This window comes from Triplophysa dalaica, chromosome 20 (genome assembly GCF_015846415.1).
Source record: "Triplophysa dalaica isolate WHDGS20190420 chromosome 20, ASM1584641v1, whole genome shotgun sequence".
Lineage (NCBI taxonomy): Eukaryota > Metazoa > Chordata > Actinopteri > Cypriniformes > Nemacheilidae > Triplophysa > Triplophysa dalaica.
The window spans coordinates 11,143,455-11,380,976 of NC_079561.1; the positions used below are offsets into that span (position 1 = coordinate 11,143,455).

The following is a 237,522-nucleotide window of genomic DNA, read 5'->3' on the forward strand; positions in this document are numbered from 1 at the left end:
CTCTACAGAGTGCATCACTTAATTATGCTATCTACTAAAAGAAGCGAAAACGTAACAACATCTTGTCCTGTGTCAGCCTCCGTAGTGCTTCGAAAGTGAGGGGTGAGTCGTGGAGGGATTGCAATTCTCAACCTCACTCTACATACCACTGAAATCTCCACATTGCTCTTTCTGTGGTAAGTATCTGGTAAACTCATTCAAGTTGTTTTCTTTCTTACTATTATTTGTAGTGACAGAATGTGGAATCTCTCCACTGTATCAGGATCTTACAAAAGCAGAGATATTATCCTTACATGAAGCCACAGTTGAATGACAAGTAATCCATGATTAATGGCAATCAAATGAATTATTTTAGATTGTGAAACAGGTTTACCTTCAGTTGTTGTCTCCTTATGTAACGTACTATTCTGATAAGAGTTGTTATGTGCTATTTAGAGCATTTGCTTACGTGAGAAGGTGAATTTGCATGGGCGTCTGAGAAAATCATGCCGGAGGATAGGACTGCCGGAAATATTTTAGCACCTTCATCGAACGAGCAATGAAAGATCAGAATGCGTTAAACATTTGGTTAAATGAATTCATCTTTTATCAAAGAAAAGGATAATTCCATGCTCTAAATCTCATAGTTTTTTCCTCATTGTGTTTTTTCTTCTAAATGTCAGGAACGATACATTTTATATTTTTTAATACAATCAAGTGAATTTTTAAAGTATTATGTGTTTGTTGACAATGGGTGCGCATGTGCTTTGGTTCAGCCTACCCCTCCCCCCCGAATGCGCCGTACGATTGTATGAAACAATCGTAAAGCTCTATCTATCTTTTATAAATTTGATCAAACTAAATACTCTTCGAAGATAAGAAGTATGCAGTACTACTCTATAGGTACTCAAGATTAATATGAGATTGGCAGAAACCGTGTGTGTTACTCCAGCTTTAACATAATAATGTATCATGACATCCTGAGGTAAATCATTTTCTGGGCCATGTTGTGCACTGAAAAATCGAATAGTAAAAAATCAGGGCAACACAAGGCATTGCGATGTTTTTGTTCTGTCAACAAGTTGATTTGTCATCAGTTCGCAGCAATTTTACACATTTAACAGAGAACAAAAAGTCATCATTTAAAAACATCATCATTTTAAAAAGCTGAGCTCTGAACAACACCACACAGCAAATAACAAATAGTGATGACACACACGCACAAAAAAACACAGCATGAAATAAAGCCATTGAAAAGTTAACAGTACCTGTATATGACAGTACCTGTATAATTTGTTCATGTAGAAGAGCATGCTGTGAAATCCAAAACCATTAACAAATCATGCAGATTAGGTTATTTTCATTTAATCTGAGATGCAAATGCTGATCTCTGCCTTTGATTCAAGTGTGTCAATTGCTCGTAAATAGTGTCAACATGGGACAAAAACATAATCACATTAAACAGAAATATATGGTAAACGTCTGATGACAATCTTTTTAAATCCAAGCAAACAATGTACAGTTACTCTTCTTCACATCATTCTGAGATTCAATACAGAGGCACGTGGACTTCTTTGCCTGAAGAATGTGGCCTTCAGACTTCAATTCAGTCAATTCAGCAATTCTTGTTGTTGTCTCTTATTTAACGGTGAACTAAGGGAGTGTGTGAGTTCGTCTTCAATAGCACCAGTGTTTACTTGCTCTTAAGTAGAGGATAATGAGAACCTCTGAACTGAAACATCTAAAGAGACTGAAACAGCCCCAGGACTTTCAGTGTGCCATTAGGCTATCGATTGTATTAGTCTATATGCTCAAGATACTTTTAAGGGCTTTTTAAGGGAGTTAAAGGACTGCAATCTGAGGTTTTTTCTGCAATGTAAAAATAGTCAGAGGTATCCCCAGAATCTGTCTTTCAAGTTTCAGCTCAAAATACGCCACATATATTTTATTACAAGATGTTGAACACGACCATTTGTGGTTGCAAAGGAAAACGCGCTGTTTTTGGTGTGTGTCTCTTTAAATGCAAATGAGCTTCTGGCTCCCCGCCCCGTATGCAAAATAGGAGGGAGAGCGCTTACACGTGTGCTTTGGATGACATCATGACAAGCAATACGGCAGAGAGCCTAATTAGGTCTGTAATGCCCTTTGAAACTAAAACCATACACTAAATGCAATAAAAATCACCTTAATGCCATGTTCATAAATACGAATTAAATGGTAAAGACAAAAACATAAATAGAACAACATATGCTGAACATTTGATGTATGAAATGTTGGCCATTGATGATTAATCATCTGCATGCACATTACTAACAGACATAAACACGGATACAGGCATATACAGTATATGCTTTCAGAGTGCTTGTATATGGCAGACAGGTATGTAAAGATCAGCAACCAGGTGTTATTACGTTGTGAGTAGCAATTTCTACATAACCTCATCGTCTTACAAATGTGAACTCTGTTTCTATCCGCCCCAAATATTGTCGCACTTAGGACATGGGAGAAAACCCTGAACTCACCAAGAAAGACACTGTTGTCACTTTTATTTATTTGTAATGAACAAGCTTTACAGAAATGATGTTAGTCACAAGTCTTCTGAACCGATGGGCGCGATGCGTTTTACCACTAACGTTACGACACAACACCTGTCTTTGGAGCAATGTAAAGTCCAGGATTAGCGGCGACAATGTAAACAACAGCCGCTAACATGCTAAACACAGTATTTAAGTGATTTAAAAACGATGTGCATACTTCTTCCGGAGATGAAGCTTGATCGCGAACAGCTGGTACTGATCCCCATCGACTCGCTGCGACCCCGGGAGCCGGAGATACATTTGACGGAAGGCGACTTGGTTTTTCAACCTTTCCGGTTACTGGGAGCTCTAGGGGTCGCATCGACTCGACATCCAATGGGTCCTGGCTCGTTCTGTAAGTCTTTCGGGACCGGAGATACGGACCAGTGAATGTTGGTTTGTCGATCCGAAAAAAGTGCTTCTTCTCCGTATGTAGAGTCGGAGTCTTTGAGCGGTCATGGGCAGGTGTAAATCAATGTGACATAAGATTGTTTGGGGGATCCCCAACAACCTGTTTTTGTCACTGTTGTGGTTAATGGAGATTACAAAAAGAAGAATAAATGGATTTGTATAATTACAGGATGTTTCTGCACACACACTGGCGACTAAATTTCTGGTAGATGAACATTTAAAAGTGCATTTTCTGGGATTGCGGCCCTTTAAGGGTCCCTTCACTGAAAATGTTACTCCTGACTTTGTCATATAGGCTTAATGCATATGCATGAATTGCTATTTGACATTTTGCAGATGAACATTTTATTGTGCCAACACTGTGATTTCCTTTATTACAAAACTAACATTTACCTTCTTTTATATCAAAGTGAAATTAAAAATTACAATGCCTAGTTTTTGTAATTAGTTTATAAATGTGGGTCATTCTCTTTTTAAAATTATTGTGCCCTCATAATCTTCAGATAAAATATGAAAATCCAATTCCGTCCTGTAATGCCTTGCCATATTAAATGGGGTAGGCTAGATGGCTTTGACGGGACATTCAACTCCTCCCCTTCAACTGTCAATCTGCTGTCAGTTTCATTTAAAAATGCAACCCCTGTTTTTATACATCCAGTCAAATTGGACACAATGACGAAAGCTATGCCCACTATTTTCCTCATTCTAAATTCCATTTCACTCGGAAATGCGTCACCAACAGTCTCCCAGCATAGACCTTCGATTACTCTTTTTGTCAGGCTCACCTCAGTAAGTTAGGACATGCCAAGATTTCTTATAATTTTAGGTGACCACTTTAAAGCCAGAGTGTGAGACTTTTAGCGGCCACTAGCGGTGAGAAAATTGCAATCAATCTCTCAGTCCTCCGCTCACCCCTCCCATTCGAAGCAGGACGGTGACCGCCACAGTACAAAGCACGCTTTGCAGAACTGTTTGTCCGTTTATGGCTACTGTACAAAACATGATGGCGCAACATGGAAAATTCCATGTATGTAGTCTCTGTATTAAGACGGAAATAGATATCTTAGGTAAAACAAACATCACGGTTCATTATGTGAGGTCTTTATACACCTCTGAAGACAGTTTTGTATATTTTATTGCGTTTCTGTCAAAAGATCCTCCTAAAAATCCCACATTGGACCGTTAAAGATGCTTAAATATAACAGCTTTGATTTATTGCGGTTTATAATTCAGCACACAAAGCATCTGGGTTTGTGCATGAGCCTGTGTGACACACTGTACACTCCTTATTGTGGTATTAAAAATGTCCAGTTCATCCAAAGAGAACTGATCTTTTCACGTCTCCACTTCTCTTTTACTAAATGGCCTTTTTCTTTCTCTCTGTTTTGCTCCAGGGGTTTGTGCTTTTTGTGTATTTTCCTCCAGTTACTGAAGCTTTGCCTCATTGAGTGTCACAAGCATTATCATACGTCTCCTGGGCAGAAACTGACTCATCTAAAGCGTTCCCTTCTTCGGGAGATTCTCTGCGCTGCCCATAATGAGATTTACTTGACCCACATCACATCTGAACTCTTTAAATGCCTTGCTTTTGACATATCAGCAACCCTGTCAAATCTTATTTGATACGGGATTGATGCACATGTATCTTGGCCCAGTTTATGTTTTGGCTAAGGTTGAGGTTTGTGCTTCTATTGATTTGTAATCTATGTTTAGTGTGTTATTTAAATAACTGGAAACCGCTTTCCATTTTAATGCAACTTGTTAGCCATTTAAATGAAATGGTAACAATAAAGCGATGCAGTGAGAAAAAACAATACACGTAAACATTCGAGACACAAAGCATGGACTCATCTGCACACCGTTAAGTCTTTGTCTCCAGTCTGAAGCACTTCATCAATCACATACATGAATTATTAATTCACTGTTATTAGAACATGTAGTCAGTTTGTCTAAAGGAGCACAGCTGTGGATAAAAAGTATTTTCATAAGAGATGATGACGTCATATTATTAAAGAACTCGTTTGGTTTCATTTGCTTTCTTTTTTATGTTTGTGATGCAAGTTTTTTTTGTTAAGAGGTGTGAAAACAACATCAAAGACGCGACCTGCGTGCAAATAAGGCTATTTGTTCCTCTCTGTTAAATGGTTTAGAAATCCCACGTTGTGCTCCTGGAGACATGTTTCCTCATATATTGCTGTCATGACCTTTTCTTCCTTTAGTCTGACAACATGTTTCTGCCAGAACTCACTGTGAGCCAAGCTGCCCGTGTCATCCTCAGCCAAACGCCACCAATGGTCTATTCAAACCATCTGGAACCACCAACAGTTTGAGAATTTGGGGTCACAAAAACGATTTTCACTAAAATAACTGATGTTATTCAATGAGTTCGGCTAGAATCCATTGAGTACACACTTTTAGATGTATTTAATACACATATGTGACCCTGTCTATATGAAAACCAAGCTAAAGTCACTTTTCTACACAAATTAATATCTATATAATGTAAAGACCTTTTTGTGAAAATATATCCTTGACATCTTTAATATTGACTAAGGCCACGTCAAAGATTAAAATGATAGTAAAGTTGTGATTAAAATTAACCTTTGATGCTCTTTGTCTGGTAATTCGATTTTGAGACTTTACTCTGTTTTCATAGGTGTGACCACGTTTGGGGTTTTGTTGCAAATTCCACAGCTTTTTGCAGGATTCAGGTGTTTTCAAGGAATTATGCTGCGTTCACGTGCTCTCGGAAATTCAATAATTCCCACTCCGTCCCGAAAATAATTTATGGAATGGTGCTCTTCTAATATTAGCAGATACTTGTAATGTTTAATGCTACTTAATATGTTTAATGTATTAAGCTTTCTTTATGTCTCCATTTTTTTAGCTTTCCTGTGGCTCAGTGGTACACTAGCAATGCCAAGGTCATGGGTTCTCAGGGGATTGCACATAGTCAGAATACAATGCAGTGTATAAAAGCGTCTGCCAAATGCATACATGTAAATGTAATGTGAGTTGTGGGTAATAGGCTATAAGCCATAAAGTGTCCATGGATTCACACTTCAAATTTTCATCTTAAACAATGGACCATCCGGGTACTTTGAGAATACTTATTTCAGCATACTATGATTTGGGACGTACTAATTATATTTTCGAATACTATTAAGGACGAAGAGTATGCGGATTGGGAGTGAGCGCAGCAACAGTTAATTCAACAGTTTTGGCAATTCGGACCGGATTTGTTACACAGATCTGGCAACCCTCAGGCCTTCTAACTTTAAAATGAAAACTTTCATTCATTTGAGATGCACATTTCGTAGGCTGCATACTTTGCCTTCATAAAAAATGCACACAATTTAACTAGCACCAATTCTTTAAATAAAAGGACTAAAATGATTACACATGCTGACCTGTAATCTTATTGCGCAAAAATTGATGACATTATTTCTTTAACGATAACCAATTGCCCTGGACACTCGGATGATCAGCCATTACACTTAATTGAATTCAGAATTTAATTTATGCGACTGCCGAAGATCCACGGTCATTTGAATTTATTGTCGCAAATAATACGCTGTTGCATGTTCACATTTGCATTATAATAATACTTTGAGGTAAGATCTTGTCACCTCCATTTTAAATGTACGTATTTATTGAAGACCCCCAACAGCTCGAAGAAGAAATCTCATTCAACAGATATCTATTCAATTTCGAATGATATGTTCGTGAAGCGGTTGAAGGAGCGGAGGAGAATGGGGTACCTGCCAGCAGAGCATCCTGTGGTGTAGTCTCCATTAGCTTATACTGAGCCCATTACCCTGGCTCTGTTATCACACAGGGGACACATCAGGAGACAGAAGCGAAAGAGAGAGAGAGAGGGAGAGAGAGAGAGAGCAGACATAATTACTGTCTTTTCCTGCAGAGTTCATCAAGATACCGGTCATTGCTCTGGTGAATATTTTCAGAGGTGAGCTCACTCGATAAATCTTGATATTGTCTCGCCATCAAGCCTTGGTTATACACAACATAGGAGGGTGCGGATAACAAATAGTTATTTTTGCTACTATTTTCCTAATTTGGAGCTGTTTTGTACTGTCACTGCATAGTTTGAACGCATCTTTGAAGCTTTAATGACAGCGAAGGTAAATATATTGTATCGTGTCTACAAAATCTGGCTTTGATTAAATATTGATTTTTCTTTCTCGTTTCCAGAGCAGAGATGAAAAATGCTGTCATATTACTGACGTTAGGCTGGTTGTCCTTCCTGTCTCATGCAGAGAAAACAAACACACACACACAATTTAAAGGGGTGAATTATAGCATATGTTTAGACTGAAAAATGGGAAATGATTGTACTGTACAGTATTTTTAAAATGAAACATTAGACTTAAATTTAGTTTCCCTATTTTGTTTAACAATAGCAGCTCATATGAGATACGAGGCATTTCATCAAGTTGATAAATGTCCACCGGGCTCCAACCTACAATTAGATTCACACTGAGATGTTTTTCGAATCGAACAATCCATTTTTCGGGCTTGGTCATGACTGCAATTGTATTATATCATGCTGTGGATATCATTCTTTGCATCATCTCTTTGTTCTGGTTAAACACGGGGCTTCGTACTAGTGATGCCATTAGATTTCTCTGGCTCAGTCTGAATCAACTCTCAGCTGTTGTGAATTAGGAAAAGGGATTCGCTTTAATTCAATCTGAAATTGTCAAATAACCGGCAGATGGTGGCTTCGGTTGGAGAAAAGGCCGAGAATTTTATTTCTGTGCCATCTATAATCCTTTTCTCCCTCTCTCTCCGTGCGGCCCTTTACTCCGGCCCCATCCAACCCCATCATGCTGTGAAACCTCCGAAATTCAGGAGCACAGAACACAACATAAAAATCAAGGACAAATCCTTGGTGCTTCTAGCACCGACAAGCCCTTACACAAACCACAGTTTTTATGTTATGGCGAAATGCGAGAATGGCACATTCTTTTCCGTGGCAATACATAGCGAAATGACTTTGGGTATTACCATGAATAATCTAATACTGTACATGACTGACAATTTCCCCCAAATAGTCTTTCAAAGACTTAAATAGCTTTAACATTCAAGGTGAGCACCACACGCTGCAGGTATATTTTCATAAATCAGTCCATTCTTATCTTAATGGTGTATTTCCAGTATTTCACGTAAAGAAGTTGGTCATTTTCTATGTCTAACATTGGGCGCATCTGCAAAATTGCACTTTTACCTCAGCAAGATCAGAGAAATTATTTTTTTGTTTAGAAGTGCTTACACATGACGATGGATTGAAAGTCACACACATGGGAAACTTATTGTTGTTAAGTGCTTTTTTTTTGTTAAGTGGTTTTAATATCTTCTTTTCTGCAACCTACATGCTCTGATTTAAATTGATGTTTGGTGTGATGTTCCCTTGGGAGTAATTAATGATTTTCACCGTAATGAATAAATGTTTACACAAGGTACATGGTGTTATATATAATAAACTATGAGTTACGCTGACATATAGGGCCTTTGAGGATTTGAAGTGGATGGGTTACATCTGACATGGGCAATTCCAGCAAATGTTCTCATTAACATGGATTTTTTTATTTAAGTTTTTACAAAAGGATTTCACCATACTGAGAGGTATTATATCAACGTTTGGTGGTATAAAAAGTCTCACTTAATGTTTTTAAAGCATGGTTTTGAATAGTCTGGTGAATTGTCACATCCATAACGCATTCTATAATCCATAAGGGCACATGAAAAATAAAAATCTATTTTCTGGTTAATAAAGAGTCATCCCTTCTCCATGTGTTGGGTATAGTTGCTTCTGGTTTGTGCATTTTAATGCTGTATCTCAAAACTTACTCACCTTTTTGTCACATCCATATCGGATGGTTTTTTAAGAAATTTTATAGACTGTTTTTCTGATATCACCAGGGGTTTAGTCAAATATAAACTGATGAATCAATATTTTGGTAATGAACACATTCTCTGAGAAGATATGATTGAAGTTCTGACTGAAAATGTCATCCATTAAGCTGAAATTTCAAACAGTCATTTGTCTAGTGATTGGGGAATGACTTAAATATGGGTGTTCTTTCAAATGACAAAAATTGAATGAGTGTTGGTTTTGGCTTTTTTGTTTTGGTAACTGGGTTTATCTACTAGCAATAATATTTGTTCCAATTTAACTCATTTCAGTCTTTAACCGGACTTTTTGATGTTAAATTCCGTCCGAATCTTCTGTCAGATCTTAAAAATGAACAAATAACAATGCATATTGGTTCAAATGATCCAACAGCTCAAATGGCCTATATGACATCAGCAGAAAATAAAAAAGAAACATCAGAGAGGAAAAGCAAGTCATTGCAGCTTGGTCTATAACTCAAGATCTCAATAACCGAACGCATGAACCTATAGTTGTGAAGATTAAGTAAGTTAAGAGTTTCAATTCTGATTTCATGTTGACTTTCAATACAATGTTCCAGCATACCTTTAGGAGTCAGGTGGCCTTAGCAGTCCTGAATCCAATGAACAGGTAAAGAATATGTAAATCCTGCCTCCAGTGAAGAGACACTGTTTGATAAGCGTCTGATTTAAAAGCAGAGAACTCTACATTTCAAAGTTGATCTGTTCAATATTTCTTCACAAAGAACCCCCTTATTAAAAAGGAGCTGTGCAGGACTCACTTTGAACATTCTGAGAGTCTCGGATTATGAAGAATATTAATTTGACTTCTTCAAACCCTCGACCAGGGCGAGCTGGTTTCAAGGCTAACGGAGCTCTGATGATGCTTTGCAGGCTCATTTTTGGACAATCTTTTTATTCAAACATGAATGTTTTGTTTCTGTAATAAAATATGTGAACACTATAACATATTAAGTAAATCTATATAATCTAGTATCTGTCTGTCTTTCTCACAATCTTATATCCTTTTGCACAACATTTGAGGAAGACGTATGGATCAGAAAAGAAATCAATGTTGTTGAACAGGGATGAGCAAGGTTTTTCCAGCAGGGGCTGAGGTGTCTATCAGAGTGAATAATTCAAAGGCAGTTACAGACATGCACTCTGGAGGAGGGGTCAGGACTATGAATGCCCTGCCTTATCACCCCGCCTCTCAAAGCACCACTCCAACCCTGCAATATTTGGATTTAGTCCTGATAGAATACGAGGTCAAGGTATGTGTTCCGACAGAGACATCTGAAACTGTGATGCAGAATAAAGATTTGACAAAGGTGAACTTGTGGGTGTACTGTACATCAGTGATAAACACATACAAGCACAGAGAGAGAGTGAGCGAGATAGAGAGAGAGAGAGAAAGAGAGAGAGAATTATATACCATGGCAGCTGGAGTAAAACATTTTACATTTATCTAATTTATGTTTGTGTTAGGCTTATTGGATAAAATACCAATAGAATTCCATTGCAAGACCCCACACAGGTACCAAAACAAACGTGGTATGGGTATTACTTGTATGTATTACAAGTAATTCTTGTGACTGTTAATGCAATTCATGTCATATTCATTTGGATAATTATATTAAATTGAACGGAATGCTCTCTGCTCTCTACTTCTCATTATCTCCAGGAATCATTCAATTTCAAGCTTAATACGTGTCATTGCAGCTTATTTTAAAATAATTAGACAATGAAAACTTATATTTAAGATATGCAATGAGTCATTAGTAAAATAATACATAAGAATGAAACTATGTAAGAGTCAGTGAATTAAGGTTTTGCTGTGAGTTTTAGAGTTTAACCAGTCAGAGATTAAGAATATAGAGGTGTATTAAAGGTCCAATGTGGAATTTTTTGGAGGATCTATTAACAGAAATGCAATATAATATGCATAACTATGTCTTCAACGGTGTATAAAATGAGCTATTTCTATCTACATACACCGCAGGTACCAATTCAACTTGTTGTTTCTACAGTAGCCCTAAATGGACAAACTGCTCTACAGAGCATTCATAAACACGTCATCTCTTTCGGCAAAGAAACGTAAACATGACGACATCTTTGCCCTGTGTCAGCAGCCGTAGTGCTTTGATAGGAAGGGGAGAGGATTGGGGTGAACCATTGGTTGCATTTCTCAACCTCACCGCTAGATGCCACTAAATGCCATACAATGGACCTTTAAAGAGATAGTTCACCCAAAAATCTAAATTCTCTTAACATGTACTCACCCTAATTCCCACCACCCACCTGATGTGACAGTAAAAGTTGTATTTTTTTGTGTATTTCTTTTGAAGTATTAAGAAACAAATGTTCTCTGTTCTCAAAGGACATTTTAGTTCAACTAACAAAAAAATTCAGTTTGTAATCAGAAATCTCAGAAAAGCTCTCAGATTTTCTCTTGCATGGTTTTGAATAAAAAAACACAAACTTAAAAACAAAATTTTCATGTATTTTTAGATGTTTTCATATCCCACGATACGACAAACCCTTAATGACCCCTAAATGCTTGAACACTTGGTTTAACAAAATGTGATGTTTATTGAAAATTGTGGTATAATTATTTGATCCTGGTACAGATGAATGCATCACAGATACTGTGACCCTTCAATAAGACTGGTGACAAATAATTTCCTTTCCAGTCTTATGGCCCCTGTTGGTTTCCTGGAACACAAAGCATTTTATTGATGGATATCTTACAGGTATGTGCAGGAGAATATTGTGATTGAGAATGCTATTGACAATTTAGGCGGTATAAGGCACCATGTGAAAAAATACTGTAGCAAAACAAACCCCATAAGAATACTATTATCTTGGCAAGAGACAATTCATAACACTCATAGTGCTGCTAATTATTTTCTGTAATTGGTAGCAAGAAAATATGAACGCCAGACTTGATTAAATAAATCAGAACACTTTTACTCCATTTGCTGAAGTGCTTACAAATATATTTGAAGAATGTAGGAAAGCAAACAGTTGTGGTGCACCATTGAGTACCATAGTTTATTTTTCTACTACGGTCGTCAGTTCCATTTGGGTTCCATATATGTTTCTCTGTGTTCAGCATAACAATAAATTAAAACTGGTTCTTAAAGAAGAATGTAAATCAGACCATATTTTGATCAGAATTGCAACAGAATTCAAATTGGAAGCTCGTATTTTCTGGAATTGCACAACCTATTCATCCATGTAGAGGAGAAAATTAAATGCAGCACTCAACCGTGCCACAAACATATAATACTGGAGAATATAATCAATGTGTATAAGTGTTGTATAAGATTGTGGCTGTTGTACTATACAGGTACCTAACGCTTCAACCTTGTGCTGTCTCTTGACATGACTTCTTAAATCTCAAGCTCTACCAGAAAGACTTGTGAGGCGAATACACTTGACAATGAATATTTAGTAGACAACCGATCAGTGCCAAGTTGCAAATGCGGAAAAAAATATATAGTTCTATGGTGTAGGCCCCGTCCATAGCTCACATCCAGAGGGTCAAGAACTCCTGCACTTCCTGCCTGATGATGAAGACAGGGGCGCAGCCAACCCCCTGGGGTAAATGGAGATGGACCATCCTGCTGGTGGTGGATAAGAATATACCCCAAGTGTTAGATAATGATTGGTTAGGTGATGATTGGTTAGGTCTATACATAGTTAGTGCATAAGATTGAGTCTTCCCAGCAGAACTTGCGCTGAAGCTTTCATTGCCGTCTTCAAGAAAGCCTTTAGTTTGTTCCTTACGCATCTGCCACATCCAACAGCTATTTCAACTGATATGGCAAAGTTGTTTCTTTCACAAGGAAGAAACGGATCCAGACTCATATGCAAGGAAAGACATTAGAGCAGCAACTTTGATGTGTGTTTTTCCCTTTCACTTCTTGCAAATCAACACAATGCATGAAGACCTGTGACACTGTAATGAAACATGGCACACTGATACACGAGCACAAATGAGAACTGAAAGGCGTAGTAACAGCCTCTAAAAGGATGATAAATCCTTTGATTTAGATCTCGTGGCACTGCATATGGATTTTGAGAGCGTTCTGCCTTCTTCAGTCTATCCACAGAATGAGCTGGGGGGATACATTTGAATTTCCTCATTAATTCATGAGATATTTTAAGACGAATAGGCTATTCCAAATGTCTGTTATCATAGAGACAAACATAATATTCAGTTAAGCAAGCATAGTTCAGCCAATTCTTATCCAATAAGGAATATGCATAAGTCTGCTATTTCATTATTGACTATAACCCTGGGGGTCTTCCGGCACTTTTTATGACTCAAGAAGCAATCTGTCTTCGCAGAACCCTCCTACTTCTCAACTGTACCATGGGATGCGATGTTGTATTTGCTCTGTGCAAGTGATGTTAAGTTCGCGTTGCGTCACAGCGGGGATGTGAAGGCACCGAGTGGGTTCACGCGCGTTACGCGTGGCGCAGTGTTTGGAGTGGATCATATCAGCGCGTCTGAACCGGTTTGTTCTACTTCTGGTTCGCTTTTGAACAGTCCAGTGGGGTGTTACACGTCTGAAAAGGTTCAGTGGAGTATCTTGGGCTTTGGGAGGCAGAAAAAAGAGCAAAAGCTCGAAGGTAAGGGACTATGATGTTGAGGAATGGCTGAAGAGAAGATGCTGATGTTACAGCGCCGAACGCGAAGATGCTAAACGCAGAGTGAAGTGAAACGGGTAAGTTTGAGTCCTTTTGCGAAAACAGATGTTGTTTATATATGCTACCCGAGATTAGCGCAAACCAATTTTACAAAACATTTGACATAAGTGAGGTAACGGAAACTTTTCATTCATCACATTATCTAGGCTAATCCTGCCGGGTTTTCTTTATCCATTTCATTATTTAAATATAACTTTAATAATTGTTAATAACAATTAACAAAAAAGGATTTGTTGCTAAAAATAACATTTAAACGTGCCATATTAATCAGTTAAATAACATGCAGATTGAACACTTGCTGTGAATTAGCGTGGATGGATTCTCTACTGAAAGCGTGACCGTGTTGAACAATCTCAACCTCAACATCTGTCGACAAATCACGCTGCATTATCTTCAGGCTAAATAAACCATCCAATACCTGCTTTTACTGTTAAACGAGTGTATACCAAATCAATAACCCAGTTGGGTTTATGATGACATGCAGAGCTGGACAGATTCAGGTGTACTGTCTCTTTAAATAAATACTAATTTTACAGTTGCAAAATACAGTCGAACTGCTTTGATTATGACTTAATTCTTTTGAGATGTTCTGGGTTGTAAACACAATTTCTTCTGATTAAAGGTGCTTATTTAGATGCATTTCTGACATTATTTTCTAAAGAATCTGTCCAACTGTATTTGAGTCTTGCTGGACAATGGTGTTGATTTACAATACAGGTGATTTTTATTTTTATTACAGTTTGTTCTCCCATAATTATTCTGTAGATTAGGCAAGAGGTAACAGTAAAGCTAGCCTAAGCAATCACAATAAACAATATTCCTGATTCTTTGGATTAAAAACAAGTTGTTCCTTTCATACCAGCTTTACGTGCCGAAACCTGTAATTTTCTAAGCAACTCAAATGTTATGTCACCGTGCGCACTTCAGATGAACACATCTGTTTAAATTCACTTTTCTATTTACCCGAGACTGGAGATGTAAGGCCGTATTTGTTTAAATAAGGCAATATTGTATATGCAGAGTAAACAGAATAAAGATGAGTGCACACGCATTCACATTCAGCAGTAAATTGCACTAAAAGTAGTGGCAGAAAAAAGTAGAGGCAGTTTTTTGCTGCACTCTGCTGGCTGGTCGGCATACAAGAAAAAAACACTCTCTCAAAGCATTAGGAATCAGGGCATATTCGCACACATCCTTTTGTTGAGGTGAGGAGAAAAGGCAAGAAGGGAGGCTTGTCTCATGTGACAAACAGTGTAAGTTTTTCCCCATCTCCCAGGAAGACTTGAGTCATGCCTTAGAAGGCTTATTATTGAGATAGCAGCTCTAGTTCCAGGCGTTATGCCATATCTACCAGATGCACGCTTTAGATCTCGGCACTATCAATTTCACAGGCAATTAACGACATGTACAAAAAGTTTCGGTCTAAATGTCACACCTGTTATTTAAAAAACATTTCAATTTGAATTGAATGCATCAAATTTGAAAAAGAAACATAATATGCTTGAACTCTAGCTAGCTTGCACCATAAGTATTGAATGTGTGTGCGAATACAATCCCGCAGGTTTTGACGTGGTACCTTATTAAACATTCAGACAGATCTAGTTAGATAAATCATGTAACTGTGGTTTCTTGCCTGATTCGGAATCCGAACATAAATTTTTCATTCCCACCCAGCGGATTGGAGTTCAGTGAGAGAGCACAAGAATCAGCTGGAGAGTTTCACACTGCTGCTCTTTATGTCAGCTGTGGTTTCCGCTACCACAGTTCATTTTGCACACCGGGGGCAGCGCCAAGGTGAGCCCAGTCTCGGTTAAACAGGGAAACTCTGTTAAAGATGGTGTTTGTAAAGTCAGGAGAGCCGAATGAAAGATTTAGCGTTTGACTTTCTTCCCGAGATCCGGCCAAGAAAGTGTGGGTGTCTGTCTCATTTATGATTAAAAAGAAGAGAGCACCAATGCATTACGGTACGTGTGAATCCCATCAAGCAGAGCGTCATTTAATGCAGACTTCATTGTAAAATTGATGAATTTCAATGCCGAGGTCAAGCTCACTGCCGCTTTCTATAAAACTGGGTTTCTTGCGCCTGCAAGTCGTGTTCAGGTACCTGTTCTGTTCTGCTCTGCACTCACCCTCGCTTTTGTCCAGTCGTGGTGCGAACGTGCAAATATTCCAGACAGCTTTTGCAGTAGAAAACATGCCATCTATTGGCTATTATTGTAGCATCAAACGGCGTTACAGCGTTGAGCAGAACAAAGAAGTCCTCGGTGGGCTCATTTTCAGCTCAAATTGTTGGCAGCGAGTGTTTGCCTGCAGTGTTAAAGTGAGGCATTCGGTACATTTCATATCATGTGTGTTGAGCTTTGAAACACATCCACACAACGTAACGGACAAACAATCTTTCTGCCAATCACACAAGCGAAACAAACATTTAAATGACTTAGAAAGCATGTGTTGTAAAATGCTGAAGGCAAAGGTGTGCTATCATTTTGTCAGATCCATTTATTGATCCCATGTGGATGGCAGGGATAATGATGGAGGATTCTCGCTTGTGTGTATAGATTCGTCATATGGATGCCTGGATTATTTCATCTTCACAAACTGAACGAGTGAAATTCGGCCTTCACAAAGACCCATCAGTGTTAGTTAAAGATTTTCTAGATAATGCAATCTGTTCATCTTGTTAATGCGTCTACCATTGGTGAGCATTCGAGCATTTGATAGTTGGATTGGTAATGGTTTCTACATTGTAGTGCAAGGTAAACTATTTTCATGCTGGATGACCATCGTGAAGTAAAGCCCCATTAAACATGACAATTTTTTACTCTTACCACATTTATACAGCTTTTTGTCCATTAAATTTGAAGTAAAGTTGCCATATGGTACCAAAGCCAATCAAGAAAATTTGCCATATGGGTGCCACAGCCCATTAAAATCTTGCATTAAATTTAAACCAACCAGCAAACGCCACATGAACGCTGACCAAAGGATTAACCAAAGTCGATAATCTCATTAATATAATCTCATGAACATGCATTGCATTGTACATTTGCTTTATACTGTAATGCATAGAATGCAATAGAATTAAGAATATTTGTTATTTACAGTAGCTCCAGTTAGAATTGGTTACCACCAGGCGTGATTAAATACAAATGAAAACTGGCACAAGTGTATTTTAGCACAGACGCTGTTCTGATTCGCCGAAAGTGAATGATGCTTCTGTCCCAGACAGATAATTACACAATCCAAAAAGCTGTTCACATGTTCTGAATAGACAAGCGTTACTGCGCATCAGCCCAAACTTAACTTCCGTTCAAAGGTCGAGCTAGACTTTTTTCTAGTCCGTCATTTTGACGGACATGCTCTTAAAAAATCTTTCATAATCTATTATTACCCATCACTATGGTGCAAGGTGGCTTTATGTGGTAATGAGCATGTTCGTGACATCATCAAGCTGTATTTGCGTTTACTCTCGGAACTTGCTGTATTTTAATAAAACGCCCAATAAAGCCATTGTTGTGTATGTTCATTTATATATTTAATGTTTCTGTTGTCAGACATAAAATAATTATTACAGAAAATGTTTTTGTTCATGTCTTGTTAGTAACAATGATAGGTGCTTGTATAAGGTGTTTTGTTTTCACTCACAAGTAAGCTGGTCACGAATGTGCTGCTTCTGCTGCTCACTAAACAGAGAAGACGCAAAGAGAGACTTTTTTTTTCCACTCAATGAAGGTTAAGGTTTATCAAAAAAGACGCTTACCGCTTTTCTGAAGGAAAAAACTCTGTAAACACTGCACCACTGCCATGGCCATACCTACCCTTGAGGTCCCGACCTCGGTAGTTTTGTGGTGAAAAACATTGCCTAATAGGACAAACTTTACTATTTACGTAGTACTGACAATCTAACTACTTGGCTATACCTAAATGCAACAAAGTTAAACAACCCATAAAACAAACATATAATTTAATACAATTAACATACAACAAAATAAAAAATAAAAAGAACTATTGTACAATAAAATATTCATTTAAATTTATGTTAATATAAATAAAGTAAAATAATAAATGTTATTTTATTAGCCACTAGATCGATAGACACAGACCGGAAGTTAACTTCCGGCCAGGAGTGTGTGTGCAATGAAATCGTCATGCTTTCATAAAACATGTCAGCGTTAGACACCAATGTGAAGATAGTGTACTAGTCAGATTGATTTGTATTTGTAGCCAATGTTTTACATAAAAATATGAAAATAAATATGATTCCAAAAAACTAAAGTTATTTTAGTTTCATTTGAAAGCGTGCAAGGAAAGAGAGAAATTAGTTCTGAATTTACATGAATGCTGGAGGGCTTGCGTAATCCTGTGTAATGTGCCATCTAGAAAATCAGACTCATTGAAGACAGTGAATGATATGAGGGGATTTTAAGGTTTGGCAGAGTTCTCAACTATTCTTAAAGCCTTTTGTGATATTGACAAGAAGAAATTGAAGTGGTGCCATTGGGAGTACTTTCATTAAACTATAATTATGTCTTTGATGTTTTGATCCATCAGAGTAGGTACTTTAGTTTTAAGCATTAGTTTTATGATCACATATTGCCATACAGTTGTACCCACCGAAAGAAAAAGTGTATTGGTCATACGGGTCTGGAGGTTTAAGTTTCGAGTTGATTTAAATCTCAGATGTTTCTCCTCAACTTATTTTTAAAGTGAATATACTGTATAGTAGATAGCAATGCTCAGATAATTTGGTGTTCTAAATAAAGTTTCTAAATTTTGATGGCAGACTTTGGTTTCTTGGAAAATGTAAGCAACAAACACGTTTTTGAGAAAAGACAGAATGTGAAAATCTGAGAATCAGAGAATAACAAAAAGCAGCTCAAAGTTTCAGAGTTTAGGTGTCATCACACCGAACGATCTCCCACCCATTGCGAAGAGCTGAAAACAAGGAACATTGAATAGTTAACAAAAGATGACAAAAGCACTTAAATAGTAAAAAAAAACGCTAGCCGCGTTTGGTTACAAATAGCAGCCATGCCATGACTTCAGAGGCTGCGTCTGTGCAAAAAGGCAGCCCAGAGAAACAGACAGGCAGTGTAACGTAAGTCTACTTGAATTATAAACAGAGAGCGTATTTGCAATAATTAATCACAAATATAAAAACTACAATACTAATTTCTCGAAAGATAAGTATGTTCAAAAGTTACTGAAATTGAAAGTTCAACTTACATTTATTTAAAACTATGCTCCAAACGTCGTTTCAGCCGCCATTTTATCTTTTCGTGCTTGATCCTGCTCGACCAATAACCTCCCTCGCATGTTGTTTTGGAAACGATACTCGCTTGTCTTTGGTTACCTGTGAAAATGATCTTCGCGTAGGGCGTTTTTTTCAACTTAAAAAGACGCCCTGACCTGCAGAAAAAGACAGCGACGCTGGCGTTTAATAAGAAGTCAAGTCTGAACACAGCCTAATAGTGTTCTTTTTTAATGCAATGCTTTTATTGCACTTTAACACATTTTTATATTTAACCTACATCACTTTAAATTATCCATTGATTTACCTTTTATTATTCTTGTATGACATCAAATACTGCATCATCACCACCTTTAATTTCTTTCTTTGGTTGCAAGAGTTACTAACTAATGTATATCTGATTTAGACCGGCTAACCCTTCCTGACTCTTCTCGTCTGATCTTGTGGTTCCAGGGCACAGAGTTTCCAGTCTGGACAAAGGCGGCATTCTATTTACCTTGAATTGAATGTGAGCTCCTGCTGACCTCCAATATTTGAAATGGGGTTGTCATGGAAACTGCTGGTGTTGCAATTATTCATGTGGCGCCTTTCAGGTAGGCATCCTAATAACCTGCTCTACACACTGCCAATCTGTTTCTGTGGCATACATTTGTCCTTGTCATTTACTACGAAGGGTGGACTCCCTATTCAGGTCTCTTATCTTCTGGAAGCAATTAAAGATAATATGTGGTTTGTGAATGTGAATTGTAAAACCAGGTGACACAAAGTGACCAAAGACGGTCTGTTTTGTTTTAAAGTTTATTTGATAGTGGTCCATAAAGGAACATAGCAGCTGGAGAAGTGACAAAAATTGAATTGATAAAATTCAAGAGATACAAGAGAAAAAGCAAAATATTTTTTAATGTGTTATTGTATTATCATATAGCTAATAATTAAATGAATTAACCTTTATGTACACTTGCCCTGTGTATCTCTCTCTTTGAGAAGACTCTACCTTTGTCACTGCAATGTCAGTGATCTGTGCACAATTGCATGAGACTCAAAGAAAGCAGCCTTTAGACGTCTTGATATAAAGATCTCCTCGCTTTGTGCACGTCTGGCAAAGTTGAAAAAGTTAGAATATGTAATTTAAAAGGCCTTTGAGAGAGATGAAAAGGTTAATGTGCAAATGGATCCGCCAGCCATTATATTATTGGAGAACACAATGTATGCTCTCATTTAGCTGAGTGGAAACACAAAAGCCCTCTATTGATCTCTGTCTGATGAAGCTGTTAAATGTGTCTTTCAATCAAAGGGAGGGTCACAGTCAATCCTTTTGACATTCAAGTCTTTGAGTCTTTTGAGAACGATTGTTTGCCCTTTGCTGTTTTACATGATGTACAGGAATTAATGCCAAGTGTGATTGTTAGATAAAGAACCTGACAGGCAATGTTTCTTTGTAGAATTGTTTTTAGGTTGGCAGGATAATCTTGCAATACAGCAATTGGAAGGGAGTACAAAAGTTAGAGATTAATAAATGCAAATAGGGACTTCTTACTTGCTTCTGAGATATGAGCCCATACATTTCACATGACTGCTTGGGAATTTCAATACCAATTTGAATAATGTGGCAAGCGGTATTATTCTTAAACAGTTTGTCAACAACTATATCTTTCTATTTCTCCCATTGAACATCTAATATAAAATAAAAACCTTAATGAAACATACAAATCGTTTCACAATTCTCTATATGCACACAGATGAAAAATACAGTTGCTCTTTAAAAATGAAAAAAATGATCTCATTTATGTGTTTATTTGTTCCACTTAAATACTAATTACATTCAATTTGTAAACAATACAAACAGCAATCCTCAATTGAACATCCAACCTTTTAGAAATTATTGTTTGATGTCTTAATTAAGAGAAAGAAACTAAATTTAGAGGAAATACCAGCACACCTGGAAGTAAAGAGGCCTCTAATGCCCTGCACTCATTTGCGTCATCTTTTCTCAAAAATTAACTGAAAAACTGCAAACAATTACACCAATTTAATCAGTTTACTGTAATGTTTCATAATGTTGATGTACTCAACATATGGCATCAGGTAATTGGAACTGCACCCTGACACAAATAGACACACATTTTGATGTAATTCTAACAGATTAAATATGCTTTGATTCAGAAAAATTACATTTATACGCAAAACATTTTCCATATGTTTTCCAGAGTGGACTAAGAAAAGTCTCAAATAGTATTCCAACCTACAACTCATACAACTCAATGTAACCTGTTTAATGCCAATTTAATATTAAAATCGTATCAGTTAACGGTTCATTTTAGGATAAGGAGCGTCCGTTCTCAATTATGGAGATTATCCGAAATGAACACCCCTAGTTGCAAAAAATGTATATGAAACATTGATTGACACTTAAATTATATTTATTATATATACAGGATATATGTATATATGTGTGTGTGTGTGTGTTTAGCTTGATTGACACTTAAATAATAGATTTAGCAGAACAATGGTGATGTTCCTTCTTAACAATTAAATAGACACATTTCCTAATCAGCAATTTTCTGAAAATGGGTTAAGGAAAATTTCTTAGTTGAACATCCCATGTAATTCTTTAAATTCATGATTCGTTTCACATTGACCTCCATGACCAGCTGTTTGTGTACATTTGTGTGCTTTTAGTGTGTATTTAAAGACAAGACTGGCTTTTCTGTTTGGTGAATAAAACCCTAAATCCCTCGAATCAGAATAACACAGATTGCAGGCCACACCTTAACAACCTCCCTCTCCCCCTATCGCCCTTCTGAGGTAAAATGGTCGAATTCATCAGCCTGTCAGATGTTATTGAATTTAAGATTAGTTTTTATTTGGGCTCCTCAATTGTTCCTTGCCTCTTCCTCCAGCACTGGTTGTTGTTAGGGGTGTTGTTGTGCAGTGCCGCATATATTCTTCCCTCGGGTAGAGTTAGAGAGAGAGAGGGGCCTGCTTTCTTCAACTTCCTCCGTAATGACCACTCCGTCGCCAAGGTTTTGGGCTTTGTGTAAACTTCTTGTTACATTCGGCTCTGAACTGGAAAAATAATTTCTCAGTCTCTTTAGACGGATGTGGTTCATTGAGAGAAATCACACTAACAGTGTGACATAAAATCCTCAGGATTGACATGCTTTTTTAGTTCACTACCCATCAATATTTTCATAACGTTTCGCAATGTTTGACTTTGCAGTGTCCCTAAACATAATAATTTCACAGTGTTTTCGAAATTAACAGTGCCGTCCGATTGTCCTATAGCAAACATGAACCTCAAATATCAGATGAATTCCTTGTATAAAGTATAACTTCTGGAGAATTTCACAGGTTTGCATCAGCTCCGAACTCAGCCTTGGGTTCCAGATTCCACTTATGTCTTATTTAAACACTCATGTCCAGAATTTGGTACCAAATGTCTCATTTAGCCATTGCACCAAAAAGCAAAACTTATGTAAAACAGACGCTTATGTAGTCAAAAGCGTTAGCGGCAATACGGACGCCCCCCACCTGACGCATTTTAGATTCTTAATTATAAAAGCAGCCTTTGTTTAACTTGCCTGAGTCACTCGATAATTTATCTGTTTCCTAGTTTTAATATCCCCATGCATCATAAGTTTGCATAAGATCATTTGGTGGGTACATGTGAATCCCATACACAAACATGAGGTTGTGTTTATCACATAGATTATAAACATCGGCGCACACGGATGTTGATAATCAAATTAAGTGCTGCAGATGTTTTGTTTCGTCGTACGGTTAGCGCTAACAAGATTAGCACAGACGGCAATTTTTTGCATAAAAACTAAATCATATAAGAGGATGCAATGGGAGGAAGCCAAGCTGTTAGCAATATGATGCAACTTGCACTTTGGTGGCTAATGGGAAATCTGGGTCAATATTATGGTTGTGAAGTATCACTTTATCATTCGTTCTCACGTCTTCTCATCTTCTCATGTTTCCAGTAGCATTTAAGAGTTAAAACCCTTGTTGACAGCGAGATTGAAATTAGCCCTGGTGCAGTTTATTCCCCGTTCAATAGATTTCAAACACTTCCACCGAGAGCTCTTCTGTACTCTATTATCATCCACATGAACACAACGAACTCCACCTCTCCGACGCCAGTGAGATGCTAATTGAACGCTAGGAAGAGAAATTTAGTGTTTGTGGTGTGGAAAAAACTGTTTTGAATTTTCAGATGCATTAATTCAGCCCACACCCTTCTAGAACGTTCTATCTGAACAAGGTGAATAAACAAGTTGATGTTGAAAACAGAGTGTGATTGGTTTAAAAAATGTCTTGAGAGGATACCTTTAATCTAAATTTGGCTTTTCAATGTTGATGAAGTAGCTCAGATGAGAATTCATTTTGTGGTCAGCTCTATTAATGTGAGGTGAAGTTTAGGAAATAGTCACAAATCAAGGTTGATTCTAGAAGCACTTTAAATTACTTAAAGTTGGTTTTAACCCAGCGTTGGGTCAAAAAGGATGAGCCGAACGGTTAGGTTTTAAATTTACTCATGCTGGGTTGTTTTAACCTATTGTTGGGTCAAATTTAAACCATGTGCTGGGTTAATTTACACCAACCATTGGGCGTGTTCCTTTATTTCCGAAGGCTAGGTTATGCCGGGTTATTTTCAACACAGAATTTGGTCATACAGAGATAAACCCTGTTGAAAAATACAGCATATGCTGGATGGGTGTGTTTTGAGGCATGGCAGCTGGTTTAAGATGATCATGTGCTGGTCAAGAACTTTTTTATGCTGTTCCTGAACTGGTTATCAGCTGGTCCAGAACTAGGAGCTTGGGACCAGTTTAGGACCAGCACATGATCATATTATACCAGCTACTATGCTTTAAAACATACCTAACCAGCATATGCTAGTTTTCTCAACCAGGAACCCAGCCGTTGGGTTATAAATGAACCTATACTGGGTTGTTTGAGTTCAAAATGCTGGGTTATTTTAACCCATTGCTGGGTCAAATAAAAAATTTTTTTGTCTAAATTTAACCCAACAGTTGGGTTTGTCCCTTTTTGACCCAACGATGGGTTGAAAATAACACACAAAAGTTGCTTTCTGACCATCTGTGAGATCCTATTTGAGTGTCCTAAAGGTGAAACCCGCTAACCGCAGATTGCAGATCACCCATACATATACAGATGAAGTACAGTACAGTTTCAACTCAGACTTGCACCTCATTTAATATCCAAAATTCAGTTTGGCATATGTGCTGTATTAAACTAAACATTTGGGATGTTTTAGGACAATGCAGCAACGTCAGGCTCCACTGGATTAATCGGCATAAAACAATGAGGTTTAGATTATGCAAATTGCATTCACTCCTGCATAAAAAAAAATGTCCTGCTCATTGTTTGGTCGATGTCTCAGCTCGCTGAAGGCCATTTGTGCTTAATACGACAGAATAAGTGCTTTGCTCTAACCATCAACATGTAATTATGGAGAATAATAAACCACGAAAATTCTCCGCTTTTAACGATACACATAATTAAGCTACTCCCCTCCAAATCAGTGTCTGTGGTGTGAGGAAATTGCATTAACAAGCTTAAGTGGGACCTTTGCAGACAGTTATGTATAAAAACTACATGTAAGAAAAGTTATCTATGTAGATATTTTTACTCCGTGCCCTGTTAAATTAGGCTGACATGTTGTGCATTTTTACAGGTGATTTGCTCATAATGATCTATATGATATAGGCGTCTTGAGTCTAGTATAACAAGCATCCTGCCAACAAGACTCTCATGTGTACTTCGATTAGCCCAAAGCTCTGCTGCCCACAGCTCATGATTGACAGCTAGGCTATCATCCAATAAACACAACTCCTTTGCTCTAAAAAGGTTTATCCAGCTCTAGCATACAGCCTCCTTAAATAGGCATTGACCAGAATGGTAATTCAGAGTTCTTTTCCTCACCTTAGAAGGCAGCGGTCCTCTGAGGCCCGTGTTCACCAAACAGCCGGGGAGTGTCGTCTTCCCTCTCCATTTTAATGAGCCCAGTCGGGAGGTCACCTTCAACTGTGAAGCCCAGGGACATCCACCCCCGTCCTACAGGTGAGACCCCCGAACAACAGACACGCTTGATCATTTCTTTGTCTATATTAACTGATTCAACCGTTCAGTCTCCTGTAAAACCTCACCTTTCTCAGAATTGAGTAGAGTAAGTTTCTTTTCAGAGAGAGAATCCAAGGACGCATTCATTTTCCACAGAGCAAGAGACTAATTTTGTCCTTGATTTAACTCAAAAACAATCTCAGCTGGTGTGTCGTTCATTTATTTATTTGTTTGGAGACCAACGCTGAGTCTAAGCCCAGTACATCTTTTTTTTGTAGTTGTTGCAAATTACTGATTTACACCACTAGCATCTTCCCCAAAACATTATTTTGGCTACATCAAAGTATCTATGAAGATCCCATTTTTCACATTAAATACATCTGAGATTTAGTACGTCTTCAGCCTGTATACGGAGGTTATATTCACACTTCTTGATGGTGACAGGATTGCAAACATTGTTGTGCTGTAACATAAGGTATACTCACAGCCTTTACTTTATACCAGTATTCCATGCATGACTGCTCATTAATTATAAAACATATCAAAACATACCCACTTACATAACCATAATATGTATTTATATTTACAAAATAGATTTTTTTCCTTATATTTTCTTAAGTGGCTCACCGCACATTCAAACGCCCACTTCTTGATGACATGTTGGTAATGACACTGGATGCCCAGGACAAATTTGTATTAGATACCATTAACGCTATATCATTGAGCATCTCAATGGGGTCCCTGACCACAATGTTTAGACCCAAAAAAAGAAAAACTAAAAGATAATTGGAAGAATGTTGGTAAACAAAAAACATTGGTCCCCGTTGACTTCCATTGTAGGAACACAAAACCACTAAGACGTTTCTAAAATATCTAGAAGAAAGAGTCCTATACAGGTTTTAAACAGTATTAATACATGATGACAGAATTTTTACTTTTGGCTGAAATATACCTTCAAATTTGAAAAGAATTACACGTAAATTTCTGTTTAAGTCAAAGATGATTTTTGAAATGTAGACACAGTTTTCTAAGCAGAGTGTTTGAATATTAATAAAGATGTGTTCACAAATGTGTCTCTGCACTTGGATTTTTCTAATTCCCTTTAGCTGATAAATTATAAATGTTTATATTTTTTGGCATATGAATACATGCTTTGGAAGAAATTATAAAGAGTGGAATGTTTCTAGCAGCACTGCTTGGACATTTACTCTTCTTTTGAGACAGGCACACATACTCAATATATTCCTAATGTGATATGTCTAGAACACAATCCCAGAATGCTATTCTAGTCAACAAATTTATTTCCCTATAAGAAACATCATTGAGTGACAGTCAGAGCAAACAGAAGACTGCAAATATATCACGCCCAAGTCAGATGCATTAACTGGTGCAGCACAATATTTCTATCAATATGTAAAAGTCGTAACGTGTTATTCAGCTTATGTGGCGAGGAGACATGATCTCATGCTATCATCTGTTTTATGAGCGCTGTATTGATTTTCAGTGTCCCTATGATCAGACAGGTAATTGACATGGATCACGTCTGCATTAAATCCGGACGGCCAGTGTAATATGGAGAATCATTCACCGTTTGGATCAGTTTCATTAATAAAACAACCCTCATTTGTTGTGGTATACAGAAAGCAGACTAATTTGTTTTAATTTGTATTCCTCTGCATCAATGAGGTCTGTTTTTTTCCCATCGATTACAGTTTAATAAAAAGGAAGGCAGTGATTACGTTGCTAGACTATATTGATTTATTGTGTGTTGACACACAAACTGGGGTTTTATAAGCATGTTTCACTGTCTCTTAGGTATTGTGGCTTTAGATGTGCCGGGGGTGACTGGACTAGGTCACCAATCTGTTGTTGAATTTGTGTCTTTCTGCTTACTACCCTTTTTTGTGACATACATTGGCTCACAAAGGACATTAAATGTCTTTGTAATGCATAACAAATGTTATAAAACACGGTGGTGTTTATTAAAGACATAACAGACATTAACACATTTCTTAAAGAAATATCCATAATAAAAATTGGTAGATACAGACAAAACGTGTAGGGAGACATTTTGGTTATAATTTCTGCATCTTCTAAACATGAACACAAGATCAGTTGATTCAAAATAAATGCAAAAATGGCTTTTACAAGGAAAGTTAGTTATAAGAAAAGTTTTTCTTAAAGGGATTGTTCACCCAAATTTCAAACCTGTTCAATTCAATTCAATTTATTTATATAGCGCTTTTCACAATGTGCATTTCTCCTAAGCAGCTTTACAGGAGCTATTAAGAAAAAATGAAAAACACAGAAATGTAAAACACAGCACAGTGCATGGTGTTCATAGACCAAGCAAGATCATTTTAATTAATAATATCTAATAACTAAATGAATAAATACAGTCTCCCGACAACAGAGGAACAACTATGGAAAATTGTAATGGCATAATGTAACTTTACTCCGCTGTTGTCTGACATTGACCACAAAGCAAGACCAAACCAGACCCACACAGCCCGAACAAATGAAACCCCCCTAACCACAACCAACAAGACCCCCCCTCACTCCCCACAAACATCCACCAAGTAACCTCCAATTATAGTCACTGAGTGCAGCTATAACTTCAAACTGCTGTCATTTTTAAAATACCAAGTATTGTCAATTTAGCATTAATATGACAAGTAGTCCGTCTTTGCTCTTCTTGGGGATGGAATTGTATGAGCTGGGATGATCAGATGGTCGCTTTATTCTTGGGTGGGTCAGTCAGTCCGCAGGATCTTGCAGGAGGATGGCACGGGATTTTCAGATGTAGCTGGCATAATCTCTAGTTGGGGATGGGCATATAAAGTTCATCTGGGCCTCGGGATCGGCATCCCGAGGCGGGGGCAGAAAGAGAGTAATTAGCGTAGCTGCTGTTTATTAACTTTGCATTAAGAGAAAGATTGTCTGAAAAGATGTGTCTTTAATCTAGATTAAAATTGGGAGAGTGTGTCTGACCCTCGAATAGTATCGGGAAGGCTGTTCCAAGTTTATGTGCTACGTATGAGAAAGCTCGACCCCCTTCGGTGGATTTAGTTATTCTAGGTGTTATCAAAAGTCCAGAGTTTTGGGATCACTGAGAACATGATGGGTTGTATTGTGATAGGTGTTATAGGGGCTAAAATGTTTAAGGCTTTATAAGTAATTAAAATAACTTTAAAGTCAATATGATAATGGGTAACCAGTGAAGGGATGATAAAACTGGGGCTATGTCATCGTATTTTCTTGACCTGATTAGATATCTGGCAGTTGCATTCTGAACTAATTTTAGTTTGTTTATTGAAGATGCAGGACAACCAGTTGAGCATTACTGTAGCCAAGTCTTGAGGTCACAAATGCATGAATAAGCTTTTCTGCGTCAGCAACACATAAAATATTTAGTAATTTGGCTGTTTTTGTGACATTTGAGATGTGATTTTTTGAGATGTGATTTTTTTGTGACATTTGGGATGTCATCTGTATGATTTACTTTCTTCTGCAGAACACAGAAGAAGATATTTGGGAGAATTTTGGTAACCAAACAGCGATGGCACCCATTGACTTGCATTGGTTTTGTGTCCGTACAATAGAAGTGAATGGGTACCGCCATTGTTCGATTTTGTGTGAACTCTCCCTTTAACAAATGTATGTAAATGAAATACAGTTTTTATACAAGTATCCCAAATTTTTGAAACCACTGTACAGTGTTTGCAGTCAGAAAAGCGGAAAAATCCTTTTCTACAATTCTCTTTTAACGTCCCCTTGTGTTTTATAGGTGGAAAATGAATGACAGCTTCATTTCTCCTCAACCTGGCTCTCGATACAGCATCTCAGGAGGAAACCTGCGAATTAGCCAGCTCAATAAAGAAGAAGATGCTGGTATTTACCAATGTCTGGCCTCAAACTCTTTCGGGACCATTGTCAGCAGAGAGGCTAGTCTCCACATCGCCTGTGAGTCACTGTTTTAGTTATTTGGCCTTTGAAAAATCACTTGAAAGCGATATACAGCTGAAAAGGTGATAGAGTATATGAGCTCGGAATATAGTTCAAGTTAATATTACAAATAGCACTGCAGAGGGCAGATGGTCCGTATTTTGCATAAAAATGAAGTCTGCACAAACCAAGAAATAAAAGGGGTCATATCATGATTCAAATTTCCGAGTGCAGTGGCTTATTTACTGGAAATATAAATCATAAAATCTCTTTAAAAAGTTTTACTTGGATTTACTTTATCCGCATTGTTTACTGTCCCTTTGTAGTCCATGTAATGCAAGTTACAGACGAGGGGTCATCACAGTTTATCTGTTGCCCTGAATATTTGAGATCTGAATTTAGATTTTTCAGGCCAGAGAAAGATCTAATATGATGTATTAGTTCCCCTCTCTAATGAAACATCTAAACATATCTGCTATGTACATGTTATGTCATGATTCAATTCATTTTATGATGAAATTAAAGAACACTCCACATTTTTGGAAATAGGCTCATTCTCCAACTCCCCCAGAGTTAATAAATTCAGTTTACTATTTTGGAGTCTATTCAACCAATCTCCGGGTCTGGCGATAGCACTTTTAGCATAGCTGAGCATAGATCATTGAATCCAATTAGAGCAGTAGCATCCCGTTCAAAAATGACCAAAGAGTTTAAATATTTTTGCTATTTAAAACTTGACTCTTCTGTCAGCCGGTCTAAACACACGATGTACTGTAAGTACAGAAGAGTCAAGGTAGACATGTGGGTCTAGGCCACTCACGCTCAATAAAGTAACGTTACGTTGTTTAATTTCTAAAACGACTAAACCAAATTATTAAAATATTTTTCAGCACCGATATCAAAAATCAGCATGGTATCTGAAAAAAAATATGTTCTCAGTTTGCGCTGGCGTGAGCTGAGTTGTTTCCTTACAATGGACTCCTATGGAGGAGGAAACGCGTAACGTGATTCATCTAATCAGTGGAATAACGGCTCGTTCTTTCGACAACAGCTAGTGTTTATCAACAGTACATTTAGACACAAATGTGGTTTTTCGAAGTCATTGTTTAGGTATGTTAAGTCGTTTTAGAAATTAAACCAGAAACTGATATCCCAACCGCTGACAACACCGGAAAAATAAAATTTGGAGTAGTCTCTTAATTTTTCTGCAGCTGTATATTCAAAAGGATGCCTTTAACATTAAAAAGCTCTTACTGTTGCCCTGGTTACTCAGTTTTACACAACTTATTTTGTCTCTTCTACAAAACTTTGATTTCTGGTGGCTCTCTGGCGGCAAGTTGAACTTGGTGCTTCTCTATTTGACATGATGGTGATGGATGCGAGGTAGAGATTGAGTTCAAAGATCCGTTTCCTACTGCTTAAGCCCAGTGTGATCTTTAAAACAGCTCTGTGGAGTTAAGGGGTGGAACACATGTCGGTCCCTAGGCTTTATGTGTTCACCGTTTTCTCTCAATTACCTAGATCTAGTCTGCCATGGCTGCCAAAATGATCGTTCTCTTATTGTAAAGATCTAATGGTAAACCAGAGAGCTTTTTCATATGCTGGCCTGAAACCTCACTTTATGTGTCTCACCCTTATATATTGTAGCGTATAGTATGACTAACTAAGAAATATAATGAGTTTTTTGTCTATTTTTTTAGATTTATTTTTTTTAGTTGAGAATGTCAAGCGTTATTTGTGTGCAGATGCCTCTTGATTTGATATTCTATTATATTATGACATGCAACGACATTCATACATTTTTAATCGTGACCTTAAAAAGCCTACAAATATTGTATGAAATGGGAGATTTGTTTTTTTTTAACCTTGAAGGACCCAGGGAGGTGCACCTTGAACCCTATTATGAAAAGGAAATACAAATCAAACATATTTATTTTATTGGACTTATTCAGAGTAATAACATTCATCAAATTGTTACGAATGAAACATTTTTATGAAAATGTTATGTTTTATACAAACCACCTATATTATACTTACAGTAAATTCACTGTATAATTTTTTTTATTGTTTTGCAGCAGGTTTAGCAGTAATTTACTGTAGATCAATTACTACTTAACAATACTTTCAAATTAATAGTTTTCGATTTGAGTTCAAATTTATTTTTTATCAAAATTCAAACACTTTGGCTTTTGAGATTCAAAATGAGCAAGAAGACTCATTACTGACACAGCAACACTGCAAATAATAACAGTCTTTGTAAGCATTCTTGATTTATTTTCTAGTAAAAATATTTAAAAGTTCTTCAATTACGATACATAAACTAGGTAAGTTTATGTTTAAAACAAAATTGGAAATAAAATCTACAGTAAGTTACTGGCAAACCTCCAGGAAAGCTACATCAATGTTTTACAGAAAGTACTGTAGTCATTGATGTTACTTGGATTAGATATCTTAAGCCTTCTTAGTCACTTTGTGTACCATAGCCATTTATTCTTTCTGTTATTAACATATCATGTTGATCTCCTTTGCGTTTCTCCTTCATTTGAATTGAGTATAGTATCTAGTTGCCAGCGAGGTTTATTTATGTTTGACAGTCTAATGATGTGGTGCATTTGCTTAATTATAGAAGGCATATATGTGTGCATTTGCATATTCGAACAACAAAAATTTCATTTGCATATTTGCAGTAATATTCATTTATTTAGAGATTTGCTCATGGCATGTAAATGTTTTCATATGGCATAAACTAACATACACAAAATATCATAGGGTTAGTTCATCTAAAACTATAGATTTTGTTATTATTTACTCACCCTTGTGACATTGAAAACCCTGCTGGCTTTCTTTGATGTTTGGATCCAAAATACAGATTTCTTTTAAATATGTTTTGGGGTTTGCAGTGTGAGTGGGTGGTGACTGCCTTCTCAAGCTTCAAAAGGACAAAAGCCTTTTTTAAAAACTCAGAAGGGAGGTGGATTGTATATCTTTATGATGTTTGTTTGTTTGTTTAGAGACTTTGAGGCGTTTTCTACAAGTATGTCTAGATTTATTCATCATGCTTGTAAATGCAGAGAACTTTTCTTTTTCAAGGGGTTTATTACGAAAGCCAGTAATGTTACGGTTATGGGAAAAGTGCAGTAGTGAATCTAGTCATTATTAACTGCTGAACACATGACACACAATCACATTTGGCCACAAAATATATATCGACAAATTTTGTTGGCATTGCGCTCTTTGGGTCTCATTCATGAAACATTCGTAAATATATGAATATATGATTTAGAGTAAAACACACCTTCCCGAAAACTCTTCTCTGGGTTCACAAATACTTTGTAAACGTCAGATTGGATACTAATAGGCTATATGCCTAACAATAAATTAACATGTTTTTGCAGAGCATTTTTAGCCATCTGAAATAATGCTTTATGCTCTACAGAAAATAACCGGCTGGTGGTTCTTGAGAACGCTTTGGATTCACTTCGCGTTTTTACGGAGACTCTTATTTTGAAGATTATAAATGAATATAAAAATGCAATAATCAGCCATGTTAACTTCTCCATTGATGTGTTGTACAAGTGTGATGGTTGGTCAATGGACTGTTTGTCCCGCCTCTCCTCCACTGTGATTCGACAGCTGTATTAAAAGGGGCAGTGACGAGGTCTGCGTTTTACCCAAAGTCAAAGAGTAAAAAACGAAGAATGAAAAAGACAGGGCAAAGGAACTCGTGAAATATCATTATGATACACAGTACATTAAAATGCAGTGTAATCAGTTTGTCAAAAAGAATACCGAATACTTGAATGTTTTATGTACCATTTGCACGTGGTAGTGTTGCTTTCGTACCAACTAACATTTTAAAAATACGAACATTTTTTATAAATCCAAAAATTGACATCAGAACAACTTTATGAACGATTTTCACAAAAAATTGTTCTGATGGTGTTTCATGAATGTCATTGAACTTTAACGGGTGAATACATGAATTATTTTGTGAGGAATACACAAATTCGGTTTAAATGGACCCCTGGGGGGGTAACCAGTTTGATCAAAGTTGGTGACTTTGAAAAGTTTTTCAAGTCTAACTCTTCTTTTATGTAATGTACTATTTCTTTTCAGATTTAACACTAAAGCGTTGAGCTGCACCACTTTTCTAAACAACGCTGGAAGGGAATCAGATGAGGTGTCCACTTTAATTCATGGGGTTAACACTATTTATTTTGGGGGTTTAGAGACAGCAGAGGACATGCAGAGGACCGAAGCTACTTTAGGGAATACTTTAGTGTACAGATATGGATTCTTGATGTTTCAAAATGTAGTTTGTTGCAAGCCTAACCTTCAGTGAGATGACAAGAACAGAGCTGAATTTAATTTGAAAATGTCATCATTTATTCACACTCATGTCATTCAAAACCTGTATAGAGCAAATGTATGACTCTTTTTTTGTGTGGAAAACAAAAGAAGATATTTTGTAAAATGTGGCAGTGTCAAATGGTTTTGTACATACAGTGGAAGTCAACGGGGTCCAATGTTGTTTGGTTACCAATATTCCTTAAAATATCTTCTTTTGTGTTCTGCAGAGGAAAGAAAATAATAATAAAGGTGTGAAGTGACGTGAGGGTGAATAAATGATGACAGAACTTTCATTTTTGGGTATACTGTGCCCCAACATACTTTTTAAACACAACATTTTTCGGTGTAATATTTAGATAATCAATGGCAAAACAATTGAAATATTTCATAAAAAAATACCTGCCCATGACAAGATTCTATCAATTCGGTTTAGACAACACAGTAGTCAGTGTTAGGAACCTTATGCAACATTTTGCATAGTAAGTAACTTAAAAATACCACACGCAAAACAGAGCAAGCGTTTATTGAATTCAGCATGTTTCGAATAAAAAATTGTCTTAAGTGTCTGTTTTAGTGCCTTCTGTGTTTTGCAGGTAATTCTCACTGTTTAAGACATTAAGACATGAAGTCTCATCTAATTGGCAGACAGCCGGTGTAAAACTTGGTGCCCGAAATGCTATTTTTGTTCATATCGAATGCTTTTTTTATTTAATTGCCATCAAGTTTGTTTTTAATACACACTATATTTGAGGATAGAATTTCTGTTCACCCTTTTCTTCTACAGGTCACAAATTCATTACCTGTAATTCAATACTGTATTCAATCACTGTGGCTTCACAAGGGCTCATGGTGTTTGCTTTGCCGAGAGCAATGAACAGAACACAACGTATAGTTGATAACTGAGAAGCCAATTAGAGTCACTGGAGTGTGTCTTTCTCCTGACAAATGCTTTGTATGTACAGTATCTAAAAGAGAAGACGGTTTTATTGCATATGTATGGCAGAGAGCTGTCATTTTATTTATTTTGGCCTCATTGTAAAAACTCTGTAATGAGATGTTACGTGAGGTGAACATTTTGCAGACTGAATATTCTGGAAGAAATGTATTCCTGATGTAAGTTGAGCAGAACTTGTCTGCCATGTGCAAAAAGTTCCTTTTCCTACCAGAGAGATGCTTTAAACCCCCAATTTGAGGATGGAGCTGACAAAGTTTGTGTCTCAGAGATGTGAGGGGATTGTCGTGTTCTGAGAGTGGATGTGTTGTTCATGAATATTCCTTTTGAATTCTTCGTTCTCTAGACACAGCCCCCTCATCGAATTCAATGCAGGTGAAACTCAGACATCCTCTCAACTATTCTTCTCTATTTGTTACTAAAGATTCACATGTTTTAATTTTATTTGTTGATTTATTTTCATTATTCATTTATATGTCCTCGGGTGCTTTGAAAACCGAGCAAAGAGAAAGTCATTTCAGAGTTCTGCTGTTTATTCTGCTTTTCAAAGTGCTTTTAACATTTTTACTTTGTGTTCATAATTGTATAAGTTAGTGAAGTTAATTGTATTGTTAAAGTAACAAATAGTTTACTATTTTTTTCATCAAATTCATGTCGCTCCAAATGTTATTCAGTGGTACATCAGGGGAGAATATTGGCATTTTCAAAAGAATCGGACCCATCATATAAAGATTTCATAAAAGCAAACTAAGCGAACATTATGTGGCCCAAACTCAACTTCGGGTGCAAAGAATCAATAACTCTTGAGTACTAGTCTCAATGTAATTTAATACTATTAATGAACAATAAAATGTTTATATATATATACACTGTATATTACTTATATAGAGTAAATATTAAATAAATTGTTATATTATAACCAAAAACAGATCGGAAGTTACGTTCGGTCTTTGTCCAATGAAACCGTCTATACGACTTATTCTGTAAAATGTATGACTGTTAAAGTGTTTTCTTTTTTAGCTGTCTTTTATTTAGAAGTTGAATTTTGTTGTTCATTTCTCTGGACCAGTGCTTTGGGCAATGTGAATAATGATTCAATGGAATTTTTTATCAGATCTGTATTATTTATTATTATTTTTAAAAGATTACTGTTGGTTTCTGTTGCTTTTTACTAGATCTGGAGGAGTTTAAAACTCAGAGGAGAAGTCCAGTGAATGTCAGAGAGGGCCAAGGTGTGGTTCTCCTCTGTGGTCCCCCACCATATATGGGAGGTGAGGCATTTCATTTTATATTAACAGCCTGTTGATTTTGTTTTGCTTTTAAAGAAAGTTGGTGACCGTCAATATAATGACAATACTTACTTCACATCTTTCTGCAGTTCACAATACTCAATGGCTGATCGATCACTGTGTGGTCAGATCTAATGTTCTCACTTTATAATTTGAAATAAATGTAATTGTTATTATGGTTGAAATAGCAAACTATCACTTTATTCATATGTGACCTTAGACGACAAAACCAGTCTTAAGAGTAATTTTTTCAAAATGGAGATTTTTGCATTATCGGAAAGCTGAAGAAACAAGCTTTCTATTGATATATTGTTTGTTAGGATAGGACACTATCAGGCGGAACAACAACTGTTAACAAAGCTGGAATCTGAGGGTGCAAAAAAAAGCTAAATATTGAGAAAATCATGAGTCAACATGAAGATGAATTTGCAATCTGCCCTGCGTTCTGAACCTGTGCGAGTTTGTCCTCCCAGGTATCATGATAATATGTACAGATGTTATCTGGTTGCGAAGCTAGAAATAAAACTATGATGAGTTTTTAGCGTTTGTTCTTGCGTACTGCCCCAACCAGCAATTATGGTCCTCTGTAATTAACTTGAAGCATAAAAGGTTTTTCAACCTCACTGCCCATAGCATAAACATATATCACCTCCTTTTTTCCTCTTGATTTAATGCTTTTAAGTGGCACACTATACAGTGCATCACACAAGTAAAATGTTATGTTAGGCAAACCTTTCAATTGCTTTATGCTGTTAACTCTGTGAGTGGCTTGGTCAAGCTTATTAGTTTGGAAGTGGTTCGAAGATTAGTGGCAATTTTGCCATGATTCAGATTGTTGACATTTTCTAAGCAAAGAACAGAGAACTTACTTCTTTCCTTAAAGATCTTAAAAATAGCGTACTTTTGAAAAACACATTTTATTAAAAGAAGTTACAGTTCCTTTTTTTTAAAGGAGATGTCAGCTTTTAGGTCAAACGCTATTTCAAATATTTCAAAAATCATTTAAAAATCAATGCAACAGCTGTTTTCACATATTTAATCAATTCGCAGTGAAAAACGCAAGTCATGGCCACTAATTTTCTCCATTGAAATTCCTTTTGACTCAGAAATGTGTCAGAATAGGGTAATAAAAACTATCGCAACTTCCGGTTCACCGGGACTTTAAAGTTATGATTTAATGCATGTTTACCGTAAACAGACGGCAAGCAGGCTGTCTGGCTTGTGTAAACAGGACATATCGCCACATACTGTCCCTGTGTATTTATATATCTGATCGTATGTTTTATATCTCATATTACTATTATATAGGGATTCGCTGTAGCGCTAAGAGAATGAGTTTAGGTTGCAAAACATTTGACGTCACAGATTTTGACCCAAAATAATCCCGGCCTCAGAGTAATTTTTTTTTCAAAGTTTTGAATTACTGTTACAGATACATTTTTAATTTCGCATTTACAAAGTCAATGCTATTGTTAATAATATTTTAAGCCATACATCTTTCTATACCATAGGTTCCAATGCTTCTGGTCCTTTTAAAACTCAACGCAGGGTGAAATCACTTGTGTCTCTGGAAGAAAACAGGTCATTGCTTGAATGCTTTTTGGCAAACGCATGCAAGAAAAGCATGGTTTTGCACTGATAAACTCCAGCTTTATTTTAAAAGAAAGCCTTCTAAACCCTTTTGTTGTCACATAACGCTCGTTGCCAAGTATGCAAGAGAGAACAAGGAGTAGTCAAGAGAGTTTATTTTTTTAATTTTTAATTTATCCAACCGGTTATCTCGCACAGGACCGCAGCATACATTGACAAACTGTATATAAGACGAGACAGAGAAAAAACGAACAGAACAGACTTTATATACTGTGGAGGTGATGAAGTGATGGCTGGCAGGTGTGTTAATTATGGATCTGGTGCAGGTGATGAGCAGTGGGGAATTCTGGGAAGTGTAGTGCACTGGAGATGACTGATGACAGGGGAACCGTGACATTTGTTCAATTATTGTTCGTTTAGTCTAACTTGAGTTACTCAACTTTAACAGAGAGACAGATAGATTGTAGCTGTATTCTAAATACATTTCTGAGTTAGAAATCTTTTTGTTTATGCTTTTGGTAAGCTTTGTAGTCGGTCGACTCATAAACAAGACTAAAATATTTATGATGCTGTCAGTATGAGCAGTTAATGTCTTATCAGTGTCAATGATCAACAACTGTACAGATTTGAAATGTCTCACAAGGATTCTCCTCGTCATGCAAGCTGAATGCTTCACCTCTCAATAAAAATCTTGAAAGGGAAATTTACCAAATTACAAAGAGCCAATGAGCTTGTAAAGAAACAGTTCACCCAAAAATGAAACTTTATTTATATTATTTATTCACCCTCTATTCATTCGTCACCCTCTAAACCGTTATGACTTTCTTTCTTCTACAGAACACAACAGAAGATATTTTGAAGAAAGTTGGTACCCATACCGAGCTACCAATTCACTTCTATTGTACTGAAAAAAAACAAGGAAAGTCAATGGGTTCAGCTGTTGTTTGGTTACCAACATTCTTCAAACTATCTTCTTTTGTGTTTTGCAGAAATATAAAGCCAAATAGGTTTGAAATGACAAGCGGGTAAGCAAATGATAACAGAATTTTCCTTTTCGGTGAACCCTTAATTTTAAAGATTCCAGTCTTTTTTTGTCCGCTGTATTGAAAATACAGGCGCTGCTCTTGGCCATTGCCAATATGCCCAGCGACTGCAATAATACGACCTTGTCAATCTCATCAAAAGGTTTTTGAGCTGTAATTTTTTACATCTCTGAAGTAACATGGTTCGGTCTAGCCCATTCAGAAGAGCTGATATTTGTCTCCTGTCTTTCCTACAGAGTTGACCTTTTCTTGGATTTTCAATGAATATCCCTCATTTGTGAAGCAGGACACGCGCCGCTTCGTGTCACAGAAAACCGGCAACCTGTACATCGCTAAAGTCGAACCCTCGGAAGTTGGAAACTACACTTGTGTCGTCACCAACACGGTGACCCAGACCACAGTACAGGGACCTCCTACGCCACTTGTGCTCCGGAGTGATGGTGATGTCCCTTTGTGGACTTATCTTATAAAATGACTTGTATGTGGTTGTAAACATTCTGATGTGAAATGATGCATTTGTGTTTCAGGCATCATGGGTGAATATGAGCCAAAAATTGAAGTTCAGCTCCCTGAAATCTTGGCTGTTGCTAAGGGGTTAACAGTGAAACTGGAGTGCTTCGCTTTGGGAAAGTAAATACATTACAGTTGTCATCTCTGTAAGAATGTTTTCATGAATTTTACATGCAAGAAATGGCTAAATGACTTCCACTGGTTTCTTCATAACCGCCATTCATGTCATGTGTGAAATTATGACATCCTTAGTAATTGTCTTCTAAATTTGCTACATTTATTATGTTAAAACAACGCTAAATTAATTTCTAAAACATTTAGGATGAGTCTTAACAAGATTGAATGCTCTAAAAGTACTTCAAGGATAATGTGTGTTATCATCCAAAATATTGCAGATCATGGATAAGTATTGATTATTTTTGCAGTAACTTTCTAAGTTCCAACTAGCTTAAATGACACGCTTCGGGAAACTAGAATCCAGTAGAATGTAGTTTTAAGCCTCATCAAACAATTAGATTTCTCACTTGGTTTCAGTCCAGTTCCTGTGATCAGCTGGAGAAGAACAGATGAAAATCCGTTTCCCAGAAAAGTGGATGCCAATAAGTCCAGTGGAGTGTTGGAGATCCCTTATTTCCAACAGGAGGATGCAGGACAATATGAATGCGTGGCTGAAAACTCCAGAGGCAAAAACGCTGTGAAGGGACGCCTTTCATTCTTTGGTAAGTCTGAAATATTTCCTAATATTTTATGCAAACATGAAAATTCTGTTGATTTATATCTGAATGTATTTTATTTTATTTGATGCCTGGCTTAAAATGTATAATTAGAAAACAATCTTGACCAACAATTTTGAACTTTTTCTTAATCTTCCCAATAAAGTACATGACAACACCATTACCAGTATAGCCACGCCACTACACCACGCAAATAAAAATGACTTTTATTTTGGTACTAATTATCGCCTACCAGAATCAACCTGTGTCAAGTTTTTAACTATGCCTGTCGAAGTGTCAACTAGCAATTTTTCTACATTAAAACGAATGAAAACATAAATCAGAAACACAATTGAGCCGCTCTGCACTTCTGCATTCCAAAGCATTTCTGAGCACCGTAACAATGAATCAACCGTACGCAACTGCATGTTACAGTCATGGATTGATCGTCAAAAAAATCTGTCATCATTTAAATACCCTCGCGTACATCAATACTTGACTTTCTCTCATTTGACAAAAGAAAACAAAAAGAAACATAAAACAACAAATGCTTCTTTCGTATGCGTGAACAGTGTTGCCAGACGTAGCATAATTACCGTATTTGTTCCATAATTTTGACCTCTGTACGATGTACTTTCAATAACGAAAAAAATCCAATAATGTACAATCATTTCCGAATTTTGTGACACTTCAAATGATGCTCGATGTTATCATATGTGTTCTACACTCATTGATATAGCTGTGGATCCAACGTCTACCGTCATAATAATGAAAAGACCGTAAACGTGCAGTTACGCAGGCAGGGGCGTAGTTTATGGGGGGGATGGGGGGATGTAACCCCCCCAATATTCAAATCCATCAGTTAGAACCCCTCCAATATTTCAACATGAAAATCACAGTAGATCTAATGAAAAATATGTAGAATTACTTTATTTTGTGACAATAATTTTGTTCCTAATCAAATATGAGTTTGTCATAATAAATTAGACAAAAAATACTCCCCCTCCATTGAACCGATTGGTAACGGCCAACCAAGGAGTCGCACTTTCACCAAATCAACGCGAGTGGTGTTTGAATGGGAGAGCCCACGGTTAACTTAACGTACTTAACGCTGCACAGCGGACTATATTTAACTGCTGGTCAGAGAGGGATGCAAAAAAAATAAAGCATGTACTGAGAATGAGGTATGAGAATATTGTGTGATAATAGCTAAGTACACAACATATATGTTAGCTAGCTAATCCATTGAAATGTATTTAGCTATAACTATCAGTATAACAAGTTACCAAAGCAGCCATCTGTTTTGCTAGTTCATTTTTCAATAGTGTCTGTAATTATCAATGACAAAAGCATTCACGTTGATGTTTGTTTTCTTCCTAAAATAATCTGTCTTTTGAACGAATTGGATGAATGAATAATTTAAGTGGCTCACTCATTAATACAGTGAATCGCTGCCGCCTACTGGCGCTTTCAATACTTAATTTCTTTCTTTTTATAATCTCTTCTATGTCAGAATTTTTGTCAGTTTAACATACATTCTAAATCATTACATCTTAAAGACATCTTCTAACAGGAAACGTCCTATAGACGTATTGCAGATGAGCAAACACTCTAAAAAATACGTCTTCCAGATGTAAACTCACACATCAAATAGACGTCTTCTCAGCCAATAATCTCACGAGCACAAGTTAATGTTCCCCGAACACTGAAGCTGCGCTTAGGTCAGTCCTGAATAGGAAGTCGAAGAAAGGGGAAAGGCGAAGACGAAAGTCTATGAAGCAGCCTAAATGTAAGCACACACAGAAAACAAACAGAACAGAGGTCGAAAAGGACTTCAGTTTTGCAGGATGGCAATGATACCAAGCCTTCTATCGGTCCGGTCGTGTCAAAAAAAGTTGTCTTAATAAAATGCTTTGTTCAATAAGTTTGACCCGTGTACGATAATTTGTTCCAAATATGATAGTTTTGAGCTTCTGGTACAATAGTTGGACATTTCCAATCTAACAACACTGTACGTGAAGCTTGAGCTCTTCCATAAAGTAGAAAGTGATCTACATATACATGTCAAGCACTGTTTGAACATTGAGACAAACGCAGAATCAGTTCAGTCTTGTTTTGAACAAGCCACAGAAATTATTTCTGTAAATTGTTTTCTCTTTCTTTATTCTGTGCACCATAATGGTTGAGGTGTTTAAGAATGTTTTGATATATGGGCTTATCATTGATCAAATCGATAAACTGTGGTTTAAGTGATTACCCAATGAGGTTTTATGACCTGGATGTCAGATTTTCATGATTATTCTTGTGTGTTGTATTATTTGTCATTTCAATGATTTGGCTTGCAAAAATCCATAATCTTCCATGGTCTCTACTTTACAAGACATCTATCAACGCCATTGGGGTTATGGAATAATCAATACGAGCCGCTGTTGTTCATTACATAATGGCTAGTACCAAAATGATGAGGTCCAAAAGTGAGTCTGATACCCCATAAACTTTAAGTAGGTTTCCAATAGAATGCTATGACAGATAGAAGTTTCTCCTGTTTGTAAATGTATTCATGATAATTATAAATTAACTTACATTATTACATGGCTCCTTGGAATTCTTGATTCTGATTGGCCAGTCGCGACGTTTGCAGGTTCATTTTTCCCAGATAACAACCTCTCAAAACTAACAACATACGGCAACCCGGACGCAGCAAGTCATTTTGACAGGTTGTTTTTGACAATTTAAATATGACTTTTAATAACATATATGACAGTATATTTACAAACGATTAAACGAATTGACACGTCTTTTCGTACCTTACAACCGAAAGTAAACAGCTTTTCCTCACGGTCAGCATTCGCTAAAAATGAGCAAACGAATATTTCAAATTCATATTTTATGTCCAGTTTTTTCTCATGTGGCAAGTGTAATAAGCCGCATAATGTACAAGCAGCTGTCAGTTATCGCGAAATAAGCCCCTTCAGTGTGATACCTGATCACACTATCAAGGCTTATTTCTGCGATAACAACCAGCTGCCTGTACATTATCACTTATATAATCAATAGAGTCATTATATTAAAGGGGTGATATGACAGGAATAAAATGAATATTATCGTTTTAAGCTTAAAAAATGCTGAAAAGCAAGGTTTGCTATGATTGGCCTGTTAACCAGTGCATAGTGATTGGTGGAATACTGCAAGCATGTGACGGAAATCTGATGCCTCTTACCACATTTAGAAAATCAGATTCCAAAGCAATTGTACTGACAGGTACGCCAACCTTACTTGCGTATACATTTGGGAGGTCTTAGTCAAATCATACCACGAACTGGGGTGGATTTGTGGGGGTGTGTTTATAAGAGGCGTAAAACATATTTTTTTCCGACACTTTGCAATTTTTGCAATTTCACTTGTCTTATACTGTACATGCATGGGCAACTTATAACACACCAAAGACACAGAAAAACACGTATTCGCGCAATAGGACCCCTTTAACATTGGCACTAAAAAAAGTTGATTCGTGTTTTTGGTGGTGTTGTTCCATAAAGCTATGTAAATATTACTAAATAAATAGCCGTATGAATTATTCATGTGGTAATACGATTTTCCATTCCAATGCCTTGTTGATCAAGTGCATTTATTTATTAATTGGCTCATAAACCGCTTGCTTGCTTTACCGATTTCTCCAAGGGGTTAATCAATAATCAACTCAAAGTCTGTCTGGGAGTCAGGAGGGCTGTTGAAAAATTCTTTTTCATCCGCAGTGCTCTGTGTGTTTTTGACAACGGGCGTGTGTTGTGTGTTTGTTGACGGCTCTCAGCTCCCCCTCATCTGCTGGAGAAGCCCCAGGATGTGAAGAAAGCTATTGATGAATCTTTGCTGTGGGAGTGTAAGGCGAGCGCCAAGCCCAAACCTTCCTACAGGTGGCTGAAGAACGGAGAACCGCTGGAGTCATTTGAGGTGGGTGACTCGTGTTGGAGAGGTAAAGGTCTTATGAGTAATGAGGTTTAATGTGGCGGAAGGTGATGAAGGATTTTAGATGGTTGTTTACAAGTTACACATTTACAAACATTTGACTTAAAGGGACAAGTCACCCAAAAATAAAAATAAGATCATTATTGTTCAAAACCTGTATATGACTCTTTCTTCTGTGAAACACAAAATAAGATATTTTGAGAAATGTCTGGTTTTGTTTTCATATAATGGAAGTCAATGGGGGACATTCTTCGCAATATCTTGTTATGAAAAATAATAAATAAATAAAATCTGGGTGAACTAACCCTTTTAATTTAAGCCATTCTATGTTAATTTAACCCAACACTTCGGGTTTGTCCATATATGACCCAACTGTGAGTTGAAACCACCCAGTGTTTGATCCTGCAAAACTGTCATATTTATAAAGATGCGTTCTAGGTTCCTTTTAGTTTTTTATAAGATTCACAGTGGTTCCGTGCTGCATTTCATGTACAACAGAGCTTGTTTTATCACACACAGAGAGAATCTCAGCGTGAGGGCTGCACTCTTAATGAGCTGAGGTGTTAGCATTTTGTAAATGTCACGATCAGCTAACTCAGCATTTGATCAATCTGAAGACCAAAGGTCATCTGTGTAGTCAGAGGAAGAGCAGCGGGGTGGGTGTTGTTTGTTATTTGATTACGATGAACAGACAAAGCCCCTTTATCTCCTTACCAGACACCCAGTAACAAGCTGGTTTTTCTACTAGTAATAGCAGCTTTACAGTAACTTGACAAAACACTACATCACTGAGTAATTGCATTGTGTTCACGCCAATACTGCTTGCATATTTTCCTAGAATGTTATCCCTCAAGTGACAAGCTTGGCTTTATATAAAATTCAGCTTTTTTATAATGCAGCTTTTAACTTATTGAAAGATGCAGTCTATAACTTGTGCCTCTGCATCGCCATATTTGTTTTTAACGTTAAATTGCAACCTGACACAAATTATTTTTGACTTTGCATCCACCTAATGCATACGGGGCGATGGCATACTTCTGCTAAAATCTCAGCCAGCTAAGTCACTTCCGCTCTCACTGCGCTGAGGTAATTTTTCATCAAGTGATAACAACGTGTTTAGTACGAAAACATTTCAATTCCAGGAAACCCAACAACACTACGGCTGGACATTGCTACTTGCCTTTGTCATCATGCCTCAGTAAATGTTTACCTAAACTTTTAAAAGTTTATATTTTTATATATTTGTGAATGTACCTTGAAATGGATAGAGTGAACAACTCGCGTGTTGACCGTAATACTATGTGCATCTTGATGCCATTGGACCATCCAATGGACCCTACGTGCGCCGGATGTAAAAGAGCTGGTTGAGATTTTAGCAGACATTCGTCATCGCTCCGTGTGCATATATCCCATTTACATCATTTTTGTACCAGATAAATATATGGCATGAGCTGTATGGGTTTTTTCAATAAATTATAAATTCTGATTTCTAAATTCTATTTATAGAAAAATTCAGATGTACACCACAAATATAGACATGTAAAGACAGTATAGCCAGCTACCGTATTTTGATCTTACCATTTTTTGATCTTCCAATGACAAGATGTGAAAGCGTGTTATTATTTCTTAAGTATACTGTACGATATATACAGCTTTTAATAAATATTCTTGTAATCTCTGAACTGATTGTAATCTCTGAACTGAAGGTTAAATAAATAAAAAAACGGAAGAAAAAAAACTAACGCTAAAATGTATTAATCTTAGATAAAAGACTGAAATTGGACAATTGGAATTTGTATTAAAAACTTTTCTTGATGCCAACTTAAATATTATTTTCACTGAGATGCCAAAACCTTCCTCCATTTGTGTAAATGTTTACTTCAGCAACAGTACCACTCATACAAGTAAACATCCATATTGTGGCAACGTCTATTCAAGTGGGCGACTTAATCAGTCTGGTGCAGCACAGCCCACTCACGCCGCTCCCCCGCCGAGGGGGGAAAGTGCTGATTTCAGTAGAATGTCACCCCTAATTAATTACCCCCATAAAACTGATTTATGCCAGCATTTGTCTCCGCTGCTAGAGGCTTTGCTGATCTTCTCTGTCTTATCCCTGTCAACAGAGCACACATGCTGTTCGATGTTGTCTCTTTGTGATACCGGTTAGATTATACGACATTCCTCGTCAGAGCGGGTCACATGGTAGGAAAGTTTGATTATTTTCCTAGCTGCACTAGAACAATGAAATTCAAGTGTTATGAAGCATCCAACTCTGAAGTGCCAACCTGCAGAGAGTAAGTGTGGATAGCTGAGCCATTTAAATCTCTGCTCATTCAACCTGAATGCACCGTTCATATTGTTCGCTCTCGAGTGAGTAACCGAGCTTTACGAGTAAATGTTTTGCCAGGGTGAAAAATTACAAGCCGTCCAATAGCAGCTCTCCGTGGCTGGTGTGGGTTTAAATTCCTCCTGTTTTCTTTAAACCTATCAATTGATTCAAAGTAGGTTCCTGGTTTTCATTTATGAATCAGCTCACAGGTGGCTAATTTTTATTTTTGTGATTTTTCTTTTTGTACTTATCAGCACAGCCTCTTGTTATTAGTATTGACCTTATCAGGTCAAGATGGGAAATGACATGGCCTGTGTTGGTAGAGATGTATAGTCTACGCACATGTTTTGTTGTAGACACCTACAATCATTTACGTGACAGTAGTTATCTTTCATCTATGTTATATTATATGTATGGGGTTGTGGAATGCTTCATTCTGATTGGCTGACGAACGTGCTATGGTGTGTATCAAAACCGCAGCTGGCACACTAAACTCTGTATCATATTTTCTCTCCAAATGCTCTTCTGATATGACCAGGCTTTTGAATACGGCAAAAACAAATATCGATACTTAGCTTTTCCAGTGTAAATATGCGCATGTGCATATGCGCATGGTGTCTGTCTTCCTTCGCTCACTCTCTGATAACTGCATACAGGCTCAAGCAATGCCTTGAGATGAGACGCGTAAGGAATAAGTCCTATTAAATTAGAGTCCTATTAGAAATGAACGCATTCCAGGACAATTACTTTAAAATGTCTTTAAAATAATTGACTCCGGTCCGTTGCATTCTTCGAAAATAATGCATTTTCTATTAATTCAATGGCCCGTCTTCAATTATTCCTGACTTAAGGGATATGGCATAAAAAGTGTGATGGAAATGCCCAATATGGGCATAAATTCTAAAAACACACATAGGGGTACACGCTCAAGTAATCCATATAATTTTTTATCAGATAAGAAATGCACGAAAACTGAGATGCAAAATAATTTATCGAATAAATTCCTTGATGTGCATCAGAATAATCATTAATGCCTAACATTAAAATCAGAAGTTTTAAATGTGTGGGTGCAAAAAAGGAAAAGAGTGCTACACGGGTCTCTTCATATCATCAACGGTGCTCTTTGGATAATCTAAGGTAATGTTGTATCAAAAATACTCCAAGGCACTCAGTTAAACAGACATGTCTACAAGATAGGTCTACGTGGTTTAAAAATATAAAAGAGTCATTTACTTGTTGATATTTTTAAACCATGTAGCCGTCTATTTTTCTACTTGTTTTAAATGTGTGGTTTGTTTTTTATGTCACAGTTGAATTCTAATGTGGTAGTTGTTATTTTTCCAGGACCGAATCCAGGTGGAGAACGGTGCATTGTCCATCAGCAGTCTGACTCTGTCAGATACAGGGATGTACCAGTGTATCGCTGAGAACCGGCACGGCCGAGTGTTTGTTAACGCTGAACTCAGAGTCATCGGTAAGTGATGTGATGCTCCCTAAATGAATGCTTGACTAATCTGTAATGTTTACCTCTATACCATCATCTCTTCAAACCAAAAACATTTTTGGTTACTTCACATTCATGTGGGTTGAAGTCACCCGACAGCTCAACAGTGTCAAAATTATTTGTCATGCGTCTTTGGCACTAACGTTACAACACTGAAGCTGTCAAGTTTTTATGGAGTCACCTACATGTTTCGAGCTTGTGACCCCCATGAATATTCCCAATGAGTTATTACAGAAACAATTTATTAAAGTATTGTTTGTGTCATCTTTGTCCCCATCACTTTTCAAAACAGAGTTGAGCAACTGTATAAGCTTAGTGTTGCAAATCAAGGGGAGGTTAAGAACACATTTTAATTCAGTTATCGCGCAATAACAGATTTTTGGTTTATTTAAAAATGCGATGCGTCAAAAGACAATTAAACGCATTAGAGCCCATTATAATTTTACAATTTGTCCATACTGGATGCGGCACAACAATCTCATTAGAACAAGCAATGTGTCGTGTCGCGTCTGGTTTTGTTATACTGTAAATAAACAAAAAATCTGTTAATATTTATTTATAACAAAAAGAAATTGCAGCTTTAAGTTAGACATAAGTTATTTGGCTTCTTTAGGGTTTAGTAGTTGTAATTGTATTACACTGCAAGCGGATCTCAGCAAACTTTTATTTTGAAAGGGAAATAAAGATTTTTAGAGTGGGTGTTTGAAGAGCTTAAGGGAGCAGCTGGAAATACTTTTTCCGACAGTTGGCATCAAAGCAGCAGTGTTAAAAATAGTAAAAAGTTAAGATAAAATTAGAAAAGATACATAAAAAATCCATCATGTCCCATCCATAAACTGTCATAAAAGGGAATTGCGCATGCATGACTGGTATACAGAAGACAAATTACATGAATTCTAATTCGTTTTTGTTCGTTCAGCAGCGCACAGTTTTGTTTCTCATTCCAGGCACATTGTCGTTGAACCGCACATTAGTCTTACCACGGCCTTTTGCACTGCATTTAAAAACAGTTGACCCGCAATCACGGGGAGCAGGATAACTTTTGACAGATCAATGATCAAACCCATGTCTGCGGCGAAGATTAAAGGAGCTGATGTTCGAGGCCATTTCATCGTGCATCAGATGAGCGGGGTGCTCCGTTTCCCCTTCTTGTCATTTGTCAGCACAATGGCTGCTTTGATGCTGTCAGCACTGAGTGCAGACGGATGCCAAACAGGCGGGAAAGTCTAGTATGCTGAAATTGCTGCCTGGGGAAGATGTGAGGTAGACAGTCTTTGCACTTCAGTTCCTTTATGTTTGTGCTGGCTGGCTTGACTCGGTTTGACTTAGCGGCGTGGGGGGATAGCGCGGAGCTTTGAGCACGCTCTTAAGTGAGTATATCGCATTAAAAAACTTTTCCTCCTCGTCTGCCTGTGGAAAGTGAGCGGACGATGAGATTTAGTGAAAATGAGAGCGAGCTGGAGATAAAGCAATTTGACAGACTGTGTGGAAGAAAATACCTTTCATATTTCCCAAACTACCATCAAAGCAAAAAGTATTTAGACACTTTAACATTAATGGATTTCATAGGATTAGACACAAAATATAAAACCAGGCAGCACTGGCCTATACATTTTCGGGGGGTTAAAAATAAACAAAAAATGTATTAAGCTGGTACATGAAAATCTTAAAAGGTAGTTCTGCCAATTCAATTCAATTGTATTAAATTGTATTTGTATCGCACTTTTCACAATGTACATTGTTCCAAAGCAGCTTTTGCGGGAGAAAATAAGAAAAACTGAAAAACACAGAAAAGGTTTGTAGAACAAGCAAGATCATTCTAATAAAGCTATGTTAACTGTAACGTTGAGTAATCCAGGCAGGGAGGCATCGGATCCACATGCAGTTCGATTTTAATAAACAACAACACAAAATACAAAACAATAACACAACAAAGAAAACAAGGAATTAAATAATATTAAAGTAATGACACTGGTACCATGAACAAACATACAACGCCTCACACTAGACAAAGGGAACACTGGGTTTAAAATACATAGAAACTAACAAGATAACAAGACACACATGGAGGAACTAATTAACTCTTAAAACTACAAAGGACTACAAAACATGGCACAAAACAGGAGGGAACATAAGTTCTTAAACACAGGGGAAGCATGGACTGGGATGGTGATATTAATGGAATTTACTGGATTCATCCTCATGTCATTCAAAACCTGTATCGGACTCTTTCTTCAGTGGAACACATAAGATGATATTTTGAGAAAGTGGTTTTGTGTTTATACAATAGAGGTCAATAAAAGTCAGTGTTGTTTGGTTACCAACATTCTTTAATGCTGGGGTTTTTAAAGGTATTTACCAGGGCTTCCAAACGATTAATCGTGATTAATCGCATCTAAAATAAAACTTTGTGTTTACGTATATTTATAATATGTCTGTGTTCTGTGCATATTCATTTTGTAATTATAAAAACATACTTATAAATGCATATATTTAAGAAAAGTATATTATAATAATCGTGATTAATCGCATCTAAATAAAAGTTTGTGTTTACGTTTATTTATAATATATCTGTGTTCGGTGCATATTCATTTTATAATTATAAAAACATACACATAAATGCATATATTTAAGAAAAATATGGAATAATAATCGTGATTAATCGCATTTAAAATAAAAGTTTGCGTTTACATATATTTATAATATGTTTGTGTGGTGTGCGTATTCATTTTGTAACTATAAAACATACACATAAATGCATATATTTAAGGAAAATATAAAATAATAAAACATTTATTTATCGAAATTATTAGTAATAATAAATTTGTGTATAAATTCAAAATTAATATGCACAATACACAGACGTATATTATCCTAATACAAACTTTTTTTGCGGATGTGATTAATAGCAAGTAATTGTTTTACAGCCCTAGTATCTATCAATCTATTGGTCCATCCATTTCATTATTTTAACATGTTTTTTTTCTTCACCTCAGCAGTGGCTCCCGATTTCTCCGACAGCCTGCTGAAGGCACAGACATTGGCTCGGCAGGGCGGGGATGTTTTGATTGAGTGCAGACCCCGCATGTCCCCACGTGGCATGATCTCCTGGAGGAAAGGCAAAGAAGCCCTGCGAGAGAGCCACAGGTATATTTTCCGTCCATTCTCTCCCTTTGTCTGCCGAAAAGCTATTCTTCAAAGTGATACAGTCCCAACAATATGCTTGAAGTCAAGAGGGCTGCCGACGCTTAATTATTCATATAAATAATACTCGACAGAACCGCTTTGTTTGCATTTAGTTGATGGATAAAATGTGTCAGAAAAAACATTTACGATATTTACAGTGAAAAGTACAGTGTTTGAGCTTTTATAAACATTTGGCAGACACTTTTTTCCAAAGCGACTTACATTGCAATATCCTACACAATCCCGTGGGATCAAACCCACAACCTTGCGTGGTTAAAACAATGCTCTTGTGCTTTGTATCACCCAAACTTATAAAAATGGAAATATTAATAAGAAGCTATCGCATTACTTTATATTCAATACCTTTCCTAGGAAAAATTTTCACAAATATCTGTAGTTTTAAAGATGTCCCCTTTTCCTCATTTAGCTTCCCGCCAGTGTTTCATTCCCCACACCTGCCTGGTGTAATTCTCCCTTGTTAGTTCCCCTATTTAATGCCCTTGTGTTTGCTGTCCTGTGCTGTTTCGTTTTGGTTCATTGCGTGTGATTTGTTGTAATGACCTTGTGTCTTAGTCTAGTCTAGTCTTTGCCCCCTAATGGGAAGTCTTTGTTTTCAAGTTTTCTTTCAGCTTTGGTTTTCACACCATCGTGGGTTTTTGTTAATAAAAGTTGAAGTTACTGTACCACTGCCTGCGCTTGGGTTCTCTCTCCTTGACCACCCCTGACAGTTTGTAGATTTCTCTCACATACAGAAAAATAGCTACTTGCATGTTATGAGTAGCCGGGTGAACTTTCTGTGTTCAATTTCTGTCAGGTGTAATAACCAATGTAAAACAACGAAAATGCTTTTTCATAGTTATAGTAATTTAACACTTGTCTAAACACTGTTGCTGAGTCAAAAATATTCATTAAATCCATTTTTAAAGGATTTTTTTTTAATATACTTTTAGAGAATACATTTTGAATAAAATTACCTCTATGAGTAATGAATGACGGCAATGAATAACCAGCCAGTAGCATCAGATTAAAGCATAATCATGAAAAAATGAATTTACTGAGACTTTTTAATTTCATATTACGATTTCTATCTTCAAGATAAATTCAGCAGGCATCTAAATGATCTTTCAAAATCAGGTCTGTAATCCTAATATGTGACACTGGACAACAAAACCAGTCATAAATAGCACGGTTATATTTGTAGCAATAGCCAACAATACATTGTATGGGTCAACTTTTATAAGTGGATGAAGAAAATTCACAACAAAAATGGCTGGAAAAACGCCTACAAACTTCACTCGGTGCTCTTTGGGAATTACCCAAGTTTGCTATCTATGTAAAGTTTAGAATTTCAGCTTCCTTCTTCATCTGCTCTCCACAAATTCATAACAGCGGTGAGCCAACAGAGAGTGTTAAAATACGGCCTGCTACAGCACCTCTAATGGACAACTTTAAAGGTGACTTTCTCAATATTTTGATTTTTCGGCACCGTCAGATTCATAGTTGTTTCTCGACCAAATGTATTCTATTCTAACAAACCATACATTAATGGGAAGCTTGTTATTCAGCTTTCATATGATGTATAAATATCAATTGAAGACATTAACCCTTATGGATGGTTTTGTTGTCCAGGGTCACATATAACATTGACAGGACAGAACCAGTAAAGGTTCTAAGAGAGTATTAATGCCTCCAGATCAGAAGCTTTTAAAAAGGTTTCTAAACTTTAGACGATAACATACAGTAATATCTTTAAGCATACACTAATATGAATCTATTGAGAATTTAGGCACTATGGCAGAGAGAAGGACTGAAGCGGTGAGGATAGAGCTTCTGTGAGAAAATCATTAGTAGCCATCACTGTCTATCAGCCTTGTGCTAACATCCACCCACAGTTTCCAGCTCCGGCTAGGAAGAAGGACAGGGTCTCTCATTAAACACTGTTGCACTCCTGACAGAGAGAGAGAGACAAAGAATAACTTTTTCAGCCTTTCCTAGTAATGATGTGGGTAGTGAATATAGAATGTTTCTTTCATTTCATCATGACTAATATTGCTTGTTATAATCTAGCACCTGTTGGAAAACTATGCAATGCAAAAATGACAACAGTATAAAAACTGTGTGTTAATGTTAAAGCTACCATCCTTTGGTTGTTTTTGAAGCTTTGATTATGTTTTATGGGTGTTTAACAATGGATGTTCATGTTTCCAGTTAAAAATAACGCTTTATATTTCACATATTTCAAGTCTATTGTTCACTGCTGTCCCTCTTCTCACAAACCGATTGGATGTTTTCCGGTTTCTATAAAGTCCCTCCTTCTGAAACCCTCTGATCTGTAAAGATGAACCAGTCTGTCATGATTGGTTCACAGGCTGTTGTGATTGGTCGGTCCCCATATCAGTGCATGTGTATTCATAAGCTTTGTTGTAACGATTCTGGCCCATCATGACATGTTTCTTTTGATCTAAAGTGACCTATTGGTCAGATGTGGTGACCCACACCCGAAATGTGACCTCTGCATCAAACCCATCCAGAGAGTAGTGAACACATGCACAGCAAGTGGTGAACACACGTGCACCCCGGAGCAGTGGGCAGCTATCATTGCAGCGCCCGGGGAGCAAGTAGGGGTAAGGTGCCTTGCTCAAGGGACCCTCAGTCGTTACCCGCCGCCCCTGAGAATCCAACCGCAACCTTCTGATCACGAGTCCGACTCTCTAACCATTAAACCCGGCTGCCCCATCTAGTGAAAGGATCATGACAGAGCCTTGTGTTTTATGTGGAGAGAGGCAATTAAGTCTCGACTCTGTTCCCGCCCTTCCATCTCCTCATTATTGCTCGTTAATGATTTCATGCCCTGCACCTGTTTAGTTCTTGATTTGTTACCATATTTAATTCCCCTGTGTCTTCTGTCTTGTGCTGGATCATTTTGTTGTGTGATTTTACCCTTGCCGTTTTGTCTTGTATCGTCATGTAAGTCTAATTTAGCTTGTTTTAACTTGAACAGAGGGTTCCTGAACTCATTCTTCTTTTATAGCAGGCAAGCTAGCTCTTGTCAAGAGGACATACCGCCACCTACTGTCCCTCTGTATTTATTTATATGATCTTATGTTTGATGTCTCATATTTTACTGTTATATTTGAAAACATGTGTGCTTCGCTGTAGTGAAAGGGTTTAGGTTGCAAACCATTTTAGTTACTGTAATATAGTTCAAAGTAGGGAAGGAAGGAGGTGTGAACCTGCGAACGTTAAACAAACAATAACACGGAAGTAAAAGGCCGGCAGCCACCTCACGCTCGACTGCCAGCCACAAGAACATAAATACAAACCCAACACATGTCTGGGCCTGGTCCTCTCTCCTCAGCAGTCCTCTCGCTCTTCCTCTTATGCTCCCAATCCACCGTGAGATATGCGGGACCGGTGTGCACACAGCTTATTCCCATTATCATCCACGCCACTGGCCCCGCCTCCTTGCCTCACGGCTTTCGTCTCGCCTTCCTCGTTACAGTTACATTTTTTTTTTCATTTCAAATTTATAACGTCAATGCCATTGTTAATATATTAAGCCATACATCTCTCTGTACCCAAGGTTCCTTCTAAAGCAACGAAACTCCAGTTTTGTACAGCTTTAGTATTCACATTGACAATCTATGCATAATTCTCACGCTGTATTTTTAGCTAAGAACAGACTGTACAACAGTCTGCTTGATGGAATTGTGATTTTGGTTAAAAGTGTTCAAAATAAATCCTCATGACATTAGAAGACTGGCTTCTGCGCACCTTTCATTTTTCATTAACTTCGGCATGTCCATTAAAATCACTTGGTCTGTTTGCCATGGCGATGTGAGAAAGATTTTTTTCTCTTTTAGAAGTGCATTGCTTATGAAGTCTGCACATGGCGAAAGGTCGTGGTGGAAATGAAGCAGATCTTAAATTCTGCATTCCAGCATTATTTTCATCACCCTGCACAATCCAAAATAAACCGGCACAGAACTAATTTTCACTTTTAACTTGGATCTGAGATTATGAACATGTAGGTTTTATTAGTTATTATAAAACATTATTTTTGAAGTAAAATACGGAGGAATGTGAAAACAAGTGACAACAATATGATCAAATGCTGCATGTAGCTGAATTACTTTAAATTAATGTTCTCGGTGTATTACAAGCTTTTTCAAGTCATGGCATTCTGGAGGGCTTGAAAACCTAAATATTTTTTTAAAGCAGTTAAAGGTCCAGTGTATGAAATTAAGTGGCATTGAGTTGTGAGGTTGCGAAATGCAAACAATGGCTCCCTTCATCCCCTCCCTTTTGAACCACTTCCACAGCTGGCATGGACTTTTTCACTTCTTTTCCGAAGGAGATAACCTTTTACAAAACATGCTCTGTAGAGTCTCAACGTCTCAACGTGATCTCTTGGTACAGAAATGTAATAGATGAGGGAATTGCTCCCACCCATTGCTGCAGCACCGAACAAATGCAGTCGAATTTCGCATCCTCAGAGTAGTCTAGTTCGACCACAATTGATCTATCAGTAAGGCCCTCCCCTCGAACGCTGATGAGCCAATGGCAGTTGAATATGAGTTGCATGGGGACTGGAACTTGTACAACTTTAGGTTTCAGCGTCATAGAGAAACATTGTAAGACCCGAAGCTCTCATCAGTTTTATGGTCTTTTATGTTACAAAAATGATAAAACGATGTGCTCGGGGTACTTGTAAAACTAATTCCAGGTGTCCTGGGAGCATGAGGAATGGAATTTATTAGACTCAATTTCCTAAACCCACTCAAAAAGAGCTAAATGTGGGCGCATTAACCCGATTCAACTCCAATCCCAGTGAAGACAAAGACGTTAATTTTGTCATACTTTCACTATAAGTTAGAGTTTCCATCTGCAGGTTGCTATTGTGCTTCAGTATTGAATCTCTGGCTAAAACTAGTTAAGTTAGTGAGTCCATCCTAACGTACAAACCTAAATAGATAACGGTCATAAACGATGATCTACATTTCAGTGTCTCTCCATATTAATCTGTTTAAATGTCAAATGATTTAATCTTACCCTGCGGTATAGAAACTGTTGATACCAGATGTGTTCATCTGCGAACGTGACGACCGTAACATGAAGCTTCTCCTGCTTGTATTGAGATCGGTAAACCCTCGCTTCCAAATTAAATTTGTTATCCACGATATTTATTTTAAAATCATTTATACAGGTGCATCTCAATTAATTAGAATACCGTGAAAATGGTCAATATTTTTGGCAGATCTGCAATGCAGATTGACCTTTTTCACAATATATTTTTATTAATTGAGGTGCACCTGTATATCCTTCCGTGGCATATTTAAGTCCTACTTGAGTTCTCCTTGACGATAGAGTGTCCAAAATATACCAAAAACAACTTCGGACCAGGTTTTTTAAACTGACAGCTTCCATTAGTAACATTAGGAACTCCGGTCGCTTGTCCCAGTTGGCAACAATAACTAAGGGGGGCGGGGCTTAACGATAGGTCAATTAGGGAACCCGCAGTGTTTATAGATAGAAATTGCTCATTCTAAGGTCATAAAAACATAACGCTTCATAATGTAACATCTGAAGACTATTTATGTTTATCATATTACATTTCTGTCTAAGGGTCCTCCAAAAAACTACACACTGGATGTTGTGGTGGACTGATATTCTCATGTGTGTGTTACCAATGTACTTCCTATGAGTGGACTAGTGGAGTGTATTTTATTATTATGTGAACAGTAGCCTCACGCACTTTACAAATCGTACTTGATGTACTGGCTTTACATGGTCATAACAGAAGCCGAAACTGCACAATTCAATGCCTTTCCCCATAGACTTACATTAAAAGCAAATAACTGTGGCTAAAAACTGTTGTATGGTTTGTTCAAACGTAGTCAAAATAATTTTGTATGGTAATTGGCAGGATGCTACAGGTTATGTTGATAAAGCCTAACTTGTATTTTGCATGTCACGGTTACTTGAGTAGGTTTGTTGCCATGTGGCCCTGTGATAAACTCCTAGTTAAACAAAAGATGAGAACCATCTGGAACACCGTCTGGAGCTGTGTGACTTATGAGAACTTTAACTTTACATGTTCAAAAGTAAATGTGAATTGTACTGCAATTGAATTGAGATCCAGAACACGACGGCTTTATGGTTTAGTGAAACTAGTCCTCTGGTTTCATGGGAGAGAGGAAAAAGATTGCCATGCACATCACCGTGAAGCCAAAAGCAGTGTTTTGAATTTCATCTGAGTACGGGGATGTGAACAGAAAGCGTAAGAATGAGGAACTCGCAGGAGAAATCAGCAGTTTGATGTGTCATGCTGGTGATAGTTACAAAGGAGCAATAACCACTGAAGACTCCTTTGAAAGGAGAGATCCTATATTTTCACCTACAGTTTGTGAATAACGACCCGAAATACAATACTTCAGTTTTAATAAAAACCATTACTGTAAAAAAAATCTGTTTTTTCAAAAAATATAATATGTGTCATTTTCTCGATGCTAACAAACATTAGGAGCTAACAAACAAAGGAGTCACGTAGCAATTGCACACCGCATTACCCGTTGACTATGACCAGACTGAAGTATATTGATCCTCATGTCATATACAATCTGATTTGGGCTCTTGTTTATATGGATGTATGTAATTGCAATGCTTTCATCATTTCCCTTTGTTGTCTAGGGTCTCTGTGCTGGATAATGGCAGTCTCCGGATTTCCAACATCACCAAACTAGATGCAGGTCTATACACTTGTGTGGCGAGAAACCAGTTTGGAGTGGCAAGCAGTGCTGGCACACTAGTGGTGAAAGGTATGCTGGAATACTTCAGTATTAAACACTGTTTGCCATTTAGTTGAAATAATATATTACGTTTGGTATGTGTTTATTAAGTTTATCATGCACTACTAAACTTCATTAATGGAACTTGGAGTGATTTCACAAAAAGGTTTGGGTTTGTTTATGATAATAACTATTAGTAAATCGCTCGAACACAACAATCACAGAGTTTATTACATTGCAATGCATTTTATTTTGTGTGACAACAGTATATTGGCCAAATAGTCCATAAGAGTAAAGCTTGTGTCTCCACATACACTAGAGAAACTGCTTGTGGAGAATTGATATATTTAGCATTAGAGATGCATGATATGTGTGGGAAGAATAGTGCTGTGTTTCAATAAGGGTTAAATTCATCTAGAACGCTTTTTTGGAAGCCTGTGGGTTCTTCACCCGATTGACAGACGACAAGAACAATACCAGCATTCTTTTGAAACCGGTGTTCCCTCTTGTTTTTGAAGTTGGTTTCTATAGAAACTCTCGTTCTTATTTTCACATGAAAGCCCGGATCATTAAAACATTCACTTAACATGTTAATTTGCAAACAGTTAAAATAAAATTGCAGCAAGAATCCTGTGTTGGGGGAGTTAAAGAGGCATTCTCAGTACAGTCTGTAACAAAAGATGAATAATTCAGCATAAGGGAATTCAAAGATGACTGATATAAATGTTTTAACCTTTGTCAATTAAAGCTGAAACAGCTGGCTTATTCATATGTAATGATTGTCTTCACGCTGACGTACTTTAAATGCATTCGCTTAATATCAAAGAGATGGGATGGCAAAATAAATAAGTCTTTTGATTTTATTGGTATCCAGAAGCTAAGAAATTGGTTGGTTACTTGACATTTACATTTTTATTAATGTAGTAGGAAAATATGATTTAATCATTTTTAGACACCTTTCACGGTGTTTAATTTCACTGCATGTTGTGTGTTACACAACTCTGTGTGTGACACAAAATCTCGAATCTATGAGTTTTCTGGTGGTGCGTTTAGTGGGATCTTATGAAATGAAAACAGCGTCATAGTGACATCTTGTGGTAGTACTGCTGTACTGTTCTGAGTTTGAACATGCCAAGTTCACTTATCATGTACACCTGTCAAATCTCCGGCAACCAGCTGTGTCTTACAGCCTCACCATAATTCATTTATTTACTTTACAACTACTTCTGTTTTGTGTACCAATGCACAGAGAACTAGTATGATACACACATATATAAAAGTGTTGTATCTATTGCTTTTTCAGAGCCAACAATCATCATTTCTAGAGCCACCCAGCTGGACGTTACAGTGGGAGAGAGTGTTGTCATTCCGTGCCAGGTGACTCGTGACCCCTCCCTTGAAGTGAGATTCACATGGTTCTTCAATGAGCAGCTGATCAATTTTGGAAGCCATGGGGGGTACTTTGAAAAAGTTGGTGGGGTATGTGTAGCTTCCTAAAGACTAACATTTAAAACATTGCATTTAATGATGGTAATGACATTTAAAATGCAAAATTCAAAGGGTCATTTTGTTTCTCGATTGTAATAATACAGTACAGTGCATTATAATATATTGTATAATTTTTCTATTTTTTACATTAAATTATTTTTATTGCTGTATGTGCTCACAGACGTCTGCTGGTGACATCATGGTTCGTAACATTCAGCTGAGGCATGCTGGGAGATACACTTGTGCCGTACAGACTAAAGTAGACAGTGCGTCCATAGCGACAGATGTGGTGGTACGAGGTAATCCTGATTGATTTAACATGCATTACATACACATAAAAAATGCTTTTACAAAACTGTACAAAACTTTGCACAACTGCTTCCTCACAGGTCCCCCTGGCCCACCGTTGGACATCAGAGTTGATGAGATCACAGAAACAACATCCTTTGTGTCGTGGCGTCCGGGCCCTGAAAACCACAGTCCTGTCTTTGCCTACAACATCCAGACCAGAAGTCCCTTCTCTCTGGGGTGGCAGGCTGCCAAAACAGGTGTGCAAGAATGGTTAGCTGGAATGAAAATGCACTGCTTTCATAACGCTCTGTGAGTGTGTTGTATAGTCATTATTGAAGTTAGATTAGTTTGGCACATGGCCTGCAAATTCTTTTCGGTTTTTTAATGTTACTTTAAGTGTGGTGATTTTTCATAAAAAATCTATTTAGAGGCATATGATTGTTTAGACATAATGTCCACAATCCATCTGTCCATTCAGTGCTGCATACAGAATTGAAAAGCACCTGCGCAAATCCTGAACTCTGATTGTCTGGGTGTTACACAACCTTCAGGTTTCCAGTCGGTCAGGAAACAATATAGTATAGACACCATGTTGATACTTTAAAGACTTCTGGGGTGGAACTAATATCTGCAGGGAAAAGTTTTGTGCCACATAGTAGCAAGTGAATTAGATAGTCACTAACATGTCTCTGTCCTTCCGAAAACCTTGTATGTTCAAATTTGTTGTTTGTCAGGAGATAGGAAAAACACTTTACTTTTGAAATGATTAAATACTTTCAAAGTTGACAAGCACAAGCACATATTATTATGACTAATAATAATCATTTATAAAAAAACAGAAAGTACCGAGATGGTTTCAGAAGGACAGCTGCGATATATTAAAGGAATAGTTCACCTTCAAAATGAAAATCATTTTGTTATTTCCTAACCCTATTTTCATTTTAAACCTGTGTGATTTTCTTTCTTCTGCAAAACACAAAAGAAGATATTTTGAAAAACGTTGGTAACCCGAAAACCATTGGTCCCTATTGATTTCAATTGCATGGACACAAAACCAATGCAAGTCAATAGGCGTTTTTCAAGGACGCTAGGGGGCATATTCGGTTCAACAATACTTGTGAAATATATTTCCGGCAGTATGTACACAAGTGCTATAGCAAAGAGAGACTAGTCATTTGAAACCCAGTGAACGACAATGCAGAAGCATTCTGAAGCACAATTTTAAACAACTATTTGAAAATCTAGAATCTGAAGGTGCAAAACAATCGAAATATTGAGAAAATGGCCTTTAAAGTTGTCCATCAGAGGCGCTGTAGCAGGCTGTTGCTTAGAAGAAACTTCTAAGCTCTCTATTGGCTTACAGCTATAATGAAGTTGTCGAGTAGATGAACACAAAAGCGGAAATGCTGAGCCTTATATATATCACAAACTTGAGTGAGTAATTCCCAAATAGAGGCCAGTAGGTGGTGGAGTTTGAAGGTGTGTTTCCCCCCACGTTGTTAGCTTTTATATACTGTATTTATGGTTGGAAGTTTACAAAATATCTTCATGAAACATGATCTTTACTTAATATCCTAATGATTTTTGGCATAAAAGAAAAATACATCATAATGACTAGATTTGGTCTAACATTTTATCTATGTTTTATATATCTATATATGGCTTTTACTGTAGTTCAGTGGTAAGAGCATTGCGTTAACAACGAAAGGTTGTGGGTTTGATCCCAGGGGTTTGCAAATACCTATGTAAAATGTATAGGATAAAGCAATGTAAGTCGCTTTGGATAAAAGCGTCTGCCAAATGCCTAAATGTAAATGTAAATATATCTATTAGAAAGTCTACTTGTGTATCTTTTTTTATCAGACAGTCTATTTGTACATAGTGTATTTTCTTGCATACATTTTGGTGCTTTTATCTTTCTTTATTTTGTTTTTATTTTACAAAAGTTGACTCAGCCGTGATCAAAATGCACAACATACTTTCAACATTACCCTTGGGTAGAGATCACTGATTCAACATATACATTTATCTGCCAATTTAAATCTGATTTTTTAAATCAACAAAAGTTATAATTAGCTATTTTGCAAGTACATAAACAATCATGATTGAAAACTGTCTCATGTAAAAGTCTTTGCACATACAGTCAGAAATATTCATATGCATTTTTTTCTTTTCTTTTTTCTTTTCTTTCTTTGAACAGTGTTTCTGAATTGTCAAAACGCCTCTCAAAATGCTTGATACGGATGCAAAAAATGCAGAAAATCTAACCCAGTTATTTTATTTTTTAACGTGCAGTAATTTCGGATAAAGATGCAATGGCCTTAAGTCTTGAGTAAACTCACCATTCCTCCATAATTTTGTTGAATCCTTATTGATTTTAGATCTTCCAATGTAAACGGGGCTAGTCAAGCATACAGAAGAGTTACAAGTCTTTCGCATTTTATTTTACTTGGATCATTCTTTGCTTTTGGAGAATTCTCAAAATACTTGCATATTATCGTCTGTCTGTCAATCTCAGTGCCAGACTCTCTTGGAGGAGATCAGCTGACGGCTCTTGTTGTGGAGTTGAGTCCATGGGTGGAATGTGAGTTCAGAGTTCTGGCCACCAACTCTATAGGCACCGGGGAACCCAGCAAACCCTCACAAAAAATAAAGACCAAAGATTCATGTGAGTACTAGAACATTTGTTTAATCTTCTTTATTTATTTTCTAAGTATGTCTGTGTACTGTATCTATTCATTTTTTATTTATAAGCACTAAAAAAACATGTAAATATTTTCTAAATATATATATATATATACACGTATCTGTATGTGTTTATAAATACAAAATGAGTATGCAAAGTACACAGACAAACAGTATATTATGTAAACACAAACCTTTATTCTGGATGCGATTAATGTAGTAGAAATATATTTGGATGAACATCTTCAGTTAAATCCATATCATGAGATTTGGTTTTCAAGATTCTATTTATAGAACAAAGGCCCAATTTCGACAAGATTTGATTAGACAAACTGATGAATTTTATCTTGTGACCATGTTTCTCATAAGAATAGTGACAACTCAGTGGCATCAGACTAAACAGACGGAGGAAATATTGTCTGTCCTGCGGTCTTATTTTGTCGTGTCTTGTAAAAAAGTATTTTTTTTAACACTGCAGTGCCAAGGACGACCCCGGCCAGGGTTAGCGGAGGAGGCGGCAGTCGCTCTGAGCTTGTCATCACATGGGAGGTAACGCGACAAGCTCCTCACACATTTAAATTCACCAGCCTGCATCAAAAAGAGAACCATCATGGTGTCAACTCAGTTTTTCTAGGCCCTTGTTTAAAAATGTCACTCTTCAGTCAGTCAGGCAAAGGAAATGTTTATGGATTTTAGCACCCACATATGCTCAAGCACCGTGAAAGGAATATTCCAAAGTCTGTCTTTAAATTGAGCTTGAGCTGTCTGTGTATCACTGCTGTGACATGATCTCTCTCTCACTATCTCTCTTGTACGTGTGGGCCTCCTCAGCCGGTTCCTGAAGAGCTGCAGTGTGGTCCAGGGTTCGGCTACGTGGTGGCTTTTCGTCCTCTTGGTGGTCAGAACTGGATGCAGGCGGCCGTGACCTCCCCTGATGCATCTAGATATATCTTCAAAAACGAGAGCATTCCTCCATTCTCTCCGTTTCAAGTGAAAGTGGGCGTTTATAACAACAGAGGAGAAGGTCCTTTTGGACCGGTGACTACTATATACTCTGCAGAGGATGGTATAAGAAAATACTCAGAAATGAAAAATGTATAGATTTATTTCATCCACAGAACACATAAGAAGATATTTAGAAGGAAGTTGGTAACTAAACAACACTGGACAGCATTGACTTCCATTATATGGACACAAAAAGCACAGAGACATTTCTCAAAATATCTTCTTTTGTGTTCACGGAAGAAAGAGTCATGAGTAGGTTTTTTGAAAGTTAATGAATGATAACAGAATGAGTTTTTTTGGTAAACTGTGCCTTTAAGTATGGTCACGTAGACTACGAAAGTGACATTATGTTCTTTGTGTTTAATCAGAGAAAATTGAACTTCAGTGAACATCAGTGCTGTAATCATGGACCTTTTCATAATAATCATACATTACAATAATGATTATTTTCTGATCACAGAGCCGAGTCGCGCCCCCAGTCGAGTCCGTGTCAAGAGCCTGTCAGCCTCAGAAGTAGAGGTCGGCTGGAAGCCTCTACCATGGAGCACCAGCAGGACACGCGTAATGGGTTATGAGGTGAGGAAACAGTTTTCCAATTAGTGCTGGGCAACGATAAAAAAAATATTGCGGTTTTAATGTGATTTTTTGTGATTAATCGCATTGTTAAGCACAAAATTCAATAATGAATTCAAAAGTAGTTTATTTTGCACTGTTATTTTAAAAGTACTGCTATACTGAGCAAAAGTGCAATAAGATTTGACATGCAAATACTTTAAACAAAAGATGTACTTTTTAACAACAGTATTTCCTTTACATATAAATATTTCCTGCAAATCACGACTTAAACATTAGTGTAATCAAATTAAATATAAAACCAGGGATATATAATATATAGTTTGATATAGAAAAACATGTCATGATTATTTATTTCATTGCTTATACATAAACTCTCTTTCAACACTTTTAACACAAAGTGTAAAGTGTACTGTATTTAAAGTGTATTTAAAGCATATTTTATTCTAATTTATCTTAACAATTAATTTAAGGAGAACTGAATTCCTTTAATATGAGTCAGTGTTTTGGGTCCGTCCTATGTTGTATGTTAAACATTGTAAACAGAGATCTTTATTTTGCTGCTGCCCCTTTAAGAGCACTCTATGCAGATATACGGATCTAATATACTGTGATGCACCCTTCTTGTTTCCCAGCTGTTGACGTTCATAAAACGGACTACTTTTACATGGACCCTTGCTAATATGGGAATTTTGGCATCATTTTGTGTTTATTTGTCCATTTCAGAGTAAGCAGGCGTGAAAGAGGCGTGCACGTTCACACTGCATACAATACACGTAACACAATTCGTTATTGTTGCTGTTTTGTGCCTTAGCCAGGGAAATATTTTGTATTCTGCAGGCTATTGATTTTCTTCCGCTTTATCATCAGTAGCATTAAATAAACCTCTTACACCCACACATATCACGTCTTTGTGGGGCGAGGGCACTGATAGATAAGCGCATGGCTGAAGGAGGGGAGACAAAATGGAGTGGTTTGGCCTACCCCAAATCTCATTGTTAGAGACGCGTGGTGACGCCCATCCCAAGACAGTACCGATCAACCCCGTTTGTCTATACATTTCAGAGCCCATGATTATATGAATTATTTATATATTAATTTTTTTTTTTTTAAATAAATACTTAAAATAAAACTGCGCTAATGCACAATAAAATTATTATCGGCGTTAATTAATTAATGCGTTAACTTGCCCAGCCCTAATTTCAATAAATTGGACAGTTTTAAAGGCGGGGTGTCCGATTTCCGTATTTGCTTGTTTAGACAAAGTTGGGGGCGAGTACCAAAACAACCTTGTAGCCAATCAGCAGTAAGATGCACAGTGCACAGGGTGGACCTAAGGCGAGCTGAGCGCTGACGAAAGATGGGGGTAGGGGTGTCTCTGTTTTGGTGTTTTGAGCATCAACAATGGCTCAGAGAAATCTGACATCCCGCCTTTAATTTATTACACTTACTATTGTTAGTGTTCTTAGCAGTACAGTACAATAACCAACAAAGATTTGAGCTATTTGAACCAATGGGATTTCTCTGTGAGTGGGGCTTAACAAAATGGAAACCAACAAGATGTTGAGACTGAACATTTTCGATTCACTGTTTAATTTGGTCAGGACATGGTGTTAAACGTTGCAAAACTTCTAGCTGATGACAGTTGACTGTGACTTTCAGCTGAGGTACTGGAGTACAAAAGACAAACCGGACACAGCCAGTGTAATGAGGACTGTGGGAAACAGGACATCAGCTGTTATTCGTGGACTTGACCCCAGCAGCACATATTACATCAAACTTAAAGCCTACAATAGTGCTGGTGTTGGGCCTGACAGCGCTGAGGTCAACGTCACTACTAAAAGACCCCGTAAGTGTGACGTTGTAATTCAGTTTTACCTTACATCACTTCTCCCACTTATGAACAAAGCCATATTCACTTATGAGGTTGTGTGACTATTTTCTTATTTGCATTTTATTTTATTACATACAGAGTTTTTGCTTCATTTTTATCATTACATCGAATTTTCAAAGTGATTCTGTATATTTTCTTGTGCTCTAGCACCGAGCCAGTCCCCAGCGAAAGTCATGTGGAATACCACAGACTCCAAACTCATCCTCAAATGGGACCGAGTCAAGGCACTGGAAAATGAATCTGAAGTTATGGGATATAAGGTACGGACATACAAACATTACTTAGCCAGTTTGATTTATAGACGGTTTCATCGGAGACACACTCCTGGCCCAAAGTTCCGGTTTGGTTACAATATAACTATTTATTTAATGTTAAATTTATATAAATATTTTATTGTATATTAATTAAATTAAATTAAATTTAAACTACTCAACAGTTACTGATTCTTTGTGTAAATCTAGCGGTCAGTTTAGCCAAGTAACAGTTCTTCTTGGTTTCATTTGCTTGTTATCAGAAATAATCTACAAGGGCGCTATTGTTTGCAAAATGTGTTCCAGAAGAAAAGAGCAGTCCACAAACGTGCGCATGCGGAGTAACGTTAGTTTATTTATGTTGTTGCTTTGAAACCGTCTATAATTAATACGGCATGCATATTGATATTCAGTCCATTATCAGTCTGTTGTAAATCATTCTTTACACATTGACTGAGTTCTCAAGCTGCATTTGAAGGTCATGTACAAACCGAGCAGACAGATTCGGCCCAACGTGGTGGAGACTAACAGCACATCTCTGGAGCTCTCTTTACCTATGGATGAGGATTACATCATCCAGATTAAACCAGTGAGTGAGGGAGGAGATGGGAGCAGCAGTCGACAGATCACCATTCCCAGGATAGCAGGTTTGAACTTACGACCCTTGTGCTGTGGGTGTATTCTCTTTGTTAAATATGTATCAGGTTCACTGTAAAAAAAATGGTTCGACCATATTGTATCATTTTAAATAGCTTCTACTTAAAAATAAACAAATTTATAACATTTCTATCTTAACTTAAAATCCTTTGTTCATGCAACACAAAAATTTAAATTACAAGAAAAGCTCAAAAGTATGCATTAAGTGAATGGAAAAATTGGAGTTGTGCAAACTACAGTTAAAATAAAGTAAACCTAACAACACATTTCTAGTGCAATGAACTTAATATTATCAGTATAAATGCTGTGAGGAATACCCATAAGACCTTGTGCCTGAAAGTTTGATTATTCATGCTTTTTTAAATAAAAAGCACTTTTGGGGCATTTATATAGATTTTACTAAGATGTATGTGCTACATCATTTTTTAAATAACGAAGGTCAGGCAAACTGATATTTGTGTAAATGCAACAAAGATTATCTTGTTATTTTTACTTAAAATCTCCTTAAATTGAATTTCCCTTAAAACCACGATGCAAAAATGTTTCTATATCTACTTGAAGTCTTTTAATTGTATTGTTTGACTGATATTTGTTTCATTTGATTGTATTTTCACAGTTGCACATGCAATTGGATTAGCAACAGAGAGGAAAGCACTACCATCGCTCTTAGCAGTAGCGTTCTGTACGGTGAGGACTTTATTATGACAGAAGAACTGGCGGAGAGAACAGTACAAACATGCACCACAAGTGGATCCACTTGATGTTTCCTCTAACTTTTTCAAGAGGAAGATTGCTTTCTCGGTTTCAATTACTGACACCAAAGCTGCTGAGACAATGGAGAAAACGTTATTGAGTCGTTTTTGGATAAATGGAGTGATTTCATATTGACAGATGTTAAACGTGCGGTTTCCATCGGATGTTCAAGGTGCATAAAATTACATGCGGTTCATTAGGGATTCGCATGCAGGGATGTGTTTTTGTCTAAGACGAATCCTTATTCATCCATTAGATGCTTGGCAGTGGAGCACAACGCAAATGCCTTTTCCATAGCAACCGTGGGACTGAATGAACTCCGTTGAAGAGGACCTCTACTGCCATACCTCATAGACATTTTCCTTACCTGATCGTCCTCATCAACACACGATCAGCTGTCCTCAGATCAGACAGAGTTTACAGTCCCAAAATGTTGACATGGTCCCTGTCTGTTTGAATGACAAAGTCAATGCTGCTGGCCTTTAAGTAAACAGAAAAAGAGCTCACTGGCCACCCCTGTGTCGAACACTGGGACCTTTGTGTGACCTAGCGTGTGCCTCTTTGATGAGAAACAGTATGTAAGATATCCTCAGGACCAGAACAGCCTTAACTAGTTGTCATTATTTGTTCAATTGTCATGATGTGTTCAATTGTTAATTTCCTTTATTTTTCAGTTGATTGTAAAAACAACAACAGCGTTTGTTATTCCGTTGAGGTGCTTTCAATAGGTAATATCGGTGGTCATTGAAATACCTATGAAATAATGCTTACGTTCCGTTATTTTCAAGCTGTTTAGCATGAACTGGCTTTGTAGTGGCAGTATTTGAATGGACTGTCTGCTTTTAATAAACAAAGGAACACGAGTGATGTTTTCTTCCGATTTGTGTTGGTTACTGAACTTTTTTTTTGTTGATCACAGATGGTAAAGAGGCATACTTTCTTGGGAATGTTTTGCCCTTTTCATGTTAATTGAATGATTGAAAGGTACTAATGTTTAAGCATACAGTAAAATGACACAAATAATAAAATGAAAGGGAAATATAAAGGATACTTATTGCATAGAAATGTGAAGCTGACGTCACCCCTATTTTGTATGTTGCAGGGTCGCCGCCATCTTGGAAGGATCATACTCTGCTGCTATTATTGTTTTGATATGTACTGTTACTTGCTTTGTTTGAGATCGAAAGTGAAAGAACCAGGGGCTTTTCCTGAACGACTCTGTGTAATGCTATTGGAGTTTTTAGCACAACAAGACTGACCTACCATAGTTATATTTCCTAATTAAACAAGAAAAACAAAACACTGCATTGAACGCACTAGCAGAGATACTCTCAAGTTGCCGCAACATTCAACATGGCATGACGTAGCTTTACATTCTCTATAGACCCATTTCACGCTTAATTCAGGCAAAACAAAGGGAAAACTGGAGGCGGCCAATACAAACCAGCACAGATTCGGCAACATAAGGAGTGCAAAATATTGTGTTGTTTAGTGCCACAATCGACAGAATACAGTCGTCAATTTGATATTTTAACAGATAGGCCTGCCTGCTGTCATTGCAAAACAAAAACATTGATGACAGCTGCAGTTAAACACAATAAAACAAGCGGGTGGAACAGAAACTGCCTTAAAAAATGCTTACGTTTCACTTAAGATCAAAAAACGACGGTCTTTTGTTGGTGTGGAATTTGATTTGGGTATGTGTATATAAATATCTCACATACGCCCAAATAAGAAGCTAGAACAAGGTTATTTTTACGTAGCGTTAACTTTTGAACGCATAGGGTATGCTAGCTCACTTTGTCAGTTATAGGGCCTACAACAACTGGCAGTTAATTGTCGGGCAGAAACTAAACATAAAGGAAACTGTTTGTCATCTTTTTTCTTTAAGTGCATTATAAAGGGAGAGGGAACAATGAGAAGTCTCATGTTATTTTTCAGGATTGTGTTCAAGTAAACGCATTTGCTAACGTTTGCCACGATAAGCACACGCAGGCATCTAATAGATTCTATAGATGTATACGCTCTCAGTCTTTACTAATATACACGCTTGGTTTCTCTGTCTGGTAGGTGTAGATGTCAATGTCAAAAAGCAAGCAATCAAAACGTGCTACCTAGCATTAGTAATGCGGTCAGGGGGATCTTACTGCCTCCACCTAAGCTCCGCCTTCAAAAACGCGTCACAACGTTTACTAACAGTAAAGGCGTCTACGTAGGCCTATAGTTACTTCAGCTGAATAGAGAACATTTTAAATGATTGGCAATGAGCTCTGTAAACAAAATGTATGACATGCTGTCAGTTATCATAAAAATGTGTTTAGAGAAACTCTTATTATGGATGTTTAAAGAGCAAAGTTGAATAAATGTTTTAAAATATGGACAATACTGACGTCATCTCAAAAGTATAGAAAAATATATATTATATTATATTATAGCGTATGATTTGTATACCTTGTCTGAGGAATAATAATTAGGCCTACATTTACTTTTTCTTTTATCCAAACCACCTTATAGACTTCTTTGGATTATGAAATCAATGCTGGTCCAGAATAATTTCCCGTTTCAGTTGTTTATTTCTAAATGTTTGGACTAAATTCAAATAACAGAAAAGACTTATTTATAACCGATTTAAAATGTTATCTAAACAATTTTAAGATGTTTTTTATATATGAGGAGTTCATTTGAAAAAACCGATAAATCCGATAATGTCAATCAAACTGCAGTCGGGTTGTTTTGACACTGACACAATCAAACATGATAACGTACTAAGAAACATAATTTTGAAATGTTTTACATGTGATCTGTTTTTGCCAAAAAATACTACTTAAAAATACTAATTATTAATAAAAAACGAAAACAGGAAGTGCTTCTGGACCAGTTGGTCTAATAGAGAATATGCATCGACGTCACTTTCCCACGTAAACAAGCCGGGACACGCCCCCCTGAGTGGTAAAACAGGCGGGAAAAATTCTGAGGAGAAACTAAAACACGCAATTATTGCTGAAATTACAAGCAGCTGGTACTGTCGCTTACGCTAACGACTTCACTGCGACTAAAAGGGAATTCGGTTTTCCTGGACACTGAAATGTTTTTTTTTTATTTTTATAATGCTTTATTGAACATTTTGTTATAACAAAAAAATGTTACAACAGAAACTTAGCATTAAGAAACACTTGGATTAATGAAAACAGAGAAAATAAAAAACATTACCATGGCTCGAAACAGACAATAAATAAATAAATAAATAATAATGATAATAAAACAATGCCACCCGTGCTCACGTGGTAAAGTGACGACACTTGCATTCCCTCTGTTAGTGATGAGGAAGCATTTCACATGTTATCTCTCCCAACAAATGACATAGGTTTTAGCTTGATAGACATATAAAAAAATAGAAAATCTCTTTATTTTTTTGGAACTAGAGCAGAGAAGCAAAAAAAAGAAATGCTTAAAAATGAGAGTTATGAAGTGATGGTATAATGAAGATGCTAAATCAGGAGGGACTGTGACATCATCATTATTTGGGACTTAAAGTTGACTAGCATATTTATAATGCTGTGAAACATGCTGCAGTGTTTCCCCTAGGTTTACAGCTTTGGGGGGGGGGGGTTGGTTGGGGAAAATTGACGAGAAATCATTTCCTTTTCATTCTTTATGTGCTATATATCTATCTATCTATCTATCTATCTATCTATCTATCTATCTATCTATCTATCTATCTAGTCACATACAATGATTGACTGGGAGGGTAATGCTTTGTAAAATGTAAAAAATGTTATATATAAATATAAATAAATGTATTTAAATCTTTTTAAAATTGACTTTGGCAAATAACCTTTGTTAAATGTATAGAAGTATTTGTTAATATTAATGGGCCAGAGCTTAAAAAAGTAAAGAACTAAAAAAAATGTATAAATACTAACAAATATATTGCTCATTCATTGTTTGTTAATGTTAGTTAATACCTTTATATGATAAACTAATTTTAAATGGTCTTTTTTTGTGAGACGGTTTAATTTCTATGATGCATTTATTGGTAGAATAATCCTGTCAGACGCGGACGCTGTTCTGAACGTCATAACGTGACATTCCCATACAATACGGAGCCATCTGCATAGCGTATTAAATATCTCTTGTCTTATTTAATCAGCAGATTTACAATGTCCTGACTAAAAACATTTTAAACACACATATGTAAATAGTAAGCGGCATGTAATTCATTAATATACATTTTAACCGCCATCCGGTGATGAATGGACTTTTGATGCTTGTCAGGGGCAGGATGCGCAACACTTAGACTTGGAGCAGGAGAGCTACTCCGGCTGCTACTCGCAGTGGAGTGAGTTTTGCCATCTTCAGTTCCTTGTGAGCGCTTAAAAAACGCAAATATTTTAATTTGGTTTTCATCTGATTGAAGCGACATATTTCCCGCCGCGCGCTCTCTGTCCGCTAATGTTTGTTTGTGTGTGAGTGAGCGCGTGTGCGCACTCATTGGGATAATTGTAAACGCGCAAACACAGACAGAAAAGACATGCCATCGTGGAAATAAGATAAATAACATATTACTTAAGGGTTATTTAGTTTGTTTAATAAAATAACAAATTGTAATCTGGCGCTATAAAGAAAATCAAATCAAATTTACTTGACGTCCAAGCGCGGCGGGGCGAGCCGTTAGGAGGGCGGGGCGCCCCCTTATATAATGGTAGGGGAAACACTGTGCTGTGTTTCGTTCGGGAGGCTGCGACCTCCGAAAGCCTGCTACGTCATCGAGGCTGTCTCTTAAAAGCAGGTAGGACACTCCGTATGCACCTTTCTAATGCGCGCCTACTTTCACGAAAATTCGGTAGACACAAGAGGTCCTCCGTTGCTGGATAACCCACAATTCTTTGCGTCGGCTAACGTCTGTTATTTGAATAAACGGCAGCAGCTGCACTTAATATCTAATGTGTAGTTTTTAAATGCAAACATTTTACAATTTGTGTCACGTTTTGTTTAATCTAACCAGGCATAGTTTACGAGTGTTTAGCGATTTTTAAACGTTTTAGAACTGAAAGGCAATTTTCTTTGGTATTGTTTAGGGTAGAAAGTTACCAACTTTTACCTCTTAAATCAGATAGAAATCATTTTTATTTATTTCACAGGTGTACGAGTGCAACGTGTTGTCATAGCAACGTGGTACTTCCTGTGCGAGGGACGTCTCGTTTAATTCTAAGTTGAAAATCCTACGTATGCCGCATCCTTTAGAGGATGATACCTCTGGAGGACACAAGGACGCAACCTTACGAAACGAGACTCAGCTTTTGTAGCCTATAATAAGGAACACCTATCACGTCTTCAGGGTAAAAACGTTTAGAAACTCCTGCTCCTCGCTTTCATGTCAGTAATAAAAACGCACAATGGTTCTTCTTGTGACATGTGCAGTTTTACTGAGAAACGGAGTGAACTTTTAAAAAGCTTATCAAATTTCAGAAGAAAAATCAGGTACAGCATACAGATTAGTAATGCCGATGAGTAAATTAAGACTTTTCTTTTTGGTGAACATTCATTGAGGTGAATTGGAGTGTTTTCCATGAACCACATGAGGGCAGTAGAAGCAATACAAAATGTGTAACAAAATCTGTAAATATTGGACGCTTAAACCTTGAATGGATCTTTTTTTTATTTTGAACACTGTACAGCAAACACACAAAATCAAGCAGTAGAAAGTACCAGATAGCAGTGTAAACAGAAGTGGCTGGCAGGTGGAATCTTAGGGAAACCGATGCTTAAGACATAGTTTTCTAAAGTTAACCTGTTTTTCCAGAGTTCGCTTTCTATGCTGCCTTGATATGAGACAAAACTTGTGAGAGAATGCTGTGGTTGAGTCAAACTGTGACTGTCAACCTTTACATGGCACTTCTTTTTATTCAAGAACAGCATCTATGTCTTTAAAAATCAGCTGAAGGTATATCAAGTCTCCTTTTTGATGTCTGCAAGTTGTGTTAGGTGTCATAATATTCACAGATAGTGCACCGTCCTGAACACATAGATACACAAGAACAAGCCTTTCACCATGTTAGCAAATATTATCATCGAGAGCTTTTCTGGTATTCTTTCATTCTAATTTAAATTTTGCTAAGTTTTTTATTTGGCAATACACATACAAATCAAAGTTCATTCATCCATATAAGACTACAACACGTACACATCCTGACTCATTCAGGACTTCTACTGCTTTAGGAACGTTTGGAAAGAGAATCATGTCTCACGGGTCACGCTTCACTGAAAACCAAGCCACAGGCTCATGACATTTATCACAGAGAAAGGAATCGTATCTTACAAACCAGAACCTTTTAAAGTAGTTTTCCTTATTTTCATTGGCACAGCATTGTATGAGGCAGCAGATATAAAATAATACAATAATCACACAATGGACTTGCTTAACTGTTGGGAATTTGTAAAATCGCCGGTTTGTTAGAAAGTAATCGTAAATCATTTGCGTGTCTAATAAGGTCTTAATTGAGTCACATGCATATAACACAGTGGTGAATAACAGTGTTTGGCATGTATATAACTCTTTGGGCTATAAATAATGTTTCGCCATTTTACGTTAGGTGCAGAAGATGAAAAATCGGAGCATTCAGCAAGCAGATATGTTTCGTTTTGTCGTGCATTTAAAAACAGGTCAAACGTTGTGATATTTCGTGTCTAAGATCTAAAGACTACTAGTAGTACATTGTATTGAAAATTACTTTTATTTCTCTCTACGAAGCATATCTACGGGCCCCACAATAACTAAAAAAAGTGATTTTGTCAAAACAGCAGGAATTCCCAGAATAAAATGTACATGTCTAATACTGTATGCCCATATTAAAAACCAATATGGACATAAATACTGATGACAAGTTTGGTCACTTTACTTTTACATTTACTAGAATCTGTTCTTTTCTGCTCAAGGACGTCGACCCCTGTATTTAGCTTTATCGACTGTCTATGAAAATCTGTCAATGAAACGCAGCTTTGCCACATGCAAATGAGTTTCAGAATCTAAAAGCAACATAACAGCGGATCTATAAGCATGGACAAACTGTCTGCACATTAGCTAGTACACTAGGATTTAATCTACAGTTCGGTGTTTGCAAAAAGATCTTCCGTGTAACGTCTCTGTGAGCTCTAGAAAAACTACTCAACAGAAGCTACTGTCAGTCCACTTAAGCCCGAGGTATATTTCTTTTTTTACGCATACGCGAGGCCATGCATACGCGTACTTCCTTCAAAGCAAGGTAACACGATTTCGGCTGAGCGCGTACAGTATGTGCGTATTTTTTTGATGACTTCGCGTCACGTGCAGTATATGCTGTCCCTCGCGTACGCATGAAAAGGGAACTATACTTCAGGCTTTAGCGTAATCTTCAGCAATGTTCATCGAAAAGCCCCGTGTCTCATGCGATATGTCACCGTTGCGCTGTTTAAAGTACAACTGGTTAGTTTTCACATACGTGACGAAAGAGCGATAGACTACGATTGTGACTAAATCTTCTGATTGATGTGACGAAGAGACTGGTCATCCCGAGCGGTGCTCAGTCGAGGAGATGTGGTGCCTCCTGGACAGATGTCTGTATTACCACAGCAAATGTAGACACAAAATTGAAATTATATAGGAAGGAATATGCCTGACATCAGGGAGGCAGCATATGTGTGTTTGTGTGTGTGTGTTTTTGGAAGAATTGGTGTCCCGGGTCTTGAAGCTTGGTGAAAAAGGGTTTCCAGATGTTGATGATCCACTGGCAGTCATTGAGAAACGTCTTGATGAATAACCGAGAAGATCAGGACTGATGGAGAGAAAAGCAGAAATAAATAGATAATGTAACCCGGTCGTATATTAAAACTTTAATTTAAACTGTGCAGAGTTAACACTGAGATGACTGAACCGCTTTTGGCACGTCATTACAGTCTTGTCAAACAGCAATACACCAGCAAACCCAATCTGACAGATAAAAACTGAAGTGTAAAGCTAATATGCTTTTTAAAAACTGATGGATTAATTGTGCATGCGGGGACCGGAGGTTACAAATACCTTTGATTCTTCATGCAGGTCTTGAGTGGAAGATTCTGTTTCCCTGACAACTACAGCCTTGGTTACCAACATGTCAGGGTGCTGTTGCCTGGCTTCTTTTATTGCCATGGCGAGCGCCTGTGAAGAGTAATTTCTGAAGTTAAATGGGGAAAATAAGCAGCTTATGTATTGCTAATAAGTCTTCCGAGATTCTAATTAATTTGCAAGTATTTATTAAATACACGCTTGTTGTCGAAGACATTCTAGTTCTTTTCAGGGCTGTGCATGTAGACACAATCTACAGCCCCAAAAACAATTGAGAGGCCATTTCAGAGACCGTTTATTTTTTTCAAAATGTACTATTTATTGGTATGTGTCTAGGTAAAAAAAATGAAATTTCAAATAAAAATATTGTTTCTATTTGCATGAAATGAAAACTGAAGAAATCGGTGAAAATAACAGAATAGATGCTATGTATTTTTCAGACCTAAAATACTGCAAAGAAAACAAGTTCATGTTCACATTTAAGCAATGTAACAGTCATTTTCTTACATGTATCTAGGAAAATATAGACAATTTTTTTATGCGATAACCTGGATTTTATTACTGTTTTTATGTGTCTTGTTATGCTATCAATCTTTTAATATTGCTGTTGGATGACTTTATGTCACTCCTTAGTTTTGATTTTATTGAAATTCAACAAAAACTGCACTGGAATGACCATAATAAGCTGTTTTAAAGAATGTTGGAAACAGAACACAAAACCAATGCAAATGAATGGGTGCAGGTAAACTACATTCTTCAAAGTATCTTTTGTGTTCTGTGGTAGAAAGAAAGTCATACAAGTTTGAAATGACAAGAGGGTGAGTAAATGATGATGGAATTTTTATTTTTGGGTGAGCTATTACTTTAAATCTTAAAAGGTATGACAATATGTTTGTAGGTTAACACAATCATGTTACAGTCAGAAATTGAAGTATTTTACTCTGTTTTAATAATGACCTAGTCTGAACAACATTTACTTTACAAAAAAGTCAATTTAAATATATTTTACACTTATTACAACAATTATAATACTAGCAAATTACTGTACATTATTTAACATTCTATATAAAATAGTTCCAGATGCAAATACTATGAGCAATCACAAGGGCTAGAGACTGATTTACATTTATGTGTTTATTTGAAACCAGGTTTAAATAAATTAACTAGTGGTTGGCATTTAACAGCGTTAATGTGCTGCGTTAACGTGAGACTCTTATCGCGCGTTAAAAAAATGTCGCCGTTAATCTATTCTCAAAGTTGGGTTGGGAGCTGGGTCTATATACTACGCAAGCTATGATGACTTCACCTTGATATTTTAGCGCGGATGTATACCTAGGTGAATTGCACTATACCGGGCGAGAACGAGATTTTTCAACTCGTGTGATTCGCGCAATTTCGCGTCATTCTCGCAGCCTCATCATCTCTTAACATGTAAATCAATCACGCTTGACGCGCCATTCGCGTTTGGTTTGAACACAACATAACGTTACTGTGAAATGACCACATCAAACGTGACGTGCTAACATGGATGCAGCTTTGAAGCCGCCGGGTTGCTTCAGGGAAAATTTATTTTTAAGAAGCTTCCCAATGGAAACATCGACAAGACTAATGTTGTTTGCACCTTGTGCAATGCGGAATTGGTTTAAAAAAAAAACTTTCTCTCAACAGGTAGTGGTCTAGTTTTAGTTGAAACCAGTAAATTTGTATTGAGATCTAATGTATTATGGCTCCTGTATGACATATCGCTTGTTGCTCCCTAACTCTTTGTAAGTCGCTTTGGATAAAAGCGTCTGCTAAATGACTAAATGTAAATGTAATGTAGGAGCTCTTCCAGTCTCAAGTACCACCTAAAAGCAAAGCATCCCTTAGCTAATGCGGAAGTAAACACAAGTACATCTTATTGAACATAATTTATTTTCATCACCAATTATCATAGTAGAACAGCTTTCTCAAGCAGTTTGTGATGCATTTTGGAAACAGGAGATGAGCCCCTAGTCTAATGCGCCACCTGGCTTGAGAAATCCGTTCTCAAAGACTTACTTTAAGTCCTTATTTGGGTAGCACACATATTCTGAATGCCTTCGGCAGAATTCAAATGAGCCATTTTAATCTAGATTAGTCTAGATTAATTCCAAAATTAATCTAGATTAATCTAGGTTAAAAAAATAATCTATGCCCACCACTAAAATAAACAGATTTATTATCTTTTCCTTTGTTTGAAATTCCTTTGTTTGTCAAATTACAATAAAAAATTGCCTAAAATTCTGCACAAACCTGATCTTGATCAACATCATCATCACCAGTAATGATAATCCTTTTTTCAATTCTTGTCTCTGAGTAGCCTCCTTTCACGGTCTGTAAAACAAAATGTGAATGTAAACCATCATTTTCAAACTGGAAAGTCATAACAAACTCTAAACACAAGGCTACAGTACATTTTTTGATACCTTAGTAACATGAGTTGTAGTGGCCGATGTTACATTCTCAGTTACCATTAGAGGAGAACCTTCTCTTCCTAATGATCCCGGGTTCACCTTTACAGACATATAAATTAAGCCATTATCACGCAAAAAATTTTTATCATACAACCTCGCAGGCTAGCTGAGGTTTGTTCAGAATTAAGTTTAGAGTTTAAATATCACTTACAGGAGAAACCTTCTCTACCATTGAGTATGCAGCCTCTCGCATACTGCTCATACCATGGTCCTGTAACAGCAAATAGAGATGTTAAAATTCAGATGAGATCCACCACTACGTAAGTACAGTATTAAGTCATTTAAGGCAGGTAATTACTCAGACGCCTATGTAATTGATGGTAATTGACACGTAATCATCTTCACAGCATGTTCTTCTAACTTATACTGTGACATTTCCTCAGCAAAGCATGATGAGCCAAAAGGTCTCTACCGGGTCTGCGATCTCCATTATGGTTGTTGTGACCTCAGAGCCATTGGGCTGCGTTTCGATCTTGACCTCAGTCTTCCTTAGAGCCTGGGAGGCAATGATTTCACTGCTCTCTCTACTGAGAGGTTGGATTGGGGGCCATTCGGCGCTCTCACGCCTCATCGACTGAGCATTAGCTTGTTCTGAAGAGTCTTTCCTTAGGGCTTGAGCGGTTTTTACTGACCGTGGAGCTTTCTTGGGTACGAAAGGCTTGGAAAAGAAATGAAACACATAGTTATAACTCAAAACTGATCACCAGATTTAGGAAGAGGGGGCAGCATACGATGAGTCATGGGTCAAAGAAAAAGAAACAAATAAGATGCAATGACAAAAATCAAAAATGAAAGCTACCAAACCTGAACTGAAAGATATTCAACTATAGAAGGGAGCGTCAAATGGAATGGAATTAGCATCAATCATGAACTCAAATTCCAATGTAATTTCATGCGGTGCTCTGATATGCCCTGGAGAACATGAGAGAAATAAAATGGGATGTGATTGCAATCGTCAGCACATTTACACATCCCACATTTCCGCAGGTGATTGGGATAGTCAGCCACTTCAACTGAAATAGAAAGAATGCTAGTCTACCTCTGGTTTACGTTCCTCTGGTGGCTTCTGTTCTACAACGGGTTTGGGTTTCTCTACGGACCTCAGTACTTCCACAGGTCTGTCTTCAGGAAAATAAATCGGATCTGCTCCCAGAATAAACGCTGGATGGGTGGACCGCTCAGAGAAGCCAAACTCAGGCGAGATGTCCTTCTCTCCCAGCTCAGACATGCCTCTAGAAAACTCCTCGATACCCGTTTGAAAATCCATGAGGATGGTGAAGTCCACCTCTGCTTCCAGGCTAGACGTTGAGCTGACGGTGATACTCGAGCATTTGCGCTCGATGCCCAAGTGGGTCTCCTTCAGGTACAGAGCGTCCAGGTCGGGGTCATCTTCTGACACCGATCCCAAGCGTCTCTCCCAGGGCTCTCTCTGAAGGAGCAGAAAAAAAGCAGATCTTGGTGCACGGAACCAGCTGTGCCACAAGAGCAAATGTTGACTGAAAAACATACAAAACAAGACAATACTATGGAGGTAACATTCTTCACAAGACAGGAAGCTTGTGACACATTTAGAATGGCTGATGGTTAAAGAGGCTAGTAGGGATGCAGGGATTAGTTCAGGAGACAAACTGACATATTCCTAATGAAGAAGCATTACGTGTCTCTGAGGAAGGACTAAAATACTACAAGGTTAATGTTATGGGGCATGTCCCCCCGGTATACTGCACTTTACTATATGTTTGTAGTTTCTATGTTATTCTCAGCAGCCATATCTGTTTCATCACAGACGTTTTATTTTGACAATTTCGTGTTAGATTCATGCTTAATTGAGGCAAGCCTTGAACTTGCTAACACAGTGCCAAGGAATCAATGTGTTGGATGCGATAAGAGACAGTTATGTGTCAGATTTCGGAGTGGGATGGTTGCGGATCATGCGATTAATTTCATGCTGTTATGGCGAGAGCTGAAGACAGAAGGTTGGTTATGTGAAATGTTAAAGAGCTTTTGGATTAGCCAGAAGGTAGAGGTAGGTGAGATGAGTGGTAAAATGAGGCACCTGGGCTTCCTCCTGAAGTTCCGCATGAATTGCTGGGGTGGGAAGGGGCTCCTGGAATGTGAGATGAGATAATAGGAAGAGCAATGCAAAGTTAGTGCACTGAAATTTGAGATAACAGGGAAGGAGCCCAGACTAGGCCCTGAACCAAACAGCAAACATTAGCGACTGATCGGATACACTGACCGATACATCGATACAAACGAGAAGTCTTAGACAGTGGGAACTACAGCAAATTGCACCATGACAATTAAAAGTTAAACTAGAATATAACAGTAGGGTGCAATTGGGCAATTCAAGTGCCACTGCAAAAACCATGGAGAAATCATTTAACATCGTGATACCCAATGAGCAGTTATTCAAGATTATTCCTCTGGCTCTTCTAGTCCAGTCCTTCTACTGCCAGAATAAAGTTTTATCAGCTTTTTTGTCTATCAAACTCTTTGTTTTCTAATATTGGATGATTTAAGCTAGTGACTATTTCAACTGCTCTATCAAACCTGAGTCTCAACAGGCTTTTTGGCCAAAAAATGAGATAAGACCTCAAGGCTGCCCGCACTTTTGCACAAAAAAACATTTTCTAAATTCAAGGGCAAATCTGAACTCTTGCAGTATGAATCAGTGTATATTATCTCCCGAAATGCCAGCTAAAACCATTCCTTGTTAAATCAACTTTCAGAGCCTGTCTCATGAGCAATAACATTGGCCATTTTTGAAAGTCATACTTGCACAAGCCCTCTGGTTTGCAAAAATGGAATTTTAGCTTAACGGCATGGTGTATTGGCCTTTGATTCCTTGCAACAACTACATGCCTGGTAAGAGAGAACCAGAGAAAGAATGTTGTAAGGATAGACCGCACACCACGTGAAAAGTTAGTGGAACGGAAGCCTGAAGCTTAAGCGATGGAGATTATGTGGAAGATCCTAAGTGTTTTCTCAAATGCGCAAGCAGATGTTGAGCTGTGCGGAGGTGGGAGAGGAAAAGGAGGTGGCACATCCTCATCCAACCAGACAGCGATTTAAGTACCACACCTCAATCAGTCAATGGGAAAAAACAGACTATTCTGCTAATCTGTCCTCAGAAACAGGTGCTTATGCTTTATTGCTATGTGCGCTATGCAAAACTACAATGGATGTGCAGTTTCATGCGATGCTTTAGTTCCTGTGAGTGACAAGCAGATATCAAGCAGTCGTTACCACTGATTTTCTCTTGGAAGATTCCACGCTTGAGCTCTTGTGAAGGCTGTTGTTGGAATCACTTTTGGGGATCTGTTTAGTGCGTGCATCTCTCGCCCTCTGGGATTTTACGGGCGGGTACAAATGGGGAATCTGATCAAAAGCTGAAAACGTTGAATTGTTCGCAAAGTCAAACACAGAAGACGGATCTTCAAACAGAAAGCGATCTTGTTCGATACTAAGTCTGTGGTCAGCGCTGTTTTTGAAATCCTTTAATTGGTGCCTGTCTTGAAGATACTGTCGGCTGTATTCTCTGACTTCTCTGTTGTGATAATTATGGGACACGTCTTGCTTAGCGGAAGTTCCATTGCCCTCTGAAACGGCAGTATTTTTGTGCTGCGATGAGCTGTACAGAGTATTCTCAAAAGCAATTGGCTCTTCCTCAGACTTCTCCCCTCCGTCAAATGATTCGGAATAGCTTTTCTCACTTGAGTGTCCTTGTTGCTTGGCTCCTTTATTGCCTTTCAGCTTTTTTGATCTCTCGGGCTTCAACGGAACAATTCGTTTTACCTCAGACTGCGATGTGTCACTGGCACTAGAGTCGTGTCTCTGGACTGTTACGCTTTTCACCGTATCATCTCCAGTGCCTGGTGTAGGGGTTTGCTTTTGTATGGTTGTAGATCTGATGTCTGGCTCTGTTCCTGTGGTTTGGTTCTCCCATCTGCTTTCATGATATCGATTTCTCATATGTTTGTCTATAGCTGCATTGGGAGAAGACTCACCAAAGCTTTTCTCCAAGTCCTGATTTCCCCTCTCATCTTCTCCACGGGTTACACCCATGTTTCTTTTATGGACCCAGTGTCTCTCCGTTGCATATTCATCGAAACCATTTGCATGAAACACATTCTCTGACAAACATCTGTCCTGCGGGTGCCCATTATCATACGCTTTCTCCAAAGAACCAGCGCAATGGAAATTGTTATACCTTAGAGCAGGGCTTTTAGCTCTATTTCTCAGGGGCTTCTCTGGTGATAAGATCGTTTCTGCAGAGGTCCTTTTGGACACACTGGGTTTTTCTTTTGTGTCGCTATGTGGGGCGAGGATTTTCTCTCTCGTTCTGTCGTCTGCCTCTCTGTTGAATCCAGTAGCTAATGAAGCTACTCTAGGACTCCTGCTCTTTTCCTCTTTTTTACTGAAGGTAAGGTCTCTTTGACATTCATCTTGCTTCTCAATCAATAGGGACTCCTCTGAGGCCTACAGTATATATCAATAGAGTGAACAGTTTCAATGGCCTTTCAGTGCCACAATAAACTTCTAGTATAACTTGCATAGCGAAAATCTTGTGTTCAGTATGCTAAATATTTGACAAGAGGTGCCCGGAGGCAAATCTCATGTTATTAATTTGAGATTTATGTAAATGTTGAATGGATGTTTTGAAAAAACTAAAAAGGACAAAAACAGTCTCCTTTCCCCTTTAAAATGATTTAAAATGCCAATAACTTTTATTTTATGGCAATAGTCTTACCTTTCTAACAATAATTTGAAAAATTAATTCATGCTGTGTTCAAATAAACCACTCCACAAACAGCTTCTATTAAGGTTCAGAATCGCTACTAGCACTTGACCAGAGCCATGATATGAAATGGTTCAACTGCATCCACTTGAAGAGAGATTAGTAATAGAAAAAAGTGCATAAATGGCAAACAAGCACTACTACTGATAAAAATCCAACTAATCCGGATCAGGAATCTCAAAGCAGTTTCTGAACAACAATAGCAGTAATTATAAAACATTTTGCTTTATAAAAGTTGACACACTTCTCCCTTGTAGCGATCGGCTACTCACAGATTTTTTCTCAGGAGTGCTGCCGGATGAAGCTCCAGAGAGACGTTTCTCTCTGTGAACAAGCTTGCTGTTTGGCTCTCTCAGGGCTCGCTTCAGCTCGTTGATGCTGGCTTGATGTTTCTGTAACACGTCTTCTGGTTTATCTAGGAACTGCTATAAAACAAACAGGTCAATGGGTAGCAGCACTTACCTTCTGGTAAGTATGGTTTCACTAGAAGACAAATACTGTATGTGTATGTTCATTCTGTACATACAGTAGCAATTGTAGGAAAGATAGACCTCTTGGTGAAAAAATGCACATTAGACAAAAATAAAAAATGCCAATAAACCGATATGAAATGCTACTGAATTGCATGAAATACGAATGGAGAATCATTGAATCCTTTGACTGAACATTAAGGACACTGGAGGTGTTTTGTGTTGCGCTGTAAAATACTGTGAAATTATAGTGACAAATCAAACATGTCAAAACCAGGCCTGTTCATGGAACTGGAACGAGTCACTATATTGTTTCTCCAGCAACAAAAGCATCACATTAAAAATCATCCTGGTGCAGATAACAAACAAAATGTTAGATGGACCTGCATCTCATCTTCTGTTACCTCTACTAGAAGACGAGTACAAAAAAACAAACAACAAACACAATCAGGCTGTGGGTCTATGAAAAACAGTACCTCCTGTTTAGGACGTGGGGCCAAGTCCTGGTCCGACTGGGATAAAGGGGTAGTGGAAGGGGAGGGTATGGTGCAAGCCAAGGAACGGAGGCAATGTGAGGTAGTGGAGACAGAGAGGCAAAGCATGGTTGAATTTATAAAGCAGGCAGCCAGACAGAAAAAACGAACTCTTATACAGACGTTTGATGTTTGGAAATACAGAGAGTGAAAGAGAGTTGTGTCACTGCCTCGGAGGTTTACGTTTTGCTTTGTCACATAGATGTGTACAATAGAATAACATGATAAATCCAATCCAGTGACACAAATCCCCTGAGCTTTCTACAACGTATTCATACTGTACATGTTTTATGAGGTGAAGACTGGCATGTACCGGAAATTATCTGCAAGTATGGATAAATAATATACCAGTGACATACAAAACCGCTATGACAGAAATCGATACATAAAACCTTCTGCCTCTAGACTAAATCAACAGCAACATATAAGGCTTAACTGGGATGTAATAAATCTGTTTCTTAGACTATGCCTTATTTCCCTGCTGTGATATTCAGAATAGAAAACAAGGTTATAAATACTTAAAGTCAACATGAAATGACATCTTAGTCCTGTGTCAACCACCCTAGTGTTGAGAAAGGGAGGGGTGGAGTGAGCCGTTGTTTGCAATTCATAAACTGACCACTAGATGTCACTAAAATATCCACATTGATCCTTTAATTTATCTGCATTTGGCTGGATCATGAAATGTTTCACTCTAAAACATAGCAAAACCTTATTATAAATACAGTCAAACACAGGGGCAACTATCGTCCTTTGAATTAGGTTTTCAGAAGCATTTCTTCATCTTAATGAGGCTTTATATATACAGTATATATATTGCATATGGCTTTCCAAATATAAAAATATACTATTTATACTGTATCACATAAATACAAATAAAAACTAGCTCGGTATGTGGTGCTGCACAGTGAGTGTTGGGTGTAACTAGTTATTAAGTAATTAGTTACTGTAATTTCCTGCAAATACCTATGTAAAATGTATAGGATAAAGCAATGTAAGTCGCTTTGGATAAAAGCGTCTGCCAAATGCCTAAATGTAAATATAAATGTAATGACGTTTCCCTTGAACAAGTAGAGTAAGATTAATAACGATTCTGCCTCAAAATTCGATGTAATATATGTTTAGATTGTATTGCATTTTGATGGAATGATGGCGTTCGATGTGAGTATTTACCTTTATTGTTCTCGAAATACTTCATCTTCGCTTTACAAACCTTGCATATTGCATACATTGCTCCGATGACATCAACAATTGTTATATTAACTAGAAAATCAATTTTTCGCTTTCTTTATTACATTAACGTTAAGTGACATTAAATTATTGCGGTAACTACTTGGCAATACTTTAGAAAACCTGCATTCACTTGCACTAGGAGCTTAAGTGTTGCAGTGAAGTAAGCAGTCTGCATGTGCTTCAGATTCACCCTTCACAATTCAATCATGAGATCAAGCAGAGGAACGGAGTAACCGGCACATGGCCAACAACCGCAGGCAAACTACATTAAGAGCGCTGGACTCTTTCTCAAACACACACACTGCATAGAAGCATGCGATCTTCATCATCTCCATCTAACGTTTGCCGATGATTAGAATAAAGTTCCCTTCAGGGTAAAATTCACTTGCATTTTGTCGCCTGCCAAATGCATTACCGTAATTAAATAAAGTTTTTCCTTTGAAATAACAAATTAAGAAAGTACATGGATTAATTTTTGTTTCATGTTGACTTTAAGAATAAATGTATTCAAAACACATTATTTTTACTCTATCCATCACATTGCTTGCTTTACAAAGATTACAATGAACCGCTAAACCAATATAATTGTGCCATGAACAATGGTCTCATTTGGATCTCAAGACGAGTCATGAAGTCTACAACGACTGAAAAAACACATGATCTGATTTCAACGTAGCAATCCCGTCTCTATTTATCAAGGCACTCTAAAGCCATGCGGCAGTGTGTGTGCAGATTTAGAGAGCAGTCAGACAATGACAGACGGACAAACAGATAAATACTTCAGACCAAAAATACCTCCGTCTTAGAGTCTACAGGAGAACCTGACTCCTCCCTCTGTCCGCGAGATGGTGAAGAGAGAAGCGATAGTTAGAGAACAGCAGTGAAGGGTTAGCGGGGAGAACAGTGCAAAATCTGAATTAGATTGAGGATATTAGCAAACAGGGCATGGTGGATTTGTAAGACGTTAGAGGAAAGGAAGTTCAATTTATCGAGATGTTACAAAGCAGGCAAGCATAGAAATATATTAAAGATTAAGACAGCTGCATGGTTTAAAGAGGAAGACTGATTATTGTTGATCGGAAGGACCAGCCAGGGATGTGTAAAGACCCGTTCACACAAGAGCAATATCTATAATGATAACAATAACGTTTTTAAAATTATTTTAAAAAATGAGCTCCTGCGTGCAATTTTGTTTGAGGATCTATTGACAGAAATGTGAAATAAAAGACCTACTTAACTGGAATTTTCATCTACAATGCAATAAAATATTCATACAAGCTTTAACTTATATATATCTTTCACAATAATTTCATATCCTATTAAATCTACAAATCTACAATTAATTAAACCAGAAAAAGGTACTAAAACACACCATTGAATAGTTTTGAGTATTAAAACGTTGTTTTTAAAGGGACGGTTCACCCAAAAATGAAAATTCTGTCATCATTTACTCACCCTCTTGTTGTTGGGAGTCAATGGTGCCACAGAACTGTTTGGTTACAAACATTCTTCTAAATATCTTCTTTTGTGTTCAGTGCAACAGTAAAATGTACAACTTGAGGGTTAGTAAATGATGACAAAATGTTAGTTTTTTGGGGAACTACCCTTTAAGATACAGTTTAGCTGAAACTAGAAATAAACCAAATAGATGTTATAGTTGATTGGCGTTGTGTGCACAGAACCTTGAGCTCCACCATTCTAGAGGGGGTGGAGTGACTCTCCAGCTGCTGATCTTCAGGTTCATGATCGTGATCCAGGTCCTGATCCAGACTGGGATCCAGGTAATCCTGGTCCTCATCTCTGGGAAGACTGGGCACGGGCTCACTGGAGGTGTGCTGGGAGAGTCGGTCCATGGTGTCCCCTAAAGCAGATTCTAAAAGAGATGCAAGGAAATCCAACATGAGTTGGTTGCATGTTAAATCTAAAAACAAAGTCTCAAAAGCATTGGGCTGAAACATGTAGTTTGTTCTAAACATAATGTGAGCCCGTAAGGTGTGAGAATGAATGTTATTGGCACGTGGTGGATTCATTTGAAAGTCAACCAGACATGAAGCATCTCACATGTTTGGTACCTTCCTTGCAAATAAAAGTTCAAGGCCAGTTGACTAATAGATAACAAAATGTTTGGTTTTTACCTCCATCTATACTGCGGGACAGCAGGTACCTCCTACTAACCGATCGTTCAAAGTGAGGAGCGGGCCTGTCAATCAAAGCACTAGCCTGACGAGTCTGAGCTTGGGTCCGCCCACTGTAGCGAAACTTTGAGCCGATCACAAGGAAACCTTTCGGAGGAGGCTCAGGAGAGACCAACCTGCAGGAGAGGCACATCAAGCAGAAACAGTGTCTGAAAAACGAATGAGAAAGAATAAAAAAAGTTGGGAAAATTGTTATTTAAAAGAGTCAGTATTGTCTGGCGTACTACCATTTTAAAATTTTAGTAGTAGCTATTTTTTTATGCTATTATTAGAGCTGAAGTCAAGACCAGGACAGGGGTTGCAGGAGTTGGATGAACCAGCTATTTGATCTTAGCATTTTAATTTTTTTACACAATTTAAAAGATGCTTTTGCAATTTTGAAGGTAAAGTTATGCAACAATGCATTACTTTGTGGAGAGCTTCTGAACTACAGTACTAACTAGATTCTGCCGTAAAAAACTTGTGCAACTGAATAAAATACTGAGTAACAAATTAATAAGTAGGTACCAAGCCTCTAGTGTGGACTTTATGCTCCAAGGTAAGTAAGAACTCCAAAATGGCTGATGCAATCCTGAGCTCTTGGTCAAAGTATTCTATAGCAGTTTATTTAAAACATCTAATAATGATGTTGACACCTTATTTTTTCCAAATACAGAAATTGAATTAAACGTGTTTAACTTTGTTACCTAATGAACAGAAAATGTGAAAAGTTCCCCACACTAGTTTGCAGTATAATGTACAGATAAATTATTTACAGTTACCTGTACCAACAGTTTACACGGGACATTTACTGTGATCTTGTCTACGTCCAAAATCACATTAAAGCATGTTTTTTACTTCTGCGTCGGAACTACGCCGTTTTCGTTTATACTTGTGCGTCATTATCCGCGTCGACAGACAATGGCCACATGGCATCAGTGTCCACAGGCATGTTGCTTGTGCAACCAAGACAAGAGCCGAAGAAGAAGCGGGTTGTCGTGTACGCTGTCTGAGAAGCATTTAGCAGTGATAACTGCAAATAAACAGTTTTTCTGTATTTAACAATTCAAGCTGCAAAAGCTTTTTTTTAGATAATTCATCTGTTAATGCGTATTAGTAAACACAAATTTTTTGACCTGATGTGAGGGGGTTCATGTAGATCAATCACAGTGCGTGTGGTGCGCGTCCAGTTGTCACATTGTCACATTTTTGGAGACGTGCGCGTCAGGCCACGCCGTAGGTCTGACGCAGAACCATAAATCGCCCTTAAAACTATGTTTTAAGAGCCAGATCGAAAAACAAAACCCCAATGTGATCGGAGGTCTCAAGACCACAAGTTTCAGACTCTAAATGATGAAAGTTGCAAACAAACAACAAAAGACAAAAACGTGCATCATTCTCAGTGCTCGGTGCTGTGGCAGGGGTGGTGGGTCGGTGCAGGCCTACCTGAAGAAGGTGTGGTGTTCAATGCAGACCTTCCACAAGCGCTTAGAGGCACGATGGTTGGGCAGCTTGAAGCCGATAGTGCTCTCAAACTGCTCGTACTGAGGTGCAGGGGAGTGTTGGCATGTGATTGGGGGGAAAGTAAGGGGTGTGAAGGGAAAGCAGAGTGGTAGCGTGTTACTTGACAGGCAATTTGACAAAGTGTAAAATCGGTTTGCTGCTGAAGCTATCAAGCGGCAGGCTGTAATTCTGTGCGCCTTCAAACTGATCCAAACAGCACGGCGTGCGAATTTCTAAAGAGTGAATTTCAATAACATTGACGGAAAATATTAATATCCACAAGGCTCACAGAATCATGCCCATTGCATTGATAAGATACCGACCGGAAAAGAATTTCAAATAAAGGCACTGAAATATTGTTAAGCATTCATATCTGACCCTTACACATAATAGGCAGAGTCAAAAAAACAGCAATGCTTTTGTGCCGGGGCAGAGAATTCCTTTGTGAGAGCCCAGCAAGAGAAAGCAACGCTGATGCAATCCGCACACTCTTTAACGCTTAATAAAAACCTCTTTCTTCAAGCTTGAATTCTGTCCTAACCCCATATCCATTTAGTTTGTGCTTATCTCTCCCTCTCTCTGTTTCTTTCTGTGCCCACTAGGCAAAAATGTTCAAAGCTCAGCCTAATGTTTAAAACCCTCTTCTTCCCTCCACACTCAGCGGCTCTGAACACTAAAGAGCAGAACCTCAAAGAATATAAACAGTGTTTGTTGAGAAATAATTAACGCCGGTGAATTTTTAAGAGGTGTAATTAGAAATGTGCTTAAGAAAAATTTCATTGCTTTTGTGTGAATCTTTTGTGGAAGAACACCCACACGGGCCTTTAGAGGATGGGCTCATTTGGAAGCCTGCATGGGAATTCTACATGCTCGGAAAACTTCCCATTCTTTTGTAATAAAATCATATCATGCCGATTATATGCGCGTTTTCTTCTCGCCCACTGCATTAGTCTCTGCGCGGCGGCCTTATCTAGCGAGTGCTGCAACATGCATCTGCAAGCGATATCTAACAGAAAACCTGGAAAATCTCAAAAGACCTTTTTCTCTACCTCTCCAGGGCGGATCTTGATGTAGAAGTTGCTTCTCTTGTAGGATATTTTAAGGATCTTGGGCCAGGCAAAACGGTTTATACGCAGACGGTCCCTGTAGATTAAAAGGCCACTGGCGCACACTCCCAGCATGATGTCAATGCCTTCAGAGTCCTTTAACACGCACACACAATGACAAACAAAAACAACTTCATTCACATTTAACGACGCACATCGAAATGTTTTGTGGGTAAAAATAAACAAAAATCATTTGTTGAGCAAATACCTAAAATGTTCAAACATGTCATCACCCAATTCATAATGCTAAGCTTATTGTTAATACAATTTCTTTCTTCCGGAGAACACAAAAGAAGATATTTTTAAGAAATTATAAATGGGTCAATATATGGGTCAATGAAGTATAATGACCACTTATGATGTGGTGCGACCAATTATATTAAAATCAAATATATAATGTGGCTGAAATATGAATCTCTGAATGGTATTTTTAAAACATATATATATCAGTTGTATGCAATTTTAAAAAAAAATAAGTTAGATTATTTTGTTAATTTAGGAAGAAAAAACGAGGAGATGATTACTTACCAAAACTCAAAGATATTTCTATTTATATATCTATATATTTCTATATATAAAAAATTTAAGTCAAGGAAATTAAGTCATTTGAAATTAAATCACGGTCATGACCAATTCACAAATGAAAAACACTAAAATCACTGCAATACATATTATTATTTATTTTAAGTATAAAATTGGCAAGCCGGAAATCCTTATACGTCATTGACATATATATACAATTGACCATATTCTATCTATGTTGCTTTTAATTTAGTTGAAGTATTTATGGCTGTGTTGATTTAAAAAAAAAAAACATGAACAACATTAGTCTAGTGTATATTTCATTTTGTGCATTTTGTGTTCTGGAAATACAAGAACATTTTACGTATCTACAGACTCACCTTAGCATGATGAAGATCAACACCATACATGGAGAGCTTCTTGGCGTTCTCCAGGAAGTTGATTTCAGCCTCTGCGGGACTCATGCCCCTAAGCACAAGTCATCATTGTGAGAAACACATTTTTATAGAAATATTTATATAACATCACATTTTTAAGTGTGAAAACAACTATTGTGAGATGTGACTATTTCTTCTGTAGGAGCACTTGCGCTGCAGTTGACTAATATCCGTGATTACAGCTCCCTGCAGAGGTAATCTCCTTTCACCTGTAAGTGCGGTGGAGCTCCATCACCCTCTCCTCCAGCTCACGGGTCTGATTAGGGGCGAAGCGGAAGTCGCTGATGTAGTCGGGCCCGTGTTCCTCCGGGTCGTAATCTCCCTGCTCAGCCTGAACGGCATAGGAGCCCAGCAGAGCGTGAGTGACGAATGAGCAGGGTAAACGTCCTGACAGTATATCCTCCCTCAGCTGCAGACACAGGTAAAACCTGTCCACGCACAACCAAACATGTCAAACAACAGCCCACATTTATACATCTACAAATCTGTTAGGAACATTTCTAAGGGACCCCAGAAAAATGAGCTGTACATAGAAAAATGCTTTTATTGAAATACGATTAAATACTCAACTACAATCAATATCTGAAAACATACAGTTTTTCGTAATGTAACCGTTTTTTACTCAGTGAAAAAATCCTCATCCTCTGAAAACATTAAAAAGATTCCACAACACATATTTAGAGCAGAAAATTACATCATGTTGGTCTTCTGAATAACGAAAGTACATTTTCTTATTTTCTTTTTTATATATTTCATGATATTTTAGCAAAGACTGGAGAGGTTGAATCTTAACATACACACCTGTTAGCTAAATGAATTCCTGGAAGTTATTATTTTATTTATATTTTGACAAATCACCAGAATTTCCTGTCCTCATGTTATCAGCATGTTCGCCACGTGGCTTTAATTCATGTATTTATTAATTTTATGATAAAAACTCCCTTTACTTTCATTCCTGGTATAAAAATGCATCCATCTTCCATTTAAAAAAATTAAACCGTTTTCTGAGTTTGGACAATACACATTTTGAATATGTGTTATTAGATTCAGTGTTGAAAAATGACGTTTCATTAAGTAAGTGGCCGCCATTCGATAAAATGACCTCTCATCATCACATTATTTTTTGATGAGTTTTTATAATTATTCTATAGTCTAGAAAAATATATTAACAGTTAATAAATAGATTATCCTAAACTTATTACAAGATCCAGTCCAAAAGTGTTTTGTGTAGATATGTGTCATGTTGCGAAGTGGTTATAGATGTATGATAATATAGAATTTTGCAAAGGTTGATCTTTTTGTTACACCTATAAGAAAGCATTCATCAACCACTGCCATTATGCGATTTACATAAATACATCTATGTCAACAATGGGCGAATGCTGAGAATCCTGCGACAGAATTTGGAGAAAAGGGGGACAATAAGTATATAAGAATTATTCAAAACTTGTAAACAAAAATATACTTTTGTAAGTTATACAGAAAGAAAGATGGGATAGCTGGGTGAAGGAGATAAGTCTGTCTAATAATAACCTCTAGTTTATGCTGTCAGCTTTTCACAACCCAAATATACTGTAAGCTGTTTTTCCCCAAAAGTGTGAACGCTGTGACTCAAACCATTGTTTGTTGAAGCATTTTGACCAGCCCGACACAGTACTACAGGCTCAACCAATGTTGTTATTTTGGGACTATTTGTCAGACCAATGACAGATGGGTACAAATTCAGGAAACTATCGTTAATTTTGCAAATCCCATCGGTGACACTAATGGCACAAAAATGACACACGTCCCCCGTAACGCATGAACGCTGAGCTTACCGCGTGATGTCTTCAATCAGTTGAGATGGATCGGGTGGATAAAACTTGACAGCGAAGAAGAAATACCAGGGGCCCACTAACCAAAAAAACCCACATTGATCAGACTCACTCAGATGAGGATACAAAGACAGAGTCTTTTATTTTCATTACACTTACCACGAATTTGTTTCTTGATTTCTTTCGAAGGATCGAGCCAATTCTGAAAAAAGAAAAAAAATACCAGATTCAGTGGCTCTGCAAGAGCAGTCGCCTCATACATATTCTATAAAATGGTCAGTGCATTAATATTCTAGGAAGAGTAAAAGAGTAGATAAATGTCATCTCCCGTATGCCGCACTTCAGGAAGGTCACCCAGAGCCTGGTGACACTTGAAAACGTTTAACGTCAGCTCACCTCGGCCAGCATGAAATGAATAGAAAACTGCCTCGTTCACATCTCACAGTACCGACATTCATCAATTACCACTGGTAAATGTGAAAGATGTAAGTGCACATAAAATTTCCTACGAAATCTCTGTTCTTTCTTCCACTCAACCCAAGATATTTCCACTGAAAGACTGGTTATTTGTATCAGTCTGTCTGTCCTGCGAAACGACCTCATGTCGTAACATAAATCTTCTCCATTACCTTTGAAAGATGTACCCACTCTGTTCCTGGATATGCAACTGCACCTCACCAGCATCTTGCGCTCTCTGCAAGTTTCTCTCCCCGACATTTGATGCATGTGGTTTTGAAACGAAAATCGTTCACATTTCAAACTGCAGTCTATAAGCTTCGCTGGCCTGACAAAGATCCCCGCTGGTAATAGCAGCGTTCACAAGCAACCACTGAGCAAAACAGTAAAGTGGAACTAGACCGAGGGCATAGTGAGGTGCGCTGGCTCAGGCAGGTTTGGGAGTTTCTACGAGAACGGTTCTGTCCATCAAATCTTGCACTAATGACGGATTGTTAGGGCCGTAAAGCCACTAAACAACCACCATCATCTCACATTATGTGCACAACAGATGGGGCATTTTTAGAAAAAGAGGTTGTGTCAGTGAGTGCGTGGAGAACAACTCATTTTTCTTGTTAACATCCTGTCACCCGCATAAGGCAACACCCTCTGTTGCCTATTTACAAATGAAAGAAAATGTGTTTGCATTTCAATACTGTAAATATTAGTCGTAAGTCAATCATTCCATTCATCTAAAGTGATAAGTGAGAGGTTTTCAAATAACTCATTCACACTTACAATATAAACGGCTCTGTATGCATGAAAAGGTGTATCTTTATAATTCAGGAAGGGGTTCCCAAAGGAAATAGTATATTCGAGGTCACTGACATCAAAAGTTTGGTATTTAAACAAGAAATTACAATTAACAGGAAGTGGTAAAAGAAATAACCTACCATGAAAATATACACCCAACTTGAATATGTTCTCTGTTGACTGCATTTGAGGAGTTACTTGCAAAAACAGATAGAAATTTCAAAAATCATGTTTTTTATTGTGTTATCGTGTTTTTATAGTGTTTTATCGTGTTAGTTAGCTGTATTTTTACTTAATCAAAACAACCCAACTGCAGTTTGATTGATATTTATTGGAATGCAGAATAAAAAATGAATTTTTTTCTGTTTTTGCAATTAATTCTTCATTTATTGTATAATGATTTGTCATTAAAAACTAATTACACTGTTGAATAAGAGAAGCAGTGAAGGATGATAAGAGGCGAACTCTGACCTTTTGACTCTCTGTGTCACTGTAGGTCAAGCCAAAGTAGTCCTTCTCCAGGAGGTTGAGATGTTCACACACCAGATCAAGTAACATCTGCCCCTTACAGAGCTTCTGTAGAGACAGAAAAAGAGAAAAAAGATTGATTTTGTGTTTCGTCATTCAAGACGATATTTTTTTTCGCTAATCTTACCCATTCATTGTGTGTGAGGTTTATAGGACCCCAAGAATATTTTTTAACAATTATATCATTGAAATTTTAGATAATATATCATTAAATTTCACTAATCCTACAAGAACTGATTTTAAAGGGATAGTTCACCCCAAAAATGAAACAAAGTCATTATTTATTAACCCTGATGTCATTCTGCACATGTATGACTTTCTTTCTCCTGCAGAACACAAAAGAAGATATTTTGAAAAATGTTGGTAACCATACAATATTGACCCCCATTTACTTCCATTGTATTAACACAAAACCACTGAGATTTCTCAAAAAAAATCTTCTTTTGTAAGTTGATAGTTTAAAAATAATGGAATCGTTTTTCATTTTTATTAAATTTTTTATCTTATCTTCATAATTCACATATGCGCTACCATCTGACCACACCCATCATTTCTGCACAAAAGAGAGCACGCTTGAGACACCAGGCCTGGCAATGCCTCTCTACAGAAACACTGAGCACTCGCCGCCTAGGGAGCCGTTTCCCGCGGCGACAGGGATACAGCGCAGCTGTTTCCATGGCAACTGAAGTGCTAAGGTTTTGTGTGTGTGTGTGTGTGTGTGTCGCCTCACTGGCCTCTCATGGCTTTTTGTAAGGAGAGAGAGAGTGGGTGTGCTACCACAAAAAAGGACTGTTACAACCTCAATTACCCAAACAAATTATTTTAGTATGTGAAGACAATTTCACAGTTATTACTCCAACGCGATACAACTGAAGAGATAAGTTCAGATGGATCACTGAGGACTGAAATTCACTGTTGTGAGTAACTACAGTACTGTACAGTACTTGATTCCAACAATGGCTGCAGGCGGTATAGTACTTCCCCAGTTAGCATCGGATAGCAAAAGGTTTTCAATGAGAAAGCACAATGACACATTAAGTACTCTGTTTACATGCAGTTCCTTATTATTAATGATGTGACAGCCGAATATTCATTAACAGCATTTAATTATTACTCTGGTCATTTATTACTATGAGAGGTATTGTGTCATGTGGCTTTAAATCAAGCTTGGCAGCATAAGAACAATCCGGTGTTTCAGCAGTCATTGGAATTTATAGGGACAGTACTGTACACCCAAGGCACTGGTTCTGAACAGGGGGGTTGTGGCACTAAAATGCATTTAAAAACTAAAAACCAAGATATTTTTAATGAATAAACATTTTTCTTTTTAATTTCAAGCTCTAAAATATTTTATTGGGTAGAAATAGTTTTTGTCGGTGGGGGCATTCAAATATTGCAGTGGGGGGCCTTAAAATCAGAACCCTGACCTAAAGCTTTAAATTTGTAAATGTATGCACACATTATTTACTGTTTTTAGTAAATAATGATTTTAAATTCTTTTTCTCACAGCACATAGGATTTTGAACCCTTGGGGAAAAAATGGCATCTTTAGTCTTAATTCAAATGTATTATTAAAAATGTTTCAAAAAGTTGTGTAATCGGTGTAATCAGCTTTGGAAAAAATGTCTGAAGAATTGGCAAAAAAAACACAAGAGAGGATCAAGAAAATATTAATAACAGATAAAACTGTAGTCAATATTTGCTTTATTTTTGGGGATCTCTTTATTTGTGCATTTTGCGTAAATTACATTACAACCCATATTCCTTGACAAACTGTATTTTTACTTTTCGGACAAATTATTTAGTCAATTTAATGCCCAAAAGTATAGTGTTTTGTCCATTTTGTACCAAACATCGCTAATATTGTACAAATAAGCCTTCTGGACATCACTTTTGGCCAATACTGTATGTCACAGGGACTCATTATAAACTTATCTTAAGGCATGTGAATCACTGTTTATATCAATGATCAGAAAAGATCAGCTTGGACCAGAATTTTAATCCAGAATGATTTCTTTATTTTAAGATTGTTAATGATGATTGAATTTTAATTGTTGGGTTCCCTTTAAAGCAATAGTTTACCCAAAAATGAAAATGATGTCCTTATTTACTCATCCTCTTGTTATTTTAAACCTGTGTGACTTTCTTTCTTCCGCTGAATACAAAAGAAGATATTTTTGAAGAATGTTGGTTGCTGAACATCACTGGCCACCATTGACTTCCAAGTGAATGGGGGACAGTTAACAAAATTATTCAAAATATCGTCTTTTGTGTTCTGCGTAAGAAAGTAAGTCATCAAGGTTTGAAATGACAATAAATGATGACAGAATTAGAATTTTGGGAGATCTATCCCTTTAAGCCAGGGGTCCAGGAAATCACACAGGTCTGGTGAAGCATAACCCTCCTCTGAAAGACAGTAACATTATTTACTCCATGGGGCCGCAAATATGTCACCATTATAGATTTCCCATCCTCCCCCTCTTCAGGTAGCTGTAGAACACAGGAAGTATAAGATGCCTTCTGACCTTTACATTATACAGACTTTCTTTCTCGGTAGGTGTTGTAACATCAGTAACAACAGTAATAGCAAATGAATGGGACACGTCAAAAGAAAGCCACGAATAAGACCCCGGAGATGAGCTGTGTCTGTATCCGCACAGTATATCCATCAGCTGGCCAGACCCTTCGGGGCACACAGGCAGACGAGAGGCTGATCTCAGAGCGGTATGTGACACTCCCTAGAGAGCTACTAGTGTGGGAGGGCTTTTCACCTATCAATGAACATCCCCCCCACCAGCACACACTAGCATTCATAGCTCATTCCCAGGAGCACTGCAGTGGGGAAGATGGGACTGCAGTAGCGGGCTGTGAAATGCCGATGAAGGCAATGAAATGTGAGATTCATAGATCACGTTGGATTGTTTTGCCCGTTCTAGGCTTTTCTAATAGGCTGAAGTAATTTTACTGCGCATACAGGGGCTAACAATTTATAGATGAAATTCACAGCAAAAAATATCATATCTTTGTTATGTATTCGTTTAAAGCTGTGCTTCTCAAACTCGGGGGGGCCCAAGATGGTTCAAAGGGGGCCACAGATTTTGTGACATTTTATGAAATATAAAAATTTATTATCAAGTTTGTGCAATCAAACATTAGAAAAATAAGACCACCTACAAAAATAATTGATGTTCCAGCATTGTATAACTGAATATGTTTTTTGTTTAATTAAAAATTTAAGTTTAATATTACCAGTCTTTATTTGGGGTGCCGCAAACAATACACTCTACACAAAAGGGTTCTTACAAAAAAAAATGTTTGTAAAGCCTGGATTTTCTCTTTTTTTTTCAACTAATCTTGTTATTTGAGCAAACGCGTGCCTGTGTATGCAGCGCAACTGGAGGAAAGCCTGAGAACTAGCAGCGAGCCCTTGAGGTTGGCGCCATGTTTCTTGAAAACAACACAAATGAGTTTTAGCACATGCAGGCGACTGCTGTACCTCCACGCCGGTCTCGTAGGCAGATCCATCCAGCAGCGTGACTTTCACAGGTACAGACTTTGGTCTTTTGGAGGATTTCTGAGGGGATCTGGACATCCTGCTTGGGGTTTTCTCTGAGGAATCATCAGTGTCTCGGTGCTCGTCCGACATCTTTGAATCGTGATCCTAATTGAAAGTCATGAAAGTGTGTACGGTAGCTTTAAAATTCAGAGATAGAAAAACAACTAGTCTGAATTTGGTCGAGGTGAATGTCTGCTATGCATGTCTTACTCTACAATGTGAAATGTTACATGTTAGAATATATCATATTATAGGGTTAATACATTATAGATATTGTAGAATAATAGATGTAAGCCTTACAGAGTACCCCCGCCTTTCTCCGTCTGGGGTGTTCTTTGTGGCTGAACCTCTTTCAGACATAGTGATCACTGATAGTCCTGGAAAGTTAAATACAAAGAGTTAGTATACAATTATTCCATGGAATATTAAAGATGCTATTAAAGAAACAGTTCAGACAAAAATGTATATTCTTTTATTATTTACTCATGATGTTTCAAACCTTTATACTTTTCATTACTTGGAACACACAAAAAAACATTATCATTTAAACATATTTTTCTCTGGCAGCATTTTTTTATATATAGTTTTATTGAATTACTTTTATTTGATTTACTCTTATTTTACTTCTATATTTGAAAATCTGTGTGAACTGGTAATCATTATTCTGTCATCATTTACTCACCCTTAAATTGTTCCAAATCTGTATAAATTTCTTTGTTTGGTTGAACTCAGAGAAAGATATTTGGATACCATAGTAGGAAAAATGACAATGGTAGTCAAAAGTGGCCCAGAACTGTTTACTTTCCTACATTCTTCAAAATATCTTCTTTTGTGTTGTCTGGTACTGTTTGGTTACGAGCATTTTTCCAAAAAGCGTTCACTGTGTTCATCAGAACAAAAAGTTAATGATAACTGAGTTTTCATTTTTGGGTGAACTATCCCTTTAACAGATGTTCTGCCTGAGCTGTCAAACTGATGTGAACAAAGAAATAATCTTTTTCAGCTTTCAAATAAAAAATGGCTATATGCAAAAAATATACAATTCTAGTAGTATAACATCGTAAACAATTATATTTCCTAAAATGTTATAAATATGGCAAAAAATAACACTATCCGGAAAATCAGTATTCTAAAGTCATTTGAAATTTTAATCATAATAATCTTTACGATGATAATAACATTTAAATCGTATCTGTAATTGAAATCTTGCTCATGTTTAGCCTGGAAAGACGCGGTTATTATGAGATTGTTTTACAGCCTTTCACAGCATTTTCACATTTCACAGCATGAGTTTAGACCAAGTTAATGATTTGAAATCAGTTTTAATAGTGTACACTCTGTCTTGAACATATGCTTATTCATATTACAATCTTATCTGATGTTGACCCAACAGAAACATCAATGTAACAATGTTGTCTTTGATTAACTTTTAATGATTCTTCAGATGTAAACCCTGCTAATGAGCACCAAATCTCTGACCTGTATGAACGAGGGATGTTTGACACGTGAAACTAATAAAATGCTAAAGTATGAACTGTCCGCACGGCATCATAAATTAAATGAATGCGCTAATATTAATCTTATATTCAATCACAATTCACACACTATTATAAATACACTTTGAGTAAAGTCACCGACTAATTCACTACTTTTAGAGGACCAGCACAGACACATCTATTTCATATATTCTCTGTGCTATTGTTTGATTTCCAGAAAAATCTTTATAAAATAACTGACGGTTTGAAGAACCGGTTGTAGTAGGTGTTGAATCTAAAAAAAGAGAAATGCTTAAAACCTGACAAAAAGTTAAATCCTTTTATAGCACACAGACTATTCTGTGTTTAATGGAGTTGAGGTGTCACAGCTTGACAATACCACTGTGAATATGCTAATCGCCTTTATTTCCATCTCATTCACTTGCATTACGCTGTACTAAAAGTGCAAACATCTCCTCCATTTAAAATCTCAGAATATCACAGAATATAAGCGCCAAGGTTCAAACAAACAAAACTCCCATGTCCCTCTGTTCGCTGTGCAGGAGTTGACATGTAATTCACCCGGAAGGCAAAGAGCCAGACCACTAAATGATGTGGCTAATCCATACATTTACCTCCAGTCGCTGACTTTTCTCTTTTACAAATGAACTGGGTTTAACTGAATCTCTGCAGAAGAGTTTGCTGTATTGAATCACGTGCCTCTTTAATTATTGTAGCTGGATTGTAGAGAATTCAAGTTCCAAAAGGCCAGACATTTTTTGGGAGGATCACATTCAAAACCACAGTGCCCATGTGTAAGCACAACAGCTACATGCTCCTATGTGCCATAGCTTAGGAAGAATATGCTACAATGATTCACAATGTGTGATGAAATGAGTTTTTTATAACCTTTGTGTTAACAAACGTGACCGTGGAATAACAGTCAAACCTCAGTAACTACAAATGACATGAATTAACTGAAACGACACATAGAGAACTAAAGCTCCAAAATAGCAGGTCCTTGTTTTTCCAGCTTCTTCTGTTTCAGTTAATGTGTCTTTAGATCAATATATTGATGAGGTCTAAGAAGGTCAGCTTAAAGTGCAGAAATAAATTCATGTTACAACTCTCAATAGATTGAGGGCGAACAGTCTGGTCATTAATGCAACCACAGCTTTAATGTTTGTATAAAAAAATATTTTGTATTTAAAGGTCCAATGTGTTTTTTTTTTAGAGGATCTATTGACAGAAGTTAAGACTGGACAATAATTTGATAACAATATCTATCGCGATAGATTTCATTTTGATAACGCTGACAATATACTGTACATTACACGTCCGTGCCTGAGCCTTCGCTCTGCTCCACGCCAGCGGCTTTACTAGTGTGATGGAGCGGCACCCCCGTCGTGCCCCAGTATAAATCTCTAGTTTAAGTTTAACATTGATAATTTTTGCCTGTATATTCATTAATAAAACGGATCTGCAACTTACTAAAGCTTGTGAAAGCGACGCAGCTGGACATCAACAGTATACGTGTGGCTCTCTTAAACGTTCATTGATTAACGATTAAGAGAGCCACACGTTTTTAACTCAAACAGAAAAAAATAAAGTTTAATGTGGCCCATCCTGCATCGGTAGTAAACTTTGAACCTGATCGAGCACGCACATAAACTATTTGTCCGATACACATTGTAGACGTGACACACGGCGCTGTGCGTCTCGTCCGGTGGCCATTGCCGCTTTAAAGTCGTCATTCATAATGAGGTGTTTGTAAAGAAAGTCTTGACTTCAAATCCAAGCTTTAAATGCCTTTGTGTTCATGAGATGAGATGATCCGTTATAACTTGTGCATCATGCCTGTCGCAAAACGATCTGTAAATCGATGTTTAAACGATCATTTCATTCTAAATACACGTTGTGTCGGAAAATAAATACAAAGTCACGAACAAGTTAAAACAGTTCTCAATGTCAATATCGTGGATAGAATGTAACATTTCTTTAAAAAAAATATAGCTAAGAAACTGAAGCATAGTGTATGAAAGACACTGAAACTAATTTAAATGGTTCTTAATGTCAACTTGCAGGAGAACATGGCAAATCTTGTGTAAAGTTTTGACAAAAACCCTGAAAGTACAGTCATATATTCAGTGTGCCCCAGTGGAGCTTTAAAGACACGCCATGCTTTAAAGCACATTTTGAAGTTATGGAATTATGTTTTAAAGCACATTTAGAGAAGTTATTCTCTCTTTTATTGGTAACATGATTCTAATATTTGATACACTAGGTAAGGGCACAGGACTATAGAAAAAGATTTTATTCTTATCATATGTACTGTAGTTTTGCACACTGCTGGCATATTGTATGATTTTGATCAGCATTTTATTGTTCATATCAGAGGGCTCTCACAACTTATATCTTATATTTTGCTTTTTGTTATATAGTTCATATCGTCATCGGAATTATATCGTATCGAATAAAATGAAGAAATATATTTCAAAATAATTTTGGCAGTATCGTCCAGCCCTAACAGAAATGCAATAAAATATACATAGTTTTGCAGGCAATATAATATACATAAGATTGCATTTCAGAGGTTTATAAAGACCTTACATAATGAGGCATTATGTTTTTATTATCTTATGAGTTATTTCTATCTACATACACCACGGGTCCTCTTACATGTAATTCTCCATGTTGTTTCTACAGTAGCCCTAAACGGACAAACTGCTCTCGTTTCGTAAATATGTTATCTCCTTCAGCAAAGAAGCAAAAATGTGACGACATCATAGTTCTATGTCAGCCACCGTAATGGCTTTAAAGGAAGAGGTGGAGTGAGCCGTTGGATGCAATTTGCAACCCCACTGCTAGATGCCGCTAAAATCTCCACATTGGTCCTTTAAACCAAACATAATGTTTTTTAATCATAATGATTCTTTATTAGCATAAACAGCAAAATCATAAAGTAATATAGAGGGAGAACACAGTCTTGAAAAGCATCTTGAAATTAATAATCTGAGTTATTCATTTTTTATATTTATTGTCACATTAAAAGGGAGGGCTGCTTTTCTTAAGATAGATTTTAGCGGTTGAACTTTAGACGTTAAATACTCTGAAGGTTCATAAACTAATATGGCTTAGGGAGCAAAGCTATCCTTTCTTCTGAAAGCTCAGTCAACCCTGTTTAGTGTTCAGAAAACTGTGTTTGCTTTAATGTAGCCACAGCATGAACGGACTTAAAAAACAACAACAACATTGTGGCCATTTTCCCCCAAAGAAAAATCCAAGAATAGATGAAACAACACAAAGCAACCCATTAGAATGGAACCAAACACACTCTCTCCGAGGGGACACACATAGCTGCACAAAATAATAGCACTTCATTATCAGACCACTTTCAACCACGTTGATAAAAAAATGCTATTGTAATAAAAGGAAGAGATTTTGCACCGAATCTATTCATCATGTATAAACACTTTATAAACACTGCCACAGAAGTCAATTTTCAATGTCTTGTCCACAAAACTGAACAATAATACATCAAAAGAATCTGATTCTGTTTCTCTTTAAAAAGACAAAATGTGTTCTCAGACAGGTGGACGAGTGAAGATTTTTTGAAGTTCAAAGATCCTTTTATAAAGCAAATAATCGATGAGACTATAATTCCACTGTTTAATTCCATTTGCTGGTAAACAGATAATGGATATTGTGCCATTAGTATCTAAAGTGGCAAGAAAAGACGAGATTAACATCCAGATTCAATGCCTTGGAGTTTTAAACCAAACATATGCCATTTTACCCAACAGGAAACATAATAAAGCAACACTTTGTAGTTTTTCGACCTTAAAATAATATCTCTAAAATTATTTCAGTGGTAGAAGAACTCTTAACCAGACAAGTTCTTCTGCCACTGCTACAACTACACTAACCACACCAAACAAAGCCCCGCCTATCCCCTGCCTGCAGAAGAGTGCAGCATGGTTTCCAAACACCCTTTTCTGCATTCCATCAGCTTACTTAAACAAATTCACATCTTTTGGGTGCCTACGGGGAAGGTTATACAGCAACATTTTTTACAACACTGTTAACAGACAATTGCACTTATCAACCACATGGGGGAGCAATGAGCAAAAATGATTTAGTGTTGCTTTAATAAAACCTATAACCAACCACTTGACTTAAAGGCCGAGTCAGTAAAATCTAGCGGTAAGGTTGCGAATTGCAACCAACCGCTCACTCCAGCCGTCACCCTCCTGTTCGAAACACTACGACAGATGACAGACATGGCGAATTATATGCAGAGGGACCCACGGTGTATATAGATAGAAATACCTCATTCTAAGGTAATATAAAACATAACATTGCATCTGTGTACACCTCTGAGGACATAGTTATAGGTATATTATATATATATATTATACCTATATGTATATTATATTGCATTTCTGTCAATAGATCCTCCAAAAATTACACACTGGACCTTTAAGATGATGATAGTGTTAGTACTACTGTTCATATTGCTCAACGTGGCACTAGCAATGGTAAGATTATGTGTTTCATTCCCAATAACCACACAAGTAATCAATTTTAAAGATAATTTGTGTTATCCAAGTTGACATTCCTTTTTCTTCCCTCCCACTGCTTGCATTTTTTTTTTTTTCTTGTAAACATATAGTTGAAATGTATCTTTTATTTATACTTTACTTGAGACTTATCTAAAATTAACCCTATATTTTGGCTTTATCTTACATTTTCTATAGTGTATACTGTACGGCCACAAATAAAATTGGCCAACGTTATGGATGTGACATAAAAACACTAAGAGAATGTTTTTGTTACAAATATACTGACCTATTTGTTTATATTTTACTAAACCCTTGTTGATAGAGCTTAAACATCAGAAAAATATCAGTCCATGCACAAGTTTTCAGTTTAAAAAATGGAAATAAACATGCGTTATGGATGTTTAGAAAAAATTAACATGTTTTTAAGGGGAGACAAACTTTGTCGGATGTATTTGAATTACAATGTGTAAACCGTGAACCAGTTATACTCAACAATAGAGTTACATTACTTCAATTTTCCTGTGCCCATTTTTGAGAAATATGTCATGTTATTGATGTGACAATCCTAAAAATGGCTCTTCTCTGACTATGAAAAACACAAAAAAATGCATTGCTTAAAAAAACAAATGCTTAAAAAACTTGGAGACCTCAGGTATTTGAACCACCAAATGTTCAAATCTGTGCTGTTAGTATAGTGAAATCTTTTGGTAAAAATGTCATTTTTCGTGGTAAGGTTGACATTTTCACATAAATGCCCAAATCCAAGTCCACATGGAAACAGAAGTAGCGATTGTCTTTTTTTTCCATATTTTGACGTATACCCGAGTGAAAAGACTTCAGAAATGAGAAAAATATATAGGGCGGGACTTGATTTCATCCCTCGACAACTGATTGGATTGTTAAAAGTTGAAAGATTTGATCGACAGTTTGCAATCTGTCAGTCATTGCAGCCCCACCCTCGCGCCATTCCTCATTACCAGAAGTGAAGAGAGGTCGTTTTGAGAGGGGGGGGACGTTTTTGATTAAAGATTACAAGTGCAAATTAATAAATAAAAAATATATATAATAAATACTTCACCAATGTGTAAAACAGTTAGAATTATAATTTTTAATTTCATGCCGACTTTAAATCTTGAATCAAATGCACTGATGCTTTTAATACAACGATCTTGTAAAATGCACGTATATATTAAATGTAATGTAAAATTCTAAAACCTCTCAAAGAGAAAGATTTCCGAAACTCTCTAAATGAGTGCAAGATGAATCGCAGCACGTCTGGTCTAGCCCTGGGGCGGGCTGGGAAGCAAATTTGGCCCTGGATTTTTCGGCCCACATCGGCCCTCCATCAATTCTGTCGGGTGGGGGATGGGGGGTTGTGCTGTGTTTCCCTCATCCACACCACAACTCAAAAACAGCGTTTTCAAATGTGTCTACTTCAGAGTGCGTTTTTACGAAAAACACAGTTTTTGTTGATAAAAAACAATGTCTCAGTGTTGACGAAAGGCCAAAAGACGTGTGTGATAAGTGTGATAAGTGTGGACAGGGTATTAGACAGGTAATCCCATAATAAAACATTGGCATAGCCAAAGTCATTCAGTCATCTGCGCAGCAGTACTGGTCCATCATTTTTCATAGGCATAACTCGTAATATATGCTTCACTTAAAAAACAACTGTGAAATTCATTCTTTTAAAGATATGCCTATAACCATGAACGATTTGTGGAATGCACTGATTCGTTTTTTCTCAAGTCTTCAAAAGCTTGTTTTTATGTGTTGAAGAAAAATGTGTAAAGGGATTTAAACAAATAGCACACGTGAGATTTGTTTCTCTAATGGCATCCGTTTCACCCTCGGATCGGTATAAATGAATGACTGTTCTGGTCAATACACACCTAATCAACAGACTGAGAAAGATAAATAATCTGAATGCATGCTGTGTTTCAGCATTTACTTCAGCCTTTTTTGTATTGATTTTTCTCCTTAAAGGTTTTTGTTTTCATTTGTTTTTGTATGTCAGTGAGTCTGATATTTGTAAATTTCACAATTACAGACAATGTTAAAGGTGCAGTGTAGGAAATTTAGCACCATCTAGTGTTGAGGTTGCAAACTGCAACCAACAGCTCACTCCGTTGAAAGATTTTGCCCCCCATTGACTCCCAGAGCTGGAAAAAATTACTTCTGTCTGGTTATAATCATTCTTCCAAATATGATGACAGAATTTTCATTTTTGGGTGAAGTATTTCTCAAAGGCTGTTGGGTGCTGCCATTCTGATTCGTGATTCGTCTAATCCCTCTATCCGCATTTGTATTTGCGCTTCGGCTCATGCGTCTGCCCCTGCAGTGGCATAACTATATCGGCCCTCGCAACCCAAAAACAGACCGACCCACCGGGAATCTTCCAGGCCCTCCCAATTAGTCAATCCGGCCTTGAATAGAAGATTTAGGGGCTTTATACACCTCTGAAGACATAGTTAAGGATATTATTGTCACAGTTGATGTATGGAAGAACCCACAGCGGAAGGGTTAACATAAAACTTTTAATAATAAAAACACGACCTGAAAATCATGACAAGAAGAGACAGGATCATGACATTTATATGGCATTTCTGTCATTAGATCCTCCAAACAATTACACATTGGACCATTAAGATTAAAGATTATACAGCAAATTATTTAACAAATACTACACGGACAATCAGTGAATCCCTCTGAAACTATTGGCACTAGGAGATATTTTAACACTTCCTTAGCTTCTATCATCTTTTGGATCACATAATCGTGTCTAATTCACACCATTGTGGGCAATATCATCTCCTTTTTGAAGTCTTTGAAAGAAAGAGAGAATAGCCTTTGCAGACAAAGAAAAATTATGATGATCCAATCTGATAGTGGTCTAGACTGCTAAAACACATTCTCATATAGATTTCAAACTCAAAAATCTATTTTCTGTATTATTCACTTAACTCTCATGCCATTCTGAACCTATATGACTTTGTCTTTTTTTAGAAATCTATTCCTAGCTTCTGAAGCTGTTCAATTTACTCTGTAATACAACATAATGAAGTGTTGTGTTTTTATTACAATAGAATAGGCTATTCCTATCTACATAAACCACGGGCCCCTTGCATGGAATTCACCATGTTGTTTCTACAGTAGCCCTAAACGGACATTCTGCTCTACAGAGCGCTTTTAATAAATACATTATCTCCTACTGCAAAGAAGCGAAAAACGTGACGACATCTTAGTTCTGTGTCAGCCACTGTAGTGCTTCGAAAAGGAGTTGTGGAGTGAGCCGTTGGTTGCAATTGGCGACCTCACCACTAGATGACGCTAAATTTCATTAACTGGAACTTAAAAACTGTAACAAAACTACTCGATGCGTGTTCACATGCCATATTTTAATATACATAACCTCAAATTAGATTTTATTGAGCGACTAACATTACAGTCTTTTTCTAAAAGCAACGTGACTTGTCTCCTCATGGAGCTTTCATTATTTGAAAGAACCCGGCAGGAACATTCTGACTGATGTCTGTCTTTGTGTTTGGAAGAAAGAAACTTGTTTGAAATGACATGAAGATAAGTGAATGAAGCCAGATTCTTCATATTTTGATGAACTTATTATGTAAATGAAGAGGATGTTGTAAAAAACCATTCTGAACAAGCTAAAAATGATTTGCCTGACGCCTTTATTAAACAAAAGTAATCAAATGCACTCTTTCAGCTTTCTGCAGTCTCAAAATGTAAGGAGAAGAGAAAATGTTTTGTTTAATGTGCAGCATAATCTCCAGTAAAGAGTTGTCCATGATCAAAACCGCTTTGACACAAATGATGACGGGTCATTAAAACATCGATAAAGAGATCAAGCTGCCTCATGGCATCTAAGTGCTGCACTGAGAATTAAAACTGATCGGGAGCCAAAGCATGTTTGAACACAAAGCATTCTCAGTTTGTTTATTAATAGAATTTCAGAAGTCAGGTTTGATCGCAAACCATCTGAACGGATTATTGATGCCGATAATTGATGCTGTCTGATTTCTATGGCAGATTTGTAATAATACACAAATCACAAATGCTAAAAATTTATCTGCAGTGATCATGATATTATCGCACACAGACATTATGGAACAAGACTGCTGCTTCTGGTTTGCCAGTTCTGCCATGCCGCACATTGGGGGCGCAGTGGTGAGCTGGCATCGCCCAGGCCATATGGACATATTGAGAAGTGATCCTGATGTAACCGGTGACATAGAAAAGAGGCCACCCTTTCTTTCAGTCACAAGGCGCTATCAAAACAATAACCTTCAACCGCCAAAGCCGAACAACAATTAACACAAATAGAAATAGTGCTACAAATAATGATGACTAAAGCCAGAAGAGGAATAATTATAAGCAGTTGAATTTGATGCATCATTACGCTCAAGGAAAGATATTCGTGAGACACGTGCCTAAATGTACTATATTAAATTCTGGTGTCATGATCAGCTTTCTATTCATTTTTGAGGTAGACAAAGAGAACGACTTCCTTTGTGCATCATGATTTCCAAAGCATTGTAAACAAAAGATGACTAAGAATTAGATTTTAGAATAATTTCTATTATTGAAATGTAGCATTAATATCAATGTTTGAATAATCATCAGAAGCTGTGAAACACGGCACAGTAGTTTTGTTGAAAGACAATTTTATAAAAAAATGTCTTAACTTTAGAGGGATAGATCACCCGAAAATGAAATTCTTTCACTATTTATTCACTATCATGTCATTTTAAACCTGTATGACTTTCTTTCATCTGCAGAACACAAAAGAAGATATGATGCTCATATATATGATGCTCATGATATAGGTATCAAGAATGATGATAACCGAACAACATTGGCACCCATTTAGGTCAATTGTATGAACACAAAACCACGAAAACATTTCTGAAAATATCTTTGTTTGTAGAAACGAAGGAAGAAAGAGAGAGTGAATAAATGATGAAAGAATTTTCATTTTCGGGCAAACTATACCTTCAATGTATATTAAAAAATCTCTTGGTGAGTCTAGGTCTTGTGGAGGGCAGTTCAAGTAAAAAAATTTAAGAAAAAAAAAAAGATGAAACATACCACGCTAGAAGAACATTCTAGTTGTCAGATCTGATGAGGTCTCAAGTAGTAAAGTTACAGTGTTATTGCCATGAGATAAAATTTGTTAAGTGGATTTTGGTTCTCATACCAACAACCTTAATGTCCGTTTCTGCACAAAACGATCAAAATTTTGAGCCTAGGAAATTGTAAATATTTTTCCTGCAGTCTGTTTTCAGTAGCCATACCTCTTGGATTTATTTTCAATTTGTTGATCATAAAACAGGTTCATCTCATTGGTTTACAGCCTCTTAAACTAAACTAAAATATCTCATATTATTACCTTAAAGGGGTCATATGACACGGCTAAAACAAATATTATGATGTTATGCAATGTGTATATACCATTTAGGTTAGGCTGTATTTTCCACATACCGTGCATGTTTGTATCTCCTCTTTGCTTCACCTCTCTGAAACACGCAGATATTAAAAAAATCTCATCGCTCTGGAAAGCGAGGTGCGCTATGGTTGGTCAGTTAACCAGTGCGTAGTGATGGTCAAATACTGCGAGCGTGTGACAGAAAAGTGACCCCTCTTACCATATTTGGAACATCAGGTTCCAAATCAACTTTGCTGACGGGTACGCCCATCCTACTTGCGCATACATTTTGCCGGTCTTATTCAAATCATATCACGAACTGACGTAGATTTGTGTGGGTGTGGTTACACGAGGCATTTCAGGCAGGTTTGGGTGAGCATTTGTTAGATAGATGCATGTTTTGTTCCGACACTTTCATTTTTGCCATTTTACATGTCAGAATACATGCATGGGCAACTTATAACACACCACCATAGACACAGAAACATACGTATTCGTGCCACATGACCCCTTTGATGTTTATATTCAGAATAAACACTAAATCACACAATACAAACAATACCTTTTTACAGCAATAGTTTTCTGGTGTTGAGCAAGATGCCTTTCTGCGTAGATAAATGCCCCCTACGCCAGCAAAATGATGGGGAATAATTTCCTGCAAAATGACGGCCACACTACGCCATTTGTCACCAAGCGTCTTCTCTTTCACTTGCTCGCTGCAGCCTTGCTTTTGGGAAATGGATCTACACTTGGCGAGCGCTTCTCCGTAGCTCCGAGCACGATCACTCATCTGTAGAGCAATCTGCTAAAGGAATCCATCATTTATGGCATAATTCATGCCAGTTTGGGAGAAAGGAAAAGGACAGAGGCTCTAGTAACTCAAGACAAACATGTCAACAGTTCACACGAAACGATTTCGGGCAAGGACAAAATGTGCACGAAGCAGATGCAATGATGGATTGACTCTGAAATCACTAAACAACTGCGGCACTTTAAAGTGGGGTATTTCAGTACAAAATGTTTTTGATTTTAAATCTTCAAGCACTGAAATAGCGCTTTAGGTTTTTAAAGGTACAGTACAGAATTTAGGGCTCTCTATTGACATCTGTGGTTGTAACACAAAATCTCATGTATTTTGATAAGGTATTTTTATTACTATATTTTTTTAGACAATTTTCCACCAGCTCTAAATGTAAAGCAGAGTTATTGTAATTGTTTTAGTTTTATGATATTTTGTTAATAATTGAATTTGCTTTTATTATTTATTTATTTATTTTAGGTTCATTTTAGAATATTTTTTTTAGTTTTTTTTATTCTAATATAATAATTTTAATGCCTCAGGCTCACCTTAAATTTATTTCAGTTTATTCCCGAGGCAACATTTATCTTTTTTTTAAGAAAGTCATTTAGTCTCAAGTTCAAGATTTTCTAAAAAATATTTAGGTCAAAGTTTTATTCGATTTCCAAAACCAGAATTATTTTAATATTTTTAGTTCTCGATTTAGTAAACTTAAAACCATTATGTTAATAAGACATTTTTATTGGCTAATTAAAAGCGACTCGAGGTGGGATGTGCTTTTGAAATTTTTTGGTACAAAAAATAACCAAGAATCTTCCATTGTATATCCTACCTCTAGGTGAAGATGTTGTCTTCTCTTATGTCAAACACATTTCTCTTTTTATTCAAAATAGGCTTTGTCATATTCACAGAAGTCAATGGTATTTGCCTGGCACTATTAATGTTGCGCTATTACTAGAATTTCATTTAAGAAGTGTTTGTGTGCATTTTCTATTGATCATGGCAGCAGTAATTGGCCATAACCGGATTTATGGTATAGTGAAGTGCACTTTCAGCATTTACAAAAGCCCATTCGAGAGCTTGCAAGGAATGTACAAGGGTATGCCAGACCAAGGTGGTCTGCTTCATCCTACACAACTTGATAACGAAACTCAAAATCAGCTTGCAAAAGAGAAAATTATGCAGCTGAGGCTAAATCGTTTTACGTGTTTTAGAGATTTCATAATTCGTGACCTGCATAACAGACGTGCAGTGCATGCAAATAAACGACACAAACAGCGGCCGCGATTGATTTTTAGTAAATTCCCCTCTTGGTTACTCTCGCACATGAAGACAGAGTGATGACCAGAGCAGTTTTTGAAGGAGCTGTCACTACTTTTCAAAGTGGTGCCCTTTCAAACGACACAAAACCTCCCTTGTTCAATGCTTTAAAGAGTTCCAAAAAAGTATTTTATCAACTAAGCGAGTGTGTATAAAAATCTGAGGATATGACACCTCCATTTTGCAAGCTCTACTTTCCATATGTATCTCTTCAAACAGCACGTCTATAAAGACATAATGCAAAGAACAGCCTTCATGTAAACAAATAAAGTCTCAAGGCGCTCATGTGCGGCAAAACATATTAACTTCGGATTCATTTGCAGCCTCGAGCCAATGAGTCTTCAAACGGTGGCGAACAAAAAGTGATGATATCATCAGAGTAATCACACTCGTAGAGGAGGAGAAAAACAAAGCAAGTAAAGCGTCTTCCTTCAGGACCTTTAGTTAGCATGCACATCACACACAGCCCCTCTCAAATTAATTGAAGTATTCATATTAATGCTGCTTACCCCCAATCCATCAATCTACTCTGCCCCAAGTTTGGCTGAGGTACCGTCCGACCAGGAAGAGTCCCAAGAATGAGACATATCTGTCAGCAGTTTGAAGCTTTAAGGTCTCTATGAAATCCTTTCAGGGGGATGTTGCCCGTGTTTCTCAAAGGCATCCTATGAAGCAACAGGAGTTAAATAGAAAAGCTGCCAAGCATGTTTGGTTCTCAGCGAGGGTGTTAAACCTTAAACCAGAGAGGCCTTTTATTGCTTGGATGGGATACAACGCAGTCCAGTAAAAGTGTGGACAACGTCTCTATCCTGCTCAACTATAGCAGCATCACATCAAGGTGTAAAAAGGCCAACCAGAAAAATCCTATCTAATAGCATTTTTTGTGGTTCAATGACTGCATTAAAAGATTATTAAACGCAGAAGAATTCAATATACCTATTTACATTTACAAACAAATTGAAACAAATACTGTATTATAAAATATGAATACATCCGCTGAAAAAGTTAATGGATCATTCTAAATGTTGGTTTGCGGTTTGCTTAAAAGGGAATATGAACTTGTTTTTTGCAGTTTTTGAGGTCTAAAAACTAAAGAACATATTTTCTAGTATTTTGAAATGTTTCTCCAGTTTTAAGTTTCTACAAATAAATGCAAATATATTTTTTTATTTGAAATTTGGAAGAATAGTACAGTAGTTCACATAAAAACCTATAAAAATACCTTGAAATAGTCAATCTGGCACTGTATATTACATCTGCATTGTGCATTGTGCATTGTGTGTCTGATTATTATAGAATATGGATCATATGTTAACTATCTCAAATAAAAAATAAAAATGTCTCTCAAATAAAAATTCACACCCGCAATGTTACATACAGTATTCCTCCTTACTCTGCACATGAAAATAAAAATATAGTTCTCTTACTATTTAATGTTCTAAAGAGTCACCGCATCTCCATTTGTTGGATAGTATTGCTTCTGAACAGAAATCCAATAAAGTATGTTGTGTCTCAAAAACATTGTCCTTTTTTGTCACATTCATAACACATGTTTCCATTTTTTAAAATAGAAAACTTTTGCATGACCACACATGAATGATTTCTGAAATAATGTATATTATTTATAGAGTATATTCATGTTTTTAACATGTTTTTACATTATTTCCATACATCAGTTATCAATAAAGAATGTGGGGGGAGAATGTGGCGCTTCGGATCACAGAGCAGTTCAAGGACGTGCAATAAATGCATACTGAATTAGACATAGATCCTCTTCCAAGGACATGCCATACATTTCTAATGAAATCCTCCCTTTCTACAGCATTCACAAACAGATACGGACACAAATACTTACACAGTGATCATTTTGTCATATCTTTTTGCTCTATCAAATTACAGAGGCTCCTGGAGGAAAAACTATTGCCAGAGGGCTAGCTTGATTAATTTTACTTAGCGTTTTCTTCCCAGATGAAATTAAGTTCAATTACGGTGAAAATATGTTTACTATCTTTATTATTATAGTTATTTTCACCGCTGTCAGAAAAAACATTGACTTCAAAATATCCAATGTGACACAATGATAGAGTTTGGGTTGACACATTGATTGAGGCATGCTTTATGAACCCATCCAAGGACAGGAAGATGACAACAAAAAGCCATGCAAGGCTGAGGCAACAAGGTAAAAAGATCTTTAAAAAGAGCGGTGCTCTTTGTAAAATTCCGTTGCCATGGTGATACAAACATGAAATGTCAATGGAGAAAGTGGCCGTCAAAATCTAAAAAGAAATAATGAAGAATTGGTGCCAGTGTGCATTCTCTGGATGACTGACATCAGAATATATAATAAGTGGAGCTTGTTTTTTCCAGGACTTAAACTGAGTTTAAATATTCACATTGCTCTCGTCTTGATGAGTTTGTTTTGGCTGAAAGGAATAACCAATGAAGCCCCCAAAACAACTGTGAGCATTGCTTGGCTGCTGTTTCCCACAGAAGAAGTTCATTTTCATGGTGAGGAATTTAGCATTGGGCAAAACACTTGAAATTGCTGTGTGGAGAGAATTTAAATATGATGATTTTGTAGTTGTGAGGGTTTGAAGTAAATAACTTAAGCTGCAGATCTAGCAGGCAGTCTGATAAAAATATGAGACTAAAAGTAAAATATGTACGAAAAAAAATAGATTAGCCCTTGTCAGGCCTAGCAAGGGCGCAGTGGTAGAATGCCTGGGGTAACAAAATGCTCATTTACTGATTAAACTAATTTCTTAAAATGGCAGCCAAAGTAGCCAACTCAATTCACAAATGACTAAGCGGCACTTTTGGCCAGCCTTATTCGCTTGTCAATACATCTTTCCCATTTACCTTACCGGCTCACGAGTCTCAAGAGCAGTGTTTGAGATGTATTGCTCGACTCTGAGATCAAATGGACTTTGTAATGAGCGTATAGGCAGACGGGCTCATTAGGGTTATGCAAATTAGCGTTTTTTTTTCTCCAAAACTAAGAGTTCTGTAAAATGAAACAAACATTAAAACACATCTGTTATCAATGACGCTGACATCAAAACATGCTTTCCATTTCTGTTTGAACAGAATTAGTTTGGCTAGTTTGGCTCATACTCAAGCAAAGCTAGACCGGAAGCAGAGAAGACACTGTTCCAGTTTGACCAATCTTAGAAAAGGGGGCGTACTGACCAATCAGAGCACACATGGCTTTTCGGAAGGAGGCCCCTTAGAGGCAGAATGTGAAAACAGCTGCTGCATTAATGTAAGGTATGAGAAAAATAATGTGTTTTTTCAACCTAAAATCATGTAAATGTATTCCAGCAATCCCTAAAAATAATAATATAAGCTTTACAATGAACACAATATGGGCTCTTTAAAAGGTTGCTTTCTGGCCTCCTTATTCGTTTCCATAAATATGGCTCATTTTTCTCAATAAGCAACACAAACACCTATGTTTAACACCTGAAGTTTGAAGGTTTAGAATAAACCCACAACCCTCATAATAGTGATGCTTTCCTTCGTATAAGCCTCCAATTATCTGAGGTTAAAAGAAACTATAAAGCACCCCATCTACACCAATTACACATCAGACAGACATCATCTTCAGCCATCACGTCAGACTGATTTTTTTGCCGCCCGCCGCGAGCATCCAATTTTACAGCGTGTCGAGTCAAAAGAAGTCCAGCTTTCAAATGTGCATCTTAAGACCCCTGCATTCTGTTTCATCCTGTTGAAGCGTAAGGCGAGAGCGTGTCTAATGCAAATGAATCCAATCAGGGTCAGGTGAATCCAAAACCAGCCTAATGACACATCCCTCCTTTAAAAATATCTTCATCTACACATTTCCTGTGATTCGCAGGAGTCCTCAAGGCCAAAACAGAGCAAAAATCTGATATTTTAGAAGTGAAGCTACATTAAGGTCCAGGTATCATTGCCTATTTGGAACGCATCGCTGCACTTCCCCTTCATTTTCCACCTGCCTGTCCATTAAAAAGATGAAGTCAGTGAATCCGATGAATGTGAAAGTGTTCTGATGAAGCGGCGAGAGAAGATTGCGCTGACTCACTGCAATCAGGCCGAGTCATGCTGTCACCCTTTAGACCACAAAGCTTAACAGGCCTGTGAATAATTTATATTTCTCTGTTCTGTCAGAGAAGAACTTCATACATAAAACACACCCTCGCATATAGGCAAATAAGCTCCCACGGGAGACTCCTCTCCATCAGTTAGCTACAAAAAACATCAAATCATCTTTGCAGCCCTGATCCAATCACTCAGGTACCCTCTGCTATCTAAGCCGTCCTCCCCTTGGTGGACAGACAAAGCAAACGGGACGCTTTTAAAGATAAGGAGCGATTTTCACTCTGCGTACGGCAAACGAAGTCGGTGTCCGACCTCTTAGCTCGGGGCAGATCGATCAAACACGACCTCAGCGATGCGTGTCATTTGACATCACGGAAAAGATGGCGACTAGCTCGTCGCAACCGTATGTGAACCGTAAACAAACTATTTACATGAATGAACATGAAGGTTAATATATACAGAAACGTTTTATGAACAAATGCCTACTTTTAATTGCCTAAATTAAAAGTATCTTAAATGCCTACTTGCTACCATATAACGTTCTCTGGTAGCTATTCTCAAGAACGTTATATGGAAGCTAGCCTGGTTGACTGGAACGTAGAGGTTGGAAGTCGGATATTTTACGACGTCTCTTATAATTAGCTACATAATCTATGGGCTTAAAAAAAATAAGCTAATTGAAGAGGCTTCATTTATTTAACACATCGTAATGCAAACTTGCGTTCGATGCGCGCACGCGAAAGTCTTTCTTATTTTTGCCAATGTCCCTTCCACGGCTCCGTATAAATCCAAGTCTTGAAAGCAGCACTTGCCCTGGAGGCAATAATAATGGGGGCTAAATGGGATCTCTTCTGGTTAAAGGGACAATTCACCCTGTGCTGAACACAGAGAAAGATATTTGGAAGTATGCTGGTAGCCAAACTGTTCTTTGCGATTATTGACAAAAATAACAATGGTAGTCAAAAGTGCCCCAGAACTACATTCTTCAAAATATCTTCTTTTGTGTTCAACAAAACAACGAAATGTACAATTACATTTTAACTGATATTGTAGTCAATGTTGCCCAAAAAGTGTTCTGTTACAAGTATTCTTTCAGATATCTTTCAGGTTTAGAACAAAAGAAAGGGTGAAAATTTAAGGAAATAATGTTCATTTTTGGGTGAAAAGAAGCCATAATATATATAATATTTAAGATTTCATCACAATCTCACAGGAATTGATATGACTCGAGGTGGCTAATTTTGATGAATTCGTACAATCTTTAGTACATTTTATTACCATTAGCTTTTGTGACACAGATGTTAGGTTTAGTGGTGGGGTTAGGGGAGGGGCTTCAGTGTTCTTTTTTCTAGTAATTGTAGGTTTTTGTGCGATTCACATCATACGGTTTCATACGAACCTCATAAAATAGATACAAATTCCCGTGAGATCAGGTTGAATATTTGTCTTTGGGAATATCTTGTCTAAGAAGCCAATGTCTCCTTCAGGAAAATGAACCGTGGTTTTCTTATAGTACAAGCATTTTAAATATGTTTTTAAGCAATTGATTTGTATGTTTACAGTGTTAATATTAATTTTTTTTTAGTAAAATTATGATCGAGTTCATTTGTGGTTAATATGGTTAAACTATGGTTTCTATGGTTAAACCATGGTCAGTTTTCCTGAAGGAGAAAGTTGCTTCTTAGACAAGATTTTGTACAAATATTAGATTAAAATTTGCATTGATGAGCTGGTTGACTGTTGACGTATATACTTTGCTAACTGTAACATCCCACAAGCGATATGAACAGTTAATTGACTGGTTAAAAAAACTACCAAAGCATAGTTCATCCCAAAACCAAACAATCATTCAATATTTACCATCCCTCATGTCATTCCAAACCTGCATGCTATCATTTTTTACTGTGATACGCTACATTTTTACTTCCTTACAAACAGTGCTTGTTTAAGTTAATGGCTGTATTGGTAAGGAAGCAGCAAGTCAGCTGCCTTAGGTTTCAGAATAAGTGTTTAGTTTATCGATTACCCTGATTACACGATTACCTCCTGATTACCTTTGCGACATCATCAATCTAAGGGCTCTACCCTGAAATCTTTAAGAGCAGGAACCCTTATTTCTGCACAGGATCTAATGAGGTACAACACTTAAAATGTCAGTATACTGTAAACAGAGGGACTCGTGGAACATATAGGAACGCTGAGAGTATGTTGGAGGCGTGTGGAGGATGACAGTCAAATATATCTCCTAACATTACAGCCATTAATAGCATGCTGGGTGCAATTAGTCCAAACATTGTGCTACAGAATCGCTTGCTAGCAATAAACAACCTTGTCAGGAATTAAACTGTTGGTTTCTAGCTAGCAGTGCTAAGGCAAGTATCACAATTACTACTGCTTTCGGATTTGAACAAAGTCTGCTCAAGTCGTAACTCGGCCTGCTCTGTTTATGCCACGGAAGGATATCTCGAATCATGCGGCTTGTTGAGTTGAGGTGTGTTATTACATTTCCAAGCAATCAAACTTGCAATTTTACCCTAGCGGAAAGATGAAATAGGTGAAAAGAAATCCAGCTGAGTAACGTTCAAGGAGAGAAGCTAATCATATGATCATATGTAAAGACCAGAATACCACACAGACTTGTGGGAGGGTTTTGCATGGGCAAGTAACTGTTCTAATTTATTAAGAAAGTTTAAAATCCAATTTGGTTGTTTTTATTAAAGGGCCCAAAAATAAAAGATCTGTCATGAATTACTCTTCCTCAAGATGTTCTTTTAAACACAAAGAAAGATATTTGAAAGAATGTGAGCAACTGAGATTTATGGGGCACCACTACATTAGAAAAAAGTACTCGTTTATTTTTCTGTTGAACACAAATGAAAATATTTTGAAGAATCACCATTTTAATGGGTTTTTATTTTTTGACCAATTCATTTTATGCATGCTTTTCCCAGTAGATCGTAAATGCTGAATGGAGGTCTATAAAAGTTGCTAACAATTCAAAAATAACAACGGGTTTCATAACTAGAACTGGAAAATATAACTGGAAAATTTATTTATTAATCCTTTCAATTGCTTTTCCAGGCTTGGAACACAAACCAATTATGCAACATCCAGGTTTTCCGTGACCGTGAGAATACCGAAAAGCAACTTGACTTGGTTGGTTATAAGTTGAAGAAAACCATTCTAAACTCACCCAACAAAACCTATTTCAGTTCCCCACAGAGACCTCTGTTGGTGAACCACACGTTGCTGTTGTATGCGCACGACAAGACACGCACAACAATACAAATAAATAGCTCAACAGAATTATAAGTCCAGTTGTCTTTGAATTGCATTGTCAAACGTTCATCTTCACATCTTCTTAAGCAGCTCTGTTATTGCAAACAAATGCGATGCGCGCGCGAGCGTATGCGCTCATTCCATCTTCGAGTCTCAACATCTTTCACTTAATTGGCTTCTCGAGCCACGCGAAGAGCGCGCGACTGCCCCCGGTGCCACACCCTCTTTTCATTGACTACAGCCTTGACATCTCAGTTAAACGGCAAAAAGGTTTAAAATGATAGTGAAGCAAACCCTAGCATGAAATGCTATTCTACACGATGCCACAGTACAGTTTAAAACGCAAGAGTTGGCATCCTCAGGGCGATAGCGACAATAGCCTCAAGTCAACTAACATCCAATGTAAGGATTATTATAAGCTCTGTTCTTTAATACAATGTGATCTCTGTGAAATAGGTTTGTATACCTTAGCAAGATCATGCTCGAATTCGTTACAGGTTTTGTTCAGCATACCCCGTTAGACACAACGGCATCACTGTCCGCTAATGGACCCGGTTTTTACGTTGATAAAATAACCACATGACCAAAGGACAGATGACATTCATTGTTAAGACACCCGGCCTGTTGTCAAATCTCCGAATAACACACAATTTCAACCTTCTTGCAAGGGTACACGTTCCCTAGTTTTTAACACTAAGATTAGGCTACACATCCAGTCTATTTACCGCGGCCACTTCGCAAATAGTGAGCATATACCGGGCGGTATCGCAACAAAGAGCCCTACCTGTCTCTCCAGGTCTGACGCTCGGATTTCCGTCCAAATGATGACCATTGAGGTCTCACGCCAGCGATTGCCACCGCCCTGCTGCTTCTGTTCTCCGTCGAAGGATGGAGACCGTCCGAAAGGGAGAAATGAGCGGAGCAGCGGACGGAGGGGGTAGAACAGCTCTACTGTGGATGGATGTAAGGAGAGGAGGAGAGGCGTTTAGGGGGCGTGCGCGCGCTTGAATACACGAAACTCCTTCCTCACCGCTGCGAGAGGGATCTTATAACCGAATAAACACTGTTTTCTTTATAACCAGTGTGCTTTAGATAGTCCATACCTCGATTCATTGCATTAATCTTTAAGAAAATTAACCATGTTTTATTAATAGAAGGTTTCAGTGTCAACAACGTTACTTGGCCAGAACTTAACTTCCGGTGGACCTAATATAAATTTTAAATGAATGGTTATTGCCAGATCCATAACCAAAGACAGACTGGGAGTTAAAGTGATAGTTCACCCAAAAATAAAAATGCTGTCATCACACATTCTGTCTAAAATTGTTCCAAATCTGTAGTGTTGCACTCAACACAAAATAAGATATTTGGAAGAATGTTTGGAACTAAACAGTTCGAGGGAACCATTGACTACTTTGGTAGGAAACAAAACTACTATGGTAGCCGATGGTGCCCCATAATGGCTTGGTTTCCAGCGTATCTTCTTTTGTGTTTAACAGAACAAAGAAATGTATACAGATTTGAAACAACTTGAGGCTGAGGAAATAATGATAGAATTTTCATTTATGGGTGAACTGTCAAATTCACTTTGGACCAGGCGCGTGCATGTGATGAAACTGTAATTTGTAGTCAAACCAAAGTAAATTGTAAATTGTAATGCAAATGGTAGTCTGCTTACCATCTACAGTCACGTTACAGTGATAACGTGTCATAAGACACACATACATACAATAAATACATTACAACCAAATTGTGATTTTGGCATGTCTTCTCAATCTCAAGCTATATTTTTAATAAGATCAAAATTAAGGATATTACATATTCATTCAGTATATTTCGTATTCAGCTCTTTTAAATTGTGATTGAGAATCGGCTGATGAGAAATTTACTTTGTAATGAGGGTGCATCTACTTTGCAAGTGTAAATAATACAGAAATAAATGTATATGGTAAAGAAATGACATCAAAATCATAAACACGTGCATGTGTGTGTGTGTGGTATGGTAATACTACCAATTGTTTACATTGTTAGGACATTTGTGGTCCCCGTGTGTTTGGAGTCTGCTATTAGATTGAGTAAAGCCTCTCTTCGTGTCATAGAAGAGACTGAGAACCATTAAGACCCAAGTGTAGCTATAAAGCAAAAGCATGCCTCCTTATTTGATTTTTATAAGTTGCAAAAAAATATTATTTGAATCTAACGAAAGCTGAATCTTGGAAAATATGTTATGTTTGAAATATAAATATATATGTCAACAGCTCAACAGTCCATAGAGGTAAACTACTGTGGATAAATGTCTTCATAAATATTAATAAAACTGTTTGGTACAGGCAGTGAAAGCCTGCTATTAACAATTTGACCAGAAGGTGGCAGTATATAAATTTTCTGCCATGATTTTATGGTTAAATAAATGCTAAGAGATATTTATGAAGTTCATTTGTAACTATAGTGTAATAGTAGATTTCTGGTGGTTAGGATTCTAATATTTTATTACAATATATCCATAAGTTTTCTTCTGTGAATGTTCTGAACTTCTGTGATGTCTGAATGTCAGAATCAAAGAAAGAGATGAAGTGTTGGATCAGGGAGTAAGGTGTGTCTCAGATGATGATGAACCACATCTCAGTGCATCTTTCTCCTTGAAAGCATCAAAATAAGATGTGAGAAGTCATCAATGGGGTGGAAGGGAGTACACGTGTATCAATCAGTGTATGAGAAGAAAATTGTGTCATTCTGTCTTTCAGTTTATCTACAAATTTATCTCAGGGAGAGGTTGCCTTCTTTTTGCTGTGTTAGAATGATATTTAATTTTATCTCTTTAGAATAATGTAATAGATCATCAGTGGTTTGTGTGTGATGGGCCTTTTCGTAATGAACCCAGTGACCAGCACAATATTGCGTCTTTGTCCCTCTGGTGGTGTGTGAACATTGCTCTATTACATAATATTACTTCAAAATATTCCTTCAAAATCCCTCAGATGTGTTTTAATAACCTGGAATTGAGAAGGATTAAATGAGTCATTTTAGAGGATTGTCAGATAGGTCATTGTCCTCATGCTGGATTTGCAGCAGATACGCAAATTTGATTGATGTTGTTTTCTACTTATAGCCCCAATTATCTTCTCTGTGTGTGTGTATATAAAGAAACAGGTGGTCTTGTAGCTGAGTTTAATGAGTTCAACCACATATGCAATAAAACGTCCTTCTGAGAGTAATATCATAATGGAGAATACCATAAAACACTCAAAGCAGGTTTAAGGCGCAAGTCTGCAAACCATCCGGGAATAAACGCTTCCAACATAATGAACTAATCAGATCTCAATATTCTCTGTCAATGCATCGAATCTCATCACGCTTGAATGCTCTCCAGTGTCTCCAATGCAATTTCAAGTCTACATTGGAGCATTTCTTTTTAATGAATTGAAGCAGAACTCGGTGAGTGCACCCCAGCGTGTTCCTGTCTCAAGTACCATTTTTCCAAACACCCACCCAGAGTACCCGGCATGCTCGCAATTCTTCAGGGCTGGAGTGAGGCATTGTATGCATTTTGGCTGTTCAAACGGCCACCATCAATGTCATTCAAACTCACAGAAAATAACCACACAAGATTGAAGGATTTGGCAATATAATAAGCGACAACAGGGGAACTTCTCTTGTGATAGTGCTGTAAAGGCAAAAGCTCTGTGTAGGTTTGCCTCACATGAGCTTTAAATCTGACCACATGTCTTGTGAAGGAAGGTGTATGTGTTTCAAAAGCCTATGATTTTAATTAAAGATGTTTTTACTTAAGTAATTGTACTCCTGTACGAAACCACTGAGGAACCTAAAGTATGTATTCGAAAATTGGTCTTAATTGTGTACTTACGGACAATGCCATCTTGACAATTCTCCTGCATAATTTCCCTAATTTCAAAAGATCTTTCTTGTTAAAACAAAACACATTCAGACCATAACTTGTGATTTGATCTGTGTTGTTCTATTCTTAGAAGACATCCCTTTCTTGCAGGCCTAAAATGTACATGTCTAAGAGTGAAAGTAGGCTTTAGTATTTATTTTTGAAATTCTTGCTATAAGATATAGATAGATAACAGAAAACATTACATTTATAGATGTAAAAAAACGAATGTACATGAATCTCAGACAAATCTCCATGCACTACAATTGGTATATGGTAATTGGAATCTAACAACAACTCATGAATTGCTTATTTGTTTTAATTTACCCCCATAATTCCTATGAAATTCCCCTTTTTCTTTCCATGCAGCTAATGATAATGATGATATTCTACAAGAACACTGACAAATAGTTTTTCCAGTCTGTTTTTAAATGAGAAATAACAGTAATTACTATACAGACAGAAAAAAACAGAACTTTGAGCATTTTATAAACAAAATGTCACTCAGGTCTCTTATATATTTAATAATGTGTTCTCTATGTATTGAAGAAAAGGGCTTGATATTTATTTCTTGGAGATAAACTGTATAACCTTCATTTAAACTTTAAACCAGAAAAGAAATTGATGTCAGCAGTTCACTTGGGTTTGCAATTTGAATGTTGGCTTTTTTTATAATGGCAAGACATTTTGTTGGTTAGCAAAAAAAGCATTTTGAGTGCAGTTCAAGATATCTCTTGCAACCACTGACGCATATGCCACATTAATTCCTCCCAGAGCCAGTGAGAGAGTTCTCCCAACGTAAGTCCAAAACGCTGGAGTGTCACATGATTGTACTCCTGTTTGACACCACTGAGGAACCTAAAGTATGTATTCTGTAACTGGTTAATTGTGTACTTACGGACAATGCCATCTTGACAATTCTCCTGCATAATTTCCCTAATTTCAAAAGATCTTTCTTGTTAAAACAAAACACATTCAGACTATAACTTGTGATTTGATCTGTGTTGTTCTATTCTTAGAAGACATCTCTTGCTTGCAGGCCTAAAATGTACATGTCTAAGAGTGAAAGTAGGCTTTAGTATTTATTTTTGTAATTCTTGCTATAAGATATAGATAGATAACAGAAAACATTACATTTATAAATGTAAAAAAAACTAATGTACATAAATCTCACACAAATCTCCATGCACTGTCGTGTCACATGATTCATGGAGCCTTCAGATATATCCAGGAAGTCATGTTTTCTCTTTAAATGCTTTATTTCTTTCATTTTTTTATTCATTAAATGGCTTTCGTCTTTAAATGGGTTAAAAGTTTACCTCAGTTGGTCTGTTTAGTCGCAGCTCCATATGTAACTAGTAACTTTCGGGAATTATTGAGAGCCTGTGTCACGTGATTCATGGAGCCTCCAGATAGTTTCAGGAAGTTATGTTTTCTCTTAAAATGCTTTATTTCTTTATTTTTTTATTCATTAAATGGCTTTCGTCTTTAAATGGTTTAGAAGTTTACCTCTGAAGTTGGTCTGTTTAGTCGCAGCTCCATGCGTTACTAGTAACTTCCGGGAACTATTGAGACCCTCCATGAACCGTTCCATTGGAGTCAACGGAGTTGACGCAACTCTCTCTCCAATGTCTCTGATTCCTAACAAATTCAATCGAATGGTTTTGAAAATAATCTTCATTTGCATTCAGTAATACTGGATGTTTGCTGTCTCTCAGGGCGTTCAGTACTTTTCTTTTAGCAAACGACTATCTTACATAGCATGCAGTGTTTCGTTGCATGTGTCGCTCATTACCCTTTGATGACTGAAACAAAACAGCGCACGTGTGTGAACGCGCGGTCACCAGTGGGTGGTGTAAGCGCGCGCTATAAATATACATTTGTTCTGTCTTGGGTTAAGAAGAATCTACTTTTCCTTTACACTGAGATGGAGAGGGTGGTCAGAATTGCGCTCGTTTCTGAAATGAAATTGTTTTGGAGGATCTGTTTTATGTAGAAACTCAACGATCACTGTTTATTCAATAAGGACATTGCAAAAATGCGTCTTAATGCTGTTTTGTTAATTGTGAGTTTGCTTGACATTTTGACTCACGGTAAGTTACCAAAGGATGGCATCTTAGTACTATTTTTAAATGAAAACTGATCGGAAAAAAACTATTAGTCCTATTATTTTAAAATACATTATTATGTAAATTGGTATATACATTATCATAAAATTCATTATAATGTTTATAGTAGTCGTGTTAGTGTTTATGTAATAAATGTATTCATATAAATATAATTATTACTATTATTTTGATTTACTATTTTTGTTTGTTTATTATTGTATTTAATAATATACATATTTCATAGTTTTATGATAGTGTACTTACTTTTATGTCATTACATCTATTATTATTAATATTTTTTGTATTAATATCATTATTTCAGTAATACAGCCGTGCAAAAAATTAAGAGCCCATTCCAAATTTTCATTAAATCATCAATTATAGAAACTGTATATTGTGGCCATTACAGTCAGGTAGAATTTAAACTAAATGTAAACCTCAGGAGTGATAGAAAGTCATCCAACAACAATGTGAAAGACTGACAGCATGACAAGAAACATGAAAACTGTGATAAAATCCATGACTGTTGTATTGCTTAAAAGTGAATACTGTCTGGCATCTTTTCTGTTATTTTGACCTGTTTCTCAAGTTTTAGTTCTGCAAATAAATGCAAATAAAAAACATATTTTTAATTAAAATTTTGGAGAAATATCGTTAGTAATTAACAGAAAATAACTAAAATAATAATTTTAGCCAAACACATACATTAAAATATTAAATTCAGAAAAACTGAAAATGGTCTTTTAAATTATCTCTTCTTTTTGTCTGCGGCTATATTTGAGTGTTTGATTGCTGTTCAAACCTCTGTTTAAATAAAAGGTGCACCATCATCTGGGACGAGAGAAGGCCATGGCACAAAGCTGAGCTCTCCTTCAGTCTTCTCTTCTGAATATCTGAGCAGAGGTTTACATCAGCAGTCAGAAGTCATTTCAACGCCACACTCCCACCCAAGATCCAAACGCTGCACCTGTTACTCTTTCAAAGACACAGAGTGTATCTATTACTGTCACTTGGGCATTATCTGGATCAACACACCACAGTAAGTACATTTACTTTTAGTCAAATACAAATGAAACAAAAAAAAAGTTCATGGTCCCAACTAAAGCTTTTCCCTATGTAGTTCTTTGTAAAATTGATTTGCATGCCAAATCTGCTATGAGTAACAGTAGAATATCGGTCACATTAAGCAATGTGGTTAACTGATGCAGTGTGTCTTGTCTGTGCCAAGTGAGCGATAGACAAAATATTCTGTAAGCATGTTAGGCAGAGAGTTTGGCTCCCATACTCATTCTACCAATATTTGCTCTGAGAATTGTTATTTGCCTGTGAAGAAACACTATCATCTACTGCAGTAAAGACACTTTAATAAAAAAGCTATGTGCATCATTGGTTAATTTGTTAATAATGCGTTTTTTTTCCCCAAATAATATACTAAGGGAAAAACAAATCAAACTTTGAGTAAACAATAAATTTCATTAAAGAAAGTATATGAATAACACCTTATTAACTTATATTGATAAGTACAGTGCCATCCATCAAATCAGTAGATCTTGAAAAAAATATGACGTACAGTATGCCTTATAAACTCCTAAATCGTACCCCTTAGGTTGTTGCACATGTTTTTATTTAAAAAAAGTATATCCACTACAGGGGAGAGATCTTTAAAAGGCATTTTTCAACATTCAAGGCATGACGTTGCTTGCGATTGCGAATTATTTCAGCTTCTTCCTGAAATCTGTGACTGTATAAGTGTTTTTTTTTAAATTAAAAAATGTGAAATAAATCTAAATGGCTTATGAAAGTAGGCTAGTAATGTACCCAATAGTCTTATAGCTTTTGTGTACAACTTAAAATCAAGTTTTTTTGCAGTTTTTTGTGTCCGTATAGGAGTGGTTGCTATCAGAACTGCAAAGTGCGTAATATATACATAATATACATACATTTAAGATACAATAGATAATTTAAATAGTTAGTTGTGCATTATGTGTCACAAGCATATTTGGATGAGATGTTGTAAGTTTCCATAGTGATGGTCACTGTCCATGGTGCTGAAACAGAAGAAATGTATTAAACATAAAATTAAAAGAGCTTGGGATAAGATTATCTTTTGGACACTATGCATAAACTGCATTTTTTGATTCTGGATTGAATATCTAGCTGGTCCCTCTCTGCATCTCTGTGTGGTCTGGCTCTGGCAACAGATACAAAACAATAAATAGCATTCCATGCAAAGACTTTTCATTGTAAATTTGGCAATTATTAAAACAATTGTGTTAAAAATACCCAATTGAATTTTCGTTTTCCATGCTTTGCCAAAATACTGACATGCCATGATTAGCAATTAGTTATCGCACGGCACAATATTCCTCAACGCCACAGGACTTGAAATAAAGTGATGCCGCATGACACAGAGCTGTTTGAACTTTGAAGTATGATTTACTGTAGTGTTGGAGTGAATTTCTCACCGTAAATATTGGCAGACGAGCCCTTGGGCTGTCTGCTTGAACCTGTGGTTCCACAGTGAAACCAAATGGTCAACATCAGACCAAACTCCTCTGATCTCAGCTGAGAGATGTTCATAACGTACCAATCAGAATGGCGGAAGATCAGAGAGAGGCTCATATAATCTGCATGAAACGTCTTCCAGACGAGAGCGCAGAAAGATTTTATGACATGACAATCACCACCTCTTGCTGTGCATCAATGCCACCTCATTTTATTATTTTCTTTCAAACTTGATTCTCTCTCTCTCCTCTCTCTCTCAGTATTATATTAGTTTACACTTGAAGCATAAAATACAAGATTTCAAGGTATATGGCAGCATGGGTCTTGTTTTTGCTATTATGCCATGTGGCTTTCCATGTTGGGTGTTCATTGAAGTACACAACAGATTGCGATCTTTGACTGTATATTGTTTATCAATGTCTTCTGACTGGGTGGATGATTCAGCCCATATGCTCTCTGATTTAAATTCTAATAATCCTTTTAGGGCAACTGTGAATGTTCTGGCGTTCCTAAAATATTTGTGTTCTGCTATATTCATATACTCTGCCAGTGCCTCACATGTAGTCTGAAAATTTGTGCAACATCTCTTCCAACCCAACCTCTCTTCAACTTCGATTGGCCAAGTCTGCCATCAAAAGTCAATTATATTGCAGATCAAATGAACCCAAATTCAGATTTTTTTTCTAAGATAATTTTAACATGTTAAGAGCAATTTTAAGAGAAACATCTAAATTGATACTTAAACACAACTGAGAACTCTCTGAGAACTTGCACAAGACTATAGCATATTTTCTGAAAGAGACTCTTTCATCTTAAGCTGTTGAGTTGCTGCCCTTCCAATAATATTTTGCCAAGGAAGCTTGCTTTCATTTTCCCCACATGGTTCTCATTTTTGCATTTGTTTCTTTTTCCTTCTAAAAATGTACATCGTCTTTGAGTGTCAATAAATCTCAGTTTGTTCATTTTGGTTCAATCATTTGGATATTAAGTAAAGCGCATGTTCCATTAAGATATTTTGTAAAATCTCTACCACAAATATATCAAAACTTTATTTTTGTGAGTGGATGCAGCAAAATCGCTAACAAAAATGGTGGGGAAAATGCCAACAAATGTCACTCGCTGCTGAACGCTCTTTGGGAATTACCCTCTCGAGTTTGGTTTCTATGTAAAGTTTAGAATTTCAGCTGTCGTGTTCATCTATTCTCCACCTCGTCAATATAGCGGTAAGCCAATGGAGAGCGTTAATTCTTCTAAGCAATGGCCTGCTAGTACTACAACACCTCTGATGGACACTGTTCTGATATTTTTGCACCCTGAGATTCCAGATTTTCAAATATCTCAGCCAAATATTGTCCTATATAACGAACTATACATCAATGGAAAGCTATTCAGCTTTCAGGTGATGTATAAATCTCAATTTCGAATAATTTACCCTTATGACTGGTTTTGTGGTCAAGCGTCACATATTAAAATTGCCTACAGCTTATTTATGGTCCTTTTGTATTACATAACAAAACACTGGACATATTATTGTCTAGAATTTCTAGAATTGTACCATCAAGAATTAAGTATAAACATGTTCATGGAACATTTCGATTAGTTATTTTTAGTGCTTTTTGATTGTGTATTGTTCTGACATTTGTTTAGTTTCAAAACGGCAGGAAGTGCCATCCATCTCCAAGTTTTATATCTGCCCTGCCTTTCTGTCTGCAGGCGAACAGTTCCTGATGGAATGTCAAGTTACCACAGCCCTCAGCGACTGAAACGTTCAAGTGGCACAACAGTACACAATTGATAGAAAGTGTCACGACCTCTGTGATGCAAGAGACATGGATACGTGTATCAGAGGGAACATGCAACAGTGCGAAAGACATATGAATAAAGATACTTTTCTGGATGAAACTTTTGCCTTTATACCACTTATGTATTTTGCAGACACTTTTACCGCTTTAACTGACTTACAGTCAATTTATGTTATACATTTTAACTGCGTTCCCTTAAACCCACAATCGGTATGTTTATGCAAACCGAGCAGTAGAAACGACTACAGAATTTATGATCAAGAACTTATGATCAGCATCAACCTGGACACATAACTAAGCGCAGGTTTGGATTTGTACAGACTGGGATTTGGAACAAGACCTCCCAGCATTCCTCAGCGTGTTGTATTTCCTGGAACAGCCCAGACTCATCTGGTCCACGGTACTAAGTGAATTCCTTAGAAAACTCTTCGCAGATTTCGGAAGCATGTCTGTGTGGGACCTGCACAATGGGCCTATATCATTACAGTGTGGAGACAGTTTATGTTATGCAAACATACAGTCGACGTCCTTGAATTGAAGTGAAAATAGACTTGTTAAAATTCCCTATGCATTATTATTTACTTTAGCAGGAGCATTTTTAAAAAGCACAAAGAGGGATTTCTGGGCAAAGATGAAGTGCCTCTGAATAATTTGTTCTGAGGTTTTTCCATTTCGTCAGACTTTACAACATGAAACATTTAACATTCTGAATTCATTTTTGTGGTGAAAGAACTCTAGGGGATATTGTAAGCATATATTAACCACCACCTTTTCAAATTTTAACCTTTACTTTTTTGCTCACTTTAAGTGAAACTTCACCCAAAATGTTTAATTACTGTCATCATTTACCCTCAGATTGTTCCAAACCTGTATACATTTCTTTACATTGCTGAACACACAGGAATTAATGTGAAAGAATGTCTTACCCACTATTTACTGCCATAGTAGGGAAAATAAATACTATGAGAGTCAATGAGGGATGAGATTTGTCAGTCTCCCAGATATCTTCCTCTGAATGTCACGTTCAGAGCATCTGAGTAAATTATTTCTAATACGTTTTACAACTTTATATGTTTGTTAATTGATAAATAAAGCTGGTCCATAGCATAATGGCACTGATTTATACTGTTGATTTGTCTCTTCACACTTCAGGTTCTAATAACATGCCTGTGAAACATATCACGCCTTTTGCATCCATCAGTTAAGTTAACATCTAGGGCAATGTTTCAGTTCAAGTGACCTGGCTATAAATCATTATCGATTAATATAAGCGAGCTCGGTCACAGTTCCTTCACGCGGGCTTGTCCCTAAATCAATCCCAGCATGCCTCTTGTTTTTATTCTCGCATTACTGCACCATTGGAGAATTTTAAAAACAAGGGCAAGGTAATTGCTTTTAGGCGTAAAGGGAAATTTTGATCCCCCTATGACAATCTTTCACAGACAATTAAGCTTGTTGCCTTGTTGATCGACAGTCAGTACCGGAGAAGTTATCAAACTCATTCTAGATGCAGCTGACTGGAGCACTTTTATAACAAGCTATTTTATAACACTAATTCTCAGGTGTATGATCCACGCTTGTATGATATAATCTTTGTTCAATGAGTGATTGTTAGTAAGTAAACACAGTATATTGATGTACAGTGTGTAGAGAAGGAAAGATTAGAGAACTGAATACACTGAAATGCATGTTCACACACAGAGAGTGTTGTTGACTGATTACTTGCGACAGTGATGAATTGCTCTCTCTGTTGCCTGCTCAGAGATCACAGTGCAATAAAAGTTGACGTGAAATGAACTGGTTGACAACCAACTGTGCATCTGTACTGTGATGCATTTCCATGTTAACTTGATTTAATAATAAACAGTTTATTCAATTAGAAAAAAGTAGGACTTTTTTCAATTCCATTTGTTACATACACACACACAACAATACAACAATTACATACAATTACATGCAATTATATTTATACATAGACTACATCCAGAAAATTATGCTGTCAAATAGCAAAATATTCCAAAATTGTTGTCCTTCTTCCTTGTTTTGACGAGTTTTGACCTGTACCTGGACCTTGTGTTTTTGATTGTTTGCTGCCTGTCTCGACCCCTTTGCCTGTTTGCTGAATTACGATTTTTGGATTACCCTTTAAATAAAGCTGCACTTCGATCCGACCTTGCCTCCCAGATCCCTGTTTGTTTCTATAATATATGAGTGTGGCATTCTATGCATATACAGTATAGTTGCCCACACATACATATTCACACATACTATATATACATATATGTATAGTTAATTATTACCATTATTTACACATAAACATATGAATGGTTTCTTTGTCAACTACCCATATTTATATTAAAATATATATATATATTTTAAATGTAAACATTTATGTTGTGTATTTATATATGCATATACACGTCACACATACTGTAAATATATTATATAAACACATAAATGTTTATTTTGGAATTGATTAATCGCAATTAATTGATTTGATAGCACTACCAGAAAGTTGTAGACAAGGGGCAAGTTACTGCATTACAAAGTTTTTTATTTTCTTTTTGGAATATTGACACTGATCATAAGGAATATGGTATTGTAAAAGTCAATAGGGCCCAGCAGCGTCAGCTCTAAATTCCGTTTTTTTCTCTCATTTTTAGTATTTTCTTGTATTCAAGAGATTTCGATTGAGTAATTTAGTTTTTTAGAGGTCAGCTAGCCTGTCATTAATGATAAGTATTGTTGAATGCAGTTGTGCTGTAAAAATTCAATTTCCTCTTATAAAACCTGCTAAATAGTTTTGGTCCTATCCATTTATTTATAAAAAAAAACTTTATCAATTTGGCAAGAGTTTGGACAGCTGTCTTGAGGAGAGAGAGAGAGGTTTGATGTTAATGTCAAGAGGTCCTTTGCAAAACTAAGCAGACCGTCAGATGCATTTGGTTGGTTTGAAGATTTTGCCCAAACATAAATCTGGAACCATGTCCCAAATCTGTCTGAATCAATATGTCTTCGCTGAACATAGTTTTTCCTAAGTCTGAAACACATGAAATGCTGCTCTTGTTTTCCTGCATCAAACCTCAATCCAGAACAGGACAGTTAGAGAAGTTCATCTTTTGAAGGATCTTCTCCTATTTAGGAGCTGAGCTGTCAGAATAAAGACTGCACGCCATATCGTGCAGATATACTGTCCCACTCTCTCAAATATTCTTTCACACCAACATTCCTCTTTCATTCCAATGGATTCAGATGGATTAGGGAAGATCTACACTTTCGACCATGGACCAGCACCAAGGAACAAAGAAGTTTTTCACCAGATACCTTGCTTTTACTTCACACATTTATCAAGGAGAGTTGAAGGATGAAAAATTGTAGACTAGGTAGTGGACATGGTAGGAATGATAGATAGTTATTCTTTCCCTATGCAGTTAAATCTTTTCTTGTAATCCAATGATAAAATACATGATACCTCACATGTTTGTATGATATAATATACTTTGAAGGGTAGACAGATTTGTTTATCAGATAATTTATCAAAATGATTTTGACTGACTAGAAATGAGAGGCTAATCAGGCTTTGCCTGTTGTTTTATTTTATTTTTGGGTTTTTTCTTATCTAGTTGCTACGTTTTGTCTTTTGCCTTTGTCTCACGTCTGGTACCCCATTTAGGCTCTTAGTGTTGTTGATTACCCTCACCTGCTCCTCATTTGTGTTTCCCTCTATTTCAGCTCGTTTTGCCATGCTCTCCGTGTGGCGATGTAATTTGTTTGTACCATGTTTGCTCGTAGTGCTTGTAGTTACTTTTGATCTATCCTTTCGTAGGAACGAGGCATCCCGTGAGCTGGTTTGGACTTATTTTTCCCTTACAGCTCTCTTTTGGTTCTCGTGTTCCTTTTGGATTTACGATTGGATTATTCTCTCACGGAGTATCGACTAGCGGAGTTTTCCAGTTTTACGGTCTGAACCTCTCTCACGGAGGTTACAGCCGGCCGTGTTTCCTATGTTTCTTGTCAGGAGTGCCCTGCCGATTTATTGTTTGTTGCTGTGTAACCTTGTGCAAATAAACTGTATTATCCTCACCTGCATCTGAGTCCTTCTGAGAACCGTGACAGTACATCGCCACCAAAGATGGACTCAGCAGAAGAGGTCGATGTTCGCCATGCCGTCGCCAGCCAGGGAGTGCTTTTAGGACGTCAGCAGCAGGAGGTAGCGGAGATTCGTGTGGGCATCTCTACTCTCTCCCAACAACTCGCTGCTATCGCTCATCACCTTGACCAGAACCACTCTATATAAGCGGCAGCTTCAGCTAGTGCTGCACCGGATGAGACGGATGCAGTCTCTTCCTGCCGACCGGAGCCTCATCTCTATCCTCCAGTTACCTACGCCGGTGAGCCCACTTCCTGTCGCTCATTTCTCTCACAATGTTCTCTGACCTTCTCCCTACAGCCCTCCTGCTTTTCCACCGAGCAGTCGAAGGTAGCATTCGTGGTCATGCAGCTGAAGGGTGTCGCCAGGGAGTGGGGTACGGCACTCTGGGACAATAAGCATGCCTGCTGTGCTTCTTTTGAGTTGTTCTCCCAGGAGCTTAGGAAGGTGTTCGATCGGTCTGCACTTAACAGCGAGGCAGCTCGGTCGTTGTCCCTCTTACAACAGGGTTGCAGAACGGTCTCTGATTACTCCATTGAGTTCCGTACATTGGCTTCATCTTGCGGCTGGAATGACAAGGCTCTTTGGGATCGGTTCTTGCACGGATTAGCGGATCGTGTGCCGGACGAGATCTATTCTCTGGAGCTTCCTCCGATGCTCGACGGGCTGATACAGCTCGCTCTTCAGGTCGATTTTCGGCTGGGACTCCGTACTCAACAACGCGGAAGGGAAACAGTGGACGGGGAGTCCTCTAGCGCATTCAGGGATGTTTTCCAGTCCCTTTCTCTATCTCCGGAGGAGCCTATGCAGATCAGCCGTGCCCGGCTCACCAATCAGGAACGTCGTCGACGCCGGGCCAACAATTTGTGCCTCTATTGTGGCGATCCTGAGCATTTAGTGGCTGGTTGTCCACTTATTAAGAATCGTCCAGTCAGCTTGTCTTCTCGTGGGGTAAGCGTTTGCTCTACAGTTCCCCTATCTCACAGCCGGACTGTTCTTCCTGCAGTCATTCAGTGGAGGGGAGTTAGCCACTCGGTTATTGCCCTCATTGACTCTGGAGCGGAGGGTGATTTTATTGACATTGAGCTGGCTAAGAGGTGGAGGATTCCCATAGTACCTCTCGATCAATCCATTGCGGCTGAGACGCTCTGCGGCACGCCTCTCACACACATTTCTTCTACTACTGAACCTGTTTCGCTCACCACGTCTGGAAATCACACCGAGAAGCTTCAGTTTCTCCTGATTCAATCTCCCTCCGCTCCTATCGTGTTGGGTCACGCCTGGCTGACTAAACATAACCCTCTTATTGACTGGAGAAAGATTGTTGTTTGTGAATGGAGTGATTTTTGTGCTTCTAATTGTTTTAACACTGCTCTTTCTCCTTTGATTTCTTCTCCTCTGTTTCAGGAGGAGCCTGTAGATATCTCGGGGGTACCTAAATGTTATCATGATCTGAGAGCAGTTTTTAGTAAGTCCCGAGCGACATCTCTACCTCCACACCGCCCGTACGACTGTGCGATTGACCTTTTACCTGGCACTTCTCCACCTAAGGGTCGCCTTTACCCTCTTTCTGGTCCTGAAAGGGAGGCCATGGAAAGGTATGTGGCCGATTCCTTGTCCGGCATTATTCGTCCCTCTTCCTCTCCGGCTGGGGCGGGGTTTTTCTTTGTGGAGAAGGATGGTTCCCTTCGCCCTTGCATTGATTACCGGGGGCTGAACGACATCACGGTTAAGAATTGCCATCCTTTGCCGTTGATGTCGTCAGCTTTCGGTCTCTTGCAGGGTACTACCATCTTTACGAAGTTAGACTTGCGCAATGCTTATCACCTGGTCAGGATAAGGGAGGGGGGCGAGTGGAAGACCACCTTTAACACTCCCACAGGCCACTTTGAGTATCGTGTGATGCCTTTTGGCCTGTCGAAACGCTCCGGCGGTTTTCCAGAGACTCGTCAATGACGTGCTGAGGGACATGGTCGACCGGTTCGTTTTCGTCTACCTCGACGACATTTTGATTTTCTCGCAGAATGAACAGGACCATGTCCAGCACATTCGGCGGGTCTTAAGTCGGTTACTTGAGAATCGCCTGTTCGCTAAGATGGAGAAGTGTGTGTTTCACGCACGGTCGGTTCCGTTTCTGGGTTTTATCTTGTCGCCCGAGGGTATTCGGATGGACCCCAGTAAGGTAAAAGCAGTTGCTGATTGGCCTACCCCGGTTAATCGCAAGGCGGTCCAGCGATTCCTGGGGTGCCAATTTTTACAGACGGTTCATCCGGGGGTTTGGTCAGGTCGCTCTTCCTTTGTCAGAGCTCACCTCCACGTTGAGGCCGTTCGTGTGGTCAGAGCGGGCTCAGACTGCGTTTGATAGACTTAAGGGATAGACGAGTTCGTCTCTGCATGCCCGGTCTGTGCGACTAACAAATCTTCTAATCGACCCCGGCGGGACTCCTGCATCCGTTACCCACCCCTTCGAGACCCTGGTCCCACATTGCCTTGGACTTCGTCACGGGACTTCCTCCGTCCTGCGGCAATTCCGTGGTCCTCACTGTGGTGGACAGGTTCTCGAAGGCGGTACATTTATTCCCCTCCCTAAACTTCCGTCTGCTAAAGTAACTGCTAGCATCGTCCTTAAGGACGTTTTCCTTATCCATGGCCTTCCCGTGGATGTGGTTTCTGACCGGGGCCCCCAGTTTGTTTCTAAGTTTTGGGCTGAGTTTTGTCGTCTCCTGGGGGCCACTGCCAGTTTATCCTCTGGTTTAACCTCTGATGGTTGTATGTTACGTGTGCATTGCGTTAGATTAGAGGTCTTCAACTACTTTTCTTTGAGGGCCAGATTCCAAAAGTATAAATAGGATGCCGGACAATTTTTATCATATCCTCATATCTTCTGTTATTTTGTATTTCTGTTTTTTACTGCATTTTGTTCCTTTTATACTGTTTTTGTTGCTGTTACTTATAGGCCATATATTATAACATGCACACAAATATCGCATCCAATATTTGTGCCATTTCATGATATTAAAGTAAAAGGGATATTGTCGTTTTAATTGTATTGTATATTCCTTAATGGGTTACTTTACCCCAAAATTGCTACTAATTTACCCAGAGTCTTCCATTACATCCAAGATGTGGGTGGCATTGTTTTTTCAAGAAGATATATATGAAGATATTTGGTTTAATTAATTAATGCGAAATCAATTAAAAAGTAATCCCTGCCCCTTCTGACATTAAATTAGCGTCTTCTAAAGCGAGTCAATTGATCTGTGCAAGAAACTGAACGCTATCATCACATCTTCGGGTGAATTCCAATCGCATTGATGTGCCCCACGCACTTACAGGGCAGATCCTTTGTTTAGTGAGAGTTCTGGGGGGAGATGAGCTGTTTTTCGTAAATGTTATGTTATACATAATGAATAGAGTAATAAAAACAACACCGTTTTCCCCTTATCTGAGACAACCGTTCATGTGGTGTGCCCTTCCTACAGTCAGCCTACTTTCAAGGGCACAAAACGCGTTTTAGAACACGACCTATCGCGTGCGCAAACCGATTGCCTGTGGCTGTGCAATGCATTGCTGATTATAACGATGTAAATTACATTAAGTTTCTTGGATTGGCCGATCAAATCAAATCATTATAAGCCACAGGAATTAATCATATTGAATTTAGCAGCGTTTTGGAATTTTAAAGATGTGGCATCTCAGCAGCATTTAAAGCAACTTGAATTTAAAGCACACCATTCTTAAAGTCTCTCCAGTTATTTGAAATGTTAAGGCGACCAGTTGACTAGCCCTACTTTACATGCATATGTCCGACGTTCGCGTGTATTCAGATTTATAATAAGTCCCCACTATGCCACTAGTCGTGGCCTAAGCCCATCGGTGGGACTGCTGTTCTGGACATTTTACAGAATGTCCTACAGGTCAGTCCACCCTTACTGCCCTGCGTGAGATGATTGTGACCTGCGACTTTGGCATGCTAGCAGATGAAATGATTAGAGATCAGATTGTCAAAGGACATACACTCCACGCATACAGGAACATCTGCTATTGGAAACGGATCTCACTCTGCAAAAGGCCTTTACTACCGAAAGACAAATTGAGTCTGCTGTTGCTGATGCTAAAGCTATGCAGCGCACTGAAACTTCTGTTAAAATGGTGCATAATGCCTCACGTGATCTGTGCAAAACAGCGATGTCGGCAGATACCTCTTACACGTAAGTCCACAGCTTCTCATCAGATGCCATCAAATGAAACACAGAAAAAATGGATACAACAACATGCTACCGTTGTGGCACTACATCACATTTAGCAAACTACCCCAAATTCCCAGCTAAATAGTCAAAATGCAGACAGTGTGACTATTACAGTTTTAGGGTGCCTTTCCATTACTGCCACATACCAGTGTGTAATCATAAACAGGCTTTATTCTACATTGTGACAGGCGGAACACCAATACTTGGCATGGATCTCTCACCGCTCTGCATCTTGATTTAAGGAATGGATCTGTTGCATCTTCTGCAGAGAACTGTTCTGAAACATCTTATCACTACAAGCCCGGCCCATGCATTGTTTGATCCATCGTTACCAACAACAGTCACTACGTATGTTTCAGATAAGGGCATTGGAGCTGTGCTTACCCAGTGTCATGGCACAGTTGGACTGCAAAAGGAAGTACTGTACAACAGAGTAGGTGGCCCTGGCATGCGTTTGGGCCACCGAAAAATGGTATACTTACCTTTGGGGCCTCCATTTTACTCTTTGCACTGAACACGGCCCCTTGTCTACGCTGCTTTCCACGAAGGGCCTGGACACAGGCATGAGGATTGCTTAATGGTCTGCGTCTTGTGTTTTAATTACAGCCTGAAATACAAGCCTGGTAAAGATAATGTGACTGCTGATTGTCTGTCCAGTTCAATTCCAATTCTTTGACAGGTTAAGGCTTGTATTGAAAAGGGGTGGTGTCAGAGCACGAAATGCTCAGCTTTTGCTACTTTTTATCGTTTCCGGAATGAGCTGTCTGTACATGATGGGCACATAATTCGTGGCACTCATCGAGTGATCGTTCCAGAAGCGTCAAAGTCAAAGTTCAACCAGTTGGCACAAGCAACACATCAAGGGATGCTGCACATAAAGCAACAGGTGAGAGAATTGTATTGGTGGCCTGGCATGGACTGTCAAGTGGAAAATGCCATCAAATCCTGTACCACCTTGCCTCCAGCATGATGAAACTGCCAATACTCATGTAGCGCCACTATGTCCTGTGCCTTCTCCATCAACAGCATGGGAAAAGCTGGCCATTGATGTGGATGGGCCCTTGAATAATGATCCTCAAGGATGTGGCTTACCTATGACACTCACTGATTACTACAGCAAATGGCCAAAGATTGTGTTCGCACCTGACATTACATCTGCAACTGTTGTGAAGTTCCTGTCTGTTGTATTCAGCCATGATTGAAATCCCCTTGAACTTGTAACTGACAATGTCTCGCAATTTGTTTTGGCTGAGCTTGAGACATTCCTTACAGACAGAGATGTCAAGCACTACCATATCTCTATCTATTACCCACAAGCGAATGGTGAGATCAAACGCTTCAACAGATTGTTCAAAGAATGTGGTGGGAACTTTGGGAATGTAGCCGGGCCGGGGTCTCAGGATAATGTGAGAGTCTCCAGGCCTGAACTATAGGCAATCAGTGGACACGGTGAATGCTTGTAAGTCCCCTAAACCTCTTGATAGAGGCGAGCATCTTCATCATAAGAGCGGCATCTCCCGGGGCACGAAATGGAGCCTCTGGAGGCTCACCAGGACCAAATCGAGGTCCCAAGAGGGTACGGAGCGTGGATGAGACGGATTCCGACTTCTCGCACCTCTGAGGAATCGAATGATCAGGTCCTGCTGTCCCAGACACTTCCCAGCGACAGGTTCGTGATGAGCGGCAATGGCGGCTACATACACTTCAGTGTGGAAGGGGAGAGATAACTCTCAAGTCTCTCTTGTAGGAAGGGCAACACATTCCCGATCTAGCAACTCTGGGGGTCTTCTCCTCGAGAAGAGCACCAGGACGAGTAGAGGCGCCACTTAAAGGCGTACAGTCGCCTAGTGGCAGGAACCCTAGTCTGAGTGATGATCTCAAGGGGGTAGGCCACTCAGGATCTCCTCGATCCATCCAGAAGCCACACATGGGGGTTCCAGAGGTCTGTTCTCGGATGCCACAATGTACTCGTCCCCTGCGAAAGAAGGTCCTTCTTCAGGGGAATTGGCCAAAAGGGAGTTGTCGTCAGGAGCATTAGCTCCGAGAACCAAGTGCGGCTGGGCCAGTACGGCGTAACTAGTAGCACTTGATGCTTCTCTTCCCTGACCTTGCACAGGACCTGTGCAAGGAGGCTCACTGGGGGGAAGGCGTACTTCCGCTTGCCCCGCGACCAGCTGTGCGCTAGGGCATCCATCACAGCACCTGCTGGGCCCCTCCTCGATGTCTTCTTCTGTGGAGCCGCCTGGGTAGGCTGGAAGGCGGCCGGGTCGTGGCGGGGTAGGATGTCTGCTTCTTCAATACCGAGAACTCTCGACTGTATCACCAAACAGCTCCCCTTGCGAGTTTGGCACGTCGAGAAAGCGAACTATCTCAGCGTCGCGCATCTGCCCAAGGTTGAGCCGGAGGTGTCTCTCATGGGCCACTAGTGTGGACACCGTCGACCCATGGCCCACACTGTTACGATGGTCGCTCATAGGGGGAGGATGGTGCTAACGCGGAGTTCCTGCATAAGTCCTTGGGTCGGTCTTACCCTCGTGGAGCTCAACAACGCCTCGGCCTGCAGGATGGCCTTGGCATGAAGAGTGGAGGCAGCTTGGCCCGTGGCAGTGCAAGCCTTCAACACCAAAGATACCAAAAGCGACGGAGATAATTTGATTGGATGCACTTCCGTGAAAAATAGCACCGGGCCGAGCATGGCTTGGAAACGTGAGCGTTGGGGAAGGCGGTGTGCTGCTTTTTGCCTACTATATAGTAAGGACGTTTGCAATTTTAGATTCAGCCTAAGTTGCTTACTTGTGATCCTGAAGTATGTTTCTGTAAATATACAACAACTTCAAAATCCTGCTATTAATTTAAGATGCGTTCTTCAGATTATAAGAGACTTTTTTGCTGCAAGTCGCCAGTGGGCGTTTTAGTTTAATCCATAAATATAAACAACTTGCGTTTATAAACACACATGCACATTAACATATTATAACAAATATATTCTTTCCGCACAATTTGTATTATAGCAAACTGTTCTGGTTTATTGTAATTTTAGGCTCCCAATCCTAATAACAATAATAATATACCTAAATTAAATATACTTAGATGGAATAATTTACAGTTTCTGACAATCCACTGACATCAGTGTACATTGCATAAAGAAAAACTTGTGATAATACCATGTAACTTAATACCGTTTTTCTCTTTAATTTTCCCTGTAGTATTATTCAATTTTATAAATGTCTGTATTATTATGTATCTAAAGCTGCTATGCAACAATGAAAATTGTGAAAAGTGCTATATAAATAAAATTGAATTGCACGTGTGTTTGTTTCCAAACGAGTTTGAATCCGTCCCAATATCTTCTCTTATAGTTCTTGGTTACTTCATATTTTAAAATAATATTCCGAAAAAAAACAAGCATTTTAATAAAAAATAGGATAGAGGCACGTAAGAAGCTATGTAATTAGGCAAAGGTTATGACATGTGTATTTTTTCATAGTTAAATTTAGATTATGCTGCCACCTAGAGTAGACACCACATTAGTAAACGCATACAAATCGTTTTGAAATCGTAAATTAGTTCATTTATTAGCTACATATTCATTATAACGTATTGCTTTTTTCCTGATAGATCAGTTAACAGCAAAATTAATCACATTCTAAAAATATTGCACTTTCTGACAGCTGACAAACGGGCATGTTTTACCTCATGCGTCGCTGCGCATACCGATCCTCTTATGACATCACGTTTCCGTGTGCTCTCGGGGTACTTTGTCGTCACACGCCGAACGGTCTGCGCAGTGCAGTTGGTGGTGGTTGGCATGACAACATGCACACGTTGGGGCTAGTTGTCTCACTCGTTTGTGTTTTCAGTCATGTCCAAAAATAGGGTAAGACATTTTCACTAATATTTAAACGTGAATGATTCATTTTTTCGCGTGATATTCTGTGCTTAAGCCGAAAATTATTGTCGCATGCTACCAAAATAAACGTTAGTATTTAGTAAATAAATGTCTGCTGCGTTATGGTGACAACATGCAGCAATTTCCAATAAACTTACTCTTCTCAGCAGACAGCTGCACATAAAGGTTACCAGAAGAAAAAGGAGGGGTAAGTCTGTCAAATTAACGATGTATCTACTGTTACCTATTTTGTTTTCCTCACATTAAAACGGATGATGAAAATAGATGACAAAATTATATACTGGATAAATATGAATGTACAGTATATATACAGTATGTGACTTCATTTTGATCTTAGGGAGGGGAGGAGCTGTATAAGGTACAGATGTGGTCTGACCAACACCATCCAGGACATCCTTAACCACAGACCAGGCTGGGTAGAGGTTAAAGAGTGAGTGATGTCCAGCATTCTCCTTGTACCCCCGGCAGTGTGTTTACCCTTAATCCATTTGTGTGCCTGATTCATCTACACAGAGATGGCGAATGGGACTTTAACTGGTGTGATGTTGGCTGGCTGAGAGAAAACTTTGATCACTCTTACATGGGGGAACACGTGAGAATATGTCACTTCCGCAACCACTATGAGGTCAGTCTTGCACCCTACCTAAAAATGCAGAAGAATTATCTGAAAGTAATGAATGTATTAAAATATATTAGACACGTACAATTTCCCACCTGTAAAATAAGTTGTTGTGATGCGTTTTACAGTTGACCCGTAAGAACCTGATGGTGAAGAACCTAAAGAGGTACAGGAAAACTCTGGAGCGAGAGTCAGGCCGCTTGGAGGCGAGCAAATGTGACTTTTTCCCCCGTACATTTGAACTGCCAAGTGAATATCACATATTTGTGGAAGAGTTCAAGAGAAACCCAGGGAGCACGTGGATCATGAAGCCAGTTGGTGTCCAAAAACTGAAGTGTTTTTTTTAACATCTAACAAGTACCTTGTGCGCAGTACTGACAAACAGGTGATGCATTGTTACAATATCTTCCCAAAACAGGTGGCAAGATCACAAGGGAAAGGCATTTTTCTCTTTCGAAAACTTAAAGATATCACAGATTGGAGGAAGGTAATCTAAATTTGACGTCTTTCATCTTTTTCATTATTTGCTTTTTGGAAAAAAAAGGAGATTTTTGATTCTCCATGCAGCGATGGGATGCTCATTCTGTTGTTTTTCTAGGATGGGACCCGATCAGAAGAACAAAAAGAAGAGGCTCAAGTTGAGAGCTATGTTGCTCAGCGTTATATTGAGAACCCGTACCTCATTGCTGGTATATCGGATGTTTGATCTTTATTTGCTTTAGCCCGAATTTTATGGTCATTAATGAATCATATTTATCTCTATTACCAGGAAGAAAATTTGACCTTAGAGTCTATGTTCTTGTAACATCAGTAAGTGAGCTATATTAATATTTAAAAAATCATTTTATTGCTTTTTTACTCACAAAACTTCTGTGTGCTGTTTAGAGCTGATAGTGATGCAGAATTTACATATGACAGCTGCGAAAAACACTGTTGTGACAATGTTTTTTTCAGTATGTTCCTTTGAAGGCTTGGCTTTACCGTGAGGGTTTTGCACGATTTTCCAACACAAGATTTTCGCTCAGCAGTATAGACGATCAATGTATCTTTTGCACATATTTCTGGATTACACATGTAGACTGTTTATTACCATGTTTTATTGTATGAGAACAGCAATGGAATTTGCTTGTTTATCCCTTATACTTAATGTCTCAGATGTACATCTCACCAATGTTGCCGTGCAAAAAACAGCTCCTGATTATGACCCTGAGAAGGTTTGTAGAAGGTACAGTACATAATGTAGTGTTATGTTTATTTAAAAAAACGGGTAATCTCTCTCTCCTATTTATAGGGTTGCAAGTGGCAGATGCATCAGTTGCGGCGGTATCTGACAGCTAAACATGGTTTGGACACAGTGCAGACTCTGTTTCAAGAAATTGACAACATATTTATACGCAGCCTGCTTAGTGTACAAAAGACAATCATCAATGACAAACACTGTTTTGAGTTGTACGGATACGACATATTACTGGACCAGGATCTAAAGCCGTAAGTCACTAGTTTGTGTTAAAGAATCTAGTAAAATATGTAGATTGATGAGTGCAAATCTATTTCTGACTTCTATTGGCTCAGACATGTTATGCCCAAAAGCTCCCTTCATTATAAATCGAGCAATAAAATGTATCCACACAAAAAACTTTTAAATAACAAAACCTGATGATTTACATCCATTGTTAAGTATTTTACCTTTATGGCTGCCAAGAGCAACTGACAAACTCAAATCTGTTGCCCGCATGTACATTTCACATTTCAAGTACATGTTGTACTAAAAAAGTATTTTATACTTGTTATCGAGCAGGTGGTTGATTGAAGTAAACGCCTCACCCTCCCTCACAGCCAGCAGTCAGGAGGACTTTGACATGAAATACAGACTGCTGGAAGACACGCTGCACGTTGTAGACATGGAGGGCCGGTAAGATTTGACAAAATGATATAGAATTACAAGCAAACACAACTGATTCCTCTCGGACACTCTTGTCAAAAACACTTTAGTCTGACAGGCAAGGAGAAGAGGATCGGAGGATATGACCTGATGTGGAACGATGGACCTGTCTACAAAGATGACGGCCTGGAGGCTCTCGGGGGTTCTTATCTTATAGCAAACACACACCTTGGTTAGTGTTTGAGATTTGGGGCTATAACACACTTAATGTCCACTTCATTTAAATTTTTTACACATCATTTAATTTAAGTATAGAAATTGGCATTTGCAAGCCAAGTAAACACACTTTTGATGTTTTTAGCTACCTTTTGTGCTATGTTTTGTGTGTTAAAGTAGACTTATCTACACATAACTTTCCTTTTCTGATGGACATGGGATTTGTGCTGTTTTGACTTTAGAAAGAGGGCACCAAGTTTGTCCTAAATTAAATTATTGCAGCATTTGATTCATATTTTAAATCACTTGATCTTTTTTATACAGGCTGTGTGAATGACAGAGAAAAGCAACTTCAGCAGATTTTAAAGCCTTTCCCAGGACAGAAGAAGCACTGGCGGATCTAGGGGTGGGCCCAGAGGGTCACTGGCCCCAGTTTAAATCTAATTGGCCCCTGAAGTGCCCCTGTCCTCTCAGGGCCTCTGTGGCCTACACCTGTGCGTTTCGTCGATCGGATCACATGAATGAAGGAATGAGGCATTTTTTTAGCGCTTTATTGTGTATTGCTATTCACTCAAAGCGCTTTACAATCAAATGAGAGGGGTCTCTCCACTTCCACTAGTGTGCCGCATCCACTTGGATGATGCAATGGCATCAATGTACGACGTTAAATATAGGTGTAAACGGTGTGTGAAACGTTTCGAGCTTGTCGACTTCCTGGATCCGCCACTGAGAAGATATGACAACATGAGTCATTACTATCATGACAGACTGTGACAACTTGTAGAATACCCTCAGGTGTTTAAATATGGATTTAGAGTGCATTTATTCGTATTTTAATACAAAGGTTTACATGGTACCCACTTTGTCTTTGATTAGTAACAAGAAAACAGTTCAATGAGAACACAACTTTTGGTAGAACTTTAAGGTGCTATTTGTTAACAAGTAGTTAATGCATTAGCTAGCATGAACTAACAATGAACAATACTTACTGAATTTATTAATATTATTCATGTTAATTTCAGCATTTACTAATACATTAATAAAATCTAACGACTTCACTGTTAACATGAGTTAAAGCACCATGAACTAACATGAATAACTTTATTGACCTGTACCAAAATTGACAAGGATTAATTAATGCTGAAAAACTAAATTGTTCATTGTTATCCAATGTTAGCGAACGCATTTACTAATGTTAACTAATAAAACCTTATTGTGAAGTGTAACCCAACTTTCACTTTAACCTTCATTATTATTTCTGCATGAAATAAATTCTGTAGACATATACTGATGGTGTAATGAAAATGGTTTATTTGTTTTTCCATAAAAATAGCTGCATTAAACTATACCAAAATAAATGCACAATTTGACAAAGAGCAAAAGTTCATTCTCTGAGTTTGTTTTGCCTGATAATGGATCAAAACAAAATAAAATGATGCTACATACATTTTATATGAAAATGCAGTGCCACGTATGGCTTTACTCTGCATCATCCAGCCTCAAGTGCAATATTAGACAATATAATCTAAAAGCCACTATCATCATTGTTCCTTTAAAAACAAAACATGCCATCTGAGAGTCGATGTAACAACCTGAAAAGTTCTCAAATAAATAAGTCTACAAACACAGACAACCTCAGGGCTTATAGCTCAGGTCCAGCTCCATCAACAAAAACTTCCATCACAAAGCTACCAACTTAACTTACCATAAGTCATCCAAATATCACTATTTCACCACATCTAAAACATAAATAACCCTTTGTTATATGTTCAAAAATGTAAAACAACGTATTACACAGAACATTCTAGTCTTATGATAAAGTAAACATACAGCAAAACAGTGATAAAAAGATAATAAATTATTATATAAACAACAATAAGTCCTTGCGAATAACACATTACAAAAATACACACTGCCATTACAAAACAATCAATATTCATCTTAAAAATATACATTCTTTGACCAATAGTGCTTAGTTGTCATACGTCACAAATTGACATTCTCAGTCGTTTCCTCCATCACATGAAAGATATGTCCATGCATACATATTTAAAGTATGCTTCAATTAAATAAAGAGCTCATTTTACACAGAATTTGTGGGTAAGTAAAGATAACCTCCTTGCAAGTAATGGACAGACAAAATTAATATTTTTAAAGAAATGGACTTCCTATTTGAAAACAACGAAGTGCCATGATTTGTTCTTATTTTTATCTACCAAATAACTACAATAATTTGAGGAATGTTGGCATGATCTGTTCTTACAGTATGAGATATTGTAATGTTTTGAGGCTGTTGCAAATGCAAAACCAAACAATCCTGAAAATGACAAAGCGCTAACTACTTTGCATACTGAGCATTTTTTATTTTGCCAGTATTTTTGGCAGGTGTGGATTTAGCATCACAGCTGTCAGCCACAGTTCTTTTAGCTCTAATTCGTAGTTCCCCCGTTTCGGCTCTCTGCCCATCTCTAACCCCTCTTTTCACCGGACCACCACCATCACGTTTACCAGCGCCAGCAACCCGCTTATCAGCACTCCCGCATTTCACTCCCAAGGCCTGATCCTTCTGTCTATCCATCTCGTTCCACCTCCCGGTCTTTCCTTTTCCACTTGTAGGATGGGATTTGCCTGGATTAAGTTCCTGAGACGCTCGCCGCACATTTCCTGTAGCCTGCATGTGCTTCTGGTGGACTCTTGTGGCTTGAGGACTGAGCAGGTGCTGGTTTTTGGATGTGTTGTGGTTTTCGGAGGCTGAGGCCCTGCTTTCACTGCTGCTCCTCAATTGGGTGTTCGCCGACGGAGCTCTGTGCTCAAGCAAAGGACTGAGACGGGAGTGTCGCTGGTATGCGTACACAGAGCAGCTGCCATTGCAAAGCGGGTAGCGGATGTGGCAGTGAGGGCAGACAGGGCTGGAGAGTTGAGAGGACGACGGGCTGCCGGTGGAGGAGACGAGGGTCAAAGGAAATGCCCGCTGACCCTGTCGAAGGCTTTTGGGGGAACTGAGACGCGTCGGAGGGGCGGTGTGAGGCCTGGGGCGGTTTGCCGATGCACCAGGAGCGTGCCCTCTTGCAAGGATTATGGGTACGCTGTGCCGTCCGCTCTCAGTCTGAATGCTTTGAATCTGGTGCCATTCCAGCTGCAGGAGGCGTTCCAGATACTTCTCCATTTGCCCTACAGGTTTAGGCCTCGGAGCCCGTTTGCCTTCTGTGTTGAGGAAGATGGCGAGCTGCCTCAGGCTCCACGTGTTGAACGGAGGTGGCAGGAAGTCCGGGTAGCCGTAGATGTCGTCATCATCATTCTCCAACATCGTGGGTCCAGGAATTTGGGGATATAGGTCCATGGTGTTGATCACCTCCGCACGGAGGTTTAGCTGAGGTGGAGTGCAGGGGGAAGGCAAGACAGGGAGCCTCTCGGAGTCAGACAGGTCACTGGCGCTGTCTGTGTCATCCTCCTTGTGTTCCATGAGGCGGAGGGCTTCCAGGTGCGAAACTTGTTTTTGCAGGGAAATTGAATGCAGTACTGGTTGAGGAGCCAAAGGCAGTGAGAGAGCGCGCTTGCTTTTCTCCAAGGAAACATGGCTCTGGACCATCTCACTACAGCAGTGAGACTCAAGCTGTATCTTCTGTCTCTCTTGTCTACGCTCTGCATATGAGAGTTTGGGACGGATGGGCCTCAGGTCAACCTCGGCCTGTGTGCTACAACAAGAATTTTCTTTATTTATATGTCAAATGTCGTGATATGTGATATTTTATTAATATATTATTACATGACTTCTGATGCGGGTATAATGAATCCACAGTTGGAGAACTGTAATATTATGATGACTTCTTTTTCAAGTGACGATTTAACAGTTATCACGGCTCTATAGATGAAAAATAGCCTATTTGGCTAAGTCACATTTACATTCATAGCCAAGTTCATTAATGTGCACCCATTTTGGGTGGTGATATTTGGAAGAATGTCAGTAACCAAACAGATCATGTTTACTGCCATGGTAGGGAAAATAAATACTATGGGAGTCAATGGGGGACTTCTTCCTAATATCTTTCTTTGCGTTTAGCAGAACAAAGGAATGTATACAGGTCTGGAACAATCCGAGGGCGAGTAAATGATGGAAGAATTTTCATTTTTGGGCAAACTATCCCTTTAAATATAAAACTCACCCACGTAACTTGCAAGTGCCAGTAGTTGGACTCTTAGCTTTCTTTGGTTTGATTCCATTTTGGACCTTTTAAAAGACCACAAGAACATATTTAAATGGTTCTCAACATTAATCTATAAAAAGAAATATGATGTATACAAGAAACTTACAGTTTCAGCTTTGGGCAGAGGATCCTTCTCTTGTCCTCTCGTCACAGTTTTTTTAACAGCTTTTTTATTCTGGTTCACGTTTCCTCCTCGCTTATTATTGCTGCGAATAAAGCATCATTCCTCAGGCACATTTTCTGTCGTTTCTGTAGTTTTCATAATAACTTGCTCTATTCAAACATACCTGGCAACAACCCCAGTGTTTTCTGCATTTTTCGTTCTAACCTTCTCCTTGGCTGGCAGCCTCTTCAGTGTCGCAGACGCAGACCGTTCCTGCATGATGGATCCCATCGTAATAATTAATACTACGTAGTGTAAGATCGCAGTCGCGAAGCTCTCTTCTGTGCCCAAAAATGTCCCATTTGTGAGCGCGTAGACGTATCGCACAGCTTAAGAACAAAACTGGAAAAAGAAAGCGATATGACACTGGTTTATTATTATAGTTTGCATGCAAGCACACGAAAGCAACAATTTATTAAACCGCGCCGTTTCTTACCGTTTACGTTTAACACGGACAGCTATCAGCGTTGCGTCTTAGTTATGAAGTCCCAAACATCGTGCAATATGAGAAACGCGTTGAAATCTGTTACTACGCATCACTTCAACTGCTCGTATAGTGTTGTTTACCTGCTGCTTTATATGTCGCATCACCGTCTCCGTGATCCTCAGACAGGCATGATGGGAATTGAAGTTTAACGTGAAGCGCGTGCCACAAGCGCGTTATTTTCGCGAGCACATCTGCATATCACAAACAAAACATGGCAAACGTAATATACGCGTAGGTCTATATACGTGACCGCTGTTGTAGGTACGTGACAATAAATTCCCCACAAAGTAAACAGCATTTCCCGTACACAGCTGACACGTTGGCTCCGCCCCCTGCGCTTGACATCACGTTCTTGCCAGCTTTGCATGCAAAGCATTTTATGCCGATTTTATCACGTACAATCCTTAAATGATTCTTTATTTAATCCCTAGTCATTCCATGTTACCATTGCGAAGCACTTGTTTAATATCCGTTACCTCGAAGGATCTACAAATGCGTCTTAAAGGTAAACACGACGGATTTGACTGGTGAGGCAATGCAACACGAACTTGAACTTCTTTCATTTTTGAGTAAAGGCAGAGCCGCTGTTTCGAAAAAGTGAAATGCAGTTTACTTAAAAAGAGTTCATTAATCCACCTGAGATGTATGTATTACGGAAAGCTAGTAAATCTATCGTGTTTCCACAGCTGCGCATTCATTGTACAGGCGTGAACGTTGTTTTTCGTGGAATGTACCTGGAATATATATATATATATATATATAACGTCGATTGTTTCTCTTTCTAAGGTCTTTCGATCTGAGGTTGTCTGCATAAAGTTCACAGCAAAGAAGTAAACATGGCCTGGTCTATGGGATGTTGCCAAAAAGACACACCCCCTGAAGAGATGAACGCCGACCTATTTTTTGCCAGGGTATCAGGTGACTCAAAAAAAAGTACCACGTTGAATTTACAGGGCATGCCCTTTTCAAAAACAGACAGAGAGAAGAGACCTGTGAAAATCCGTCCGCCTAGCCCAAGGACCTCTCCAAGGCCCTCTCCAAGGCAATCTGCAGGCTGCAGCCTGTTGTGCGAACCCCCGACCAAATCCATCATCCAGCGACGGAGTCAGTCTCTCCCATCTCCATCAGAGAGGAGGAGGCTGAGTCGCAGAACAGGTGTTCGATTTGTGGACTCCTTGGGATTGGATTTGGAAAATGTAAAGGTCTTCAAAAGCGGAGAAGACCCCTTCGTCCCAGAGCATGTTCTCTTCCGGCTTTTAATGAATGCAGAATTATCCTCAAGTAAGAGGCTGGAGATCGCAATACCATATTTGCAACCGATGTTCCATGTGCAACCAGGTGACTCCCCAAACTTTGTCGAACGTCTCTGTTGCCAAAAAGTGTGTTTGGAGCGGGTTTTGTGCTACGAGCCTGGCATCATAGGGGTCGTCCAGGTTGTAAACTTGGCCTACGAGAAAGAAGTGACTGTTCGCTATTCTTTCACAAACTGGAAGAGTTGCACGGAAACCAAGGCTAACTGGGTTGCGAGCAAATCCATTTCGGATGGAACTTGTTGTGATACTTTTCGATTTCATCTTCAAGTTCCTCCGTTCATCCTTCATCCTGGTGCAGTGCTGGAGTTTGCAATCTGTTATAAAGTCATGGGCACTCAGTTTTGGGATAGCAATGATGGACAGAATTACAAATTAACCTGTCAGAGTTATAATATGCCTGTGCCAAAGGAATGTGAAGACAGCATGATACACTTTATCTGAGGGCACTGTTAGAATAAACTGTTTAGAGCACTGCATGGTTTCACATTCTTTACATTATTTGCAGCCAGCAAAATGATCACCGTATACTGTATGACTTTAGTATCTTGCTAGTTATATTCTAACCCTAACTCGAAGCTATATGAAATGACCGTTAAACAAAGATTTATGACTGTTAAAACCAAATGTAGCACTGATAGTTTTCACCTGATGACGTATGCATGTGACTTTACAGTATTTTTGTATGTTTTTTTGCTTTGCACTCTTTTACCTACTTTCAGTTTGCAGTTCATTTTGATAACATTTGTAATGTAAAGGGGAATAATATAAGCACTGATGTTTATGAAATAAATAAGGAGAAAAAGTCAATTTCTGTAGCGTGTTTCTTTATGCTGCGTAGCTGCAAGCGTGCACGCGCACCACATTCTTATTTCCCGCGTTATCAAACCGACTGTTAAATACAATCGTCTATCACGACATGTCTTTTAAAATCGTATTTTAATAAACCGTTAGTATTGTATTGCAATTTCATTAAATCTATTCAATTTTTATTTAACATACTCCGTTATTATTGAAAAATGATCTGAACGTTCATTTCTGAAGACAGTGTCAATCATAACCTGAGGTAAGATCCAGACGCAGCTAATATGCTAGCTAACGTACGAAGTAACGTTACGCCATCAAATTAACAAAGAAAAGACATTTGAAACGTATGAATAGTCACAATTTATAATAAATACAGTCACATCTGAAACAAAAAGCGTAACTTAGACTACGATTTATTCTGACTGGCTTTAAGAGACATCAGGGTCATAATTGTAGTGTAAATTTAAGCAGCGTACTTATTCGGTTTTCGGTATTGGGGCCAGAGTTCATTTCTTATGTATTTAACATTTTAAACAGGCCATTTCTGTGCATCATGGCACCATTAAAGGACCGTCAGGTAAGAATGACATCCACCGTGTTTTTCCTATGAACTTTTTAAAACGTGAATCTGTGCCGTTTTGTCATTTAAGCCATTTTTAATTCTTTCTGTTTAATACCACAAAGTTTTACTTATCTTTTTATATTCAGGTGGAGAAACTGTTGGACGAGGCTCTCAAGCACAATAACTTTCAGGCTTTAGAAAATTTCCTACAAGATGAAAGCAAGCTGGACAGCAGTTTTCAATGTTCCAGACACTTTATCACTAAACTGGACAAGCTCGTTGTCAGGGTTTGTTGTGTAATGTATTATGTATGATTAATACTTGATTTACTGTTTAAACTCGTTTACATGTTTTTTTTTGTATAACTGCAGGAGCTGGACATTGGACACGTGTTCAATGTTTGTCTGGTGCTTACCATTCTACATAAGTGGAGCGCCACGCTGGTCTTTCCAGGGGGTGGAGGTATATCTGTGATGATATCCCAGGGGCTTATTAGAAAGATGAGTACATCATTGTTTATGCAGTCTTTATGTCTTCTTTTGTTGACATAAAAATCTAATACTGATTAAATATGTATGTTTACATGGTGCAGTGGTTCGAGAGAGCCAGAAAGCTATGGGCGGAGGCCGGGTCAGCAAGAAATGAGCTTTTGATAAAGCTGGCCGAGGACTTCTTTGATGCGCTTATGGTTAGTAACTGCACAATTTTGGCGTAAAAGCTAATGCAACAGTCACAGTAATTTATTATTGTAGTGGGAATAAGCAAAAATGATAACAAAACACTACAGGAAAATAAAAAGTGTAACATCCGTCAATGGATCTTTTTCAGGTTGTTCATGAAAGTTGTAAAGAGGGTAAGTGGTTTGTTTATGATTCTCAAAGTAAATGAACTAACCCTGATAAAGATAAAAAATAGGGTGGAGAACATTTATTTTTAATATCTATCAGGTACATTTGAAGTTACTGAATCTCTGCTCAGTCTCATTGGCAAAGTGGCCTCTGATCCCAAAATAAACGTCATGATCCAGAAAGAGGTGAGACCTTTTTAAGCTTCACCCATCACTGTGATATGAAAGCAATTTTGATTTTATTGTGAACTCATTCTGCACATTCACTTATGTTAGCATGTTTGACCTGACTTTTCGCGGGTTGGAGACTGCATTATTGGAAAGAATGTACAGTATTGATATTTTCTTTTCTTTCTTCTGATGGCAGGCAGCAAGGAAACTTAATCTCATTCTAGCAAAGATTCCCATGGAGCTCAAAAAGAAGATCTTGATGTCTAGGGAGGCCTCAACTATGATGTAAGTGTGACAATGAGGTGTTATATTATGGTGCACCTAAAGGAATATTTTTGTTTGAAATTCTGCACAATCTGAGCCAAAAAACGAAACTAAAAACCAAGAATTCATACTAGAATTAGGTCTTTGTTCTAAATAAGACTTTACAATAGCAACATTGCAGCATACTCATGGAAAACAGTTTTAATAAAATGACCGCTAGAAGAAAGAAAAAGACAAATTCTCATGTTTCACTGATAAACAATAAATTATTTTAATGAAACCTAATTTTCGGATAAAAGCACGGCTGCACCATATAACTTGAGATATTGGGTTCGTCTTTTACCATGTATTGTGATGTGTGAGACTTTTATTGATCACATTGTCAACTAGGAAACAGACATCAGTTCCCTTTCACATTAGTATGTTCCAATGTGTGCATACTCTTTTGGAATACACCAGTTCCCTTTTTCCATACTGTAACACCGTGTCTACACCCAACACGATAAGAGACAATTAAAAAGCATTAGAACCCATTATAATTGTACATTGGATGCGGCGCAACGCGACGATCCCATTAGTACAAGCCGTGTCGCGCCACGTCCGGTGTAGACACGGTGTAAGTTTTTTTGTTTATTTAGGATAAACAATTAATATATTCCTCTAATTTTAAACTTGTTTTTATCCTTTATTTAGGAGCGATGTGGCCAGCCGAGTCCTCCAAGGTGGAGGTTAGTGAGAAAATCTAAAATATTATGTTTGGTTCAAAAAGCATTTTAAAGTAAACAATTCTATATTGTTATGAAGTTTATTAAACCTGTCTGAAGACTTGGACTGTGGCTGCATGTCTGTTTCTGTTTAGACTATGACCTGCAGGTTTCTTTAATGGAGGCTCTGTGCAGAATGACTTCAACAGCTCAGAGGAATGAACTAGCTGAACGCTGGTTTACCATGACATTTGTCTCCTCTGCATTCAAGAAGATCAAGGAGTCTGAATTTGAGACCGTGATTATAGCCCTCAATTATAATAAAATCATTTTCCATGAATTATTTATTTGTGTGAATATCGTTCTGTATGGGTTTGGATGTCTTTTTGAGACAGGATTGCAGAAGGTTTCTAAATATGGTGAATGGCATGCTAGGCGATGGGAAAAGGTAATCTATTGTTTGTTTGTTTTGTTGCATTTTGTACAGTTTTACAGACTATATTAAAGGGATAGTTCACCCAAAAATGAATATTCTGTCATCATTTATGTAATTTCATACCTGTATAAATTACTTTGTTCTGATGAACACAGAGAAAGATATTTGGAAGAATGTTAGTCATTTTCAGTTCCACTACCATAGTAGGAAAAATTAAATGGTAGATAAGGGTCCCCCAGAACTGTTTGTTTTCCTTTATGCTTCAAAATATCTAATTTGATGTTTAACAGAACAACAAAAGGCATTTTTTCCTACTATGGTATTGGATGATGTCCCTGAATTGAAAATTGCTAACATTCTTCCAAATATCTATCTCTGTGTTCATTGGAACAAAGAAATGTATAGAGGTTCGAAACAACCTGAGGTTGATTTAATGATGAACTGTCCCTTTAAGTTTTGTTTTATCTTCCACAGTGTATATTCCTACCCTTGTCTGGAGGCATTTTTGAACAAACATGAGGTTTGTTGTAACATATTACAAGAATGAGCATTGGAATATTTACGATGTCTGCCTTTTTTTGACAGTATGCATGTAAGCTTTTGTATAAAGTGGTATTATATTTACAGCTGCTCATGCCTGTGGATGAAAACCTTGAGGCGTTCTGGATTGACTTTAACCTCGGGAGTCAAAGCATCTCTTTTTACTTCTCTGTGTCTGATAAGGATGTCCAGGTATTGACACTGTACTCCTTTAGTCCTCCTATTAAGTAGTTACAATACATTACAATGTTAAACGAGATATATTGAAACTGTGATAATGTATAATGATGGTACAGTATGGTGTGATTTGCAAAAGTTGGTAAAAGTTTGCTCTCTCCTATAAGGATGGCCAGTGGGACACGTTGTGTATATCTGAGATTGAGGTCCACAGTTACACAGTTGAAGGTAATCTTCTCCATAAGATCTGCTCTGAATGACCTCAAGACCAACAAAAAACTTTGTGACACCTGTAGTGTAAGCATTGTATTAGGAACAGTGTTGCTTCTAAGTTGTATAGAATCACTTTCCCTTCAGTTGCGGTGTTATGCTCATGTTTGGTTCCACAGAGGAGAATGGAAGAAAAGTTCTTAACCTGAGTTTGACCGACCCGGTCAGCATCGGCAGCTTAGAGGGCTCCAGAGTCACCATCAAATTCAGCTCCTCTCTTAACATCCTGCAAGCCACAGAAAAAGTTTATGGTCCTGCTAAGAACAGGGTGAGTGAAGCAAGTTAACCTAGTCTGTTTATAAGAATGACATGGCAATGTCTTATGTCATAAATATATAGTACTGTATGTCATGTTTTTGTTGGTAGGCACCTTTACTGGAGGTCAAGTTACTTTTCTTCATCCGAACCATTTAATTGTTGAAATGTATGTTTATGCTTTATCTTAAGATCAGAAGTCGATAGTAGAGTATTTGCTCATCTCAAAGATGTCGGAACAATAATGTGAACAATTTACATTGAATTACAATTAGAGACAACATGTGCAAAATCATTTTCACTCTGTAGTTTGTGGATAGAATATTGATGTACTTTTCATTCAACTCTAGTGCACAAATTAATATGTTTGGTTTGGCTAATGATTTCAGTGCCCTGAAGGAATGCAATTTGTAGTCTCAAAGGACCTTGAGTTGTACAGCCTGTACATGTATAGCCGTTGAAGGGATGGTTCACCCACAAATGAAAATGCTGTCATCATTTACTCATCTTCATGTTGTTCCAAACCTGTATACATTTCTTTGTTCTGGTAAACACAAAGGAAAATATTTGGAAGAATGTTAGCAACCCCATAACAGATACCATCCCCCATTGACTCCCATATTCCCTACTATTCCCTACTTTTGAACAACCTGAGGGTGAGTTATTCGTGACAGAGTTTTCCTTTTTGGGTGAAATTAAGCCTTTACGTGTGTTTCTAAAGCTTTTCATCAAGAGTCATCTGTTGAAACGTAATAGTTTGACATGATATGCTGAGTAAACGCACGATTGGGTCGTGTTATTAGTAGCTCATCATTTGCTTAATACATCTATGATGAGGTTTAAATTGGAGAAGCTAATCAGCATTACTGCTAATGAAATGTTCCGAGGGGAAAAAACGGCTGCGTTGAGAGCAGATATCTTTCTGTTTCCTTTATTAGAAGTCTGTTAAGAAGCCTCCCTCTGTTGTGAAAACCCCAGTTCAGGTCAGCCTATGCTCACAGGAGAGTTCACAGGTAGGTCAGGTTATCACTATATCCACAAAGTAGAGAAAGTGAATAGCAGCATTACAGATATCTGTTGTTTACCAGCATGTAACTGATGTTATGTTTATCAAAAAGGTTCTTGTCCTTGAAAGTCAAGTGTCAGATGAGAGAGAGTCATCATCTGTAAAACACGGCTATCTGGGCCAGCCTAACACACATCTAACACCAGATAAAAACAAGGCAAGAGTATTTTTAAAGTCTGTTATAACTTTGTGAAAACATATTTAGTAAAGCTTTCTGACAAGGGGTCTGAAGGTGGTCTCATTTTATTTCTCTAAACTGAGGGAGCAAATGTTGTCTTATTTTCTCAGATTGTAACCCCAATGAAAGTATCTGAGTCTTGCATGTATATCACTGGTAGTGTGGGGCATAAACAGGGCAGCTGTTCTTCCAGCTGTGTGCTACCTGCAGGTGGGTTCATTAATCTACTGATAAAGTTATAAGTAACATCATCCTTTGACCACGATTAAAAATTGGTTTTGTGTCTCACCTCAGTGTCTTTGGCGAAGTTAAAACCGGCTCTACAGATGATGAGTTCCTCTGAGAGGAAGAGAGAGTTTCAGCTAAGAGATCTCATGTTGTCCAGGACATCTTCCAGTATTTCTTCACTCAATATTCACTGTGAGACCAACCAAAGGCAGACTCACTCGATTCAAGCACGTGTACGGGTTTCTATTTCCATTAAGCACGGTTATCCTATTAAAGCCAACAGTTTGGTTTTTGTGTATTGGTCTGTTGTAAGTCTTGCGTGTGTTGTTAGTCTGCCCCTGCTGTTCAGAATGTGGACAAACAGAAAAGTAACAAAGGCAAATCTAAAGCAGAAAAACACCAGAAGGTACTACAGACATCTTCATTTGTTATTTTTGTTGTTTGATCATTCTGTATAAATGTATAAGTCTTCTCTTCTCTTGCTCTGTACATCAGATTACTGTTGACAAAGTGTTAGAGATGAAGCAAGCCGACCAACAACATGAACGGGAGATCATGGGTATTGTGATATTGTACATAAAACATGCTTCACTATTCCACTGCCCTGATAACATAATGAAATGCTTTTAAAGGTCCAGTGTGTCATTTTTTTTAAGGATCTATTGACAGAAATGCAATATTATATGTATATAAAGCTATGTTCAAAGGCGCATTAAAGACCTTACGTAATGAAGATGTTTTTATTACATTAGAATGAGCTATTTCTATCTATATACCCTTAAATTTACCATATTGCTTTTAAAGTAGCCCTAAAAGGACAAACTGCTCTACTGAGCGTGTTTTCGTAAATACATTATCTCATTCGGCAAAGATGCGAAAACGTGACAACATCTTAGTTCTGTGTCAGCCACCAAAGTGCTTCGAAAGGGGGGGGGGGGGTTGCAGCTGTTGGTTGCAATACCTACCCCACCTCTAGATGCTGCTAAGTTTCATACACTGGATCTTTAAGGTTGTTCTGCTAGTTAGTTGTTTTGTTTCTTTATGACAAAGATAGCAACATAGTCCCAGACACCCAACCTGCGGTGAGGAAAAGGAAATTCTCTGTGTCTGGACCACTGTTTGCTTTGCCAAAAGACTGCTCGGGTAGCCGGTCTATATCAAGTGAGTGACAATGAAATCATTTTTAAATATATTGCACCAGCACAGAAACACTTTTTTATTTCATGATTCCCAGGAATCATTGATTGTAATTGGTCAGTTGGTAAATTATATTATTGGCCATTCTCATATGGGTTATTGAACTGATGGTACATGTTCCCTTACATATACAGTAGTGTCAAAAACATTTATCTTTGTTTACAGTACGGCCCAACCCCTTTTTTAATCATTAGATGTCGTGCATTTAAAAGGAGTAGTTTCACTTAAAATTCAAATTTCATGATAGTTCACTCATCCACATGTCATCCATGAGTTTATTTCTTCTGTCGAAAACAAATTGAGGCTTTCGAGAATAGCTTATCCAAATAATGCACTTAAATGGGGAACTGTTGGTTAAGGTCCAACTTCAGTTTCATTGGAGTGTCAAAAGGCTCGACTAGACACCAGCTGATGAATATGGATATTGTCTAGTGAAAGTATTGGTCATTTTTCAAGAAAACAGAAAAAATATATACATTTGAATTATCACGAAATTTTAATTTTATAGTGAACTACTCCTTCAACGACAAAAATGCAATTAGTATTTTTTTTCACATCATCCCGGATATCACAGAACACTTTCATGATCTAGTATTTTTAAAGAATCAATTAGAAAGTCTCTCTAATCTCTCTACTAATATGAATCAGATGTTGCTTTGTGTAACCTTCCATTTTGTGTAACCATGTCCAGATGGAGATTCTCTCCCTCCTCCTCAGCGTCTGTCCCCTGCCCAGCGTGCGTTCAGAACCCTGACCCAGAAGCAGCTGCACACCCAGCTCACCCAGAGACTGGAGGAGGTGCTGAGGGACCAGGGTCCAGATGTCCACACGACCACAGACAGGAAAGCCTCCTCACTGGATCCCTGTGCTACAGGTCAGGGGAAGGAGAACGCGAAATCATCTATGAGGTCAACACCCGCTAGACCTGCGCAGCAGAGCAGGAGGGTTCAAGACAAGGCTTTATACTCAGACAAAGAGAATGTAAGATGTCTTTTGATTTGAAAATAAATTAATTTAATGGTTGAGTACTGTAAGTGCTGCCTACTGTATGGCTTGCCTGTATCGTCTCTCTGTCCATTATTTCCTTTTAATGTATGTTCCATAAAAAAAATGATGGTAAAGTTCCTTTGGTAATGTTCTGCAGAAGAGGCCTACAGCAGACAGTATGGTGAAGATGATATCCAGTCATTACAAGAAAACTAGCAAAGCAGTATCCCCTGTGGCCAGTGCCCAGCTTAACATTGCACCTACAAACAGGTAATAGACCGACGATTCATTCAGCCACAGTTATTTTCCTCTGTCCCCACATGATATCTCACGTTTCTGTACTTTCAGATATCTGTTCAATAAAAGCTGGTGTCCATCCTCCACTGTAAGTCATCCAGACCGTAGGGATCATAATAGGTAAAGTTAACACTAGATAAAGAATGTTTTACCTGTTGTGTTACAGGAGAAAACTGCTGCCAGGAGTCTCAAAATACTGGGACAATCCAAGAAGCCAAACCAGGACATCGAGTACTGCATCTTACTACATTCCCTTAAACCAGGAATATTAAAATGAAACATATCTGTTGTTTGTGATCGAATATCTTTTGTCTCTTCAGTGATGTTTATGCATTTAAAGAGGACACATCAAACATTAACGTGGTAAGCACACAGTCATCCTCAAGAAACTTTGCTTTCAATATTTGTCCTTAATAATAATTTCTGCTTCAGAAAAAGACTAGGAAGCCGTCTGAGACATCCAGAATGGACAGCAGGTAATACTGTTTAAATGTTTTAAATCAACCCCCTCTAGTGGAGCCAAGTAGAATTACATTTCCTCTCAAGAAACTCTGTTCTCGTAATCTTAATGCACATTTTGTTTATTTTCTTCTTCTAGTACACTTAGTTACTCTCCCGCTTGCACGAAGTCTGTTTCGAGACCTCAGCCTCCGAAGGTTCAGTGTTTCTTCAATAATTCTGAGATGCGGATTTAATACAAGCGTATAATAGGTGGTTTTGTGCGTGTTCTTATATCCTAGGCTCTTACTAAAAACATGAAGAAAAATCTGTTTAGCGATACAGACACGGATAATATGACCGAGGTCAGCTGGCTCAACTCGGCCAACAGGAAACCCAAACCTAAAGTGGCAGACTATAGCAGGCAGCCAGTCAAACCCACCGTCCCACAAGCCAACTCTTCATGTACTCATCACAGATCTCCCTCTCCTGGATAGTCATTCTGTAGCTGTTTTCTAACCATCTGTGTGCACACTTTAATGTTAAGACGGATGATGTGCAAAGAGGCATTTGCGTTTATTTAAATGCAGTATGCATTTAAGGAATAACTGAAATATCTGTTAATAAAACTATTCCTGCTTCTTTCTTTCATGTGATTTCACAGGAGATAATATTGTTTTTCTGTTTTAGTTAAATCTCCATATACACCCTTATCTTCACCAAAGCCAATGGGGAAGCAAATCAGGCCAAAGCAGGTACGGTCTATATTCTATATATATGAAGAGTTTGGTTCCAAAATGAGAATCTGTTTAAAAAAATACTTTAGGAATAATGTTTTTATATATTATCATGTTTTTATTGTTTTTGTTAGCTGTATTTTTTTAGTTATTATGGCGTAAATCAAAACAAACCAACTGCAGTTTGATTGATATTAATTGGAATGCACAATAAAAAGACATGATTTATGAAAATGTTTAAAAACAGAGTTATCTCATTTTGAAACCAAACTCTTCATATATATATATATATATATATATATATATATATATATATAATCATAAAACTCATTTTTCACTTCCTCTAACCCCACACTCATTTTTACTTTTCTGCTGGACTGGGTGATTGACAGAAGAGGCACAGAAAAGTGGTTGAACGGCAGGAGGATAAACTTCAGGGTCGCATCGGTAACGGCAAACCCTCAGCAAGACCTCATAGAGCTGCAGCCCAGACCAAAACCTACAAAGAGCAATCTGACTCTGACCACCAGTCCAGCCAATCAGAGAGCGAAAAGCCCCCACCACCTAAGGCATGTGTTTTTCACTTCTTTCTGAATTGACTCAGTTATATACTTTATTCTAGAGTTAAGATCTGGAGTTCATTAGCCTGTCTCGCTCTCCTCCGAACAGAAAAAGGCATTGGGGCTAACAGCGAAGCTTCCTCAAACCGTCCCAGCTCAAACGACAGGACGAGGACAAAGGACCAAAGAACACAGCAAGATAAGCGAAAAGAAAGGCAACGATTCAAGCAGGAAGGATCACAGTCCAGGGCATCGGATTGTGAAGAAGACCCCATCCGCTCAGGGACATAAACATTCCTGGATGGCGAGATTGTCTTCCACGTTTGCCTCGCCTCCCTCCATCGAAAGGATGAGATGTAAGAAGAATTTAACTGCTGTAAAGGAGATATTTGCAACGAGAACACACTAATACAGATACTCTCTTTTTTCTACAGCAGATGAAAAACTAACCACAAAGATGAGATCCAATACTACACCCCTGCGTTCTCTGTCCATCTCTCCAATTGAACCTGACTCTCCTCCACCAGCCTCGCTCAGTCCCGTCAGAGACGTTCAGGCCTCATTGTGTAAGACACTGGGGATTAAAGGTGCTGTTAAACCTCCCTCTGTCTCCACAACAACACCTGTTTCCACATCCACCAGAGGCTCGAAGCAGAAGCCACCTGCTCCTCTGGTAAACAAGCAGGATTTATATCACATCAAAGAGTAGCTGTTCTAGCTTTTAGGACAAATTAAGCTGGTGATTCTAATTATACGGCAGCTCCAAAACACGGCAGCCACGCTTTCTGTTTTCGTGATTTAAATGTTTAACATAAAGTATTTTTGATGAATGTGTTCGGACACTGCAGGTGGAAAAACCCCGCACACGGATGTGCTCAGCACATGCTGTTCCAACATTTCAGATCTCACTTTTCCTCTTTTTCACGTCAGCAGGTTGAACTTAGTCCGGTCCACTCATTACTGAGCCCAACTGGGCCCCCCATCACCCCCACGGGGAAAGAGAAATCCACTCTGTCCTCTTCACTCATATCAGCAGACCTCCAGGAGGAGCAGAGAGGCGTCGTGAACAGGACCAGTCCAGCATCTTTTGACAGGAGCTCCATCATTTCTGTAACAATGAGTCAGTCTTCGCACATATCTGTGAGCAACACGGCCTTGATCCGCACCGATCTGGAGGTAAAATCGTTTCACAACTACATCATTTGATAGAAATACATTTCAGTAACCTGCTTTTTGTCATGTTCTTAGAAGACACCAGCATGCCTAAAGAGATTTATGGATAAGATGCCTGAGTTCAAGTCAGGTGAAGAGATTTCTGTGTTACGTAGTTTATATTTGTTAGTATTTACGGTACAAAATTAAGCTTTTGTTATCTTTAGGTCCGTCAGTCATCTACAAGCCTCCCAGCTCGTGCCACTCCGCTAGTCTATCAAAAAGAGAAGAGGACAGTGAGGAAGACAAAGAAAACAGACCTCCCTCGCCCTCCCAGCTAGCTATGAAAATGAAGCAGAGAAAGCTTTTCAAGTCAAACGATAAATGTGCGCCTCAGAATAAAGGATCACTAAAAACCCAATAGGCTTTTAATTCTACATCGGTGAAAGTTTTAAGTGTGAAGTCATTTAAAGCATTAAAGTAGCTGTTCAAATGTCCGCACTGGACAGATTAACATGGAGATGTATGATTCCGAGAATAACTTTCTGTCACTCTGCCTTAGGTGTCAAAGTCAAACAACCTGTTAACAGTAAGAGGAGCTCAGAAGAAGAAGAAGTGGAGGAGACGGTCGCAGATAATGGACGAAGAAAGAAAAGCTACCCAAGAGGCCAGAATAAAAGAGCCAGAGAAACAACTACATCCAGTAATGAGATACTCATGGGAGAAAGAGTTGGGAACAAAAATAAGACCCGATTGTTACGAACAATTTACTGAGGAATTTGAGAATTTAGATACAGAACTGATTCAAAGTTCACTCTCATATAACTGTGTGTTTGAACGTGCTGTGATTCAAACATATGTCTGTTGCCTGCAGCTGAAGATGTGGAGACAGTTTCATCTTATATGAAGTCGAGATGCGTGCAGTCTGTCGTGGAGGAAGATTCAGAGCTGACACAGCCTGCTCAGGAGGTGGGCTTTATCTGCCATCAGTTCAGCTCAGAGCTTAAGAGGAAGATCAAGGTGCTTGTCGTCTAAATTTTATCAAAACAATCATCTCTGGCTAAAGGTCAAGAGACCACTAACCGTCAGCTATTGAAGGTCCACTTCCTTACGCTGTGCCGCTCATCTCGAATCGTTCAATGACTGTTTGGTAGCTTGGTTTTTTTCTACTAACTTGTCTGGTGTGTTTGTTAGCATCGCTCCAGGAGAATGGATCTTTACACCAGGCAGTCTTTAAAGACATTTCAGCAGCATATGTTCTCCGTCAGAGTCCAAGTACATCAGTACAGGTCAGATATACTGTATAGAGGGAGGGTGAGGAGGGCTTCGACAGATCTGAACTTTACCTCTTTTTTCTTCTATTGCTTTCTTTTCGTAGTTCACAGAAGCTGGAGAAGGTAAAACAAGTCCTGTTGGGTGAAATTAAAAACCTGGAGCAGGATGACATTTCTCTGAGGAACATGGAGGAGGAACTGATGGTAATACAGAGTGCTGTGACTCATAAATTTGCTGTTTCTTAATCAAATTAATGAGTTTTTAAAGGAGTAATTTAGGAATAATAATACAAAATAACACATTTCTATCTTAGAAATCAAAATGAAATTGTGGTAGGTGGATTTAAACAAACTTGAATGTGTCATTTAATCTCACATTCAATCTTTTTTATAAATAGACGTACTGGAAAAAGCAAGCCTCGGCTTTTCACACATACCAAGAGAAAGCAACCAAGAGGTAAAAACAGAGCTGCTTCTTCATAAACACGATGTATGTAGATTCACCAGGTCTAATGTGAAAACAAATAAGATCACTAAGATCTGTGGATTGTTCTACAAATTTGAGCAACAATTTTCAAGTTTTAACTGTTGGATTTGTAAACTGTGTGCTCTGCCCTCCTTTTTTCTCAGACAGCAGCATTTGAAAAACACGATTCAGACCGATGTGTGCGATGGCTTACAGTATGAGGACGAAATCTTCTCATCTGAGGTGAGGATTCAATCATATTGATTGAAATCTACGAGTATTCTCTATACTCGGTTTTCAACTATATTCGGCTGATCCTAGTGATCCAGGATCGAGTTAAATGCGGTGGGTTTTTTGTTCTAGATGTATTCAATGAAGAAAAACTTGAAGGCAGTTCAGGAGCGCTTTTTCAATGAAATGGTGAGATCAAGTAAAGCCACTGCAAGCAGATACAAGGTGGGGCAGATATTTTAGTCAGTCAAGTTTGAGTTCTTTTCTCTTTGTAGCAAGAGGAAGAGTTGTTGAATGTGAGAAGAGGACTTCAAACCTTGTTCCTCCAAGATGCATCCAGATTCTGACCTGAGAAACAACGCGACTGCTGTATTTTAGATGTTCTTAAAACATGTTTACATGCTTAAATATTACAAATGTTACGTTCTTTTAAAGCAGTATTCTTTTTAACTGGTTGAATATTTGTACTCTTCTCTAGAAAAAAAATAGTTTTCTTGCATATTTATACGATTTTAAATTTAACAAGAGTTGGAATAAGTAATGTTAGAAAAGTTACAAGATTATTTATTTGTGGGTTGTTAAACTTCTTTCAGCACCATCAGATATATTTGTGTGAAAAGTTAAACAAGGAAAATATTAGTTTGACTGTACAAATATGTCATACAGTATATTCACAGCATAAATCTGACAAGAATGAAAGCTGTTTTCTCTAGTATAAAGTTTTAAAGATTCTCAAGATTCTTTACCAGCAAGAGCCGGTAAATTGGGTTTAACTTATGTAACAGAGAGCGATGTTAGTTAGCAGGCACTCATTTAACACACATAATTTCGAGAATGTTTTAACATTATAATATTAGATTGTGTGACTTAAATGCATTATTTCATTCACGTCCTTTGTAAATGCTGATTACAGATAAGAGAATAAGTTATGTGGGATGTAATGTTTGTGAAAAAGCTACAGATACCAGTGTTAGTTTTTCCATGTTGGACGTATGAGAATAAATATTTTTGTCTGACCGTTATAAACATTTCTTGACTAAAAGCTAAATATGGAGATGGTAATACTATCATCTACTTACTACAAACAATGTAGCCAGCAACAAATAAATGCTAATTTAACACAAGTTATGTAAGCTTTTTGCATAGTAAAAACATAACAGGACATTTTTTTTCCAAAAAGTTGTATATTTTCAAGACAAGTGCTTACAAAGATTTTTTTTCAAGTGATGACATGAACAACCCTGTTCAGTAGGACTTTGTACAGTTAATATGAAAGTCATTTATAGGAGGCTCATCAACCCCCATGGTTTTCTTTTTACTGTATTTTTTTTACTTTTTCTTAGTTTTTTAGGTTTTTCAGAGCGGAGCCGGTTACAAGTACACAAACATTTACCCAAAACGAATTCTTCGCAATCACTGAAATGCAGTCCAGTTTAAAAACATAAAAAACTAAATTCCTCAGTTTCTTCACTCTGACAGCTTCATGTTTATATTGCCGCAGATTATCCTCAGGTTCTCCCTGCCGCCGATCGTGGTGGAGACGCAGCCGCCGGCATTAAGCACACCCACATTCGGCCCAGGGCGCTGGAAGAATAAGAGAATCCCACGGCCGACGCCACGTCTCTGGAAGAGGCATGTCCAGGCTTTAAACATAGACGACGTTTTCAGTATTTTCTTCACGGAAGAAAACCCTCTCAAGGCCTGTGAAACCTGGTGGAGAAAATCAACACAGGCGACTTTTCTTATCACGACCATCAAATACTTGAACAAGATTTGATTATGATTATATTTAGTGAAAACAAGCAGATGACGCTCTAATGGCCTCTGTGCTGAAGAATCACCCTGTTATGCAAAAAAAACTATAGATCTGCAGATCTAAAAATAGCACAGACACATCTGTGAGAGGTGCACATGCATACTGACCTTGTTAGGTGCTTGCTCGAAACATGAACCTCCATCTCGGTGCTTTTGAACTCGTTGAGCTCTTTGCGATAGCTGCCTGTAAAATGAACAAATATTCTAATATAAAAAGCATTTGAACTATTGACGCTAGATTTGCTTCACCAACACGTTTCACCTCTTTTGGTCCTTGTTTAGCTGAGTTGACCATCGTAAAGCTTAGCAAAAATATGCTGACATCAGCATTGTATCACATACCTTGTCAGCTGCAGACAGTCTTGTCCAGGGTTTGTCAGCTCTCCTGTCATAATCCTGGGCTTTGGCAACCTCCACATAGTCACTGAAGCGGATGAGAATCTTTCGTTCCCTTAGTTCATCGACTGTTGGCCTCTGGTTGAGCTATAACGTAAACAGTGACGCCTTAATTTGCCGGCCAAAGTTAACCTGCCAGTTTATACAAAATAGTGTCTAATGCCTTTACAATGCTGTAATTTCATCTCCCGTTTTGAAATCACAGTTCTGTTTTGTACGATTTCTTGGAATCAAAAACTTTTTGGAATAAGAGCTTCAATTCAAGGTGGTGTTTTTCAGTAAACAACTCAAATCCCATCACACACACCAGACACTCTTTCTAAGTATGTAATGTAGACCCTGATTACTAGTTTATTAATAGACCATAATAAGTTGATAACTTCTGAAGAGTGTTCGATTTTTCTAGCTGATCTGAGATTTCATTTTTCTAGCCAACAACACTCCTCGAGCTGAAATGACATTGAATTCAGCTGTTGTGTTGTATACCTTTCTGTTAAGCCTCTGTTTGATCTCTCTCCTCTCCTCCTGTTCTGTCTGATCATTCCTCTCTGAAAGAGGAAGAGAGACATGATGACCACACACAATGATGTAATCAAGCACAGAAAATGACACTGCTGAATCTGATGCTCACGCAGGGGTCACTGCAGGGGCTCCCATCTCCAACAAACAAATGTTAAAGCCAAACTTGTTTGTGCACCACTGCCTGTATCTAATCTGACAGATTACAGCAATCCAACGGAGTTCACGTGGTAGGTTGACCAATGGAAAACAAGACCATTACATAATGTAAATCCTACTGTTCATAAGATAAGGGTTACTTAGAATTGTAGAATAATAAAAGACCTAACTTCAGTGTTGTCACCCTTTGCCTTCAATTTGTCAACTTTTTGAGGTATTGTAACGCCAGATGCTTTTTAATGCATTATAGGAGTTCCCATATTATACCGTTTCCTCTGTGTTATTAAGTCTGAGACGTATTTTTGAACGATTAAGTTATTTATTTGTCTATAAAACTAATCTTTCAAACCAAATCGCCACGAGAAACATTTTATTTAGAAAAACTTATGAGCAGCAGTAGCATCCAGTATAATAACTTAAATTTAAATCTAAATAAATACATGTAGGCCAACATATAAAAAAAATGTAAAAAAGGCAGCAAATATTATTTCTATATTGTTATTAAATTATTTGTATTATTTCTAGGCACCAACAGTGAATTATACACCCATATTTTCCTCCTGACTTTATGAACTCATTATATTACTATAAGATGGGTGAGTACCACTTACGTTTTAAGATATTTCTGCTTTCGAGCTCTTCAACGGCCGGCCGTTGACTGAGTCTCCTGCGGAAGAAGAGCAGAATGAGTTTTTGTACCATGATTTCTCATTCAGTGAGATTCTGAAGCGACGCTCAAAGTGTCCGCGCTCCAGTGCGCTCCTCATCTGGATCCACCAAACCTCGTGTCGGCACCCTCGCTATTCAAACATTATAGGATAATTATCTAATACGTAGCTTTTCGATACTCTTGAATGTCATCTCGTAGTCGGAGAGAAAACTCGTGTCTCGTGCTCAGTGTGGTCGTTCGCATAACGGGGCGCGCGCTGTTTTAAACAGGGTGGCGCGCGCGCGTAGTGAGGAGCATGAGCTTTGTTGATCTCTCTCTCTCTCTCTCTCTCTCTCTCTCTATCTCTATATATATCTCTCTCTCTATATCTCTCTCTATCTATCTACTCTCTCTCTATCTCTATATATATATCTCTCTCTCTATATATATCTCTCTCTATCTATCTCTATCTATCTATCTATCTCTCTCTCTCTCTCTATATATATATATCTCTATATCTCTCTCTCTATATCTCTCTCTCTATATCTCTATATCTCTCTCTCTATATCTCTCTCTATATCTCTATATCTCTATATCTCTCTCTATCTATCTCTCTCTCTCTCTATATCTCTCTCTATCTCTCTCTATCTATCTATCTCACTCTCTATATATATATATATCTCTATATCTCTCTCTCTCTATCTCTCTCTCTATATCTCTCTATCTCTCTCTATCTATCTCTCTCTCTCTATATATATCTCTATATCTCTCTCTCTATATCTCTATATCTCTCTCTCTCTCTATCTATCTATCTCTCTCTCTATATATATATATCTCTATATCTCTCTCTCTATATCTCTATATCTCTCTCTATCTCTCTCTATCTATCTCTCTCTCTCTCTATCTCTCTCTATCTATCTATCTATCTATCTCTCTCTCTCTCTCTCTCTCTCTCTCACATAACAAGTCTATTGGTCTATTGTTTTGTATTTGGTTTAATTGTATTTTTATCCATATTTTAAATTGGCTCTTATTTTTAGATGTCTAGTTTTGTTTTGTTACATTTTTGGAAATTTTGTTAATTAGTTTTTGTTAAGAAATAATAATTAATAAACTTAACCAAAAAACGTTTTGTATTGGTAGTATTTTGTATTTTGGACACCATTAGAATTTCCGGAATGGAAATAGTCAAATGTAGATCAGGTAGATTGAATACTCCTTATATTATCATAATTTTACTAAAACACTGATATTTTGAAAGATAATAGTACATTTGTGGATTCTTTGGTTTACCTAATATTCATGTATATGTCAAAATATATTCATATGATTACTTATAAAATTATTTGGCTGAATGTGAAATACAACTCGAAAGAAATACTCAATGTGAAATATTACTAAAATTGTTTTGTTTCAGTGCATTATGCCATTTTGCCCCTGATCTGCATTGATTACAAAACATCGATGAAAAATATTTTTCAATATATTTCAGCCTCAACAATAGATTTTTTTTACTAATAGAGAATACTTTTCATCTTCAGCTTTTTATTTCCATGCTATTAGAATCCATCATTTGCATTCTGCAATCTTGTGTAAACTAAAATAACTTGGAAAGCCGTTAGTCATTTGCTGAAAATCTGCTTTAAAATACTATAAATGAGTAAACTGGCTAAGTAAAATATCATAAAATGCTTCACTTTACAATCTAAAAATATATTTAATGCTTATGTATTGAAATGTAGTCAAAAATATACAATAATATTCCTGAATTGACGTATAGGCACGTCAGGTTACATCAACAAAGTGTGGCAGTGTAACAGTCGTGTGTCACTCATGTTAGCTGAGTAAGAGACGGGATTCCAGCAGATGTGGCACCATTAACATTTCATGAACTGAAATGGAGAACTACTCCCAACGCTCCTCTTTGGAAGCCGCCTGTATATTATTGACCTGTATCATGGGTTGCCTAGCAACAGTAGCTTCCTGTCAATGCTGAAACAAAGAAAGCTGACGGTGCTACACTGGAATTGGTCTAATTTCATATACATCTTATTATTCATAGCGCTTCATTTGATGATAATGTGCTTTATTCTGAAATCTCATCATACATTTGTGTGATTTGGTTATGAGGCCTGCGGTGTGCCGACCGTGTGTGTTGAATTCACTACTGCATACACGATGGAGCAGGGAAACCTGCACTACGATCTATTATTCACCAGTCTGAGCTCTAAAAATAGCTCCAGCCGTGTCTTTCTTCTGTCAAAGAGTAGGGCAGGGTAAGCCAAAGATAGGAGGGTCATGACACACTACTGCAGTGAAGTGTCATTGTGTGTTTAGCTCAGACAGAAGCCTGTCCTGAAGAGGCAATGACCATCACACTATCTGCTGACCTAGTTCAAGCTTTCAAGTGAACTTGATCATGGTTTGCTGACTAACCGACTTTCTTATCCTAAATCCAGACCACAAATATTTCAGCTCGGTTCTGGCAACATCATCACATAGGCACAGGCATGCCATCACACAGATATATATATATAACAAAATAGAATTTAAATAAATGTTTTCTTGTACCTTTAAAATCCACTCAAAAATTGCTACGTTATTTCTTAACCAGTGTTGGGTCGAATATAAAAAAATCTGTAATAGGATCAATTTGAACTTTAAAGTTAAAATGTATTTATCATTTATTCACCCACATTACAAACCTGCGTGATTTTCTTATTTCAGCTAAATGCAAAATAAGATATTTTATATCAAAATTGACTCCCATTGACTTCCATTAGATGCACACAAAACCACTGAGACATTTCTCAAAACATCTTCTCTTATAATATAAAAAGATTCACATGCAAGCTTTGGACAACACGCAAGTAAATAAATGATGAGAGACTTGTTATTTTCAGGCTGAACGATCCCTTTAAGAAGCCATTTATTCGGTGAATACATATGCATCATATGCATAAATGCTGGAATCTTATGTTCATTTACATAAATGTGAATCTCTGTTCAGTGTCATAAATTCCCTCACGTCTTTATGTGAATCGCATCTTCTGCAGGCCGGTCATGGTTCTATCACCATTACATAACTGGTCGAGATCACTTATCATGGTGGTGTTTGGACATTGCTCAGGACATTTTAGCTCTCTGAACATGATGGCTTGTTCTTCTGAGAATCAACAAAGGGCTGTTCTCGCTGGTGAGAAATACCACAGCCGAACGCAAGAGTTAACATGAGCACAACTCACCATCACCCTTACTGTCTGCTCTTTCCTGGAGTATTTCTCACCACTTTGATGTGAAGATCAGATATTAAATATTACATTGCCTCTGGCCTTCTGCTGGCCTTACGTTTCACCTTTGTTTTTATTTGATTTGACTTAATATCACCATACTCTGTAGATGCAGTGCCAGTATTTATCTTCTTTAAACTCTGAGATCTACATTTTAAAAACCAATATTGCACGGACCACAGTGAAAGTAAAACACCCATTTAAAAGTGTTTGTTGATGTGTTGCTTCAAACTAGACATTATATCTGAGTATAACAGTGAAAGAGTACATAACTAGGAATTTTTGAGGTCCTACTTTGGTTTATGGAGTGTCAAACAAAAGTTTTATGTGGATAGATAGTTTTTAATAATCAATTTATAATGTATTATTTATCATGGGGAACGATTACACAGTGTACCAAATATTTGTTTGCCCCTTTTTATAGCTCTTGAAAGGTTCTGTGGGGCTAATTATTTCAGTAATATTTGAAGAGTTTGGTTCCAAAATGAGATAACTGCAGTTTGATTGATAATAACGGTAAGGCACAATAAAAAAACTAGATTTTATTTTTTTAATCTGAGTTATCTCATTTTGAACCAAACTCTTCAATTATTTTCAAATGTTATTTAGCTCAAGTAAATTTTGAGCTTAGATGATTAATTACGATATATCGGAATATTGCAAATGAACAAAGACTGTACACATTTTCACATATAAATAATATTAATTTCCAGTTGTCACTGTCAGAAAATTCTCGAAATTTCTGTAGCACATGGAAGGTGGGATGAAGCGATGATGGGTGACTACGTCTGGAACTTGGACAGTGTTAGTCATAAAAGACTTCTAATGTACACTTCTGAAGTTTGGACGACTCATTTTGAATTACTGTTATGATAAATTGTTGTTTTGAGATCAGTGATATGCAAGTACCTTGTAATTTCTGCGTATGAGTAATAATACAGAAATGTGTGAAAATATATATATATATTTTTTGTGAGTACTGTCGCAAAAAAAAATGTGATTTTCGTATTCAGAATGTTAAACTTCATAAAGAAACAGTAAAAATTAATGCGAAAGACAACTTAAAAAAGTGGTTAAATTGTGCTATTGAAAGAAATGCATAAAGTACACACTGAACTAAACAGTAAAATTTGCTCTAGGATATTTGCATGGGAAATAAGTAGCTATAATTGGGCAGAATTCATAATTTGTGTTCATGCTCAGACAGTCTGAAAGACACCAGCAGGGGGCAGTGTAATATTTGATATGTTTGGATGTGCAGTAGACACAAGTGGGACTCACTTAGCGAGTTTCATTTCTATCTGTTGCCGGATCTCCTGTCTCTCCTGGTCACTACGTGTTGGAAAAATGTTCCTGTCCTCCAGCTCCTGTTTGCTGGGACGATTTCGAAGCTTCACAGACAGCAGCTCCTTCCTCATTCTCCTTGGCAATGTGCCTGCACACAGAGGACCATTTTTACCATTAAATGACACTACAGGACGAGAGATCACTACAGACAATGATGTAATGATAATCTAAATAATTTCAATGTTTGTGCGTTGTTTTGTTTTTTACAAGTTCAGACCTGCTGACATGATCTGTGAGAGGCTATTTTTATTACCATAAAAGATAACTTTGCCACTCCGTTTTTACATTTTGACCATAAAACCAGTAAACACAGTGAACACTTCACCAGTATGTAACCAGTCAAAACACAAAACCCAAAATGTATTTAATGCAATTACCTGAGGGACAAGTTGACTATTGTCGATTCTTTATTGTAGTACTACTGTATATGCGATAAACCCACCAGAAATGACAGACTCATTCCAGCTGTCGATGTCACAAATGATTCCCGAAGCATCGGTGGAGAAGTGGTCCTGTCTAACATTCTCCTTGTTTTCCTCGGCCTCCTTCCTGTTCTCACAGTCTCCACATGGCTCCCGCTCAATGCTATTGATAAAGAAACATATTATCAACCTTCCACACCCAAACTAAATTCAGGAGAGAAGAATACGAATTGTTTGTCAATATTTACCTTTCTTGTCTTAGCTTTGATGCCAGGGCACGGTGCAGTTCCTCTATTATACAGCTAGGGGGCAGCGGTGGGTGTATGCTGCCTATATGCGGCGAACCCGCATGATTGCTAAAAGGCCCCCGTAAAACCACGGGACTGGGGCCGTCATTGACCCTGGGCGGTTCTTTCGGGAGAAAACAGTTTGACTGAGGCACAGCTGCGTTGGCGACTTTATCCGCGTCTGCAGAAACAAACAAACGCAGTCACTTAGTGCAAGCATTGGGCTTTAGTGTGATACTCAAAGTGTGGAAATGAACAGACCTTCCTCAGCGCTGAGTTGGGACGCATGACTGTCATGAGGAGACTGTTCCTGTGGTTCATCTTCTTCATCTTCTTCTCCGTCCTCTGCATCCTCCTCAACGCCTTCATTCTCGTTTACAGAAACCACCTCCTCGTCCTCGTCGTCCTCGTTCGAATTTGTTTCTTCTGTTGTGTCGTTGTCCAGTGCAAAATCTACTATGGGCAGGAGAAAGAGAGACAAAGGTTCAGAAACACTTACTTGTTCTTGATTATAGACAAGTTCATGTATTTTTGATTATTGATTAATGACTATTTAGCAAATCTGACTTTCTGACTGTTGTCATGATAAAACACTATGTTCTCCATTATAGTTTATTGTTATATGCTGTAACTGTATGACTTTTATAAACTCCATAAATCCATACATTTTGCAGATCTGTTGTTTATTAGAAGCTTATCATCGCAGGTTAGGCTCATGCTGCAGCCATAAACATCTGTGTAGTTTCAAAGGCGTCTTCTTTAAAAATGTACAGTGTATTCAATAAAAATAAAGATCATCTTATTATAAACTGCCATCATACCATCCAAAGGCACAAGATATTTGTACACACAAAAAAAATATTCCGGCACCTGGGGCACCAAAAACCCCCAGTAAAATGACATTTCCTTCATAGACTAAAATTACATGTCTTTCATGTTATTTTTCACCCAACTTGCAGTTTTTTACAGTTTTGTTTCCTGGATTTCAAAATATGTATCTACTGCCAAATGATCTACAACAAAAATTGAAAGCAAAACTCATTACAGGTGTCTGGGGGATTTTAATGCTGTATTCAAACCGAAGGCGAAGCATCGTGTTCCTCGGTCTTTATTACTCGCTGGAATAGTTTCGTTATTTCATCATTTGATGCGAAAAACATGAGGCGACAAGGAATGTCTGCACGCGGCTGCAAGTGTCAAACAGTAGGTGTCGATCCCCTCTTGGCGCGAATTTCTCACTGGTGTTGAAATTTTTCGCTGTCTGATTCGTGGCATCTGTGGTGCCTGCCGCGAATTCGCTTCTTTGCATTGACTTTAATGTAGTTTGCTCGTGATGTTTAATTCATTCATAAGTTTCTTTCTACGTCACTCCGTGCCTTATGCATCAGACGTTTAGCCAACGGTCCGTGGGCATGACATCTGAGGCTGAGACTAGGCGCATGCAGACTTTACAAAAAACACTTATATTTTCTTAAAAAACTAAAAGATGTCAAATTGAATTTTATATATATTTAGAATGATGGATATAGAATGCACTGCATATTGCTTGCTTACTTTGCTCAAAAGCATGATGGATGTAAGTCTACATGTCATAATCATAAGGAATATGGCTTCTAACCACAGCTCAAGATCTGTAGTGCCAAACACGCAATCTTGCGATGCTACAAGTGATTGATCGTTGGAACGATGGTTTCGGGACACACTTGAATTGTTGAATTATGCTGAAACGACGGAACTTGCGACCATAGTTGGCAAACCATGCTTTTGAGAAACACACCACTGACCTGTTGACATGATTTGTGACGTGCCATTTTTAACACTTTTTAACACAAAAGATACAATTAAAAAATGAACTTCAGTAAATTAAAGTAAAACTTTCTTTATATTTGAGCCCTTTTAAAATTTAACTGTACACATTTTGGAAATATTCTTTTAACCATATGCTTTAGGTGCTTCCTAGGAAAGTTATTAAATAGTATTAAGGGTGTAAGTAGGTGTATCCTATGCATACTGGACACTTTCTTAAAATGTAGTGAAACCTTTCTACAGGTATATTATCCATAACCGTGTTTACACTTTGTGAAAATCAACCTACAATAGCTTTCTCATCTCTACACAGTCTAGTGTGTTAAAATAAATGTTTTAACATTAAAAGCAGCTTCATTGGTAAGGGTCAACTGTATTGACACTTATCACCAATGATTACCCCATCATATAAATGAAATAACTGTACACCTCTCCAGTTTTCCTGTAGCTCAGCGGTAAGAGCATTGCGTTAACAACACAAGGTTGTGGGTTCGATCCCAGAGGATTGCAAATACCTATGTAAAATGTATAGGATAAAGCAATGTAAGTCGCTTTGGATAAAAGCGTCTGCCAAATGCCTAAATGTAAATGTAAATGTTAATGTAAATGTCATGAGGTCACTCACTGGTGGGGAGATTGTCTTGCTCTGAGCTGAGGTACTCCATGCTACTGATGCTGAGAATGGGCCCCTGAGAGCCCGGCAGCCGGATCTCTGCATCTGAGATGCCCTGGATGGGAGAGCTTATATCTGGAGAGTGAAGTCCAGAGGCCAGGGCCACATCTAGACACAGATGAACGTTCATTAGATTGACAAACACATATCAACAATCAACCTGTTCTTTTCTTCACACGCACATACACACAAAACACCCATCTGTGTCATCATCTTGCTAATGTGATTGTGATGTAAGTATGTGTTTGTATGTTAATGTATATATTAATATTTTCGCACAGGAAACACTTCAGTCACATGCCCTCCCTAGACACCCACACCCAGACCCGGCACTAGTTCCTGTCCTTATGAAAGCTCTGATGTCCAAATTCGCTGTTTTTCAGGAACTGTAAAATAAAAAGTACTTTTTAAATACTTTTTTGGTAAAATATTCATATAATAATGAGCTATGGCAAAAAATATATATAATAATAATGGAGATGAGGTTTCAGATCTTTTCCTTCCATCTTGTCCTCTGCACAGGGACAGCTCTCCTCAGGGCTGTAAATGACCTCTGTCTCTCTGCTGACTCAGGGCTGTTTAATATTCCTTCTCTCTCTGGACGTTAGGTCTGTGTTTGATTCTGCCTTTTAGCTGTTGGCATCCGTAGTGCAGGAAACTACTCTGGTTCAATGACAAACAGCAGTTTGTTTTCCCTTTCTGAATAATAAATCATCAATCACTGTTACCTGGGGTGTCCCCTGAGAATTGGTCCTTGCTTTTGCTTTTCACACTATAGACTGTTTCGTCGGACGTGTGCGCCGGGACTGCAGTTAACTTCTGGTCTGTGTTCGACTAGTGTTTAAAATTATAACTATTTATATCTTATTTATATACTTACTTATATTATTATTTGATTGTATAATCTTTTATTTTAATAAACGATTTGTTGAAATTTGTTGTTTGTTCAGTTTATTAAACAAACAATTTGTTGAATGGTTCCTGTAGTTTGGTTGCATATAAAGTAAACATTAAATATAAAAAATAAAAAATTACAATGCATTTTTTAATATTGCAGCGTTTTTGTTAATAGTTTATTACTCTGGGTTATTCTCTTTTCAAAATTTGTGTGCCCTCATAATCTTTAGTTAAAATCTGAAAAAACACTTCTGAAACTGACTATCCATCGTAGATGAGGTTTGTTAGATGGCTTGGGCGGAGCATCCGTTAACTCCTCCCCTTCGAATATCAGTCTGCTCCCAGTTTCGTTTTATAAATGCAACAGCTGTTTTTATACATCCAATTAAATCGCAGAGAAAGACGAAAGTCACGCCCATTTTTTTTCATTAGAAATTCCGTTTCACTAAAGAGTATAGCATACCAAAGATTTGGGAAACAGCATTTTGGGGTGAAAATGCTTCATAACTGACACGGTTTCTAGCAAGCAAAGGCATTTATCATCATGCATTATCATCATTCAAGTAGAAGTTCAGCTTTAATGTTTTTTTTAACAAAGCAGCTGATATTGCCATCGCGACAGCAAAAAGCAGAGTCGCTTTCACCCCAAAATGGTGGAAATCGCAGGGCGTTTTTGTTGCAATGGAACGATCTATTGAGTTTCGCTTCTTGGTATTCTACTCTTTGAATTCAATCATAAATGCAAAATACGGAAGTAAAAATGATCGCAACTTCGACATCTGGTGGTTGAGTTTGGTGTTGCAGTCTAATTTTAAAGTATTGGAGGGACAAGTTTAGCCAAGTAACAGCTCTTCTCGGTTTCTTTTGCTTGTTATCAGAAATAATCTACAGGCTTTCTATTGTTTCTGAATATGTACCGGAAGTTAAGGGCAGTCCAGTAACATTTGTTTCTGTTGCACTTTGAAACCGTCTAAACTCTACATGCCTCCTCCTGGATAAAAATTGCCATGTCAGTGTCTATTGTATCATAGATGATACGTCTTCATTACCTGTCTGTCTCTTAAAGCTCAATACTAATAAAATAGAGGGTTAGCATCTTTATGAAGTAGCTCGATAGATAGAGCTTTCCATTAGCAGTGGAAATTTTGTGGTGATCAAGTCCATTCACAATGACTCTATAACCTTAATATGATTATTTACAAGCAGGCTTTTAAAGACTCTTAACCTTTGTAATACAGCTCCACAGCATCCTTCCCTCATTAAGATCAATGCATCAAACAACTGTAACCTTCATGGTCTTGTACCAAAGATCTTGGCTGCTCCACCCTTTACACCCCTACTCTGCCGCCTGTGCCACAGAGACATCACACAGCTTCTCTCACTGTACTGCATATTATTATTATCCTCTCACAAAACTAAACATTAAACAAAACTTTTTGCTCTACACTTCTGCCCTGTTGTTAGTTATTTTTTTATTGATATTGTATTATAGATGATTGTTTTCATTTCTATCTTAAAATGTCTTTCTTGACCATCTTCACTATCAAGGTTATTTTAGTTTACTAAAATTTGAAAACGTTCCTGTCATTGAAATCATCAAATATTGACTTAAAAATGATTGAAATACTTAATTCAAGGAAAATTTGAAATGTTGCATCAAAAATAAACTGAAGTAAGTTTAAAGCAGTAAAATTATATCAAAAAACAAAATAAAAATGAATGAATCTTATATAGCAGCATTAAAAAATAAACCAATAGATTATAAAAGGACATAAAACCAAAATTTCTATAACTTTAATTAACCCAAAATCTAAAACAATGTAATTAAAATAAAACTATGATAACTATGTTGATTATGATTTAATTTAATAAATGTAATAATATTAATAAAAACAAGAATAATTATGTATTTCCATTGTAAATAGAATAATGATTATTATTATAAAACATCTTTAGAATTTAAATGTGCCGTGTGTAATTTTTTTGAGGATCTATTGACTGAATTGCAATATAATATACATATCTACGTCTTCAGAGGTGTATGAATACCTAACATAAGGAAGCGTTATGTTTTTATAACCTGAGAATGAGCAATTTCTATCTACATACACTGCGGGTCCCCTTACATAAAATTCACCATGTTGTTTCTACAGTAGCCCTAAATTAACAAACTGCTCCACAAAATACGTTATCTCCTTCGGCAAAGAAATGAAACTGTGACAACATCTTACACCATGTCGAAACCGGACACATCCAGTGAGGACAAAATGATAATGGATTCTAATCAGTATCTATTGTCTTTTGTTGTGTCCCGTCGCGCCGGTTATTTCAGGTGTAGACATGGTGTTAGTCCTGTGCCAGCCACCTTAGTGCTTCAAAAGGAAGGGGGAAGGGATGGAGTGAGCCGTTGTTTGCAATTTACAACCTCACCACTACATGCCGCTAAATTTCATACACAGGACCTAACCTGGCATACCTGTCAACTCTCTTGTTTTTCACATCGTTTTGTTATTTCTCCCCTTTCTCTCTTTCCTTTACCTCTGCTCGTTTTTTTATTTTTGCTCCGCCCTATCTATGACGCGCCGAACTCTGCTAGTATCAGTGCGCGAGAGAGACCGAGTTTGTTACTCCGCTCCGCGCTCAAATAAAGTTTTTTTTTTATAATCAAACGGCTCCGCGTCGCGCGACACAACGAATCGATTATGAAATTCGTTGACAACTTTTTTAGTAACCGATTTTAATCGATTTAATCGATTCGTTGTTGCAGCCCTAAACTCCACCAATCTTCGAAGTGCTGAATGTGCATAAAGACTTCGTTTTACTTCGTAAAATTGTCCACGCGACTCCGGTGGTTCATTATAAATCAATATAATGAGACGATGTCATGTTGCTCGTTGTGTTTTGTTGCGTTGCAATCTATAGAGGAGTCAGAGAGCTTCCAAAACTTCCAAAACTAACTTAATTTGCATTCTAGGGAAAATTTAGGTCCTAGGGATGTTTAACTACTTAATTTTTATTTTTATAAAACACACACTAATATACTAATATACACATACTATAACTAATACACACAATTTGCTATATCACCAGCACATGAAAAGTTATCAAGGCATTGCTTGTCTTACCTGTAGAGCTTTGCTTCAGCTTCTCGTTTTTCTTTTTCCTCCATTTCCACGGCCTGAAGATGCGCCCCAGCGTGGCCAGCTTACTGTGGCGACGGATGGGAGGAGTGTGAACTCCACTCACCAGACAGCTGGAGCGCAGAACCTGCTGCTGCTCCATCACATCTGTAACAGACGAGACAAATGCTCTCAGCATCCATGAGTAATGTCCAGTGATCACATGCCGACTGTACTGACAGATAATATAAACCTTGAGAATTTATACAGACTCTAATGGGTGCTTTATGTTCCCAAATGGCTGCTTAATTTAGACCTGATCTTAATTAAGACAGTTATGAGATGACAGCAATTGATATTAAGATTTAGCCCATTATGATAATTCAGAACCACAAAGCAATGATGATAAAAAAGGTGACAGATCAACCTACACAAAACTACAGGCATGAAAGGAACTACTTAAAACGAATTTTGAGTTTTGACAATGCTGGTGTAATCTTAAAATGTGAACATGTGGAGCACAAATTAAGATATTTTGTGAAATGTCTCAGTGGTTTTGTGTCCATTCCATACAATGGAAGTCCATGAGGTTCAATGTTGTTTGCTTACCAACATTCTTCAAAATATATTCTTTTGTCTTCTGCAGAAGAAAGAAAGTCGAACAGGTTTGGAATGAAATCAGGGTGAATAAAGGTTTCTTGAGAAAACTTTCTCTTTAAGGGGCTCAGAAAGTGTTTGGTACAAAAACTACCACTTCCACTTGTTTTATTTCCAGTTTTCGGTCAAATGGACACTAAACCTACTGACGTTTCCGGTTGATGTCTTGCCGTCTGCCTGCGTGCACACAATCATGCAGCATCAAAAATGTGTCATCAGAAGAATAACTGCTTGTCGTAGCACACAATGCCTAATACAACACCCACAGCAGCATCATTTCCTTCGGCAGGCTAGACTAATCCTTTATAATATTCACACATAGGAACAGCTCCATTCATACAGTAAATGAGTCAACCCTCGGCAAAGCACTCTTGTACTGAAATAGTGTCGTGTGGGCAGTGGCGGCAGGCGAGTGCCGTCACAGAGCCAGAGGCGCCGAGCCCAATGCATGGAGGTCCTCTGATCGCTGACCACATACTACAAAAGAAGCGGGTCAATCGAGCAAGTGTCTTTTGCCCGACTAACCAACGCTACAGAATCCAGGTCAAGCTTGAAAAACACTGTGCCGAGGCGAGTCAGCAGAGGCAGGGTCAGCGCCTAGCTGTTACTATGGTTACCGCTCCCCCAGATGCAGAATTTGAGCGTGGTATGAGGGGCTGCCACTGTCTGAGGAAAGGGAGGATGGGGAAATGAGGAGGGGTGTACGGAGGGGAGGGGGGTCTGTTGCTATACGGAAGCGCTTGCAGAAGACCCAGTGCAGCCAATCACGGCCCACTCTTTCATAGGATACAATATCAAACATACTACCCTATCGGATGATTCAAGACTGGCTGGTGTCATACTGCATGATCCATTTGCTTTGTATAATGAACATAAATGAAATTTATAGTTATAACACATAATCACGCAGGTTGTTGATGTGTTACGCAACGCACGCTAATAAAAAGTCTGGTTATGAAAGCTGATGGATCCTAAAAGGAGTTATACAATATTGAAATGGAGTTATTAATGGAGCCCAGCACAGCATTTTATAAACAGAAAGCCAGTAAGTGTAGAGGCCTGCATAGTGGCTGGGTGCCAGAGATGCCCACGTTTCTGGTTTCATTGAAATCGTGCCAAAGGTTTGGTAGAAATACCTGACCGTATCCACTAAACGTATTCACTATGCAGCACATAAAAATAAAGCAAACCCACTTGTGTTGCGATATTGATGTATTAGATGCAAAGAGAAGATGCTATTGTAGAATACAATCTTCTACTCATTTTATGGTATTACTGTTAAAACTGTTTTTATATTACATAATTTATGCATTTGGCATGACTGTTACCTGGGAGTTTTAAACCAAGAAGTGTAAATGCAACTTCCAAAAAAACAACAATGAGAATTATGTAAAACTACTGTATATTTAAGCATTTTCAGTGTAGTCACCTTTTAACCAAAATTTGCAGAGATGTCCTCTTCGCATTTATCAAGCGCCCTGAGATGTTTTTTAAACAATACTGAAGTTTCCATCTATTCTTTGTTCTTTTTGGGTGCTCTTTTTTTACTAAACGTATTATTCAGTCAAATTTATCAATTTCAAAGACATTTTTATCAAAATTTTGTTTGTAATGAGAAAAGTTTATATTTGCAGAATTATATATTTGTCTACACTCTTAAAAATAAAGGTGCTTCAGGATGCCATAGACAAACCTTTTTGTCTAAATGGTTTCATAAAGAACCTTTAACATCAGAAGAACCTTGGTGAAAAAAGGTTCCTCAGATTATAGACGATTTCATTTTAACAACATTACTGCTCATGCGCACTTTTGTGACTCCAATTTAACTTGCGTTACACATTCACATATAAAAGAGTGCCTTTGGACATAGCTAGGTAGATTACTTATGAATTGTAATAAATTACTGTTTACAGATTACATGACAAAATTTGTAGTCAGTTACGTAAAATTAGATTAATTTTTTTTACGTAATCTGACTACTTTTGGATTATATTTAGATTACTTTTGATTGATGTATTATTTTATATTATATTCATTGAAGCAGGATCATTTTTTTTTGCCACAAGATCTCGCATGATTAAAATGTGACAAGATTTCTCAGCAAGGCCTCCTGATGTCAGCATGAGGAAGTTTGCTGGTGAAATTAGTATTGAAGATGCCCTACCACTTTTAAATCATACTATAATTCATAAAAATAGACGTAAAATACATATTTTACATTTTGTGATTTTCAGTTGAACAAAATACTATTTTTCATATATTTCATCATTGCGAATTATTTAAAAGTAGGGCTGTTCCGAATACGATTTTTGATCTTCGAAGCTTCGGTAGTATCAACACTGAATATTCGAAAGGAGGGGGCTGAACATATTCTTCTCTCTTATAAAGGCAGGAATCTCTGTGTGTCTGTTTGCATTTTTATTATGTCGAGAACCGTTCATCCAAACGACTTTTGGCGGCGTGTGTGTAGCAGCCGAACCAGGAGAGTGCAGTGCCGCATCTTGTTGCCATATGGGCACGTGAGTCGCGACATGTTGATAATTAAAAACTTTTTAATTAACTACAGAACAGCGCCAGCAGGAAAGGGCGCTCCTCACGCAGTTTGTGTTAAAATGCTCAGAGAACCGACACGGCACTTGTGATACAAAACACACAGGTCTGTTAAGAAGACAATACTTTTAATAAGGTACGATAGCCTAACATTTTTTCTAACAAACAAATCCCTCCCAAATCAGAAATCATCAGCACAGTAATAAAGCAACTGACACGTAAAGGGTAGACTTTTTAAATAAAAGAACGAAAAATAAATGAACGAATAAATAAATAAAGAACACGATAGCATACTTTCAAAACCAGCATCACACATTTCAATTAACAAACAGTTAAAATAAGTACATGTGTTTTGTTCGCAAGTTATGTGTTTTTACTCACATGTATTTTCCGAGCAAACAAAGTTTTTATCATGTGTAATTACTGATTAACATGGCGGATAAAAGCAGCTCGTTTATTCAAACCAACAATATAGTATAGGTGACGGTGTAGCTTCTACTTACACAACTCAGGTGATTTTTCAAACTTGTGCTGTTGTGGTATGCCAGTTTTTAATCGCAAATTTTACACAATGCCTTTGTCTTGTCCTTACTCAATTTAAAGTGCTCTCACACAGCTGAGGTCTTCAGCATGTTGTCGTCTGTTCCAGAAGAACTGAATGACGTTTATGACGTTCACTCATGGACGGTTCATGTTAAAGCGCGAATAAAAAAGGTTTCGCGGGGATGCCACATGTTAAAAAATAAGAAGAATATTCAAATCTCAAAATTGAAAATCGGATGCCAACCCACCGATCGAATATTCGAATATTCTAGTACAGCCCTACATAAAAGCTGTAGAAAAATATTGTCTCGTTCTTGTTAACCCTATTTTATGAATAGTTTCACCTCGTGGGATAAGTGTCTTGTCATACCCCCTTTTGTGTATACATCCTGTCATGATTCTGCCTCTTCGGTCATGGTTTTCTAGTCTAGTGGCAGAATCATGGCAGATCACTCATGTTTAGTGTAGAGAAAGACATGACATTGTTTGTTTTGACGTGCCATGCTTTCTATCTGGTCTCGTCATTGGCCCTGCCCCCTTGTTCTCTCGTTCAGCTTTCCCTGAGTGTTCCATTACCCACACTTGTCACTTGTAAATTATCCTTTGTTCGTCTCCCTGTTTAATGCCCTTGTTTTTGCTGTCTTGTGCCAGTTCGTTTTGTATGTTACCGTGTCTTGTGCAGTGGAAATACGTATGCTGCCTTGCCTTGTCTTGCCAGACGTTGTGTCGGTTCGTATTTAGTTTAATTTTTTTTGCCCCCACGTGGGAAGTCCTTGTCCTTGTATTATTTAGCCCTGCCTTCGTTTCCCCATCATGGGCTTTTTTGTTTCCTGTTTATAAATAAATCTTGTTCAACCCCTTCACCTTCTTCTCAATTCCTGACACATCCAGCCATCAAATGAACTCTATTTTGCATCTCTGTGCAATTCCAAACCCCCTTCCGTCAAGTAGAATCACAAACATATATCAGTGGTAGGTATGTTTATCATGATACATGTAGAAAAACTTGAAATATATTTTTTAAATGTAGGGAAAATCACTGAACTGAAAACAATTTACTGGCATTTTATGAAAAGAATGTTATCATGTTATCCCTAAAAAGTAACAGTAGTCTTTTAAAATGTTACTACTCAGCTCTGCCGTTAGATTATTTCTGAATACAATACAAAAAAACCCAGAGAAGAACCTTTTCTTGGCTAAACTTGTCCCTTCAATATTTTGAATTTAGACTGCGATACCAAGCTCAACAGCTAGATGTCAATGTCCCATATGGTTTCTGTAAATGCGAACTACAGGACAAATGCAACAAATTTGTTTATTTAATACAATTATTAAAATAATAATATAAATTAATATTAACATAAATCAAATAAAATAAAATACAAAGTTATATTATTAGAAACTAGGCGAACACAAATCGGTAGTTAACTGGGGGGTCAGGCGTGCGTACGTCCCATGAAATGGTCTATAAAAAGGTAAGAAAGAGATGATTGACTGAATGGTTCTTTGTGGAACCAATAATGGTTCTACGATGGCATCGCTGGGAAGAAAATGTTAAGCACTGTTTTTGTCTGTAAACTGTACGTGTTACTATATTTCTAATATTAAGAATGAATGAAGTAATAGCATTTTCTATAGAACAAATGTGTCATTCATAATTGGGTGAAAAGTCGTACCTGTGTCAGCAAACCAAAAAAAAAAAGAAATCCCCCGTGAAGAAAGAATTTAAAGGGTGATCATGTTTAATAATCTGGCAATGATTTGAGCTGCTTTTTTCACATCATTTTTATCTTTTTTTTAGAGGTTCACAGGCTTTAATCTGTCACACACAGTTTCAATGTGGCCAATGTCTTTGCGATAAACAGAATCAGAGTACAAAGAGAGAGACTGGAAAATCCTAAACTCAATATCACACTGCAGACTGGCACATTTCTAGCTCTGTCAACAAATCTATCATCTAAACAAACCAAACACTCCTTCACCTCGTGATGCTTGTTCATCAAAACGCTCTACACACAATATCAATTGTTTTGTTTTCCTTCTTTGGTTTGTAGGATAGATTACAACTAAAGCGCTTAATGGGAAATTCCATTTGGTATTATTTTAAAGGAACTAGAAACATTAATAAACACTGTTACACATTATGTATGGTGGCACATTAAAATGTCATTGAACTATTACTCACAGGTATATTTGAGCATACACAAGCATTTGTTAATGTCTTAATAATGAAGATTGTTATATAATTACCAACGTATATAGAAAAACATAAGGATAATACAGCCATTAATGCAAATGAACCCCTCAGAGGATGATCAAAACCCCAACATGAACAGTTGAACAGTTTATTGCATGGATACTAAGCAAATAAATGAATAAATATGAGGTAAATTTATCTTAATATAGAAGAGAGAAGCTTCAGAAAAACATTTCTTGAGTCAACTGTCAGTTTTACATTCTAATGACGTGATACAAAGAAATGTAAGAACATACTGTATGTAGTCCATAATAATTCAATAACACCTCTACACTCTCATTTTATTTATCAGCTGAGGAAAAACACACAAGAGAATAAACCTTTCTATCGCCTGATGTTGAAATTGAGGTCTAACCTTTTAGCTTGCGTGTGATGGATGGTTTATTTAATAATGCTGTTTGGTATTGGCAAAAGCTTAAAGTAAATGTATGTAAATGTAATTGAGTTGTCCGGTTATCCTTTGAGGCTTGTTCGGTCTAAAGCAGTCTCAAAGACGCCAGCCTCGGCCTCTTACTATATACATAAACAAACAGTGGGCTAAAACCATTTGTCTTGAGCAGATACTTCAGCAGAGCTTGTTATTGTGATATAAACCATCAAAGATGAAAATAAGATTTTAGGAATATTATTAAATTCATCAATGACAGCAAAGTAAAGATCCAAGCATAGCAGACACATGAATGTGAGTTGCAATATACTGTATAAGGTTCTGGTGGTGCATAATTTTTTAGGGCTGATCTGAGAGCAGTTATGTTTCTCTAAAGCTAATGTAAACTTCATTGCGATTTTACAAACACTGTCAATTTCCGAAAACTCCGAAAACTCATAAAGGCAGTTGATCTCCATTTGAATCCAAACCACTAGTCTCAACACAAATCTTTAGTATCTCGATGCAGTTTCATTGAAAACACTTTAAGTCAGATGCAAATCCATAGACCATCTCACACAGTGTCCATCACTGGCTCATGAGAACAGGTAGTTTAGTGTGAGAAACGAACACCCGCTGTCTTCCTAAAGAAGAAACCCCATAGTTTACCCCCTGGCTCAACAAATGCGCAGCCATCTGTCAGAAGACAACTGCCTGCGGCGTGGCCTCCTCAAGATGCTAAAAGTGGAACGCACTAAATAACAAGTCTCTGATGAGGATTAAAGGACTTGAGACAGCTCTATGCTTTGGCCAGTGTTGCTTAGAAATAGCAACTGTAGCTTCAGTCACATATTAACCACTTTGGCTCTTTATATCAAAAAGAGCCCTGACCCTCAGATACATCTACAGCTTTACAAACACTCCGAGACACTGACTGAAAAGAAAAAGATCTGATGATGTAGTCTGGTTCTTAAACGGGTAGTTAACCCAAAAAGTAAAATTCTGTCATCATTTGCTCACCCTCGTGTCATTGAAAAGCTTCTTTCATCCGAAGAACACAAAAGAAGATATTTTGAAGAATGTGTAATTATAAAAAGATTTCTCAAAATATCCTATTTTGTGTTCCACAGAAGAAAGAGACAGACCATTAGGGAAAATAAGTGTCAGAATATACATTTTGTACAGTTCCATGGAGCTATACATGTTTGATGTATACTTTCTTGTACTTTTACCTGTGTGATATAATATAGACATGAAATATTATATCACATTTTAGATGATAAGTATGATGGCTTAAATAACAATTCTATAGTATCTTATATATCCTGAGAGAATGTTAAGGCATCATGGGATACAAATGGCAAAGCACTCTGTTGATTGAGAATGTGTATCGGAAGTTAAGAGCAGTCCACAAACTTTGTTGCTTTGAAACCGTCTATTTTAAGAATCTCCATTTATATTCATTATCCATTAATATTCATAATATATTCAGTTTGATTGATATTACGTGGAATGTTTACTTTTACATTTAAGCATTTGGTTGACGCTTTAATCCAAAGAGATTTAAATTGCATTGTATGACCCATTTGTTTCTGACTTTGTGCAAGTCCTTGGGATCAAACCATTACCTTGGCATTGCTAGTGCCATTCTCTTACCACTGAGCCACAGGAAAGCTTGAAAACAGTTTTTTTGCAAATTAATTCTTCAAATAAAATGAGATGGTTTGCCTTTCGTACCTTACTTCTATTTATCACCATAAACTCAAGACTTACTCCAGTATACAAATATACGGGGACAAAAAAAGTGTCTCAGTATAACTTTCAAACACACAAAGCGATAAGAAGCAAGTGAAGACATTAATTAAAGGCCTATAAGAGCCCCAGGAGAGATGTAAGGGAAGTTTGTTTTTCAGTCTTATAGAGCGGCACAGTACCTGAGTCGCTCTCTATGGGGCTGAAACTCTTTCTGCTTTCTCTGCCATACAGAATGAGCCTCCTTTTGACCCTTTGACCCGCATTACCCATAATGCACATGCGCAGCTGAATCCTGCTGTGTTTCCAAAAGAAATAATTATTTAAAGTACAGGTCTGTGAACAGTTACTCTCTGGACAGCACCTGTGACATACTCTCAAATACAGTTAACAATTCCAGAGAGTTATATAAGATTTTGTGTGAGCTATATATTTATAGAAATTGTAATTTTAAATGTGGGGCTTTTGTTTATGAGGTATAAACATCTGGCTTTGTGTAAATAATATGAATCTTGTGTTATCAATTTATGGATGTAAACACTCGCTTTCTGACAGCCTTCCGAGTATCACTGCTCAAGTTATCATCTTAACATGATGTTAAAAATTGAATATACAGTATGCACAAAAAATGTTAGTACACGATTTTATCATACACATCTCACATTTAAGTTAAGTAAAATTAAGTAAAAACACTAGATTTGCCTTAAAACAGCATTTCTACATGCATGGCACCCTTTTCAGTCTGTTGAATTCCAACAAAAGCAAACCTCAGGAGTGACACAAAGTGATCCAACAGGAATATGAAAGACCGAGAGCAAGCCGAGAAACAAGTGAGCTGTGATTAAAAATCATAGAAGTCGATCAAATATATTGTTTTCTTAGCTCTTCTTAAACACGTTAACAAGTTAACATTAGTATTGTGTCATTTAGGAATAAATATGAACTTCTTTTCTTTGCAGTATTCGAGGTCTGACAACATTGCATATTTTGGTTGTATTGACCAGAGTGTGCAGTTTCTTTTCGTTTCTGAAAATGATTGCAAATAAAAACAATAGTTTATTTGGAATTCATTTGTTTTACCTGAGTACATGTATAAATACATGAAAATTACTTTATAAAGTAATTTGTTAAAATAGTGTGTTAAAAAAATACCAGTGCTGTAAATCAACTGTCAAAAAATTCTGTTTAATCACACATAACATTAATGTTTCAAATATACTTTTCCATTCTAATAATTTCACATTTAATCTCCAAATTAATGTAGAAACAACAGATTTATTGAACAACATCATTTAATGGATTACAGACAACATTCTGATATTAGTACTGCATCAGTATTTTTAAATTACTTATGGCCATTCAACACAGTATTGAGAGCTATCATGTCAAACACTTTACAGTTTCTTTAATGCTGAATTGTAAATGAAATACAGAATAATTCTCATTATCATTATACAAATTGAATTCCTGTTTTCTTTTGTTCTTTGATTTATATTAATGCAGCAGGTGTATGAATGCGCAGATCTGACGCCCTTTCCTATTTTCAAAACTCTGCATCCATTTAGGATATTATTTAATACGTTGAAATCTGTGCTTACAAAATGCTACACAAATTTCTTATTCAAGCACTAAATAGAACTTAATACTGGTGCGCTGTCTGACAGAGATTCACTGACACAGCCCGTGACTGTATACACCAGAATGTCTAGGCATTATCTATACCGAACGCGTCAAACCAATGTTTCAATGTTTGTGATTATGTAATGTAACGCTAGACAAAAGATGACCAAATAAAAAAATAAATTCATTTTAACGCGTCAATCTGAAAAACATTATTTGCATGCATTCACGCGTTAACGTTGACATTATGACATTTTTGTTTTATGATTTATGCCTTATGCCTTATTATTACAATATTAAGCCATAAAGGCCAAATAGTCAACCAATGTTATTTTTTTTATTATAATTATAATCATTGTGTTATTTCAGCCTTACTCATCTCAAAAAAAGAAAAATCTTATTGATTCTGTTGCTTGAAAATTATTGCTTTAATGCTTAATGATAAACAGAAAGTGATTTTTCAGAATCAGAAGGTTTTATCTACGTTTGACCTGTTCCAAAAAAAATCCCCACTTCTACAAATTTGAGAGGATTTTGATATTGTACATTTAGAATACATTTAGGGTCTTTTTCATGTATGAAGAAATTTGTTCCCCGTATCATTTTTGCTATTTGAAATGTAAAAACCTTGAAGCTCAAGAACGCAGATAGAATCTTATAATTCATAGGCGACAAATTATACAACATACAGTAGAAATATGACACATATTCAATGATCAGAATGACACGCTGACAAATGCACAAGAAAACTCTTATAAGACCATGTTAGTCATGGTTTGGAATAGAAGTAGTGAGTACTGCTTACATTTGCTCTTTAATGATTCCACACTGACTCTCTTGTGAGTCACTTAAGTCTCTCTCACCTTCTGCGTCTCCCTATTGTTTTTTCTACCTCCCCTCCCCCTGTCCCACTTCTCTCACTCCCACTCAATCTCTCTATTCCATCCTGTCTAACAGTCATGTTTTTTCTTTTAACATTTAATATTTTGCTAAGTTTCTCTCATTGGACCGCTCTAAAAAACACTGAATAGCAAACAGACACTCTAGAATAAATCCGGCTTGGCGACTTCCGTGGCACAGGAGGTATGAATGACAATAAGGTTTCTAAAGTATTTCACATGGTTGAGGCATGCCGAAGGGTGAGCTGCTCTTTATGACAAGAGCATTGCTCATTGTCCCTTCAATATTAACTACATTCCCTCTTCCAAATACTCAGCAAAACTGACTACGAGCAGAAAGCCAAGATACTCAAATCTGTTGACTGTGCGATACAAGGGAACAAACAGGATTTGTGCTTGACGTTCAATGTCTATACATTCGCTCTGAATGCTTCTAAAGAGAAACTATCACAATGTCTTTAAAATTACATTTCATGCAGTTTGTTATGTTGCTGTGTGTGAATGTAAGCAGTCTGCCAAGTGGTTAAGCCGTAAGGGAATGACTTACAAAGTTATTGACTTGAGAAAAAAGGAGACGACCCTGAATCATGCGAGTCGTCTGTCGTTTTAATTTTAGTTTCGTGTCAGATTTTGGTCTGCCTACGCTCTATTGGCGACACTGCGATGCTACACGCAGTAGACCAATCACAACAGAATAAAACATCTGACCAATCATATCAGAGTAGGCTGACAGGAAGGAAGGGATTAGACAGATGAATCGCCGAACAAATCATTTGAAAGTCAGTCAAGAAGTAAGGAAATAATAACTGCCCATTGTTAGAAAATGAAAGTGGTTTTCTGTTGAAAAAAAACAGCATATACTGGTTAGGTAGGTTTTGGAATGGTAGCTGGTTTGTGCTGGTTTAAGCTGGTTAAGGCTGGTCATGAGCTGGTCCTAAAATGGTCATGTACTGGTTAAAGATGATTCTGAGCTGGTTGAGGACCTGCTTTAACCAGTTCAGGACCATCTTAAACCAGCACGGACCAGCACATGAGCAGCTTAAACCAGCACAAACCAGCTACCATTCTTCAAAACCTACCTAATCAGCATTTGCTGTTTTTTCAACAGGGTTTACACCTTGTATCTATGTAAACTTGTTGTTGGACACTCCATAAACCAAAGCAGGACCTTAAAAATCACAAAATGTTTACTCTTTAAAGAAACAGTTCATGCAGAATTAAAATAGTTACTCGCCCTCATGTCATCCTAGATATATTGGACTTTATTTCTTCAGTTCATCACAAACAAATAACGCTATATTAAATACAATCATGTTATCTTTTCATATGGGACTCAAAACTATGAAACATTCATCCATCCATCATTAAAATAGTCAAAATGTGACTCCCGTGCACATGGAGTTCTGAGAGAATAAATAATAATATTTTGAAGTTATTCAGTAAAAATAAAATATAAACAAGCACTGAACTGAACTGAATACACCATTTTAATTTAAAATAAAATAATTGCTGTTCAGCTAAATAAAGAAATATACATTTGAGATGGCAATGGCATGAGGGTAAATCAATTATGAGAGAATTTTCATTTTTGGGTTAACATTTACAAAAATGAAATGCCTGAATAATTCAAACAAATTTAAGAACAGCTGACTTTAAGATGCTGCGTCTTAGTTTCCATTTCTTGCTTCTCTTTCACAAACTCGAAAACATTTCGGTTTCCGCCCGAGACATACACACAGCTAAAAACAGACACGCTGTCAAAGGTCTAATATGCTTTCTGTTTTTTCTCTCAGGAGGCCGTGGAGCTTGTTGTTGTGTTCGGTTTTCACGCCCAAGGAGAGCCGAGAGTCAATGAACTGTGGTTGACAAGGTCAGGTCTCGTCTCCTCTTGGATGCAATACTGTGTGTGCTTCCTCAGTCTGTGTGAAGGACAGAAAATCTCAAGCGGGAGTGACACTGAAAGGATTTCTTTAAAGCCAGAGAAATTATCAGATGAACAGACATATGCCAGCATCACTACTAGCGTTCAGGGTTAGAGATGTGAACAAACCTCCCACAAGTTTGTGCTACAGCCCCCGTTTTCTTAAAGTATGGACATGGCACTTACAGTTTGTGGATTGTAAATAAAAAATCTGTAAACTTGCATTGAAGGAGGGAGTCTTAACTTAGACATGTACAATAGAAACCACCCAGAAAACTTTACCATATCAAATGCATAAAAAAACATGCAAGCAACACCATAGCAACGCCCTAGCGACCACCAGCAAAACCTACCATCATTATGCCAATTTTACCACTAAATCACTTTTAAATTTTTGGGAAATTCCAGTGTAATGGATGTGAAATATTAACTCTTGGATCATGTTGTTACTAATATATTGAACCATCTGTTTGATATTTTATATTAGTCTAAACATCAGAAAAATATCAGCCTAATGAAATGGAGGGAAATAAACATACATTATGGATGTGACAAAGAACACAAGACAACATACTTTGTAGGATTTCTGTGCATTAACAAACCAGAAGCAATAATACCCAACCAAAGGAGAAGGAATGGCTCTTCATAGCCCACAAAATAGTTAGTATATTTTGATTATCATGTGCCCATTTATGAGGTATATCTTTAGTTCTGATGTGACAATTGTGAAAGCAGCAATGGAAAATCTTGCTTTAAAAATAAAAACCTTTTAAAAACTTCAGGAGATAGAGACCTCGCAAGGGTATTAAAAGCTTAAAATGTTGACATCTGTATCAAGGTATATGCAATAATGAAAGTAAAAACAAAGCGAAATATAAATCGACATTGAAACCAGAAATAAATAAAGGAGCTTTAGTGAAACACAAATTCTGCCTTTAAAGCTACTACACGTAGAAGAATGTCTTCTTTAAAGTAGTAGTTCTCCTTCAAAATTAAAATTCTGTCGCCATCTTGTTATTTCAAACCTTTCAGACTTTCTTTCTTCTGCAGAACACAAAAGAAGATATTTTGAAAAATATGGTAAACGAAACAGCACAGCCCCCCATTCCCTTATATTGTAACTAATGCAAGTGGGGGCTGTTAACAACATTCTTCAAAATCTCTTCTTTTGTGTTCATACATGTTTGAAATGACAAGAGGGCGAGTAATTGATGAAGGTGAACTACTCGTTTAAGCTTGATTAACCTTCATCAAGAACAATCAAAGACAGTCGAAATAAATATTTTATGCAAATCATACCCAAGACGCAGAGAATGTATGAAAACTGAAATATCAGGTACATTTATGGGCTAGACCTTTCCACAGACGCACTCTCTCACAGGCTGACGAACAAGTGCTCACACCAGCCCGTATACGAGGGAAGGTGATGAGTCATAGCTTACCTCGGAAAGCCGGCCTATGCACATACCCCCTATGTAATGCGTTACCAATATAGCTTGGTAAAAGAGCGAGCAGTTTTCAGTATTTTTCTCATGAAATATTCAGTTCTATTTATCCGTTCAAAGGGAATAAACACATCTTAAATGGATGCTCCAGCCAATAATGAAAATTCTGTCATGAATCTGTCATTTTGTTCCAAACTGTTGAACACAAAGAAAGATTTTGGAAAAATGTAGCCAAAGGTGCAACAGAACAGTTTTTTCCTAAATTCTTCAAAATATCAAATGTTGTGTTCTGTTATTAGAGTCCATCGTTGAGGAGGCAATAGAAACAAAAAACCTGATATAATAATGTTTCCTACTATGGTAGTCAATGGTGTCACAGAAATGTCAGCTGCTAAATTTTTTCCAAATATCTTTCTTTGTGTTCATCAGAAAAAAGAAACTTAAACAGCTTTGGCCCAACTTGAGGGTAAGTATATAATGACAGAATTTTCATTTTTTGGGTGAAGTATCCTTTTTAGAAGCTTGTTCAATACAACCGATGACCTGGTCTTCAAAAAGGCCTTCAAAAGGGGCAGGGAGATCATTGAAACTGTGAGACCGTTTAAATGTGTAAATAGGTGTGAAGCAATGGGCTACATGTGGTGCATCATAGACAATTTAATCATGAACCAAGTCATTGTAATGACCCTAATTGCTACAACACCTATCTTTACATATGTCAACTTCATATATTTGCCTCTTAAGGCTGGAATACACTACAGACTTTTGCTCAGATTTTGCCCAGATTTTCAGTTGTTGCAAAAAGTCTGCGCTAGTCTGCAGATTTGATTGTGTGGTGTGTGATGTCTTTTTTTTTTCTATTCAGATTTTAAAATTTGTGTTGTGTATTCCAGCCTTTATTCAACATTTAAAGACACATTTGACATAGGTTTTAAACACCTGCCCAACTCTGAATGATATAAGTGATGTACTCATAAAATGAATAGCTTTGAACGGCAGATTTTTATCAAGTCCACTACAGTGGGGAGAGCTACAAACATTTAACCGTTACATGAAAACTGCCCCTTTTGATTTATCTTCAATTATTACCCAAACGTCTATATGATTATGCAATTTAAATTTAAGTTTGATTTAAAACAACATAAGATCAATACGCCTGATAAAAGTGATCCACCAGCTACCCGTAGCCTGTTAACTGTCACCCGTTCCGTATACGGGACACATAAGTTTGCATCAATATTGTGCCTGTAATTTCTAATAGAATCATAACAAACTATATATCATTGGAAAGGTCTAAGACTCTAGAATACAGATTTCTTTGGTGTTTTTAAAAATAATTTATGTAGGGAGAGTAATTGATTATTTTTTATAAAGAGTGTGCTTCGATTTTTGTTATCCTTTTGCGAACAGCATTTTTTTAATGTATTTTTCAATCAAAGAAAAACATAAACTTTTTTTCCGAGAAGAAGAATTCATGAGTTACCTCATTTTAGTTCCAGCGTGTGTTTTCATCTGTAGGCTCAAAAAGGGCTCCGACAGTTAACAGTTAAAATGTAAGTTTATTTTCTATTGGATTGGACAGGTATGTTGCTCTCCCAAATCGCATTAATTTGAAGAATTAATGCTGAGAAAGAAAATGTACAATAATCAGTTATTGTAAGTCCTTTAATCTGACAGAGAATCAAGGTGAAAAACTGCATCATTCTCACACAATCCAAAGTGTTAACAAACACATCTGTGAACACTGAGTTATGGTGATGCAGCAGTCTTCTTTAGGGATGGTATGCATGACAGAACAACAACCACATGTGGTTTGAGACTTTAATTAATGAATGTTATGTTCAAAAAGACAATGAACCATTACCCACAAAACCTAGAACACATAGTCCATAAATATAAGAAACCGTTAGTAGACCACACCAAACTCTTTAATTCTTTCTGTATTTCTCTTTTTTGACTCTCTTATACTTCATCTGTTTTCACTGACCTCCTGTAATACAAACATTTGAATGCAGCCAACAACAAAAACAATTAAGTGCCACTCGGTGCAGCCAAGTGACTTTATTTCGGGACTAAATCTGAGCCACTTGCCAGGTTCATGTTGAAATGTATCTCCTCTTTGAGGCCTAAAAATACCGGCACTCAAAAGTGAACAGAAACATCAATCTCGCGATGGCAATGGGGAAGTGGTACCCACATGTCATGTAAAATCTGATCTTTTCAATCACTAGAGAAGGCAAAGGTTAACACAACACTTACTCTCTTCATTGATTGGCGACACAAACGTGATGAAACCCCAATCACCTCGAATAAACCAATCGACTCAAAAACAAACTAAAGGTGACACAGTGAGGGTTTCAAAAAAGTTGTCTTCATTTCAATGGGTTGGAGTTTTTAGATTGAAAAGGCTCATTTGCCATATTCTCCGAGCAGGATTGCCGGCCGGCGATGTTACATCAGGAATTCATCTGATTCTGTCAAAGTCTCTTGTTGATTGAGTCACAACCAAAGCTTGACAAAAACGTATTACGGTTCATTGAAAATGTATTTATGCAAATTTGCATGCTTTCCTGTAGCTCAGATTTTAAAGCGTTGTTATTCTATATTTTCACATCCATAGCAGAAATGTCTCATGATATCCATAACATTCAATATATTCCTCATAAACGTGCACATGAAAATTCAAACATTGTAAAATATATTATGTTCTATAAAGACCCATCCCATCTCCATTCTTTTTTTGGTTTGTACATTTTAATTCACAGAAATCCTACAAAGTATGTCTTCTCTCAAAGGCATCCATCCTTTTTGTCACATCCATAATACATTCATTTTTCTCTCTTTTAAAATAGAAAACACACGTATAAACTGATATTTTTCCTGATGTCCGGACTACCATCAGGCTCATCATCATGGTTCAATATATTGATTATAAAAAATACATTCCTTGAGAATTTATAATTAAAGTTTTGCCTAAAAATGTCACATCCATAATGCTGGAATTTTTCTATTTACGTGTTGAATGTTATGTTTTTATAAGAATAAATAAAAATGGGAAATACTGCAAGAACAGAAAAAATACGATATTTTTTCATCTTTCTATTGATTATGGGGGGTAATTTGACCGGAGATGTTCTTATTGACAATGGTGTACTATGATGCTATCTCAGCTCACCCTAAACACTATGAACTCGTGCTCATCATCAAAATCACACTATAGAGTTGGTCTCTCTTACAAGAAAGAGCTGAAGACACACCATTGACCCCCTCAATTCAATAGGCAAGAGGCGTTGAATGCGCAGTCTCAGTGCGGAATGAAGGCCAACAGCGCATAGTATCAGACATACCAGTCTACTGATGCCAAAGCATCAGAAACGTATCTCATTTCATTAAGTCGTCTATAGCAAACCTCCATTGCACGTCACAGAGATACACATTAAAGACAATACAGACAAAGGTTAACCACTCTCAATGAAATGAACTGAAGGCTTTTGTCTTGTAATTCTGTGACACGAGCCACAGTTGGCACATAATCTGTATCCCGTGTGTAGTGTGGATGCTCCCAGTTTCTCTCTTTACGTCCCGTTATACGATAACACCTAAATCCGATGCATTTAAACGGCAAACATCAATAGTCCGCCGGCAGACAAGGAATCAAATGCGGCGTAATTTGATTTATCTCAATCCTAGTCCACTGTGTTTCCCAGCATGTAAATCAAAGCGAATGCTATTAGCGCAGGTTACCGAGCCACTTTCACCTCCACCGCACACGGAAATGAAAAGCGATGTGTTTTAAGCGCCGGCGCGTTTATTCTAATGGCATCTCTAGACAATAAATGCATCATCTTACCTGCGCTGTGCGAGAGATCAATGCCGGACTCGCTGAGGATGTTCGGGTCACTTTGAGATCTGCCTCTGTGCAGAACGCACTTCTCTAGTCCATCCGATGAAGCCATGTGGACCTGTGAATAAAATATTGAAATCCAGTCAAAGCCGACGGTGAGATGGATGCGTCTCGGTCTAGCAGCATCCAGCAGCAAGCAGCATGGTGAATTGGTACCCTTTACACTGAGCGCGCGCGCGCGTGTGTGTGTGCGCGTCTGCGGGTGCACGAGGGAGGGTGAACGACTGTCTGTCATGACCGCTGGCATTTGTTTGCGTGAACATAAGCCACCTTTATCATCCCGTAATGACCCACCAACAGGTGTGGATCCGCTTTGATTAACATAATGTCTATTTTATACATATTTTTACAGCCTATACTAAACAAAAAGATTATTTTTGGATATTCCAGCTCGTGTTGCTACAGAGCATTCCTAGTGACAGTAAACAGCGACGCCTTGGGGACAGTTGTGTTATTACAACGATGAGATTTCTTTGATGCGGTGTACTTGCAATGTTAACGACTCATTGATTGCATCATTATTATTAATAGCTTAATTATTAGACATTTCTGTAAAACGATGACGGTACAGGGGTGCTACTCAGTTTGTGTGGAGGTGATGAAAAAAGAATAAACGAGAGGAGAACGCTTGCAATGAATCACTGTTTTTTTAGTGTGGATTGATATCATGTGCTGGCATTGGTCAGTTTTGAGACACCAGCCTGTCATTGGTCAGATTTGTCAAGCTCTTCTCTCATTGGTCTCCCGTCGTCTTCCACATGCAGGAAGTGTTGCGTTAAGGAAGCAGAAGCAAAAATGGCAGCGCGCAGATGCGTTTTGTTTTTATTATATTTTTTGCTGTTTTCTGTTTTTGAGTATCATAGTAGCTGTGAAAAATCAGGTGCAGAGCAAGCGACGCGTGCGAGAGGAAAAGTGGCGTCAGTGGAAACAATCAAGACGAAAGGCGATGGCAGTCGACAGATGTTGAGACGGACAAATCGTTCGAGGCGAAAGACAGCTTGTCTTTCAGACCAGCACCCAAAGATCAGTTTCAGGAGGAGTTGATCATCCGACCCCTGCACTCGGGGGACATTTATGCAAGCTTCCAGTTCCGCACACTATGGGACACAGATTTCTTACAGGAGGGAAATAAGGGTGGGTGATCATCTTCTCTGTGCTACGTCGTGCATTTGTGGATGTTTTCTAAACACTACGTATAGTTAGTATCCTCATTTTGGTATCAACTCTTGATTATTACACCTTTTAGAAGTAAAAATCAAATGAAACAATTATTGAGAGTGCAATGTGTTTATTTAAGCTTCTGTTCCTTCCATCCTTTGCCAAGATTATAGCCGTCTCCTATCATTTGTGTTGACAGACACATATATATTATTTGTAGCAATAAGTATACTATAATGAGAAGTGCCTTTCTTGTGGGTTTCTGCACATGCATTCACACCAAAAGGTTTTAAAAGATTACGCTAAACAAGTAGAATGGGTCCAAGGTTTAGCACATTACGATGAAAATCTAATAGATTTAAGGATTATAATGGGAATCGTATTGGTTTTATGGAAGCTATAGTGGTCTCTGTGGGTCTATACTGGTAATTTGTTGGGTTCTAATGGTGGAATGTTTATTGGATGGAGACCGATAAACACTCAAATATTACTGACATAAAGCCTAAACCACACTACATATAGGAATATTGTAATGGTTTCAACGGAAACTATTGACTACATTATGCATATTACTCTTCATTATGTTAAGCATAGTTAATCTGGGGTATTAAAGCGATACTAAACCCAAAGGTGAAAATCCTGTCATTTTACTCGCCTTCGAGTTGTTCCAAATCTGTATGCATTCTTTTTTTCTGATGAGCACAGAGAAAGATATTTGGAAGAATGCTTATACCTAGACAAACCCCTATTGACTACTAGGAAAAAAAACAATGGTTGTTAAAAGTGCCGCAGAACTGTTTGCTTTCCTACATTCTTTAAAATGTCTTCTTTTGTGTTCAACAGAACAATATTTTTTTTAATTTCAAACAAGTCAATGGGGGGCAACATCTATCTGGTTAATAGCATTCTTCCAAATATCTTTCAAATATTGTGTACATCAGAACAAATACATTTATACAGATTTGGAGCAACTCCAAATCTTGGAGGTGAATTGAGTTAATTAATTTTCATCTAACGTGTTTGTTTTGTTGAAATGTCCTTTTCTGCAGTTTCCCACTACCGGCTCTTCCCCAAATCCCTCGGCCAAGTGCTCTCCAAGTTTTCAGTGCGGGAGCTGCACATCTCCTTCACGCAGGGCTTCTGGAGGACCATGCAGTGGGGTCAGCCCTTCATCCCCTCTCCACCTGGAGCAGAGCTCTGGGTGTGGTTCCAAGACACTGTCGCTGAGTGAGTGGATGTTTTTGTGGGCATATTTTTAAAGCATCATTACTGTAACAGTAACTTGGTTATACTGGCATGTGAACAATGTAAAATGTAAGAGTAATTGTCTTGTTTTCCAGTGTGGATGAAAACTGGAAGGAGCTTACCAATGTCCTCTCTGGAATCTTCTGTGCGTCTCTGAACTTCATCGACACCACCAACACAGTTCAGCCCAGTGCTTCTTTTAAACCGCTGGGTCTGGGAAATGGTATGGCCTTATTTTCAGTGAGAGCCGGCGATTTGCAGCGTATTTGACCATGACAGCAACTGTTGGCAATTTAACACCGCTGAACAGAGCAAAATATCAAAAGTGAATGACACCCTCATGTCATTTTAAATCTGTATGACTTTCCTCTGCAGAACACAAAAGAAGAAATTTCGAAGAATGTAAAACCACTGAGAAAATTTATATTTTTGTGTTGCACAGTAATATAAAGGCTTTGAACCACATGAGGGTGAATAAATTATGATAAAGTAAAAAAAAATTGTGTGAATTATACCTTTTAAATGATTTAAAACACATCTTCCTGAAAGCATGATTGACACTAGCACTGTTCTCTTGTCATGTTCTTTATTTGTAATTTTTCTCACTGTGCAGCTACAGATCATCGCTTTTTACGCTACGCAACATTACCACGTGAGATCGTCTGTACTGAGAATCTGACGCCGTGGAAGAAACTACTCCCATGTGGTTCTAAGGTTCTAAACAGTCGCATTTAATAATATTTGGTTATACTATAGCAACATTACATCCAGATCTTTGTTATTATAGTTTTGTATATATTTTTATTAATATTTTAAATTAGCTTTTATCTTTAGATGTTAATTTCAGTTAAAGTTTTAGCAATTATGGTATATGTTTTTGTCATTTTATTATGTATTTGTTTATTTTTTATGTTGCTATATAAGAAACATTTTTTTGGTTTTTATTTATTATTATAATTGTAGTGATTTGAACTTATTTCTGAGGCAACATTTCAATTTATTGAAAACTTCATTTAAACTCAAACAGGCTGTTCATCAGCTGATCAAAAGTTTAATTCGCCTGTAACACACAGGATTTCTGCACAGCATGCGGTTCATCTCCGGCATCTTTTAGCGCTGGGACGGCTCCATATATAGTATCAAGCGATCTTCAAATCCAGCGTTATATCCACCGTTTATATAACATTCATCACCCAAATACAGTGAACAAACAAATACCTGAATATCTCTATCTCTCTCTCTCTCTCTCTCTCTCCCTCTCTCGCGAAAGAGGCACATGCTCGAAAAACACTTTCCGAAATACAGCATGTTTAACATGGTAAAGAAGTCGGAATGCATGAAACACCGTAGCAAGGTTTTTAGACGATTTTAGACCACTTTTGACGGTTTAAAACCTTAGCCTTAAAAAGTTTAAAACCGCACAAACATATGGCTTTCTGTCTATTAACATGGCAGGATTGTTGAGCAGATCTCGCAACGTGCCATCGCTGCCAAGGTTGGACGCAGTAAGACAGTCGTTGCAAATTTCTTAAAATATCCAGAGAGTTATGGGAAAAAAAAGTGAAGTGATGACCCCCAAAGAATTCCCCTTGCACTGAGCAGGAGGATCCGACGGTCTGTCCGTGAAGACACAGGCCGATCCTCAACCCAAATTAAGGCCCTTACTGTTACTGACTGCAGACCAATAACCATAAGACGGCATCTGCGAGAGGGGCTTCAAGAACAAAAAATGTCTTCAAAAGCCGGCGTCTCCATCCAAGCCACAAACTTGGAATTTCAAATCGTTTGTTTGAGTTTAGATTATGTTTTTAATAAATTACCTACTCTCTTTTTTTTGTCTCTTGCTCCTGTTTCTTGTTTTGGCATTTTGAAGCAGTACTTACAACCTGGTTACGATCCACCCGGATTTTGTTCAGGAGTGTATAATGAGGACATGATGTAATGTGATTAAACATACTTCATAGTTTAAATGGCCCAATAGATCAAGTTGATGTTTTTTGTAGGCAGGTCTGGCTACTCTCATGAAGTCGGAAAAGCTGTTTCACAGTAGTTTCCACTCCCAGGCTGTCCACATCAGGCCTGTCTGTCAGGTGAGCGGCTTTTCAGTTCCTACACTTAAGAAAAAGTTAAAAAACAATAGACACATTTTATTGTGGTACAGACTGAAATTTGTATGGCAAATTTTTTGCATTCTTTTAAAGAGTAACTATTAGAATGTCCCTAAAATTACATTAATGCAGTGTTTAATGTTACCGTGTGTGAATGTAAGCAGTCTGCCTAGTTGTAAAGCCGAAATGAACGAATATCAAAGTTATTGGGTTGAGAACGAGCCGGCTGTTTTTTTTTACGAGTCGTTCGTCGTTCTAATCTCAGTTCTGGTCAGATTTGCGTCACATGGTGTAATGCACACCTACGTTCCTTTTGTGACACTGAGATGCTGTACGCGGTAGACCAATCACAGCAGACTAGACAGAATTGAGGGTCTTAAACAAAGTAGGACCTTAAAAATGACAAAATGTTTACTCTTTACTAAGCCATTTACATTTTTTCTTTCAGGACGTGCAGTGCACCAAACCAGCATGGGAGCTGAGGCAAACTCTCAATGTTGTATTTGATCTGTACACTTCAGGTCAAAGCAAAAAGGGTGAGCAATAGCAAAAGAAATAGTGAACTTGTGTGTCTTTTCTGTGTAAAAATGCTTTCTTGTTTTCTTGGGGGGGATAATTATATCATGGCCATGAAAATAAATTAAGTTAAATAGTGCTTACATTTAATTCATTTGTTCCCCTGTTTAAGGGGTTTTAATTTATTGTATTCTGGTATATTTATACTGAAAGTTATATTATATAAAAATAAAAACATTTGTTTATGTTTTTTATTTTTCATATAATATAACTAAATATATTTTTAATGTTTAAGTAAAAATACAGATTTTTCTTCAGAAGACCTAATTTGATTTTAGAAGGCTAAATAACTCCTTGAAAAGACTCATTGTTTTATTTTATTGGCACCTAAGTTACACATATTCAACATCAGTTTTAAAGAACATTCATTCAATGCTGTGCTTCTTAAATGGGCAATTCCAGCGTTATGGACGTGACATAAAAGTTCTCAGAGAATGAAATTGTTACAATTATATTGAACCATCTGTTTAAATTTTACTTAACCTTTTTGATAGTCTATACATCAAAAAATGTCATTCCATTAAAAAATATATACATTTAAAAATAGGGAAATAGAATGCTTTATGGATGTGACAATAAAAGGAAGCGGTTTTTGGGAGAGGATAAACTTTGTAGGATCTCTGTCATATAAAATGCACAATCATGAAGCAATAATACCCAATGAATGGAGAAGGGATGCCTCTTTATATAACATAAAATAGTTACTTTATATTCATTTTCATGTGTCCATTTATGAGGAATATGTAGCGTTTATGGAAGTGACAATCCTGAAAATGGCACTTTCCTCACTATGAAAAATCCTGCACTAAAAATAAAACAAATGCTTTACAAATTTGGAGATCTCACATAGGTATTTGAACCACCAAGTGTTAAAATCTGAATGTTAAAACGCTGTTAAAAACATACATTTTTTTGTGGTAAGGTTGACATTTTCACGGAATTGCGCAAATGTGTCATGTTTTCACAGAATGGTCCCTGTTTAAGATGTTTTCTAGAACTCTGACGGAGGCCTGTCCTCTTGCTTCCTCTAGTAAAGTCTATGTGGATATCACAGACAACCCTGAGGTAAACCAAAAGACGGATATATTTCCTGTTTTTCTGTCAGTTGGAGATCATTCTTAGAAGATGCTGTTTGTAATATAGTTTTATTTGTGGTTTTGTCTAACAGGGGGAGCTGTTTGACCTTAGCCCTGCCACTCCTGTCCTCAGTCAAGCTGTTGTGCTGGGGGATCGCAGGACGTATTCAGTGTACGACCTGACTAAAGCAGACACGTTTGGACAGTTGCGTTCACTCAATCTTCTGCTCCGCTGGAAAGGAGACCACGGTAGGATTTAATAAAGGGATACGGTTTAAAAAAACGTTGCGAAACTTGTACGAAAGCTGAGGGGGGATGTATTCTTCATATAAATACTATTTTATACATCCAACTCGTTTTTGACACTTTGCTCATGTAAAGTAGGAAAATCCAACACTTGTAACAGTGTAAATAAATCACAATGCATGAAACATTTGAAATATGCAATATATTAACATTAATATATTCTATGATTTCTTTATTTCCATTTCTGCTTTAGGTGACATGTTGCGTCCCCTGCTGCATGCGGAGCGCTATGTGGCCGGTTTTGGCCTGCAAACAGGGGAAATTCACACTCTCGTCTACAATAACCACCCATTCCGGGCTTTTCCGGTCCTTCTGCTGGAGTCGGTGCCCTGGTACCTGCGGTTGTACATTCACACTCTTAAGGTCACCAGCAAATCTCGTGATAACAAGCCCAGTGAGTAGAACATATGCTCCCACAGCATCAGCGGTACCTGTGCCACATCTTTATATTATACATCATATATTTTCTTTTTAAAGGTTACATTCACTACCAGCCCTCTAAAGACCGCCAGCGTCCTCATCTGCTAGAGATGCTGATCCAGCTACCACCTCATTCTGTGACTGAGGTCACTGTACAGTTTGAAAGAGCTCTGCTCAAATGGACCGAGTACCCCCCAGACCCAAATCACGGCTTCTACGTTGGGTATGACTTTTGAATTTGTTTGGACTTAAAATATGTAATTAATACATTTACATAACTCATAAATGTTTTTGTAGATCGTCTGTCATCAGCGGCCTGGTGCCAAGTATGGTTGCAATGGACACTAACTTCACCCAAGAGCATCCGTTGTTTAGCAGTTTGTAAGTGCAAAAACTACTATTACTAGATTCGTTTTATTTATGTTAATAACTTTGTAATGTACGTCTAGTTTCCCAGTTAAAGAGGAGTCCAACTACTTCATGCGAGTCTACACCGAACCCCTGCTGGTAAATCTACCTACGCCTGATTTCAGCATGCCCTACAACGTCATTTGTCTCACCTGCACTGTGGTCGCGGTGGGATACGGCTCCTTTTACAACTTGCTGACGCGCACATTCCAGGTGGATGAGCCGAGCCTGCCGCTAGCAAAGCGACTGGCCAACCTGATTCGTCGTATAAGGGGAGTCCAGCTGTTGACTTAACTGCGGAGAACATGTCTAAAACATCCATATTAGGCAGCTGAGAGAATTTTTACGCTAACACAACAGATACTTGAGCTTTAATGTGCTTTTAATCCTGGTGGGACTTGAAGCCGAATGACTGTTTTGAACTGATATTGAACAGAAGAGTTCCCTTTCATAACAGAAGGATTTTTTTGGTTTTACAAAGGCATGGTTAGATTTGCTAAGGCAGATCTCGGGCATCTGGGAAAAGATCTAAACTGCGATACTTGATGTTAAATGGTCTCACCCTTTGTGAGCAAGCCTCGAAGTGCAGGCGGTACAACATAACTACTGAAAATGGAAACTTGTTAGGAATGAAGCGAATATTTTCCACTTACTGTAATGCACTGATATTTAAATTGTCTCTTCTACAAAACCTTATTTTGTGCAGTTTTTTGTGGGCATAACAACCATCACCAGGCTGAGTGTCATTGATTCGGATGACCGTCTGTCCAACTTTCCCATAATAAACAAACGAAACTCAATGTGTGCCGAGAACAATCTGTAAACGCCTCAAGGAGTTGAGGAAAAATGTGTTTTTTAAAGTGACATTTAACCCATCACCCTCCTGTCATTTCAAACTTTTATGACTTCATTCTTCTGCAGAACACAACATTTATTTAAAAAACGTTAACCGGCACCCATTCACTAGCATAGGCTTGTGTCTATGCAATAGTAACTGAACAGTGCCGGCACCCCTTTCACTTCTAACTTGCTTCAAAATATCTTTTCGTTTTGTGGCAGGATGAAAGTCATACAAGTTTAAAATGACGGGGTGAGTAAAATGACAATGTTAATTTTGGTTGAACTAGGCCTATCACTTTAAAGCGTTGTGTCTTTTTTGATTGTTCCAAATGACTGGCAAACTAAAAAGCTTTCAGTAGCTTTTTTTACATAAATATACCCTTCCAGAGAGCATTAAATGTGAACACATTCCTTAAAGATTAGTAGTGCATGTTAACCCCGGTCAAACGCAAATGTTTCTCATTGTAGTACAGATTCTTTCTTTGCTGAACATGTGATGGTTTTTGTCAGTGCATCACTGTCATGTTTTTCCTGGTTTGACTTTTGCTGCTGAGGATGGTTACAAGAAGTCTTTCATTTACCACAAATGTTCTGCACGTTTGGTCTCGGGGAGCTTTCACATTCCTAAGCATGGATGCCAATGAGCGGTTACATAAGAGAACAGAAATGTGTGCACTGGCATACCAACACAAAACTAATTTCCACCACAGAAACAAGGAATTGGACTTTTTGCATGATCGGCCAGTGAGCCTCACGTCTTGCCGATCGTATGTTGCCAGCAATGCGGGCAATAACGTCAAATGCACAAGTAAACGTCCATTCAAGACGGCGGGCTTTTACGTTTCATTTACGCTTGCTAAACTCATGAAGTCGTTCACTGCGTTTAAAACAAATGTAAATTCCATTCAACCAGATTAATTCTTACATTAAAACTATGGTCATGTCACTGAGGTAAAATGACATTCAACACTATTTAAAAAAAAATCCTAACTAAAAAAAATAAACCAATATTTGTGATATATCTGAAGGAGTTCTTTACGAACACAAAAAAGCCAAATACATATTTAGAGTAGAATTCACTCAAGTTTAAGATTAACTTTTTATTGAAGTGGCAGCTAAAATCAACCCACTTTTAGTACTACAGACCAAAGAGAAGTTATTTTATATTCCAGAAAAATAAAATAGAGCAATGATTGTTTCATAAACTGAAACAGACAAGAATAAAGTTGAAGTATTATTTATTATCTTAGACTTTTGAGAGTACAAAAATGAAAAAGGTCCATTAAGTTTAGTTATATTTTATTATTTTCAGTCACAGAGTTCTTCAATTTAAGAGTTATGTGGGCGAGAGAAGATTCTGTAATTTAATGCAGGTTGTAGAACTGTATTTAGGGAAATTTTAATGTTCAATAATTTATGTAATAAAGTGAAGTTAACGTTTTTTAAATAATGTCAATTATAGTTTGTGGATATAGAATCGGAATCAGCAGGTTTCACTTATAAAATCGGCAAAGAAAATTGCAATCAGTGCATCTCTAAACAAAGTTTATTTGGTGGTTACACAAGGCAAAACACAACATCCCCTAAAGAGAAAGAATTCGACATAATGGCTTCATGTAAAAGTATTCAAGCATTATGAAAAATCATCTCTCCACAAGTCTGAAGTCAGCAAGGATCACTGCATGCAAGACCACAGGTGGTTGGGGAACATTTCTGTTCTGCAGGACACTGGCTGTCAAGACTATTGGGGACACATTGGAGTCCACATCCATAGAGTGCACAAACGAGGTTTCCCTGCATGGAAAGATTTGATATCAGATCCACGTAAAATTCAAGAAATACAAAGTACATGTGGACAGAAAGGGCACAAAGCATAAAAGCTATGTAGGCAATGACAGTAAAGATGAACTTCAGAGAGTTCATACAGATTTTAGGCAGTGGTGTTAGTTACCTGTATATGGAGGAGAACATTGATGCCCACATCCGTTACTGCAGCATTTCTCATTTCCTGGGCATTCGCGGTCATTGGAACACAACTCTGCACACACTCCTACTCCAAACCTTCTGCGCGGACACACTCCCGGCTTTGCTGTGGTAAAAATACATCAGAGAAGGTTAAACATCTCTTTTTAAATAACCTGAAGCACTGATACTTTTGCAGTGTGATATTTTTATACATGCAGACGTTTTTAAAATGGACACATTTGGATTTAAAACATTTTAACTAGTTTCTAGGTAATGTCCAGCAGTGGATATACATGCATCACAACTTACTACCAAAATCATTTCCTCTGTGGTGATCATGATGTGGACAAAGGGCACAAGACAACAATGCTCAACGGCTATGCAGGCTGTGACACAAAAGATGAAATTCAGAGGGTTCATATAGATTTTGGGAAGTGTTTTTTTTTTACCTGTATATGGAGGACTACATTGATGCCCACATCCAGTACTGCAGCATTTCTCATTTCCTGGGCATTCTCTGTCATTGGCACACAACTCTGCACACACTGCAACTCTAAACCTCCTGCGGGGACAAACTCCTGGCTTTGGTTTGGTTAAACGTCTGTTTTTCTTTGGATAACCTGGAGCACTGGCACCTCTCGGATCTGCAGAGTGATATTTTTGTTTATACAGCAGTTTTCTTAAAACATTTTACTAGTTTCTAGATAATGTCCAGCAGTGGATATACATGCATCACAACTTTCTAATAAATTGTTTTCTGTGGCTATAATGATGTGGACAGAGAGGGCACAAAGCACAATGCAGGCAGATGAAATTCAGAGGGTTCATACAGATTTTAGGCAGTGTTCTTTATTACCTATAACAGTTTGTGGAGGAGTACATTGACGACCACATCGGTTACTGCAGCATTTCTCATTTCCTGGGCAGTCGCTGTCATTGGCACACAACTCTGCACACAATCCCAGTCTTACTTCTAATTCCAACCTCCTGCGGGGACACACTCCCGGCTTTACTGTGGTAAAAAAACATTGCGGAAGATAAAACATCTTGTTTCTTTTGAATAACCTGAAGCACTGGTACTTCTGAGATCTGCAGAGTGATATTTTGGTTTATACAGGTGAAATAAGTATTTGATCCCCTACCAACCAGTAAGAATTCTCCCTCCAAAGATTGGTTATGTGCCTATATGGACCACAGAGTAGTCTGGTCACTAAGAAAGTACTCCCAAGTCAGCTTGTTATTTATATAAAAAGATGTCTTCCAAAAGAATGTGTCTTCCATTTCAACCTCTACACCACCATGGTCAAGACCAAATAGGTTTAAAATGATGACAGGGACAAGATTGTAGACCTGCACAAACCTTGAAGAGGCTACAGACTACAGCTTGGTGAGAAGGAGACAACTCTTGGTGTGATTATTTGGAAATAGAAGAAATACTAAACGATCAATTGCCCTTTGTCTGGAGCTCCCTGCAAGATTTCACAATGGGGTAAAGCTGATCATGAGAAAGGTTAAAGATCAGCCCAGAAATACACTGAAGAACCAGGGGATTGCAAATAACTATGTAAAATGTATAGGATAAAGCCATGTAAGTCGCTTTGGATAAAAGCGTCTGCCAAATGCCTTAATGTAATGTTAATGTAATGTAACAAAAATTGTCTCCTTTTTTTCTCCTTGTGAATAACTTTTCTTAAGCTGTTGAACATAAATAAGAGAAGAATGTTAACAATAATAAACAAAAATAACAAAGGAAACTGTGCTTTTGGACCATAAGTAAATAACTTAAGCTGTTAAAAATAAAAAGGGAAGAGTATTAATTTATGTTATGTAATGCACTTTCAGGCCTAAATACGGCTCCATAGTTCGCCTTGACCATAGGTCTGCTGTTGCGGCGAAGTTCTGCATATCTTGCAGTTCTTTCTCGACTGTCATTCTACACTGGGTGTATAGATTTGGCAATGCAACAGACGAAAAAGTTGCGAGAGGGCAGAGAGTAGCGCTTATCAATAGTCTTTATCATTGCCTTGAATCCCTCGCTTGTAACTGTGTTGATTGGAGCCATGTCTTTAGCTAGGTGATAAGCGATGGCGTTTGTTATATCTTTGTGCCGCTGGGAACTTAAAGGGTATGGCGATGCACCATGTAATGTCTGAGTTATGGACGTTTGTGTCGTCTGGTTGCAGGCATTTTTAGATTTAGCTCCCTTGTCTCTCATTGCTAACTCGTGCTGTGTTTTGTGGTGACGTTTGAGGTGGTTATATAGATTTGTTGTGTTACCTTGCGGTGCTGCGACGATGCCAAAGCACTTCTTACAAATGATGACTTCTTGTGCATCGTCATCAGGTTTAAACCCGAAAAAGTTCCACACAGTGGAATACGATGCTTTTTTTCGGTTCTAATACTGATGCTTCGTCGTCAACAGGATTTTCCACACTGGTGTCCATTTCCTCTTTTTACCGCTCCAAATTTTCCACTCCAAATCCACAAAGTGAGCTGACTGCAACCGTTAGATCTGTGACTGCAACCGTTAGATCTGTGACTGCAACCGTTAGATCTGTGACTGCAACCGTTAGATCTGTGACTGCAACCGTTAGATCTGTGACTGCAACCGTTAGATCTGTGACTGCAACCGTTAGATCTGCCTCCTAATAAATAACACATCATGTGAGTGATAGCACGTAACGAAGTAAATGAGAGAGGAGGGAAGGGCTCGAGATCTTACTCATTTGCTAGCTTTGACCTGATTGGTGAATTAACAGTGTTTTGTTTTAGACTGTGACCAATACGTGAGTGATCTAAATGCGGGAAATACAAGGAAGTGAATCGCCGTCCTTAAGAAATTAGATCGCATTTATGTATGAATCGAGATCAAATTTTTTTCGATTAATCGTGCAGCCCTACAATGAACATCAAGATGATTCAGAAAAGGTTTGGAGAGGTGATGTGACCAAAATGGACTCCTGTTTTTGGAAGGAGAGAAACACTGACTATGACCCCAAGAAAAAGCATCCCTACAGAGAAGCAGTGTTGGAAACGTGCTTTAGGGCTTTTTCTCTGATACGGGCACAGGATGACTTCACCGCATTTAGGGGCTGAGGGACAGGCCAGTGTACCGTAAAATCTTGGACAAGAACCTCCTCCCCATAACTAGATCATTAAAGATGGGTCATGCATGTGCCTTTAACATGACAAAGACCCAAAACGTATTAACAAGACATCCAAAGTGTAGCTTAAGGAGAAGCGCATTAATGTCCTAGCCAGTTTCTAGACCCTAGTCATTTAGAAAATCTGAATGAGGCTAAAACTCCAATTTGCTGAGCGACAGCCAAATAGCCTTAAAGATTCACAGAGTGGACTAAAATGTATCTGGACACATGTGATAACCTGGTGACCAACTATCAGAAATGTTCTACCTCTGTGCTTGCAAACAAGGGTTTCTACAAAGTTCAAATTATGTTTTGCTCAGGGATCAAATACTTCTTTCACTGACTGTACTTGTGTCACAACTTTACTAAAATAGTTTTAAGTGGTGATCATAATGTGGACAGAAAGGGCACAAAGCAGAACGCTCAACAGCTATGCAGGCAGATGAAATTTAGAGGGTTCATACAGATTTTAGGTAGTGTTCTTTATTACCTATATCTTTTTGTGGAGGAGAACATTGATGCCCACATCCGTTACTGCAGCATTTCTCATTTCCTGGGCAGTCGCTGTCATTTTCGCACAACTCTGCACACAATCCTGGTCGTACTCCTACTTCAAACCTTCTGCGGGGACACACTCCCGGCTTTGCTGTGGTAAAACAAATACGTTGCAGAAGGTAAAACGTCCCGTTTCTTTAGAATAACCTGAAGTACTGGTACTTCTGCAGAGTGATATTTTTATACATACTGGCATTTTCAAACGAACAAATTTGGCGCTTTTAAAACATTTTTACTAGTTTCTAGATAATGTCCAGCAGTGTATATACATGCACAACTTTCAACTTAAATAGTTTTCTCTGTGGTGATCATGATGTGGACAAACCAAAATGCAGGCAGATGAAATTCAGAGGGTTCATACAGATTTTAGGCAGGGTTTTTCCTTACCTGTATATGGAGGAGTACATTGACGCCCACATCCATTACTGCAGCATTTCTCATTTCCTGGGCATTCGCGGTCATTGGAACACAACTCTGCACACACTCCTACTCCAAACCTTCTGCTTGGACACACTCCCGGCTTTGCTGTGGTAAAATAAATACGTTGCAGAATGTAAAATGTCTTGTTTCTATAGAATAACCTGAAGCACTGGTACTTCTGCAGAGTGACATTTTTATACATACTGGCGTTTTCAAATGAACAAATTTGGCGCTTTTGGATTTCTTAAAACATATTTTTTAATAGTTTCTATGTAATGTCCAGCAGTGGATATACATGCATAATTTTCTACTAATGGTTTTCTCTGTGGTGAACATGATGTGGACAGAAAGGGCACAAAGCAGAACAACTCTCAACAGCTATGCAGGCAGATGAAATTTAGAGGGTTCATACAGATTTTAGGCAGTGTTCTTTATTACCTATATCTTTTTGTGGAGGAGAACATTGATGCCCACATCCGTTACTGCAGCATTTCTCATTTCCTGGGCAGTCGCTGTCATTTTTGCACAACTCTGCACACAATCCTGGTCGTACTCCTACTTCAAACCTTCTGCGGGGACACACTCCCGGCTTTGCTGTGGTAAAACAAATACGTTGCAGAAGGTAAAACGTCCCGTTTCTTTAGAATAACCTGAAGTACTGGTACTTCTGCAGAGTGATATTTTTATACATACTGGCGTTTTCAAATGAACAAATTTGGCGCTTTTAAAACATTTTTACTAGTTTCTAGATAATGTCCAGCAGTGTATATACATGCACAACTTTCTACTTAAATAGTTTTCTCTGTGGTGATCATGATGTGGACAAACCAAAATGCAGGCAGATGAAATTCAGAGGGTTCATACAGATTTTAGGCAGTGTTTTTCATTACCTGTATATGGAGGAGTACATTGACGCCCACATCCATTACTGCAGCATTTCTCATTTCCTGGGCATTCGCGGTCATTGGAACACAACTCTGCACAGACTCCTACTCCAAACCTTCTGCTTGGACACACTCCCGGCTTTGCTGTGGTAAAAAATGAATTGCGGAAGATAAACATCTTGTTTCGTTTGAATAACCTAAAGCACTGGTACTTCTGCAGAGTGACATTTTTATACATACAGGTGTTTTCAAATGGACACATTTGGCTCTTTTGGATTTCTTAAAACATATTTTGACTAGTTTCCATGTAATGTCCAGCAGTGGATATACATGCATCAAAACTTTCTACTAAAAGAGTTTTCTCTGTGGTGAACATGATGTGGACAGAAAGGGCACAAAGCAGAACAACGCTCAACAGCTATGCAGGCAGATGAAATTCCGAGGGTTCATACAGATTTTAGTGTTCTTGATTACCTATATCTGTTTGTGGAGGAGTACATTGACGCCCACATCCGTTACTGCAGCATTTCTCATTTCCTGGGCATTCGCGGTCATTGGAACACAACTCTGCACAGACTCCTACTCCAAACCTTCTGCTTGGACACACTCCCGGCTTTGCTATGGTAAAAAAATGAATTGCGGAAGATAAACATCTTGTTTCGTTTGAATAACCTAAAGCACTGGTACTTCTGCAGAGTGACATTTTTATACATACAGATGTTTTCAAATGGACACATTTGGCTCTTTTGGATTTCTTAAAACATATTTTTTAATAGTTTCTAGGTAATGTCCAGCAGTGGATATACATGCATAATTTTCTACTAATGGTTTTCTCTGTGGTGATCAGGATGAGGACAGAAAGGGCACAAAGCAGAACAACGCTCAACAGCTATGCAGGCAGATGAGATTCAGAGGGTTCAAACAGATTTTAGGCAGTGTTCTTTATTACCTATATCTTTCTGTGGAGGAGAACATTGATGCCCACATCCGTTACTGCAGCATTTCTCATTTCCTGGGCAGTTGCTGTCATTGTCACACAACTCTGCACAGACTCCAATCCTCCTGCGGGGACACACTCCCGGCTTTACTGTGGTGAAAAATACATTGCGGAAGGTTAAACATCTTGTTTCTTTTGAATAACCTGAAGCACTGGTACTTGCCTGCTTCAAAATGAAGGGTCATTCATTTTTATATTAGGTTTATTTTAACTGATCGAGACAAAATATCAACAACAAAAATAATTCAGGGGAAGAAGGTTAGAAGTTAATTTGCATTTCATTCAGTGAACCAAGTATTTGATTCACTACCAACCAGCATAAGTTCTGGCTCCGAAGATTGGTTATGTGCCTATATGGACCCCAGATTAGTCCTGTCACTTTAAGAAAGTACTCCCAAGTCAGCTTGTTATTTATAGAAAAGATGTCTGCCAACAGAATCTGTATCTTCCATTTCAACCTCTACACCACCATGGTCAAGACCAAATAGGTTTAAAATGATGACAGGGACAAGATTGTAGACCTTCACAAACCTTGAAGAGTCTACAGACAGAAGTTTGGTGAGAAGGAGACCACTGTTGCTGTGAATATTTGGAAATAGAAAAAAAAAAAAAACTAAATAACTATCGATGCCCTTGGTCTGGAGCTCCTTGCAAGACTTCCCCAATGGGGTAAAGATGATCATGAGAAAGGTTAAAGATCTTTTAGGGGCTGAGGGACAGGCCAGTGTATCGTAAAATCTTGGACAAGAACCTCCTCCCCTTAACTAGATCACTAAAGATGGGCCGTGCATGTATCTTTAACATGACAAAGACCCAAAACATATTGCCAAGCAGAGCTGCACAATTCTGGATAAATTGAGGATCCTGATTCTTTTGTTTCAAATAGAAATTGCGATTCTGAATTAGGAGTTAGAGTAATACACAATTTACTGGAGGTTCTGACAAAAGATCGCTTATTTAGGTTTGTGATATGTAGGACTTTGCTTCAAAATTATTACAAATTTCATGGTTAACCTACAGTAACTATGGTGAGAATGTTTACCCACAAATTCTAACGATGTGGACAGAAAGGGCACAAAGCAGAACAACGCTCAACAGCTATGCAGGCAGATGAGATTCAGAGGGTTCATACAGATTTTAGGCAGTGTTCTTTATTACCTATATCTTTTTGTGGAGGAGTACATTGACGCCCACATCCGTTACTGCAGCATTTCTCATCTCCCGGGCAGTCGCGGTCTTTGGCACACAACTCGGCACACAATCCTGGTCTTAAATCTACTTCCACTTCCAATCTTCTGCTGGGACACACTCCCAGCTTTACTGTGGTAAAAAATACATTACAGAAGGTTAAACGTCTCGTTTCTTAAGAATAACCTGAAGCACTTGTACTTCCCCGATCTGCAGAGTGATATTTTTGTTTATACATGCATTTTCAAAACTGGACACATTTGGTGCTTTTGGATTTCTTAACACATTTTACTAGTTTCCAGCAGTGGATAAACATACATCACAACTTCCTGCTTAAATGGTTTTCTCGGTGGTGATCATGACAATGGTAGTAAACATTTTTTGAATAAATTTGCCAGTGCCTTCGTTTTATCAAGGCTAATTTCATAGATTTATGCATTTAGGATACATAATAGCTAAATACATGTTTTACAGCTTTTGGAAAAAGTTGGCATTTAAAAAAATAATGCACAATAGAAATATTCTGTGAACTTAGCTTCATCAAATAAGTAACGTCATGTAGACTAACTGTATCTTTACAAACTACAGGAACATGGTATTTCATCGAAGTTATATCTGTAGTAAAACCGCAGTAAACACCAATTCAACTGGGAGACTACAGTTTTACCACAATAACTATAGTTTAAGCATGATTTGTAACAAAACTATAGTAAAATACAACAGGTTTTACACTTGGACTATAAAACACATCCCGACTGGAGGGCACGACCGTAAACCTCAGCGGACAGTGACTGAGCTCTACAGAAGAGACACACGCTCCAGTGTCACAAACTGTGGATTTCAGTGGACTGTAAGAACAGTAAAGACACGAACGTTCTCACCTGCGTAGTCTCGTCCTGAAGCAGCGGGGTCGTCGGCTGCTGCTCCTGCTGCTGACTTCAACAGACATAATACACCGACACACAGCACGTAGAAGATTTGTGCTTTCATCCTTACGACTATACGATACGACATGTGTCATGTGCGCATAGACTTATGTTTTATAAACAAAGTTCGGGAGGACCACGTGCACATAATTACGCAGCTGTCCGTCATTAGCTATTAGGCCAACCGTCCTATCGAGTGAGCTCTATAAAAAGATAAATCGCCTTACCGCCTTCCCACCCAGCACTAGACGTCATTTGGACGTCTTTTTTGGGGCTAAATCAAGTCGGCCCGTCCTGGCCGTCTTTTAGCCCAAAAATCGACGTCGAAATTTGGTCTTTTTTTGGTCCGTCGAAATTTGGTCGAAATTAGCCCAAAAATCGACGTCGAAATGTGGTCTTTTTTTGGTCCGTCGAAATTGGGTCGAAATTAGCCCAAAAATCGACGTCGAAATTTGGTCTTTTTTTGGTCCGTCGAAATTTGTTCGAAATTAGCCCCAAAAATTGACGTATTTTACTAATATTGACATAAAAAGAAAATCACATTGCAGTAGTTTCTTGATAAAAACGTGTGTTGCGATTATTTCTTAAGATATAATTTAACTAGTTCAACAATGTGGCTAAAGCACTCAAATGTTTATATATTGAGCCGTGCTTATAACGGAAGCCGTAATACATTCAATATAAAATATCCATAAAAATAACGTTGTGACTGCTAATTCAATTTTATAAAGTGTTTTCCCCGCTTCTTCATGATGCACACACCTTTCAGACGATTCTTAAGGTTGGTCGATTTGTTGTTAATAGTTGCTCATAATGTTGCATTCGTGAGAGTTTCCCTTATTTATCACGCAACCGTTCTCTGCAATTTACAGAGTGCATTAGTTTTTTCCGGTTTTTGTTATACAAAATTACAGCTTTTACAGCGCCAAAAACAAGCATTAATGTTATGCCTGATCATCATTGTCAATCAATATTGACAAAGTCGTTGACCAAAGCACAAAAATGATATTTTCTCATCCAAAAGCCATCTCCTGAATCTTTAGTTGCTGCACATTAATGGAACTTAACAATAAACTGGGTTCTATGTTTAGATGAAACTACAAAATAAGCTTCTTTGAGGCAAATTCAGAATGGTTAATCCAAAAATTATGATTCTGTCATAATTTACTAATTGTCCAAAACCTGTGTTAATGTCTTTGTTCTGCTGAACACAAGGGGAGAAATTTTGAATAAGGTTTGTGACATGGCCACGATTGCAGTGGATTTGAGAAAATGAAAACTTGATCTTAAACAATATTCATTTCAAATTTCATAAACAATGACTTCATTCTGCAACAAGTAAATTTTGATGCCATTGAAGAAAAATATCATTGGGTGATTAACTCTAAATTTCGACAGTATCTTCTCGCCCGACTCCTCACCAGCCAGCACCAGTTGCTTTCTATCTAAAGAGAACACCAATTTAGCATTAAAACTAAAAAGTTACTCCTGTAACACTGTGGACACACTATGCACGAGTCGACCACTAGATGGTTGTCGTGTGCTGCAATGTTCAATATGCTTTTTTATTACTTTTTTATTGTGCTTCAGAAATTCAAATACAACAAGGCATTTCAAAATGAATGAAGTTCTTAGGCAAACAGAGCACACACAAAACATACTAAATTGAGGCAGGTATTATGCGGTAAAGGAAAGAGTCATGGTTCTATATTTATTAGTAGAGCTCTTTGAGAAAAGCCGAATCACATTGTTTCGATTACACTGACATTTATCATCGGTTAATAAAGTTCGAATTAGTTTGTTTGGAAACTATTTCTAATAAATCCTTCCCATTTATTTGAAAAGATGGTAAATGAATAGCCAAGGATCCACGGGCAAATTATTTTTAGCCAACATAAAAGCCTTCGGAATACTATTTAACACCTTATGATATTTCTTATAACCACATTGCAAATCAGAATTTTCACAAAACCTCTTGTGATTTAAAAAGTGACGATTCTCATCTGGATGATAACCAACAGACAATAGACCTCTTCCCCACAATCTTTTAAGAAGAGCGTCTTGTTTCTGAATAAAATTAACTGGAGAATTATGGGTTAAAATTGTGTTTATAAATCACAAAATCTGACAATTTAAGGGGGAGTTTTTGTATTGAAATATCACAACAGTACAATAATTAAATTCCAGCAACATTTTTCGAAAGATTTCTTACAACAAAAATCATAATTATATTTAATAGATCATATTTAAGCCAATTTATTTTCAATGTTCCATTCCGCCCAATAGATTGGTAGGTGTCGCTCCCCGATCCGTCTGGGTGTCATGACAAATCGAGTCCACTCTCGATATCGGTCCCCTTTAGGACCATGATTCTGTTGCGTAAACGTCTAATGATACTCTTTTTGAGCATCTGATTGCTAATTTAAAAAAAAATACATTACGATTTATGTCACTAGTAGCCTACTTTGTTAAAATGACAATTATTGTCTTTTTCACTATCACTAAATGCTTCATATAATAGAACGCAATCGAAGCTATGGGATGTGAAATCAAACAAATCTTGTTCTTACTGTTTAGTTATTTACTATAATAAACCATGGTGATCTTTAAATATCAAAGGTGGTGATTTTTGTTTACAATGCAGATGTTGACACAGAAATGCACGTGCATGTTACATCAAGCTTATATGCTCATATGTTTTTCTTAAACTTAAATATTTTTATTTGACCAAGTGTATTTAGCTCGCTAGAAGCTAACGCAGCTTCGGTAAGTCATACAACAACATTTTGAGATAACAGCTTTGTGACCAGGCATTACAACTACATACTAAATTGGGACCTAATAGGTTGGTTTCACGTGACGTCACGATGCTGCATCGTGAGAGCGCGAAATTCAGATGGAGGGCAGGAAGTAAAATAGTTGAGGATCTGCCAGTGCCGTCTGAAAAAATGCCAATGTTTTGTGTAGTTTACGGCTGCTCCAATCGTTCAAACAGAGAAAAGGATTTTACAGAGTACCAAAGATTGTCACTCATAAATGTGAGAAATGTAAAAAGTTCACAGAACAACGCCGTAAAAAGTGGATTTTTAACGAACTTCTGCGGTCGGGAGGAGCAGAGTCTGTTAATGCCCGTGTGTGCAGCGACCACTTCGTCGGAGGTTATGTTATATAGCCAAATTGTTTTTTGTGTCTGTGTTTATATAGCATTCGGTTTTCGTTAAATGCTCTTTACTTAGTAATTATTATAAAGTTAACGGTAGTCTAATATGCAGTTCATTTGGGCTTTTTTGACTGCCCTAGCGCTTTGGGTGACGTTGAGTCGGTAGATTGGGCTCCGACGGTCAACCTAAGGTCCCCAAAAACTAAACCCAAATCAGAGGCATCTCTCAAACGAGAGCAGAGGATGACGCTCAAGGAAGACCAACAAAGACGGTCGAAATGTGCAGAGGCTATGTTGGATCTCCAACAGACAGATGAGAGCCAGGATCTGACACAGACAGCCGAAAGTTCCGAACCGAAGCAGCGTGACTAGTGACCAGTGGATAAAAGTATTACACTTGTGTAAAACTAGTGACGAGGGCTAGTGACTAGTCCAATTGTACTGGCTATATGTATTATCTATATATATTGTAAATAAACCACCATTTATAATTCTGTCTTCTCAATGGCATTTAATGTTTGCATTTATATTAAACAACAGCCAGAAGTTACAAAGACCACACTTATAACAATAGTCAAAATGATAGATAGTTGGTGATGTCAACAGCATCCACTGTTGGCAAATCTTCAAGTTCGACATAAAAGCTCAATCATCTTCACGAGTAACGGGTCACGACCAACATATCTGTTTACTAACTCCTTGTATATTTTGCTTGAAACTGGTCCTAATTTCATACAATACGGACTCTCCGCAACGGTTTCCTCCATAGACGTATTCTCCATATTTACTTCCTGCCCTCCATCTGAAATCGCCCCGCCTTCGAGCGTCATCATAATCACGTGACTGAAACCCAGCTATTGGACAAAATTCACACAGGGACTGAATTTGTCATAAAACCGGACGGATCGGGTAGTGACTGGATGTTAGTATTTTTGAATGGATGTCAATGGGTTTTGTTAGCTGTTACGGGTTCTCTAATTGAAAGTTTTACAGACCCCGTCTCTAAAATAAGAGTATCTCTGGCGACAGTTGGCATCCGTTGTGCCGTGGGGGAAAACAATAGCTTATTCTCGTGACCCCGGTTCTCTGAAACATTGAGTGGAGAGATCCCCCTATAGGAATGGCATCCGTACCTGACCTCTGCAGAAGCATCCAATGCACCAAGTCTGGCTAGACAGACAGAAGCATGCAGCCAATACCAGGTAAGGCCCCACCCACCTACCTGAGAGCTGCTGTTCTCCAGTAAGTATATTCTCTTCTCGTGCAGCAAGCGAGGCAAAGCTGGTGGATCTCTCCACTCTTTGTTTCAGAGAACCAGGGTTACGAGTGTAACATATTGTTCTCTTTCATCATCTCGTGTTCGAGATCCACCTATGGGAGAGACATGGACACCCCCCCGATTGCCCAATACACTTACACTAAGTTTCTGAAAGCCAGAAAAGGTAGGTCATCCCCAAGAGGGCAGTGTTTGACAACGGCAAACTCTTTCCTGCTTCTCTGCCAAACCTTTCCAGATCGCCGAAAAGAACTAGACATTTATCTTGCAATGATGGCAGACTTTTTTATCAGATACGGGGGCACCTTATTCTACGATTACCACAGATCATTCTCTACAAAATCCGCTTCATTTGTCACAGTGAAGCGGTGAACCATTTCAATTTTGGTTGAACTAGGCCTTTAACTTTAAAGCGTTGTGTCTTTGTTGATTGTTCCAAATGACTGGCAAACTAAAACGCTTTCACTATCTTTTTTTTACATAAATATACCGTTCCAGAGAGCATAAATGTTCCTTAAAGATTAGTAGTGCATGTTAACCCCGGTCAACCGCAAATGTTTCTCATTGGAGTACAGATCCTTTCTTTGCTGAACATGTGATGGTTTTTGTCAGTGCATCACTGTCATGTTTTTCCTGGTTTTACTTTTGCTGCTGAGGATGGTAACAAGAAGTCTTTCATTTACCACAAATGTTCTGCACGTTTGGTCTCGGGGAGCTTTAATATTCCAAAGCATGGATGCCAATGAGCGGTTACATGAGAAGAGAACAGAAATTTGTGTACTGGCATACCAACATTTTAACAAAACTAATGTCTTTCACGGCTCATTTACGGTCGTGACTGATTACATGCTAACTGTGATGCTAAACTCGAACACATGCTAAACTCATGTTGATGTTCACTGCGTGTAAATCAAATGTAAATTCAACCAGATTAATTGTCTTGAATTAAAACTATGGTCATTTCACTGAGGTAAAATGACATTCAATACGACTTGAAAAACAATCCAAACTATTAAAATGAATAAATCAACCAATATTTGTGATGTATATATATATGATTGAGTTCTTTATGAACACAAAAAAGGGCAAATACATATTTAGAGTAGAATTCACTCATTGTCAGGCTTTGCCTGTTGTTTTATTTTATTTTGGGTTTATTCTTATCCAGTTTGCTGTGTTTTGTCTTTTGCCTTTGTCTCACGTCTGGTACCCCATTTAGGCCATGGAAAGGTATGTGGCTGATTCCTTGTTGTCCGGCATTATTCGTCCCTCTTCCTCTCCGGCTGGGGCGGGGTTTTTCTTTGTGGAGAAGGATGGTTCCCTTCGCCCTTGCATTGATTACCGGGGGCTGAACGACATCACGGTTAAGAATTGCCATCCTTTGCCGTTGATGTCGTCAGCTTTCGGTCTCTTGCAGGGTGCTACCATCTTTACGAAGTTAGACTTACGCAATGCTTATCACCTGGTCAGGATAAGGGAGGGGGAAGATTGGAAGACCGCCTTTAACACTCCCACAGGCCACTTTGAGTATCGTGTGATGCCTTTTGACGACAGTTTGATTTTCTAGCACAATGAACGGGACCATGTCCAGCACATCCGGCGGGTCTTAAGTCGGTTACTTGAGAATCGCCTGTTCGCTAAGATGGAGAAGTGTGTGTTTCAAGCACGGTCGGTTCCGTTTCTGGGTATTATCTTGTCGCCCGAGGGTATTCGGCTGGACCCCAGTATGGTAGAAGCAGTTGCTGATTGGCCTACCCCAGTAAATCGCAAGGCGGTCCAGTGCCAATTTTTACAGACGGTTCATCCGGGGGTTTGGTCAGGTCGCTCTTCCCTTGTCAGAGCTCACCTCCACGTTGAGGCGGTTCGTGTGGTCAGAGCGGGCTCAGACTGCGTTTGATAGACTTAAGGGTCTCTTTACGTCTGCGCCCACTCTGGTTAATCCCGACCCGTCTCGTCAGTTCATTGTGGAGGTCAATGCTTCTGAGGCGGGGGTAAGAGCCCAACGTTCCGCCCCGGACAACAAGATCCATCCCTGTGCGTTCTTCTCCCGCCAGCTCAATTCCTCGGAGCGGAATTACAATATCGGTAATAAGGAGTTGTAAGCCATTAGCTTGCGTTGGAGGAGTGGCGTCACTGGTTGGAGGGTGCTAAGGTTCCCTTTGTGGTTTGGACCGACCATAAGAACCTTGAATATATCCGTTCGGTTAAGCGTCTGAACTCTCGGCAGGCTCGCTGGGCTCTTTTTTTTTGGGTGCTTTGATTTTGTCATCGCCTATCGGCCGGGGAGTAAAAATGGTAAGCCGGATGCACTTTCGCGTCAGTTCGAGGTCGAGGCTTCTTCCTCCTTCCCGGTGTCTGTTGTTTCCCCCGCTCGGGTGGTGGTGGCGGTCACTTGGAGGGTGGAATCCTAGGTTGTGACAAGCTCTTGTCGGTGTTACTCCCCCGGCTGGTGTTCCAGCGAATCGGTTGTTTGTTCCTCAGGTGGTCCGAACCGACATTCTCCAGTGGGGTCATTTCTCCAAACTTGCATGTCACCCAGGAGTTGCTCGCACCTTGTCTCTTATTAAGCAACAGTTTTGGTGGTCTTTCATGGCGCAGGACGCTCACGAGTTCGTCTCGGCATGCCCGGTCTGTGCGACTATCAAATCTTCTAATCGTCCTGAGACGGCGGGGTAGAGGTCACCAATACCTGGTAGACTGGGATGGTTACGGTCCGGAGGAGAGATCCTGGATCCCTGCTCGGGACATTTTGGACCACTCTCTCATTGATCAGTTCCTCCGCTCTCGTGGGTAGGTTTTGGATACCATGGGGCATCTTTGGGGAGGAATTTCTCTCAGGCTTTGCCTTTTGTTTAGTTTTATTTTGGGTTTATTCTTATCCAGTTTGCTGTGTTTTGTCTTTTGCCTTTGTTTCACGTCTGGTACCCCATTTAGGCTCTTAGTGTTGTTGATTTCCCTCACCTGCTCCTCATTTGTGTTCCCTCTATTTCAGCTCGTTTTGCCATTCTCTCTGTGTGGCGATGTAAATTGTTTGTACTGTGTTTTGCTGTTTGTACCTGGAGGTTACCTGCTCTTCTATTCCTACATAGGATCGAGGCATCCTGTGAGCCTGTTTGGACTTATTTTCCCTTACGACTCTCTTTTGGTTCTCGTGTTCCTTATTTGGATTTCAGTTGGATTATTCACTCACGGAGTCTTATATTACGGAGTACCTGTGTTTCGGTTTGGATTTCCCTGCCTGTCTTCTCTCTCACGGAGGTTATTGCCGGCCGTGTCTACTCTGTTCCCGTCAGGAGTGCCCTGCCGATTTATTGTTTGAACCTGTTAACGTTGTGCAAATAAACTGGTTTTCACTGACCTGCATCTGAGTCCATTTGCGAACCGTGACACTCATAAGATAATTTTTTTATTGAAGTGGCAGCTGAAATCAACCCATTTCTTCTAGTACTACAGACCCAAGATAAAGACAAGTTATTTTACATTTCAGAGAAATAACAGACAAGAATAAAGTTGAAGTATTTTATTGTTATCTTAGACTTTTAAGAGTACAAAAAAGAAAAAGGTTGATTTAAGTTTAGTTACATTTTATTATTTATATTTGTTCAGTCACAGAGATGTTCACTTTAAGAGTTATGTGGGCGAGAGAAGATTCTGCAATTTAATGCAGGTTGTAGAACTGTATTTAGGGAAATTATGTTCAATAATTTTAATTAAAAAATATGACAAAATGTGTGTTGAAGAAAAGTTAATGTTTTTTTAAATAATGTCAATTAGAGTTTGTGGATATAAAATAGGAATCAGCAGGTTTCACTTATAATAAAATCGGCAAAGAAAATTGCAATCAATGCATCTCTAAACAAGGTTTATTTGGTGGTTACACAAGGCAAAACACAACATCCCCTAAAGGGAAAGTATTCGACATTATGGCTTCATGTAAAAGTATTCAGAGCTGTGGAGAGATTGATTTTTCATAATACTTGAAGTCAGCAAGGATCACTGCATGCAAGACCACAGGTGGTTGGGCAACATTTCTGTTCTGCAGGGCACTAGCTGTCATGGTAAGACTATTGGGGAAACATTGGAGTCCACATCCATAGAGTGCACAAACAGATTTGATATTAGATCCACGTAAAATTCAAGAAATACAAAGTACATAATGTGGACAGAAAGGGCACAAAGCACAACAGCTATGCAGGCAGTGACACTAAAGCGGACATCCACAGGGTTCATACAGATTTTAGGCAGTTTTTTAACCTTTGTGTGGAGCACTACATTGATGACCACATCCGTTACTGCAGCATTTCTCATTTCCTGGGCAGTCGCCGTCATTGGCACACAACTCAGCACACACTCCCGGTTTTACTTCTACTTCAAACCTTGCGCGAGGACACACTCCTGGCTTTACTGTGGTAAAAAAAAACACATTGCAGAATGTAAATTTCTTAAGAATAACCTGAAGCACTGGTACTTCTGTAAAGTGACATTTTTATACATACAGGTGTTTTCAAATGGACACATTTGGCTCTTTTAGATTTCTTAAAACATATTTTTACTAGTTTCTATGTAATGTCCAGCAGTGGATATACATGCATCAAAACTTTCCACTAAAACAACGCACAACAGCTATGCAGGCAGATGAAATTCAGAGGGTTCATACAGATTTTAGGCAGTGTTCTTTATTACCTATATCTTTTTGTGGAGTAGTACATTGGCTCCCACATCCGTTTCTGCAGCATTTCTTTTCTCCTGGGCAGTCGCGGTCTTTGTCACACAACTCTGCACACAGTCCTGGTTTTACTTCTACTTCAAACCTTGCGCGAGGACACACTCCCGGCTTTACTGTGGTAAAAAAACACATTGCAGAATGTAAAACGTCTCGTTTCTTAAGAAAAACCTGAAGCACTGGTACTTCTGCAGAGTGACATTTTTATACATACAGGTGTTTTCAAATGGACACATTTGGCTCTTTTGGATTTCTTAAAACATATTTTTACTAGTTTCTATGTAATGTCCAGCAGTGGATATACATGCATCAAAACTTTCCACTAAAACAACGCTCAACAGCTATGCAGGCAGATGAAATTCAGAGGGTTCATACAGATTTTAGGCAGTGTTCTTTATTACCTATATCTTTCTGTGGAGGAGAACATTGATGCCCACATCCATTACTGCAGCATTTCTCATTTCCTGGGCAGTCGCCGTCATTGGCACACAACTCCGCACACACTCCTGGTTTTACATCTACTTCAAACCTTGCGCGAGGACACACTCCCGGCTTTACTGTGGTAAAAAACACATTGCAGAAGATAAAACGCTCAACAGCTATGCAGGCAGATGAAATTCAGAGGGTTCATACAGATTTTAGGCAGTGTTCTTTATTACCTATATCTTTTTGTGGAGTAGTACATTGGCTCCCACATCCGTTTCTGCAGCATTTCTTTTCTCCTGGGCAGTCGCGGTCTTTGTCACACAACTCTGCACACAGTCCTGGTTTTACTTCTACTTCAAACCTTGCGCGAGGACACACTCCCGGCTTTACTGTGGTAAAAAAACACATTGCAGAATGTAAAACGTCTCGTTTCTTAAGAATAACCTGAAGCACTGGTACTTCTGCAGAGTGACATTTTTATACATACAAGTGTTTTCAAATGGACACATTTGGCTCTTTTGGATTTCTTAAAACATATTTTGACTAGTTTCTATGTAATGTCCAGCAGTGGATATACATGCATCAATACTTTCCACTAAAATAGTTTTCTCTGTGGTGAACATGATGTGGACAGAAAGGGCACAAAGCAGAACAACGCTCAACAGCTATGCAGACAGATGAGATTCAGAGGGTTCATACAGATTTTAGGTAGTGTTCTTTATTACCTATATCTTTTTGTGGAGTAGTGCATTGGCTCCCACATCCGTTTCTGCAGCATTTCTTTTCTCCTGGGCAGTCGCTGTCATTGTCACACAACTCTGCACAAACTCCTGGTTTTACATCTACTTCAAACCTTGCGCGAGGACACACTCCCGGCTTTACTGTGGTAAAAAACAAATTGCAGAAGATAAAACGTCTCGTTTCTTTAGAGTAACCTGAAGCACTGGTACTTCTCAGATCTGCAGAGTGATATTTTTGTTTATAGGCGTTTTCAAATGGACATTTGGATTTCATAATTTTTTTTAACAGTTTCTAGATAATGTTGAGCAGTGGCTATACAGTGAGGGAAATAATTATTTGATCCCCTACTGATTTTGTTACCTGCTTCGAAATGAAGGGTCTATAATTTTTATGGTAGGTCTATCATTTTTATAGTAGGTTTATTTTAACTGATAGACAAAATAAACAATTTAAGAAAATTGATTTACATTTCAGTCAGTGAAATAAGTATTTGATCCCCTACCAACCAGCAAGAAGTCTAAAATCCAAAGATTGGTTATGTGCCTATATGGACCCCAGATTAGTCCTGTCACTTTAAGAAAGTACTTCCAAGTCAGCTTGTTATTTATAGAAAAGATGTCTGCCAACAGAATCTGTATCTTCCATTTCAACCACTACACCACCATGGTCAAGACCAAATAGGTTTAAAATGATGACAGGGACAAGATTGTAAACCTTCACAAACCTTGAAGAGGCTACAGCCAGAAGCTTGGTGAGAAGGAGACAACTCTTGGTGTGATTATTTGGAAATAGAGAAAAATACAAAATAACTATCAATTGCCCTTTGTCTGGAGCTCCCTGCAAGATTTCCCAATGGGGTAAAGCTGATCACGAGAAAGGTTAAAGATCAGCATAGAAATACACTGAAGAAGCTTGTTAAAGATTTCAAGACAGTTGGGACCACAGTTAGCTAGCAAACCATTAGTAACACGCTGTGCCACAATAGAGTCAAATTCTGAAGAACCCACAAGGTCCTCGTCCCCAAGAAGGCCTGCCTGAAGTTTGACAATGAACATCAAGATGATTCAGAAAAGGTTTGGAGAAAGTGGTGAGACCAAAGTGGAGTGCTGTTTTTGGAAGGAGAGAAACACTGACTATGACCCCAAGAAAAAGCATCCCTACAGGGAAGCACAGTGTTGGAAACATTATGCTTTAGGGCTTTTTCTCTGATACGGGCACAGGATGACTTCACCGCATTTAGGGGCTGAGGGACAGGCCAGTGTACCGTAAAATCTTGGACAAGAACCTCCTCCCCATAACTAGATCACTAAAGATGGGTCATGCATGTGCCTTTAACATGACAAAGACCCAAAACATATTAACAAGACATCCAAAGTGTAGCTTAAGAAGAAGCAAATTAAATGTCCTAGCCAGTCTCTAGACCCTAGTCCTTTAGAAAGTCTGAAGAAGGCTAAAACTCCAATCTGCTGAGCGACAGCCAAGAAGCCATAAAGATTTACAGAGGAGTGGACTACAATGTATCCTGACACATGTGATAACCTGGTGACCAACTATCAGAAATGTTTTACCTCTGAACTTTGTGGAGAAACCCTCGTTGGCAAGCGCAAATTTATGTTTTGCTCGGGGATCAAATACTAATTTCACTGACTGAAATACAAATCACTGTATAACTTTTAAATAAAAAAAATTCCCCTGATTTTTTTCAATTAAAATAACCTATCATAAAATGATAGACCCTTTATTTTTTTAGAAGCAGGCAAACTTACAAAATCAGCAAGGCATCAAATAATATTTCCCTCACTGTTCGCAGAACAACACTCAACAGCTATGCAGGCAGATGAGATTCAGAGGGTTCATACAGATTTTAGGCAATGTTCTTTATTACCTATAACTTTTTGCGGAGGAGTACATTGACGCCCACATCCGTTAGGCCTACTGCAGCATTTCTCATCTCCTGGGCAGTCGCTGTCATTGTCACACAACTCAGCACACACTGCTGGTTTTACTCTTTCTTCAAACCTTGTGCGGGGACACACTCCCGGCTTTACTGTGGTAAAAAATACATTGCAGAATGTAAAACGTCTCGTTTCATAAGAATAACCTGAAGTACTTATGCAAAGTGACATCTTTATACATAACGGTGTTTTCAAAAAGACACATTTGGCTCTTTTGGATTTCTTAAAACATATTTTTACTAGTTTCTATGTAATGTCCAGCAGTGGATATACATGCATCAAAACTTTCTACTAAAATAGTTTTCTCTGTGGTGAACATGATGTGGACAGAAAGGGCACAAAGCAGAACAACGCTCAACAGCTATGCAGACAGATGAAATTCAGAGGGTTCATACAGATTTTAGGCAGTGTTCTTTATTACCTATATCTTTTTTTGGAGTAGTACATTGGCTCCCACATCCGTTTCTGCAGCATTTCTTATTTCCTGGGCAGTCACCGTCATTGACACACAACTCTGCACACACTCCTGGTTTTACTTCTTCTTCAAACCTTGCGCGAGGACACACTCCCGGCTTTACTGTGGTAAAAAAATACATTGCAGAATGTAAAACGTCTCGTTTCATAAGAATAACCTGAAGCACTGGTACTTCTGCAAAGTGACATTTTTATACGTACAGGTGTTTTCAAATGGTTTTGGCTCTTTTGGATTTCTTAAAACATATTTTGACTAGTTTCTACGTAATGTCCAGCAGTGGATATACATGCATCAAAACTTTCTACTAAAATAGTTTTCTCTGTGGTGAACATGATGTGGACAGAAAGGGCACAAAGCAGAACAACGCTCAACAGCTATGCAGGCAGATGAAATTCAGAGGGTTCATACAGATTTTAGGCAGTGTTCTTTATTACCTTTATCTGTTTGTGGAGGAGTACATTGACGCCCACATCATTTACTGCAGCATTTCTCATCACATTTTTATACATACAAGTGTTTTCAAATGGACACATTTGGCTCTTTTTGATTTCTTAAAAACATATTTTTACTAGTTTCCAGCAGTGGATAAACATCACAACATCCTGCTTAAATGGTTTTCTCGGAGGTGATCATGACAATGGTAGTAAACATTTTTTGAATAAATTTGCCAGTGTCTTCGTTTTATCAAGGCTAATTTCATAGATTTATGCATTTAGGATACATAATAGCTAAATACATGTTTTACAGCTTTTGGAAAAAGTTGGCATTTAAAAAAATAATGCACAATAGAAATATTCTGTGAACTTAGCTTCATCAAATAAGTCACGACATGTAGACTAACTGTATCTTTACAAACTACATGAATATGATAGTTCATCAAAGTTATATTAGTTAAACCCCAGTAAACACTAATTCAACTGGGAGACTAAAGTTTTACCACAATATCTATAGTTGAACTATGATATTTGTAACAAAACTATAGTAAAATACAACAGGTTTTACACTTAGACTACAAAACCATGGCTATCTTTTTGAAATGCAAGAACTTTATTGGAGTGAAACGGTTGGTAGTTGGAAATGACGGAACAACTACAGTCACAAAAATATATTTGCACATACACAAAAAGTAATTTCGTTTCAATGATACATACATCTGTACAATATTTTTTTCATAATGAATCGAACATGCTGAAAGCTGGTGACACACAAACACAGCCCAAAACACACCATTTGTGTACTCAAGCACAATCTTTATCAGAAACACATCCCCGACTGGACGGCACGACCGTAAACCTCAGCGGGCAGTGACTGAGCTCTACAGAAGAGACACACGCTCCAGTGTCACAAACTGTGGATTTCAGTGGACTGTAAGAACAGTAAGGACACGAACGTTCTCACCTGTGTAATCTCGTCCTGAAGGAGCGGCGTCGGCGTCGGCTGCTGCTGCTGACTTCAACAGACATAACACACCGACACACAGCACGTAGAAGATTTGGGCTTTCATCCTTACGACTATACGATACGACATGTGTCATGTGCGCATAAACTTATGTTTTATAAGGAGGAGCACGTGCAAATAATTACGCAACCAGGCGTCATTTCTTACAAGAAAAATTATAATTATATTTAATAGATCATATTTAAGCCAATTTATTTTAAATGTTCCATTCCGCCCAATAGATTGGTCTGTGACGCTCCCCGATCAGTCTGGGTGTCATGACAAATCGAGTCCACTCTCGAAATCGGTCCCCTTTAGAACCCCGCATGTTTCTGTTGCGTAAACTTCTAATGATACTCTTTTTGAGCATCTGATTGGTAATTTAAAAAAAAATACATTACGATTTATGTCACTATAGCCTACTTTGTTAAAATGACAATTATTGTCTTTTTCACTATCACTAAATGCTTCATATGATAGAACACAATCGAAGCTATGGGATGTGAAATCAAACAAATCTTGTTGTTACTGTTATTTACTATAATAAAACCATGGTGATCTTTAAATATCAAAGGTGGTGATTTTTGTTTATTATGCAGATGTTGACACAGAAATGCACGTGTATGTTACATCAAGCTTATATGCTCATATGTTTTTCTTAAACTTAAATTTTAACATTTTTATTTGACCAAGTGTATTTAGCTGTAATTGGGACCAAAGCGGAGACAATTCACACAGGGACCGAATTTCTCATAACACCGGGACAGATCGGGCAATGACAGCAAAGACCTTTAAAAAAGGAATGCCTGCAACCATTAGGCAAAAAAATGTAATGCTAACGCCCTGGCTTCAGCAGAGCGCAGGAAAGGAGCCCAGATTTTAGTATTTTTGAATGGATATCAATGGGTTTTGCTAGCTGTTACGGGTTCTCTAATTGGAAGTAGGCCTATTACAGACCCTCATCTCTCTAAAATAAGAGTAGGCCTATCTCTGGCGACAATTGGCATCCGTTTGTGCCGTGGTGGAAAACAATAGCTTACTCTCTCGTAACCCCGGTTCTCTGAAACATTGAGTGGAGAGATCCCCCTTTAGGAACGGCATCTGTACCTGACCTCTGCAGGAGCATCCAATTGCACCAAGTCTGGCTAGACAGATAGAAGCCTGCAGCCAATGCCAGGTAAGGCCCCAACCACTTACCTGAGAGCCTATAAGGTCTGCCTGCGCTGCTGTTCTCCAGTAACTATATTCGCTTCTCGTGCAGCAAGCGAGGCAAAGCTGGTGGATCTCTCCACTCTTTGTTTCAGAGAACCAGGGTTACGAGTGTAACATATTGTTCTCTTTCATCATCTCGTGTTCGAGATCCACCTATGGGAGAGACATGGACAGCTCCCCAATTGCCCAATACACTCACACTGAGTTTCTGAAAGCCAGAAAAGGTAGGTCATCCCCAAGAGCACAGTGTTTGACATGTCCCATAATCATGCACCTGGTAACCCTGATGCATACACAGCTGCTGTGTGTTCGCAGGACTGGAAACATGTATGAGGCACACACATGTAGATAACCCAGCAACACAAATACAACCTTCATTACTAATAAAATGTGTAAACTGAATGTAGAGGAATATAAGAATGAGGGGCTGTAAAGACCCCACTGCTAAAACAGAATGTGCTACTGTGGTTGTTTGGTGTGGAGATGCGTGCCTGTTGTTGCTACTTTGCGCCACTTGTCCTCCTGTCTCTCAGCCACACCCATCTGACTCCACCTAATCATTCCTTAGTGTTTAATCTCTGTCACCTGCCTTTCACCTCCCTTTTTTAATTATCCCTTGTTAGTTGTTCCCTATTTAAATCCCTTTTGTTTCACTGTTCCTTGTCAGATTGTTGTCGCCATTCATGTCGTTTTGTGTTTATGCTTCATTGTGTGGGATTCTGTCAGGATTTTGTCCTTCCTGTTTTTGAGTTCTCTAACTCTCTGGACATGGTCAGGACAGAATCATGTCCTGTGGTTATTTTGTGTGGAGACGCGTGGCTGTTGTTGTTACTTTGGGCCACGTGTCCTCGTGTCATGTCTCTCAGCCACACCCTTCTGACTCCCGTAATCATTCCTTAGTGTTTAATCTCTATTACCTGCCGTTCACCTCCCTTTTGTAATCATACCTCGTTAGTTGTTCCTTATTTAAATCCCTATTGTTTCACTGTTCCTTGTCGGATTGTTGTCGTTTCATGTTTATGCTTCTTCGTGTGGGATTATTCAAGCCTCTTCATTCCTGTTTTTTTACCCCATCGTGGGTTTTATATTGTTCCTGTTATTTTAACCCCCTCCTGGGTGCGGTTTTCTCTGTTTTAAGTTATTTTGTTAAACCTTACCTGCCTGCGCCTGGGTTCTGCCAATCTGTACCGTGACAATGGATCCCTCGGCAACTCCTTCCTGCTTCTCTGCCAAACCTTTCCAGTTTGTTGAAAAGAACTAGACATTTATCTTGCAATGATGGCAGACTTTTTTTTATCAAAGATATGGGGGCACCTCATTCTACGAATACCACAGATAACTCTCTACTAAATCCGCTTCATTTGTCACACTCCTTAACATCAGGTTCTACTGGTCTGTTACTGACACCGAAACTCTGACCTGTGTTGTACGCAGTTCTCACGGTCATTCTGTCTCGCTCTGCCCAAAAACTCTGGCGAGTCCTGCCACAGTCCATGGTGCTGATTTAGTAAACCCAGCCTTTCAATAAGTCTGTATGAACGTATCCTAAGGGGCTTTGTCAAACGGTATGCACAAAGTTGAGCATTTTTCAACTCTGGGCGCCCGGTTGAACGCCGGTTTCGTGCCGAAAACACACTCCCTGCCAGATTATGCACCCCCCATCCCCACAAGGGGTAAGGTTAGGATTAGGTGTGGGAAGGGGTTAGAATTAGCCAACCGGACTGCTTGTTATTAAAGGGGGTGCATAATCTGGCGGGGAGGGTGTTTTCGGAACAACACCGGCGCTGATCTTTTTTTTTTTACTAAAATTTCATGACTTGATTTTTGACCTTAAAATAATAGTCTCTAAAATTATTTCAGTGGTAGAACAATTCTACCACCGCTGCTACATGAGCAGCCTCCTATCGACTCCTAACACCATCAATACACTTGGTGCCGTGAGCTAAAAGAGGCAACGGGTTGCAAACCTGTTACTGGATATGTAAGTCTTATGAGTATTTTTTCTTGCCGTCGTGTACTTTTGAGCTTATTTTTTTATCAGGGTGTGTTCATATTGTTCATTGGAGCACTACTGATTCACATTTTATAACCGTAGGGTAGCCGAGATTTAAGCTAATGTTGCAGGTCTCAAAAGCTTGCACGTTATTGTCTTTCGATAGTTAAGTTAGCATGTCTTGCCTCATCACGAATTTAGTGTAATGCTTGATTCTTAGTTCATGCACGTAATCCAATTGTTAAGCAGTTCGTCATTGAGTAGGATAATGTTATCAGTATCTGTAGTTGCTAGGCTAGGCACTATCCTCATAACGAATTGAGTGTAATGACACAAAGCCTGGCCGCAAGTGTGTTTAGTAACTTTCAAAAAGATAACTAAAGAAAAGTATAAAAGTTTACTAAACACATTCACGTCCATGCGTGAATGCAAATGTGCTACGTAGCTAGCACGCTATGTGCTAACTGCAAACAACCAGCTGCTACCTCAGAGTCTAGTTCGACTCTCATTGAGTCAATATAGCCTAGTTTAAATTGGTTTTTGACCGCTTTATCAATTAAATGTTCAGTCTGAAATTGTGATTTTTCTTGTGTCTTTCAGTTATCATTTACATCTCAAGTGTACTTTATTTTGTGGTCTTTAATAAAAAAGGTCACTAAATTATGATGGTCTTTTAATCAGAATCAGAGGAGCTTTATTGCCAAGTGTGCTTGTACTCAAGGAATTTTCTTTGGTGTTGTAAACTTCTAGTACAGACATTCACCACAATGACAATACAAATTTAATAAGATTTTCAGTCTAAAATATTTTAAAATACACATATATAAAATAAAAGACAATTGCACGGAAAATGGGGGGTAATAACATATTAGAGACATTGTGCAGGGTAGTATATAGTAGAATATACATATTAATAGATTGTATGTACACTTGTGCAAATGGATAATGTTGTAATTAGAGGTAGTGTTATATACATGTGGAAATAAAATGTACATATAATAAGGCACTATAGTGCACACTATAGGAGTAGTGAAAGTGGTATATTGCGCTTGAGGAGCAATTATCTGTTTAGGAGGGAGATTGCTGGGGGAAGAAGCTGCTTCTGTGTCTGGAAGTCCTGGTGTTTGGTGCTCTGAGGCGCTGGCCAGAGGGCAAAAGTTTTTGCCCTGTTTTTCACTCTGGAATCGTACAGGTCCTGAAGTGTGGGCAAAGGAGCACCAATAATCTTCACAGCACTACGAACTGTCTGTTGTAGTTTCATCAAAGTTGAACTGGGTCAGTAGCTCCTGTGGTAGGTTGAACTTCCTCAATTGACGAAGGAAGTATAACCTCTGCTGCCGGACTCCCACTTCAGGTCCTGAGAGATGGTGGAGCCCAGGAACCTGAATGATTCCACAGTATCCACAGTGCTGTCCAGGAGGGTGAGGGGGGGAAGTGATGGAGGGTTCCTTCTGAAATCGACTATCATCTCAAGTGTCTTGAATGCATTCAGCTCTATGTTGTTTTGATTGCACCAGGCAGCCAGCTGAGCAATCTCCTTTCTGTAAGCAGATTCGTCAATGTCTTGAATAAGGCCAATGACTGTGGTGTCATCTGGAAACTTCAGGAGTTTGACAGAAGGATCTGTAGAGGTGCATTCGTTTGTGTAGAGTAAAAATAGCAGTGGAAAAAAAACACATTCTTGAGGAGCTCCGGTGCTGATGTTACATGTGCTGGATGTTATTTTTCCCAACCTCACTACTTGCTGCCTGTTCGAAAGGATGTTAATAATCCACTCACAGGGACATGGTGGCACAGAGAGCTGGGCAAACTTGGGCAGAAGAAGGTCCGGGATTATGGTGTTGAAGGCCGAGCTGAAGTCTACAAACAGGACCCTGACATAAGCCCCTGGTCTGTCTAGGTGTTGTAATAAATCCCATGTTTACTGCGTCATCCACAGACCTATTTGCTCGGTAAGCAGAAGGGGTCTGTTGATATCCTTCAGGTGGGCCAGTACAAGTCTCTCAAAACGACTTCATGGCCACAGATGTTAAAGCAACAGGCCTGTAGTCATTAAGTCCAGAGATTTTGGGTTTCTTCTGTACAGGGATAATGTTAAATATATGTGTGAAGATGGGCGACAGCTGCTCTTTCAGGCACGATGGTGAGACATTGTTTGTGCGTTGTGCTTTTCTGATCTTTGTTTGCGGAAAGCTGGCACACATCCTCTTTGCATATCCTAAGTGCAGGTTGAGTGTCAAGAGGAGGTTATAATGGTATAGCAGTGATAGGGTCAGGGCGGTTGTGGAGGGTGAGACTCTGCTTTTCAAAACGACATTACAGTAGAAGTTGTTCAGATCGTCAGCCAGTCTTTGATTTCCCTCAGACTGAGAGGATGAGGGCATGTAGTTGGTAATGTCTTTAAGGCCTTTCCACACTGATGCAGGGTTGTTGGTTGAAAACTGGTTCTTCAGCTTTTCAGAGTAGATTCTCTTAGTTGCTCTTATCCCCCCGTTTTTAGCCTGTTTATACAAGACTTTGTCCCCGCTTCTGAAAGCATCTTCTTTGGCCTGATGAAGCTGTCTCAGTTTTCTGTAAACCATGGTTTTAAGTGAGTCCTGGTGGTAATACACATGTCCTCACAGAATCTGATCTACACAGAATCTCTGATGAAGGATGTCACTGTGTCAGTTAACTCATCCGGATTAGCGACTGCAGCTTCAAAGACACTCCAATCTGTGCAGTCGAAACAGGCCATTGACTCGGCAATGCAATCCGCTCTGAACAGCTGGAAACCCGGCAGATGTAACGCGCTGCCTGGTATGGTGTCATTGAGCCATGTTTCTGTGAAACACAGCGCAGCGGAGTTGGAAAAATCTTTGTTTGTCCGGGTGAGTAAGAGTTTTTTGTCAGTTTTGTTGGCAAGGGAGCGGACATTCGCCAGGTGTATACTTGCCAGAGGGATCCAAAATCCGGGTCATCGGAGACTGACGACCACACCTGCTTGCTTTCCCCGCTTGCGTCTTTTAGAGCATTTGTATAGAGCCGTCGCTCCTCCGAGTTAAATGTCCAATAAAACGTATGCATTTTCAAAATTAGAAAAAGATTGACAGAGGTACATTTCTTAATGTAAAGCAATTTGTCTTTGGTAAAAGTGATTGGAGAAGCGTGGCTCAAGACAGGAAAAACAAACATAAAAGACATAAGTACTAGAGAGCTCCAAACCGAGGCAGTCATCCGCGGCGCCATCTTGGATACCTAATAGACTTAGAATTAGAAAAGCGAGAAATATATGATTTGGTATACACACACAAATGTTCTGCCTCCTTTTAACTGCAGTAATGCATCAGTAACCTTAGCTAGTTGTAATGTGAAGTTTACAAATAAGTAATGGTGCCATCTACTTGAGCTTAAGTGAAACTTGAACGTTTGTAATAGATGTACCGTAGGCTGTTGTGTCAACCTTGATTTGTTGCAATTTTGAGGAGTTCAGCTTAATTATGATTTCAGAAAATAATGTGATAGCGCTCCTCATAATTAACTATTTTGAGGACTAGTGTTTCTTTGAGCCTACCTTTAGAAGGAGTAAAATACTCAAGTACTGCTAAAATCAGATACCGTAACAGACAGTCAAAAGTGGAAGAGACTGGATCTAACTGCAGGTTACTTTAATAAATCCAAAGTGCAAAAATAATTCAAAAACATGACATAGAATAAGGACGTGAAACGCAACTGAACATTACAGGCAAAACTGCACATGGGTTCTTAAAACTTATCATCAGTCGATTTATTACACAAAGCTAGACCCATGTTTTATTGTTTATTCTATAATGGACTGTCAAAAGTGGAAGACACTATATGGTGGCTTTCCATACACTGCTTAATAAACCTTCGAACCCTTTGCAAATCTTTTGTTTCGTATCAGTGCTTCGGATCATATATCCGGCTTTGTTCAGTCATTAATGTTTTGAACAGTTTCGAAACACCCATGTTTCACCACTAGGGGGATGTTGATTTGAAGGTGAACTCATGAACCTGTGTCTACATGATTTTATATTTACATTTAATCATTTAGCAGACGCTTTTATCCGAAGCGACTTACAAGTTTGGTAAAGTTCAAAAATGTTGACTTAGGTCGTCAGTTTGAACTATGTAGATTAACATGTTTGTAGAAATCTGTCAGTTTTAATTTTAAGATGCTTAAATAAAAGCGTCAGGATAAAAGCGTCAGCCAAATGCATACAAAAATATACTACCTGACATGAAATCTAGACAAATTGTACATAAATCACAAGCAAGACAGCACCTCATCAAATGGCATACACTCTAAAACATCTGATGGAAATGAAGTTCATAGACAAGGTATGCTTCACACTGACTCTTATGGACATCTTACAGACAAAAGTGATTAAAGACTTTTGATGTGATTAAAAACATGTTAAGCCCTCAAGTTCTGAAAACGGAACACTATCAATATTTACAAAATGCACACAGTTAGTACACATTACTCATTTATATTTTATTTTTTAGCAAAACCACATCATATTTAAGAGGCTTTTGTCGACATGATCATAGAATTACAGCCATTTTCAGTGGTGATGGAGGACAAAATCCCCATGTGCGAAAAAGAAAATCACATAGTCCTAGTGTAATTGCTAAAACATTACAACAACAAATATTCTTAAATAAAAAATCCTTTTGTCTTGTTTTACTTCTGTGTGGTTTAAAAGAAAACTTGTAACGTCCGTTTGATCTCTTACAATTAATATCTAGAAATAAAGATAAAGCTAAGTTTGTATGGCCACGTTTGTATAACACAGAAACATTTTAAAAATAATTTTAACCTATCCTTATCCAGATTTATAACATAATCTTTTCTTTACCTCCTTTTTGTCTACATGGCTTTAATGACAAAAAATAACTAGAAGGGGAACGTGATGTTAATTGTGTTAATGCTCTGAATATAATTAAATACGACTAAAAAACAAAAAATAAAGGCACGTTTCCTTAAAATGGTAAGATTTTAAAATAAATTATAAATCCATATGTTTCATTAAATATAATATTATATTTAGTATTAGTATTATATTTAATGAAACATATGGATTTATAATTTATTTTAAA

The 237,522-nt window shown here is 38.0% G+C and overlaps 9 protein-coding genes across 26 annotated transcripts; 5 read left to right on the forward strand and 4 right to left on the reverse strand.

Annotated features, from left to right (window-relative positions):
• The first annotated feature begins 13,327 nt into the window (after positions 1-13,327).
• Positions 13,328-67,546, forward strand: cntn3a.1 (contactin 3a, tandem duplicate 1). 2 transcript variants are annotated; one of them, XM_056733030.1, is made up of 23 exons: positions 13,328-13,615; positions 19,303-19,442; positions 24,807-24,939; positions 28,727-28,902; positions 35,362-35,457; positions 38,345-38,548; positions 38,636-38,738; positions 39,153-39,337; positions 43,143-43,282; positions 46,971-47,100; positions 50,127-50,277; positions 57,007-57,134; positions 58,408-58,583; positions 58,774-58,891; positions 58,982-59,140; positions 61,402-61,551; positions 62,047-62,117; positions 62,400-62,634; positions 63,034-63,149; positions 64,809-64,995; positions 65,188-65,300; positions 65,770-65,938; positions 66,565-67,546. In XM_056733030.1, exons 2-23 carry the CDS (start codon positions 19,388-19,390, stop codon positions 66,651-66,653), a joined length of 3,084 nt encoding a protein of 1,027 aa, XP_056589008.1. In that variant the 5' UTR covers positions 13,328-13,615; positions 19,303-19,387; the 3' UTR covers positions 66,654-67,546. The 2 variants fall into 2 exon arrangements, with proteins under 2 accessions (XP_056589008.1, XP_056589010.1); XM_056733032.1 differs by having other exon boundaries at positions 24,810-24,939.
• Positions 67,547-72,342: 4,796 nt separating this feature from the next.
• si:dkey-178k16.1 (band 4.1-like protein 1) lies at positions 72,343-119,104 on the reverse strand. 8 transcript variants are annotated; one of them, XM_056732763.1, is made up of 23 exons: positions 118,947-119,104; positions 97,502-97,578; positions 97,142-97,306; positions 93,589-93,693; positions 92,029-92,071; positions 91,873-91,948; positions 90,265-90,483; positions 89,999-90,086; positions 89,040-89,192; positions 87,934-88,031; positions 86,449-86,624; positions 85,996-86,186; positions 85,109-85,147; positions 83,024-83,059; positions 82,350-82,502; positions 80,526-81,758; positions 78,316-78,705; positions 77,689-77,934; positions 77,428-77,487; positions 77,229-77,315; positions 77,056-77,136; positions 74,758-74,874; positions 72,343-74,512 (listed from the first exon to the last, which is right to left on the reverse strand). In XM_056732763.1, the coding sequence occupies exons 2-23, from the start codon at positions 97,559-97,561 to the stop codon at positions 74,507-74,509; spliced, it is 3,822 nt and encodes a 1,273-aa protein (XP_056588741.1). In that variant the 5' UTR covers positions 97,562-97,578; positions 118,947-119,104; the 3' UTR covers positions 72,343-74,506. The 8 variants fall into 8 exon arrangements, with proteins under 8 accessions (XP_056588741.1, XP_056588744.1, XP_056588739.1 ...); XM_056732766.1 differs by lacking the exon at positions 80,526-81,758 and adding an exon at positions 79,333-79,383 and having other exon boundaries at positions 89,028-89,192; XM_056732761.1 differs by having other exon boundaries at positions 89,028-89,192.
• A 21,496-nt stretch (positions 119,105-140,600) lies between these two features.
• On the forward strand, positions 140,601-144,763 carry ttll9 (tubulin tyrosine ligase-like family, member 9). 4 transcript variants are annotated; one of them, XM_056732576.1, is made up of 14 exons: positions 140,601-140,749; positions 140,929-140,969; positions 141,120-141,212; positions 141,296-141,407; positions 141,530-141,715; positions 141,820-141,888; positions 142,000-142,090; positions 142,171-142,211; positions 142,356-142,443; positions 142,557-142,615; positions 142,693-142,744; positions 143,238-143,313; positions 143,394-143,515; positions 143,824-144,763. In XM_056732576.1, exons 1-14 carry the CDS (start codon positions 140,735-140,737, stop codon positions 143,901-143,903), a joined length of 1,125 nt encoding a protein of 374 aa, XP_056588554.1. In that variant the 5' UTR covers positions 140,601-140,734; the 3' UTR covers positions 143,904-144,763. The 4 variants fall into 4 exon arrangements, with proteins under 4 accessions (XP_056588554.1, XP_056588553.1, XP_056588551.1 ...); XM_056732575.1 differs by having other exon boundaries at positions 140,603-140,749; positions 142,356-142,383; positions 142,693-142,889; positions 143,200-143,313; positions 143,824-144,758; XM_056732573.1 differs by having other exon boundaries at positions 140,605-140,749; positions 142,693-142,889; positions 143,200-143,313; positions 143,824-144,755.
• A 24-nt stretch (positions 144,764-144,787) lies between these two features.
• fam217ba (family with sequence similarity 217 member Ba) lies at positions 144,788-148,565 on the reverse strand. Of its 2 annotated transcripts, none has more exons than XM_056732570.1 (5): positions 148,435-148,565; positions 147,992-148,209; positions 147,811-147,910; positions 147,663-147,727; positions 144,788-147,194 (listed from the first exon to the last, which is right to left on the reverse strand). In XM_056732570.1, the coding sequence occupies exons 2-5, from the start codon at positions 148,096-148,098 to the stop codon at positions 145,838-145,840; spliced, it is 1,629 nt and encodes a 542-aa protein (XP_056588548.1). In that variant the 5' UTR covers positions 148,099-148,209; positions 148,435-148,565; the 3' UTR covers positions 144,788-145,837. The 2 variants fall into 2 exon arrangements, with proteins under 2 accessions (XP_056588548.1, XP_056588547.1); XM_056732569.1 differs by having other exon boundaries at positions 148,304-148,441.
• Positions 148,566-148,719: 154 nt separating this feature from the next.
• On the forward strand, positions 148,720-150,474 carry ppp1r3da (protein phosphatase 1, regulatory subunit 3Da). Of its 3 annotated transcripts, none has more exons than XM_056732577.1 (2): positions 148,720-148,859; positions 149,141-150,474. In XM_056732577.1, the coding sequence occupies exon 2, from the start codon at positions 149,191-149,193 to the stop codon at positions 150,106-150,108; it is 918 nt and encodes a 305-aa protein (XP_056588555.1). In that variant the 5' UTR covers positions 148,720-148,859; positions 149,141-149,190; the 3' UTR covers positions 150,109-150,474. The 3 variants fall into 3 exon arrangements, with proteins under 3 accessions (XP_056588555.1, XP_056588556.1, XP_056588557.1); XM_056732578.1 differs by having other exon boundaries at positions 148,742-148,881; XM_056732579.1 differs by lacking the exon at positions 148,720-148,859 and adding an exon at positions 148,884-148,997.
• A 68-nt stretch (positions 150,475-150,542) lies between these two features.
• On the forward strand, positions 150,543-164,525 carry LOC130409003 (synaptonemal complex protein 2-like). Of its 3 annotated transcripts, none has more exons than XM_056732568.1 (45): positions 150,543-150,730; positions 151,009-151,048; positions 151,180-151,320; positions 151,405-151,533; positions 151,617-151,721; positions 151,862-151,886; positions 151,981-152,066; positions 152,248-152,336; positions 153,009-153,043; positions 153,175-153,317; positions 153,415-153,467; positions 153,930-153,975; positions 154,083-154,187; positions 154,340-154,400; positions 154,562-154,710; positions 155,636-155,710; positions 155,816-155,920; positions 156,052-156,151; positions 156,236-156,402; positions 156,501-156,575; positions 156,665-156,728; positions 157,220-157,330; positions 158,058-158,347; positions 158,511-158,623; positions 158,702-158,738; positions 158,817-158,881; positions 158,971-159,013; positions 159,083-159,126; positions 159,249-159,306; positions 159,391-159,553; positions 159,779-159,843; positions 160,218-160,394; positions 160,495-160,741; positions 160,820-161,058; positions 161,316-161,561; positions 161,634-161,688; positions 161,765-161,923; positions 162,100-162,240; positions 162,412-162,506; positions 162,732-162,826; positions 162,916-163,015; positions 163,210-163,268; positions 163,442-163,520; positions 163,641-163,697; positions 163,784-164,525. In XM_056732568.1, the coding sequence occupies exons 2-45, from the start codon at positions 151,025-151,027 to the stop codon at positions 163,853-163,855; spliced, it is 4,587 nt and encodes a 1,528-aa protein (XP_056588546.1). In that variant the 5' UTR covers positions 150,543-150,730; positions 151,009-151,024; the 3' UTR covers positions 163,856-164,525. The 3 variants fall into 3 exon arrangements, with proteins under 3 accessions (XP_056588546.1, XP_056588545.1, XP_056588544.1); XM_056732567.1 differs by having other exon boundaries at positions 161,319-161,561; positions 162,412-162,557; XM_056732566.1 differs by having other exon boundaries at positions 150,544-150,730; positions 162,412-162,557.
• A 72-nt stretch (positions 164,526-164,597) lies between these two features.
• On the reverse strand, positions 164,598-197,331 carry phactr3a (phosphatase and actin regulator 3a). 2 transcript variants are annotated; one of them, XM_056732572.1, is made up of 12 exons: positions 196,749-197,331; positions 178,894-179,055; positions 174,824-174,979; positions 172,654-172,848; positions 172,354-172,573; positions 172,126-172,268; positions 171,618-171,771; positions 167,009-167,064; positions 166,206-166,267; positions 165,662-165,806; positions 165,432-165,507; positions 164,598-165,218 (listed from the first exon to the last, which is right to left on the reverse strand). In XM_056732572.1, exons 1-12 carry the CDS (start codon positions 197,047-197,049, stop codon positions 165,203-165,205), a joined length of 1,686 nt encoding a protein of 561 aa, XP_056588550.1. In that variant the 5' UTR covers positions 197,050-197,331; the 3' UTR covers positions 164,598-165,202. The 2 variants fall into 2 exon arrangements, 1 of the variants encoding a protein (XP_056588550.1); XR_008904812.1 differs by having other exon boundaries at positions 165,432-165,806; positions 172,654-172,845.
• Positions 197,332-197,469: 138 nt separating this feature from the next.
• pigt (phosphatidylinositol glycan anchor biosynthesis, class T) lies at positions 197,470-204,899 on the forward strand. The gene is made up of 13 exons (XM_056733573.1): positions 197,470-197,483; positions 197,683-197,936; positions 199,010-199,187; positions 199,301-199,428; positions 199,819-199,919; positions 201,209-201,295; positions 201,762-201,849; positions 202,857-202,954; positions 203,058-203,214; positions 203,465-203,665; positions 203,749-203,914; positions 203,989-204,072; positions 204,141-204,899. Exons 1-13 carry the CDS (start codon positions 197,470-197,472, stop codon positions 204,391-204,393), a joined length of 1,809 nt encoding a protein of 602 aa, XP_056589551.1. The 3' UTR covers positions 204,394-204,899.
• A 1,698-nt stretch (positions 204,900-206,597) lies between these two features.
• On the reverse strand, positions 206,598-229,351 carry wfdc2 (WAP four-disulfide core domain 2). The gene is made up of 20 exons (XM_056733575.1): positions 229,175-229,351; positions 227,723-227,878; positions 227,232-227,393; positions 225,331-225,486; positions 224,839-224,994; positions 224,581-224,736; positions 224,140-224,295; positions 223,708-223,860; positions 214,976-215,107; positions 214,065-214,226; positions 212,859-212,996; positions 212,384-212,527; positions 211,916-212,053; positions 211,464-211,619; positions 210,993-211,130; positions 210,541-210,696; positions 207,761-207,916; positions 207,354-207,548; positions 206,891-207,028; positions 206,598-206,733 (listed from the first exon to the last, which is right to left on the reverse strand). Exons 1-20 carry the CDS (start codon positions 229,302-229,304, stop codon positions 206,681-206,683), a joined length of 2,931 nt encoding a protein of 976 aa, XP_056589553.1. The 5' UTR covers positions 229,305-229,351; the 3' UTR covers positions 206,598-206,680.
• Between the last annotated feature and the right edge of the window lie 8,171 nt (positions 229,352-237,522).

Excerpts from the sequence above, each read along its gene's own strand:
- LOC130409003 (XM_056732566.1), top strand. The coding sequence starts at position 151,025 with ATGGCACCATTAAAGGACCGTCAG. Across the intron at positions 151,321-151,404 it reads TGGACAAGCTCGTTGTCAGG|GAGCTGGACATTGGACACGT; the intron begins GTTTGTTGTGTA and ends GTATAACTGCAG. Across the intron at positions 152,067-152,247 it reads ACGTCATGATCCAGAAAGAG|GCAGCAAGGAAACTTAATCT; the intron begins GTGAGACCTTTT and ends TTCTGATGGCAG.
- si:dkey-178k16.1 (XM_056732761.1), bottom strand. The coding sequence starts at position 97,561 with ATGTCTGAAAGAGGTTCAGCCACAAAGAACACCCCAGACGGAGAAAGG. Across the intron at positions 81,759-82,349 it reads GCACTCCTGAGAAAAAATCT|GCCTCAGAGGAGTCCCTATT; the intron begins GTGAGTAGCCGA and ends TATATACTGTAG. Across the intron at positions 78,706-80,525 it reads CTTCCAAGAGAAAATCAGTG|AGAGAGCCCTGGGAGAGACG; the intron begins GTAACGACTGCT and ends CTGCTCCTTCAG.
- fam217ba (XM_056732570.1), bottom strand. The coding sequence starts at position 148,098 with ATGGGATCCATCATGCAGGAACGGTCTGCGTCTGCGACACTGAAGAGG. Across the intron at positions 147,911-147,991 it reads AACACTGGGGTTGTTGCCAG|CAATAATAAGCGAGGAGGAA; the intron begins GTATGTTTGAAT and ends CTTTATTCGCAG. Across the intron at positions 147,728-147,810 it reads CTCTGCCCAAAGCTGAAACT|GTCCAAAATGGAATCAAACC; the intron begins GTAAGTTTCTTG and ends GTCTTTTAAAAG.
- ppp1r3da (XM_056732577.1), top strand. The coding sequence starts at position 149,191 with ATGGCCTGGTCTATGGGATGTTGCCAAAAAGACACACCCCCTGAAGAG.
- cntn3a.1 (XM_056733030.1), top strand. The coding sequence starts at position 19,388 with ATGGGGTTGTCATGGAAACTGCTGGTGTTGCAATTATTCATGTGGCGC. Across the intron at positions 38,739-39,152 it reads GAGTGCTTCGCTTTGGGAAA|TCCAGTTCCTGTGATCAGCT; the intron begins GTAAATACATTA and ends ACTTGGTTTCAG. Across the intron at positions 39,338-43,142 it reads GGGACGCCTTTCATTCTTTG|CTCCCCCTCATCTGCTGGAG; the intron begins GTAAGTCTGAAA and ends GACGGCTCTCAG.
- phactr3a (XM_056732572.1), bottom strand. The coding sequence starts at position 197,049 with ATGCCAGCGGTCATGACAGACAGTCGTTCACCCTCCCTCGTGCACCCG. Across the intron at positions 172,849-174,823 it reads GCAAGACAATCTCCCCACCA|TAGATTTTGCACTGGACAAC; the intron begins GTGAGTGACCTC and ends TCCTGCCCATAG. Across the intron at positions 165,807-166,205 it reads AACAGAGGCTTAACAGAAAG|CTCAACCAGAGGCCAACAGT; the intron begins GTATACAACACA and ends TTTACGTTATAG.
- wfdc2 (XM_056733575.1), bottom strand. The coding sequence starts at position 229,304 with ATGTCGTATCGTATAGTCGTAAGGATGAAAGCCCAAATCTTCTACGTG. Across the intron at positions 227,394-227,722 it reads TACTCCAAAAAAAGATATAG|TAAAGCCGGGAGTGTGTCCC; the intron begins GTAATAAAGAAC and ends TTTTTACCACAG. Across the intron at positions 212,997-214,064 it reads TCCTCCACAAAAAGATATAG|TAAAGCCGGGAGTGTGTCCC; the intron begins GTAATAAAGAAC and ends TTTTCACCACAG.
- pigt (XM_056733573.1), top strand. Across the intron at positions 197,937-199,009 it reads CTTACAGGAGGGAAATAAGG|TTTCCCACTACCGGCTCTTC; the intron begins GTGGGTGATCAT and ends CCTTTTCTGCAG. Across the intron at positions 199,920-201,208 it reads TACTCCCATGTGGTTCTAAG|GCAGGTCTGGCTACTCTCAT; the intron begins GTTCTAAACAGT and ends TGTTTTTTGTAG.
- ttll9 (XM_056732573.1), top strand. Across the intron at positions 142,091-142,170 it reads GAACCCGTACCTCATTGCTG|GAAGAAAATTTGACCTTAGA; the intron begins GTATATCGGATG and ends CTCTATTACCAG. Across the intron at positions 143,314-143,393 it reads GTTGTAGACATGGAGGGCCG|TCTGACAGGCAAGGAGAAGA; the intron begins GTAAGATTTGAC and ends AAAACACTTTAG.